This window comes from Grus americana, chromosome Z (assembly GCF_028858705.1).
Source record: "Grus americana isolate bGruAme1 chromosome Z, bGruAme1.mat, whole genome shotgun sequence".
In the NCBI taxonomy this organism is placed as follows: Eukaryota; Metazoa; Chordata; class Aves; order Gruiformes; family Gruidae; genus Grus; species Grus americana.
This window is the reverse complement of record NC_072891.1, coordinates 26,479,599-26,767,956: the sequence shown is the minus strand read 5'-3', so window position 1 is coordinate 26,767,956 and position 288,358 is coordinate 26,479,599. Positions and strand designations below refer to the sequence as shown.

General features: G+C 39.4%; 3 protein-coding genes across 9 annotated transcripts; 1 reads left to right on the top strand and 2 right to left on the bottom strand.

Annotated features, from left to right (window-relative positions):
* Positions 1–17,839: 17,839 nt before the first annotated feature.
* SCAMP1 (secretory carrier membrane protein 1) lies at positions 17,840–63,832 on the top strand. Of its 2 annotated transcripts, XM_054811057.1 has the most exons (9): positions 17,840–18,073; positions 30,965–31,042; positions 42,407–42,505; positions 42,779–42,890; positions 48,844–48,972; positions 54,704–54,863; positions 56,573–56,674; positions 58,544–58,661; positions 60,486–63,832. In XM_054811057.1, exons 1-9 carry the CDS (start codon positions 18,017–18,019, stop codon positions 60,648–60,650), a joined length of 1,020 nt encoding a protein of 339 aa, XP_054667032.1. In that variant the 5' UTR covers positions 17,840–18,016; the 3' UTR covers positions 60,651–63,832. The 2 variants fall into 2 exon arrangements, with proteins under 2 accessions (XP_054667032.1, XP_054667033.1); XM_054811058.1 differs by lacking the exon at positions 48,844–48,972 and having other exon boundaries at positions 17,846–18,073.
* Positions 63,833–68,339: 4,507 nt separating this feature from the next.
* Positions 68,340–193,522, bottom strand: LHFPL2 (LHFPL tetraspan subfamily member 2). Of its 6 annotated transcripts, XM_054811060.1 has the most exons (5): positions 193,424–193,522; positions 162,368–162,604; positions 130,059–130,111; positions 84,480–85,266; positions 68,340–69,956 (listed from the first exon to the last, which is right to left on the bottom strand). In XM_054811060.1, exons 4-5 carry the CDS (start codon positions 84,907–84,909, stop codon positions 69,700–69,702), a joined length of 687 nt encoding a protein of 228 aa, XP_054667035.1. In that variant the 5' UTR covers positions 84,910–85,266; positions 130,059–130,111; positions 162,368–162,604; positions 193,424–193,522; the 3' UTR covers positions 68,340–69,699. The 6 variants fall into 6 exon arrangements, with proteins under 6 accessions (XP_054667035.1, XP_054667034.1, XP_054667036.1 ...); XM_054811059.1 differs by lacking the exon at positions 162,368–162,604; XM_054811061.1 differs by lacking the exon at positions 130,059–130,111 and having other exon boundaries at positions 193,424–193,503.
* Positions 193,523–218,453: 24,931 nt separating this feature from the next.
* Positions 218,454–288,045, bottom strand: ARSB (arylsulfatase B). Its single transcript, XM_054811054.1, has 8 exons — positions 287,774–288,045; positions 283,581–283,767; positions 281,508–281,698; positions 280,738–280,945; positions 252,889–253,132; positions 243,320–243,390; positions 219,517–219,645; positions 218,454–218,942 (listed from the first exon to the last, which is right to left on the bottom strand). Exons 1-8 carry the CDS (start codon positions 288,032–288,034, stop codon positions 218,677–218,679), a joined length of 1,557 nt encoding a protein of 518 aa, XP_054667029.1. The 5' UTR covers positions 288,035–288,045; the 3' UTR covers positions 218,454–218,676.
* Positions 288,046–288,358: the final 313 nt, after the last annotated feature.

Genomic DNA, 288,358 nt, shown 5'->3' with positions numbered 1-288,358 from the left:
CTTTAGAGAAGGTGAAATGGGAAAATTGAAATTATTTATATTTTTTTTATTTCAATACATAATGAAATTTGTATATTTATTTTGTTCTTTAAATTTAATCCAACCCAATTGTCTTTTACATTAACATGTTCATCTGTTTTGCTTGCTTTGTTCTCAAAGTACATCACAGTGGCGTAATAACTTATCTACAACAACAAAGACCACTGCTGTTTAAACAAGTTGTTTTCACTGTTTTGCATTTACACATTTTCTTTTAGAGTTTTTAAAATAGTTTAGCTCAAAGTTTATTCTTCATGTATATTAGCCTTTTAAATTGCTTAGCGCATTTATTCTCTTAAAATATTCTTTTAGTAATGTGTAGTTTTATTTAGTAATACTTAGTAATATTTAAAATATAATGACTACTAATACGGTATGTTTTTTTATCTAACTGATTAAGATTTGGCATTGAAAAACCTTGTTCTCTCCACCTTCAAATACTGGATACACAATAAAAGATGTTTATTTACTCATGGGTGGTTTTACATTAGATTTTAATGTATTTTGTTGCCTAATTTGCCTTTCTTAAAATACAGAAAAGTGATCTGCATCGTGATTTCCCTTTTTCATCTAGATGGCAAAAGGTTCAGACTAAGGATCTGACTTGTCATCCTTTATTTTTATGAGTACTCCTTCATCATTTCAGTAGTTCTCCTTAGTTGAGTATTAATACAAATAAAGGATGTTTCAGTTAAGCATAAAGTGTGTCATTCAGCTTTCATCACTTATGCATGGATTATTTTCATTTTCAGTTATGAATACTTGATACCTTTTTTTTTTTCTTTGATCAATTTCAGAATTTGTAGCTTCATTTCTTTTTTCAAGAGGTCTGGAGGAAACATTGCTGCATATATAGCTTAATGTTGCGCAATTTTAGCGCAGTATTAAAGAAAATTGTTAAAAAGTCAAGTTTAATTATTCCAGTCTGTCACTGAAGACAAAGAGAGTTTTGTTCACATAGGTCTGACCTTTAAAGCATGCCAGATGTTATGGAATGAGCTATATGAGAACTGAAATAGATGTTTACTCTTCACAAAGTTAGGTGTGTTCCTCAGAAAAGAGGTCCTTTAACCAATTACTCTCATCTGTCTATTTCTACATTAAATGGCTTTTTATTATTATTATATTGAGCGCCTTTCTTCCTCCCTGGCAAGTAGGAAAAAGGCTTTATTACTCAGATGATGGAGTAAGTACTCCAAATAATAATTCCACCTTCAAAAATAGTAACTTAAGAGTAAATTACAGGCAACATATGGTCTCACTTACACAAGGCACCATCTGATACAGTGGAGAAAGTCTCAGTAATTCTTTATGTCTTCCCAGTATTTTATGGCATCTTTGAAAACTTAATTTAACTGTATCCTTTTATTTATTGATAACTCCTCATTCAAATTAGGAAAGCATTAGTAACTCAGTTGGGTGTTTTGAAATGTGTTTGCTCTTGAACAGCTAGAGAGATCTCTTTTCCAATTAATATTGCCTTGCTCATTAGATTTAGAAAGTGGGTTTCTTATTAACCAGCATTGGTTTAACCTCTCTTTGCCAACACTTTACAATATTCTGTTGTATTGGGTTTGCATGGCCAGATGGGTTTGCTACCCATTGGTAGTGGAGGGTGTCTACAGGGGTGGCTTCTGTGAGAAGCTGCCAGAAGCTTTCCCTATGTCTGACAGAGCCAATGCCAGCCGGCTCCAAGATGGACCTGTTGCTGGCCAAGGCCAACCCCATCAGCCACAGTGGTAGCAACTTGAGTATAACATAGTTAAGAAGGGGAGAAAAAAACACCAGCAATAATTGTAGCCAGGGAGAAGAGTGAGAACATGTGAGAGGAAGAACTCTGCAGACACCCAGGTCAGTGAAGAAGGAGGGGCAGGAGGTGCTCCAGGCACTGGAGCAGAGATTCCCCTGCAGCCCATGGAAAAGAGCACAGTGAGGCAGGCTGTCCCCCTGCAGCCCATGGAGGTCCATGGTGGAGCAGATATCCACCTGCAGCCTGTGGAGGACCCCACCCTGGAGCAGCGGGAGGTACTTGAAGGAGGCTGTGACCCCATGGGAAGCCCATGCTGGAGCAGGCTCCTGGCAGGACCTGTGGCCTGTGGAGAGAGGAGCCCATGCTGGAGCAGGTTTGCTGGCAGGACTTGGGACCCCATGGGGGACCCACGCTGGAGCGGTCTGTTCCTGAAGGGCTGCACCCCGTGGAAGGGACTCACGCTGGAGCAGTTGGTGAGGAACTGCAGCCCGTGGGAAGGACTCACGTTGGAGAAGTTGGTGGAGGACTGTCTCCTGTGGGAGGGACCCCATGCTGGAGCAGGGGCAGAGTGTGAGGAGTCCTCCCCCCGGGGAGGAAGGAGCAGCAGAGACACCGTGTGATGAACTGACCACAACCCCCATTCCCCGTGCCGCTGCGGGGGGGAGAGAAATGGGGAGTGAAGTTGAACCCAAGAAGAAGGGAAGGGTGGGGGAAGGTTTTTTAAGATTTAATTTTATTTCTCATTATTCTAGTCTGTTTTGCTTGGTAATAAATTAGATGAATTTTCCCCAAGTTGAGTCTGTTTTGCCTGTGATGGTAATTGATGAGTGATCTCTTCCTGCCCTTATCTTAACCCTTTTGTTATATTTTCTCTCCCCTGTCCAGCTGAGGAGGGCAGTGACAGAGCAGCTTTGGGGAGCACCTGGCCTCCAGCCTGGGTCAACCTACCACATCTGTCAATATTTTAAAATACTCTGAAAATGGGACAACTTTCCAAAGCAAGCCTTGTGGAAACCAGAGCTTACTTGAGAGAATCAACCTGGTGAGAAGTCAGGCTGAGGAATCCGCAGAGCTTTCTTCTACACTCACCAGCTCACTTCTTCATAAGGTCATCTTTGTTGTATAGTTATCCAGACTCAGAGTTCTTGCAGGTCAGCACCTACAAATACTGTAACTTGCCCATAGTTATGGAGCAGAAGTACAACAGGGAGAACCATGAGCTCTAGCATCACTTCTAATGGTGATCTCTAATGACTTCTCCATTTTGTAGTCTTTATGTCTTCTAGAAAGTACTAACGTGCCTTCATTTTAAAAACAAAAATCAGCAAACCTGCAGAGGAACATACCAGGAAGAGGTGATGTTAGGACACCATATTTCGAGCATAGCAGGCTAAAGTTTTGTCAGCCGAGTAGAAAATCCTTTCAAATTCACAGGCATTCAGTATATACACTTATCTGTACCTGCAACACAGATCCTCTCTTATGTGCTTGCTCTATCAGGCAGTACTTACTGGATGCTGTTACGGATCAGAAAAATATATGAAAGTGCTATCTTCCAGTTGTTCCACATCTGATGTATTAAATCAGTGGCATTTTATTTCTGTTGACTGATAAGATGAATGTGACAACCAGACTGATACAAGCAATTACATATACTGCATTTAATAAATTACATCAATATAGAATATCAAGGTTTCTGTATTTTTTTCCCAGTTTAGTGTCTAACAGCTTTAATATTTCCAGTATATCATACTTGCATTCAACTTTGAAGAAGGAATGAAAATAAGCATTTAGGAAATAGCGAAGACATGTTTCTCTTGTTGTATTGTGTTGTGTAAATGTATTTGAAAACTCTTTCAAAATATTTTTCTAGCTTGTATCAGGCATTAACCAAACATCTCTTATTGTTTTGAATGCAAATACTATACTTTGGAAACTTTGAAAATTGGCATGATACATGAATATACATCATATGAGATTTAAACTGTTTCTGTCTCAGATCAGCTGGTTTTCATTTTAAAACTCATACAAGGGATTTCTATATTGATATTGGACAATGAGCTCTCCATGAGCCAGCAGTGTGCCCTCATAGCCAAGAAGGCCAATGGTGCCTGGGGTGCAGGTGGAGGGAGGTTATCCTTCCCCTCTACTCTGCCCTGGTGAGGCCGCATCTGGAGTTTTGGGTCCAGTTCTGGGCTCCCCTGTTCAAGAAAGACAAAGAACTACCGGAGAGAGTGCAGTGAAAGGCTACAAAGATGATGAGGGGACTGGAGCATCTCTTGTATGAGGAAAGGCTGAGAGAGCTGGGTCTGTTTAGCCTGGAGAAGAGAAGACTGAGAGGAGATCTGATCAAAGCTTATAAATATCTAAAGGACAGGTGTCTAGAGGAAGGGGCCAGACTCTTACCAATGGTGCCCAGTAACAGGACAAGGGGCAGTGAGCACAAACTGGGACACAGGAAGTTCCATCTGAACATGAGGAAAAACTTCTTTGAGGGTGACTGAGCACTGGAACAGGCTGCCCAGAGAGGCTGTGGAGTCTCCTTCTCTGGAGATACTCAAAACCCACCTGGATGTGATCCTGTGCAACCTGCTCTAGGTGATCCTGCTCTAGCCAGGGGGGTTGGACTAGATGATCTCCAGCGTTCCCTTCCAACCCCCACCATTCTGTGAATCTGTGATATTATATTTTAAATATTAATAATATAATGTGTCTTTTTATCATGTAATGTTTTTAGTGTTGGTTAGAATATAGCAATAATAATTTTTATATTAAATAAAAGTATAATATTTTAATGAAAATATTTTCATCAAAATGCTGACATTCACATAAAAATTATTATAACTAATGTTTACTAAAAGTAAACTAGCTTTAGAAAAGAAGGCCAATATGCAAGGGAAAATATTTACATGAGATAGAGAATTTTAGAACTACTAACAGAGAGACCTACTACTTTAACTAAGAAGAAGTATTTGAAATCACCAGGATATCCTCTTTTGTTCAGAATATAGAAGACAGCTGTTTTGGGGAAACAAACTGTTTCAGAAACAAACAAAATAATGGCTCTTCAGCTGTTTGGAAAACAGTAGCAAAACCTAGAAACGTAACATTATACAGAAGAAAGACAGGGACATTTCTTATTATACTTACCACTTGTTTTAATTATAAAGCCATTTAGGACAGTTGAGTAGGGACAAAAAGAAGTTGGAGGGATTTACCTACTGGAAACAGAAATTAAGGTTTCATTATATGCTTATAACTTTATGTTCTTCCTACAATATAAAGTTGGGAAGGATTATAGGAAGTAAAGCTTTTTTCAGCAGTAAGGATAGGAATTAAAATACTCTAAGTCACAAATACAGCATTGTGGCTTAAAATAGTAAAGAATGACAGATGACTTCTAAAATGTATAGATGATAAATTTAGATATTTTGGCACTAATATTCCAAAGAAGGGGGACATGTTTCAATGAAACATGGAATGGCAATTACTTACTCTGATGTAAATGTGAAAATATTATCTGTGAAATGACCTGGTAAATTCCAGGACTTTAAATGAATAGTTGGACTTCAGCATCTCCTTCTCCTGAATCTCTCTTAATCCACAGAAGAATCTTAAAGAACTCTATAAAAATAAACAACTCTTACAGGTTAAACTGAAAGTTAATATGCAAAATAGAACAACTGAAACAATGCTGTGGCAGGACAAACCAGAGCAGTGCTGCCACAGAATTCCTGGAGGAAATGCTTCTTCAGAAACACCGACAGAACAGAACTTACTGACCTCGATGCTGCAATGTAGCTCAGCCCAAAACCTTCAGTATAAAAATTCTGGCAAGCGTGAAACAGACTCTGGAATTTAAAAACACAAGTGACAGTATATGGCACTGTGGGCAATATGGAATTAGCCAATATAAATCTAACATATAGATACATACACACACATGTTTACATATACAGAGAAAGGAGGAGAGAGATGTTTTCACTCAGACTCAAATTAAAAATTGCACAAGTCTTTAAGCAAGGGAAGTATTTATTCATAGTATACAACCTAAGAACATTATATTTATAACAGATGTATTTAAAAATAACTATCTGTGATAGGGATTTTTAAAAGCAGTCCTTTATAAAAAAATCTCTTAGAAAGCAAGCTGATAAAGCTATTTACCTTATGAAATGTCATACAGAAATCTGAAATGTGCAAAGGCAATGGAAATTGTTTTGTAACTTACTATTTCAAGGCTTAAAAGACAAAATTCAAAGTCTAAATTTATGAAGTGTGCAAATATGAACCAAGACCAAAACATTAGAATGAGCTAATGCAGATCACAACTGTTACTCAAAATTAATCAGATAGCACAAGTTCACTACTATCTGCTCCATGGAACATTTTAATCTTTATATAATTAGATAGTACTGCTGTCCCAGATATCAATGTGAAATGTAAAATTACACAGGCCCTACTTTATACAGGATGTGGCGGAGAAGGCAGAGCTCATGTAGGGCTCCAAAACTGACGTGGAAATGAATTTTGCAACAGCATTCTGGGAAAGCAGGAGGGGTGAAAAATGAATTAGTTGGGGAAAGGTGTTACAGTAAATGAGACATGAGATGATGAAAGCCTTGCTGAGGGTTTTTAGTTGTCGGGGTGGATAAGAAAGGGGGCCACTATGACTGGATGTTGCTAACATTTTTACTTCACTTTATGTTTCATTGCAAATGCCTGGCTGAACCCCTGACTAAGCTTATCTCTTGGATGGGACACCTAGGTGAAACTGCATCAGTTTTTAACATTTCTCAAATACTTACTAAGTGGAGGGAGTACTTATTCTTGTGTTGCACTTTTCGTATACATGTTCATCTGAATTAAATACCAAATATGTTATTTTGCTGACTGCATTTTCTCAGCATTTCTCAGCAATCCTCCAATAGATGCCCTTTCACATATAGGGCAGGACAGGAACAGTATTGTTTAGTTGCTAAATATTTCTCAAATGTTAAGTCCATCTCACAGCAAGGACATGGGCATGAAACAGAAAGTACACAGCTTCCTTATTCTGTTACTAAGAATATTGCAAATTGAAGAACAACTATTTTACAATGCAGTTACACTTTTGAATAGAAATTTTGCAAAATCAGTATTCTCGATTGGAAATTTTGCTCTTTGTGTTCTGAATCACGTTTGGGTTCTATATAATTCAAATTTTCACTCACTGTAAATATGGATTTTTTTCTGATTCATACAGCATGAAAAAACTAAGCAATTTTGAGTTATAGTTTGTATCAAAAAATAGAAACTCCTTTGAGTCTAAGAATATACTTCTCTAAACAATTTCTAAAAGCTAAAAACAGCAAAATACTCCATTCTTTGAAGGCTCATCTAACTATGTTTGTAAAGCAGAAAAGCAATAAATATGGAACCCTTTTATTGCTATTTTTGCAAAGTCACATTTCACAGCAGGTCGAGACTTTAGAGTGCCACTACTAAATGTTTTAAAAATCCTGTAGGATGGTACATTTGTACAGTGTGAATGGAAGTCTGTTTCTAAAGGAATGGAGTTGCACGCTTGTCAACATTAGTAAAAAATTTAATTCTTTCCTTTTCTATTTATTTCTGTGGATGGAATTGGAAGGAAGAGGGGGAATAAATACTGAGAAAAGTGTTGAAGCCAGATTTCCAAGGATAAGTAATATTTGACAGATATGTTGGAATAACTACTTGGACAAAAACTGAAAGAATATTTGTTATTTACAAAAAAATTCGCAGAACTACTCCATGTGTGAAACAGGTTATTAACTAGTTCTTCTTTAACATAACATACACAAGGGTCATTCTTCTCACTGAAAGCAAGCAATTACTTTCACGAATTCTTGTTTATGAAATGAGTCTCATCTACACTGTTAAATTAATGTCCAGTATATAACCGTACTTTTTCCTTGGAGTCAAGGTGCTAGGAACTCAGCTCTCACCTCCTATTTTTTGAACAGTATTTCCTCTGAGGCATTTGATGAACCCCAGTGGGGTTTGTTGCTTACATATTTAGGTCTTAATTCCGTAATTTTTCCCAACAGTACTTTCTGACTGATGACTAACATCTATCTTCTTTCTTGGATCTCTACAGAGTTATTGTACCATAAAAACCAGAAAAATGAGAGTCTTTTTGAGGAAAAAAACCAACACACATCTGCTTGAGGGAACCAAGGAAATGCAATAAATAAAGATTACAATTATTAAACATTGTGAAAAACAGGTGTCAAGGTTGTCTGCTATCAGGCTTCCTTTCCTAAAACATCCCTGAGTCCAAGGTAGCTGAAAACATACTCCTACAACTGAGACTGAGATGTCTCTTCTGGGACAGTTTGATCCTTCTTTGGAAGATATTTTAAAAATTTTAAACATGCCTCAAACGACCTGGCAAGATCTAGCTGTGCTGACAACATGACATGAATAGCTTATGCTGGAAGCAAAGATGCCAGGCCAGCCAGGATAGCACTGAAAGCCTGGGCTAGGTGATGGGGTCTCTGGCCTGATCAATTGCTGATCAGCCCCCAAATTTTGTCAGCAGGGCTGGGGACTGGGACAGCTGGTTATTCCACTCCAGAGGGGGTCCTGGTGCTCAGGCAGCATGCCTGGTGCTCACGCCCTGGCTGGGTGGGAAAAGGATGACCCAAAGCAACAGTAATAGGTGCCCCCACTGTAATGTAAATATCAAAGCCAGAACATTTGTCATTAAAATAACAAGCTCATCAATGCTTAGCAAGCACTATGCAGTAATATAATCATTGAGTTTGTTTAAAAGCATAGTACCATGTTTCAAAGTGAGCTTCTTTACACTGATTGGATTATATACCTTCTGGTGACTTTTTTTTTTACAGAGCTTTGTGAAAGTGGTATCTCATCTATCAAACCAGACACACCTATCAAATGCTAACATTAAAAAATGGAAAAGAGGTTAGTGTTTTCAAGACAAATATGCTTAGGAGAACTAAAATAATAGTTTATTATCCCATCTTTTGCTGGCCACTTAAAGTACTTAAACCATGCTGCTAGTCTGTAGATATTGATAGTCTGGAATATTGATAGTATACTCATAGATGAAAAATTAATTCTTCATTTCTGCTAAAAATGCCTATGAGACTTATCGAAGTGTAATATCTAGCACTTTGTAATACCTAGTTATGAGCTGCACTCCAGGACTTTCAATGCACATTTATTTCAGAGTTCTAGTACAGATTCATAAATTAGTCTTTACTAAAGGACAGATTGAATTTTCTAAGGGGACAAACTTGATTTGCATTGATTCTAATGGTACACACATACCCCTAATTTTTTTTCTTCCGATGAGCACACAATATTTGGCTGGAGCAGAGCACTCGGCATGCACTACAGCCCTACCACACATATGATGTAATAATGATACCATATATTTGAAATGGTTTGGCAACCCAGTTTAATAGATCTGCACTGAGACCTACTACTCTATCCATCACTCTCTATTCCATGTAAATGTTAACAGTATTCTCTGCTTCATCTGCAATGCTTATGGAAAGACTGAAACAAGAATATCCTTGGCAAAACATTAACTTTGTCAGTGGCAAATCTCTTTCACCAAGCACCTGCATGTTTTCTCCCTCACACTTCAGATCTCCATTTACTGAAATGATGATTTGACATTTACAACTTCTAGGTTATTCTGAGCTTTGAATTTTCAATTACCACACAGAGCTTGCCGCACACTTGTACTCACGTATTTCAAAGGGAATATTGATTTGACTTTAGCATGCTTACCATTAGCAGTTCAGAGTTGGCAAATGCTTTAAAGGCAAGCATTTTCATGAAGTCCAGGATTTCCTTAGCTATTTGTTTTTAGATAATGTTAAAGTTTATCAGTATATAAAAATATTTTGTGATGTAATTTTTAATTATCTTATCATCCGCAAAAAAGGCTACATGGTCAAGAAAGGCAATGTGTTGGAATGGAGATTAATGGACATTCTTGGCTAATTCTGCAATTTAATTTAAAGAGTTACTTTTGAAACTATAGAAAAAGCAGTTATCTTTTTTAAATGGGGGACAAGGGGATGTGACCCTAATAAGAAATTTCTTGCTTATGAATTGCAGACTTTCTCAGCATATGAGCTCCTGAATAACTTTAAACTTTTGAGCTAATAATGCACGTTTGTTTCCCTTTTATGCAATGCTTCAGAGATGAAGAATTTTTTCAAAGGCAGCAAGATACGTGTTTTTTCTGCCACTTCTGATATGTTTCCAGTGAGGCTTGATTCAAACACTGAATCAACTAACTTTTCGTAACTGCTAACATTTTAAAGATTACAATTACATAATTATATAAATTATATAAATCTGGTTCCCTTGCTGTATTTCTTTCCAACAGTTAGATTTAGTGATATGCCTGGTTTGTTTTCTTTTTTTCTCCCCTTTTTTAAAACAAATCTGTCCTAATAAGGAATCATTACAAAATGGAATCAATGTTGAAATCCTTTCCTCCAGAGATCTGTAGTGCTTTAAAGAAAAAATACTTTTTGTCTTGAAAGCATGCACTGAGCTACTGTTATTAGAAAAGAGAGAGCAATTACTACATTTTTAAGATAGAATATCCTTCTTTTCTAATTGACTTTAAATCTGAAGAGGCACAAGTTTAACAAACATTTCATTTATGTTTCTTCTTCTTCAGAGGAAGCCTAATCTGCATGCTGAAATCTGTCATTTTTCATATCCATAATTTTCCCCTTCTGAAAACAAGCCTCTCAAAATAATGAGTGGGTGGGTTTTTTTAGTTCTGCCAAGATGCTTCTCCTTTCAAGGATCTTATTAATAGCCTGTTATGAATGTCAAAGGGCAAATTCAAAGTAAAGAGTTATTTATTAAAAAAATTGAACATATTTTTTTAATATGAACCCTTGTGCAATATATGTCTCTCATTTCAAACTATGTTGCCTCTACAGCTATGTGCATGAGTAGCTATCAGAAACCTCCAGAGCTCTTTTCTGTGTCCATCCCCACTGCTTCCTCAGTTCCCTCCCCATTCCTGCACACCTTTTTAAGTATGCAAGTAAGATGCAAAAGATTTTTCAAAAGTCAGACCTTAAATGAATGTCCTTTCCTAAACCCTACATACAACTCCCATGAGAACATAAACTCCTGAAAAGGAGAACACAAACTCCACATTATATATACTGTCAGCAACAGACCACCATCTGATTTTTTTGTTGGTTTTGTCTACAAAAGAAAGGTTTGCAGAGATTCCTGAAAGCTGTTGTTCCTATGGATTATTTTATAAAAAGATGCCATATAATAGAACATATACCCGCTGCTTTAGGTCACGCACCCACTACATGCGCTTGGCCACTGTTTGTGGTTCTGTCATTGCCCTAAAAAAATTCTCAGGAATAAAGTTTGAGCAGAGAAAAACAGGAAAAAACCCGTATGCCATTAAAAAAATACAATCCTACCCAAAATGGGATATCTGGGTACCGAACTTACGGTTTACTGTCATCTCTGCTCCTTCCAGTTGCTGACATTTCTGGGAATCACTCCTTTCTCTTCTTTATATAAAAAGCAGACATCAACACATAAGAATCATGCCTATCCAAATTAAATAAAAACCTGCCTTATTTTCCTTCAACACTATATCTTTCCTATTTAATGTTTAAATCATACAGATATGAATCCTTCTGCCAGCTTCACTTCATGTCTGCTATTGCTGCCTATCTCCACCACACCATATCTTCCCAGCAGTGTGGTAATCTGTAAGGCTAAGTTCACGAGGTGATCCTTAGATTTAATCTTGGAATTATCTTTTTTTATATCCAAGATTTAGCTTCAGACTGCAGGTGACTGCCTTAAAGTTCCCTCGTTGTCTGAAACTGTTGTTCCACATTTGCAGTTGTGCATTGTCCTATCACCTTGGAGCACAGGTTTGAGTCAGTTCAGAGAAAAGGTCACTTTTCCAACACTGCTGTTCACTTAGCAAGAGCTAATGTTAGAGGTTCTTGTATGGCAAGAAGCCATCCTCTTTCCCTGTGGGGTTCCCTGTGGACTGGCCTCTTTGGAAGAGCTGGCCACCTGTTTATACTATCAGACTTCCTTACATTGTTGGCCATAAACAACTGTTCTTAAAGCTCTGCTTCACTGCCAGGACACCATTCAGCACTGCACAAGCAAAACACAATCTTTGCTTTTGACTAAGCCGTGACCGCAGCAGTAGACACGTAGATTCTTGCCTGATGACAGCTGTACATGTCCTAACGTAGTTGCACTGAGACCCTCTGTTCCAGGCATGAGTCTTCTTGTCCACTAATGGTCACATACAGGGAGAACAGGTACATGCAGAGATGCAATGACACTGCATTTAGGCTGTCCCAAGCCTGAAAATTCTCAATATATTGTTGGGCTTTGTGTGAAGATTATTAACTACTTGCACTTGCACATCAGAATCAGGTGAGTCCAACTGTGAAGGACGCTCTCTGACCTATTTTATGCAAAACTGTGTATAGTTGAATTGAAACCAAGAAACCATCATTCCCTACACCTTTTGTTCTCAATCTTTTTTCCTTGTTCTATTTGTTGCAGAACAGAACTCCTGACATTTGAGGACCACAGTTTTGAATCACTCACTCCTTATATGTATAGAGATTCCTCGCTGAATTGTTTTCCAGATCCCAGAATTGCAATTCAATTGCTTTTTAATTGGAATTTAATTCATTAATAATTACAACTTAATAATGGCTCAATGAAGAAAATAAGTGACTAAAAAGCAATGCGAAACATAAAATAATAAAAATGCAGACAACTATTTATGTTCAACTATTTATGTACAGTTTTAAATTGGAAAGGATGAGACACACACTGAAAAGCTACTTGCCAGAATCATTTGGCTGGAAAGGATCATAGCACGAGTCCTGCTACTGTCTAGACAATTCCCACTGAAGTCCACTGGTGTACCTCTTCTTGAGGGGTATGGATACAAGAAGAGGTTGGGGAGGTGTAAGAAAAAGGCTGCAGCAGCCAGGCATCTGCAGTATAATACAGCAAAAGATAATACAGTCGGAGGAGCAGACAGGTGAGACTGGGGTCTGCTCACTGCCTGAACTAGCCCTTTTATCACCTGCCTTAGCTTCTGCTCTTCCTCCCACTCTTGAGTTGGTACAAGAACATACGCAAGCAGCACAGACTGCTAGTGCCGCTTGGCTTCAGTCCACAGCTGCCTGGAATGCTCTCCCCACTCACAAATAGCATGTGTTTGATTTGTTGTATCTTCCCTCATGACTGTAGCTTACTATTCATTACTCCCACGTGCTGGCTTCCACAGTACTTTAGCCATCCTCTTAAAGGTAGCGTTTGTGGCAGTGTGTGGGTTCATCCGCAAGTGTCATGACTCTTCAGACAAGAGGGGAAAATTGCTACTGTTCTGTCCCCAGCCAGATGGGTACTTAAGTCTTCCAATGGGAATAACTCTTCTTACATGATTAGATCCTGCTGTCTTGGCCAGTGCTAATGATTGCTGGGCTCTGTAAGTATGCTTATAATTACCCCTGCCGCCTGTGTGATGGGAAACAGGCAGACAAGCTCAGTCTGGGAGAATAATGAAGACATCTTGCTGGTGATAGCTATGCTGTGCCTGCATGCTCCTAAAATACAGGCATCCCCGGCCGTGGGAGAAGGAGTCTACTCCTTGGGTGAAGACCAGCAACTGGTCCACAGGGAAAAGAAGCAGAAGGAAGTATGGCTTGCTGATGACCTACTCTTTGTAGAGGCCCAGGACAGATGGAGCAGAATAGGACTAAGGGGAATATGAAAAGCAGCAGAGATTAATAGTTCCACAGGGGACAGCTTTTACTTTTCATATTTAACCTTCCCTTTGAATGACATGACATTGAGCAATGTCATTCTAGGTCAGAAAAAAGATTCTTTGCTCAAGCCAAGAATGACCCGATTTTGGCTTTACACAGCATGCCCTTAGAGCACATGGACACTAGTGAAACCAGTTACTCCAAGTAGCGAATATGAGATGTTGGTTCTCCACTGTGAACTCAAGTTCAGGTCTAATTCCCCTGAGGGGCGTGAGGTACGGTGGCTGGATGCACATGTCCTTACATCGGTGAGGGTCTGGGGTAAAGCATACAGTGCAGGGTCAGTCACAGCAAGAGAGCGGGGTAGAGCACGGGCATACAGGCACAAGATCACTGGCAGTACAGAGTGACATTTGGCAAAACGACCACAACTTGGCTATGCTCCAGTTACCTGTTCCCTGCTGCAATTCAGCTATTGCCCCAGCAATACTTCTCCTACCTCTGAAGAGGTGAGATGTCCACAGAGAGTTCCAAATATCCTGCTACAGTTCTGGAACACAACAGGAAAATCAAAGTGTAGAACTTCAGAAAGTAGTCAGGGTTCTCATAAAAAGGGCAAGATGCTCACCAGCCTATGCGTATCCACTGTTGCACTTGTTAGGTGACCCCAGAGGTTTGGCTTGGTGATGCACCACCTCCTGTAAAGCTGGCTAAGCTGGTTCTACTCAGAAAAGGGTACAAGTGTACCTTCTGACAGCAGAACTGGCAAAGCTGCCCCATTCCCAGAAAAAGACTAAAGCTACCTTTTCAGACTATTTAAAACAAGTTTATATTAGCTCAACACTTTGCATGATGGAGATTTTAATTCAGTAACCAGCACACTAAAACTGGATATATTATCTGGCGGAATCAGGGCTTCATTGATTGTGGGGAATATTGCAGCTCATGACCTTCAAGTATTATACTGAAATGCCTGTTCATCATACTTCTCTTCCCTCTCTCCTAAGTTAAAACCTTTCCAACATTTTGCAAGTAAATCTCTCAGCAGTAAAACCTAGAAAAAGGTTCTTGCTATTTTAAATTGTTCCAAGAGGTGTTATTGAATAACTCTTAGGGTGAAGTTTTACCTAACAGACTAGGTGTCTTCTACCTAAACTTTCAGCAAGACTTTAAAATTAGCATCTGCACACGATCTAATTTGAAGCTGTAACTTGCACTTACACTACCATAGAGTTCTCTTGCTTGTTTCTGCTACATGAGTTTTCCAGCAGTTGTTCAGCCTTCTGTGCCAGTCATTTTGACCAGTTTCTGTAGCAAAGCCTTAGCTATATGTTCATGTGGAACATTGACATTCTCCATCCTTGTTTTTTTCTAACAAGTACACTTGCATTTGATGCTGCATAGACTGCTCCATTTTATGAAAGGAAATACTTCTTTACAAGGGTTACTAGGGTTTATTTGTTACAGCTTGGTTTTATTTTTTGAAGGTCCATCCTCTGTAAAACTGTGATCTAGTTTATTGGGATCAAGACAGATCACTTAGTTGTCTACTCAGCATTTCAACATTCTGCTGATCTGAGCACTCACCACCACCATCTGAGGTTTGCATAAACATTGTAAACTCTACAAGTGATATAAAATTGAGAGAACCATGTCAGTTCCTCGCACAAGATTTCTTAAACACAGTATACAAGTACAGTACTCACGCAAGCAGTTCAAATGTACTGTTTGTTGAAGTTTAAACTCTTCTTTCTGAGAAAATGACCAACTGAGATTGAGATAACTTTGTTTGCTAAGGCAGCAATTATTTCAGAATTATTGAAAACCACTGAATGAAACCAGTTCCAGGAGACTAGGAGTCTTTAGTTGAGAGAGATATTTTTATCTAATGTCACCCATTCTCTACCAGAACATATTTTTCAATGAACTTCCTAGCATATTAAAAATCAGATGGACGTATTTATGAGCTATATCTTGTACCGGAATTAGAAACAGTTAATTGCATGTAGGTAATTCTTACAAAAAATTTAAATTCTACTATTCAGAAAGCACAGTGTTGAAAGGACTTCTTGAAGTGGGGCATCCTTGGCTTACCATGTCTCTTTTCTAATTCTGAAATTTCTTTGAAGATGAGGAAAATAATTAGCAATGTCAAACCTCAGCATCAAATGATCACCATTTATGTTGCCCATGTTGTTTATGTATAGTACAAACTACTCAATTATTTGGAAGCACACATTAATTCTCATTTCTATTAGCTGGCAGTCAGTTGGTATCTCCCAAAGTTAACACTTTTAGTAGCAAGCAAAGATACACTACCAAAGTTCTATCATTTAATTGTAAAGGACTTATTATCCTTTCCAAAAATGTCCTAATACAGTTTCATTATTGCCTTGAAACTCATACGAGATGACAGATTATTCCTTTTTAACTGTGCACTAATTATTACCAAAGAAATGTCACAATGTCCATGAAAAACCAGCAACCACACAGGAAAAGATAATCTTTTCAGCCAAACCTTCATTCATGCATGCATTCATTCATGTTCAGGTGAAAGAGGTGCGAATATACAGTTGCCAATGCACACAGCTTTTGAACTATCAACACATATCATTGCGCTATGATATATTGAGCCATGGGCGAATATTGGAAAGCAACATGATTTAATTTGCTGTCGCCATAATTAATCTGTATGAATGATTGCGACTAATACTGTAGCGTACTTTTGTTGATTGTACAACAGCTGCTTTTGTGGTTTTTGAAGTATGAAGTATTTTACACTTCATAGCAACAAAAAAGTTGAAAGTGTTTTGTTGTTTAGAAGCTATGCTTTTATGATTTGTCCCATTTGCATACCATCTTATATCTGACAGTCCTTCACAAATAATTGAGAAACTTCTGCATAAATTAGAGCAAGCCTTGAAGCAATTATTGCTTTCTTTACTGATCCATGCAAAATCAATTCTTGTGTACACGTAGGATTTTTCCTGACTTGTTGACAGAATACCACCATTGTAATGACTGCCAGTGTCAGGATTAGGGTAATGACACATATAGAGCCATTAAAATACATAGAAGTGTTAACATTCTGAGACAGCCTTCAAAAACCCTTGACAGTGTGCCCCACAGTTAGTCTGTGATTACTCATGGGAAGAAAAAAAAAAATCACATTTGAATACCAAAAAGTTAAAATGCCAGTTTTACTCTCATAGCAATTTCTTTTAATCTGACCTGCCTCAAACCATTTTTTTTGCATTTAAATGAGAGCTTAAATAATTTCTTTAGAAAGCATGTAAAGAAGTTCAAGATTCACTGCTTTTAAAAGTGTTGCATCAATGCAGACTGTCTGATATCAAGCATATGGGACTTCAGGTTTCAACCATAACTCTGGAACAAAGGTTCTTCAGTGCTTCAAACAGCTGCTCCCATTTATTTGCATCATTTGGACCGGGGTCTTCAAAGTGCAGTGTCAGCATTTCTGAGGAAGTATTTGAAAAGTCTTTCAAACAGTTCAAAATGGTCGAACATTTTCAAGAAGCCCTTTTATTGTGTCCACCCATGGAAGCAGGATTTTGTGACCATGGTTCAAAGCCATGCTCCACCTACAGCCCTTGTTGAACGTCTATGCAAGACATCTGAGAAGCCATACGCTTGGCAAACGATTTATCATGCCAACAGGAGAAAGGAACAAGAGAGTAAACTTGTGTTTTACCAAATTAGCCTCAAATTTGAAGCCTTTCTTGTTACCTTCGCACGTGCAATTTCACGCTCCAGAGACGGGCTGTCCTGACCCACTCTGAGGTGTGGCAGGAGTGGAGGAAAGGAGAGGCCACGCACCTCCTCCCTTTGGGTACCGAGTAGCCCCGAGACACGGTTACCAAATGGGGGCGACCCTGGCCGAGCCGGCGTCTCGGAGCTGCCCGGCCGGGCGCCGCTCTGTGAGGGTAGGCACCCCCCTACCGCCATGGCCGCTGGCACCCTCTGCATGCCCCTTCCAGCTGCCACGCCTGGCCTGCCACAGGCGGGAAGCCCCACGCCTCCTTCCCCCACCGCTCCCGGCTGGTGCTGACAAGCGAGGGAGGCGGGATAGAGCCCGCCATCCAGGCGGAGCTGCGTAACGGCCCTCACCCGCTCCAGGAATGGGCTCTCCCAAGCCCTGCTCCCGCGGCCCACCCCGGGAATGGACGCTCCCCCTCCTTCCCAGGGCCGTCCCGCCCCATAACCTCACTTCCGGGGCGGCCATTTTGGGAGGTCGGCGCTCCGTGGCTGGTCGGTGGCGGAGGGGGCGGGCTCGGGCCCGGGCCGCAGCGGCTGGTGAGAGGGGCGAAGGGGCAGCCCGCGAGCCGGCGAGTGTCGGGGGCGCCGCAGGGGAGGAGCCGCCAGCAGGTGGTCGCAGCGCCCGCTTGCCCCCGCCATGTCGGACTTCGACAGCAACCCCTTCGCCGACCCGGACCTCAACAACCCCTTCAAGGTGAGGCTGGGGGCGGCGTGCGGCCGTGAGCCTTCCCCGGTGTGGCGGCGGGGGGAGAGCGGGCTGCGCCGAGTCGCGGGCATCCCGCGGGAGGGAAAGGAGGGAGGGGCCTCGGCCCTTCTCCCGCTGCCTGCGGCGGGGGCTGCTCCCTGCCACGGGGGGCGGGGAAGGACCGGCGCTGCGGGGCAGCGCTGGCCTCGGAGGGACTGGCGGGCCGGGGGGGTGGGGGGACTCGTAGGGTAAGCAGCGGTTTTGGAAGCCCTAGAAGCGGGCACAGCCGTTTCAGAAGTTCAGGTTTCCGTGTTTCCTTCTGTTGCTAAAATAACACAAATCGCGTTTCAGGTGCATTATTTTGACGGGGGGGGGAAGAAAAAGATTTCTTGATTTTTGGCGGTAACTTGTGTGTGTATAATACTACTACTGTCTTTTTTTTCTTCCATTTGACCTGGATACTCAAGTTTAGTGAATTTACCCCCTTTTTCTCGTTAGCCCGCTCCCAGCCCCCGTCAACGTACTCACTTCTTTATGTTATTTCTGAAGCACACAGCATATAGTGATGTCTAGGCATAAGTTCTGCCCTGCATCTCAGGATGCTGTGTTGTAATGCATTCTAAAGCTTTTAGCTTTTGCACTGTTGACTTGTCATACAGCTGAGAATTGTTTCTTTACCTGCTGTTCTAGTTTCAACTGTCAAGATGAATTGACCTCCTTGGCTGCTTCCCCTCCTTATTTTTTCTTTCTTTGTCATTTGAATCCAGTTCAACTAATTTCTTGAGCTACTTATTTTAATAATCTTACAGAACTTTTTTGCCTCACTTTTATTTCATACTGACACTTTAAAGCACGCACATAGTATATGGTAGTGAGTTTAGGATACCAGCTGGAATAATTAAGCCTTTTAAAAATTGAGCTGTCACATTTCAAGCATACTTCTTTGCAGGTAGCTGCTGGACACATAGTGTTACTGACATTTATTTATTGGAGTCTGTCTGCATCATTAGTTTGGTTTTTATGGTCATAAAATTTAGTTGATAGTGTTCCTTAGGCTAGATATTGTGTTTTTACTTCTTGTTTTACACAGTGCAGTGACCTTCCAGATGAACAGCAGCCCTGGCGTTGAGGTTGCTGCCAACAATAGTTTGGACTGGCACCAATGGCAATAAGCACTGTTATTTTAAATACCTTTTGGCACCATGTACTGAAAAGGTGTCATTGTTCTAGAATATGTCTTCAGCAACAAAAATATGTGATACTTTTCCTCGCTTTTTGTAATAGCTCAGAAAGTAACATCTAGCAAAATTTAGTGTGTGTAGATACCCAGAGTGGTTAGAGATATGGAAAACAGTATAGTTGCCCCTGCATGCCTCATCGGCCCAGGTAACTTGTCCTATGTAGTGTTTCAGAGACCTGAGCTAGGGACCTACCTCAATCACACTTACAGTTTGATGATACTGCTTAAAGTGCAGTAGTTTATTCCAATTTCTCTTCAGGGAAAGGCTTCTATTGTAGCTGTCAGGCAGAATCCATGCTCTACTTCTTATCTGCAATGCATCATGATAAAAGGACTTGATAACAATTTCTCTGTTACTTGAAGCTTACTGTTAAACATGTGTCTGGGTTTCTTTTACTTGCAGGAGTTGTTCTAAAAAAGCTGTATAGTTTTCCTTTTTTGCAGGCTTTTTTCAATTCTTTCAATCTTTGCTAAATTCCATCACATTCCACTGCCCACAAAAGGTAATTTTGCATACCTTTACTTATCCACACATTTACTTGAAGGGGCAGAAGGCCTCGTGGTAAACTAAACCTTGATTGCCATCTTGCTGGCAAAACAACTTTGAAATTAGTGGGTATTAATGCATGTCTGCATTTAAGTTTTGTCTTACTATGTGTTTGACTTTGCACATAGAACCAGTATTTCCAGATGGACCCTGACAACCTAAGTCATGTTGTCTGAACAGCTTATTCAAATGTATTCATATTTTTGTTTGTCTGCTTGATAATTTTATGTACGATGAGATTAGTTGTTTTCCTTACTTTTGAAGCTGCTTCCTGTGCTTTTGTAAAATCGCAAAGTAGGATGGCAAAGAGGGGGGAGGAGGGGAGCATCACATGGAAGAGTTGTTGCCAAAGTCTAAAGCTAGATCCTTTTTCTTAAATATTTTGGTTTTACTAATTGTCTGTGATCTACTTGTGGGGTTTCCTGTAACTGTTCTCATACCTTTTAATAAAAAGATTTCAGCAGAGATTCTTACTCAATGTTGAATCAAATAAATATGTTCTCTGGGATGATTAAGGTAAGATGGAAACATCTAGTTTGCTCAGTATTTTTGGTAGTTAATTCTTTCAGAAACCTAAAATTAAATTATGTTTCTGGTTTGGTATCTCCTGGAAGTAATGAAATTCAGTTTGTAAAATAGAATTTCTTGTTTCAAGTATTAGCTTTCTTGGATTGATCATAAAACATTGTTGATTTTGAGACAGTGACTGCTTAATCTCTGCTTTTTTTGGTATTCTTTTCAAAAGAAATAACCCAAAGGCTGATATGCTTTTAAAGTAATAGTATTCCTCTGTAAATAGCAGTCCTCTGGATGCTGTACCAACAAAACCAAGAGATGGTTTGGTTTGAAAGACAAGAGGTAGTGAAACAGATAAGTAACAGTCTAACGTTAAAGTTGTGCAGAAGAAAAAGCATCCGTGTAACATGCAAATGAACATGTGATAATCCTGCTATAATTTGATGTAGCAGCATTTTTAAGAAATACACATTTGGTGTAACCTCAAGTATCATAAATGAAGGTGGACTATTAGTGAAAGTTCTTTAATTCCTTTCACTGAGAAACCCTTGTCATAGCTTGTGAGCATGAGTTCACACTTGGTGGAGTACTCACTGACAAACAGCACAGTCCCACAGCACCCAAACAGGGTGAGCAGAGCAGGTCCAGTGACAGTAACTGCATTCAGCCAAGAGTCTAGAGTACTAGACAAGTCCATAGAGAGAAGGCAGATCTAAGCCCAAGTTAGAAAGTCAGGTTGGGGTCAGGATTAGATCCAGCAAAAGTAACTAGGGTTGGCCAACAGTCTGATGATGACCAGGCAGGTCCTTAGTGATGAGGCAGGTCTGATTACTGAGGAGATGTTTGTGCATCCTTGAGGCCCTGACAATTTATTCTTGAATAGATTACAGCAGCATGAAATAAATTTTGTATGACAAAATAAAGGCAAATTCCTAGTGTAGCTGTCTCCTTGGTGTGCTTGCGCTTTTTTTTTTTTTTAATGTCATAGGATAGGGGAAGTTGTAGCCTTCTATCTTGGGAGATGATACAGATATGAAGGTTCTGAAATTACAATGTCTTGAAATCCAGTCTACACTTCATTTACTCTGAAACAATTCAGCAATTCATCTACAACAAAAATGTGTTGTGGTGTTTTGTTTTTTCTTTTACAAGTGAATGATACTACTACTAAGAGAAGAAATTATTTTTTTAAATAGAGCTGTGAATTTTGCAGGCCTTTCTGGCTTGGCTGACAGACTGTAAAAGGTTTGAGAGGTGGCTGTTACAGTCATCCAAACATATGAAACGGTTACTTCCGAGTGACTGTGGAATCAGGACTTTAAAAACTGGATTCTGTGATGAATTCTGTTGGGTCAGTTCATCTGATATGTTTAGAGCTCTGAGCAGGTGCAGGTATTTAATACTATAGAAATTATGATAGGACTGAAAACTAAGATATATTTCTGTTTCCATGTGAATGGTGACCTTCAGGTAAAAACCAAACCACTAAGTGATGTGGATGAAGATTTGAACAGAATGCCCAATGTCTTGTTCAATTATAGCATGGAAGGACACCGTCATGGAAAGCCTCAAATGTATGTAATGGTAATTATGTGAGTAGACTCTTTGGGTGGAATTAGTTATCCAAACTGTGGTTAGCTGTGAGTTGTTGCTGCAAAAAGACATGGGTCTTCTGTAGTTCTGTCACAACTGCCATTCTTGTATGGATGTCTGACATGCTCTAAGATACCTGAAAATGGCATTAGGCACCTAAATTGCTCCCACTGAGGTCACAGGATTACTTGAGTCACTAGAGCTAAGTATATGTTAGAGCTTAAATTTACTACAGAGGTAATCCCAGTTATGATTTGGATATTGCACTAAATCTGACTCACATGAGCACGAATTAATCTTCTGTCTGGTTTTGCAGGAAGTACATGCTGGATGTTTGATGTTGAAGCTAATAGGGCAAATGACTTTGCTACCTTCTGCGGCAGCAGAATCCATACAGTTTACTCCTTAATTGCCCAAGTGAAGCTGAAGTGATAGAAACTTACAGGAAGAAAGGGAAGTCTTAATTATTGTTGAAGGATCAGGACCCTACTTAGTTGAAGTGTTTTGCAGTATCTGTGCTTTAGTATTCAAAAGTTTTGTTGTGTGCCTATACAAATAACTGAGTTTTAATTCTTTTGTATGACTGTAAAATATGCCCAATTAAATTGTCTGTCTTTAAATTAGTAAAGAATGTAAAATACAAATATTTTTCTGACTTAATTGCCTGATTTCCCTTCATGACTTCAAAATTTATGAATTCCCCTAAATCTTGCATAATTTAATGCTGAACATCATGGTATTGATGTGTCCTTTAGCTGTCCTACATGGTAGTTAGCTTTCAAGAATACACTTCATCAGTGCTGTAACTGATGTAACTGATGTAACTGTAATCTATTAAAGCTGTGAAGGGTTATAACTGCATTTTTTTCCAGATTTTCAATAAAGTGTTAGCACATATTGCATTAGTATTATTGTTGCGCTGTATATTGAGATTTAACATTATAAGTGGAACATAACACACCTCTCAGAGCTGAGGAAGGTGGGAGATTTAAGAATAGCTATGAGATGGAGATTATGCTTTGTTAGGCATCCAATAGTCCATTGCAAGATGGGACCAGTGTGGGCTTTGGGACAAATTTGGCCTTGTGAGCCTGTGAAGTTCTTTTTGGTTTCAGAGGTGGGGAATTTGTCTTTCTCAGTAGCTCAGAGCCCTTCATAGCTCTGATTCCATCAGATAATGTGAATAATGGACACTGCTTGAGAGCCAAGTGTAAGAAACCCCAGCTGGCTACTTTTGCATTATCCTAGTTAATAATTGTGTTGTGGTAGTGCTAGAGTGAAAATCTTTTGAATATCATCCTGTGAGGTGAGCGGTGAATGAGGTGCTAAACTTGGAATTGTAAAAGAACTGTTGTAGTGGTTACTCAGATTTTTTTTTTTATTTTTTTTATTAGAAGTACAGAAATACTCTTTATTTTGCCTTTAAGTCATTAATTCTACCAGATGTTACATGTGTAACCTTTGAGGACAGTTCTTTCTTGTAGTAAGTGGTTTTTAATCATAGGTTAAAATACACTATTGTAGGTGCAAGACATTAAGACTTCCTTTATGCTGTTAAATGTAAACTGTTTATACTGCTAATGTACTATTAAGGATAGTGAAACATGAAATCTCAATTAAGTTACTGTTTGCAAAGTTTCTGTAACTTTACTTATTCTTGGGCGTGGTATGATGAAGAAAAAAATAAAGCATGAAGAAACAGCAATGTTTGACACTGCATCAAAACATTAATAGCTTCTTAAAGGTTTTCCATGCGCAGCTTGTTGTAGCATGAACAGGGAGGAAGTCTTTGGGGAGTTTAGATGTCTGCTTTATACCAAGTGTTTACTGAACGTGTGCAAACTGCAATTTCAGAGGCTTAATCTGGCTCAATGTAGAGTGTTATGGGACTGAAAAACACATCCTTCATGTGCAGGCTATCTTCTTTTCCAAGTGTCAGGTCCTAATTTAAAAGGTGAGACCCAACAGTTAACATAGGAAGAAAAAAACTTTGATATCCATTGCTGGCCAAATAATTTTTTTTTCTCTCAATTTTGTTCTCACAAGCTAAGCTTTGTCAGAAGTCTTTCCCAAAAATGCTCATGAGGACATACTGAAAGCAAAGTATATCATATGGAGAGTTTCAGCTGAAACAGCAATGGCTTTGCTCTCCAGAACTTTTTTATTGAAAAGTGGGGTGGATAGTTTTCTTTTTGATCAAGAAATCAATAAACACAGTTTCAGGCATTTTTCATTGCATTTTTGCTTAATTTTCTGAGCCAGTGGTGTGATCTTAGCAAGTATGCTACAGAGGGCAGGAAGTACAACTATTACTATAAAAAAACCCCAAAACTTCAGGATAAATTCTCACTGGAAAGTGTACAATTACTATTATTCACATTTGGAAAAGGCTACTATGAAGTGGATATAAGGAGTAATTTGTGATAATCAATGGAGAGCTTATCTTGAAATGAGAAGAGCTTATCCTTTTCATGGAGCAAAAAAAAGCCTTTTAGTAGGAGTGGTAGGGATAATAAATCCTAGTTGGTCAAGACTGACTTTGCTAGATTTGTGGATCTAATCTCATGATTTCCCCAGGGTGGATTCACCGGTCTGGATTCAGTCCTGGTAGACCTCTTGCTTCTGCTTCTATTCTGTATACAGTCAGGGTTTTTTGAAGGTATAACACCTTTGCTGAGCATATTGAGTAGTTTGGAGGATAAAATTGGGGCTGTGCCTCTTTTGCTTTCTGGGAACTTCTTTCCAAGCACAAAAAAGCAACAAGGAGAATGTATACCTAGGTGAAGGTGGTTATGGAATGGTAAATGCTGAGGAAGTCAGCAGAGTGAAGGCTGGTTGATGTCAGCGACTGGTAAAGCAATTAGGTTGGTTAAAGTTGTTTGTGGGGATCTTGAAGTAAAAGACAAAAATTGTATGATGGCAGAGGTGAAGGGTAGCCAGTGAATGATGTCTGATGAGGGGGGTGATGGGATTGGTATAATGAATTATTGATGTTACAAAGGGATTTCTTCTGAGAGATTTGTGATGAGGATAACTGGTTTTTTGGCTTGGACTTAAACTACTCCAGTCATCAAGAGATCATTCTTAGCCCTTGAACTTAATGTAAAACTAAGGTTTGAAATGAAGAAAAAAATCTGTCACTTCTAAGTGCAGCATTTCAGTTTTATGCTTTTTCCAAACAATATGGTTATTATATTCTTTTGATGTACAGTACTGCTGGTATTGGTCTTGGAAGATGTAAGCTTAGCTGATGGTATTTTTCAGAATATTATTGTGTTACATATGTTATCAAAGCATCTTACTCATGCTGGAACAATGCTGGACTCATTCCCAGTGAACAATAATACAGAGGATCATTACAGATGTATCTACTTCTTCAGTCTTTAATTTGCTAATCTCTTCTGTATTAATGAAACCTGGTAGCTGATGACTAGTTTTGGTCTCCTAGACAACAGAGGTCTCTGTTCCCTTTTATGTGATTTTTAAAAAGCTGTAAAAACTTGCATAGAATGGATTATTCTCACTTGTAATTAATTGAGTTTCCACACCCTCTGTGTTAACTGGGTGTTCAGGGTTTTTTTCATCTATATCTGAGTGATGTGACCATAATTTGTTAACCTGGCACAGGAGACGTTTTTAATAGTTCTACAGGTGCCCTTGCCAATGTGAGATATAAATGTATCATGTTTTCTGGTTTTGTTTGTGCTTGGTTTTGGGTTTTTTTCTGACTGATTTTCCCATTCTTGATGTAAACACTGGGGTGCTTCTTGTACCTGACTCCTAGTGATTCAAAGAGTGTGTGCTAATCTTTGCTTCTGAGGTTGACATTATAGGAGAGAGATTACAGGAAGCAGGTAAAATGAAAGATCAGATGGGAAACAGTTACTTAGGTTATGCTTGATTCTTGAAACTCCAGTCTCTTGAACTAATTGAGATCTTGAAATGTCATCTGAAATAAGCGTGTGTGACTTCAGTGCACCAATAGCTACAGTAGCTGGGTGTGAAAAATGGCCTGTTCTTCAATTCTGTTCCGTAGTTGGTATCACTAATAGTTAAATAAAAAGATCAAACTCAGAGGGCTGAACATTCCAGGTTGGATGAGGCTTTGGGCAACGTGGTCTAGTGGAGGGTGTCCCTGCCCGCAGCAGGGGGGTTGGAACTAGATGGTCTTTAAGGTCCCTTCCAACCCAAAGCATTCTATGATTCTATGATAACTATCAGGATTTGGGGTGAGATAAGGCTGGAGGAGGAAGTGTGAATTGAAAAGGAGAAACAAGGAGTTGGGCAAGATGAGAATTACAGGGATCAGCACTCAAAGGAGCAGGAACTGGGACTGGCTGAGTGGCTGAGGAAGATCAGGTTGTGGCAAGGAGTTAGTGCAAGGGCAGGTCCAACTCGGCCAGAAGTACTGGTCCACCAGGACATAGCTTTCTCAGTATGAGACTGGACCAGGCATTTTGCAGTTGCTGCATTCAGTGGCTGACATCAAATATTTAAAGTCTGTCCCAGAAATCTCTTATCTTCTGTATCTGCAGTAGTTAAGACAATTTTTAATCACTTAAACCATGCGGCAGGTTGAGGTCTCTGGATATTTGATGATTCCAGCCATGCTGCTGCTTTGGGTTGGTATCTGTATGTTATCATGTATTGGAACAATAGACATACTATTTTACTCTGTGGCTTTTTTCTGTTTCTTCATATTAAAAACAAAAAATAACTCCAAAATAATGTATTTTAACTTTATTATTTAGGTGGAATATCAAATATGGAAAAATAAGTTATGCCAGCCTACATTTAGTTATTCCTGTAGAATATTAAAGTTTTCCTTGGTTTTAACCACTAGAATATACGTCATGCAACATAGAAATTTGATAGCATTCATTTAAATGCCACTTTTTCTGTGAATATGTGGTCATGCACAGCATTTAGTGCTCGTATTCATTATTCAAACCCAGATTAACTTCTAAATTAAATGTTTTTTTATTCTGCAGCAGTGAGTATGAGTGCTTCACAGTTTTTCTCACTGTATTTAGACAAGTTGGCATTTGCTTCAATTTTAAAATGAGATGCAGTGAGTGTAAGGTAAATGATTCAAAGTAATTCTTTGTGTTCCTTGGGATGTCAGGTCTAATCTCTTCAGAAATATTGTAAGTAGTGTTTTGAAACGTGAAGTGCAGCTCCTGTTGGCATCAGTTGTTCTGTGCACTGTAGGTATTCAGAACAGTTTGAAGTCTAGCAGCATTTACCTGGGCACCCAGACTGTGAAGACCTTGTTTCTTTCCATGCTGAGGATAGCTCTAGCATTAGAGAAGATCACAGTGAATGAATATAGGAGAGAGATACGGATCTCTCGGCTAGTACTTACTGCCTTCAGCTATGAGGTTACTTTTCTTTTCCTGTGATCTCTGGTTTACTTCTCCTTGAGTCTTTCTGTTTATGGAAGAAATCAGGGCATGAACTTCTATTGAAGTCCAGATTGTGTAATTGAGGTTTTCTGAGAGCAGAATTTGAATGCTACTTGCCATGGTGGTGTTCTATTTGTGCATTTCAATACATCTATAATTTTTTTACTAAATAATGAAACTTTTCTTATATAGAGCTGATACTGAATGTCCTCTGAGTCATTCTGTTTTTTTCAGAGCTGCTGCTCCTGTTGCAAACAATAGCAATATTGGAGGGCTTCTTGCTCTACTCACTGTGTGTATTTAAGCGTACAACTTATTTCTAGTACTAAGACTTTTGATGTAGTAAGCTTGTTTGGCTCAGCATATGTTTCCTGTTGTTTGTCAGTGTTAGAATGTCACAATAGCTGTGTGGAGAGATCTGAGAAACTTCTTTCTCTGAAACACTCAGAGAAAAAAGGCTTTCTTTCATCAGATATTTATTATTGTTTGCATATTGTATTTCTAAATATAGATTGCTCTTCTGAATTTGACTTCACCAGTCCTTCCTGCTTTTTGGAAATCTGCTGCTGTTCAGTGGCTGTCTCATGAGTCTGATAGTTACTGTAGTTATTCAGATAACTCCATTGTCCTTTGGTTAGTAGCACACTCTTCAAACAGAAGTTTAGTGTTGAAATATACTTTTTAAGCAGCTAATTTAACTTAAAGTACTAAGTGCTATTTAAGTTTTAATAATGTGGACATACTGTTTCACTGTGTGGCTGATGGTTAGCTATCAGTAGTTTCATATGTGTCTGTACTTGCAAATTTTTGTGTGGAAGAGGGAATGATACAAGAGCATTTGTGGAAGGGGTACCATACCAAAAGCATGAACAGGGAATAGAGTGTTTTATGCTTTGCTAATTCACACTAACATGTAAAGACTAGAATAAGTGTACCAGGTCTGGGTAGGACAGAGTTAATTTTTTTTCATAGCAGTCCTTATGGTGCTGTGTTTCAGATTCCTGACTGAAACAGCACCAGTAAGGCACCAGTGTTTCAGCTGTTACTGAACAGCGCTTTCATGGCATTGTGGCCTTCTCTGTTTTGTACTCTGCTTCCCTCTGGGAATAGGCTAGGGATGGGCAAGAGATTGTGAGGGGACACAGGCAGGACAGCTGACTCCAACTGATCAAAGAGATACTCCATACCATATAGCATCATGCTTGACAATAACATTGGTGGTGGTGGTGGGGATGTTCCAATGTAACCATTGTTCAGAGGCTTGCTGGACATCTGCTGGTAGGAGGTGATGAGTGATTGCCTTTGCATCACTTGTGGGGTTTTGTTGCTTTTTTTTCTTGTTTTTTTTTCCTTTACCCCTCCTCCCTCCTTATTAAACTGTCTCTTTCTCAACACCCACAAGTTTTACTTGCTTTTGCCATTCTGATTCTCTCCCCCATCTCACTGAGGAGGGCAATGAGCAAGTGACTATGTGGGGGCTTAGCTGCTAGCTAGGGTAGACTCACCACATTAAGTTAAAAGTTTTCAGCTGTATACAACTTTCTACCATTCTGTACATTGAATTATGAAATTGTCTTATTTGTATTAACTTTGTTTTATGTTTTTGATCTTGTACTGACAAGTCTAGTAAACAAATGCCTAATTCTAATGTCAGATTTAATTCTTCCCTTATTTTTTTATGATCTTTTCAGTGTTTCAAATGATACACAGTTGAATTTTGACAACAAACATTCTCCTCACACATACTTTCCATTGTTTTTATTGTTCATCTGCACAATATTTTGTGCCAGTCATTTAATGAAAGAACATGTTACAACAAATTAGTCTGTCAGTTTATGCAAGACCTGATGAGATTTTAGTTGGAACAGTGCATTCAAGTCTAGGATAGTAACTAAAAAATATGGCAAACTTGTGGGAGGAGACTGTCACTTAAGGTGGCTTTATTGAAATCACATTGTTGTATAAGTCAAATGTAGGAAAGCTGATGATGAATTGCATGTAACATTGTTTTGTATACATTTATAGAAAGGGTTATTCTTGTTGAGTCACCATTAAAATAGTGCTTTGTAGCTAAATGTATGCTTTAGCCAAAAGTATATGTGACCAGAAGGGTAGCTTTTATGTATGCTTATGCGCATGAATTTAATTAAAATATGCAACATATAACTTTTTAACTTTGAAGCAATGATTTTCTTGTGGTAAGCTTTTTTATAGTAATATTTTTTTAATTGCCTCATATTAATAAATCTGTGACTGTAGCTAATGGAAAAAACAATGTTCTCATTTGCTGTATCCTTCAGGATTTTAGAGTTGATAGATATTCTTCCCTGTCTCTTTTTCTAGCTGTAAATAAGTTGATTGCAGCCATTAAAAAAATATTGTTGCTGCATCTGTAGATCGTTACTGCTGTCAAGACTAAGCTAATGCTGTAATAGATGCTGGTGCTAAGAATCTAGATTTTATTTTTCAGTAGTTTAATAGTTTGTATATTTACTTAAGTGTAGATTAAGTCACTTACTATTCTTTTTTAAAAAAATTAGGCAAATATTTCATGTAGAGGTTTTAAATTTAGCTGTCTTTAAAGGAAATATGATTGTAAATGTATATAAATGTAAAGACCGGGAAGAAGATAAGTATTTATCAACTCCATTTTGTTTTCTAATGTTGAACTACAGTGTTGAAATTAAGAAAATATGTATGTTTATACATAACAATTATAAATAAGTAAATAGTATATTTACAGGTATTTGCATATTTGATATACGTATAAAATATTGTACACTTCTTTTGTGCATTTATGTAAATATAAATGTAAATATTGGTAAGTGGATTTATTACTATTCCAGAAAACCTTCCTCTCGCCCATTCTTATGTTCTGAAGGTGCAAAAAACCTTAAAGCACAGAAACAATGTAGTGGACCCAGGCATCACGTGCAATAAGTAAAATTTTTCTTCATATGAAGTTACCGTGCTTTATGCTAGTGGACACTTCTACTCTTCTGCAGAACCAAGCCTGCATGTCTCTAGCACAGAGAATGTTTAATTCCTGAAACAGCTTTCTCAAGCTAAACCTCAAGCAGTCTTTCTTACTCTATAGGTCATTGGAGGAAAAAAATTACACTTTTTTCTTAATTTTACTGGTTCAGGTAGAATCTGAACCAGAGGGGCTTTTGGCACTATGGGATGCTGTTTCCTCAGCTTCATTTTTCTGAAATGTTTTCCTGTTGAAGGTTTTGGAGGTACTTCTGGGTAGGGAAAACCAGGAGTTTAGAAAGCTCTTTTCTTCCCTTGTGCTTTTTGGGTCAGTGGTCAGTGTAGCAGGATACAGTTTTCTTCCTTACTCTGAGAGCTTTTTTCCTTATAAATCAAATGTATGACAGATGGAGTTTCTTTTAGACTGTGTTAATCTCAGTTTATGAGAAGCTCAGAAGGGAATTATGTCGTTTTGGAAACAATGAAACAGGTGGATGTTTACAGGCTTTCTTAGTGAAAACAAACCTTTTTTAGATTGAAACAAAAGCAAAGTTTTATGTGATATAAGTGTTGACATGTTGCTTATGTACATGTGCATACATTTACAGAACTGCTTTCTCTTCTAGGATCCTTCTGTTACACAAGTGACAAGAAATGTTCCTCCAGGGCTAGATGAGTACAATCCTTTCTCTGATTCAAGAACAGTAAGCACATTTATTTATTAATGCTATGCGTGTACAAATGAATGTATGTGATAGGAGTAAGGGAAGAGACACTGGCAGTGAATGTCTTTAAAGAATGAACAGAGGTATAAGCAGGGTCTGTGAATTTTAGACTTGGAGGATTACAGTGTCCATCAAGGTAGGGATAGGAATTACTCTGCATTTTGTGTGCTGCTTAGAGCAAAAACATCCATATAGTTTCTGGGGGTTTTGATTTGCTGTTGTTGCTTGTTCTACCTTTGTTGGGAAGCTGAGTCACCTTGAACAGTTTTGTGCAGGTCATCCCACTTTCTAACACTTGAAACCCATGATGGCGCTAGTGAGCAGAAAGGATACAAGCTGGCAGTAGCAAAATATGTCCTGCAGATTTTTGTGCTCTTTAGTTTGAGAATTGCTGGTCTGCAGGACTTAAAATGATGTTTGTTTCACTGTGAGTAACAATATGTAGTTGTAGGTTTTAGGGAAGCTCAGAATGGTATGCTTCAGTTAGAACCCCAGATTTCTAGTGATAGTCGTAAGATGGTGTCTTGCAGTTTATAGCATTGACACAGCATTAATCTTTATTCTCTCTTCCCTCCAAATTCAAGTTAATAAAGCAGCTGAACTGCAGAAATATTTCTACATTGCAAATCCGGATTTTCTTCTGTGAGAAAGCGACTTCAAATGCTGAATACTGGCATTTGCTATCTTAGCTTAGTTGTGTTCTTTTTTTTTTTTTTTTTTTGCCAAGGGAGATGCTTCCTATCATTTCATTCGTGGTTATCAGGATAGGACAGAAAAAAAAAAACCCCGAAAATTCTGGTTTTTTTCTCAGTATTCCTTATTCTGTTTTGGTTTTTTTTTTTTTAGTATTTTGGTGCATTCACCTTTTCTCAGTCAACTTATGTCCTCCACATCTGAAGTGGGAAATTTGGTAGGAAAATAATGTGTAAGACATAATGAGGAAAGTGAATGGGCACAGGAGATTTTAGCTCTCAAGTGCCACCACCTTGATATCTGACATAAGAAATCAGGAGTCTTAAGTTTTCAGTGAATGGTATAAATGTCAGATTAAATATTGTTGCCTGCATCTTCAATGGTTTTGTCTCCAGCTCTAACAATCACCATGGAGATGACTGTGTCTTTTGTCATGTTTCTGAAATCAACAAGGAACAGATGATATTAGACACTTTGTATTTCTGCTTTATCATTTAATGAAACTAGTGTTAAAGAAGGCCTTTCATCTCTTCATGCTTCTACAAGTTTTGCTAATTGAACTCCTCTGAGCACTGTGTATGTATAACACGTATAGACAAAATAATGCATATAGCAATCACTTTCCAATTGCTACATTAAAAATTTGGAAAAAATCATTAGTAGAGTTGGGGTGGTTTTTTGTTTGTAAGTGTATTGGGTTTGCATGGCAAGGTTTTGGTAGCAGGGGGGCTACAGGGGTGGCTTCTGTGAGAAGCTGCCAGAAGCTTCCCCCTTGTCCAACAGAGCCATTGCCAGCTGGCTCCAAGACGGACCTGCTGCTGGCCAAGGCCGAGCCCATCAGCCCCTCTGGGATAACGTATTTAAGAAGGGGGGAAAAAACCACCAGCAGTAATTGTAGCCAGAGAGAGGAGTGAGAGCATGTGAGAGGAGCAACTCTGCAGACACCCAGGTCAGTGAAGAAGGAGGGGCAGGAGGTGCTCCAGGCACCAGAGCAGAGATTCCCCTGCAGCCCCTGGAGAAGACCACGGTGATGCAGGCTGTCCCCCTGCAGCCCATGGAGGTCCATGGTGGAGCAGATATCCACCTGCAGCCTGTGGAGGACCCCACCCTGGAGCAGGTGGAGGTACTCGAAGAAGGCTGTGACCTCATGACCTCATGGGAAGCCCGTGCTGGAGCAGGCTCCTGGCAGGACCTGTGGCCTGTGGAGAGAGGAGCCCATGCTGGAGCAGGTTTGCTGGCAGGACTTGTGACCCCGTGGGGGACCCATGCTGGAGCAATTGGTGAAGAACTGCAGCCCGTGGGAAGGACTCACGTTGGAGAAGTTGGTGGAGGACTGTCTCCTGTGGGAGGGACCCCCAGCTGGAGCAGGGGCAGAGTGTGAGGAGTCCTCCCCCTGAGGAGGAAGGAGCAGTGTTGTGGTTTTGTCCCAGCCAGCAGCTAAGCACCATGCAGCCGCTCGCTCACTCCCCCCACAGCAGGATGGGGGAGACAATAGGAAGAGGAAAAGTGAGAAAACTTGTGAGTTGAGATAAAGACAGTTTAATAAGTAAAGCAAAAGCCGAGCATGCAAGCAAAGCAAGACAAGGAATTCATTCACCACTTCCCATTGGCAGGCAGGTGTTTAGCCATCTCCAGGAAAGCAGGGCTCCATCATGTGTGACGGTGATGTCCCCTTCCCAGCTTCTTTTGCACCACCAGCCTCCTCGCTGGTGGGATGGTGTGAGAAGCAGAAAAGCCCTTGACTCTGTGCAAGCACTGCTGAGCAGTAACTAAACTGTTCCTGAATTATCAATACTGTTTTCAGCACAAATCCAAAACACAGCCTCATAGTAGCTATTGTGAAGAAAAATAACTGTCCCAGCCAAAACCAGCACAAGCTGCAGAGACGTGATGAACTGACCACAACCCCTGTTCCTCCATTGCAGCTTTTTTTTTAATGGTTAGCTTAATTCTTAATTGAGCTAACTTCAGAGATGGCAATTAGAGCAAACCTGTGCTCGATCTATATTTGGGAATTGATATGAGACATTAACTTTTAGATTTGTGCTATTGCCTTTTTAATAACTGTACAAAGAACTGTCTGCCGTACTGTTTTGTCTACCAAGCCAATAAATTATTATTTCTTTGAGTTATTACTAAGTGTGTCTTCATTGCATGTATGAAGCAACACTTGTTTTGAGTACCTTGTTTACATTAAGGCTTTGTGTGCATAACCTCTATTCTCTGTGGTTCTTGTTTGTTTGCCTTGTATGCATTTTTATTGAACTTCTGTTTTTCCAGTGATTGCTGAATACTGGGAAATATATTTATAGAACCAAAGAGGACATTAAGTGGTTTCTGACAAAATCTTATCACAATTAACATTTTTCCTCTATTTTTCCTGTACCCTTTCCTCACTACGTACGTCAGTCTAGTAATAGATAATCTATTACTACAACAGCTACATTTTGCAGTTTTTGTTGGGTGGGGTTTTTTTGGCAGCAGAATGATTTTCTAAGGCAGCTAGGTACTTCTATTTTTTCATCTTAAGTAGCTGTGGGTTTTGTGGGGTTTTTTTGCTTCTCAGCTTTGATTAGGGTTATAAAAATGAGTACTTCAGTTTGATAGGAAGACTTAGTGCAACCTGAGTTTGAAATGGTTGTATGCTGGTCACTTTTTAAGAGCACAGGAGCAGGGAATTCCAAAGTGTCAGAAGTTAAGCAAGTGGCGCAGAAGGCCGGCTTGGCTGAGCAGGGATCTTCTGGAACTTAGGCAGAAAAGGAGAGTGTATGGACGTTGGAAGGAAGGACAGGCAACACAGGAGGATTAGAGAGATGCTGTTCACCACTGTAGGGAGAAAATTTATGTGGCCAAAGCTTGATTAGAGTTCAAGCTGGCCAGCACTATGAAGGACAATAAAAAGGGCTTTTTAAAATGTGTAAACAGCAAAAGGAGGATCAGAGATAACATAGGTCTGTTACTTGATGAGGTCAGTCACCTCACCGATAGGGATGTAGACAAAGCAGAGGTGTTTAATGCCTTCTTTGCCTCTGTCTTTAACACCAGTGATGGGCACTGGGACCCCTGGAGCCCTGTGACTGGAGGGATGCTAAACTTGGTGCTGCTGCTCCATCAGCATGCACATAAATCTGTAGGGCCCGATGGGATTAATCCAGGGTACTGAAAGAGCTGACCAATGTTACTGTGGGACCTCTCTCCCTTATTTTTCAATGGTCTTGGGAGTCTGGAAAGGTACTAGTTGACTGGAAGCTGGCAAATGTTGTCCCAGTTTTCAAGAAGGAAGACCCTGCTAATGTCAGGCCTATCAGTCTTACTTCAGTGCCTGGTAAAATTATGGAGAAGGTTGTTCTGTCTACTTGAGAGACAATGCAGTTATTAGTCATAGCCAGCATAGGTTCACAAGAGGAAAGTCCTGCTTAACTAACGTCATTTCCTTTTATGACAAGGTTACCCATCTAGTTGACCAAGGGAACCCAGTACATGTGATGGTTTTGGATTTTAGCAAAGCTTTTGATACTGTCTCTCACAGTATCTTGCTGGACAGAATGTCCAGCACACAGCTAGAGAAGTCCATAATACGTTGGGTGAGCAGTTGGCTGATGGGTCAGGCTCAAAGCAGTATGGTAGATGGAGTTACATCAGGCTGGTGGCCAGTTACCAGTGGAGTTCCCCAGGCCTCAGTTTTAGGGCTGGTGCTCTTAAATGTTTTTACAAATAATCTGGATGCAGGAGTCGAATGTACATTAAGTAATTTTGCCAATGATATTAAATTAGGAGCTGTGGACTCCCTTGAAGGTGGACGTGCCTTACAGAGATCTGGATAGACTAGAGAGCTGGGCAGTCACTAACCATATGAAATTAAACAAGAACAAGTTCTGGATTCTCTACCTAGGGTGGGGTAGTCCCGGTTATATGTACAGATTGGGGGACGAGAGGCTGGAGAGCAGCCCCACAGAAAGAGATCTGAGGGTTTGGGTTGATGGCAAGTTGAGTATAAGTCAACAGTGTGCCCTGGCAGCCGAAAGGGCAAACTGTGTCCTGGGTGCATCAAGCCACAGCATAGCCAGCTGGTCGAGGGAGGTGATTGTCCCACTCTACATTGCACTGGTGTGGCCCCACCTCAAGTACTGTGCGCAGTTTTGGGCTCCTCAATATAAGAAGGACATCAAACTATTAGTGTGTCCAGAGGAGGGCAACCAAGATGGGGAAAGATCTCGAGGGCAAAACTTAGGAGGAGCAGCTGAGGTCACTTGGCTTGCTCATCTTGGAGAAGGCTGAGGTGTGACCTCATTGCAATCTACGACTTCCTCAAGGGAGGCAGTGGAGGGAGGAGGTCTTATCTGGTGACCAGTGATAGGACATGAGGAGAAGGAATGAAGCTGCATCAGAAGTTCAGATTGGACATCAGGAAAAGGTTCCTCACTGAGAAGGTGGTCAGTGGCTGGAACAGGCTCCCCAGGGAAGTAGTCCGGGCACCAAGCCTGTCAGAGCTCAAGGAGCATCTGAATGATGCTTTTAGTCATATGGTTTAGTTTTAGGTAGTCTTGTGAGGAGCAGGAAGTTGAACTCGATGATCCTTATGGTTCCCTTCCAACTTGAGATATTCTATGATCACAATGCTTTCTTCATTAGGTTCTTGATCTACAGAAGATGTTATATAATACCTTTGCCTGTTGTGCATTGAATTGCGATCTTTGAATAATAACCTGGAAAAATAAACACATTAAAGCAATATTGAACTTCTACCATTTGAGGTAGGTGTGAGCACTGATGCTTGGTTCCCCTGTGCACACATTATGAAGCTAAGTAATAAAAAACCCACAGTAATATACAAAAACATGCATGGCTTTTTCTGTACTTAATGAAAAAATGCTACTATGTTTCAACAACTGGCTGTATTCTGTGAATACAATGGGTGGAATGCAACTTTTGCTGGGATTATATTCTTAATATATATACCTAGCAGAAATGCTGGAGTGATAGCAAAAATTAACAGTGGATGTTGAAGCAGATACATGATTTTTCTTATGTTTCCTTATTACCTATGACTCTCTTACGAGCTCTTCTCTTTACTTTTTCTAATATCATGCACTAATTCCATCACGTGATATTAAATAACTCTTAAGTGATGTTAAACACACAATAACATTCATGAATGGTGTAGATATACTTAGTGCTCAAAAATAGCTGGTTTAGATGCACCATAAGAAGACACTAATCATGCTGGCTTTTTGCTTCTTTTTCAAGTGTGCTACTGGGGTAAGAGAGCCTTTAGAAAAGTGGAAGCTATTTTCAAAGAAAACGTGAAAGCTTAAACTCTGCCAAGCTAAGTGTGGTACTGTAAGGCAAGCTTAAAGCTCTGAGGAGAAACTTGTAGAACAACTTGGGAAACTTTCTTTCCTGGAAGCAGGAAGCTTCTGCCATCTTTAGGGCTGTAAGAGTAGTAACAGATGATTATGATGATGTAGGAAAAAGCTAAATGAATTGTTTCTTTACAGGGGAAGTGCCTTAAACTTGAATTCTCAGTAGAATAGGCTTTAGAGAAGTCATAACTTGCCGGAAATAGGTAGTCAGCTAAGTGTTAAAAAAACTAAGATGGAAAATTGCGAAAGCATGAACTGGAATGTACCTCAGCTGTACCAGAGGAAGGAAAAGTGACAGCTGTCAAACTCACTATAGAAAAAGCTCTAGGATTCAAGAAAGTAAGTGGCCAGAGGGTACAAGTTCTTTAGTGGCCAAGTAAGGGCAGGGGTGTTACGGAAAGGGCTACTAATCATAAATGGGGTTTTGGTTGGTTGGTTGGGTTTGTTGGTTTTTTTTTTTGTTTAGGGTTTATTTTGGTGGGGTTTAGCAGACCTCTACACAGACAAGAGCTTTATCCTTTGAAAAGATGTGGAAGTTGCCTTGAACACTGGGTCATTCCTGCGTTAAGTAATGGACTGTAGCACACAGATCTTAACAACATGAGGCTCAGGGCAGCTGTTTCCTTGCACTACAGTGCTTGAAATGATAAGCCTGGAGTGTCCTCCTTCATGTTACTACAGTGATAATGGCTGTACAGTTCTTGAGGGGCTAAGGCCTGAATGAAGGTCATAATCCCAGTCATGTTATTACAGAGTATCGAAAGGTATACGTGATTCTTAATCATGTACCATTCTTGTAAAAGTCATGGTAGACTTTCGGTTGCAAACCTCCATGATGGTCTAAATAATCAAGTCAGTCATACTGGTTACTGTATGGAAAGTGAGAGCCTCTGTTTCATTAAAGTTATAGACTCTTTTCAGCTTAAAGGGAGTAATAAGTAAAAGGGAAAGCAGTAAACAAAGGCAGAAACACAAACCTGATAGGTAAGTGATAATGGAGACAAAACAGAAGACCAAAACTCTTTAGCCACTAATGTATGGGCTTTGAAGAGAGTCAGCCTGGACTTTTTAACTGATAAGGAGGAAGAAACAAGCTAAGTGTGAATATTATGGATAGTTGAGGGGAGCCTGTGGGACTATGAAGAATTTAGGAAAGAATATTTAGGAGAATAAGTCAAAGATGTGGAGCACTTGAGCAGTGAGGATAAGCAAGGATGAGGCTAGAGAAGAGGATGGATTTAAAGGGGCTGGTTGCATGTAAGTGCTACCAGTCAGTACACTTGTCTGACAGCCATGTGCCTAATCACTGCAGTTACTGTTAAATTCTCTCTTAACTGTCTTTCGGTGACATTTCACTCTACTGCATCTGTGAGTGCTGCAAGGTCTAGGTGCCAGCAACTGGAGAGACCAGAGTGAGTGACTTAGGTGCCAGCAACGTGGTCAGACCCCAAGTAGCAGTGGTCCGTATGTCTGTGGAGTCAACAACTGAGCATCTGGGTGTCAGCAGCTGGAGGGACCATAGGTCATAAGGCCCAGGTGTTTGAGGTGCCAGCAACTGAGGGGACCAGTGTGTTTTCCTCTGTGTGTATACATGTGATTCACTGTCAAACTTCAAGCTGGACTAGCTGGCAAATGGGAGGCAGACCTCTCTCTGGCAATACTCAAAACCTGAGCCAAAGTGATGAAGGGAGTCTGGGGTCTGGGATTGAATATGTGGCAAGCTGAAAACCCATGCTGATGTTTGAGCGAGCTGTGAGTATGCAGGTTCCTTGTGACAAGAGTGTATGAGTGCATGAATCTTCTAGTGAATGTCAAGCTGGCCTAACTGGCAAACAGGATGAAACCTGTATACCAGGCAAGAGAGCTCCAGATCCAGGCAGGTGTATCACACAGGCTGAGGGCCCACTGCTTGTATCTGAGGGATCTGCAGCTGTTGGTGTACCTGTAAATCTAGAGAGGCATGTGCTTTCGATGGTGAACTTCAGTGCTGATCAGCTGGAGAGGAGGAATGGGATATGACTCTGTGTACCTACGTTCTGTGTAGTTCTGATAGTGTTATGGGGGGGTGTTGTTAAAGGCAGTGCCCTGCCTGTGGCAGCTTGTGTAGCGTCCTTGGTACGCATGGACATATATGCAGAAATGCTAGTGTCCTTGGTATGTGCGGTGTGCATGCATTTGTGTGTATCCCTGGGATATGCACTCAGCTTGCTACTAGCTGAATGCGGAAACAGGAAAGCAATAGCTGTATCTATCAGCCTGCAATGGAGAGCCCTCAGAGGGTCTCAGGGTGCGCTGGACTGGGCTCCAGCAGTCAGAAAGGAGGAGTCCCCAGGTCTCATAGTGGTAGCTGGAAGTGGTAGCCTTTGTAACATTCCTTAACAGCTTTTGTCCCTCAGCCCCTCTTGACTTTCTTAGGAGTCCAGGACCCTACTAGTATTCACTGGTGTAGTCTCATTTCTTGCCGGGAGCACAGGCTCTTCCCGAGGCACCAGGTCTGTTACACGATTGTCTTTATGTATGTAGTAAACAGCAAGTCTAACACCCTATAGATGGCTAGCTAGCATATAGTAGAAGCTAAACAATGTAGAAGTCTAAATTGGAAGAATCTTGTACATGTACAATTAGTACCTTATATTAATGTTTTATATCATATATGCTGTTGGCTAACATCTTTGCTTATGTAGTTCTAGTGAGCTTTCTGATTGGTTCCTTTATTCACAAGCACATATGCATGTTCCAGTCATTAGCAGCACTGCAGGCTGTTTTGACAGAGCATCTTCGAGGATAAATATTTTTAATTCATTGTTCAAATATTTTTCTAGTCTGACAATCCACCTTTGTACACTATTACAGGTAATATTACTATTACTTTTTACAGTATTACAGGAGGGCTACTGGAGTCCTTGATGGGAATTGTGAACAGTCTTGCTCATTTGTCTAGCTGCTTATCAGTTATGCATTCCAAGCTATTATTACTTTAGCCACAGAGCTACAATAATCAGACTTTGTCTTTTGGCTTTTGTAGCATTGCTGTGGACCACAATGCATAATACATGAGAGTTTTTGTTCAGTAGCTTTTTGTTCCTCTGATGCAGGTATTTTACCCTATGTTTGAAGCAGAAGATAAGACTCTTGATGGTTGTCTAGTTTTTGTTGTTCTCACACAGGCCTTTTTCCTTATCACAGAATGCTCCAACATAAGGAATAGCAGTATTAACCATCTTTAATCAGCTTTATAGAATCATTTAGGTTGGAAAAGACCCTTAAGATCATGGAGTACAACTGTTTACTTAACACTTCCAAGACTCCCACTAAACCATGTCCCTAAGCACCACATCTACACATGTTTTAAATACCTCCAGGGATGGTGACTCAACCACTTCCCTGGGCAGCCTGTTCCAGAGCTTGACAGCCCTTTCAGTGAAGACATTTTTCCTAATACCCAATCTAAACCTCCCTGGCACTACTTGAGGCTGTTTCCTCCTGTCCTATCGCTTGTTACTTGGAAGAAGAGACCAACACCCACCTGGCTTACAACCCCCTTTCAAGTAGTTGCAGAGGCCCGTAAGGTCTCCCCTCAACCTCCTTTTCTACAGGCTAAACAACCCCAGTTCCCTCAGCAGCTCCTCATCAGATTTGTGCTCTAGACCCTTCACCAACTTCACTGATCTTCTTTGGACACACTCCAGCAGCTCAATGTCTTTCTTGTAGTGAGGGGCCCCACACTGAACACAGCACTCGAGGTGTGGCCTCACCAGTGCCGAGTACAGGGGAACGATCGCTTCCCTGGTCCTGCTGGCCGTGCTCTTTCTGATACAAGCCAGGATGCTGTTGGCCACCTTGGCCACCTGGGCACACTGCTGGCTCATATTCAGTTGGATGTCGACCAACACCCCCAGGTCCTTTTCCGCCAGGCAGCTTTCCAGCTACTCTTCCCCAAGCCTGTAGCATTGCCTGGGGTTGTTGTGACCCAAGTGCAGGACCCAATGCTCAGCCTTTGGCTGTCTTCATCCTACAGCACTGAGTAATCCTTTTTTGTATGAAAAGCTTAAATCACTGAGCATTTCTGAGAATTGAGACCTCCCTGATATTTTACAGTTCTGTCAGGAGCTGATGTATGAGGTGGAAAGATAATTTTGAAATGCTGGAATCAGCTTATATTGCTGAGATATGCTGCAGTATCACAGAGGTGGAGTTTACTCAGACATGATATTTTCCCCTCTGTGTATAGCATTTGGGCATTTCAAAAGATGGTTAGAAAAGATGGAGGTAATCTGGGCCAAGTCATAACTTGCCACGTTAGTGGTATTTAGTTGATTGCTGCTTTGTTTTAAGGTGCTTTTGTATTGAAAACATCACACTTCTCACCATATTTTTGTTCTTGATTTCACTCTTATTAGGGACAAGTGGTTCTCTGACTTACAAACTCACAGAACAGGGAAGTCTTTCATGTTGCAAGCTCTACAAAAGGAAGGAATTGTAGTTTCCCTCCAAGCATATATAAGAATAAAATAACATCATAGTGGTGCTATACTGATCTGCCTTGATAAAATCGAGTTCATAGCTTCAATCTAGGCAGTGGTTTTTTCCTTGTTTTGACAGCTACTGGTTAACATTGTGTATGATAGAGAGATGTGGAGAAAGTCAGAGATGACAAAGGGGAATAAGGAGGAGACGATTTAAAAAAAAATGAAAGAAAAAAACCAACCTGAACTCCTAAAAGCTCCTTGCAAGTTGTATTATTACAGGTAATGACCAAGTGAATGAAGTGCCAGTGATACCTGAAACCTAGATACTATGGTACATGCTGGTAGAATAGTTAAGCAGTAGATTATGGATCTTAAATTGGAAAGTTTAATACGGTACGTTGCTTCTCTGGTTAGCCAGGTGATAAAAGCCTTTGTTAAGTAAAAAGCTCTGGAAGACATTACTAATAAATGGCATTATGTTTCAGAGTATGAATAGATAAATCCTGCAATTCTCTTAAACAGTACCTTACTCATATTTGTGTCTGAGCAAAATTAAAATTCTGTTTACTTTCTACTGATCCCTAAAGTGCCATGTGTGTGTATTGCAAGTAGTGCAGTGTAAAAACAAATAAGCAGAACACTGCACCACAGAATACAGTTAACTTCTTTTTCCTAAAGGTTATAAATATTGCAGGCAGCATATCAAATTTTCAGTTTATCAGTAACACTTCCTTTTAGAACAACTAGATTGGTTCTTACAGAATGAAAAGATGTTTATTAGGAGACTGTTTTCCTATAATTGTTTCTTGTTTTCTTAGCCTCCTCCAGGAAATGTGAAAATGCCTAATGTACCCAGTACCCAGCCAGCAATAATGAAACCAACGGAAGAACCACCTGCTTACACACAAATTGCAAAGGTTTGTCTATAACTTTCAGGCACTAGATTCCTTTTAATTGCAATTTTAAAAATATGCTTCTGGAATAATGTCTTTTCTAAACAAGCATTACTTTCCTGATTATTTATGAAAATTAATAACTGCCTTTAAGTAACCACTTAATGAGTGAATTCGTGCAATATTAGGTCAGTCTTCATCCATAACTGGAGATGCTTAATTGTAGAAAATAGACTTGGAATATCTATTTTGTTTTCATTTTTTTTATCAATATCTAACAATGCTTGTTTTGTTCAGGAGCATGCCTTGGCCCAGGCAGAACTGCTAAAGCGTCAAGAAGAACTCGAAAGAAAAGCAGCTGAACTAGATCGCAGAGAAAGGGAAATGCAGAGTCTCAATCAGCAGGGGGGTATGCATGAAAAAAATACTTCCTTAAATTGCAGAAATTTCACTTTTTCTTAGAAATTTAGTTTTATAGCGACATTGTGAAACAGATCAAAGAGGGAGTTTTATAATCTCTTCAGGAAAAGAAAGTTTATCTCCTTTGAGACAATGCATACAGTGAATAAAAACTGGCCTGGCCTGTGCAGATTTTCACTGTAACAATTTTACATGTGTCCTCTGTTACATGTTACTTTCTGCTATCAGCTCTTTTTATTCTAGGTTAATGTTTAAGCAATACTACTGAATAGAAATGGAGCATTTTGAAAAGAAGTAAAAGTATCTTGTCTTTGATTTCTCTTCTGTCAGTATTTATAGCTGTAGGAGAACTTTCCTGTTTTGAACCATTTCCTTATCTTTTGCTGTGTTACAGACATAATATTCCATGCAAATAGCAGAAAGATCTATCCTATTGTTAATCTTTTAATAATTTTTCGTATGACACTTTGGACCCCATAGTCAAGATCAGTGTATCTCATTTTGCCACAAACTGAAATGTGCTGTGCAAAACCATCAGGTTTTGTATGGCAATTCAAAAATGAGAATACTTATATCATCTTAACCGAAGACTTTGCTAGAAGTATTATCTATGGGAATATTCCTTTTCAAAAGGAAGAACTTCAGACTGCAGTTAGGAAGAAAACAAACCAAAAAACAAAACAGTGTGCAATGTTGACTTTGTGTTGGCTTTTCACTTGAGTCTAGAATTCTCCCTGGTTTATTTCCACAGGTGCTGGTTTTGTTTTTTTAATATGTAGTGGTACAATTCTAGATTGCATAATTGTTTAGTAATTCAAATTCTCAGGGAACAGAATAGAGTATTTTCAGTTGGAAGGGACCTACCTATAAGTTAAAGCATGTTATTAAGGGCATTGTCCAAATACCTGTTGAACACTGACAGGCTTGGGGCATCGACCAGCTCTCCAGGAAGCCTGTTCCAGTGTTTGACCACCCTCTCAGTAAAGAAATGCTTCCTCATGTCCAGTCTAAACCTCCCCTGACACAGCTTTGAACCATTCCCACGCATCCTGTCACTGGATCCCAGGGAGAAGAGCTGAGCACCTCCCTCTCCACTTCCCCTCCTCAGGAAGCTGTAGAGAGCAGTCATATGCCAGTTATATGCTAGGATCTGGGAATGGGGAATTGCTATTCTTAAAAGGGAAAAGATCATGGTGATACTGTCCCTTCATTAAACCATTTTTATTTTCTCAGTATTTGTTCTTTTCAATCTCTCTATTAAATCTCTGTACCTCTTCTCTGAGACAGTGATTTTTTTGTTGTTTTTTCATTTCCTTCTCCATGTATTGTTCTTCATCTAATTTCACTAACTTACATTGATAGTCTGGATTTGATTACTTTTCTATTCCAGGCTTTAGGGACAGTTTCATTCGTCTGTATCTTAGGGAATGTACGTCTGATAAACCCATGCATGTTTCGGGATATTTCTAAAATGAGTATTTGTTATTAGGTTGCAGTTCTTCACATCAAAGTCCTTGAAGAATCCATGAAGAATCTGAAGGATTCTTTAGGAAGGCCGAACAGAGAAGAGAGAGCGTTTAAAGCTGTAAAGAAGATACTGTTTTTTTACCAAATGTGCAAAATATGCTGCAAATCAGTATTTTTATATTGTGACTGAGAACAACAACATTCTTTTGATTTTTTTTTTTCTTTACACACTCATTTGAACTCCTTTGGAAACACTGTAGAGTTGTCTACGTTGGAGGACAGGGTCTTTTGTAATACTCTAGCTGTTTGCATTCAATTTAACATACTGGCTGCACATCTAGGATACTGTCGTCATATGCAATTGACAACAGTGCAAAGATCTTCAACCTGGTGGGTCAGCTCAGTTTGATGCTTTTGGTCTTCTCTGTTCAGATCCTGTGCAGCATTACATTTGATCTACTTAAAGTGTATTGCTTCCTATTTCAGCTCATTCATTTGGGCATGCCTGAAAATCCCTTTCTGTGCTTGCATGAAGCTAGTTTAGGGGTGTCTGCATTCATAGCGTGCGCATGCCATTGAAGTTCCATTCATAGGCCTTGAGGTAGTAACTTGTGTTAATTGAAATAACTTTTGAGATGGGTCTTTGCTTATCAAGATACAGTCTTGGAATCATAGAATCATAGAATGGTTTGGGTTGGAAGGGACCTCAAAGATATCTAGTTCCAACCCCCCTGCTGCAGGCAGGGACACCCTCCACTAGAACATGTTGCCCAAAGCCTCATCCAACCTGGTCTTAAACACTTTCAGGGATGGGGCCTCCACAACCTCTCTGGGCAACCTGTTCCAGTGCCTCACCACTCTAACAGTAAAGAATTTCTTTCTAACATCTAATCTAAATTGACCCTCCTTCAGCTCAAACCCATTACCCCTTGTCCTGTCACTACATTCCCTGATAAACAGTCCCTCTCCATCTTTCCTGTAGGCCCCCTTTAGGTACTGGAAGGCTGCTATGCGGTCTCCCCGGAGCCTTCTTGTCTCCAGGCTGAACAACCCCAACTCTCTCAGCCTGTCCTCATAGGAGAGGTGCTCTATCCCTCTGATCAGCTTTGTGGCCCTCCTCTGGACTCGCTCCAACAGCTCCATGTCTCTCCTGTACTGGGGCCCCCAGAGCTGGACGCGGTACTCCAGGTGGGGTCTTACAAGAGCGGAGTAGAGGGGCAGGATCACCTCCCTCGACCTGCTGGTCACACCTTTTTTGATGCAGCCCAGGATACAGTTGGCTTTCTGGGCTGCAGGCGCACACTGCCGGCTCATGTTGAGCTTCTCATCAATCAGTACCCCCAAGTCCTTCTCCTCGGGGCTGCTTTCAATCCATTCCTTGCCCAGCCTGTAGTCGTGCTTGGGATTGCGCCGACCCACGTGCAGGACCTTGCACTTGGCCTTGTGGAACTTCATGCAGTTTGCACAGGCCCACCTCTCCAGCCTGTCAAGGTCCCTCTGGATGGCATCCCTTCCCTCCAGAGTGTCGACCACACCACTCGGCTTGGTGTCGTTGGCAAACTTGCTGAGGGTGCACTCGATCCTACCGTCCATGTCGCTGACAAAGATGTTAAGCAGTGCCGGTCCCAGTACCGACCCCTGAGGAACACCACTCGTCACCGTTCTCCACTTGGACATTGAGCCGTTGACCACAACTCTTTGAGTGCGACCATCCAGCCAATTCCTTATCCACCGAGTGGTCCATCCATCAAATCCATGTCTCTCTAATTTAGAGACAAAGATGTTGTGCGGGACAGTGTCAAATGCCTTGCACAAGTCCAGGTAGATGATGTCAATTGCCCTTCCCTTGTCCACCAACACTGTAACCCCATCACAGAAGGCCATCAAATCTGTCAGGCACGATTTGCCCTTAGTGAAGCCATGTGGGCTGTCACCAATCACCTCCTTGTTTTCCATGTGCCTGAGCATAGTCTCCAGGAGGGTCTGCTCCATGATCTTGCCAGGCATGGAGGTGAGACTGACCGGCCTGTAGTTCTCTGGGTCTTCTTTTTTACCCTTCTTAAAAATGGGGGTTATGTTTCCCCTTTTCCAGTCAGTGGGAACTTTGCCAGACTGCCAGGACTTCTCAAGTATGATGGCGAGTGGCCTGGCCACTTCATCCACCAGTTCCCTCAAGACCTGTGGATGCATCTCACCAGGTCCCATGGCCTTGTGCACCTTCAGGTTCCTTAGATATTCTCAAACCTGATCTTCTCCTACAGTGGGCAGTTCTGCATTCTCCCAGTCCCTGCCTTCTGTGACCTGGGCAGTGTGGCTCAAGCATTTGCCAGTGAAGACTGAGGCAAAGAAGTCATTGAGTACCTCAGCCTTCTCCATTTCCTGGGTAACCAGGTCACCCGTTTCATTCCGGAGGGGACCCGCATTTGCCCTCGTCCTCCTTTTATCACTAACATACCTATGGAAGCTTTTGTTGTTGTCCTTGACAGCCCTGGCCAGACTAATTTCTGTCAGGGCTTTGGCTTTCCTAACCTGATTCCTGGCTGCTCGGACAGTTTCTCTGTATTCCTCCCAGGCTACCTGCCCTTGCTTCCACCTTCTGCAGGCTTCCTTTTTTTGTTTGACTTTGCCCAGGAGCTCCTTGTTCATCCATGGGGGCCTCTTGGTGTTTTTGCTTGACTTCCCCTTTGTTGGGATGCATGGCTCCTGAGCTTGGAGGAGGTGACCCTTGAATATTAGCCAGCTGTCTTGGGCCCCTCTTCCTGCCAGGGCTTTGTCCCATGGTATTCTACCAAGCAGATCCCTGAAGAGGCCAAAGTCTGCTCTCCTGAAGTCCAGGGCAGTGAGCTTGCTGCGCGCCCTCCTCGCTGCCCTGAGGATCCTGAATTCCACCAGTTTGTGGTCACTGCAGCCAAGGCTGCCCTTCAGCTTGATGTCCCCTACCAGGCCCTCCTTATTGGTGAGAATAAGGTCCAGCATGGCACCTCTCCTCGTGGGTTCCTCTATCACTTGGAGGAGGAAGTTGTCATCGACACGTTCCAGGAATATGATTATCCAAAGTGTATTTAGAAAAAGATGGTTTTTTGATCTAAAACCATCTCACCAAGCTGTCTTTCAGTCTTACTTGAAAATTTTGAAACCTGTACCACAGCAGAGGGAAAGTACTTGAAATACAATTCTTAAGTAATAACTTGAATTATTATAAGATACCCAAATTCTTCCATAACTCTGTCTTGAAACTATAGGTCCTGAGAGAAATAACCATATACTGCAAACGAAGATCTGAATTATTATCAGATATTTTTCACATAAGAAACCCCAAGTAGTTTTTAATATGGATGGGATTATTGCTTGACTACCTTCTCTGTGCCCCCTCTGCCAATCCCTTGCTCTGAAAGGCTTGGTAAAAATTCCAGTAGAAGAGGCAGAAAACTTAACAGGTACTCCGTGCTTTAAACCTGTTTGGGCAGAACTGACAGCTTCATCTTGTCTTGTGTGGTAATAAGAAATAATGCAAGTATGTAAGCTTTGTAAGTTTTCTGTTCTTATCAGATGAACTGCTAGTAAAGACATGGTTGAAGATAGAAAATGCAAGCAAAATCTTGTCAGAATTTCAAGTAAAGGTGCCTTTAGGTTAGTCTGTAGTTCAGCCCCACTTTTGGAACATGGGGATTAAGGTATCACTTGCATCCAGAATTTGAAATGCTATGGGAAAGGTTTGTTGTAGTTATTACCTCCATTGAATCTCTGAGTCTGTGCTTGGTATGAGTTGTGTTTGACAGCACGTATACTCCAGCCAGTGAGCAGATCAGCATACAGGAAATCCAAGTGTCTGATAACTTTGTCCTTTGTGGTGTCCTCACTCTGTAACACAACTGTATCAAAATACAGTGATGCTGTATTGCATCTTCTGGTAAGAAAAAAGTAGTTTAGACCATTTCAATAGCTGCTTTTCTTGAGGCTTACGGGCTTTTAGGTAAAGCTTTGACTGTAAACTATATTGGGAACTAGTTCAAAGTGTCAGAGATAGCCTGGTGTTAAAAATACCAGGATTCTGAGAATGAATAATGCTTTTCAGTCCCCAGTCTTTGTGTTCAACAAGTGCGTGAGTATGGTGAGACTTCAGGGAAACGTGCATTGAAAAGTCAACTCTGAGAAACTGGTTTTCTGTTCGTATCTGCTTGTTTTGTGAAGAATTCTCTTTTCTCATTACTTTATAGGAACCGTCAGATACCTGCTTAGTCTTTTAAGTAGATAAACTATTGTACTTTCCTTGATCTGTCTGCACTTCATTGTATTTTCTTTCTGAAGTTTATTTTCAGTATTGCTGATAAAACTCTTGGGTTATGGTAGCCCAGGTTATCCATACGCTTGTGAAACTCATGCATAAAACAATTTGAACAAGTCCAGATGCATATCTCTTTCTAGTATACAGATTAAAACTGTATTATAAAGCTCTTTTTTTCTCTGTTTTGCAGGTAGAAAAAACAACTGGCCACCTCTTCCTGAGAATTTTCCAGTAGGTCCTTGTTTCTACCAGGACTTTTCTGTAGACATTCCTGTAGAATTCCAGAAGACAGTAAAGATTATGTACTATTTGTGGATGTGTGAGTATTTTTTTAAAAGAAAAAACAAAGTGCCTATTTAAACTTGATGATACATACCTGCTGTTTTGGCTTTTGCAATGTATGTATTGAGAAATTGTTTTGAATCCAGAGGTCAGGTGTTGAAGTGAAATCTTTTTGCTAGCTTCAATTTTAAAAATATGGAATTATTATTTCATAAAAACTTCCACAGAAAAAAAGGAGGAGGATTATCCTAAGGCAGTTTGGTTATAGTATATTGCAGTTTTCTGGTTTAAGTATCTCTGTTGTTGTAAAATGAGCTTTGAGCATTTATTAACTTAGAAATTATTTTAATGTTGTTAAAATCGGCTTATTATTAAGAAATAGAATTCACAATCAGTGTTAGTAGACTTATGAAGCTAAGTATAATATCAGTTTGCTTTGATACACAGTTTTATATAGTTTAATATAGTTTTTAGTCTATAGTAGAGATGTACTATCATTTTAGTCTATTTAAAAAAGTACTGTTAAGTGAGTTAGCTGAAGAATCAGTCCATGTTAGAGCGATCCTTTGTACACCAAGAAGGTTCTACACCATCTTTGTGGCGTTAATTTTGTGCTCATTCAGGTGCTGTGTTTTCATTGGAGAAATGCTGGATGAACCAAATATACAAATACTCCAACTTTTGTATCTTCTGCCTTCTCCAGTGTGATGAGAGCTTAAGAATTACTCTGACACTGAGGAAATTCTGAATATTTAGGTGCTTTGATGCCTTTAATATATTTTTAGCATACTAAGGGAGTGTGAATTTCAGAACTTTTCTGTATTTTTTTTCAGGGCTTCAGATATAGTTAGCAAATCTCCGTAATTTTACCTGTTAATCTGGTAATCTTATTACTGTGATTGAACCACGTAACTGAAACACATAAAATGAGCAGTCAGCATTGAATCAAGTGAATTCCACTTCATCATAATACACAGCTTTCTGTATTCATTGCTGGGTCACTAATCTTCAAATAAGCAGCTAAATCCACTGCAGAATGTGTGACTAGTTACTCATATATCTGACAGACCTTTAAGATTTATATGACATCTAAGATCAAGTACTCCAGAATTTTAGGATAGTTACTAATTCTGGCCTTTTGCAGGACTGAGTTCTGAAAGTGCCATATGTTTCAAACACAAGGTGAAGTTGGGCAGTGAGAGTTTGAATATTAATACTGTTTTTCTTTTTCCTTCTTATGGCCATAAATAAAGGAAGCAGCAATGTTACAGTATTTAAAAATATATAGGAGTTGTGCTTTTATACTAACATGACGGATTTTCTTGTAGGTAGACAGAGATTTTAGCTGAGTCCTCTTGCTCTTTTCAGCTCCAGTACTCTCTGACTTAGGGATTACTCAGGAAGGAAGGAAAAAGGCATAATAAAGGAGAAGAAAGACAAAATCTATTTCAAGCTTTTTTTTAAAAGAAAAAATGTTTAGTACAGATCTCTATTCCATAGGGCTGGTTGTTGAATCAGTCCTTGTGACTCTTCTTTCCCAGGATCATAGCTACATAGTTTGGCTCATTTTTCATTAGAGTGGCTGTGCTTCCTCAGTGGAGGCACTTACTACCATAGCAAACCAGCCTGCTTCTGCTTGCTGCTCTACCCTACATTTTACTTCCTCTTCCAGAACTTCCTGGGTCTTGTAAGGCATAGGGGTTCTGTGAACATAATCGCACTTGGATAAGTCTAGTACCACATGCTGAGCGCTTGGTAAAGTAGGTTAGTTTTCCTCTTCCTTTTTAGCAGCCCTAGGAACAAACCTTTCTGTTTTAGTTTTCTGTGTGTTTCTGTGGTTAGTAGCAATTTTTATATCCTTATTATTGGTCTTTGTGTGTCTGAGGAAACTTTTTTACCTGTTTCAGATCTATATGCTCTTTAGCTCATGAGAAAACAAGTCTTTTTGTCTTTTTTTTTCATTTTTTTTTTTAACAGAGTGCTACCATGGTTTTGGCTTCTGTCAGCTGCCAGTGGAACTCTATCTTGGTTTTGTGACCATTGCTGTTTTAGTGGCTTGCAGATAGAATGACAATTTTCCTGTCATTCTATCTCTTTAGCACTGAGCACTACTTTTTAGATGTTCCTATGCTGTTACTAGTGAAATGTCCCATGTCTCTTGACCTGTATCTAACACCAAATATTTTTTGGCTTAAAAGCCTGTGTTTTCCAGCTACTTTCCCCACAGGCTGATAGCATGTGCAAAATGAGCAGTACTGATTTTCAAAGAATATTTCTTATTTGAAGTTACAAACCAAAGAGCTCTTAATCTCATCGAAAGCTTTTGTGGCATTTGGGTTTGTTACTTTATATAGGCTGTGAATGTTTCCATTTTCTATGAACAAGACTTTAAAGGTTTTCAAAGACCAATGACATAAACTGTAGATTCTTGTAGAAAAATAATACCCTAAGGTGCCAATTTCTATGCTATTTTTTCTGTTTAGGAGAGTTTAATCTCATCCATCCTTCTGTCTGAGCATACGATCAATAGTACATATATTTGTTCTGCCTGTTCCCGAGAACTTCCAAGGATGGACACTTCATAAACTCCCTCCAAGCCTGTTCTAGTGTGTTGCTGTCTTCTATCATCAGAAGATGTTTCCAAGTGTATAATTTAATTCTCCCTTCCTGTGATTGATCTTCCCTGTTCTGTCCTCTGTTGTTATGGAAAACACATTTATCCCCATTAGCTATCTCCTTTTGAGTAAATTAGCCAAATTAGCTGAGTAGTTTACTCACACTTTCTTTGTAGGTTATGTTTTCTAGAGGTCTGATCGGTTGCTGTCTTACAGATTTGCTGCTTGGTCCACTCTCTATTATTATGGGGTTTTTTTAGTGTGTAGCATCAAGAATTTTACAATATAGACTGTGTGCAATATTTTAGCTGAACTGCTAATGTACTGTGTAGAGGGGGAAGAAAACACCTTTGCATTTTTGGTAGCAGGTGCTTATGTGCTGATCTAAGTCTGGTTTAGAGTATATTTTTTTTCTATGGAAAATATTTCTGTCCTTTGTAAGGCATGTTTGCACATGTCTTATGCCCTCATAAGAACAGAGAAGGAACAAAAGCCTAAACTACATTTGAAGCCACTTTGTGCTGCAAGGTTGTGTGTGATCAAACTTCACCAGCTTTATCTTCACTTGTTAGTTGCTTGTGGCTTCAAAACCCTCTCTTCTGTAGGCATCCCATTCCCCTCGAGGCAGTCCATTACAAGGTGGCAGTCCAGCTGGTTCCAGGGAAGAAGTGTACTCTTTTGTCATGTGTCCTAATGAGGACTTTGGTCTCCTGAGAATACCATCAGTAAAACATTACTGAAATGAAATTTAGTACAAAAATCTATTTTCATACAGTGTCAAATGGGACTGCAAAATAATCATCTTAATAATGTAGATGCCAAATAGTGTCAGAGCAACTTGTAGTCTTTATCTACAATTCACTTTCAAACATTAATGGATGATGCAGTTAATTAAGATAGGGAATGTATATCTAACTAGGATTCTTGTGTACAAGGAAGTTTACACTAATAAAAATGAAGTTGAGTCTGAATATTTCTTAAACAAAAGTAATTTCCCATTGTTCACTCTCATTCTGGCATGAATGCCTTTTTTTTTTCTTCTTCTTTTTTAATATCAACTGCTTCCACAGACAAACCAGGAGAAGGCTTTCTTAGATCACTTTATACTGAGTACTGTATTGGTATAGCTGTGAAGTTACTGTCATATAGACAATGAATGTTGCAGACTTCCACCAAAGCCTTAGGTCGTTTCAGCCCCTGAGTGGTCATTATCTTCTACTAACTTGTATCATGGTTTAATTTGAAGAGGCGGGTAGGTAGAAGGTACTTAAAACCATGACCCTGAAGATAAAACCACCTGTCTGTTGATGCAACAGCAAAGCTTATCCAGGTCACTCTAGTGAAGGTGTTGGCTCAAAGAACAAATAATGCCTTTCTGTAGCTTGCAGCAGGCAGAGAGAAGGGCGAGTGGAGCCAAGGGAGACTTGCCAGTGAAGTCTCACGTCTTTGTCTGTAGCTTGCTATAGTTTTTGCAGCTGAGATTCTCTGTGACAGTAGTGAAGCAGACCCCTCTGTTGCTGGTTTTACTGTGGTTATCAGTATCAGTAGTGCGTGTGACATTTCAACCCTCTTCTGTACTGATGGTATTCTTTTAAAACTTGTCCTGTTACTGTAATTGCAATTATGAAAAAAGTAGTGATTTCGGAAAGTTCAAACTCCATCAGAATGTGGATGTTTCTGTTAACCTAGGGAGTATCCCTGTTTTCCAGTACTGACTAGAAAAAGAAATACCACTTAGTAAGTGTTCTCATATTTACCAAAGGAAGGCGGATTTGTATCCTTTGTTGTGCTTTCTGAGGCATAGACACACAAATTCTGAAGTGAGTTGCTTTGTCGACCTCTTGGAGCAGTGCTAAGATATGTAGATGCATTAAATGCTTTATATTTAAAAGCACAAAGTTTTCTGTTTGTGGTGACTCTTAGAGGAAAATATGATTTGTTTTGAGTTTCATGCAGTGATGTGAGCATTTTATGTTAATGTTTTTCCCACTAAGTTGATTTAGGGCTTATTTTAGTACCAGTTAAGACGGCAGCAAAGAGTTTGAGGAGTCTTTTTCAGAATCTATCTTGCCAGTTCTTCTGTTAACCCTACCTTCCAGTAAAATGACTAAAATGTTTCTCTGAACTTAAATAAAAAAGTCATTGCTGCAAGGAGCAGCTTGTGCACTCTTAATTATAAATACTGTACTTTGTCCTGGTCCGCAAGGACAGAAACTGTCCTCTGAGACACCAAAATCACTCCTGAATCACTGGTTATTACTGAACAAAGACAGAAATTCATGTTCATCTTTTAAGTCTAGCAGAACTAATTTCTGTGCCAGATAGCATGAAGGTACTAGTTGTAAAGTTTCTTAATATTGCTGTATCTTTTTCGAAGAATTAAATATATTTGAAATAAACTGTGAAGTCATATTGCCAATGCATTTTCTTTAGTGGAAATTCAATAGTTAACCTGTAACAAGGTCTGCCAATGAGAAAATGCTAGTATTGAGCTAAGAATGGAGCACAAAAAAGGCAGATGTTTCAGACCAGTGTCACAAGAAATATTTGAATATGCAATATGTATTAAAGCATCCAGAACAGCTTCTTGCAGATCTTGTTTTACTGAGAAACATTTTTACTAAGTGGGGTTTTTTTTTGCTTTATTACATGGAAGACAAAGAGCTTTTCCTTGGAAGATTTTTTTTGCAAATTTTAATTTTCAAATTAGAATGTGTACAGTGTGAAATTTATGATTCATTTTATATCATAAGCCTTCTCTAAAACAATATTCAGTAGTGTGTTAAATATCTGTATCCAGTTGTTACTGTAGAAAAAGTATCAATTATTGCAGCTGTAGAAGCCTTTTTTTTTCATCATTTTAAGTTTGAAAATGTTTTATTGTTATGACAGGATTTTTTCCTTCACCATATACCTGATAGTACTTGAATTTTCCTGTTCAGTACTTTCACTTGTGAATACAGGGTTTACCTGAAAGTCAGAAAACTGTACAAAAATCAGCTTATTGCTGAGGGTATTGAGAGGGTATTGATTTATTGTCAGCATGTTGATGTTTTATTTAAACTTGCTCAGTTTGGGTATTACTTTAACAGTTGTAATAATTTATTGTATAAACATAAGTTAATTAAGACTATTTTGCTTTTGCTTCTACAGTCCATACAGTGACACTGTTTCTTAATATCTTTGGATGTTTGGCCTGGTTTTACGTTGATGCTACGCGAGGGGTTGATTTTGGATTGAGTATTCTCTGGTTCTTGCTTTTTACCCCTTGTTCTTTTGTCTGCTGGTACAGACCACTTTATGGAGCTTTCAGGTAACAACTTCAGCTTGACTTAGGATATGTAAACACTTGTCAAAATGCATTAACATTCCAGAATTTGCTTGATTATCATTATGATAATCCTTTAATATGCCTTCATTAGAAACAAGTAGTATGTTTGCCATTGATTCAGTTGTTATATTTGAAACATTAGATGGCAATAGTGAGGAATATCATGGAATATCCTTTAAAGTATTTATTGCTTATACCATTGACAAAATATTTGTAGGAAATATTTAAGTTTGTATTGGACTGATAACAATTTTAAGGAAAAATCGTATTAAATCTCTATACTAAGAACTTGAGTAGGTTAATAGTTGAGTGCCTTAAATTTCTGGCTTCCTGAACGAACTTCATAAAATTCTACACATAAAAATCTGACGTCGTTAAGTGACCTACAGTGTCTGTAATTGAAGTAGAATGAAATTGTTAAGAATGAGTAGGGCTGGTATATAGTAATCAAACTAGTATTTTTCCTAGCTTTTAGCAATCTCTGCAGATGGCACAAGTGTCAAGTGTGGTAGCTTTGTGTTTAAGAATAGCATGGTTGCTTGCAAGAAAAATGGAATTTTTTTTCTTTTTTGTGCAAATCAGCATGTAGAGATGCTAAACTCTGTACTCTTACAGTATTTCTTAGGATTTTTTTTTTTACATTGAAGTGATTCAGGATATTCTCAGTTAAAATGCACTGATTCTTGTAGAGAAAGATTGATGGCCAGAAATTGCAGTTAAGCATAACCTTTCGACTAAATCTGGTGTTTCCTTTGGCTAACCAAGGAGATACTGCTGTACCCACACATCTTGAGGAATCGTGTAGTTTAACTTGCATTTGGTCTCTAGTAAATCCATAGCTTTTCTTAGTGAATATTGATTGTTTGGAAAACTACTCCTTGCATATTCAACTTTCAGTCAGTTGCTCAGCTGAAAATGAAATAGTTATTGAACTGAACTGGTTGAATAAATGGAAATGAAGAAACTCCCTTCTGAAGGATGAGCTATTAACGGCAAAATCTGGTTCTGTGACTTAACTAAGTGATTTCTACTTTCTTTAGAACGCTGGTAGCAAGCATATCATATGGTAATTTGTTTTGCTAGTGATAAGTTGAGGTCTTTGTTCAGATTTTGCCTGTACATTTGTATTTGGGGTTCTTGGGTTTTTTTTAACTTTCAGTCTTTGTCAAGCTGGCATTTTAGTAATTTAAACAGCAAACCTATTTTGTATATTTTGCTTTTAAGCAACAGCTGCTTCAGTATTCTGGTCTGCACTATGTTTCAGTAATTCCATATTAGATTTTACTTTCTTTTACAAGTAAAATAGTTTCTTCCCATCCTGCCAGCACTGTGAACTTCAGTCTGAAAGTGGAGCAGAATTCTGTTCTTCATGCATTGTAGCAAATCTTCTGTGTTCAGTCTAAGAAGCCCTGCTGTGTGCTGAACAGAACACTAAGGAATAGTATCTTGCTGCTATTCTCACCTCTGTTAGAGGTGCCGGTGGCAAAAATACTGTATTAAAGAAGAAACAGCAACTCTTAAAAATAAACACTCTACAAAACCACAGAATTACTGATATTTCAAGTCACTGTCAATAAACAAAAGCACTTTTCTTCTAGTTAATGCAGAAAAAAATTTTAGCTTGGTACTGCAGTATTTGCAAAAAGTAATTAATTTCCTGGCTGCTTTAATCTTTTTTCCCCCTCTTTCAGGAGTGACAGTTCATTCAGGTTCTTTGTGTTCTTCTTTGTATATATCTGTCAGTTTGCTGTACATGTACTTCAAGCTGCAGGATTTCAAAGATGGGGAAACTGGTGAGTATTCTGTTTGCTGTAGTGCTGTGTACTCTGTACGACAAACACATTTGATACAGCAACTGCAATATAGTCTGTGTTTTTTCAAAAAAAAAAATCTTGGGTTCACTGGAATTGTTATATTTAGCACTCAAAAAAAGCATTTTTTGAGTCCTGTTAACGAGGAAAAGTGGGTGAAACATATCCCAAGAGTGTGAGGTATTTCTGTTATTAGGCTGGTCAAAATTGTATCCTTCCATGTAAACCACTTTGAATTATTCTTTCATACATTACCTCCTGTATTTTGGTGGTGTGTGGAGATGTTATTTGCTCCATATTTAAGATAAAGACATAAGCAAAACTTAAAATGAAAATTATTTAGACAGTAATATACTGTTTGCATATTATTTTGTATGATTAATTATTTTAATTATAATAATATACTTACTACTTATTAAGGAAGTTTATGGCTAGAATTTGAAGAATGAGTCAACAGTGTATTCAGGTGAATATAGCGGTATATCTTTGTTAGTATTTGAAAAGCTCATTTGTCTGAGTCAGCTCCTTATTCTGTAATAGTTGACTTTTCTTTTTGATGCTTGTAAGTGTGTAAGATTTACATGAAGCTTTTATGCATATTATCTTTTATTTGAGTCTTCGAGGTCTAATATTTAGATTTTACAAGGAAAAGCTATTGGGAATCGGTCACTATCTGTGGGGAAAAAATCAACAAACTTGAATTAACTAGAAGCATGGTTGTAGAAGCCAGTTGGTAGGATGCAGAGCTGTGACTGGCAGTGCTGTAGCTGGGTGATGACATTCTCTGCATCAGCACTTTTTGCTGCTAACCTCCAAACATACGTAAGGCAGACAAAACAGCATTGCTTTTAGAACTGTAGTGTAAGGAAATGTCCTGTTTTATGATTTTTGCTCTCGAATCAGATATTCTGCTTTTTTATAGATACGTTGACATTAATAAAAAAGTATTTTAGAGGGCCAGCTTTCCAAGTATATGGACTGTGCTTTTAAGGATACTTGGGGCAGGGGTATGAAAAGTAGCCAGATCATCAGAAAATGCTAATTACAGTTTGGATTTTGGAGTTCTGTGGTAGAGTCCAGTTGGACATAGGGGATATCAAAGCATCTTAAAACAGGTAGAGGAAAGTTTTAAGGTTGTTTGGGTTTACAGAAATTTTTTGCTCCTTTTTCTGTGGAAGAATCTTTTCCATCTTAATGTTTTCTTTTTCTTAAGGCAACCTGCTTTTTGTGGTTTCAAGTTTGAGATTGTATTTTTCTGTTGGTGTATCAATTTTGAAGAACGGGGAAATGTTTGAAATAGCTACTGATACAGCAGTCTTTTCTATTAGTTAATCTGATGCTATCTACTTCAAAAAATTATGAAATTAACCTCAGTTGAGAAAGGATCACTGTGTGAATACAAAATAAATGAGTCTGCCCACATAGAAGCTGTCTCTGTGCAGCATGTTTTTGTTTTATATTAAAAAGTTAGCTTCTAACTTCTTTAACGGACATTTTCTCTTCCACAAAATCACAAATCGTGTAGTCTTAAATCAGTCTGAAATAACAGTATGACAAAAAAAATCCCCCAAATTGATGAGCAGTTCTCTAATTTCTTCACAATTCTGCTCAAGGATAATAATCTTTACTACAATTTTTCTGCATGCATTGGGAAAAATGGAAAATCAACTCTAAAAGCTTATTATAGAACTGAAATATGCTTATGTAAAATTGCCTTGACTTTTTCTTCACAAATATTCAAAGCTGATCAGAACCATAGCTTCTAGGTATAAAGCTTCCCTGTATGTGGATACCCGTGGTTGAATGGTTCATGTGCTGTGCTAGTAATGTTTGTCCTTTCTTTTTCTTCAGTGGGTGGATTTCATCTCTTACTGGTCTTAATAAGAGTATTCCTGTTGGCATTATGATGATAATCATAGCTGCACTTTTCACAGCATCTGCTGTTATCTCATTAGTTATGTTTAAAAAGGTAAGTTAAATATTGTTCCCCTCTTCTGTTTCCTGTGTTTGATCTAGATTTTGCTTTCCTGCTTGAGACGCGTACTTTCTCACAAGTAGTGGGGATTTAATGATATTCTTGGGAATGTGCCGTACCTATTAAGAACTGTACTTCTTTGCTTATACTGTTGTGGACTTAGAAGATGCTGCTTGTACTATGCAATTATTTTCTGCAAACTAAAATGGGGAGAGATAGCTCTGAATAAGAGAAACTGGGAGCTAAGTCCACAGTGAAAGGGTAGGTGATGAATGCACTGGACATTATGATTGCGCCTGTAGATGCCAGGTTGTAATTTTCAAATCTGTGGCGATTCATCAGGCTGAGGGAAGTGTGATTCAGATGATTGCTAAGTTTCAGCTCTTACCAAAATCAGAAGAGGGAAATGCCTGGCACCTCAGAAAAGGAGTTTGATTTCTGTGCTTCTATTATTTTAACATTTTGTTGTCAATCCATGATTGCATAGCATAATGGCTCAAAGATGTTTTTTTCCCCTTGGTTCCTTTTTCTGAATTTCCACCCAGAAGATCTAAGTTTAGGTGTTAATGTGTTAGTCAGATTTTGATGTTGTTTAGACAAAATGTAACAGAGGATTCTGCTGATGATGTGCTGGCAATTCTGATAATTCAACCTCAGTTACAGGTACACTTAAAGATTTTCACATATCCAAGCTCTTCTGGCCTATTTACAGTAAACTAGAAATTTTAAGCGTTGCCTGTAGATGTCCCTTCTCGTTACTTGTTTTCTGCGTAAATACTCAGGTACAGGAGAAAGAAACAAGCAAGAAAAATGTATGGTGGAGCATTTTTTTTACACCCTTCCTACCGCATGCATCTGGATGCTTTTCAGAAACCTGCATACTCAGATATGTCCTGGTGTATATTTATGGATGAGAAATAGTCACATTTATAACAAAGAAAAAAGTTAACATTAATTTCCTGCTACACTTGAATGAAAATGTCTTTGCAATATTATTTGACAACTTTATTGTGATTTGATTGAATATGAGTCAGAAATAGCATTTTAAGTTTAATACTCAGGTAATTGGAAGTTACTCAGCATTTGGTTTTTTGCTGTGCTACAGATTATACACCATATTGTTTAGAGTGTTTGCAAGTCATATTGTTTAATAACTCTGCTTATTATGCAGAGCTATTGGTCATCACACTAGTTTAGCAGAAACATATCTGAATTATTATGATGTTTTATACTTTTTAATATTCAGTCATAGCTTAGCTTGTTTTTTAAACTGTATCAATCAGAGAAATTAAAATGTTTCTAAAAATTGATGTAGAAAAAAGTTCACCGAAATGTTATTGACACAGTGGATTCAAAACTACCTTTTTGGTTTTGTTTCCTGCTGTTATTTTTTAACATGCGCACTTACCAACTCTTTTAATAACTATGACAAGTTGTGTACAAATGGAGACAGAAGACATTTTTGCAAGGTGTGAGCTCTGTGTTATGCTAAGGATGCAGCCTGTTCGTGTATTTATATATGTCATTTCAGACGGTAGATACCACATGGCATTTTAGAAAAGACCTGTGAGACCCTCTGAACTTGCAAAAAGTGATAGGTATTCCTACAGTCAAATTGTGCATGCAGCAGGGCAATCAAAAGTTGTAGGATTTCTGGGGACAGAAAGTCCGTTTACTCATTTTGGGATCCTTCCAAACACATGAGCAAACCTGGTTTCCCCACCACATGGCTCTGCTTCATGTTTGAGACTTTGCTGTTAGTTTACCAAGAAATGGAAGGCTCAGCACCATATTTTCACTGCTTTTCCACCCCTCTAGGTGCATGGTCTCTACCGCACAACTGGTGCTAGTTTTGAGAAAGCGCAGCAGGAGTTTGCAACAGGCGTGATGTCCAACAAAACTGTACAGACTGCTGCAGCCAACGCCGCATCAACAGCAGCAACCAGTGCAGCTCAAAACGCGTTCAAGGGTAACCGAATGTAGGGAAACACAAAAAGTCATCGTGGTTCTCTTCGATTGTACTTTATTTTTCAGTCATTTCTTTTATTCCCTAAAAGCCTAGATCAAAATTCACACAGCATGTTTGTCTCTTTTGCAGCTGTGCATGGGTAAAATGGGAAATGTTTGGTTTATTTTAGTTTAAAATTTATTTTAAAAAGATAACCATTCTTTGCCCTTCTTCAAGATGTTGCATTCTAGAATGTAAAGCAGCCCATATTTTATGGAGGATAAATAATTTCAACAATTGGCCTGAGAATGAATTGTGGTATATAATGCTCAAATAAATTTATTAAGAATTTGGAAGGTTTTTAGTGGTTCACTCCGGTATTTTTTTTAACTTCAGGAAAGCACTTTGGATCAATTATTTTGCTTCGTAAGAACTGTTTTCCCTGTTTCTACTATAAGAAGTGGGGTAGACTGAGAGATGTAGAAAGTTAGGTATGGCTACTGCTTTTGCAATTTCAGCAGCTGCTGGAGGACAAATACAAGTAGGGTAGGTATTATAAATTCTTTTCTTGGGTTTTTTTTTAGGATAAGTCTTTTGATATAAACCTGTAAGTTTGCATGAATACTGTTGAGTTATCTGATCTTGTTTAAATAGTGTTTTGGTCCAGAATTTACCTGTGCCACTTTATACTTACAGCGTTTGTATCCATTTTCATGGAGTATTCTCTACGTGTGAGAAATGACTGTGGTGCAGAAACATTCTCTGTAGTAGAATGTGTAATGCATTGTACAGTTCAAGGAAGTTAACTGATGGTTTCAATCACAGAGCTACACGATTATATATTTGCTATTTTTAATTTCAGTATTCATGTCTTGAGGTAATAATTTTGCTGGAAAAGAAACCAATATTAACTTTAAGAACACTAGTTTCTTGTCCCCTTTCCCTCTTCTATGTGCAGTGGTATTTTTGTTGTATTTGGGATTTTTTGAGTGGTTTGGTTTCCGTTTTTTTTAAGTATAGATTTGTGTTTAACAGTGGTACTAAATCTCTAGCCCAGTCAGTCACTCCGTTTACTGCTTGTCCAAAAACCTAAATATACAGTATTTAATTTTCTAACAGGAATATTGTCTAAAACCAAGCTTTTTAAGCAATGGCATTTAACAGATACTTGAATCTGTTTTAACATTAACTCAGCCATTTTTGTGATGTGATTTAAGCTGGGGGAAAAAAAGCTTTTAAACTATTTTGAGTGGGAAAGGTGAGAAATCTTGATCTTTAACAAAGTTAAATTTTAACTCCTTGACCTGGAGGCCTAAGAGGTTAAATTGGTGCTGTGGAACTGAACAATCTATAATGGTACATACCGTCATAATATTCTAGAATGTAGTCAGGTCTTCATAATGTCATGTTTCTCTCCTTTGAAGATTTTATGTTCTTGGATTGCCTCATGAGTCTTATGCACAATACTTGGGCTGTTTTTTCTATCCGTTACAGAAAATGAAAACGGGAAGGGCCACATCCCACACATAACCTGTATAAGTAGATGCTGTAGCTGAAATTAATTCAGTTCTTAATGTGAATCACCTTTAGTAAGGCAACATAAAATTCTGAGGCCCTTCCATGCCCTGAATGTGGACCGACTTTTCGTAGATTCTTTTTCACTACACTGTATTCATAGTAACAGAAGAACATTACAAAAAATAAACCCCTTAGCTTAACCCCTGGATCAGTATTGTACTATTAGCATGAAGTCCCTATTAGTGACCTTTCTTTTACTAATTTCTTTAAATCCAACTTGAATTTGGGTAAGTGTAGTAGTTTCATCTATGCTGAAGTTTATATTAATGAATAGACTTGCTTCTAAATGTTCTCTGCATCATTAAGTTAAAAGCAATTTAAATATTGTGTGTAATAGGGGCTCTAAAATTTCATACTAGTGGACATGCTAGCATTGAACTTAAATTTGTGTGAAATATTAAAAGCTTTCCAGACAAAAGCCACCATTTTCTGTTGAGATCAGGCATCATCCTTCCAGCAGCTGTATGCCAAGATTGTTCTTCATAATCTTTTAAACTTAACTTGAGGGTTGTATCTAGGAACTCTACTGTGGATTACTTTTAAATCTAAATTTAAGCAATTTTTTTGGTATCTCTTGGATAGGAATCCCAGGGACATCATCCTTGAAAAATAACTTAAGCTGAAGATTGCATAATAACACACATTACCAGAATGTATTGGGGGGGGGGGGAATTAGGAATATAACCTGAATTTGGCAGGTAGATTTTTTTCTCCAAATGTTTAAAGTCTCTTTGAGAAAACATATTTAATGTTCTATGTATAGGGAGTGTTGATTTGTAATGTCATGGGTTGAAAACCTCCTAAGTGAAATTCAAGGTTCAGTTGCATATGAATTGTTTAAACCAGAAATCTCTGAGACTTCACAGTCCAAAAGGGAGGGAGAAGTTTGAGTTTAGCTTTGACAACAGAAGGCTGATATTTGTTAAAATATTTTGTACCTAACGAAAATAGATTTTACAGTCTATTACTAATTTTAATCAGAGTATGGCGCCCACTTAAGTTGTCATTTTGTTGTATTGTGGCAAATTGAGTACAAAGTATGAAGTTTAAACACTGGAATGTCAGTTGTCATTGATCTGTAATTTAGGAGTTGGTTTTATTTATCTGAGGGATGTTTGTATATTTTGTAAATTACTAACAATGCTCTGCCATCCTGGTGAATGTCATGGTTCTGTACAAATACACTTCTGTCCCTCTGTTGCATGTCTGAGTAGTTCAGCAGTTTTGTATATTTATTGTATTAACACAGTGTCATAGAATAAAAAAAGACTTTTTTCCTGGACGTTTGCTCTGTATAGTTTTGACCAATATAGAGGTTTTTCTTCTAATGATCACGATAATGTGCGGGGCGACTGATCTATGTAGAAGTCTCAGTTGGTTTTTATAATTCTGTATATAAACGTTGTAATTCTGCTGAAATGGAGAAGCAAAATGTCCACTATCAAAATGATACATTAGGGTATTAAGAATTAGTGTACTCAGCTGTTACGAAGAAAATTCTTAAACACTTGTAGCCCACTTTCTTGTGCTGTAAACTTACGAGGGTTAAAATCTAAACGTTCTGTCATTACTGAATGAAATTCTACAGGTGTTAAGTGAATCCTAAACACTATTGAAAGTAAAATGAAGTTGCTGAAAACAGCATTGCTTTGGTAGTGTTTATTTTCCTAATTTCTGCTTATGAATTATGTTTCTGTATCACTGCTGTCTCTTGCCTTTTTTATTTTTTCAGGCCCTATCACAGTCTGTTGATTTTTTTTTTTTTTCATATGGTAACTGTAACACCTGCTCGCTAGTACTGGGTTTTCTTTGAAGGGTAACACGACTTCATCTAGACCACGGTGATATAGTTATGTTTGCAAACGTACAATACAGAGAACAGTGCGCTGAGCCACAGTCAGGATTACTCTGGGAGATTGCAGACATGATGCATGCATGCACACATCATTTAGTAGTGAAATTCTTCATCAACTTAATCCATTTCTTTGTAATTTACAGATATAGGATGGCAGTGGCAGCAGACTAAAGGAACAGGTTTTGTACTCGTAAATGGTAAGCACATGGGCAGCATGATCCAGTCATGTTTTATGATTAGAATTATTACATGATTTAAGTGCTGTTGTGGGGAGATAATTCCTCTGGTTTGCTGAGGCTAGCTTTTCTGAAGAAGATGTAAGCATGAAGTTGGGGAGGCACATACACACAGAGGGGTGATACTTTTTGTCCACGCTAAGACAGCAATTGAAAGTATCAGAATAATGTGATTAAATTTGAAATTGTTTTTTCTTTACCTTTCTCAGCTAGACCAAATTACTGATGCCGCTGCATGTGAGTGATACCTAAAGCTGGTTAGGGATGCCAGTTTCTACGCTCTCAGAATTTCACTTACATGAAGATAGTGCAAATCAAATAAAAGGCATCTATTTGAAAACAAGCTTTCAGTGAAGCACAGGAGCAAGACAACATCTTTAAATTCCTGTCCCACTGATATTAATAATATACATTCACTTTCTCATTGCATCACCATTCTAAACTGGAGCTTGAGGAAGAAGTTACTAGAATACAGAAATCTGTAGTAATCACACAATTAGAGAACTGAACTCTGCATTCCCTATTGCCAACTCCATTAACCTTACTGAAAAAAGGAGGTAATATTTTTAGCTATACAAATCAATACTTTGCCATTTCTTTCAGCAGTATTTGGTATTTGTAGACTAACTGCTGTATCTATACCTGCTTTGAAATCCATAAAGGTGGCTAATGTGGTGCTGCATTGAGTGACACCTATCCCCTAACTTCTGGACTGTAGATTTCTAAATGTTCCAAGTTTTAACCAAAAGCTCCTTCTTAGAACTTTAGAAGCTGTTAGAAGTGTAATCCAATTAAGTGTAATTAATTGTATGTAAATTTAATAGAAGTGGACCATAGCAACTATGAGACAAAAGCAACATCCTGACTTTTTTTTTAAACTGCTAAAAGCCGTACTCCTAGTTCTGCCATAAATTTGCTTAGGGAACAATATGTAACCTGTCTCTAGTGTTTGTCAAGTCACAGCTGAAAGATGAAACACATTGTGCCAAACATCATTTAAAAAGTGTTCACTTCACTACCCCTTTTCATGAGAAAGGAACTGCAGTGCTTTAGTTGCAAAATGAAAAACATTTGTCAGACATATATTCAATTAGAAAGTCTCTTTAATGCAACTGTATTGTATAACATATAGCTACAATTTCAGATCACATACTTTTTGATCAGTAAGTGGTAATAATTCTTGAATTCAGATGGAAATCTGAAACACTAACAACATCAGTGGGCTGGGGTCTTAAATGCTATTACAGCTACAATTAAAGCTACCTTGCTGTGGCTCAACATGTCCAATACGTTTGAATTAAGGTAGTCAGACTCCTGTTAAAGTTAGAAAACTCACATTTTAATTGAAATTCAGATTAAAAATAACACATTAGGTACATCGTTCATGCTAACAAATGTACATAGTGGTGACACAAGAACAGAAAAACAGTACCACAAATAAACCATGGCTCAAAATCTACGCTAGCTGGATTGCCACAACTGCTCTTCCTATACGAAGCAGCTGTGGTGTATACGTTGCTGCCATGCTCTGCTTTTGCTGGGCTCTGTCCTTCCCTTGAAGCAGGCACCAGTGCCCACTCCTTTCAAGGAAGCCTTGAGCTCCTCTCCACTTTCCCCTGGGACGTGAGATACTCTGATGTGGCATAACAATGCAAAAGGGAAATGATTTGGCTGAAAAAAAATCTCAGAATTTAGGGAACTTTATTGAGTAAAATAGGTACAAAGGTGATATAGACAACCCAGGAATAGCTCAGTAGCAATGGTTTTTGCAGTGCTGCCTGATAAATAAAGCACATTAAGAAACCTTGCTGAGCCTTTTCAGCTTTGACAACATACAATCTAAGAGACAGACATAGCTTCACATTGAATTGTCTGTATTATATAGATCTGAGTATTGCAAATCAATCTAGAAGATATTTTTGTTAAATGTTTAAGCTGCTGTTGTATTAATCTTCAAAATCAGTCATTCTATTGCATTACTCTATGCTTTAGTTTGTCCATACCACCAAAACTCCAGCCACATCTTCCCTGGGATGTCCCTTTTCAAATATCTTGTTTAAAAACAAAAACTAAGAAAAAACCCCCAAACAACAAAACCCATTCCTGGTATTGCACATCTCACACAAGTTTGTGTATATATATATATATATATATAATTTTTTAAATATGCTACAATTTTTTTTAAAAAAAAGGTCTATGGCACTTTACAGAATATAAGTTTACAAAGTCAATCAAACCACAGATGTTTGAAGAATTCTTCAATACCACAAAACCAAAGTTAAACTGAACTAATTGGTACACAGGTTTTAAAGAATCCACAGCAAATTCTTCTAGATCCTATGCAGTGCATGTACATTAAGAAGCCGTTACACTCCGCAGCCCCCTTGTGAAATTACTTAAATTAGCTTTAAGCTGATTTTTTTTTTTCCCCAAAAATATTATTGAAAACTACTGCAGAGGTGAACTTCAGGAACAGCTTTAAACAGCTGTCAAATTTAATGAGTGCACCCTACATCTGAAACCCTCATCCACAAAAAAAAATTTTTTGCAATATATACCATCTTATCACTTGCTAGAAAAACAGAACCCTGAGAAAATAAATTCTGATGAATTTTTTTTTCTGTATTTCTTCCCAGCCTGTCTTCTATCTGTGCTATGTGATGAACATGGATATTCTTGCAAGTTAGTTGATAATGTTGTTGCAGAGCAAGTTGATAGTAGACCAGCAACAAGCACAAAAGCTGGTTCTTCTTGGTTACAAATGCAAACAAAAGCAAAACATGCCACTGAAAATACCTCCTTGTACTTAAAAAAAATCCACAATGCACTATTAAAATTTTTAAGCGTTCTGTATCTCACTGCAGAGGTCAGCTAGTAATGTAAATAAAGATTGGTCATCATTTACTTCTAAGCCAAAGCAGTATATGCCCTCTATACCTTTTGGAAGAACTGACCTTATTCTGACTATTCAAGTGCTCAAGCCAAAGCAGCATTTGTCACCCTAATATAGTGTCAAGATTTGTTGGCAGTGGTGACATGGACATCAGATTGCTACCCACCTAAGAAAAGATAAAAGTGTAAATCTACTTCGTAATTAATTTTTAGCTCATTTATATGCTACCCTTACTCCTCCTAGCCCCCCTTTTCCAGTTGCAGCGCCCACAAGAGCAGAGCAGAGCTGTTGGCCCAGCCTCTCTGCTGCACAGTCCAGCAGAGGGCTCAGGAGGAACGTCAGAAGGACGGTCTGAGGCGCCTTCAGCTGTGCTGGACCTGAGGTACAAGCCAAGTGCGTGCCCTTCAGACAGCGTGTTTGTGTGTGCGGGGCAAAAACAAGGAGAGGAACACAAGTGTGCACAGGATGTGCTGGCTGTGATTTTTGTCAGACACCACTTTGTGCTAGTACTTTTGATTTGTTAAAATCTGGCTTTGTGCTGGCAGTTGGCAGAAATGGTTCCAGACTGTAACTTTTGTGTTTTTAAATTAAGCATTTAAAAGAAAAGTTTAAAAAAAAGTCAAGAAAAGCCTAGTTTTAAACTAGACTACGGTGGACGTGGGTTGCAGGAGCAGGTGAATGTAAGAAGAGGAGGCCAGAATAAAACAATGCCTTTTTAATATGGGCAGTTGACCATGCATGTTGCACAGCGGCTCAGAGATCACCTCTGTATATCCAGGGGCCTGAAGGTGCACCGGGCAGGGACACAGGCAGGCCGGGAGCTGAGCCTGGTTTGCTCCACAGACGGGCCAAGCTGAGGCGGCATCCGTGCTGCGCAGCGGGCACCAGAGGAGTGCTCCAATGCTGCGGCTGCTCGTGCTCGCTGCGCTCGAGGTTGGCCCTGGGCTTGTGGTCCTGACTGCTGAACAGGTCTCGTATTGCGAGTGACTCGAGCAGTGTATTGAAATTCGCGGTCTGCCTGTACAGTAACAACAATTTTTTAATACCTATAAATAACTAATGGCACACTTTAAGGGACTGACCACGCATAAGCAAGAATCTCTGCTCCATATTGCACAGTGAAGTAATGGAGAGCAACACTGTCATGTGATGATATTAAACTACCACAAAATAGAAGAGGAGTCTAAAATTCACTTAGTATTTCATTAGAACTACTTCTCAGATGAATTCTCCCCAATGCTCCTGTGGCTCAGTTGCATCATCATTCCTTTGTTTTTTAAAATACTTTCAGGTTTGTTTTCAGAAGTAGTTCTAGTAAGTGATGCAACAGCACAAGGAATACAACCAACTGCCTTTGAGAAAAGAATGTCATTTGTGGCAAGGTCTGTTTTATTTCTGCTGACTTTAGTTGGAAAAGGGTCCATAATACATGCAGTTAAAAAAAAAAAAAGGCAAAGATCTTCCTAGTCATGTAAAATTTGGCAAGACTTCCTGAAAAATTTAAATTTTCTTAAGGACTCATGTGGCTCTGGGTCATGAGACAGAGTGATCTGTAGACTAGGAATGAGGTTTCACTGGCAAAAAAAAAGAATAATACTGTTGAAGTTCAACATGCGATCTGCATTTGCAGGAGAGGTTACAGCCCAGACCAGGCTGTTGGCATTCACAAGGTAATGCCTGGCTGTGCTGTGGGGAGTTGTCATCTGCTTGGGATTTTCAGGAGAGGCTGTAGAAATATTTCTAACAATGGTTATTTCAAACAATTTTATCAAAATCAGGTGAAAGCCAGCATAACAACAGCTTCTCTGCCTAGTCAATGGAAACAAAATCATTTACCTGCTAATTAACAAGTGGCACACACCTTGCACTATAGTTTCAAGATAAAAAAACCTGGCAGGAACTCAACTTTTTAAATGCTTAAAGATTGGTGTAAACTGTGTCATGTCAACTTTGCTCTCTCCAACGTACACTTACTATCTGAGAAGGCACTGCACTTTAGGTTCAGTATCAAAAAGCACCTCAATGAAAAGTATGGTACCAAACCAGGTGGTGGTGAAATATTCACAGGTGAGGGGAGCCCTTGGAAGCAAAGCCTAACTAAAATAGGCCTCTCTTTTGTATAAGAAAAAAAAAATGTGCTAGCTTTTATTATTTTAAACCCAAATTCTTCAAAGTTACTAAGGTGGGTAAGGCAATTCGATCTATCAGAATTTGTCAGTTAAAACAACATTCCTGCTCTATATACACAATTCCTCACCTCCCCAGCCAAATTAATATATTCCACTGTGTCCTGATCATAGAGTGAAACTAAAAAAAAATCCCCAAATATTTACATTCTGCTTTCTTGGGATCCTTTCTCAGATCCTCATTGCCCAGCAAGGAAGAAAGACCATTTCAGTAGTTCGGGTCTGGAATGCATGGGGCTCAATCACACACATGGTAGAAACAAGTAAGCAGATCTGCTTGTCCAGTCAATGGAAAGCAGATCAAGATCCAGGTGCTGGTATTTTTCCCCACTGGAGTTAAAGGAGGCAGATAAGGTTTTTTCCTTCTTCTATTTCTTCTTGCACCTTGTCACTGGATGTGGCTATTTCAGCTTGCGCCGAGAAGACCGCACAGATGAACGTCAGAATAGTGCCACCAATAGCTGTGTAGAAAGCCCAGCCCAAGGAGCAGTCTCCGAGTTTGTAAGCAGAAGCATAAGGTCCACAATAGCTTATTGCCTTCTGGCATCCCCAACCTGCAGGGTAAAGTATCAAGCCTAAGATAAGGAAGAGGCCTAGAAAGAAAAACAGAGAGACAGAAGTTTAACACATGATCAGTTTAACAACATGTGTAGTAATGGCTATCATGGTCACTACTCACTCCTAAGTACTAGGATTAGGAGAACCCTTCCTCATCCATCCAACCTTCCTTTATTGATTGTTCCCTAGTATATACACCATGCAGTGTTTTATCTAAACTTGGAGCTATCCTTTGTTTTTTTCTTCTGAAAGGCTTAGTTCATATGATAATGGCCTAGTTCCTAATTTTAATCTCTGTATTTCTTCTACATCCTTTGTTTTCACACATTATTGCTAGGTATACAGAGCTTGCAAAACTTTTGAGCAACTCTACCTTCTGCTTATACTAGCACTTTTCAAATATTTAGGAATGTATGCATCCACTTTTGAGTTTGTGTTTAGCTAGCCCTCATTCAATTTTATTTAGTCATTCATCATAAACATTTTTACATTTCTCCCCCTGGATTTTTCTTACATTGATTTTCTTGCCTGGAAAAAAAAATAAAAATCTTACACTGCATCTGCTTATTTGGCTGCCTTAGGACATAGTAGAAAAATAATACTGCCAGTTCAGTAAGCTGCTTTTGTAATGAAGGAATTCTGGAGTCGGCCCCAAACAAATGGATCTGTGTACAGCCAGCACATAGGTCACACTGGGATCCTCTAAACAAGCGACTGACTCCTGCAGAAGGAAGCACATGTCTAGTGATGTTGGAGCAAAAGCCTCAACTCCCCATCTTGCTAAACTGCCCGAACACCCTGCTGTGCCTCCGGCTGGAAGTTAAAAGCTCACACTAGATGTTTTGCCTAGCCAATAGTCTCTCAAAGTCATAGTTTTCTCTCCTGTGAGGACCAGTCTTTATCTAAGCAGTGAAGGTATTCATTAAGGAAATGAAAAGTCACATTAGAGTCCCTCCACACATATGTCTTTGTACAAAGATGACATTTAATCAAAACGCCTAATACGCTAGTGGCTACAGTGCTCTCTTATGGGCCCTGCTAAAAGAAAATCACAGTGAGTTAAAAATAGATCTCCCTCCTACAAGGTATGTAGGAAGGCTCTAAACATCCGGACAGATCATAGGTATCAAAATTTTGCTTTGTGTTTTCTTCAAAATTTTACTTAGAAGAACAGGAAGAATTATAAAAAATAGTTTTTGCTTAAACACAACCAGTTAATACAGAAAATGAATACAGCCTTCCAGATCCCATAAATATTACCGATTTATTTGTCCTGCACCATAAAGTCCTTTATTCAACCTGGCACCTTGATGAAAATAGCTGGTAAAGGTGCTGTCACCTTCCAGAAGTGGGCTGAAAGTTGTGCTTTTTATGTATGGTGTTGGTTCATCCATTAGATTTCATCTAATCTCAAAACTTCTACCAAGTAATAAAATAGAAAACAGTCCTCTTTTCTCCCCTATACTAAGAGATTACCAAGAACAGCTTTAAAGACTTTGCATCTTCTTCAATTCAGTTAGACTAGACTATGCTGCAGGACTTTACATTTCCTTAATGGTTTGTTTAAAAAAAATTCAGTCAGATGCAGAGTCTCTCTCACTGAGAAAGAAAAGCTTGGTCCTAGCTAGTAAGCAGTTAATACACACAAAATGCAAAAACCATCATCCAGCTGTCTAAAATTAATGTCTATGAATGCCACGCATTTCACAAAAGAAAGTCCTTGCTCCATCATTTTTCTAATGATGACAAAACACCATGGACATGAATGAACTAAATGCCATTATTGTCTGGGGCAGCAAAATCTATTAGTGAGTGATACTAATCTCTGTGAAGGGATTTCATCACTGCTTACATTTAAGAGCCAATGACAAATTTTATGCAGTGTTTCCTGGCTGATTGGCCAAACTACATTAAGTATAAAGTATTGCTTTATCTTGGACAGACCTGGATAAGCTGTGCTTTCATCCTGCTGAGCCCTGCAGCCGTTTCAGACTAAACACCGGCAGTTCCTTCTCCTCTGTTCATCGCTAGTTTCCTGTTCTGCGTAACCGGCATGACCACACTATGTATTTTTCTGACTGTACAGTGCTATGGGCCAGTTGCCGTTTTCTCTAATGAGCACAAGCCCTTTGGTAGTTAAAACCCACCATCACCGAACTAAGAAGCTGGATCCAAAGTGCCAATGTAGCAGCTGCCAACAAGGACTTTTTTAAAGTTTACCACTTCATCACTCACAAACCTAGAGAGCCTGTACTTAACAGCTAACCTGGCTTACGGCTGAGTCACAAGCAGTACTAAGAAGCTACATCCATCTCTTTTTACCAAAACTAGAGCACTGAACAACTGAAAGCTACTAGTTCATGGTATGCATGCCCCAAGCTGAAAAGCCGTTACCCAGAACTCAGCCCCCGCAAAAGGCTGCAGGACTGCTGTCAAGTGTAGCCATCAGGAATTTACTGAATTAAAACTTTTTTTTAAGAATACAGAAAATTCCTGGAGAAATAGTGAGTACAGCCCTTAATTTGATAAACTACAGCTGTCTTCTCACCAATCAAAATTTGGTGAAAAGTCTTAACTAGGGACTTGAATATGGTCAGCCTCTCACCTGTTTTTTCCTTCAGATAGCTAACTTTGTGAATCCTATACTAGCCTAGCCTACTAAAAGAAAAAAAAAAATGTTTTCCCCACTGAATCTACCTTCTACTACTCCATTTTAGTGCAGACAGAAAGCTTCTCAGGACATGCACCTCTTCTCATTATCACTAATATTTATCATCATTTCTCATTTCATTAATACCTGGTTCCTCCTCGTTAGGAAAAATGAATAGATGATTCAATTAATCAAATTCAACATACCCACAATAGAAACAGCACTCCTTGGATTTCACACTGACCAAAAGCAAGTAGAAAGGCACAGACTTCTCATCACATAGCTCAAAGCTTCAATACCTGGAGCAATGCCTGAGCTGTTCAGGGTGCAGAGATGCCTTCCTGACTCTTACCACCTGCCCAAAAAGGGGTGCTCAAGTAAAAAGATCAAGACAAGCTTTGCCTCCTGCTTCCCATTAACTACAACAGAGACAGTCACAGGCTACAGAGCTCATCTCAATGACTCCTGCAGTTTAAACAAAATAGAAGCTGCTTTACCACCCACCAACAGAGCAAGCCATGGGCTAAAATAGAAGCCAGCAATCCAAAGCACTTTATGTCCAGACACCCCGCCCCCGCCCCCCCCCCCCAAAAAAACCCCCACAAAAGAACCACCTCTCTGCTCCTAGGAACATGGATGCAGAGGGAAAGGAAGGAAAAATACCCATGTGGAAAGAACAAGGTAACATATAGCAAGGGCAGGAAAGGTTGTGATGCCACTTGAAAAGTCATGGTCTGCTTTTAAACAGGCGAAACGATTAAATGCAATACGAATAGCTTGGCAGTCTCTGCGCTCTTCCACCTTTGACCTGTGTAGCACTGCACAACCATTTTATGCAATGCAAAGCCAGAGGGCTGTTTCTACAGCTAACATTGCAGCCTTGATCTACATCTAACACACATGTAAGCAGCTGCAGTTGAGCAAAAACCAGTCTGTGGCGAGACGATCCACAAGGGGAAAAAACATGGTACATTTTCAGTGCTGATTTCTCATACCAGTGTCCACAGCATAGAGCCTGCTGCTTTGATATAAGTTTAAGCTTAACTGCCTATAATCCTGCCTCTCTGTAGCTGCTGCTCAGTCCCTGGGGCTCGCCTGCCTGCAGCTCTCTCATTTGGGTTATTTATTTGCATTACCACAGAGCCTGGCAGCTCTGCTCACAGTTCCTGCCTCCAATAGCTGACAATCTGCTTTTCAGACAAAGCACGCAGAGATGGAGCGCAAGGCACAACTAAGATAACCCCAAACACCATATCAGCAATAGCTTAACGAAATCCATAGTCTGCTAGTTACCCAGTTTTTCTTTTACAGCCTCTGCAACAAGACAGTCTTAAGAAAAATGTTGAAGGAAGAGAAATCGGTTTTCAGTTGCTTGTGGACAGCACAAAGCAGCATGGGGTGCGTGGTTTTGTTTTCTGAAGAGTCCCCGGGGGGGGGGGGGGGGGGGGAAGGCGGAGGAGGGCGCTCGGTGGGCTGCAGGGAGCCAGCAGCAAAGTATCTTGCCAGTGCATGAAACACGGCAGAGAGCATGGCCTGGAGCTCACAAGGGGCTGGAAAGGGGAGCCAAGCGCCTTATCCCTGGCATTCATTTATACTCACAGCTCCAAATACAATCTACAGACTTCTACAACAGTTGCTCTCTGGATTGATTAACTATTATAATTCTCAGGTTTCTTGAATTTGATTCAGTTATTTTTACACTTGACTCATTCAAATATTACTTCTGTATTTAATCTGTATCGTGTGGTTTTCTAAACCATTTAATGCTGTAAATTAAGAATAAAACACTTAAGCTTTTGTTAGCCATTGACGTACAAAGCTCAGTTTTCTGTTGTATAATTTTATGTCAGCATAATCTGATAAAGCAACAATTATCTCCTGTCAACAGTTTGCCTTGAAACGTATCTGGCAGGAGGACAGTAAATATTAATGATAGAGATTTCTTTTTCTTAATAAATCAGTTTTTGCTCTTGTCCCAGTGTCTTTGAAGAGAAGCCAATCTTCAAGAGAAAGAACAGAGAAGAAAAACAGAGTGCTCTATCTGAAGAAAAGTTTTCTGCAACTGATCCTTTGATTTCTTTGTGCTGACATACAGTAAATGAGAGTTTTAATTCACAGCCAATCTACCTGTGGAATTATTGCTGTTTCTTCCCTCTGCTGGGAGGAACAAATTCATTTTGAAAACATTACAAGCTGTTTTCCACTGTGCTTCTCTACAGGCCCACAGAGCTCAGGCTTGCTCTGCTTTAGATTTAATCCCCTCTCTGCGCACAGATGCACTGTACGTATACTTTTGCTCCTACTTCTTAATAAATCTACCCCACTTCTTTAAATAAATACATAATTTTTCATAATTACATTTTCCTTTTTCTTAGTTGTCGCCAGGTCTCAGTTACCTTTCCTCTTAGGATTCCTTAAAAGAGCTGTCTGAAAGAATGCTACAAAATGCTGCCACATGCCTAGGAATAACAACAGAAAACTATTTAAATTACTTTTTTATCCAGAGACCTCATCTAAAACTCTTTGGTATAAGTCTGTCAGCAGAAAACATTTTCCCATCTTTCACTGAAGGCAATTTGCCCATGTAACACTTTATTATCAATTCCTATTTACCTGCTTTCAAAAGGAAGCTTTAAGAAATACCAAATTTAGAAGAGATTTAGATTTTATTGGGATTATTAGACTAAAATGTATTTCCTTATTACAACACCAACAACCTATTAAACATTACCCCTTCTGTATTCAAATGATGTAAAAGCAACTCCTTTCTCCTTAAATACCAAAGCAAAACACTACAGCATACTGTGAAATATCAACGTAAATATAGCAGACTGTACTGCTGTGCAGCAATGTTTCTGAAGACAGTTCAGTAATGCTTTTTCTATATGAGAAGTCTTTTTGGTTTTGTGCACCAAGAACTTTTCCCCTTTTAAGGGCCTGGAACTGCAGCAAGGAGCTGCTCCTCCTGTTTTCTATACACTGCAGTAGCATTGCCAGCCTAACTGTGGAAAACCAACAGCCCGATCTATTGTTATGGGCATTTGTACGTCACATTATGTACTGGGGTCAGATCTGAGTAAAAGCTTTTTCATTCCATCCTTGGAAGCAACCCTCAAGACAGGGGTTAGGCAGATGCTTGTTTAGCTAAGTGAAGGCACGCTACTTACTTTTGACGAGTCTCCTGTGCAGCTGCTGTTGTGCCATATTAAACAGCATATACTAACAAAGCCAATTTCCATTGCAAAGCCTGAAACTATCTTCTCATTTCCTAGCAAAATAGCAAAAAAGCTTTTAAATGCTGCTGAACAAACAGGAAATTAAGCAGCTGTGATCAATGAGGTGGCACTGCAACAGGCTCCCAAGGAGCAGCACAACTGAGCAACAACATTTTAAGAGAGGAAGAAAAAAAGGGTAAAGGCAGGGAGGGATTAGCCTTGCACAACACCACGCAGGCAGTGCAGGTGGGTCACTTCCTCAGTGGCAGCGATCCCGATCGTTCTCATCTTCTGCGCAACCACAGGAGATTAACACTCAGCCCAAGGGCATTGCACCAGCCAGGCAAAATAACCCTGCCTTTATTGCTCATATTTCCAAATGTGTCATTATGCTACCTGAATACCCAAACAATTTCATGTGTAAAATATTTGCACAAATGTACTATGCTAGCTTAACCCGAAAAGGCTTTCACATATGCAAACTTTCCCTGACAAACCCCTACCCAGCAGGAATACTACTACCAGGTTGCCATTTGCGTGCTTTTGACCACTTCATCCACCGATATACAACTGAAATGATGGCCTCCCACTTAGCAGCTGTATAACAGACCCCTTCAGCCCTGTGAAATAATTCAGTAATCTCATTTGAATCAAATGAGAGCTAACAAGCCAGGCTCAGGTCAGCTGATGTGGTGGTCTCAGCAAGCCCCACTGGCTGTAGGAAAAGGGTGAGGCTAGTGCCAAGATGCTGAAGGGAGCGCTGGTTAAGGTACCTGCACAGCATAGGGCTCCAGACCTGCCTTCTGCAGTGGCTCTCCATCCCCCTGGATGACTGCCAGACCCACCAAATGCAAGCAGCTAACGAGAGGCAAGGTCTTTGCCCAAAAAGAAAGGGGAGACTTTGCAAGCCATAGTGCCTCGGAGATGGCCTCTGGCCCACTTGGAAACGCTGCACAACAAACAAAAGAAAAACTCGTAACAATTAGAAGATCAATGTTTTAAAAAGCCACCTGGACACCACACAATGCTGGTTCGCAGAAGCAGAGGGGATTTGGGCTAAGTTGGAAGCATGGCTGTTGAGGGTGGGGAGGATTGCTGGTGGGCAATGCACTGAGGCAAGGTCCATACCCCCATACCGGCAGTCACTGCAGAGGACTGCAGCTGTATACAGATTTCAGTGTACCTGGGATACCCTAAGCTGAGGCAGGAGAATTAATTGTTTAAAACTATAACCAAGTGATGGCTCAAAACCTGCCAGATACTTTTTTTTCCTTTGAAATTGTCTCAGGGTCATATAAGGGTAAGCAATTACCAGAAGAAAAAGCAGCTCCCTAACCACTGCCTTCCCCAAGCTGAGGAAGAGGGTAAGATCCCATCTCTTTTCAACAGTAAATTAACTATACCATTTGCTTATGTGTCTTTTCCATTTATTAAGCAAATCAACGATGCTCACTGATAACCAAACCTATGCAAACACATGTAAACTTCTGATGGCATTACTGATGTTGGGGCCTGGAGACAGGGACAGGAATACAGCGCAGGGGGCTACTGGTGCGAGACTCAACTGTCAAGTGTATTTTGCTACCCAAAGAAAAGGCGAAAAATAAGTCAGTTTATCAGCTTGATGTGGGTTGCTTTGGCAGAATGACATCTTTTGGGGGATTCAGGGTTTGGGTTTTTTGATATAGGTATGATCTAACTGCTTGGAATTACCTGTAACAAAGTATAAGCCTGCAGACTCCTGGTTTTAGGAGAGTGGAAGGCAAATTTGCCATTAGCTTTTACTAATTTTTATACAGGTGGTGAGAGTCCCCATTAGCTGGAAGGGAAGGAAATGTGGAGACTCAAAGTAAGATCAGTCCCAAGCCCTGAAATGGCACCACTGCCTCATTGCTGGCCATTAGCCATGTGGAGTCATGTCACCACACTATGGGGACTCCTGTGCAGTGGATGCTAACTCTCCAATTAAGTCAAGATACAGCACTTTATAGGGGAAATGCCAAATGTTTACAAGTTTTCAGCAATGCAGAGGTAACCAAAGACCTCTCCACTTGTAGGGCCACTGTTCAGGCACAGACACGAGGGCTGGTCACCTCTCATATTTTACCTTATAAGCCAATGAATCATTGAGTGTTTTTAATCTAGGACAGCCCAATAAAAGGCTTGAAGCTGCTAAATGAGAAACTGAACTGTGGATGGTAAATTCAGGAGGTTCCTGAGACAGGGAAGGAAACATCAGGCCATGTCAATTATTTCGTCCATGAAAGAAGCAGAGGAGAACACCCAGTACATTTCACACCACTCACCATAACCTTTTCAACTGCCGTTTGACCAGTGAGCGCCATGCCTTCCAAACCATCAAACGCTTATACCAACTCAGCAGAAAGGGCACAAAAACCACCACCTCCCAACCACAGCTCTATAAGGGAGACTGAAACAACAACATGCCGTGGCTTAAGCAAAGAGGTAAAAGGGCTGCAGGCCATCTTTTTCATGACATTACATTTCCTTAATACTGATCCCACAGCACAAAAAAGACCTCAGAGGTGCCGAGGGGAGGAACTGCAGAGGAACTAAGACTCAGTGAGAAGGAAAAGGTGAAGGGGGATGCAGGAAGAGGAGAATTTCGGGTGGGTTCACAGGTCATGCACCACCATTTGATGGAAGAGATTTATGCTTGCCGAGAAAATCAGCTGCCGATTTTGATCACTGAAAACCTGAGTTTTTTGTTTATTTTTCTATTCTATTTACAATCTGCTGGGTGTCTACTGGTTCCCACATGCCCACCATGGTAGTGCAGGAGATGAGCCGACCACCAAACCTAACAAAACACTGAAATCTTCACTTTATTTCTTTGAAGTTACTAATAGTCTCCCTCAGGCTCAATAGCAATTTAGCACTTGAACTCAATTTTCCTTCCCAGGCATATTCCAACACAGCAGTCCCCTTCACTTGAACTTTCAGCAGCCAAGTGTGTATTAGATGTCATTCTGGCATTTGGCCATATAGGTTACAGGAAGCACTATACCGCAGACAGCACAAGCAGTTCAGACTGTCAGGATTTCCATTAGAAATCCCCACCCCCCTTTTTTCTTTCTTCCCACCCCAAGAATTCAGAATTCTGGCATAAGAAAAGAAAAACTCTGAGCTGAATCCAAGAGGAAATATGCTTTTTAAAAAATGCATGCTCTGCATTTTAGAAAGACAAACAAGAAGCTTCCTTGCCTTCAAGGGCAAAACCACTCTCACTCTGCTCTCCTGCTGCCTGGGCTCCCTGGCCAAGCAACAGCTTCCGTCGCCCGCAGGCAGCAATGTGAGCTCACAAGGTGCTGTCTTCCATGCTCGCCAGCTGGGCCCTTTCTGAGACAAAATAATGCTTTTTTACAGCATGCTGCTGCCTACAACTGAATATCCTAAACTACTCTGCAACTATCATAACCTTTCATGTCATGCTTTGAGCATTAAAGAGCTCTAGCAGCCTCGTGCCCCCTCTTACAGCAGCTTACTTCTCCTGCATTTTCTCCCCTCTCTGAGGAAAGTCCTGGCTGACCTCCTGCTTTCTCCTCAGCTTCCTCCTCCCCAACTCCCAATGGCTGCGTTACTTTCCAGCTGCCAGGAGTGTGCAGCCATACTGCCCCACGCACCACAAGCCCACCCTGCGCAGCTGGATCCTACTTCATACACCCCCACAAGCAGCTCCAGATCCTCTTCCCCTTCAGATGGTTCCCATCACGCTCTGCTCAAGCCATCTTCCTTATCACCCAGCCTCCCAAATGGAAATGATGACCAGTAAGTATAACACACTGAACTATTTCTTAGTGCAAGAGATGTGAAACAAACTCTCCCAGCAGCAAAGATAGACTGTTACAGACACAGCTGGCTTCAAACTGCGTTTCACCTCTTCGTTTTAGAAAATTGCGGAGAAGTTTCCTTGCATTCAAGGGTAAAGCTGCACTGCTGGAACAGAACTATTGCCCAGGGAACAGGAGAAGACATGAACAGTAATAAAAGGGAGAACATAAGAAATCATGGAAAGGACGGAAGAGTGAATGCAGAAGAGCTTGTGAGATGCCAGAAAAGAGAAAGTAATATGGAAGAGACTTCACTGCTTGGGACTGAGCAGGACAAGTGCCAGGGGAAAAAAACAGCCTCCCAGAACAAAGCAGGGGTAACAAGAGGAAATGCTGGGCAGGAATAAAGTAAGGTGAAATATTAAGGAAACCTCAGCGCTGGGTGATGAGAGAATACTAAAGTAGGAGCCTGGAAAGGAAAACCCGAGTCATACCCCAGCAATGCTGGAGGAGAAACTGCTGGGGTGAAGGAGCAAAGCCCAAACCTGCAGCATCTGGGCCCAAGCAGACAGACTCTGACAAAGTGGCCAGGGGAACTTAATGCTCCCAGCCCACCTGCAGCAGCCGTTGAGGACACAAACTTCTGCTTCGTCTGACTGCACATATATCTGTTAAAGGCATAACTGCCAGTGGCTCAGCCTGCTAAGCCACACAATGGTAAAATGCAGCCATGCATTCACCTCACCAAACCAGAGATGCCTCTTGGCACGTGGCTGGGATGCAGCTGGTCTCCTGACTGATGCAACCCAATTTTTACATCCTTTTTTTTTTTTTCCATGCTTCTGTCGTTTTGAGCTAGGAGACAGTGGACTGTGAACAGAGAAAATAGTGAGAAGGGGATGACCCACAAGAAGCTCCCAGATGAAGCCATCAGCACTCTGGAAAGACTTGAGAGAAAAGGAGCTATTTTCACCCCTTTCAGTAAACCTACCTGGCAATGCAGCCCCACTCCAGCATGTCAAAGCAGGAGTAATAGAAACTGAACTCCCAAACCCGGACAGCTTCCTGACATGCCCACACCCTTTCTCCTCTGCTCTCCCCAAAGCCTTCCCAGGCACCTGATGGTGTAGCTCCTCACAAGGAAGCACAGGGGCCTGCTCAAGTTTTGCAGGTGAGATAATATATATGCTGCTAGTTTAGCTTCCACCTCCTGGTGCGTGGTCAGGGTGTCGCTGGCGTGTTGTGGCTCACCTGCAAGTCAGGCAGCCACTCACTGTGGGGAAGGCCCTGTCCACCCAGCCATGATGCCAGGGGCCTGCTCTGCACAGCTGTGCCCTTAGAGGTTTAAAAAAAAAAAAAAAAAAAAAAAGCCAAGAAAAGGTGGTGATTATGAACTTCATTAAGGAAACTGTGTCAGAGATGGAAGCTGAACCTGGTTTAGGCTCTGTCTTAAGCTCCCCCCCACCCTCCTTTGAGGCCAGGTTATATTTAAATTACATTACTTAGCATCAAAGTGAAATACCCAAGCCCAAGTAAGGTTTGTAAGCACATATGCAACTATCCTATATGCGTACCAAGGTATGTCAGTAAGGGATCACCAATTAATTATTTACTTCCTTTAACTAGATAATTATTTTGAATTGGTTCTTATCAGCTACCATATAATAGCATGCTGCCTCTTCTAGCCTCTGCATTTCAAGTGATTCACAGACTGTAAAAATAGACTACTTTCCCCAAAAAGACATACAAATGAAAGTCTGCCTGGTCTTCTTGCTGCTGGGTAGTAATTATCTATTTAATTACATGGCTGTGTTCTTTGCACTCTGTATTGCAGAGAAAAGTTGCTTTTCCAGATGAAACGATCCTCAAACATCTCCAAAACCAGGGCCACTGATTACTGTCTCTACAGCTCCAGAATGAAAGGCACTGCAGTCTGAAAATAAGTGGTAGAAGGTCTTGCTCTATAACAAAGGAAATAGAGGAGTTTAAATGAAAGCCATATTTTCTTCCTTTATGGCTTTGTATTTCTAATTTTCTGCCACAAAAAAACCCCCAAACATCTATGGAGCAGATGTGTGTATGGCTCCTTCCCATTGACCTAAATGAGAGTTTGCACATTTGTCAAAGGGTTGTAACAGAAGAGACATTGCTTTCTGTTCTGTAATTTCACCATAGGCATCATGCAGGTCACAACCAATGTTGCTAGACTGAAAAGATATATCCGGTGTCTGTTATTGTTTTTTCATGATGAATTCCAGGAATAAATTAACTTGTTGTATGTTTTTAATTATATTAAATCTCCACTGCAAAGATATAGAGATTTTAAATGAGATTAAGTCTGCAAGATCCTGAGTTCCTGTAGATGACTCTATCATGGGTGCATCTCATCTTTGAAAATGAGATGTTTGACATACTTGCAAATATTGGACTGATACAGGCTGATAAACAAAGTGATTTTGTGAATTCTTCTCCTACGCTTATTAAAAACAAAATTGTTCACATTTGAAGAATGATCTTACACTTAAGACCATTAAGGCAGGGTTGTATCTTGTTCTCTGGTCAGGTCATTAGTCTAGCTATCATAATCCCTGTATGGATTAACCATGCTGACAACTGTCCTTATGAACAACTTACTTAAGCATTTTCCAAAACTCAGGAACTGAGAAAGTTGAAATTAACAGCTGTGATAAGTCATAAGGAAAATAATTTCAACTAAGTAAGCAGATGCTGTAATGCTACTGGCACAAAAGTAGCAGTGGACCCAATAAAACTAATCTTGAGAAAACGAGTTGCTAGCCACAAGACGCCTTGCTGCAAATACTGGCAGACATACTTACAGCAACAGTTTCAGTAACGTGACCTTTCTGTTACCCAGTTTCATGCTGTGTCATCTATCTGAATTATAAGAAAGGAAGTGCTTCTATCCTCAGTACAGCTCATAAAGGACTGATCTACCCTCTAACATGTAAGAAATGCTTTGTCGACCATGTTGTTCAATTCATGAGGCTACAAGTCCCATTACAGGTACAGCTGGTTTGATTGAAAAACATAAAACTGCACATATTTTCTCACAAATACATGGTCCCCAGAACAGTATTCCAAGATACAAGAACCTACTTCCTGCTAATCTTGATGTTAGACTAGATATTTTGAGATGGTATCAGAGTTGTAAGTAATCTTTTCAACAGCCCCAAGTCTGACGTGCCAGATACCTACTTACGCTGCTAACCAATCTCTCCCATGCAAATACCCCTCGAACAGAAAAGAAGTAATGTCATCTCCTGAAAAACAGGTTTCATGGATTATTTCTGAAATACAAGTTAAGAAAGCAAGGAGCTAATACCTTCCACTGGCTTAATCTGCACTGCAGAGCTGCTTCCTTGTTGCACTGGTTCTGGCAAATTCTGCAAACCAGGAGTGACTACAGCAAAACCTGTAATTTCTATCTAAAGTACATTCATCTGTTAATTGTATGCCATCATGTGAACAGAAGCATCTTGAGCCAACTTAGGGATCTAATTCTGCCCCAGAAGCACAACCCTTACATCGTGGATGACATGAAATAAGCAGTACGCTTTTATACCGAAGCAGCATGAAGTGGAGGATGATGAGAGCCACCACGCTAGTGCTTCAGGGGCCAGCGTCAGCTTGCCCCTGGCTCATACTGCTGGCTCGGGAAGGCTGCAGCAGGCAACAAATTAAGTTTTTGCCCACTCCCCCATATGTATTTAGAATAAGATAAATTTAGGTCTCAATCAAGCAAATGAAACTAACCAGCTTCATAAAGGTTTGAACACCTATTATTACACCTCCTGCCAAGGTACAGCCACTACAGATGTGTTTGGTCACCTCAGTGGAGGCAAGAAGCCAGATTCACTTTTCAAAGAAACAAGTTAAAACTTCCCAAATTTTTTGTAACAAAAACATTTTTTGAATTGAAAACATCTGCTTAAGAGCACCACCAAGAGGGAAAGAAGAGATGGCCCTGCTCATTCCCTCCCTCCTCACAGGTCTCTGAGGGCTGCCAGAGGTAGGGCAGAAGACTACTCTCCTACTCCGGATGACCACATGCACACAGCACAAAAGACGAAAACCTGAATATGGGACAGGTTCTCCCCACAGCTTGCTGGCAAGTACAGAAAGCCAAATACTTCTCTAACTAGGGCCGTCCAGTGTTGGTTTACTAACAGTTATTTAATCTCTGTAAAATCCATGGGTTTAAGCAGAAACACCAAATCTCTAGAACCAATTCATCTTTTCAGGCAAAGCACAGCTGATACTTGGGACAGTGAATAGATAAGCTCACTGGGCGGTGTAACTGCAGCTGAACAGTAAGCTGGCTAAAGGAAGGGTTTATCATAAGATATCGCTTGTCAAACTCACAGCCTTGAAGAAGGCTGCTTAGCATGAAAAGGTGGGGAATGGGGTGTGCGACTGCAGGCTGTTCATGTCTCTGGGGTGGTATTTGCTCTCACCACAGTCATGAAGCCTCCGAGACACTGAGAACTGCCTTCAGTCCAGTCCATGGAAAAATTACTGAGGTAGTGAGAGGGAGATAGACTGCCTTAATGTAAGTGAGTATTAACTTTGCTCTCTGCTGGTAACAAAGGGGAGAAGTTTTTGTTACTGAAAGAAATTCAAACAGATGGAAAAAACTGAACAGCAAACAAAAGCAACACTGGTCAGTTCATTTTGGCACACAACAGGCTGCAATTCTGCTGCCAATGTCAATGTATTACATGCTGTGTAGCTATAAATTTCAGTTGTGTTTGAATAAACACCAGCATATAGAACCGCTTTGGGTCTGCCTAATGCAGTCTGTAGACAGGACAGAATTGTTATATTTCTTTAGCTGAATGGCCCCAAAATTAACATCTTTAGTTGCTGTCAAAGTACACATACCTGCAATCCCTTGTAGCAGCCCACAGACATTAAAAATGCTTTTCTTCATAATACTCTGCACACACATAGTAAAGACAGACACAAACGCCACAGCACAGAGAATCATGATTCCCACGGCTAGAAAAATAGCGGTTGCCTGCCAGAACCCACTGGCAATCTCATTGAAGTTTTCGGCATAAGGACCACAAAGCGTGTCTCGTCTAGAAAGCTGCGTGTGGGAGATTCTGGTGCAGCGCCCATAGATGCCCAGTGTTGGATGGTAAGGCTCCTGTGATCCCCCTGTTCTGTTGTCCACATCCTCGGAGTTTGAAGGCTTTGCTTTGCCAATCAGCCAGTCTGCGCTCATGAAAGCAATGAGCTCTGCAAAAGCCACCACAATACTCAGGAGAGTCCATAGCATCGACCGACACGTTACAATGACATGACACATATTGATGTCCAGCGCTTGTGATCAGTGCAGCTGACAGTCTTAAAATCCAGGCACAAGGGGGGAAAAATTAAATTAAGAAAGAAAAAAAGGACCCTAAGATAATCACGGTGGCTGCTCTGCCTGCTCTTTCAGCTCTCTCACAAAGGCCAAGATGAAATTTCTCAGGAGAAAAAGTGAACAGCCCCAAGTTTTGCAAGCAGTGCAGTCATTTGTTCTTTCCGTTTAGTTCCTCCTTTTTTCTTTCTAGGATGCTGCGCTCTGAAGTATGCTTTTCTTTCTTAATATTCATACTGGCACATGACACTGCAGGCTGGCGGGGGAGACTGCAAGGACTGCCCACTGTTTGACATCACACACCTACAAGAGAAAGAGACAACACATCAGCAGCGAGAAAAAAGTCTTCATTTCCACCCCCACAACAAGCCAAGATCTTGTGCAGAACCACATCAACGTGCAAAAGCTCTAACAAGGGCCGGTGAAACAGAGCCTGCTGGAAACCTCACGGCTTTGTCCCAGGGGAGTGATTAAGCTCCCGCTGCCCGGCAGTACTTACGGTATCTACTCTGCCCCATCCTATTGAGGGTGTTTGTCAAGCACTTTGCAAGCAAAGGTCTCTGTAACACCCAGCAGTCCCACCCACTCCTATCACCACGCCCCCGTCATCTTCCTCTGGTCGAAATTAACCAAGGTTGCTGGCAGTTACCCAGCAAAATGTTCGTACACGTTTAAGCAGTTTCACAGACGTGCAGCTCCTGCCTTCATTTTGGGGAGGTAGCACAGCACGCCTTTGGGAAGGGAGCTCAGTACAGTGCCACGTGCCACAGGCACCTGGGTGCAAGGGCCAATGAAGGAACCTTGTTCCAACCTTTTGGGCTTCTGCTGACTGCAGCTAAGTCAACCTTGGCCTCAAGATGAGATGAACACGATTGCAGCTGGGAACAGCCCACCCTGCGATGTGGTGACACTGCCCACGCCTTTGAAGCCCAGGTTTTGCAGAAGCAGTGCTTCCCCAGGTCTGTACCCAGCTTTGCACCAGTGTTTCAGAAAAACTATCTGCCTGCAGGTATGTCACACACCTCATCTTGAACTGATGCCAGCACTGGCAGCCTCTGGTGACTTAGGCCACTGTAAACAGGAATCTGCACAAAAATGTACCAGTTGCTGCAAAGTGGCCAAGAGCTCTGGTGAGGGGGGTTGCCAGTCAGCCTTGACCTTCCTGACTCCTCTCAGTTCTCCCCATCCACAGTTCTGTGCACACTGGGACTGCAGCAAAATGATCCCCAGGGCTTCCCCCAAGCCTTTATGCTGCCTTTCAAGAGTAGCTGATGACATTCCCAGAGTTACAGTTATCTTAGTACAAGAGGCAATCAGAGATCACTATACTTCCAACTCATATCCAAATATTGGCCTTAAAATAACAAATGGGTCATCGCATACGCCTCTGTGCTTGAACTGAAACTGTGTCACTTGAAAGCAAGGGGAGGTAGCAGGAAATGCCCTCACATTACCCTCTCCGTGATGAGAATGTAGCACTTCCAAGTTTTCCTCACAAAAAACAAAATACCAACACTGAACTGGAGGCAGGAGAGTTGAGAACCAGATCTGGACCTCACTGCTGCGCTGCTGCCAAACACAAAGGGGTCAGCAGATGCCAGAAAAACAGACATCCTCTTTTTTTTTTTTAGCTTTGTCATGTGGTTGGTGTTTCATGTCTTAGGAGTTTTGAGCTCAGTGGTTGAATCCTAGTCCCACTGAACGCAAAATGAAACACACCCCCACAACTTCAACACATTCAGACTTTCATCCAGCAATTTCTACTCCCTCCTATACTGGTCGTAGTTAATCATCTGCAAGATTTTATCCACATTACTCTTTCTCGTCTAGATCTGCAGACACCTCTGGTACTAGCAGATACATAGCCTGAAGTTGCTGTGCCAACAACTGAATTTTGAATCCCTTAGTTCAACATTACAGCACTGCCTTAAAAAAAGGCAAAACCTATTTAGTTGTGCTTTAGCTATACTGAGATAACAGTTCAGCTCATTTTCCATTTTTTGGGGGGGAAGCATGAAGTTTTCAAGCAACGTGACATACTGATGACTTGAATACACCCTTTGTAATAACAGAGAGCTGAAGTGTCAGCCTGCCAAAAAAAAAATTAATTCTCTCAGTATTTCCACTTTAAATAACAACTGGAATGTAGGAAAAGTCCACTACGAACCTACATTTTTCTGATGTCATCTCCACAATTAAAGAGAATTTAGTAGAAAATGTCTTTGTTTTTTAAGAAAAGTTCCAAAAAGCTCTAAAATCCCCATTTCTGTGCAAGCACCACACCCATGTGAACTCCTCATCTTTGTAATGCCAGGATTTTAATTGAGGTGCAGTAAAAGTTGAACACCCATCATAGCTGTTACTGATTACTTTGTACCTACTGAACATAAAATACTGTTTATTGAACATAGATGAGAACGAAGTTCGTATTTACTTAAGTAGGTGGAAATTTCAGATGAACACTGGCAGCCATAAAAACATGGCACTGATAACAAATGTGGGATGCTATATTAGAATCAGAAGAAAAAAAACAAGCCATGGGGTTCTTTTCCATTTGAAATACAAGTGCAAGAATAAATTGCAGCAACATTTTAAAACACAGCATCTCCAGAGAAGTCACTGCATAACCAAAATAGCGTGTCTAAAGATGATATGGAGGCTGACTCAAATCTTAGGAATTCAGTGAAACATACACTTCCCTGTTTTGCAACACAGGCAAACTTCACAGCACCTAAAAGTTAGTAAATGTCATCAGTAACTACAGTTCAACAGAATATACTTTGATTTCCAATTAAACCTTCACAATTCATCTTTTCCCAGGTAATGAGTACTTTATTCTGGTACAAAACACATATCCAGAACAACATACCCTTATTCATGGGAGAACTTCTGCATAAATTTATTCTTGCACTAGTGATGCCCTCAAATGGGAGTGCCACTCACCTACAACTCCTTTTTGTGAGCAGATGGACAGAAACATATGAAGTAGGATGGTGAGACCAAACAAGGGGCAGGGGCCACTCTCCTGCAACTCCTTTTCATGAGCAGACAGGCAGAAACATATAGACCAGAGGAGGGGCAAGAGCATTTCTTCTTTGTGAGACTAAGCAAGGAAAGATTGCACATGAAGTACGGGAGATAAGTTACAGTTCAGTCATAATTGTGCAGTTAACCTTTTCCTTCCAAGACACCTCACCTTAAGTTTCCATATGAACCTAACCAATTCTCACACAGCTCCAACAGCATGTTTGTGCTATACATTGAAGCCTTTCCAGCTACAGACTGTGTTAAATAACTGCACTTCATGAAGCTTCCCTCCAGCACTCTGCTCACCCCTTTTCTTCCATTTTTGCTCACAGAAACTCAGGCTAGGCCTTTGCAAGGCTGAAAAATGGCTGTTTATTCCCCCTCTCAGTTTCCCATCCCTCTACAAGTGTTTTCCATGACAGAACTGGTATGCTCTTCACAGCATGCCGTTCAATATCCACTTTTGACTGACTGTCAAAATATTTGCTTTGACAGCCCAAATTCAAAACATACAACAGTTTTTTAACCCCTTTGGTATTAACTCATTCAAAATAACTCTAGCTGAGGAAGCAGACTACAAAAAGCTGGCTCGCCCCTTAATCATTTGGGCCTCCCTCTGTTTTTACTATTTCATTCAACTGTACAGGCATGGGAAGAAGCCATCCGTGCTAGGCAAGCAGGTATCCCAGGAGGGAAACAGCCCCGCACAGCAAGCAGACGTATGAGCCACGCACCATGGCAGGTCCTCAGTGCGAGGGTCTTGGCAGCACCATCCCACCCCACCACTCCTCGGCTGGACAGCACAGCTCTTGGACGAGTCAAAACTACACCTTCAGCATCATTTCCTCTGCTCCCTGAACCATGCTGATCGTCAGGTTCTGCATTAAGTGAAGTCTAACACAGTGAAAAGATGTCAGTGAGAACATCAGATCCTCAAAGCATTAGAGAGAACAAAACTGAGTTATTGAATGCAAAAATCTTTCGGTTGTTTTAATCTAACAAAACATACCATCTTAAAATATCACTAAAACCTCTTCCTCTGTAGATGCAATTTTGACAACTGGATACTCTGCCTCAAGTTATACTTCCACATCTCTAGCTAAGACTATTCAGCTGTTGCCTTTTACTACACAACATTGCTATATGGTAAGTAAATACATAACATCTCTTTTTCTGAACTAGATAAAGAAACACTGGCCTCCATTTTACTTACACTGCCAAAACCAGAAAGTCAGAAGCTGATCCAAATTATAATATTTGAATTAAGGTTTTGATTTTAGAGATGTTGAACTGCAGGGTTTTGCTTTGGCATACCAGGCAGATAGAAGGGAACAGCTGCAAAGTTCAAATCTGAGTCAATCACATACCACAGGTGTTTATTTTAAAAAGGTATCCTACAAGCAACCTGAAAGAGACCTACAAGTACCTTCCAGAACAATGTTCTGGCCAGTCCTTCATGCTCCCCTTATGGTTTGACTGAAGATGGGGGCTCAGACTAAACTCTACAATTCAGCTTTTGACCTTCCCAGCCTGGATCTGTCAGCTCAAGAGTGAGAATAAATCATCTTTAGATAAGTGGCTTTTAGCTTGGCTTAAACAAACAGCTGAATGGAAGGCCACACAGACTGCTGAAACAGTCCCAATTTATAAAATAAATCCAGGCACAATTAGACATTTTCTTTTAAAGCTTGCTACAGTCCAAAGCACAACTATGCAGAAGAGTTTCTAATGCTGTTTACAATACACAACCTTGAGCATCTCATAACCCAAAATGTGCTAATCTTGGAAGCCTGGGTTCTGCTTTCTCTGAAACATTGTTCATCAGCAGTTATAAACACTGTGAAAATGCTTTGAACTATGAGAGTAGAAGTGGCTCCTATTTATGTTGATGTTTGCAGACTCACTATTTAAAACAAACAGTAAGAGGCTCACACACTAAAACTCAATTACCTCAAGCTGACCCCCACCCAGGTTGACATAAGCTCCCGCTTTATGCAGCTTCCATCCCTAGGTGTTGCTGGACAAGCAAGCCAGTCAACTGTGAGCTCACTCCGCCTCGCAGAGTGAGGCAGCCACCACACCACAGAGGCAGGAGGGACAACACTTAGACAATATGGGATGAGCATTAGAGATTATTCATTTTCTGGGTGAGTAAATAAACTTCTCTGCCCACTTGGTCCCCTCACATGAGATGCATTCTTCCAGGATCTGCTGCCCAGGAGGAGAGGGCAGGCTCCTGCCAACTTCCATTCAGTCTTCAAAGTAGTGGACCAGGTGCCAAGCAGCGTTTCTCAGGAGATACCACCATGAATACCAAAATACCTTGCTAAAGGTGCACGTCTGCATTTCTATCCCCACACACTTATAGGTGACTTGCAAATTTAAGTAAAGGTACATTCATAACATTCCCCTGCCACAAGAGAACAGGGACAAGGATTAGTACTTAAGGAAAGACAAGTTGTCCCAAAAGGTTTGGAGTAAGCTTTCTCTGCAGACCACAAGGAGCTCTGCTGGCACTGGTTTCTGGTAAGCAGTGCATACTCACCACAGGAAGCACCTGGACCAAGAAGAGGGAAAGACACTTGGATACTTCAGTCTTTGTTTTGTTTTGTTTTTTAAATGCAACATGTTTCAAAGTCATCAAAAATATTCAGAGTCAGATAACAAAACAGGAGAAGGTGCTTTAAAGCTGAAGTGGTTGCACGGCTTCAGACAAACAGCAGAGAATAAATAAAGGATTCCCTCCCCCTCCATCCACCTTCATATTTTCATCAAATTATTGCCTACTAAAACAACATTCCAGAGCAGAACTTTTTACTTGAAGCACAGAAAGCAAAGCTTTGATTATTCATCACTTGTGAATTAAAGGAGAGCAAACATTTGCATATCTTATAAATATTTAACTTATAAACCTGCACAGGCATATTAATGAGTGCACTATTGTGACAGGCTGTTGAAACCATGCCATACTCTGTTCATAGACAGATGCATTTCACTGGTAATAGAAGGAATGTAGACTTACAATGCATCATGTGTTGTTGCTGTTGGCACAATGTAAGATGTGAAATATAACTACAATATATCACAAAATAGTTAAAACTCACTGTAGTATCCTAATCAAATCCCCATTTCCTTGCCTTTCATTTGAATTATGCCCTGTTTACTTCAGCCTTTTCCTACCAAGGGCAGAGCTTGTAGATGTAAAATCTTAAACTATCCCTCATGTGCCCAAATGCGCATTCTATGTATGCCAACAGGTTAAAAAAACCCACAAACAAATGACAAAAAAAAAATGCTGACAGTGACTACTGTTCTCCTGAGGCAGCATGAGATGATTATTCCATCCCATCATCTTCCCATCATGCTATAGAAAATGCCATCTAATTTCAGGTGGATTTGTTTCTAGAATACATCACTGTAAAAGAAACTAATATAAAACGTATTTCCAACTTTAAAAAAAGGCAGTTGAAATGTACTGTTCTCTTTCTGACCTCATTAAAAGCTGTGGCAAAACTCCCACTGACTTTAATGGGGCCAATACATCACTGAAAAATCACTAGAAGAATGAGAGTTTCCAAATTTTCAGACTAACTGCAGGGGAGGTTTAAACACAGGATTCATTTCCCTCTTCCCTCATCCAGACAAAACTTTGCTTATTGCCCCCCCACTAAGAGGAGATCAAGCTAACTCGGATTTCCAGCATCTCCTCTGAACCGCAAATTCTCAAGCAGGAGATTTGTTCCATTGCTCCATTTTTATTGACTTAGAAAATTCCTTAAACCTACAGCCATTACGTTGTGTTTTGAAAACTTACTCAAGATCTTTTGCAATTCCAAAATTTATTAAAACCTATGAGGCTAAGAAAAGCTTATGTGTAGTATTTCTATTGTTGCTATCTCAAGAGAAAATTACACATCACATCAAAAATCATCACTGAGGGAGCAATCTTGGCTACAATTAGTGATAGCCTAACTGCTCAGGAATTTACCAACTGGGAGCAGAATCGTGAGTTTCCTTTCCTACTTTGATTCCTCACTAGCTCACTGAAGTCTCAATCTTCAGGAGTCTCATCTGAAGACCCCTTTCTTTTTTACTGACAATATCACATCTGTCAAGAGGACACAAATATTCATTGTGTTGGGATTACTTCTTACAACAACTAGTAACTACAGTTTCTGAAGGACTTTGGCGGAGGAGAAAGGGTGGTTAGGAGGAAAATGGGAAGGCAGAAGGAAAGTACTACTAATATTTGGTAGCAAACAGATCCTTGCTATTTTTATACTAAGGATTTTTACCTTAAAAGGAAGCTAGGCTTTGGCTGTTTAAACAGTTAATAGTGTCTACATGAGCTAGAGCATCAGCCCAAAAAAACCTTGGAATCTGTGCTTGTTGTAAAAAGCAATTCACTCCCATGAGTTCATCGTGACAGATTTGGAACTACTCTTCATAATTTATGAATATTGTATTAAGATATTTATTATACTAATATATTGGTTATTGTTTAATATGAAGCTGGTGAGACAAACAGGCAGGAAAGGAAAGAATGACTCATTTATGCCACTTCTCAGCAAACTCTGGGGAATTGCTTACTAAAAAGACAATACTAAGACAGGAAAAGCCTCTCAAACACAGCAGATCAAAGATGCGAGGACTGTTTAGGAAGGAACAGTCTCAAACTGAAGGGAAGAGAAGCTGTTTTGGACAAACAAGCTTAAGAAAAAGGCACCTATTGGAGGTGCCTGTTGAAGTTAGGCCAACACAGAACACCATATTGGGCCCCTCATTTGCAGACATGCCTGCAAATAGCCTTGGTCCCTTGTATGAAGGAAACACCACTTCAGTTAATTCTCTAAAGGAAACCATTGCCGTATCTCCTCTCACAGCTGTGGCTGCATTATCAGAGTGACCACAAAGGTTATGCATCTCCAGCCTGTCCGAGCAGCCTGGGGTGGGTTATTCTTCTGCTGAGACAAGACCTAAAGCTATAGACCCAAGGACTGTCTTTTGTGACCAGGAAGGACCCAGAGGTGTTTGCACTGTTACTCACTGCACATGCCTGTAAACAATCTACACCAGTGTCTCCAGAGAGTCACCTCACAGATATTGACTCTTCCCCAGCTTCATGACGCGCAACGTTCCTACAGTGCAGAAAGGACACACTTTCGGCAGAACAGGATGCACTTTGGATCCAGGCCATAAAGCTCACACAAACTGCCCAGCTAGGATACCAGTGACAGATGGGATGGAGAACCTATCATGTTTCAAAATGTATGTATTCATTTAAGTTCCTCTTAATTCAAACTGCAATATCCTTCAAAAATAATCAATACAGATGAGCAGCTCAGCACAGTAACGCATACAAATTTATGTACATGACAGAAACACCTTTACTGACTTTACATTGACTTTTCATTGTAGTGGAGCTGAAGAGAACCAGTAGTGACTCAAGGTAACTGAAAAGGGTCGTGATGGATCAGAGCTGCCATGTTTCCATACTGGAAAGGTGTGTAGACATCTGAAATATCTGGGTACCACATACAACAGTAAACTTGAAAAAAATGCATGAAAATCCTTTTATCTAGTCTGGAAGAAGGCAATATACTCAGAGAAACACAGATACCTGATATCTTTGCAAACATTACTGAACGTGAACCATTACTAATGGCTAACCATTTAACCACAGCCAAGAAAGGAGAATTGAAATGAGATGTTTCTGATACTCCATATTTCATTAATTAATAATTACAGGAATGCTGTCTTCATTTGGGATCTCTAAACTTTAAAATGGAAGCTCACTGCAAAGAGCTTGGAAAAATCTAGACTAATAATTCAAATTCTGGAAACCTCATTTTTTAGAGCAAGAAACAAAAAGAAACAGATGATTTATTGTAGTAACTGGATCCAATTCTAAAGCCATGAGTGGACATAATTCTACAAGCTGAGCCATGTACAGAATTGTGGCTTGGTTTATGCATTTTGACTTGCTAGACTATGGATTGATAATAGTCCTTTTCTGTCCTTAAAATGTATACGACTGAAAATGAATAATGAATAAAAATTTTTAAAAGCTGAAAAGGGATAGAGGGAAAAAACATCTGCACTTTTCTCAGCTTCATCTCTGAAAATGCTTTATCAACTCTCTGCCACTGATGTCCTGCAGTTTATGTCATAGCAGCACTTAATGGAGCAAACTAAAACTGGAGCTGTGTGGAGTCCAGTTTTATTTATCTGTAAGGTTGTAAGTACTACCCCTTCCTGCCATCTAGATACATAGGAAAAATGAAAGGAAGAAGGCATTATTAAACCATCCCAGTTTTCCAGATGAAATGTTCCTCAGTCATATAACAAAGTCTGTAGCAACAGGAATTGAACCTGAATACGGCCATTACAAAACCTAAAACTCTGGGGGTCTGATATACTCCTAAGTGTCATCCACTGTGCCAACCACTTTTTTTGTCATCCTTGAAACACAAACCTCAGCTATTCCTCTGTCACTTTTAATCTCCAGCCATGACATGCTGCCTGCAAAGGTGGTACTCCTTTTCCATCAAGTATGACCACAGACAAATGATACTAAATGAAATGATCATATCTCCAAAAGTAACTTTAATTTTCCTGGTCACTGCTTTGTTATTAAACTGCCATTTTTCCTACAGTATTCACTGCTGAAATAGATAATTGCCATACCGATATGCCACAACAACTTGTCCATGGTATCAGGAGAGACAAATTCACCTGCAAAGAAACAAACTTATCTTTACAACTAGAATTCTCTATTTGTACTTCAGAGAACATAACTTCAGTCATAACACCTACATGTGTTGTGATGGTTCTGCCCACAGGCATACCTTATTGAAAAGAACAAAACTATAGGACAATAGCAGATATTCAACAGGTACCACAAGATTATAGGGAATGGACTTACTTCAGGACAGACAGCCTTTTTACATATTAGGTTGGTGAGTCTTCTTTTTAAAGCTTTCACTGACATGAATCCTTTTGAAAGCAAATCCAGTTTACAAACTAGTATAAATGTTGCATCTGATTGTACCATTGCCAAAAGGTGGAAAGTTCTTGATTATGTCTTCCCCTTGGGAAATGCAAATAAATCAAAATCAAACCTGCATCTCTGAAGACCTCCCAATGTCTAGATAGACATCTTTACTAAGAAAAAGTCCCTGCATGCTACCAGCTTTAAGAAAATCTGTGTGCTCTGTAAGTTTCAAACATTTCCTTGGATTCTGAAAATCATCTTTAAATATAAGATTACCTATTAATGTCCTTGTTGCATTTCCAGCTGTATATAAATACAGAACTTCAGTATGAAATTAAAAGTACAGTACAATAAACAGTTTCATTAACTGTTCATCATGCAACTTACTGTTTTGAAACAATTCTAAACACTGCACTGCATTTGGTAAATTGATAATGGCAATTATTAGCATCAGTTGGTTCTTTAAAATATATGGTTGCAAATTATAAACTTTATCTTCCATATTCTAATAAATGCCTTCCTAGAAAACCAACTCATTTCATCAGAGAAAAAATTGAGCAGATCTGAATAAATCATTAACAGCATTTATAAAATAGAAAGACAATATGGTCATGCAGACCAGACATTTATTTAAACATTTATCAGAATTTTGCTCAGAATCTTATTTCATGAATCCACAAAGGTCTTTCAGTGTCACAGCTTAAGCTGTGCACAGTGCCACCATTTGCATATATTCCTGTTCACAATATTTTCTTCCAACACATATCTCACTTATGTTCTGGAACAAACTTCCTAGAGATAAATGTGCAGCTACATGAACTATCTCAGGTGGGCAGAACATGCTCTTCTGCCAGTCTTTGTCTATTTGGTTAAGACTGTAGAATTAATAGTTCAGATAAAGCAATCAAATAATCAAAATCATTTGAGCCTGAATTAGAATATACTGAACAAACCAGTATTTGCTCTGAGGTTTTTTTTTTCTTCTTTTTCAGGATGCTTAGCCCTATGTTCTCTCACTGTTGAGTAATAAAGTTATGAAATTGGTCTGAAGCATCAAGGGAGAGAAAAGAAAGGAAAAAAAAAATCAAAATAGACTACCTAAGCATGGAGAGGACAACATGCAGGTAGAGAGAAAAGGCTTTGTTTTGGTTTTAGTGAAACATTGCTTAAAGTACTGAAGCACCTTCCAATGACTGCTAGCCATTACTAAGCTTCAGACGTCTGATAATGTGTCAAATCTTGCTATCTGACACAGTAAAAGTTTTATCTTGTGTGTGTATATATATAGAGAGAGAGAATACAAAAAGCTTGGAAACATTCTCTCAAAATACCAAATAACTTTCCATTCTTCCTGCATAAAAGTTGAATCAGGAGATTTATCTACTTTTTATTATAGCAGAAAAAAGATTAGGGGACACCAGAGTTCTTATTTTGAGTTAACCAGTAAAAATACCTATATAAAAAGCTGAACTTCAGAATTATCATCATTTCAAAGCCTTAAGAAAAAAAAAAAATCTGTTACAAGTTCAACAATCCACTGAATAAATCAAAATGGAATCAAAGCAGCTTGCATGCACATCCAGTATGCTGCCAGTCTCCAAGCACTGTTTGGTGAGCAGTGTCTGCAACACACACAGGAAATCATCAGTTTGGCACCTACTGTGCTGAAATGGCACAGCAGGCTCCCCTTTCATATCTGTATGACAGGAAATACAATTCTACATGAAACTGGACATAAAATTCATTAATCTATGTTCTGTAAATGCCATCTTTAAAAAAGTAAGGAGTTACTTCTTTTGTGGTATTGTTTTTCTTTTAAACTTTAATTCATTGTTTACAATAAGAGCTGACAGATCAGTTTGGTGTTTTGCACTGGATAAATTACATAAATACATTGGTTGGTGTACATTACACTTCTGCACTAGGTTAAAACAGGGCTTTCCAAACTAAAAAACAAAACACAAACATGTTGAACCAACCATTTGAGTCTTTGCTCCTGGAATCACTTTTGTCTGTATATTCTCTGAGCTGTTAAGATGGCACAAGAGTAACAGAGTAGAAACTCACAAAGCTTTTGGTGGAGCCTGGTCCATTTGCAGCACAGCCAGAATATTCCAAAAGATTGAACTGGACTGACTCATCATTTGGATAATGATCTCATCTGCACTGAAGCTGTGAAAATACCAAGTGACTTGAGATGACATAATTGCTGTTGCAAAATCTAGATTCTTCTGTAGCTCTCCTAGAAAGAGGGCTTTGTTGGAAGACAGAGATGAGACTCTTAAAGCAGATGCTCCTGGGAATGTGCCCAGAGACTGGTTGGTACATGTGCACAGTGAGGTCAGAGCTGTCGGCAGTGCTGCAGCAGCCTCTTGGCAGCAGCCTGTCCTCTCCCAGCTGCAATTTGTGCCCTGTGTCCTTACTGGTTTTGCCCTTGTAGCACTGAGATCCACCTCAACTGCTCACCTTCATATTTGGAAAAACTTACCACATACCAGGCTTTGGTAGTACACGTGTCACCACTGGCTTCACTGCTGGTAGCATCTGCACTGCTAGTGATGCCTGCTTTGGTATTGACTCTTTTTGCAGCAGTATTTTAAAATTCTGCCTGAGAAGCTCTGGATAGAGCACTAGAAAACACAGCTTCTCTTTTAGGCCTATCTTCTCTGGACTGGAAGAGACCTACACGGATTGCTGCAGGAGATGAACAGCAGTTGTGCTTCTCTGCGTAGAAGGTGTGTGTCACTGACTACAAGAACACTCACATTTGCTTACGGCACATTTTTTTCGCAAGAAAGGAAAGACCTACTTCTTCACTACAATCAAAATCTGCTATCCTATTCAGGAAGCATATACAAAAGTCAGAAGATACTAGATGGACAAGTCATCCTTGTTTTTCTCAGTTTGGTGCTGTTAAACAGCTATTTTTGAACGGTTTCAAAACCAAGCTTGGGTTAATTGCTGCCTTCTAAGCAATTTTCATATTTGCTTATCATGATCATAAGGGCATGACTCTGCAGTGTGATGTAAGACTACTATGAGTCCTACCAGTTCTATTGAACTCTTGAACACTCCCTCAAAATACACAGTTAAAAAAGAACATCATCAGTATTCACTTTGGGGGGTTAACAGAAGATTATCAGAAAAACTCTAAAGCATTGTGAAGAGTTTGAGAAGAGTCTGTTTACCTATGACACATCCAATATCTTCTCTCCCAACTGCAGTTTGAACTAAGAGACTGCATGAACTGTGCAACAGTGTAGCTGCACAGCAACATTGCGCTCAGTTGCCATATGCTGGATTCAAATACTGCTTGGAGCATGTGCACAGCCCTGATTCATTTTGTTATTCCACAGACACTGCCTTGTATGCGTGAGGGCTTAAAAGCAGTTGAAACCGCAATGAAATATGCTGCAAGAAGAACAAGAATGCATATACGCATATTTCCTCCCAAATGTGGAAAAACTTTTGTGTACCAGGTTTTGGTTTATGAGCTGTTACAGTAAGATTGTATAAAAAGGTACTTGACAAGTTGGTTGGTTTGTAGGAAAAAAAAATCAAACATGACAGAGTAGGTTAGATTGGGCGTGTGCGTCTGAAATGTAAAACTAACATGCTGGTCACGGTTATACCTAGTAAAACAATCCTCTCCCTTGTTTTCAAACCCATATTTATGTTTAAGGATTTTTTTTTACAGGAAGCTATAAAAAGAAACAATAAGCAGAAAGTACTTAAACCACAAGCAAATGCAAGGAAGAGATAAGGTGAAATACTAAAAATAAATCTGGAGTGGTTGCGAGTTGCTGAGGAAGGAAAGTAACATCCATGTCTATGCAAATATGGTTAAAAAGAAAATAATGAAATAGGAATCAGCTGGTGAGAGGAAGAGCATGGTGGAACAAAGCACACTATGGGAATGCAAACACAGACTGTTAAAATAACCTGTGCAGGAAAGTTGCACACCTAAGAGAAGGTCAATGCACTCCTACTACACTGAAAAAAAAAAGTGTGCTAAAATATGAAGAGGAACAATAGAAAAGACAAAATAGAAAACAGAAATTCAGTTGTACCTGTGTGGAGACCGATGCAGTCATTCATGGTCCAAAAGCTGGACTGCTGAAGGCCTACTCAGAAAGCCTGTGCCGTTCTCCAAGGAAACCCAGCAGGGCAGCTCAGCAGCACCACTGCTTCTTGACAAGACTGGAGAAAAATAAGCTCTGCCTGACCTGGAGCAGGCTTGACACAAGAAGGTGTCCTTGCTCCAGGTGCCTCTGTGCTGCAGATGCTTTACACCACTCAACAATACAAAAAATGACATAACCAGAAGTCTTATAATACAAATGTTAAATGATGACCTAGGAAAAATGATACAGACTTTTATAAGAAACCGTAGAAGAATGGCAGATAATTGAAAAGTGTGCAAAAGAATGGTCACTAGTAACTTAACCTTTGAAAACTGTTGGGAATTTGTAAAAAGAAGTTTAATACAGAAGACTGGAATTTATCAAACATAGCAGTAACCTTTCAACATTGAAGAATGTAGTGCTGGAGGGGTGGGGGGGAAATCAACCCAGCCTCAACTAAGACCAAGAAACAGGAAACCTATGAGCACCTGTAAGCAATTCCCTTAAACCCATGAAGAACATGAGACTGTGGAAATAAATCTAACCTTTCCACGGTGTGTTCCTTTAGAATGACAGGCTAAAATCCAAAGCTTAAACTACTGGTTTTTTGGGAGGAAAATGATCAAGAAAGGTCTTGGGACAAGCAGGCAGTTATCCCTCCATGCAATTTAAACTATATTTTCTTTCCTGAAAATACTAGGAACACATGTATAGAAGAATGCTACTGAAGACAACTTGAGTTAGGCTAAAACTGGGTACCTCCCTTTATCAGACCCTAAACAACCTACTTTCCTAAGGGTAGGGTACCATTGAAACTCTTCTAACTGAGAGAGCATTCAAGAGTTCAATACAGCTGCTAGGATTCACAGAAGTTAAAAGGAGGACAAGGGAAAATGTGGGTCCCCTCCGGAATGAAACGGGTGACCAGGCTACCAAGGACATGGAGAAGGCTGAGGTACTCAATGACTTCTTTGCCTCAGTCTTCACTGGCAAATGCTTGAGCCACACTGCCCAGGTCACAGAAGGCAAAGGCAGGGACTAGCAGAATGCAGAACCACCCACTGTAGGAGAAGATCAGGTTTGAGAATATCTAAGGAACCTGAAGGTGCACAAGGCCATGGGACCTGGTGAGATGCATCCACGGGTCTTGAGGGAACTGGTGGATGAGGTGGCCAGGCCACTCGCCATCATATTTGAGAAGTCCTGGCAGTCTGGCGAAGTTCCCGCCGACTGGAAGAGGGGGAACATAACCCCCATTTTTAAGAAGGGAAGAAAGGAAGACCCAGGGAACTACAGGCCGGTCAGTCCCACCTCCGTGCCTGGCAAGATCATGGAGCAGATCCTCCTGGAGACTATGCTCAGGCACATGGAAAATAAGGAGGTGATTGGGGACAGCCAACACGGCTTCACTAAGGGCAAATCATGCCTGACAAAGTTGGTGGCCTTCTGTGATGGGGTTACAGTGTTGGTGGACAAGGGAAGGGCAACTGACATCATCTACCTGGACTTGTGCAAGGCATTTGACACTGTCCCGCACAACATCCTTGTGTCTAAATTGGAGAGACATGGATTCGATGGATGGACCACTCGGTGGATAAGGAATTGGCTGGATGGTCTCACTCAAAGAGTTGTGGTCAACGGCTCAATGTCCAAGTGGAGAACGGTGACGAGTGGCGTCCCTCAGGGGTCGGTACTGGGACCGGCACTATTTAACATGTTTGTCAGCGACATGGACAGTGGGATTGAGTGCACCCTCAGCAAGTTTGCTGACAACACCAAGCTGTGTGGTGTGGTCGACACACTGGAGGGAAGGGATGCCATCCAGAGGGACCTTGACAGGCTGGAGAGGTGGGCCTGTGTGAACCACATGAAGTTCAACAAGGCCAAGTGCAAGGTCCTACACGTGGGTTGGGGCAATCCCAAGCATGACTACAGGCTGGGCAAGGAATGGATTGAAAGCAGCCCCGAGGAGAAGGACTTGGGGGTATTGATTGATGAGAAGCTCAACATGAGCTGGCAGTGTGCGCTTGCAGCCCAGAAAGCCAACTGTGTCCTGGGCTGCATCAAAAGAAGCGTGACCAGCAGGTGGAGGGAGGTGATCCTGCCCCTCTACTCCGCTCTTGTGAGACCCCACCTGGAGTACTGCGTCCAGCTCTGGGGGCCCCAGTACAGGAGAGACATGGAGCTGTTGGAGAGAGTCCAGAGGAGGGCCACAAAGCTGATCAGAGGGCTGGAGCATGTCTCCTATGAGGACAGGCTGAGAGAGTTGGGATTGTTCAGCCTGGAGAAGAGAAGGCTCTGGGGAAACCTTACAGCAGCCTTCCAGTACCTGAAGGGGGCCTACAGGAAAGCTGGAGAGGGACTGTTTATCAGGGAGTGTAGTGACAGGACAAGGGGTAATGGGTTTAAGCTGAAGGAGGGTCGATTTAGATTAGATGTTAGAAAGAAATTCTTTACTGTGAAGGTGGTGAGGCACTGGAACAGGTTGCCCAGAGAGGTTGTGGATGCCCCATCCCTGGAAGTGTTTAAGACCAGGTTGGATGAGGCTTTGGGCAACGTGGTCTAGTGGAGGGTGTCCCTGCCCATGGCAGGGGGGTTGGAACTAGATGGTCTTTAAGGTCCTTTCCACCCCAAAGCATTCAATGATTCTATAAGTTTTACATCACGCTGCAGAGTCATTATGATGAGCAAATATGAATACTGCTTAGAAGACAATAATTATCTCTAAGCTTGGTTTTGAAACTGTTCAAAAATAACTGTTTAGCAGCACCATCCTCAGAAAAACAAAATGATTTGTCCATTTTCTCTTCTGCTTTCTGAGATACCAGAGGGAAAAAGCATTTGTTTAGGTTTTTTGGTACTGTACTTAAGTGGTAGTTAATCACTCAGAAACAAGCAATGCCTTTGTAAGACAAATGAGGCATGGAAACAATTAACACAGAAAAACCTCTGTGTGCCTTTTTTGCCTCCCTGCCTTGGTAGACATAAGGTATATTTGCATCGATAGTGAAAAACAGGGGATACCACAACAATTCCATTACTGCACCTTTCTTAAAAGCACCTATACTGATTTAAAAAATATACTATAAACTCAATTAAGGTAGAATATAAAGAACATATCTTTTTTTTAAAAAAAGATTTATATTTAACTTTATAAAATTAAGCATTAGCATAGAGCAGATTTTTAAGTCTGACAATACTACTACACGTACATCTAAATTAATTCAAAGTCATGCTCCACCACAGTATCTCCGGGAGGCAAGTGTTATTCCAATACTGATAAACTGTTATGCATGCTGTCAAACAGATGCACTGTAAAAACCAGATAGAGAAAAAACAGAGAACACATCCCACCCGCTTTTTTCCCCCCCAGCCATGAAAGGAAGAAACCAAAGCCAATTTGATTCCAACAACAAAATCTAGGCAATGCTTACTGGGTAGGAGTGTTTTGTAGGGATGGGGTGTTTTGTTTGCTTTTATTTTGAAAAGATTTGCTAGATATAGTCTGCAGTAGCTTGTCATGCACAATATTATTTAGTTCCTACTTAAAATTGTTGCTTAAAGCACAAAACAAATACAGACTATGACACTGATCTTTCAGCTGGTAAAATGCTTTCATGTACCCACCAGAATATTAGACACAAATCCCTTTGGTTAGTGACATTGTTTGAATTCGGTTCCCAGAAGAAACTAATATACAATATCAAGGCTGTAGATATATCAGACTTCTCAACTACAGCAAAACTTTTCGAAACGATAAATATGTTTGCAGAGATTTTTTTTTTTCCATGAGCAGGAAGATTTCATAGGATATGAAATATGAATACTTAGAAATGCTCTGTATCACTTAAAAATTCCAACTTCATCACCAACAGTTTATGAACTCATTGTTTCCATAAGGCTTGTCCTACTGTTTGATCACAGGAATACAAGCTTCTTTTGAGTATTAACATGCATCTACAATTGCAATCTTGGAAACAAAATAACAAACTCAGTTACTATGTGTTCACTTAGGTCGGCTGGTATTCAGGAAGTGAGACTGAATACTAATCATCTGCGAAAGCCCTTGAAATGATGAGTGACCATTTAAAAGTTCAGAAGAATAAACATGCATCATGAAATCACTTGAAAACAGCCTCTAAAAGAAAACAGGTAATGGAGATATTTAGTTGAGGGTGAATGTTTCACTGCATGTCTGTCACATCCTGACTTTAATGTTTTGAACACAAGATTGAGCAGCAGCCCTCTCCAAAAAACAGGGATGCTTTGTTTTCCTCTTCCCAACTAAAACCTATGCTTACCTTATATTCATATTGCCCATATATGCTATAATGCTAGAAGACTACCTATGTAAAAAACTTCTTGTGCTATGTTGCAATATTGTGAGCTGAGACAGTGGTTTACACTAAGTCCACCAAGCAGCTATCAGAAGGCACAAACAGGGGCTTTCCAAGACTGCATTTCAAAGAAACAAACACACCTGAAAAGAGAATGAAAAAAATATAGTAAGCAAAACTGATTAAATCAAAGGTAACCTTTATGACCTCTCACTGTAAGGCAGACATGATCTTAAGTAGAGGAATTCAAAAGGCATCTCATTGAAATAAAAGTCAGTAATTGGACCTGCCTATAGCAATTACATATCATGAATACAATGAACTTGAAGCCTTGGTACATATCAAGGAGTATGAATTAACTGACACCAATGAGAAAAGTGCAATAATAGAATACTGATACATTTTGGAACAGTTTTGCTGCTTTCTCAGCCAGAAATAGTCCATGAGAAGGAGATAATCTTTTGCTGTATCTCAAGAATGTATGTATTTGCTCAGATATCCAGAAAATTGCAGACAGACAGATCTGGAATGTTTCTGGCAAAAGGGGAAAAAAAACGGTGGGAGGGTGCAGGGGGAGAAAGGACCAAAACAAGCCCTATTTCAAAACTGTCCCATTCTCTGGTTCTCAGTGAGAAGGGGATGATGAATGAAGTTTTATTTTTTTAAAAGTAATTCAAGCATCCGGGAATCTGGACATACTGGTAACACAGAACACTCGGTTATTTCTTGAAAGTATAATATAAAATAGCATGAAATTAAAAAAAAAAAAAGACAACATTCAATGAGGGCAAGTAGCAAGAAAGAGAAATCAAGTCTATAAATACAGAGTGAAGGACAGCTAGCAGTACTACAGATAAGGATCCAACTGTAAAATGGGTCCCAACTGAGTCAAAAGTATGACAACATGACAAAAGCAAAACTGAAACCTTCTAATTCAAGCATGTGTCAGTACTCTTACCAGGACACAGAAGGCAGTGATTCTGCACACTTCCAATACATCCAGCTTTTTGCTTTACACTTTACCAAAGTCTACAAAAGATGTACTCAAGACAAGAGAGACCAGAGGACAGCAACAAGAATGGCAAGGGGTCTTAAGAATGTAACATATGAGGCAAGATCCAAGGAGCCTTAATTCATATGAAAGAACAGACTTATAGTATGGTGTTAACTGAGCTAAGTAATATAACTAGGATCTTAGAAACACGATTCATAGACAGTGCATAAACCCTTAACAGAGGGATGTTTTACCCAACAAACAATTTGTCCTTAAATACGAAACACAAGCTTATTAGGATACTTGTAAAAATAACTGCACTGCTGAATAGACCCATAAGAAAACAAAACAGAAAAGAAAAAATCCTGTGTGGGGTTAACATTCAAACATCTGTATACAGACTTTCTCTACCTTTCTCCTAGCTTCAAGTTTCAGTAACAGCTACGAAAGCACTTGTGGCTGGGGTAAGCTCACATGGCTGGACAGAAGTGCAGTAAGAATTTCAGGGTGATCTGAAAAGAGCTTTCTTTTACAGTGCAATCAGTCAAACTCAAGATTCATGCCCTTCACAAGGCCAGTCTATAAACTACAGGACAATAAATCAACCAAATCAAAACAGGATGTGCAGGGCAGTCGCTGTGTTTCTAGAACACCTCTTCTGGCATGTAGATGCAAGACACCCAAGGGGTTTTGCAGTAACTTCCAGCCCAGGTGATGCACATGCTTAAAATGGACCAGAACTAATTATAAAACTGAATCCCATAACACAATCTGCAGTTTAGCTTCCTGGTGGCAGCGTGCTGTGGGAACCCACAAGAAAAGCTTTGTAAGCCATCACAACCCAAGGATATTCTTCCTGAAGTTTTAGTTATGCTTGCACAGAGCTTCTATACATTTCACTTGGTAATAGCTAAAGCTGCAGAAAGTAACTATGTAAGTGTTAGAAAAAAGTCCAACTGACACTGGAGAAATTCAAGTTGGGTAAGGGCTTCCCCTTTCAGGAAAAGGGAATGGAAGTTGTTGCAGTTCAGCCTAAAACTCCAGCACAGGTTCCCTTTATGCACCAAAATATAAGTTCTGCCTTAGTACAGAGATTGTTCAACACTTTCCACTCTTAAAACACATTTTCATTACTTGCAACTTTGCCAAAATAGCAGTTTGGGCTGAAACTTTCCACACCAGATGCCTGCCTGAGGCTGAATTTTCTTGCACAAGTTTCAGTCAAGCGGTTCTGATGTTTTAGAAAATGAAGCTACATTTTTCAGCATTAAAAGCTTCTGGTGACCTTTTTTCAAGAAGGAAAGACATTCCTGGCAGATTTCAAATGCCTGCTAGCTTGATAGAGAACTAAGATTTGTAATAAGGGATAAAATCTTCTATTCCATCAGCTGATACATGATGTTGAGAGGTGCACATCTGATTTGGCAGTTGTAAGCCTTTCCTAAGTTTGTCTAGCAACTCAAGTCTCCAGACTGCACACCTTTCCCTCAAGCTGGAGTCCTGACCAGAAGAGTAGAGTCACCATCCCCAAGTGATAACATGGGATTTCAATCAGTTGAGCACTGTGACAGGACAGAGCGGGAATCAGAGCTGAAGACAGGGCGTACTTTTCTCTCTCCTGCCAGCAACTAGTGTATGCAGAGGGCCAGGCTGGGGGGGCTGCTTTGGAAGGAAACAGTGAAAAAGCTTTAAAAAATAAATCAAAAAAAACAACCCACCAAATAAACACACACAAATAATAACAACCACCACACCACAGCTGAAGACTGGGTGGGCTGAAGGAATGAAGTGAGCTGGAAGAGTCTGGACCAGGGAGACAGGACTCACTGATGAACAAACAGATAGGGCCTGCCCAGGGGGTACCCCAACCAGCTTACACAGGGAGAGGAACTGGGTGTTAACAGGTGAAAAGCATCTAGAAGTGTACAGAATTTATTTTGCACAAGCAACCTCAAATGTGGCATTTTCTTACCTTTTAAAACTCTGCATGACAGCATTCTTAAAGCTCCCTTGTTCTGCAGCTGAAATGCTACTTTAAATTGTCCACACAAATTGTGAAGAGTGAACTTAAATGCTATAGCTGAGCCAGCCTAGCACAGACTCCTTGGACGCTAAACCTGACCTTTTCTTCCCATTCCCAGATATATTTTCCTTCCACTTCCCTCAACCATTCTGGTGGCTACTGGAACCCTCCATGGGGTGACTAAATCCACTAACCCTGCAAAAAGCTAACCCAGGAAAGTACGGGAGGAAAGAAAACCCAGGAAGCAGCCACACAGGCATCTTCTCAGTGAGCAAGCTGAACTGGCTCCCAGTGAAGATGAGAAGCACCCCAGCTGGCAGTAGGAAGGTGGCAGGATCACACAACAGGGAGTGGATGGGGAGGAGAGCAAGACATCCCCCTTCTTTTCAGATAATGGCCTTCAGCATCACAAGGTGAAGGATATTTATTACCAAAATTACAGCATGACATTAAAGCTTTAGAAGTGGGAACATTGTTGGTTTACCTAAAGCTAAGCCATAATCTCTGCTTATGACAAGCAATGTTTCACAACAATTGCTTTAACCTCCCCACCAATTAGCGCCCCTAGAAACAGAAGCTTCTTCCAGAAAACATGAGAAAACTATTGATATTTCTTCATTCACAGTCACAAATCTGGAGTCACACGCTGAAATTGTTTCACTTCAGTGTCCCAGTGACTCACAGGCTAGTGTGCAGTATATTGCCCACAAAGAACTCAGCATTATTGTTTATCTCATATCTATGCTGTTTAAAAACAATATAGTTGTATTTAGTCTCTGTTATTCTTCTGTAGTTCAGTCACATTGGTCCAATTGTACCCAGTGGGCACCTCGCCCACTTCAAGATTAAAACTAGAAAAATATTCTATTTTCATTAAAAAGTTCTTCCTCCTTTACCCATGTTTCAACTGAGACACTACACTCCAGACAAAGTTTTGAAGAGTTTTCTCTCCACCAATTTTTTTCCTAAACAACAGCCTGCTGGTCCCACCCCAACCCCAAACCCTGACAACTCTTGCAAAAATATACATCTCAAAAAAAGGGGTCAGTGATCCAGTTCCAAGTTGTCATGCTTGCGTTTGAAAGTAACAGCAGTGAGGTGGTCAGGTAAGTAGCGCTTCTGCCTCTGGACAAAACAGCCCAGCCTTCATTTGGTTCTGAGACTAAGGAGGAAGGCTGCTGTGACCAGAACCAGTGACACTGGTGCTGGTACACCAGAAGTCTCATGTTCTCACCAGCCCCAAGACACCCATTGGAGAACCCTGGTGCTGGGCAAAACCCCACAAAGTTTCAAAGAGGCCTGGGGAGGGCAGATTCCCCCAGGCCATGGACTCGGTGTAAGGATGCTAACTATAAATTGCACAGACCATCCTGGAGCATGCAGAAAGACAGGCACAACTTAGCTTCCCAAATGGTTCCCTGCATTCAGTCCTTACTTCACAGACATACAGTCCTCCTGGACAGCTGGGACTGCATCACAAATCTGCAGCATGAAGTGTCCTGGAGCAGAGAAGGAATTGCCAACACCACTCTCCAGCTACAGACTAGCACCATTCATCATACCAGTTGACACACTGGACTTGTGCGTTGGGGGAAAAAGGAAAAGCAACAAAACTCCCACCACACAGTCTGCAGCAAGAATGAAAGATTCTTGCATCACATTCTTCCTATGCTGCATTCAGGGCCTTTTTGGCCCGAACTCTCGTCCTGACCTCATCTACCATGACAACCCTCCAAGTCCTGTCTCAAAGCTCATTTTCTCAAGGGAGTTCACAGTTAGAAATTGCAGCTACACATGCACATTTAAAAAAACTAACTAAATATGCACAGACTGTCTAAGCATTTCTCAAAGAATGAGCTTCCAGTTGGTTTAGTCATCCAGTTCCAGCAATCTACTTTGTTTCAGCCTGTTGCTCTTATCTTCAAGACATTAATTTTATTGCAGGATGCTTTCAGGAGGCAGAGGACTTTTGAAATCAGAACATCAGACACTAAATCCTGACATAGGATTAATGAGAAGAGGCCTCTGCCGCAGGTTTCTCTGGGCTCTTCGAAGGTAAAATGTACTTGTTGAGAACCTTCATCTCTTTCTAGACTGTAAAGTGCTGAGTGCTTTTATTATTATATACATAATTGAAAATACCTTTACTCTCACTCATGTGAGTTGGGTATACTAATCCTAAATGTAAAATGTCTCCTCTCAGAGTTTTAAAGAATCAATGCGAACACCTACATCTGAAAGTTCCAACCATGATAATATGTAATTAAAACAATTAATTAATCTTGTAAGTGCATAGCATATAGAAAAACAAAGTACATCCATAAATGCATACAATAAAGAAAGCAACAAGACAGCTTCCAGAAAATAATAAGAGCACTAGTAAATTTGTATTTGGAAAAAAATAAATCTTTTCCCTTTTCCCTTCAGTAAGAGCTGAAACTAACTGAAATAATTTGGTTTTCAGATAACAGAAAGGAAAGAATTTCTCTGAGAGAGATGAAAGGATTTAGGTAACACTGTATATACAATTAGAATTCCCAAATGTTTGCATCACTGGCAGTTCCCGAGGGTGCTGGAGGAAAGATTAAGGTTGATTAAATTGCAGATTGTGCAAGTTTATTTATGGACTTAGCTATGAAACAGAATAAAAATCTATTTGAAACAAAGCTATTACCCGCTAATCTGTTGGTAATATATCTGGAGTCAGTTTCCCAATTATTTTCAAACTAAAAAAGCATTGTTTTACTGTGAGCTGGGAAATAAATGAAGTCTAGTGAAACTGTTAGACAGGGAAGTAAAGGGACAAGCAAAATTATTTCAGTCCAAGAGTCTGAAGTAGAGAATTCACTGCCTATTTGGCAAAAATGCACAGTTCAGATGTGTTTGTCACATGGTTCGAATTCATGTAACGACCTCTTCAACTCAACTGCCATTTATTTTCAGCACTAATTACTCATTAGCACATGCATTTTGTCATGACAAGATTTTGCTAACATGAAAATATTTCCTGGATAGTTTGGAAGCCCTACTGTATTTCTAAGCCAGAAGCCCGAAAGGTTGATTAAAAAATTGAAATCCTAAGAAATTGCACATTGTTGCAGGGGGTGGGGGGTGTATTTCAACAAAGAAATTGGAGGTCAGAGAGGGAAGGTCATGGAAATTCAGCAGAACATTCCTTATAGTCCAATTTTTCCCCAAGACCATCAGACAACTAGCTGTATTCTTATCCTTCATGGTAAAGCTGAACGTACTAGTTACTGACAAAATAGGTTTCAACCCTAATGTAACAATACCGAATATAGACTTGAAAGATGTGTAAGAGTTTACTTTCAATTCCAGCAGAGGCAGGGTTTAATCTGTTCAACTCACTTCCCAGAATACTTTGTAGGGAGGAGCACACTCAGCCATTTTTTTAGATTTCAAAGCTGTAAGAGAAAAAATTTGATGCAGACTTTGGTTTGACTCCCTTATTGCACCATGCCGCTGAGACGAAAAAGTCACTTCTGTTCCTAGAAGAGTTCAGACAGTCCAAAAGCAAGCATTTCTTCTCAGGAAATTGGATTTAGATGCATTATAAAAGATTGTCAAGTTAACTCAAAAGGTAGCTAAAAGAAAGGCTGCAGCTTTTGCTGCTATCTTGGCATGTGAGAACAACAAAAGCCCCAAAACAATTACAATTACAAGTCAGAGCATGAAATATTCCAGCCTTTGATAATTTTTTTGTATTGTCTCAGTTTCTCTAGACTTTTAAAATGTCATAAATTGTCTCTGTGCCAGAGAAGTTGCCTTTCCAACTCTCAACTCTTAAGCGCTTTTTTATGTGAAATACACTGCTGAGTTAGCCTTCACCCCTCAGGTCTAATCATAAATTATACTGCCAGGCAGATTTCGTAAAAGCTTTTAGCACTGATATAGCCACAGAGAAATGAAAAAAACAATGCCAAAATGGAAAAAACCCACAATTATTGGTGGAATATTCCCTTAATTAAGCCACATGTTAAGAAGTCCTCTGAAAATAATCCTGTTTCAGTCACCCAGGTAAAAGACATAAGTCAGCCCTTCAGGGCCTTTCACAGTGTAATCCAGGCTGAGGAATCGAATTTGCAAAAAATCCTTAAAAGCAATAAAGGGGCTTGTATAAGGCAGAGCTAATTGGCAAGAAGTGATCTTTGTGTATAGTATATGACAACACGGAAAGTGCTATGGGTTGGGTTAAGATGCCATTTGTTACCAAAAGTCCCAGATAAATAGCTTGGCATGCTCAAAGAGAGTAAGATCCTATGCAGAAGGGAATCCTATGTGAAAGTGAAGATTTACACAGTATATTTGGGATATTTTCTCAGCTATTCATCTCAATCTCCTTAACAGAGGCCTCTGGCTGTAACAGGAGGGGAAGTACAACAGCTTTCCTTGCTTTCTTTTTTGTAATGCCAACATCATTCACATAACAGCCTGTAAGAATATGCTTCTTTTTTAATTCTCCTTACTTACATAATAAGTATACAATTATACCTGGGTTTTGTGTCTACAGCAATGAATCTCTGTTTTGCAGGATTAAAGATTATAGTGGGCTACTTAAAAAAAACAACCCACAAAAAACCCTTTTGAGAGAACTCTTTTTGCTATGAAGAGCCCTTGCAAGTTGAATTTCAATGCTTCCAACATCCACATTCTGAAAAACACCATTCACAAAGCTGAAAACAACCCATTATTCTTCGACTGCAGCCATCAGCTAGTACTCACAAATATGTTTGAAACAAATTTGAAAAGAATATTCAAAATGTACCCAATTCAGTGAAGAGTTACTGCACTGCTTGCACACTTTCATTGGAATATATAGAGAATACATCCTCTCTATTGTTATATACTGCAGAGTTAAAAGAATGTGACATAAGAAAAATATGTACAGTAGTTTGAATATAATTTCTTCTCTAGTGTAGTAAGTTGTATTCATCTATTAGACACATTTTTAATATGGAGTAAAGATAATCTTTTAATGGCCTTTGTAGCTCAACATTAATTCATTTCTTTATTGGTAGCTGTCCTTCAAAAAAAAAAAAAAAAAAAGACTGAGCTCCTTAAGTGTGGGTTGAATTGATTTTTCTGTTCTGTCCCGTCACTCACACTCTCCCACAAAGTGCAATCTACAGGCTCTTCATTTATGAATGTGGTTGGCATTATCCTAAGAGCAAGGAAAAACTCTATCTTTTAGGACTATCTTTTGGCAAGTCAAAGATAATTCTTTACACAAAAAGCTGATGCCTGAAGTCAGATTTCTCTTTTAAGTAGGAAGGATGCAAAGTTAATTTAAATTTTACTTATGCCTTTCTGTGAATTGTTGAAAGTTCAGAGAATAGGAAGAACTTTGATATGTTCACCAAAACTTTAAATTGGCTTCTTCAATAGCTAGTATGAGAACATTTTAACAGATAAATAAAGCAGAAAAATGCAGATCCAGTTCACAGGTACTTAAAAAACAGACTATACAAGTCATCATACACTTCCGCAGGGGTGTATTTGACCTTGGTGTACCATTATAATCATAACATGGATCACTGAACCACAATGGTAGCAAGACAAGACAAGCAGTTAATGTTTTGCCAGTGGATGCTCTTAACACTTTGTCTCACTGATAATCTATCTGCCTATCAACACATCACTATAACAAATCCTTAGGAAGGAATGAACTTCCACTGCAAGATCTCCTCTCTCAAAAAGAGCCTGCATTATCTTTTAGAAAACCAGTGATAAACTTTCTCAATCTATAAGCGGAGGTGTCAGTTCTTTGTAACCACGTACCTTTTTCTCCAAACAAAAGCTCCGCTGCTGCTGGCTGACCTGATCTTTTCCAAAACGCACCATGAGTGCTCTCAGGCTGCAGCAACTGCAGAAGCTCACCCTGTCACTCAGTCTGCCTGTCCTGTTCGTTGTTCTTCCCCTTCACAGTTGAGATCCATAACATATAGCTATGGATAAAAGAATCAAATATCTCCAGTTTGGCTGGCATTGGAAGAGCAAAGGAAACTGATGACAAACTAATGAAAATAAGACAAATTGAGAAAATGTGCTATGCTTTATCTGAAGACGGAAGAAAGCATGGTGAAAACAGAAACCATGAAAGTGGATTAAATAATGAAATACAAAGACACTAATGGCCTGGAAAAGATCATGCAGATAGCTCATGTGTATGTGAGACATAACCACCTAACCTTACAAAAACAATTTTTTAAATTTTTTTTTTTTTAAAGATAATGATTGTGACTCTAAGTTTGGGAACTACAATCCCATGGAATAATGCTCTGCATAATCGTTTTTCTTCTGCACAAATATTTACATTGTATTAGTGGAAGAGTAACCCATACTCTTCCCTCCCTGGATTAAAGCATCACCATCAAGTTACACAAGAAGTCATGGCTAACTGGAAGCAGCTGCTAAGCCGCTTGTATCTCTGTTGCTTTGTAATACCCACTAATAACTCAGAAGGATCATATCTTACATCTGCTTCTCTTCTACATCAAAGTCTTAACAGATAGCTTGTAAGTGAAGTTATCATAGAAGCTAGTTCTCAAATAGAGGCACAGAAAGCTGTCCTGTGGTTGCTGCAGATGTTCCCCTCTGTACGTTTACTAATAGCTGCCTGCCGAGTTTTAACATTCTTGGAGCCAGGATTTCCAGATGTCTCCTCCAAAATTAATACAAACAACCGGGAAGTTTACAGAAGTGAGACGATCTAAAAATTTCTCTTTCCTCACATTTTTTTTCCCTGCAACCTCTGATATCCACAAAGGCATTGTACACAACACCACAGATTTCCTGCCCTAGCACAAACATGCACAACAGCATACACCCAAGAAAAGTGTCACAGAAGACCCCATATCATAAATCACCACTTTCACATACCAGAGACAGCCATTGATGCTCACCAGCAGCGGTCAAGCCACTGGGTTGCACTGCCTCCTCCTAGTGCCAAGCATTCTGCTCGTATGCTGTCAGCATGCCAAAATGGGGAGCTAAGGCTTAGTCTGACATTAATGCCATCACCTCAGAGGAAACATTATCCATAAGGTCTGACAGCACGAACTGAGATACAGAACTCAACACACTAAAATTTAATGGAAATTCACCTCAATGTAGACTTGATCAACATTTTTATGGCCATCCTATACTGCCCTCAAGCAAAGGTATCTACTCTATTTTCCGAAGAAGTACTTTGAACACAATAGAGAAACTAAGATATGTGATTCACACATCCAAACTTTCAAATCATGTTCTATTATAAAACGAAACCCTGCCAAGTCCCTTTATCAAATTCATCAAATATTTTCCTGTTTCTATTGAAGAATGAATACAGCCACCCTATTCTTATTAAAAAAAAACAAATCGAACAAAACAGATTGTACTGAGGAACACAGTTTCAGTGACTATTGTATTTTATTCAAGAACTCAAACTGCTTCCAGCCAGCAACCCACAAAAACGGCCTCTGAGTATACATACAGGCACTTATTTTTCAGTGACAATTTTATGAAGATGCACATGCACAAAACAGGTCCCATGCAGGCAGTATTTACAGCCTTCCTTGCCTCCTGCCAGAAATTTTTCCTCTTCTTTAAACAAACTACTGCCTTTCCTAATGGAATGAACATTTCTAAAGCCCCGGAAATCTAGCTGCAATTAGGCAATATAAATCAAACCACAGTAATGAAGCACACAGATAACCCAGTTTTCTAACCAACATAGCAGTAAGGTTTTTTCTGAAGTATTTCTAGCAATGTGTAGTATTAGCATACAATATATTTTGTCTGATCACACAACTATTCTCCCTTCCTGCAAAAAAAATCAAATTCTGCTTTGTAAAAGAAAAAACCCCCAAACCAAACAAAAATATATAAGGTAAAACGAAAAAAACCCTATGCCATAGTCTATATGGGAAACAGAAATCATTCAAACTTTCCTCCAAGAACCAGCATCACAAGAGTTAAGAATAATCACTTCAAACACAGACAAGACTTCGAAGATCTTGACCTAATATCACTGAACAAGGGCACAACTCAAGGCTTTCAGCTGAAATGGGGACAAGCTACTTCCCTGTTGGCTGTTTCAGAGCAAACAAATCTGACTCCTGTTCGCACCAGCAATTCCTTTCTTGTCAAAGTCTGTAGCACACACCTATGTAAAATATTGATTTTATAAAGTTTCAGATTTTAAGAAAGTTCATGGAAAATTCTTCATCTGCTTGATATCAGGCAGCGTCAGCTGGTAAATGGCAAGTTGAAACAATTGCAAACTATTCTGGAGAATACTTCTTGCAAATTAGAAAGAGATTCAATGAAAGCACATTTCAAAACAGTCTTGACCCAGTATCCATTTCGAAACAAGCATCATGTACTTGCTATTGACCAACATTCAAACTGTCGCTATAGAAGCTTATCCATCAGCCTCCCACCTGCTTAGCATCTATTTTCCTTCCCCTTTTGAGCTACAAGTCATCTTTAAAATGTGAGGGGATAGCAATAAGACTTAAAACGCAAGACAACAGACTCTTCAAAGAACTACTGTTTTCTTATTAATCTCAGGATGAGAAAAGAACAACAAACACATTACTCACTTTCAGGAAGAACCTCTTTTAACTTATAGATCAAGCTTCACTGTCCTCTCTCCAGTTCTACACCACCAAAGAATAAAACTTGCTGCTCTCACTGAAGTCACAATAGTACCCTCCTCTTAGAGAAAGAATTACATATTGTCCCTTAGACCTAAAATTAATGTTTGAGTACCAATTATTTTTTGTAACATGTAAATGTCAGCTTGTAACAGAACAACAAAGGACTGCATGAAGCAACTCTGCATTTCAAAGGTGGCAGCTATGGGTAAACAAAATACTGTGCTAGAATACTGCACTGACAGAAGCTACATAATTTATGGTTTCTGCAACACTGCGAACTCCAGAGGATATTGCTACTATGGCTGAAAAGAAGCAGAAGTTAAGCAACACTGAATGCTTTTCTCTGAATACCACTGCAGGAAGGCTTTCCAGTCAGCAAAGGCAAGGCTGGAATCTGCTCTTGATTCAGTAGTATTCAATACACTGCACACAACTTGCAAACCATCTGTGTGATTTAGAGTCCCAAGTGTTTCTTTTTTCCCTCTGCAAAACCATAGTTCCCCTTAGTCTTTTATACTTTAGAAAGGACAAATCACCTACTGAGGTTTGCTCTGTACCAAAAAGCTGGGCTCGCCCTTGGAACAAAGGGGCACAATTCAATTTACCTTTTAAAATGAGGAAGCTTGCAATGCTGTCCAGCTATAGCTTACAGTAGTACTAAATAACACTAACGCCAACATTTGAGAATTAAAGACTATGATAATGAGCTGTGACAATGCCTCTTATTTTGTTAAAATAATAAAGGCATTATGTTAATCAGCATAGCTGCCATCAACCCTTATTGTGCAACTGTAAGCCATCACGCACAAGTCAGCAAAATGCTTTAGCAACTGGAAAACTCAGTCTAGACCTTTATCAAAAGATGATCAGAATAATAAGATTGCAAAGACTTGTGCATCCGTTTAATTAAAATAATACGTTCTTTACTACAGTAGGTATTTCATCCCACTTCAGCAAACATCAAACCAACTCCATTCCATCACTGTTTAAATAACGTTTCCATGGCAAACCCATCTATTCTGTTATCATAAATTTAGATTAAATGAAAAACGTTTTACTCAGACTTTGTTCTAGGCTATGCCATAGAAACATCAAACTGTTAAGGCTTTTAGAGATTTGACTAGCTCTTTTTCTTCTTCCTCAAATCACAGAATTTAAACAAATGAAGATGTCAGCTGTAAACTACCCCAAACTATTTACAAACTGCAACGCAGGAGAATTGGAGATGTTCACAATTCACCAGATTTTTCTGTCTAAATACACTTATGTGTCAAAGAAGAACACTGCTTTTGTTCCAAAAATAACTAGGGAAATGACAAAAGGTCCAATGTTTTATCTACTGTTTTCTATCCCTGCTCTCTTCTTCTCCAATACATCTAAAACACCTGAGGCTAATATTTGTTACATTTCTCTCTGGGCCTCTTTCAACCCTGTGATTTATAGACTCTAGAGGTAAAAAAATGCCTCAAATATAACAAGGTGAAAGAAATAAAATTACTTAATAGTGTTCTACTAACAACCTTTTTGCAGGCTTTTTAAAATAACATTCCAAATTCTGTGAAGTTCTAGAAAAGCCTTTTAGGACAAGGTGTGTTTCAACACATACTCCATTGTTAAAGGTGTAGTCACTGGTCACTGAAGCCAACTGGAGTTTTTCACCTACTTTCAGTGGACTCTGGACAGAGGTGTGCCAGCGTTACTACAGATACAGAGATACTCTTCCTTCGTTCAGACTTAATTGCATGCACACAAATGTCATAGGAATAGCTCTTGAAAAAGCCACAGCTGTTTCTCACTTCAAGCATTAAATCCAGGTGGATCATGTAACGACTCTTACAGTTGTGCTGATTATTCCAAGTTTGAACACAGCCAACATTTTAAAAATGCCTAAAACCCCTGGGTGGATTAGGCCACCCTGGTTGGAAAATCTGACAAAAGACATGACTTTATATAATTCTCACTGATTTAGGCATGCTGCAAATTGCTGGACCTTTACAACAGACACTGCATCGTTGCACTCTTTGCTAGTTAGGAAACAGGGCTAACACACACACACACAGAGCTAAGAATATGGAACTGATCTATAGATTAAACTCAAGTGTAAAATGGACTCATTTTCTCTTCATCCAAGAGTCTGCTATTCCAACTCTCGTTGCTCGTGGACAAGAATAGAAATAATCATATGAATATCAAAAGCCCAGTTTTATGAACCTATTTTGGAAAGTGATCCTTTTATTAAATACATTATATTTTACAATACACTGGCTTCCAATGAAGCAAACTGTAAAGATCCATGTCACATTATTTAATATCTTATGTTAAACCAATATGAAGTCAAACTTATATTGTCCCTTAGTGAAGGATGGGTATAATTACTTAAATCAATACTTATAATTTCATCCACTGGCACAGAAAACAAAGTTCCATCATCACAATACCACTGCACAGTTCCCAGTGGTATTAATTTCCTTTTTATTAGCATGGATAACACCACAAAAATATGCTGCTAGGTGAATCTACAAGCATGATCCTGTAAAGAAATGTGCAACTATAGCCAATATCAATCGAAACTAAGAGAGCTCAGATGATTTCCAGCTCTTGTGATTCTATCATGAGTCATATCTGATGTTTTCCTTGAGTCATACATTTAGGAACCTCGGCAGTGAGGTGCCCATAATTATATTTTTCAATTTCATTACTGCGGTGAGGGGGAAAAGAATCTGCCTTTTTACATATATGCGTCCAGATATGAAGCACGCATGTGACACCCTTGGTCACATGCCAAACTACTGGGCATCAGATTTTGTTGCACAAAACCCAACAGATTGTTAGAAAAATACTTTTTCATCTGTTAATGATAATTTCTTAGTGACAGTGCACTAAGACCCACGTACATGAATTCCAACGTCTTCTTTGTTGTGTACTTTCACTAATGACAGAACTTCCATTTTTTTCTTTCAGATAAAACCAAGTATTTATTTATCAGACAGCTTACAATAGCAATAGTATGACACTCCACCCACAGATAAGCTGAAACAAGTCAAAAAACTGCAAGAATATAGATAAAGCTAATTTTTCTGCCTTTTTTTTTCCTTTATCAACCAAATAAATTTAATGAGTAGTATCAGTAAGAAAACAACATTAGCTATTGTTAAAAAATGTTGTTCTGTTGTATGATTTCCAGACCATTCAAATGCTATTCGAGATGCAAGTGGTCAGGTAAGAATCAATGTTATCTAAATCAGAAAGGGAGAGGGAGAACATACGAGTGCTTGCAATACAGCATACCTACACATTTTACAATTCACCTCCTCTGAATATCCTCAAAACTGTTACAAAGTTTTTAAAAAGCAACTACTGCAAACAAATTGCCTTTCAATTTTCACATAAACCTCTGTAAATCTTAACCATTGCCTGCAGCATATACCACTATTCCAGCAATGACCATAACACTTTAATTCAGTAGAGGAATAAGAAAAGAAAAAACAACTTCTCCTGTCCTCATTTCCAATGTTGAAAGTATTAAAACTTTCTCTCAAGTTGTACCCAGCAGGAAGCAATTCTGCTTCAGCAATGGATGAAGTAGATGAACTAACAGATCTCTGTCACATCAAATTTTAGTGATGTTCCACATTTTAACTAACTTGTCATTTAATAAAGAAAACCAGAAAGACCCCAACGTAAACTGTCTCCACAAGGTAGATTCAAGCAAGCACGAATTTAAGGGTTCCATAGAGCTGAATGCAGTAAGGGAAACACAAAACCAAGGATGAGCTTCTGAAGTATGCTGTTATTTGGTAAAACAAGCAAGATTGTGCTCTGGCTGCTATTCTTATAAATATCCCCATCTGGCCTCAGCAAACAGGGGAGAAAAGTGATGCAATTTTCATGGCACCCACATCCTCAAAGCTAGATACTCATCACCTAGGTGTCAGCAAGCTCTTACATAAGTCATCTCAAATTACTGCTTCCCACCAAGACCTGAAACTGGCTCCCTTTAACATCTGTTAATCTAATTGGTTCCTATGAGCCTGTAACAATTAAACCTGTTGTTGCAAGGAGCAACAGGGAAAGGGGATTTTACATATTCACAGATGGGCTGTTAGCAGATCAAATGGACTGTACTTGACTCAATGCCTCTCACCAAAATCCAGTTATTAAGCTGTGAGAACAAACCCTAAATGAAGCTGATGTCCTCAGCAACCGGGCTGAGCTTAAAGCGCTTCAGCTGCTCTGTTACAACAGTGATCATAAGGAGCAGGCAAAGGCTTCAGAATTCCTCTAGTCAGTAAATTTAACAGTTCTGGAGGAAGGTATGACTGCAATCATAGCAAATACTGAGTGAATCACTCAAAGTGAAAACAGAATTTTTGTGTAATACATTATGAAGTTGGTAATTTTTAGTTGGCTTGTATTAAAAAGGAAAAAAAAAAACCCAAAATCAAATTTCCTGTTTAGATTCAAAATATTTTTACAAAAAGGGAAGTACTGCAACAGCTGAGCAAACTCAGCTCTTTACTTATGCAAAATACTTCAGTGGATTTAAATCAGAAGTAACTTTTTTTTTTTCCCAAAAGAAAAAGTGAAAATGGAACAAAGCAATACCCAGCTCAGTATCATTCCTGGTCCCATTTCCACAGACACATATGGATGTCTCTCTCTGTACTTGCAGGAGATTTTCACCTGCAGAAGGAATTCTCATACATCTTATACTCCGCATAAAGGTTTGCAGAGCAGGAGCTGTAGTATCTTCTGTATCATCAGCACCTAGCATAAGGAGAGGAACTAACACTTCATCATAAGTTTTGTAGACCTCTAAGCCCTAACATCTCTCAGCCTGAGAAAGCAAGCGAGCCCTGCAGTTTTCTTCCAGTGCACCAGATCAATGTCTCATAGAGCTAATTTCTAATCCTTTCTACAGTCTAGTTTTAAAACGACTTAATGAAACACTTTTCAAAGCATTTTTGCTCTGTCCTCTCTTCTATGCTTTCTACCCCAGTATTATGCTACCTAAGCAGCTGGGCACAATGCTATGCTGAGGTGACACCATGACCCTTGGAAGTTCTTCACAAGCTCTTGCTATACTCTAACAGATTACGTGCCTCACACTTGGAGACCTGAGAGTTTAATAGCTCCCATCTTAGGGTGTGGGAGGAACAAGTGTTATTTACCTTATGGTAGCCAGGGAATTAATAACTTTCAACCTTTGTTTAAGAACTCTCTAGCCACTGGCTTTTACTTTTTTAACTGTTTTGTTTGCTATTCATCCCTTTCTTAATCTGCTCCTCTAATTTCCACCAACATTTGTGAAATTCCACAAAGTCACCTTTTAAAACAGAAATGGTTCTAATAGATGAGACTTTGGTACCCATAAGTGAACGCAGAATGTTTTCCCTTTTCCAGAGTATCACTGAAGAAGGCCTATGTATCTGAAATCCCCTTCCCACCCTTTCCTCCTCCCCCTGATGTTTTCTTAGACCATCACAATTACAGACACCTATTACTACATTCCATAATGTAAGCCAAGAATTTATCAGTTAAATAATTTCTCTGATGCCTGCAAACCACTTCAAGCCTATCTTAATTACACTTTATAATCATTCTGAACCAAACTCAGTCAGCATAAGAAGGTTGCTTATGCTATGTAGAGCTATTTGACACTCTAACAGGTAAAAATATTAAAACTGCACCAATGTAACTAGATTTCTTTTAAGGCTACTTAAATACCTGGAAACACCCAAGACTCCCAACAGGCTTTCTGTGGGTACAAAATTCTGAGCTGTGCCTTCAGGTACATTTGAAAACAGCACTCAATATCTATTCATATCTTTGGGTTCAGCAATAGCTTTTAAGTTATAGCCTTGCTAGACCATCATCTCATGAAAAGTCATTTCACATCACTTCAGGTTAAAAAGGCTGATCACCTCCAGTACCTTCAATGCTTTAAGAAGTTATTCTATTTCCTCTGAGCTTCTAGTTACTTATTTACCTCACTTTCATTCCTGCTCTGCCTAGAGTAAACTCTTCCACAGCACAGTCAAGATGGAATAGAGAAAGATCTTGATTCACCATGAACACCTTCTTCCCCACTGGCATAGCATATATATCTGCAGGGGCTCATTAATAAGAGTGACAAGTGAGCAGGCAAAGCAGTGAACACACCACTGTGAGAGTGTCAGAATATAGGACAGACATGAATGCAAACAAGCTACGTTCAGACCTAGAATAACACAGCAATCTTTCAGACTGTCAGAAAACATGTTAAAAATTATGATAATCCTAATTCCTATCTCACTGCTGTTAGTTGTATACCATCCTAAAACAGAAGTGATGAATTTTTGAAATCATTTGCTGAAATGTAGTACAAATTAAAATGTGCTATTACTGTTCACTGATTTCCTTTTATAAGGAGGAACTATACACACAAACTGGTGATTAAAAGAAGTAAAAATAAATGGAAAAAGGACTTTTCAAGCAAGAGTCATGGCATTTGGTCAATTATCTTTTGATTTACTTAGATATTGCATGTGTAGACTAAGCAGCATCCCCTCTATATTTCACAAGCATAAGTATATGCTAGCAGTACTTCTGAGATGGAGTCCCTCCAGCTGCCAGGAAAACAGCCATCAAAAAAATTTTAGTAACAAAGAAAATCAGCTTGATAACCAGCCATCAGAGGATGAACTGGTGACAATACCAGGGAGGCAGATCTAGAAAATGCTTGAATTGCGTTAAATACAATGTTGTCTTGACATATGTGCATGCAAGAGTACTTTATTATCATACTCCTAATGGATTTGACAGTTTCAGGAAGGGATATGAACAGTATCCAATTTCCAGAGAGAAATATGCTCAACGCAATCTGGAAAACTAGTTGGATTTCAAGGGATGTTTTCAGCCTCCCTAGTATAGAATTTCTTTTTGTTCTTCTCAGCCTCATCTTTTCCAATACACAAAAAAAAAAAAAATAATTGCAGGGAAGGACTTTTTCCTCATTTAATAAAATCTACAAATCTTTGGAGACTATAAACTTTTTCATTTTCTACTGCATTAAATTTTACCCCCCAAAAAATCTTTATGAAAATATTTATTTTCCTGTATTATTTTTCTAAGAGGTAGATTTTAAAATGACACAGTAAAGGAAAATTGCAACCTTCCAGAAGTAGACAAAACTATTTGCTTCAGGGATGGGGGAGGGGAATTGATAGGAAAAGTGCAAAATGAACGAAAATCATCAGCCTGCATTTGATATAGCAATTTTTTTTCAATTACAGCAATATCCAATTTTATCGGGAATATTTACTATATTTCACCAAAAAAACATTCTAATATTTCAGAACAATGAGATACTCATGTCATTTAAAGACATTTTTCATGGGTATCTTGAAGCATTTTAGGAGGTATGTATAGCATAAGACGACATTCACCTTTGGGTCAGATATGTTACCTCCCATCCTCCCATCCATTCCTTCCATTTATTCCTGTGCGTTGAAAGTTAATAATATTCTCTCACTGTTGTTTACTCTAAATCCTTCTGCGTTACCTTGCAGTGAGCTGCCATTACTGGGCTGAGGGAAGCATTGGCCCTATGCAGAACTGCAGTGGCATGATCAGAAAGTATCCCTGACTACATGTATCAGTATATGTCCTTGATTAAGTCATATCTCTATTGATCTCATGCTGTGTTAAAAATCAGTGAAGTAGGGATTTTGGTCATTCCCTGGCATTCATAAAAGGTTCAGCTTGTAACATTTGCTCACCAGGCAGCCCAGTTCTCAGTTCATAACTTTCATTGAATGCTTTTTCCGTGGTGTGCCTGCATAAATTATTGGGGAAAAAAATACATACTGGGGTTTTTTATGCTTCAGTTCCACAATGTATTTATACACATGGGTTTGAACAGCCATTAACAGGTTACTTGCAAGCTTGCTTAGAGGCCTTAATACCTCCTTCCTTTTAATAGCTTTGGAAAGTAATCTAACAGCTCCAATAGCTTAAGTTAGAGAGGGCCAGGAGGACATAAGGGAAGAATACCTCTGTGGGACATAGAGAAAAAGAGTAAGTCATCCTCAAGAAATGAAAAAGGAACTATTTCTTTCAAGCAGTGCAGTTTTACTTGGACATAAAGTACTTGGCTCCACCACTGAGCTTTCTGCACTGCTCTACTTTCTGTGTAAGGCATCCCTAATCACAGCCAGGGTAGAAAGCAGGTTTCAGTGATAATACTGGTGGTTCCTGACAATCAGTCTTGCTCAATCTGTATAGATTTCTTCTTTCACTGACAGCTCCATTTTAAGAAGATATCTTTTCCCAGACTTTATGATGGCCCCGTTTCTAAGAAATTATTTGCATGCACAGGCTAACACATTTGCTTATCTTCAGACACATCTAGAGCACACAACTCACAGATACTGCACTAAGTCAGTGTGCTGTAGTATGTAGTAGGAAGAAGGGGGAGGGAAGAAAGGTAAAACATAGTCTGTTTAGCACATCTGAAAATGAGCTCAAGCTCTTTTTAGTTCCAGCAGCTGCCTATAATGGAAAAAATGAAGATTGGCTGTTGCCAGAAAAGTGGGCAGTAAGAAATAACAGATGTGAAATTTCACCATCATCATTGGCTAGGTCAGTCACACAGACAGCTTCAGAGCCAGGGTCCCCATTGGGCTGCAGCGTTCTCAGAGGTACGCTTGCTTTTTAGGCTGCTGAACTGTTGCCCTTGCTTAGCTGAATTTACTCAGCGACCTCACCCGTGAATATGACAGACAGGAAATATTCGTGTCCTCGTAAGCATGTGTGGGCTGTGTGTAAAAGCTCTGCGAGTGAAGTTAGTCACTACATTTTCCAAAATAATTTTAACATTTCACTTCTCTCTTCCTCCATCCCACTCACCCCTCTTTATTTCACGGATGCTTAGGATGAGGGGGGAAGAAAAGACAGGTCCTTCAACACAAGATCTTATTACATACGGCTCACAACGAAAGCAAGATCAAAGAAACCAATCTAATCTGGTGGCTAAATTTTTAAGAGAAAGGGCAGTAGCTAAAAATGCCCTTCACAGAATCAACTCCAATTACAGAAGTCATTTTCAGAGAATGAAGTTTCTTGACAGTTTAAAGGGGAAATTATGAATACAAGGTCTGTGGAATACATCACATCAGGAGTGACTTCTGTCAGTTCAATTTGCAAGATTAAGTGGACTTCAATTAAAATTAAAATTACATAAAAGTTGTATTTAGGCATCAGAAACATGCCTTGAAATTGTAATGTGGATCACAAAAGATGATTGCTAATTCAGAAAAACCAATTATAAAGCAAGAATAGGAAAAAAAATACTTCCAGTGAAGAATATGTAACAGCAGCAACTAACATCAGCAGAATTGAAGTTGGGCTGCCACATCCATTGCAAGCCATTCTTCTGCTACATTCAAAATCTGGTTGTAAAACGCAGCTCTTTATAAGCCTAGGTTTTCATGCTATGTCTCATCTGGTGTATTTATTACCTATTGCTAAAAGAAACAGTACTACTCTCCCCACCTACTTCCAGCTGCTTATTCCCTTTTTGTCCCTTGTGTTACATCTAGTAATTTCTCAGCCACAGGACAAGCCCGGCCAGCGTAGTTATCTGATGTAGTTTTCCTTAGGCAGTTAGGTTTCCTTATTGAATCAGTTGCTTACCTTGAACTCACCTTGGGGCTGATTTGAGAGAGGGAAAGAACAGGCTGAAGTGGTACTGCCCCTTTTGGCATTAACCTGCAGTTGCGCAAGACCAGCTGCAACATTAAACCCTGCTCTGAATAGTATTACTAGCTTTCTTCTTGCAGAATGAATACTCAAGTGTCTTCAGGATTCCACATCACACAGTGAATCCCTGAGAGTTAATGTCACAGCATGAGAGAAAGTCTGCAAGTAAAAACAGTAATACTATAGCAACTGGAGGACTCCACAGACACCAAAGGACAGTGAGATGAACTGAGGCGCAGTATCTGGACAAAAGACCTTGCAATCTAAACAGACAAAAAGAGTAAGAAATGAATTAACTTCCCTAATATCACTTCGCAGGTTAATAACAGAAGTGGAAATCGAATGCAAGATTCAGGACAGGCAGCTCTATCTGCTACACCACACTCCTTCTTGTGGCTGTGATTGCTATTTACTCACTGCTTGCGGGATGGCATCTTCATGTCGAGAACTGCACTAAGTTCCAGAAATAACAAAATTAGTCATTGTATTTGTTGTTCCATAAGCAAGTTATCAGTTCAATGTGGTTTACAGCATCTGAAAGTTCCCGGTGCCTTCCCAAGGAAAAAACTCCAAACCTTAATATTTTCCTGACTCAGTAACTTGTCCTCTCTCCCCTCTGATGACAGACAAAAGGAAAGAAAGTGAAAAAAAGTCTGCTGCCATTTTTGTTTCTATTAAACGGAAGTGGGGTACAATTTTGGATTAGTGCTTTAAAAATCACCTTGAAGTTCTCCAAAGAAGGAGTAAACAAAGATAAATTATATGAAAAAGAAAACAAAAAGGGAAAGCACAGACACAGGGAAGAGATTGCTCATGGAGAAAAAGCAGTACAAATATATAACTTCCTATTTACTCTGTCTGTTAACAAAAACAAGTAAAACCAGCAACACTGGCTACAGCTCCTCTTCTGGCTTCCAGACCTAAGAAATCCACCCTGCCTCTGTGCTGTTATGTACATAATAAAAAATTGTACTGATATAAAAAAACCCACATATCCCAACCCAAAAATAAACCCCAAAAATCAACTCCCTGTCCCCATCTGTATTCTGCTGTCAGCTACCTGGGATTAACACACAGGGACCTTAGTCACCTCAAAACTATTACCAACTTTTCTATTTTGGGCTTAAGATATAGCAGGGCTTCATCAGAAACCTACCCTCTGGTGACCAGTGATAGAACCTGAAGGAACGGCATGAAGCTGCAATGGGGGAAGTTTAGGTTGGATATCAGGAAAAGGTACTTCACTGAGAGGATGGTCAGGCACCGGAACAGGCTCCCCACGGAAGCACCAAACTTGACTGAGTTCAAGAAGCGTCTGGACAACGCTCTCAGTCCTATGCTCTGATTTGTCTGGTCCTGTGTGGAGTCAGGAGCTGGACTCGATGATCCTTATGGGTCCCTTCCAACTCAGGATATTCTACAATTCTACGATTCTATGACCTGAAGAAGAACTGGACTGGTTGGTCAAAACATTTATTTTCATGTAACACAGAGGGATATTTGTCACATCACCTGGCACATTCCAGAGTAGCTGGGAAGCCAAAAGTCCATAGTTCAAGAACTGCACCTATGTATCAACCTGTAGCAAAAATACTGGCAAGTGACTGATGAAACTTCAGCTACTAAAAGAGGGGATCAAACTTCCAAATCTTCAGGGACTAGTGTTACCATCAATCATCAGAGTCCCTAAGCTAACATTCCCCAAACCACATTAATGCCTGCTGCCTTCCAGAGATGTCCAACATCAATATCTAGTGCAGCATCTGACCTTTGCTGAGGCATCTCACCAGAGTGTGGATCACCATCAGATGTGACGTGCAAGTCCTGGTAGGAGTTTAGCACCCCTGCACTAAGCAGTCAATTCTTGATTAATATTATTTTAATTTCACATATAATAACTGGTGCTTGCTGCCCAATAAAATTTTGGAGTCTTTCACGTTTATCAGAAAAGGCATTATAAGCCTGTATCCTACTGACATTGCAATAAAAAGAACATACATGCAAATCAGTGAGTATATGCATGCTCTTATAATTAAATTGAAAGCTTAGGGAGAAAAAGAAAAGGAAAAAGTTAGCAAAATACCAAAGATTTCATTAAGAGCTTATCAGAAGGTAATTTTATCCTTTACATTTCTATCTCAGTTGTTTATTTCTTGCTTCCAGTTACAATTTTATTAATTATTTTATTGCAACTATGTGAAAATTTTTATGGAATTAAGTGCTTACCTATTTTCAAATGTTTCCCCAAGACAATGGGGAATGCCTATGCAATGCCTATGAAGAAAACTCAGACAACTAGGCCTTTGCTGTGCTCATTAGCACATCTAGAGAGAAACTACTTTATTTATATATTTCATTATGAAGGGAAAGTTATAATTTCAACTTTCTTTCAACATATTAGATCTGCACAGCACTAATTTTGTTAACTGTGCAATTTTACCATCCCACTACACTTAACCCTCTATTATTGGCTTCCCACCTACTGCTGCTGACAGTTGCTCAGGTCAGTGTTTAAGTTAGCTTCATGGTCTTAATGCACATGCTAGTGTTTTTGTTATGTTGCTAAGTGTTATAGGGCTTCCTTCTTAACTGGTCCGAAGCACATTACTATAAAATAGGTCATATTATCTGTAACACTACCCAAGAAGCAATTTTAAATTAAAAGTCTCTTTAATTCTAAACTAGCAGCTTCTTAAAGAGCATTGAACTTGAAAGAATGAATACCTATACTGGTTGTTAGATAAAGCTATATAAACTGTCTACGATGTACCAACACCAGATAGAGCTCCATGCAATACACAGTTCAGTTGTCAGCCCTACCAACTGCTGTTAAAAGTTTGGTAAGGTATCTCAATCTGTACGATTGCAATCTGTAACATGAGCAAGGTTCCAGTTTAGCAAAAGCTGGTGCTTCAGCTTTTTCCATGTTCAACAAAACTCTTAAACACCTCCTCAGTTTCTAAACAAATATAATTTTAACTGTATTTTAATAGCCCTTGCACACATCTTCTGATTCTCTGGTGAATCAGAGCCTCATATCAGAGCATCCCACCAGAACAGCCACCATATTAATCATAAAAAAACAAGCATCAGCACTCTGTAAAGAAAGAAATTATTTCAGTTTGAAGTCATGCAATTAGTTGTCAGTAAAAAACTAGAAGTTGCTTCACATGAATTATTAAATTGTTTATGAGACTACTTTTAAACACACTTAAGTCACCAACAAGCAGCAGTCATAAGCAAGCTTTAGAGTTACTTTTAAAAACACTGAGTATATTTTAAACAATAGGTATGTTTAGCTAGACAAAAGGATAATTTTTATTTTCAGAATGTTTGGGACAAGTGACTTCTGAACACCAGGCATATGGTACTATCAGATCCTACACGTGAAGAGGCACAGACCAGAATTGTCCATTGTACACTTGTAAAGAAACACTGCAATAGTTTCAGCTTTTTGTAGGATCACGTAATACATGCACTGGAGTGGTACCTGGTTAACACATTTGTTTCAACGTAGATGAATGTTGTTTGGGTCTTTCTGGTATCCACCATGACCAAAAACATCCTAGATAACTGAACACAAAGTGGGCAAGGACCTGTAACATTTTTTCTAGAGTACTAAGTGAACTAATATAAATACCAGAAAATGTACCACTTATTTGTGAGGACTCTTGAATGCCCTGCCAAACACTTACAGAAGCAGGAAAGAACAAGTTTCATTCTACCAAGAAGGAGGAATAAGGTAGATGGAAAGTGCACAGGAACTATCAATTCCTTCCACTTGTGCACTGATGACACGTGAATGCAGCAGCTTAATCCTCAGAATTGTCAGGGGGTGGAGGATGGGGGCAGGGGCAGGAGGATAGATTAAACAGTGGGCAAAAAGGAACCATACAAAGTTAACTGACAAATTCACTTAAAACTCACATATTTGTTTCTATTGGTAAAACTGAAGCAGAAATAGAAAGGAGAGCGTAAATATGGAACTGCATGAAGGTAGACATTCTAAACTGATAAATTCCTTCAAAATTTTAACTAAACGGTATTTCCAGAAATTAGGAACTATACAAACATAATCTTCAGAGGTCATTAAAGCAAAAAACAAGACAAAAACAAGGCAAGAGCTTCTCACTGTATTGCATTTGGTTCTTGGTCACCAAAGTCAACAGCACATGCAACCAAATGCATAGGAGCTAAAAACTTACATTTGCTGCCAACAGCACTGAAATCAAACAAGATCCCATAAATACAAAATATTTCACATAAACCAGCTCTTCTATGGAAACCAGAGATATAGAAATATTACATTATTCCAAATAACTATCTCTTGGCAAGAAAACATAGTTGCTTTTTGAAAGATTATTATTACGCTTATTACTATTAAGTACAATTAATAGTTGGTGAGTTTATCTCTACAATTTGTAAGGGTCTCTATGCCAGCCTACACCTACAGCCAAGGAAGTGCAAATAATACACTTATAAACACATTACAAAACAAAACTCACATTAAAAAGTTTTTAGAATTTTTAAAGTTCTTCCTTAGATCCTTCCTGCGTCGTTCTCTAGTCACAACAGGTACATAATTGGCACATAGGATGCAAAGAATCAGCAATGAACAGGGTGTAGGGGATCATCAAAGTGATCTATCTTTGCAACAGACACCACAATTGCAGAGGGGGAGTTAAGAATCACAGGCATAAGCTTGGGGGTTTAAAGAATGCAAAAATTCAGCTTGCAGTAATTTGTTAATTTACCATAGGTTTCCATGTATTCTAGAATGACATCTGATTTCATAACTGCTTAATGTATACACTGGTGTGATTCTGAGAAGTCTGGGATTCAGGCATCATTCACTTAATATAATGGGTCACAGTGTATTTTACTGCTTCAACAAGTACAGATTGAACTATTCTGCTTGAAATATGTATTTTCTAAATCAAGGTGGTGGTGGTGGTTGTGAGGAGGTTTCACTTATCAAAAACAGTCACTGAGACTACCTCCCCTTCGCTTTCTTAAAATCTCTGCTTAAAAAAGTCAGATGAATGCTCTGCACAGGAACTTGGTGCTCAGAAGAAAATATTCAAAAGGCATAACCTACTGCACATCTTCCATCCCTCAAACAGCAGTCAAACTTCAGAGTCAGACAGCATGTGAAAATACCAGATAATACAATCTGAATTTAATTTACTCACCACTCTTCCAAGCCCTTAGGTCTTGGTCAACCACTTCAGATGCCTGGCACTACCTAGAGAAATAATTGATGTAAAATGTAAGAAAGGTACAGAGCCAAAAACATTAAAACAATATTTATGATTAGTATTGGTGGCTGGAACGGTACAACTCTGCTTGTAAGAGATTATATGCACATGGGTAACATTTCATGACCAGGATACTTCTGCTTTGCTAGAAACGCAGCATTCTAGACATCACTCCAACCACTAAGGAGCTAAGAAAAATAAGCATATGTGAAGGAATAAACCACTAAGCATGCACAAAATCGTATCTTTTTCTCTTCCTCCATTTTACTAATAAAGTATGCTAAGATTTGACAATGCATTTAAAATTGTTTATTCTATTCCAATTTATAACAACATTTTAAAATCAGTCATGACTTACGAAGAACTCCAAAAGTTCCTAAACTACTGGAATAAAAACCTAAACTACATAGCATGTTCACCCCACAAGCTTATGAAACCTCCAAACCCCTTCCATGACCCCACACGCGTATTTCATGAAATTCAGCAAGGACAAACATGAAGTCTTGTACCTGAGATGGGCTAATCCCTTGGACAGGCTGGGCACTGACTACCCAGGACGCAGCTCTCTGAAATGGAATATCAAGCCAAGAATATCCTGGGGTATATCTACAGGCTAAGCTCCCACTAATAAGGGATTATTCGCCTTTAGCCAGCACTTCAGGATTACATGCCTGGAATACCACATCCAGTTTTGGACGCCTAGTACCAAAAAGTAATAAAATAAGGTGATAAAGGTAAGATAAGGTTGATTGAGTGATGCTGAACTACAGGATTTCCCACAATAAATGCTGCATTCTTATATATACATCAGGACAGGATATATAAAGAACCTCCCCTTAAATAAAAGAATAAAATGAGCCGGAAGGTCAGTAGACTCTAACAGAGATAATTTGGCCTTGGTGAAGATGGTTTAACAACAGAAAACTCGGTGCGGAACTAACAAAATGTGCACCTGAGGACAGAGGAGAACGTACTGGGAGCACTGGAAAGTCAAGCAGGATTTAAAATAGCCTCTGAATTCCTGGCACAGAGAATGTTCCTCCAGAAAAAAACCAATGGACTGGACTAAGTAGCTGTGATTAAGCCAACTTTTCTCTTCTGTCTTAAAAGCAGTTAAAAGTGGCAATGAAAATATAGCAGTGTTAACAGAGACAGACTACATTTCAAGAACAAAAAAGGCCGAATTGTTTTCTTTTAGACTCAAGTACCCAAAAATGCAGGATCAATTTGAAGTATATAAAAATGATGGATTGCTCGGACAATCAGAATTAAGTGGTGTTTTTAAGGAAAATTTCCTTGCCTGGAGTATGAGTTCCCTAAGAAAAAGCTGTATGGGCAGGGTAAGACAGGATCAGCCCATCAAGGAGGCTGTAGAAGAGCCTTCTCTCACAGATTCATCCACCCGCCAAAGGCATAGCAATAATCTTCCTCACCCACACACAAGAAATAAAAAAAAAAAAAAAAAAGATAGAGTAAGTTTTACATTAAAAAGAAATGCTCTTTTATGCCACCACATTTGTGACAAAGCTAACAAGAAGAAACTCCACATGCCTTTCACTGCCCCATCACCACACAGGCAGTGTGCACTTTCATTATGCTGTAGATAGCCAAAAGGAAATTCAAATCCTCCCAAACAAATCAGAATGAGAAAAACACATGTATGCTCTCACTCTTTCTCTCAGGAGCTCTTTCTTACAAAATTTTGCAATAGCTCAGATGGATTTCTACAACAGTTGGCAAAAATACATAAAATCCATTTCTTCCTTTCTACTCTACTGGCTGTTAATTTGACTGCATCAACTCCACTCTACACAAAAAAAAAAACCAACCCACCCACAAAAAACCCAAAACACCAAAAAAACCATTACATTCTACATTTTTATCTCCTTTCTCAGATGCAAGGGAGAAATGTTTAATTCAGAGAGAAAGAATCTCTATACGAAGCAGAGTCATTGATTTAAAAGTTTTTTATTTACAGTCAACAAGAGAAGCAAATAGGCTGCACACTGTTAAGAGAATGCAGTTGGTTTGATAACATCCCTGTGTCACATACCCTGGCTTTGTACACAACAGGAATTGGATATGCTAAGGCTTCCCAGCAAAAATAAACTAAAAAAAGAACACAGATATATCCGCTATATCTTAAAATATGCTTTTCAGGTAGCTTTTTATCCAGATATACTACTGTGTGATATTTCCATGTATTACGTAACAGCAAGTGTCCAAATCAAAGACATATTTACTTACTTCAGGAAGGTTTGTATGACCAATTACGTCACTATGAATAGAAGTAATGCATTCAATGGGTTCTTTGTCTTTTGCTATCAATGCATAACAGTATAAAATTAAAAAAAACCCATACTATTTCATAGGCGTCATTAAGGCTACTTTCAGAAATAACAGCAAAAAAAAAAGTAGAAAGTATTTTCTTTAGGAATACACTGCTGGCAGGTTAAAACAAAACAAAACTCTAAATGAATTACAATGCTAAACACAGGAAATTAACAGCTCAAGATATACAACAGATTTTTGTAACGTTTCTTCTCGGACTGATTATTCTCTGTTTCATATAAACCCACAAAAGAAAAAAATCCAGTTTTGCTTTTTGCATTATCTACCTAACTTGCTCAACCTAGAAGGTCATGCTATGTATCTGTATGTATGCAATTTAAAGCAAATTCAAAAGAGCATACCGTATAGAGCAACATAATTTCCAGCTATTTCAATGAGAAGAAAAAAAATCTCACTTTTTTACACCACAAAAATATTTCACCAAAATGCACCTGCCCTGAAGTTTACACCTAATAAAAGCCAGATGTACTTCTAATACACTGCTTATCCCTGTTCTTAGTGCCTGTTTTCCCACTGCACCACCTTAACCAAGAAAGTGGTACAACACAGTTTTACACATCATTAAAATGTTTAAACCAAATATTACATTTTTATAATCCTAGCAATTCCCACAAAACTAAACAGAATAAATACAGAAGCATTAAGAGACCAGCACTGTGAATGAAAGATCCCTCTTTGCCTGTTACCTGATAGAGTAAGCACCTGAGTGATAAGTGAATCAAATTACCACATTTCTTTAACGAGTCGGTCATTACTAACTGAGGCAAAAGATATGCAAATTTATTTTAGTAAAGTTATTCTCTAAAATTAGTTTTGTCTTCTAGCATAAAACTTTATTTGAAGTTAGTAATACAGAACACCAGCCAGGAGCCTGATCCCACATTCACTGAAATCACTGGGAGCTCTTATCTTTACTGTTACCCATGAGAATAAAAGGACATAAATGGTTTACTTTAAAGGTGGTGTAAAAGCACTTAACAAATTCACTTTACAACATGCTTCTTCAGTCACATCTTTGTGTCACAGGGATAGTAAAGCAAAAAGGTGAGTCACACTCCCACTGCAGCACCGTGAGTTACGCCACAGCCAGCCCTATGGGCTGGCAGAGGTGATGTGTTGTATGGAGCAAGACCAAGGCAGCCAAACCCAGCAGCTTCACAGCAGTATCTCCCGCAAGAACATCCACAGTCACTAAAAGTGTTCATTGCCACCATTTTGGCCATAAATCTGCTCTAGGTGGCTGCAGCTTGGCCCCCACTGAGAGGCACCAGACAAGAAGTGACTCAGAAAGCAGCTTCACCCCAGGATCAGCACTGTTCAGCTACCTGCTGCCTGCATGCAGATGGTGAGAGAAACAAGTCCCATGGACAGCCCAGCGGTCATCAGGCAAAGGCAGGATCCAGGTCAACCCCACAGCAGCTGGGACTAGAACAGGAACACTGGTAATACAGCTCCAACATAGACTGATGGCCACAGGCTAGGCTGAAACAGGCTCCTGGGCCCACAGACAGGAGCACTGGCAGGACCTAGGACAAGCCAAGGCCCATCAGTGCCCCAGGAGCCGTGATGTTGCGTTGCTAATTAAATACTCTAACCAGTAGCATGCTCCTCAGCAATGAGCTAGAATCACTTAGCATGCTTAGGCTATTCTTCTTCCTAAATGTCAGCTGTCTTAATAAATAACAACTTCTGATGAGTATTATTAGCATCCAAATTATTGCCCCCAGATTACCACACATGTGGCCTGCAAAACGCAGATTTTACAAATGAAGCCGTCTGCTGGCAGAAGCGGAACAAAATGACTCCAAAGGACACAGCTCAGTTATCTTTTCCTGAAGGCCTGGAGATGGTAACTGTGGAGTTAAAGTGTAAGCAATAAACACCCTGTTTTATTTAATCGGTAGACAGCCTAAGCCTGTTGCAGAAGGCTGCAGAGCTATGTCATTGTGATAGTGTGAGAAAAAAAGACATATTATCTCTCACACACACTCTTTTTAAACCAGCAGCTAAAGGGTTTGTTTCGTTTTCACTCCAACACCTCCTTCTTAGGCCAAAGTTAAGAGTATCATCCTAGTGACGCAAACTGTGACTATTACAAATCAATGAAGCAATCATTAAAATGTCCAAAGTGCCTTATAAAATTCCTGTGTTTTCCAGTACTCCTGCACAACGATTGAATTAGGAACCTGTTTGTTTTGTGGTTTCAGCCTAAATAAAAAACTGCCTTGAGCACAATCCTCCTCTCCCCCACAAAGAAAACTAGACTTAACATTCAACCTCCATCTAACAAAGCAACTAAACACAGAACTAGGGACTGACTTACTAAGACACAAACAAGCTGTTAAGATTCCCCAAAAATTTCAAACTCCTCTACGGTGTCAGGAAAACAACATTGTTTACCTTAAGCATATATTCTATATTGGACTAATTTCCATGCCTTCCTCACAGTTTTCATCTTCATAGATGCAAATTAAAAAGAACACATAAAAAGTAGCTTATTGAATTAAAGCACCCACAGGTGCTACCTGTGACCTTCCACCAGTGAAAAGCTGCTTTTTAATCACAAAACACTTAAGTGATTCATGTAGTGATTTTGCTAAGTAACAAAATCCAGAGCTCATGTCATTCAATTTGTCTTCGAAGCAAAGTTCCTTCTATCGAAAATAGTCTATCTGGATATTATCCAACCAATAGGCCTGTCATGCAACCAAGACCTTAATTCAAATCTAAAAATACTGCTTAAAGCACATCGGCTTGTTTATTTTCAGCTCTTCTCCAGGTTGTGTCTCAGAACTGATGTTCAGTCTTGTAAAAAACAACAACCAAAACCCAACATAAAAAAAATTAAGAGGAGACCATAAGCAATATTCCATGTGCGTTCCCTGAGTGTTTCAGTAAAACCATGCTATGGAAATGAAAATCCTTACTCAAGTATTATCTTATCAAGCCTTACCTGCCCACTTTTCTGACTCTGGAGAACATCCTGCAGTTTCTACAGAAAGTCCAGAGCCATCTCCATCCAGCTTGCTTTTCCAACAGGAGCTTACAAATCTACAAAGAGGCACTCCTTTGATGCTAACCCAAGGAAGGGAAAATGAGCTAGCTACTGCTCGGTAAGAGTTAAAAATTATACTCAGTTTGCAGATGGAAGAATTAGTCCCGGGATGGTGGGAACTGAACAGCAATTAAGAAATGTGTTCACTGTGGTTTTGTTTACCACAAAGAAGCTTCCCTTTGCCTTTTTAACTTTTGTCATTTTAAGCTTTCTCTGGAGCCAGTTTGCTTAAACACTGCTGGAGAGACGATCTTCTTTCCAGAAATGTCCTGGTAATACAAGAAATAAAACGTCTGGGTTTAGCTTTTCCTGAAGACTGTCACAGCACAGACTTTGTAAGAAGTCCTAATTATTCTTTAAATTCTTCTAAAAATTCTTTATATTATTCTTTAAAATAAATTTCTGAGTAAAACTGAGATATAACTTTTTGACAAGTTATGAGCTCTGAGTGAGAACATTTTATTTTCCCTAGATTTCTACTATACTTTCTACTACCTAAAAGAAGATTGTGAAAGATTGTCTCCACATATAGATGTACACACAAAGAGGAGAATCACATCTGAAAAGGACTCCAGATTCAGAGGGCAAAAAGCAGAAACTGAAATCTCTCTTCTTTTCCCTTTCAAGGGCAGTTAAGTTCTTTAAAGAATAAACTTATGTCTTTTCAAAAACCATACCAATTGTTACCTTTACCATTTCCTACACAAAGGTACTTGCAAGGCTGAACTGGAGTGTCATAGGCCAATTTCAGACTCAGATAATGGGCTTGCAGAATAATCCATGAAGGATTCAATTCAAATAGGACTAGCTGGCAGGGGGAGACAGATACCCGACTTTTTTTTACCCCTCTTTCCCAACTGAGGGTAAAACTGATCATTGTCTTCAGTGGTGCCTTCCAACCTGTATAATTCTAACTACAAATTACTGAATATAAATTTTAGTCAGACATGTTTCTTGGGCTTCCTGCTTGCTTATCTTCTATCATTGATTAACCTTTACATTCCCAAATGTAGATATTCAACGTTCAAGAAAGTTTATGGTAAAATCATAAGATGATCCCCTAAAATTCTTTACTGAAACTAATGAGATGTTTACCTGACCCAAACTTTTAAGTTTGATGCCAAAACTTTTTAAATTCTTTGATGTCTTCTCCCTTAACTTTTACCAAAACTGTGGGAATGAAAGAAAATTCCTTGCTTTCCTCATGTCTCCAACTGAGAAACTGAGTTTGTGCTATGAATTAGTTCACTTAACTTCAGCTCATTTTATATCTTAACACCCCCCCCAAAAAAAAAACCAACCCCAAAACCACTGTACTTTCTCATTAAACAATTATTTTCTAAATTAAAGAACAGGAAAAAAAAAAATCTTGCAGTCCAGGTGGCATTCTCCACTGGATTCAATGAGTTTTAAAGTTTACTGGTAGCTTGAATTCCTAGAGAATGTTTTTTTTAATATGCATGTATCATTTTGAGAAGAGGAAGACCTTCAGAAGCATTTCATACTGATCTGGAGCCTGCTGGGCAATACCTCTAACAAGATATTGGAGGTGATGAATGCCAGTGTAATCTTGGAATATATCAAAAAAGTTATCAACAGCCCAGAGGACAGTATTACCAGTTGCTGAAGACAGTGACGTCTTTCTCTGAACACTACAAAGAATTCTTATTGTCCACAAGTGAGGGGCAGGTGAAGACATCCAAGTTGTAATAGGAAGACAGAAGGAATACTGTACTGATCAAGGGAAGAGAGCTACAAAAAGATATAAGGTCTTGCCTTCTTTAGCCTAAAAAAAAAAGGTGACAAAAATTAAGTATAATTGTTTCCTACAGTTACTGTAGGCAGCTAATTAGCAAGGAGAAAGAAGACGTATTAAAATTAAAAGCCAGCATTGCTGCAGGAACAAAATAACTGTGAATTGACTGTGAATACACTTAAAATGCAGGTTAAGAGATGGTTTAGAAATCATCTGAAAGAGTAAGATTCTGCAACAGCCTTTCAACAACAAAAGCAGAGGCAAGAAACCTTCCTAGTTTTAAGTCTGAGGCTGATGACATGATAAAAGGAATTGCAAACAATCTGATTGCCTGCAATAACAAGGGAACAAACTCTCTTAGGAGAGCCTTATCATCCAAAGATCTGTACATAATTTAAGAGTATGTTAGCATACCTTCCAATCACCTCTCAAAAAGTAGGTATTTAATAGCTTAAAGTCACCTCAAACTCCACTGTTAAAACCAAGACACGCATTCTAAGTCCATTTAAAATACTCTCACAGTATTAAACACCAAAAATGCAGTTTCTCATTTGAGCTTTACCAGCCCCAAACAGGCTGTATCCCATGGTTTTGATTATTAAAGACAGCAGACAACTGCATTTAGTACAAGTCTTGATCATGCACGAGATATCTACATCAACTACATTCACAAACTCACGTTTAAAGAACACGAAATACTTAGCCATTTATACCATTCTAGGCAAAGAATAAAAAAACAAGACATGGGAGTATAAAGTTGCTTATTTTTAATGTTATTATCTCTTTTTTTCTTTTGCAAAGTGTATAAACAAAGTAATATCCATGAAAGTAAGTTATTTTGAAACAAAACATAAAAAACTAAGGTCAAGCAGACCTCCTCAATAACAAAGAAAAGGAAGAAATTGGTCACTTCACAGAGCACAAGCAAAACAGCCTCAGGAAATCCATATGAAAGATTTTTTTAAAGAATGCATAAACTCTGCTATAACCTTCACAGATCTCTCCAGCAGTCAAGCCAAGAGACAACATGTCTCTGGAACATAACAAACATTTCTGAAAGTTCCTTCTGTTCTCTCCATCTCTCAAAACATTGTATTTTGTTATTTTATTAGCAATGAACATTTTAATTGGCATTGCCCATTTGCTTCCTACCAGAATAAACATAATGATGAACGTGCAAGGTGCGAAGTTAAGGAACAGCCAACAAGGCAGTGAGATGGAGGACTCTGTTCCTTCTCCTTGGAAGGCAAGAAAATGCACCTAATCTCCTCACGCCCCACTTCAACTTTGGGGGTGACACTATTATCTGCAGCTGAGTTCACAGCCCTCTTAACCCTTCAATATAATACAAGAAGGCTAATTTTAAAACTTCCAAGGGGGCTTAAAAGTTTCCACCATAAATCCTGAAATCCTGAACTTGCCTTTTTAATCAAGTTTGTCAAAATTTCGGAAGCAACAAATTTGTTAGGTTCTCCTCCCTCCTTTTTGCAGGTTCTTGAAGGCAAATTATTTTCAGGGTACACTAGATCAAATAACTGAAAATCATCTTATACATACAAGCTACACATTTTAACAACAGTTTCAATTCTGCAGCAACTGAAAATGCAGATTCCTACTAGTAGGCACTATTTTTCAGGACCTATATATAAGAAAGGGCAATTACACTGGGAACATTATCAATAGCCCTATTTCCATGAGCTTTCTTACCAATTATGAAGAAATTCATTCCAAGAACAAGCATCTGACAATTCCTTAAGTCTCAGTGACAGTCCAATGCACTGATTCAAAATCATAATTCTGTAAAGCTTGAAACTTTTAAGTTCCAGAGTCCCTAAATACTAACCTTTTCCCCCCCAAAACTATCTTTCTGAAGTAGTTGTATGGACTATCTTTTAAAGTGATTTTTCCAATGAAGGCTGAGGTTTAGAACACAACATGAGTAAGTTCTCTGACATAACTGCTTTCTTATGGTATTCCAGCAATTGAACATTGACTTGAAATCTCTTATAGGCAGAGCTGGCTGGTTTAAATCACTGCTTTTGAAAGCACACAGATGATATGCACCTACTTTACTCTCCAATATCCTTTACAGCATTAAAAGGGCTCTCAAATAAGGAAAGAAAATTACACAAATATACACAATCTCTCTTTCATATTCATACACATAATATATCCCAGCTCCATTCAGGTGGTCCCCTGAGGTTCTGGCTCTCTAGAAAGTTAAATATCTGAAACAGACCCTTTTCTTGTTAATTTATTAGTACTGTTTTCAAAGGACCTTTCAGAGAATGAAGCCTAAGAAAAATGCAAATTCTCCACTCCACGTTCGACTAACAAAGCACCCAATCAGTTCCCACTGAGCTCCAGTTTGTTTTGTGCCCACATGTAAGTGATTAAGACTACATTGTTTGAAACTTAATTCCACATCTGTTCTTCTGTGGGACTTGGAAAACAGATGAATTTTTCTGACAATTGTTTGCAGAGTGGATAATCACAAGCATGTGTAATAGTATCCCAAAGTGCAAGGGGAAAACACCATGAGTCTAAGAAACTGCATGTTTTTGTTTCTTTTCTAAGTAAGACAAAAAAATAAGATGCTCTCAGATGGAAATCATTAACAAATGCTTGAGAAGTCATCTACTATAACTAAAAAAGCAAAGCAAAATCCAGCTTTTCTTCATAAAGGTTATCGTTTCATGTCCCAGCAGTTCACCTAGAGAGCCAAAATCCATTTTATGGCCTGTCAGGTAACTTTTAAAAATTATGCAGAAATGACAAAATTCTGTAGAACTACAACACAGAAAATACATGGTTTCATCATGGAGCTCTACAGTTGTGAGAGAACGTTCCAGGCTATTACAGTATAAGAGTCAGCATCTTTTGAAGGGATCACACATTTAAGTGATAAGGATGTATTTTCTTTTGATCTCTATAAAATGCTGATAAAGGACAGAAAGAAAGAATAGATAACAACTCTTCACTGTATTTGCTAATGCAAGTGCTGACAGCATCAAAGCATTCTGGGGAACGTAAGGTTCAAGAAAGCACTTTTTCCAAGCAAGACACAGTTATGCTGAGGAAATCTGCCACAGTTTGCTGTGGATGCTAAGTTCCATAATTGCTCAAGAAATAACAGGACAAGTTAATGAAGGAAAAAATCCACTAACAGCCCATAAACGTAACAACTGCCTCCTTTGACCCAGTAAGTCCTCAAGATGCAGAACAGTGTAAATTTGCTCTGTACTTTAGGCCGCTGGCTATTATCAGACAATGGGTTAAATGAACCTCTGGTTAACTATTTTATTTATGGCCTTATGACATTACCTTGGACCTTCATTTGACCTATACATATAATGAGTGCAAGAGTGACATTATCTGCAGTGGTTCAGAAAGAAATTCATAGGGAGGGCTCAGGGTAGGTGAAAAACACTTTTAAAAAAAATTTTATTTTACTTAATTCTGAGCTTAAACTAACAATTAGTCATCTATGAGGACACATCAAAGAAAGGCCAAAATTTCCATTCAGTCACACCAAACTGAGAACTCAAAGGAACCAGATACTGCTGCCAACACCTATAACGTTACTGTTAACTTCCCAACACTTGGTGTTTTCTTAAAACTGTGGATGCCAGAGATACACGATTAACTCACATTGTAAGAGTTGTTTTCAAACTTTTCTCCACAGTCATTAGGACTACAGACATGGACGACAACAGAAGCTCAACAAGAAAAACAAACAACCAACCACACACACCCCCCCAGACCAAACCACTTTATTTGTAAAATAAGAAGCATCTGTTTTTCCCTCATGCTGGTACTGGTAACATTGGAAACCAGGTTAAATCTGGGTGGTCCCATACGTGGCCAGTGCTGAAACACTGCGTCACCCTGGATGAAACAAATTAAGAACATGAATGAGAACCAGAGAGACTTCCTAGAGCAAAAAAGGAGAAGAGGGGCAGAAGGAATCAAGTTCAAATATCAGAATGCTTATAATGCATCTGACACTGTCCCACCTGACATCCTTGTCTCTAAATTGGAGAGACATGGATTCGATGGATGGACCACTCAGTGGATAAGGAATTGGCTGGATGGTCGCACTCAAAAGAGGGCTCAATGTCCAAGTGGAGAACAGTGACGAGTGGTGTTCCTCAGGGGTCGGTACTGGGACCAGCACTGCTTAACATCTTTGTTGGCGACATGGACAGTGGGATGAGTGCACCCTCAGCAAGTCTGCCAATGACACCAAGCTATGTGGTGTGGTCGACACACTGGAGGGAAGGGGTGCCATCCAGAGGGACCTTGACAGGCCTGTGAGGTGGGCCTGTGTGAACTGCATGAAGTTCAACAAGGCCAAGTGCAAGGTCCTGCACGTGGGTTGGGGCAATCCCAAGCACAGATACAGGCTGGGCAAGGAATGGATTGAAAGCAGCCCCGAGGAGAAGGACTTAGGGGTATTGATTGATGAGAAGCTCAACATGAGCAGGCAGTGTGCGCTTACAGCCCAGAAAGCCAACTGTGTCCTGGGCTGCATCAAAAGAAACATGACCAGCAGGTCGAGGGAGGTGATCCTGCCCCTCTACTCCGCTCTTGTGAGACCCCACCTGGAGTACTGCGTCCAGCTCTGGGGGCCCCAGTACAGGAGAGACATGGAGCTGTTGGAGAGAGTCCAGAGGAGGGCCACAAAGCTGATCAGAGGGATGGAGCACCTCTCCTATGAGGACAGGCTGAGACAGTTGGGATTGTTCAGCCTGGAGAAGAGAAGGCTCTGGGGAAACCTTACAGCAGCCTTCCAGTACCTGAAGGGGGCCTACAGGAAAGCTGGAGAGGGACTGTTTATGAGGGAGTGTAGTGACAGGACAAGGGGTAATGGGTTTAAGCTGAAGGAGGGTCAATTTAGATTAGATGTTAGAAAGAAATTCTTTACTGTGAAGGTGGTGAGGCACTGGAACAGGTTGCCCAGAGAGGTTGTGGCAGCCCCATCCCTGAAAGTGTTTAAGACCAGGTTGGATGAGGCTTTGGGCAACCTGGTCTAGTGGATGGTGTCCCTGCCCATGGCAGCGGGGTTGGAACTAGATGGTCTTTAAGGTCCCTCCAACCCAAACCATTTTATGATTCTATGATTCTAATTTATGTAAAAAGAAACTATACAGATAAGGGAAAAAAAAAAATCTGACTTCTACAGCAAAGGACACTGTTGGGTTCTAAAAGTATTCTGCTCAGTAAAATTGCTGACATTACTTTATTAGGACTTCCATTTAAAATGCATAGGATAACCAGTTCCATAAGTCAGAAGGCACAAAGAGGACCCACTGCACAGGGTAATCATACTTTTTCAATTCTATTATGTAACTTAAAAAGTATCACAAACGGAAGATTTATAATGCAGAGCATGTGATCAAGACAGCATTGTGCTTTGGAAGAAATGTTCCTATCAAATTTGAATTAAAGCCACTGAAACATTAAAAGGGTAAGCAATATTGCTTGGCTAAGGATTCAAATACCACAAATATCCTTATTCATACATAAAAAAGTAGGCAGGTTATCAGACATGATTATCATAGTCATCAAAAAACTGTAAGCAATAATGACTTTGAGTTTTATTCTTTATTCTTGATTTCATGTAAAGAATCACTGAAGGCTTCCTGCACATAAGGGAAGGTTAGACAAGTCATTAACCGTCCGCAGAGAAAGGTCAGGTGAACAAACAAAATTCCCTCCTGCATATCCAACCCTGCTGATGCCAGGACAGCACTGAAGCTGAGCGTCCATGCTACCGAGTTATGCGCCAGTCCCATGTGAGTCCATTTACTTCAAATGTTGGGAAGTGTCCCAAGGAAGAGTCTTGACTTTTATTCCATGTGCTATGGGCACTGGAAGAGAGGTACTTATTTTTTATTTTTTTTTTAGCTTGAGTACCCTCTGCCAACACCAATTCCTAAAATACTACAGCATGCACGTACACAAATATACTTTTTTTTTTTTTTTTAGAAAAAGCAACACCCCCATATTTATACCTCAAAGACTACAAACATATATACTTTAAAGACTGCTTTAGGGTTTTTTCCTGTTAGTGTGACCAAAAGGCTAAACAAAATTCAATACACATAGGAGTCCCATGGGTCTCTTCCACTTTGTCTTTCTGTAATTGTACTACAAGCTTGTCTGGAGTCTCTCTCTCTCAAGGCATCCGGAGTTGACACTTCTCCTATTTATCCAGCTAAAGAAAGGTTCCCTGCTTCTTCCCTGCCAATACCATGAAGAATTTAATGTATCAGCAGGGACTCAAAGCTTGAAACTGAATCCAGTATTTTCATAAAACAATTCACAGACTTGCACTGACTTTTTTGACTTAAGAGCAAAGGGTTTCCATACAGCAATCTGGGGCTAGAGTAATCCACTCATGTTTCCAGCAGTGGGGGAGGGAGAAAGAGCACCATAACACGCAGCCACTGAATTGATTTTAACATACTGACACAGGAGAAAAATACTTATTAGAGTCCCTTCATCATTCTTAAAAAATCACAACAGCTATTTAGTTCCTCCTATGAAATAAGGAGGGATGAACACCAAGCAACAGACAGCAAATTAATAAAATAAAATGGGAACCAAGAAAAAAGAAGAGATTGGTTTTTACTTTGCAGGAAGGAGAACAGTGGTTGGAACTTAATTTTCCTCTACACCAATACCCTGGATAATGAGGGCGGGGGGAGGAAAATGGAGGATTCGGATCAAAGGAGCATTCATGTGCAAAGCTGAACTGATCCCCCTTTTCATAACTAAATAACAAGACAGGTACTTAACACAGAAGTATGCTACCACATATACTGAGCAATTTGTCAAACGCTCAACAACACTTCCACTTTTATTATACAATACTGTAAAAGAAGCATCCGCAAAGCTAGTTATTCTAAGTTTGCCTTTTTGAGAACGGATTATTTTGTGCTTGCTCTACTCTGACTTTTAAAAATTGCTTGCTTGTGCAAAATGGCATCTTCAGTTTCTTTGAAACTCAACATGTCCTCCATTACCACATCAGCCAAGCATCCAACTGTGAAAAACATGAATTTTATTTAAATTAAAAAGCCTCGTGCCAGCCTTTCTGAAACAGATAAGAAGTTTATAGTGGGTTTTCTTCCAGTTACATAACTTTTCAAAGTGAGAGAAAAAGATAGCTCTAAAAGATGAAAAGAAGCAATAGAAGAGTAAACCCAAGAAAATTAAAGGCATTTCTTTTACTTCTCTAGTGCTTTTTTTAGCCACCAGAAATCAGACAGAACTGCTATTTTTCTATATGGAGTCTTAAATAATATCAAGTCTTAAAAAACCTTAAACATCCTTTTAATCCCCAGGGTACCCATTGTTAAGATCCTAAAATCCGTTTTCATCTTCCAGATTCTGAACCAAGGTCAAAAACATATCTCAGAGAGTTGGGATTTATAAATCTCAGTTTTTGAATCATCAGAAATATTTGACATAAGCAAGAAACAGGTTGTAGAGAGTAATCCAGAAGCACAGCAGAAAACAAATTCATCATACAACAAAATCCTCATGCATTGAGGATGGACATCAGAAATGTGACCTGCATGTAACAGGAAGACAGTTTCCACTATCAGTAACAGAAAGTATGGATCGTCACAAGTCACAGGCAGGATAGATTATTTCACAATCACCAAATGCCCAGCAAGGATGCCAAAACACCAGAATAAACACTAACGTTTCCACAACTTTTTCCAATTTTCTGGAAACAAAGTTCATCCAGCAAAGGCCGTTTACGATTGTGCATCAGTACAATGTTCCAGTTTCCACATATGGCAAGTCATCTAGAGGAAATGCTACTTTAAAAAAATTCATTCAATTAACAGTACCTGTCCTTTCTTTGTCTCAACACTGTATATTCTTGTCAAAAATACTTCACTGCTAACAGTGGTTTTAGGGATAGTATACTCCTAATTACACTGATGAAAGATTCCTAATGATTAACTCAAAATCCAACTGAACTAAAGAAGAGCCACAGAAACATATATTAAATACTATTAATGTCTGGCCATATAATCCAGGCCTCTCAAGATATTAGTGTGAATTAATATCTCTTATACCAGGTTACATGTTATAGTACATGTACAGTTATCTGTAAAGTATGTTCTCAAGTTTAAAAATACTTCTAAAAGCTTATATAACAAAAGTTCTTTTTTATTTTTTTTTCATTCCTACAGCCTAAAGAGTTTGCTTTTAAGGAAAGACAAATGGGTCTGAATGACAGCATACATCGCTATTAAGCTTGGCTCTCAAACCTTTGTGCCTAACATAATAGCTTCCCACAGAGTCAATCAAAAGCATCCTGCTCTCAAAACAAGTATTGTTTTAATGACTAGAATCAAAGATCAATTAACTAAATGCTACTTCATTTTCTCTAATAATCAACATTATTTTCTTCCTAAATAATATACAACATTTCCATGATCACACTACAACCAAGCTCCAAAAATATTTGTAAGTGGTTTTAAAAGCCTGATCAGGGAAGCCTCTTCCTGGCCAGTTTGTTTATCTCAATCATTCCTTTTGACAATATTAAGGATTACATGGATCAGCAATCAGGAACCTGTGAGGCCAGGGACTTAGTTTCACATAGCCTTTAGTCACACATGGTGGGGTTTTTTTCATGGTTTTATTGAGTAATAGTAGGATGCATATCACATTTGGCTTGTTAAAATGTGTTGCCTACTATTAGCAGCTAGCAAGAATGAAATTCAGAGGCACCTGCTGCTATCAAAGAAGGAAAATAGAAACCTTCTCCTTCTGCATCTTCAAAATTGGAACCTCTGTGGAGCTTCTGGAAAATTTACATTTATTTAAAACCAAAGTTGAATGTTAGGCTACAAAAAGTAGGTTCTTCATTAAAATAAGTATTTATGACTTCCACGTTTATTGTAGAATTGCAGTCAAAATTTTTAGTAGTGAATTTCTTTTAGTTCATTTAAAGTTTTAACTTATCTAATCTTATTAACTACCTACCACTGAACAATGAAATTATTAACATTCAAGAACCCCGCTGCTCTGGGTCTGCCTTCTTTGGTCAACAACTTTATTCCAGCACCAGGATCTTACTGGCTGAAAGGAGAACTTTTAAGTTTTGTTTAATGCCTGCTTACATTCAAAGAGCCGAATGCCAAGACAAGAAACCACTGAAGAGTGAAAGAAATGAACAGCCCAATAGGCACTGTATGAAGATGAAGGAAAAGCGTATCCTTTGTAATCACAGAACAACACATTTAACCTGGAAGATATTCTGGATCTTCACACCTTGACACTGATCCAACACTACATGGATGGGCCACAGAACTTCTTGATAGCAATGAACTGGATGGATGTGAAGACAAAAATGCCTTTCAACGAGGTAAAATCTAAGCTGCAGTACTAAAGAGCCTGCAGCCAAACAACTCACCTCCACACCAACAGTCTGGCCACAGACAGCAATTTTTTTTTTTTTTTCCTCTCAGCTTTATGAAAAACCTCCATTTCTTTGGGAATCTTGCCATAGCCTGCTAGGGGTGTGACTCGCATTTTTCTGCCTGTATGGAAGGACAATCTTGTTCAAAACTTCTTTTAAACATTAGCTTTGGACTAATATTTTTCAATTTGAGACACAGATGACCTAAAGTGGAAACGTCCTAAGTTAGTATTGAGACGAATTAGTAAAAAAACTAAAATGGGAAGGAAAAAGAACAGTTGAGGTAGGAGAAGACACTTTAATTATTCATAAAGGTAAACAGGAACAACAATCCTTCTGTTTAATTCTTCGTTTTGTGAATGTCTGTGTAAAACAAAATGAATGCTTTTGTCTAGATTATGAAACAAAAGTCCTTGTTATAAAACTCAGCACAAGATGATAATTATGCTTAATGCTTTCAGCATAAAAACAAAACAACTTAGAGTTGTGCAGGAAAGCTGTGAGGCCAACCATGAGACCAAAATACATTTTTAATATACCTACAAAACAAAACCAAAGGTAACAAACCAACAAAAATGCTTTCATGGCAACTTTTTATGCCATATTTATGCAGTGATCAAGTATGACTTTAAAGCCACTATTAGCATAAATAATAAACAGTATTTAACAATAATAAGCTGGTATTTAAGACTGTAGCCTAAGTGTAAGAAAACATGAAATTCCTACTGGTGCTTTTGAATATAGTAGAATACAGCTCTCTTTCCTAATGAGGCTACAAGCAGACCCTCCTTGAATGAGGAAGGAAGGAAAAAAAAAAAACCCTTTAGTTCCTTATAGTTTACATTACTTACTGTATTTATAGGTTGTGTAAATTACTACCACTTAAAGCAAAGCATTACTTCCAAAGGTAAAGCACGAAGGGCACACTTCCTTTGCATAAGTGTTTTGTGTAATATGTTTGCACTGCCCCAAACAGCTTTTAAGTTCAATAATTCTACTGTCTTTTACAAAACAAATACATTCCTGTATTCAGTCAAAGGATATCTGTAAATTAGAAGTATTTTCCTGGTTCAACACAATGTTAATGGGATTTCCATTTGTTTCCTGTTTGAATTTGAAGGAAGGTTTTTTCTGATAAACGCATCTTTGTTATTTCTGAGTATTACACACACCCCCCGCAAAAAAAAAAAAAAAAAAAAAAAAAAAAGAGTTATGCTTGCCTGACCCTCATCCATGTGAGTGACAGCAGCTCTACTCACAAACCTCCACACCATGAAAATCCATCTGGCTGAGATGTTTTGATGTTCATTTTATGGGTTATGCAGTTTAACCTCACACCTAGTATTTTCATTTTCTTTCTTCATGAATTCACAGTCACACAAACTATACTGTAGCCACCAAAACCAATCACAACCAGACACCACAGCAATTTCAAAAGTACTCTTTGCCCTAAGGAACTAGACTAGCAAAGTAAAACTGGTTTAAAAACAGAATACTTGCAACTAATGCATAACCTTTCAGGGACACACACATACCGGGTTAAATCAGTGATACTAGGTCAGCTTGCAGCTATTTCCCACCCCCCCACCCCCAGTACAAATACAAAAAACAAGTGTTTAAATCAAGATGGGATCAACAGAGAGGTTTGCAACTCTTCACTGTTTAAGGCCATAAGAAGTCTCTGGAACAAAGATGAGATTTCCACACTCTTCTCCTTGAGCACTATGAGCTAAATCATGAGGTCAGGCCAACCTCCCTTTTCTCTCTGCACAAAGAGGGCTGCATTCCCTGTGCAGTGGCACAGCTTTGGTGGGACCAGAAAGGTTGGCTGGTGACCCGCCAGCTCCAGCCCCTCTGGCCAAGAGAGGTGGAATAATTTGAACTACCTTGCAGCAAGGACAGAAACGCACCTTCACAGCCAAGTGCTTCAATAATTTTTGGGGAGCAGAACAGTATCTTAATACTCCAGTAATTCCTTTTTTCTTTTCCCCTCTGCAAAGGAAATGAGTGCAGTTATTTATTTGCAGGAAAGGGCTCCAGTCCAGGCCTCCCTCCAGAGCAAGAAAAGTGTGAAACCTTCAATGCGGGCAGGTTTCTTCCCCTGAACATCCTTGCCATGGACCATTTGCTCCTCAAGGAGATGCACTAGTGAAACACACCTCTGCAGCTTTGTCCAGCATTTTAACACCTTTACTCTCTGCAGCAAGGAAAAGACATACGGACCTACATTTTTAAAATTTACTTCAAAAACAATATAAATGCATCCTATTGTTAAAGCAATATTAAAGCCTATACAGACAGCTTGCTACCTCTGGTTCTTCTCATACTGGAACGTAGCTGGGGACCAGATCAAGAAATCTATGCATAGCCAAGATGCCTCACTTGCAAGTCACTGCTTGCTTTTTGGAAGCTTTCCTTTTGCCTTGCAACCAGCCTCCTTCAGCTGTGTTTGGCTCCTCAGCTACATCATCTCTGCACTCTCCAACAGTTGTTCTCTCTCTGTGCTGGCAACTCTCCCTCTACGACCCGTTTCACCACAGTTTTTAAAGGGCTGTACCAATGGCTCTTGAAACTTTATGCCTCCCAACAGCAGCTAAGGAAACTGGTTTTATCTAGAGTGCAATTCTTCCTTAGCTCTGCCTACTGGGAGCTGTTGGATTTGACAACTCATCTATTCACAGGCAGACGGGCTAGCTCGTCCACCTCAGTCCCTTCACAGAACCAACATGCGGGAAGAGGACATAAAAATACTTAGAAGGATATGAAGAGCTTACAAAACCATATGAGTTTTCTAAACAGAATCTTTAAATTTCACATAGACAAATTCCCCAAATCACTTCTGTATAAGCATTACTGACCAATTTAAAACCTTTGCTTAAATATATTCAACATAGTTTCAAGATTACAATAAAAAGAGGGAGGATACTTCTTTTTCTTTTTACTTTCATAGCATAGTTTTAACCCCTTTTCAAATGGATGTTTAGAAAACAAAGGGGATGGCTAAAGCATACATTTTCTAGAGTATTATTTTTAGCTTGCTTAACACTGAAGGAATTCACTACAAGCTTTCCACGGCATGGAACAACGTTCCCACCAATCTCTGTTACAAATTAATGACAAGCTGGCTGCTCATTCTCTGCCTAAAGGCATCTGCAATGCATCATAAACTTCAGACGTGGGCACTGAGGAGCAGAACAGGATACAATCTTACACAGATAGTCCAAAGGAAGCTCTCTGCTTCACATTCATCACAGCAAGATGATGTCTTGAACCTTCTACACAATTAATTCTTGTGTCCTCTCCTCTTCTCTCATTACCAGACTTCTCCAAAAGCATCACATGTTCGGAAAAAATTGAGTTCTCTCTTAAAGGTCTTTTCCAACCAAAATGATTCTATGATCCTCTTTAAAGGACAGCATGCAGGACAATCACATGTATTTTTAACAGCCACACTCCACCACTTAAATGTAATGTTGAGTTTGAAAGAAAGAACAAGAATCAAATATTTGCAAAACTGCATCAAAAAGACTCAGTGGTGATCTTTACATTAAAAGCCGTGCTCTAAATAAAACATATAAAGAATTTTAGCTGTGTACTTTGGAATAATGCCTGGAAACAAAGCTACAAAGAACCCCCCACCAAACCACTCCTCTTTGACTGGTATTTATCAACAGCAAAGCAAATATAAAATTATAATATGAAATCACTTGTCTATGAAAGAAAAAAAAATCACTAAATCAACAACAAAAATGTTAAAAATTCTAAGTAAATTTTTAAAAAGTGCTAAACACTAATTCAACTGTTCCTGCTTGTGTCAGTGGGACTAACTTTAAACTATTACTGGTTACTAAATTTGATCTATTTGGCTTATAAACCTTGCTAGTCATAATTCTCTGTTTCTAAAGAAAAGGGACATTTTACAATTTAAAATAGAGAAGAGCCAAGGGATTGTAATAATCTAACTTAAAACACAGTGTGAGTTATTAGATAATAGTACAAGCGATTTATTTTAAACAACATGTTTTAAGTCATCATTTATGATCACTGGGCTAGAAAGCATTAGCCTACCTGCCAAAACCTATGGTTTGCTTTTGACTTCTGTAACTCAAAACAACAGTGACAGATGTGCAGAGGAAAGACACATAAACCACTTTCCCTTAAAATTAAGTTTGGTATTTCATAGCAGGCCACATATTGCCCCATGTTTCGCCCACCAACTTGGTCTTTGCTCTCCAGCCAAGTCTTTCCTTTCCCCAGTTCAAGTTTTTCTAGGTATGCACCTCCAAATAATACATAGTAGGCAACATGTTCTAGTGCAGACTTGCAACTTCCAGTGTAGAACTGCAAACTGGACATACATAGTATCCTCCATGCAACATAGCAAGCAGTAAGGACAGACGAGTCATACATCCAATCCTTCTCACCACTAAGGCTCCTAATACAGTATATGAAGAAGTCACACAAAACAAAGAGAGATATTTCATTGACTTTTGGAAGAGTGAAGTCTGAATTATTTTAATTAAAATTTATAGTGTTTGCCTGCTAATGGAAAACTTGCATCTGAAATAAACCCTTATATGGCAAAGAATTCCACAGCTATGGAAAACTAATTGAAGCAAGTAGTTCCATGAGCACTGCTACTAATGAAGCTTATTTTTGTCAGATTTGTGCTTCACAGTTGATCAAGACTTCTGACAGGATATTTTACAGTCCTTGCTCCAACTGGCCACCTACTTTTGTAAAATAGAGGTACCCTGTTAGCTCTAAGAAGTCTGCCTTTCTGTTGAAGGCTGAAATCAATCACTGAGCAAAAAAATTACAGAAAGAAGCACCTACAGATCCCAGCCCAGAAACCTAACAGCTAAGTGAGGATAACACCTTTTAACAAAGCTGCACAAAAGACACTTGCTGGCAGGAAGGGCTATGTGCTGTGCACACTTCTAACTCTCTAATACCACAGAATGATGCAGTTTCCTCCTAACATAGGAGTGAACAATTAAACAGGACTCAGACATTTTTTTTGCCAGACCACATGGACCACGTCCCACCAGCCTCTCTGCTGAACTTCCTAGCACCACCTACCACCTCAAGCTGTAACAACTGAGGAAATGCTCTTTCTTCACAATGTATACTTGAGTTATGGAATCATTGCAGCAAGACACATATAAAGCACAAACGGACTCAAAAAACCCCCAAATTCTTAAATGACAGACCCACCGCTGCCTATTTAACACACAAATGCTTGGGTGCAACCTTTAGCCAAGGAGGTCTCTAAACCACTAATTAAGGGACCTAACCATGGGAAAGAATCACTTTTTGAATGTGATTTCCATTTTGAAATGCATTTCTCACATTTTTCTCCCCAAGCATCTTTACTAGCTGCCTTTGGAGAAAGTATGGAACTAAATGGACACTTGGCCTGACCAGAACATGGCTATTCTTCTGTTCTCATGAAATACTGGAAGACATGCCAAATACCAGATGAAGGCAGACAAACCAACAGGCACAGAATGTACGCAGACATTAGACTCTTACTCCCCTCCCAGTTCACAAACAGCATTAATCACCATTTCTGCAAACAGCATGATATAATGTAAAACATAACACATTTGGACAGAGTCATGTATAATTACTGCGGGGAAACAAAAATTACGAATAAGAAAAATTATTTCACCTCTCTCATATGTGTGATTTCATCCGCTACTGGGAAACAAGCCATGATCCATGTCCAGCTCTCAAACATGAAAACAAATTAGGTACAACCAGATTTAAAAGTCAAGGCTGTATTCTACAAAGAGGTTAAGTGTTGGTCCACTTTTAGAAAGCTTTTCTAATTCAGTGGAAATCAAGATTGGATAGGTGGACCCTGTATCTGAGGAATGCCCCAGTGCAGTACATAGATCCTGCCCAGTATAAGGAGTGAGAAGTCATTTAGGCTAAGACTTCTGTTCCCTTTGTGTCTTAAATGTCCCTTTTCTTTTGGTTAACTATTCGATTTCCATCAAGATCTAGAACCTTCAGATTTATCTGGAAGTCTGTAAACTGGCAAATCAAATACAGCTACATAGGAATGTGGTGGTTTGCAGAGCTTGGGGGGGGGTGTTTGGTTGGTTTTTAGTGTTATGGTACTTCTTGCATAAGTGATAATGCAAGAAGAATTAGGTACAGAGGTTTTTTTCACAACTTCTTCTAAAAAATGAGGGTGATATTAAATCTGACATCCTTTCTATGCGGAAAACAACAAATCGACCAAGATTTAATTTTGTCATGTCCTGTTTGTCATGAAATAGGATTTAGTTCTTTTGGACAGAATTTGCTGCCCAAATCCTATTCACTGCTATGCTCAATAGCCTTCAGGAAGGACAATACTTCAGCCTGGAAAACTAGCATGACTCGGATGCTGGTAGCAACTGAGATTCCCTGATTCCCAGTTGGGTGACATACAAGAACCTGTTCCTTCTAGTAACCCAAAACGAAACCTTACAGATTGGTCCAAATGGCCGAGAATACCTCTGTCTTCTCATTACTAATACCTTCCTGTTGGTTCTGGTCACAAGCAAGTCCACTGAAAAAATATACCACCTTACTGCTCTCTGGCATAAAATTATCCACATGAATGCTCATTCCTGTGGAGCTACACCTTGTTTCATGAGCCAGTTAGTTTTCCTTAACTCAAGTTGTTCCTATACTAGTAAAACTATAGGACAAGCTAGAAGAGACTTCAAAAGGTCTACTTCCTGCTGTGAGATACAAGCAAGTATAGTGAGATCCTCCCTGAGACTTTTTTGTGTCTACCCTGTTTCTGGAAACCTCTAATCTCAAAAGCTATTCCACAACTTCTTTAACCATCTGTTTCAGTGCCTAACTATGCACACAAAGAAGTTATTGAGAACATGTTGAGGGCTAAATCACATAATAGATGCAGGGTATTAGGCAGCTGCCACAGAAACTTGCATACCTAACACAATTCTTATTTTTATTTTATCCATCCCAAGTCGTACTACTTTTTTTTCTGCCCTCCTGTAATGGAAGACAGTATCTCCCACAACCCTTGTTTTTTTTCTGTGAGACAAAACAAAGGCACTTCCTTCAAAATTTTCTTGCAGGTCATACTATTGAAGCACTTTATTACAGCTGCTGTGCACAGCCCTCTACCTGAGACCTCATCAGTGCTAAGCAGAGAATAACAGCTATGTCCCCTTACATGTGACATTCCTTGTTCATACACGTCAGATGATATTTGTCCTTTGGCTATAAACTGCAGATTTTTGTTGGCTAGACTACTTCAGCTTTTTATCCCTCTTTCAACACTTATGCAAAACATAGCAAATTGTGCTCACCTTTTGGAATTTCAACTCATCGTGTTTGGACTGTCTCTCCAAATTGTCAAAACAACTGCTTTTCAACCATACATTTCCCACGTGGGAACCCCTTTAAATTTTCCAGTGGAAAAATAGGACCCTATGTAGTGAATTTAGGCCAACTGAAATTAAGCTCGGTTTTTTTAGTTACCCTTCATGACTCCTTATAAGCAACCAGTGGATTCAGAGAGTCTGCAGACCACAGCTTGAAAGTCATTTATCGTCATCACTCTGAGCTCATCTTGAATTTCGACATGCTAAGACAACATCCCAGCTTGCTGCTGTCCAGAAATACATTCTCTGTATTCTACTAGCCAAGTGCCAATAAAAATACAGAACAAAACCAAACAGAAGATACAGTGAGCCATTAATGACACTTGGAGACCTTTACTCAACCACTTGTGTGTTCACTTTACAATGATTTCATGTGGAGCTCCCCAGCCATTTTCTATGAATGATGTGAGAGATCGTCAAGAATATCACATGTAGTCACTACATGAAAAAAATAACAAGTCAAGATACTTCATCCATCTACCGCTCAACTTTATTCCTTTATTGTAAGAAATTACAATTGTCTGACACAGTTTGATCTTGATAAATCTATACCGGTCACTTATCAATTTTATTATCTTAGAGGTGGTTATAAAGCAACTGTTTAATAACTTGTTAAAAAAAATGTGTGGGGATTAAGGTTTCATTGACCAGCTTATAATTCCCTTCCCCTTTAAGGTTTTATTGACAGACTTACAATTCCCTTCATTTTCCCCGCACATTTAAAAAAAATAAATATATATATAGAAAGAAAGAATGGAGTGTAGTTTTACATTTTCCCCTCCCCAGTCCTCTAAGAATCACCTCCTGTCCTCCTAAAGATTCTCTGAAGAGTTGGACTAAAGGGTCCCCAACAAAGAGGAAAAGGATAATGCTGACTTTTCAGTAGGAACCTCCTAATTCTTACCTGAGCATAATAAGCTATTAAAATCAGTGAAAGACCAAAGTAAGTTAATCACACATGAGCTTAAATAGTATGCTGAGGTCTCTGGAGAGGACAGAGAGGAAAATTATGAGAAGTAAACTACTAAGCGTGACTCCTGACCATCTAGATAAAAAAATTTCACTAGTTTGCTTCCTGTGGGGTATCAATGGTTCAAATGTTAAAAAAAAAAAAAAAAGATAGTAGGAAAAAAATAGCCTAAGTCACTAACCTTGTTGCTTACCTTCAAAAGCCTGTTGAGGGGCAGTAAATCAGACTGGTTCAACAGATATTTAACAACACACTTCTAAAGAACTTAGTAAACCCCTTTGGCCAGTTTTGGTAAGTGGGGGCCTGCTCGGGTATTGCCTTCAGCTGCACTGCTGGGAAAGTGCAGGAAGCCGGTGTCTCCATCGTGCCAGTCTGAAGCATTCCCTATTGCTACAGCAGGAGGCTATTGTGCTAATGGAAATCCCCTGTTAGCTCTCAATTGCAGTCAGCACTCTCTCTTTCCTGCCAAGTTTTCCAAAAATGTGAGTGCCTAAAAAGGCCTATATTTAAGAAATTCTCCATGAGACTGGAGACAGCTCACCCTGTCAACAACAGGAGAGACACAAGTCATTCTGACAGCCTGTCAGGACACAGAGAATGCAGCAGGAATAGCAAGAAGGCAATCTTTTTTTCTGTACCTGCCTTGAAGTAAATGGAAATGTCAGGTCACCTAGAAGGTACGCTGAACACTGGATTCAGCACATGAAGACCTTACTCAACTAATATGTGTTGTTATGCACTAATCAGTTAAAGCAGCCTGCCAGTACTGTCAGAAGCAATCCTATCATATGTGCACTAATTTAAATATTGGTAACACTAACCTATTTGGCCTTCAAGGCACCTCAAAAGGTGCTTCTCTCTCTCTTTTTTCTTTAATAGAAGAAAAATTAAAGAGAAGTCAGTTTTTAAAGAGAAAGAAAATCAAGAGCAAGAGACAGCCATCAAAAACTATTTCACCAGTTTACTCAACACAGATAATTTCTGGTATTTATGCACTCTGGTTCCATTCTCCATCACTGCTAGCTGCCACTACAGATGCTGAGTTAGGTTAGCACATGCATTGTGGTTTCAAACCTACCTGTAGCCCAGAAAGTAAAACAGTAGAATCTCTCCCTTTACCAGTACCCATTAATTGGTAGAATATCCATATTTATTCTTTTAGCTTGATCAGCTTGGGGTCCTGTGATATTACTGGTGCAGAGTTACTGTACAATTTCAGTTTGCTGTGTTCAATGCATATATGGGACTCAAGCAAGTACAAGGCCTCACATCTTCTGTATGCTGGCAATACAGTGATGTATCTCATCAGACAGTAGAGCACTAGACCAGTTAAGAGACTTACCCAAAACCCCCTTAGAAGAACTGAACTGAATACTAGCATACTAGAGAGAACCACAATAACATCCATGGATGAAGGACTGGATCAGCACATTTCTTATCCCTTACTCCTGATAAATGTCCACATTTCATTAATTAAATTCAGAAATTGAAATGGGTTTTGCCAGTAGTAAGTATGTATACCTTATCGCTCAGCAAAGGCTTGGCTCATATCAATCATACCATTACCATGACATCTGAAGAATCATTCAGAAAAACAGCCAGCACAGATTCTTGATCCACATTGGCAAACATCAATTTAGGTAAGCAGGACTCTTTCCATTGACATTTGGATCAAAATTTTACTGAACAAGACCAATACCTATACTGGACTTCAAATACACTGCAGCAAATTGAACCAAATTCTTTTTCATTTATAGGGTAATATATAAACAGAAAGAAATCACTTTCACAGAACATGGCAGTTGAAGGAATTAGATTGGACAGTTTCTTACTAGTTTAAGAAAAAGAGAGACATACTGACTGGCTGATCCTTTGGGAGCAATATGGTTCCACCATGTGTCCAGGTGTGTCAGTGTAACACATACATGTCACATTGCCTTGTCCGGTTCCTTCAACTATTCTGTACAGAACTAAAGGTAACAAAGGGATGAGCTGTAATACACCAGTCAAAAGCAAAGCATGAGGAAAGGCAGGCCAAACATTTAACTAAATTAATAGTCGTCTTCCTAGTAATTTAAAAATATGCACTTACAATTCACATAACAACAAAACATCCTGGAAAAGAAAATTGGTGCCTTGACACCCCCCCCATACCATGTTTTCCCCTTCTACAATACATAGCTCTTCATTATGTATTTGTACAGGACTTAAATAAACACTTTGTTTAAACAGATCCTTCAGTCTAGAAGGATGGTTTATAGCTCCCAGTTTAAACAATTACAGTGGTGCATACTTGACTAACAGATTGCCTTAGCAGACCTTAACAATTCACAAACATGCAGAGGAAACACCATCGAAGCAAAAATGCCAGTGTTTGACCTAAACAATGGCAAACTGAAAAGTAAGCATCGGCACCTAGTTTTACTTCATAACAGGGATTCCAATGAATTCAGTAGTACTTTTCCTACAGATGTTCCAAAACAAGTGCTAATTCTTTCTCCTTTTCTAATGTTAGGATCATTTAGTTCAAGACAAAAACACATTTATCTAAGCTGAAGAGAGATGAATGTTTTTAATAAGATTTTGCCAGACTAACCTTGTTTTCAGATACATAAAATATATTTATTACCCCAATTAACATACATTTATGCTACCTATGAAGTAAAGCAAACTCGTGTCATTAGAAAACTAATCAACATTTCTAATGACATGTTAATTCATGTCATTAGAAAATAAAACATGTATTTCTGAATTATATACCTTCCCCTCCTAAACCGTCAATAAATTCAGTCTCCTTCATCATTTTTTTCAGGATCCCAAGTTTTAGGTTGTCTATGTGAATACTCTAGAATAGCACCATAACTTGTTTTATCTAAGGCCAAGGAAATTATATACATACATATACAGTGGATATGTTATATCCTTACAAAAATAAACCAAAAGCTGATAGCTCCCCTTCAGAAAAATAACCTGTCTTGAAAAAGAAGAAAGGAATATACTTTTGATGATTTCACAATACAGCCTGGCACCACATGTTTCATTTGTGTTGGGTGTTTTTCCTATTTTTGTTTTTCTTCCCTCTTGAAGGACTAGAGCAAGCTCTATTATGCATGGATTTGGAAAGTACAAGTCAGCCAAAAGTCGCAGATCTCTCAGGATAGACACATCCATCTGTCATTGCACAGCAGGAGAACAATAGCAGCTTCAATATAGACACAACAAGCTCACACAATCCTTACACAGACAGACAGACAATCTGCCTTAGCTGATAGATAGCTGCCTTTGAAACTCCAGACAGATGTTCCTGTGTAACACCGGGATCAATTGCTGCTTTCTTGTTTCTGCATTTTCAAATTCCTCATTTGTTCATAGCAACCAAAATACAGTCAGTTTACTGCTTGTAATCTCTACAGAGCTTTGGGAAAATCAGATTTCAGAAGCAACGGAACTCAAGACATCGAAGCACAGAATACACTATTCGTTAATCTGTATTTTTTCTGCTCTTGGGGCCTATGTACTTGGCTCTGGTGAGACTGCACTTCGAACACTGTGTTCAGTTTTGGGCCCCTCACTACAAGACAGACATTGAGCTGCTGGAGCGTGTCCAGAGAAGGGCAACGAAGCTGGTGAAGGGTCTAGAGCACAAGTCTTATGAGGAGCAGCTGAGGCAACTGGGGCTGTTTAGCCTCAAGAAGAGGAGGCTGAAGGGAGACCTTATTGCCCTCTACAACCACCTGAAAGGAGGGTGTAGTAAGGTGGGTGATTGTTTCTTCTCTCAAGTAGCAAATGATAGGACAAGAGGAAGTGGCCTCAAGTTGCATCAGGGGAGGTTTAGGTTGGATATTAGGAAAAATTTCTTCACTGAAAGAGTTGTCAGGCATTGGAACAGGCTGCCCAGGGAAGTGGTTGAGTCACCATCCCTGGAGGTATTTAAAAGACGTGTAGATGTGGCACTTTTGGGACATGGTTTAGTAGACGTGGTGGTGTTGGGTTGATGGTTGGAGTTGATGATCCTAGAGGTCTTTTCCAACCTTAAAGATTCTATGATTCTATTTTAGAAGCAGGTGATCCATAAAGCTTGACAAAGACTGTGCTTGTATTTATAATTATACGAATTATATATTATATGATTTTCTAGACCTATGCTCAGCAGCCTCCAATGATCTCCATAAATCTGTTTAACAGACAGCATATTGCATTGCTTCTCTACTGTAGAAAAAAATCAACTTTGATTTTTTAATGATTTATTCCATATCTGTAGATCTTGAAAACAAAAGTTCTAGACAGAAAAAGAGTTAGTTGTAAAATACTTTAATTTAATCTTTAAGTAGCTAAGCAGAAAAATTGGCAAAGCATTGGCTGCAGTTCAAGTAAAGTGTTACTGATAACACTCAACCAATTTACATGTTTAAAAATAACCTCACCAGGCCCACTTCCTAAACTTTTCTTTCACTAGTATTATGTTTGTTTGTTTGTTTTCTTCCTGACAATCAGTCTCATTGGGTTTTGATTACAGCAAATTTGCAACACTGGCTCCTTCACAGTTCCCACATTTTCCAGAAGCAAACAAATGGCTCCTTTTAAACAATAGGATAGTGCCGGTGTCCTGTGCCCTACTGTAAAGTTTGCCTCATTGAGAATAAGCTTCTAAAACAAGTTTGACTGCTAGGAACTGAGGGCACACTGAAAACGTACACCTTGAAGTACTTTCAGAAGTCGATGCTGGGATTTAAAACTAAGCAAACCCCAAATTAAGAAACTCAGCCATGACATAAATCTACAACATGAAGGCTGATGCATTACCCTGTAAAAATCTCACCAGTTTTTTGTTCAAGAACACTATAATCAACATTTCCTCTTTTCAAGGACCATGAAGACAGAGAATGGTGAAGGTTCAGGAAAGAAAAGAAAATAAAGCAGCTTGGGAAGGAGCAAGAATAAAATGCTCAAAAGGTGAAGATGGAATGGAAGTAGATGCATATTACTGATAGAAAGTATGCTTTATACAACCTTTGAATTCCAAGGTTTCACTTCAAAAATTTATCTATGCCTCTTAAATATTTCTCGAAATTTTCCAGGGACTGGATGTAAAGTTCTTCTTAACAAAATCATTCCCCTTTTTGAAACCTGAAAACAGACTCGTTTTCTTTTGACATCCCACAAAGATGTAGTTCAGACCCCCCCTAACTAGCAAAGGCAATTAATCATGTATTAAGTCTTAGTCCCTTAAAGTTTGCTGGGTAGGCACAGTATATAAAACTTGAATAAAGAATATCTCAAATCCCAAGACAGAGTATGTATGTCAAAGCACGGGTAAAAAAGGCAAGGAAAACTCTTTTAAAAGGGCTTTGGTTTTAGTTTGGGTTTGGATGGCAGGGGTTGTTTGTTTTCTCATCTGCGTTGAAGCCTGGAATAGCCTGAAGCCAAATGATAGCAGATTGAGTAGGAGTAAGACTGCAGCTGGAAAAGTCTAATGGTAACAGCAAATTGAATTCCTCACCATTAAGCAATGGAACAAGAGTCAAACCTGCCACAAAGGAAAATTAAATTTGACATACCTGCTTTTCACTCATATCCAAATCTGTTAATATGGTTGGTCACTTTCCTTGCACATCACTGCTTTCTGTGAAGCTGTATCATACTACATAAGCCCTGTATTTTCCAGTAAGAGGTGCTTTCCTAAACAGCAATTTTTATAAGCATACTTCAATTAATTTCTCATTCTACTAAACAAGCTATGCTCTACTTAGTAACAAATTAAAATTCTAAAAGGTCAATTTCCACTTTTTAGCATAATTAACTAAGCTGACTTAAGGTGATGCAAACTTATAATTTAAAGAAAATAAAGTTTCAGGTAAACATTACAGTTTTCCATTTTTCCTTACATCAAAGTGCACAGATCCATTAGAATGTGATCTGTGCCTCCAGGAACCAGAGCAGAGAAGTAGTCTCTAGTGTGGACATACAGCACACTGTAAACAAGCATCCCCCTCCTTTGTCTGCTCTTTTTCTCTCCGCTTTTCTCCCCTCCTGTGCTCCCTCAGAAATTAGATAAACTGGTAACATCTGCAGTAAGTACCATGACTGAAAAAAGAAAAGAGCACAATACTGAACTAGCACTTGACAGACAACTAGATCCTTACTCAAGCTGTAGAATTGTTTAGAGCAGAAAGTTCCTAAAGGACTCGATATTAAAATGAAGGAGGAACAGTTTTCAAATTAATACAAGAGAGTGAGTGGCCATGAAAGTTCCAAGGAATGGTTTCATGATTTAGAAACATTTACTTTTCCTAGGAAAGTTCTCAAATTCAAATAAAATCTCCCAGTGGAGATGCGGTAGATTTCAAGAAACAGCAAGACATTTTAATACAGTGTTGGGAAAAATGAAGTCACAATCTATAAACTGCAAGGCTGGAATAAAATCTGTACCTTACGGAACCATTTAATGCTGGGACCCTTGCAAAGAATTCTTTTCTTGCATGTGTTAATATCATCAGCATAATACCATCATACTTTTGCCCGAAACTCTCATAAAAAGCCATTAAGATTACGCTTTACATGTTTAACATGGTATTTAACTGCTGGACTTTACATAAACCAGTACAACACTTGTTGATGTCTTTCTGGAGCCTAGCTCAGCAATGTACCACATCATCCAAACACTCCTTTTAAATCCACACGAACCCAGATGGAAGCCTGTTATTCACCAGGAAACTCCCTCTGCCAAGGTGCATTTGCAAAGCCTCCATGCTTTGTTTAACAAATCGAAGAACAAGAAGTTCTTCAGCCAGAAATGTACAAAAAGTGTCAGGGCCACTGTCTCAGTCCTATCTTTTGTTCCATTGTGGGTGACCACTGAAATGATGAGTAAAATTTTAAAAATATCTTATCCAAATATAGCATTTAAAAAAAAAAAAAAGGAAAAAACCCCACCAGTTCCCACTGTGTACTCAGACAATTGCTGACAGAACAGGATTATCATTAGCGGTTTCCAGATGCAAACAGACTGATCACATACTCATTGGCAGGACTCATGATGCACTATGTACTTCTACCCAGCTGCGAGAGCCGCTCTGCCCCCCTGCACCATCACACAAGCACCAGTCCATCTTCCTTCATGTAAACACAAGAAGTGTGTGGACAGTTCACAAAGCAACAGGAAACTTTGATTCCCCTGGCAGAGGGGAATTGCTGTGCAGGTCACAAATAACTGTAGCTTTCAGAACAAGTATGGACATACTCACCAGCACACACCTGGTAATCGTGAAGGCAGGAGCAGTGCAACACCTCAGTGAGTGGCACGTAGATGCAGCAGACCCTGCAATGCCCTTTGTGTGAACCGAATCAGGAAGATCCCTTCAAAGAGAAGTTGTTTTCTACCGCCAACAGATGCAGAAGTGGACAATCCTCACAGCAGATAAGGATGTGGAAGGAATACATCCACAGTCACTGGATAAGTAACTCAACCACTGAGTATGTCTCTGCAAGACAGCAAGTATTTTGATAGGTCTCAGGAGGAGCTAGGCTTTGTTTCTGCGATACCACTTACTCCTCGTTGCCAGCAACTGTGTCTTCCATTAATGTTTTTCTAGGGCATAGCCTTGTACCTGGAAACACTCAGCATGGCCAGTGCCACGTCTCCTAGTCACTCCTCAATCCAGAGTGCTACATACAGGGGCCACAGCACCACAGCTCTCTCTGTTGCATAAAGCACTACTTTGATTTCTAGGAGCAGATCAGCTTATTTTCCTCTTTCCAAAACTAACATTACTGCTACTGTAATTCTGGAAAAAGAGATGCCCAGGGGAGAATCAAATGGTAACGACAGAAATTGTGAAAACAAAATGGCTTCCTTCCATATGTGAAACATAACCACTGGGGAGGATAAAGAGAGAATGCTTTGAAGAGGAATCTCCGCATTAAATATTTATTTAGATGTGTCAGACAGACAGTGTCCTGCTGTGCTTGTCCCCAATTATCTGTAAGTAGAAATAAGATGGGGAGCAGATTGTAAAGCTTTGATCTGAAGCAGAGCAAGGCTGGTTTCATATCAGTCATGTCACAGCCTTTACAGGCAGCCAAGGCTGAGATCTGCTCCTAAAACTCTCATACATCTTATAGTCTCCTGTATCCACTGACCTCCTTTGATCAAAATAATGAGTAGCCCCTTTTGCAACAAAAAGGAAGGCATCTGGTAGAAGAAAGAGGCTTGTATGTAACCCCAAGGCTGTGGTTGCTGGTTTCAGGAGCAGCCAAACCAGTTTGAAGGTTTCTTGCCACCCACAGAGGAACACAACAGAGGCCTTCTCCCTGCTGCCCTCCCTTCCCGCTGCCCTGCGCCTGGCCACTCAGTCCCATCTCCTTCCCTCCCTTATGCCAGCACGTGACAGACCCTCCTGACAAGACACTACATTTAAAAGCTGGGTATTTTTTTTCTTGAGCTAATTTGGGAGAGGGGAAGAGCAGGGCTAGTTAGCAGCAGAGCCAGGGTACATCCTCACTCAGGTCTGGGGGATCTAGACACTGGGCCGCTCTCAGGACTGCCCTGTTCAGGTACCATTGGAAAAGGGTGCTTCATCTATGGGATTTTAAAACATCTCTAATTTGTCCTATCTGTACTATTTTCTCTTGTATCATTTGACAGGAGTCAGGCCCACACTTTAATTTTTTTTTTTCTAATGATTCTAGACCTCTCTGCTTTCTATTAGGACTGCAGTAGTGAACAAATACTCAGCCTTGGTAACTGCTTATGCTAAGGATTTCTGCAGTCATGGCAAAAGATAAACAGAAACTCATTCAGATTTAGGACAGACCTACCTAAAAATGTTATTAGCTTGCTACTTTAACTGACTGAAGGTTACAACAGTTTAACATAAACAAACCCATTTTTTTATTGAACATAAAATTATCACATTTCAGGGACAAATGCACATTTCACAGTTTAGTTAGAAAATACGATGCTTCCATGGAGTATTACACATAGTTGCTACCACTTACCTTCATTTATTTGAGAAAAATAGGTTTAAAGTATACGGTAGTAACTGCTAATGATTTACTGACCTAACTTTTTTAGGATACTTAATGTTACAACAAAACACAAACTTGCATCTTTCACTTCCACTATGCAAGCATCCAGGATCTCCTAGAATACCACATATATTATAAACAGCAGTTTAGAATTACACACTTAATTAAAGAACAGGAATTTAAATGACCTAAACTTATCTACCAGTTAACAAACTAATTTATCTGACCATATCTGAACATATATCTGATCACTTAAATTATGCCCCAAGTGATAAAGCACTTCTGTTGTGAGATTTTTAAATTTAGAGAGACAACACTTTAAAAAATCTTCCCATTTACCACTGGTTTGAACCGCGGTAGAAGCTCTTCAATGGTCAAATGACAAAAAAAGCAAACAAAAAGTCATTTGCCTCATACCATCTGAATACTCCTACTTAAAGGAGTGTGCCAATGATGGCAGGGTAAACTTGATACAGAAGCTTCACTACTGCAAGGGCAGACAACCTCTGAAGCTAAATCCTCTCCTGATAATAAACATCAAGAACTGGACATTATGGAAAACAGACCTTTATCCTTGTATGTGATACCAAAGTAAATTGTGATACCAAAGTAAATTGTGATACCAGGGGAACATCCTATCCCAATATAAATACAGAAATCATTTTTCAGATAAGATTTCATTTTGCACCCTTCTTTGCAAGCAAGGGTATTGGCAAGCTCATCTCTTAAGAGGGTGGAGATTTTACACAAAAAACCCCCACCCCAAACCCCCACCCTTTTATAAAGAATTTCCAGGCTATCAAGAACAGCACCTATTATCACAAATTTACAGCAAGTTGGTAATATAAATACAATAGTTCTTGTAACAGATGAGATAAGGATGCAGAAAGATTCCTGTAATTCTGAGAGTACCAGAAATGTATGAAGTCATAGTGCACAGAAAAACAGCGAATGAACAAAACCAGTGTAAGCAGCGTAACAGCAGTCAGTCCAGCAATGCACAGAAGGCATTTTTCAGTTATGCTCCTTTGAGTTGATCGATATACCAAATAAAAGGGAAAAAACACTCAGGAAAAGGTCTTTATGTATGCCTTTAGCAGAGCCCAACTTCTTCACTCCTATCCAACCACAGCGAGACTTACCTTCCCAGAAAAATGTTTCTCTTTTTCTTTCTTGCATACAACCAGCCTCCTTACAAAAGAAAAGAAAAAAGGAAAAAAAGAAAAAAAAGAGAGGAAAAAAGCTGCTCCTTTTTCTGATCAGATGCCAAATTAACCTGATCCTTTTCTTTCTAGCTCTCCTCTCCATGTCAAACTCCTACTATAGGTGTTGCAGAGAAAATCTGATGGGGCCCATATTTTTAATTAATCCTCATGTGGCCAGTATACTACTTACACATGAAATACAGTGAAGCTCAATTCTCAGTAAATGCAGGATAAATGGATAAATCCAAAGCAGTTTCCAAGATATTCCAGATTTTAAATCCTAAAGAGCTGGTTTTAAATCAAATTAATTCACTTCCAATGCATATGTATTTCTGTGTATCTATCATCTGCATCTCTTGCAAGCAAAGTTCCATAGACCTTTATTTAACTGCATCAGTAACTTAAAATATTTTCAACGTTTTGGAAAAAACAAAACAAAACAAAACAAACCCACAAACCAAAAACTCACAAAAAACCCCACAACACTTCTCTGACAACAACATGAAATAAAATTAGATCCCACTATATTTCACAAAAAGTTCTCTTAAACCCAAGAGTTCAGTCAATAAACATTAGCCCCTTATGTCAAGTGTAGCCTATATGTGATCAAGCTCTAACAATCCCCATCCCACTCTAGAGTCAGATATAATCTATTGCTTCTTAATTGGCAAAATATTTAACCAGCCTGAGTAATGACTTAAAGAGAAGTTAACCCCTTGGTTCCATGTGTTTAAACATTAACATTTTCAGTCCGTAGAAAGCCCGTTAGCCTTAGAAAACTATTTGCAGCCCATTTCCTTTGATCTGGAAATATATACAATAGCCACTAGCAAATGGCAACATTTACACATGAAGTAACTTTTTTTTAAGGTTTACTTTAATTATAACTACGAACCTGGTGGTCTGAATGCTATTTCTGACTCTTTATGATCTGAGAAACTAATTTAAACCAATTTTCTCAACTAAAATCTTTACAATCTTACCTAACGAAACAAACAAACAAAAAAAACTCTCTGAAAAATTTACCTGATGAAACATTTGAAGTCAATTGCTGGATAAATCTCATCGTCTCAACTAGAGAAGAGTCTTTTCTTGTATTTCTTCAGGAGGGGAATACTAATTTCTGAAAACAAAACCTTTTTTAAAAAAAATATCTATTTCTGACAATCTCTTTGGAAAAACTAACATATATTAGCACAGCTCCAAGTAAACATTGTTAAGCAAGCACCAAAAGCAAAAGATACAGTAGAGAACAGATTAATTTTACCTTTAATCCTACCATGTTTAAGAAAACCAAGATTATTCCCCTTTCATCTATGATAAAAAGTAGTCAGGGATAGTGAAAAGTACGTCTTCCACTGATTTTTACTGAAGCCATTGGTTTTCAGCTTCTTGGAAAAAATCAGCCCTTGAATATGAAGAATGTCTCACAGTGATACAGGATACATCACGTACCTCCAAAATATACTAGCAAATATCACATAATTCCCTTTTTTCTGGTAATACTGTGAGCAAAATTTTCAAACACAGCTGGTGATTGCTTGTGTACAGTTAACATCTAAGTTGCTTATGCTGGCACCTAAATAAAGAATTGGGAGGAAGTTAGCTTCTGAAATACAAGTCTAACAAGACAACAGGGCAGCAACCAGCCTGCCTGCCCACCCCACAGCACTGACAGATCAGCAGTCAGCTCTTTGTTGGGCTGGAGAGTTTCTTTCACCAGTGCCAAAACATGGACACTCTTCACATGCAGAACTGTACCAGAAGCCCAACACCTGCCTTCATTACCAATTGCAGATAACAACCCAAAATTCTGATTAAATCATGAGATGCATGTGATGCTTTATACTCCCCAGATTCTTTGGACATTTTATATTGTTCATATATTTAAGAAGTCACCTAAACCCAGTCATGCTCCTAAGCACAGGGACCAGAAATTATTAGGTCCCCACTGCCCACTGCAGGCACCACTCCTGATTGCAGACACCAGATAAAAAGACACACAGAATCAGGTTCCCTCAACCATTTCCTCCTTCCTCCTGGCTCTTTTATTCTCAACGCGGTCAGCTCCTCCAGCTCCTCTCCCTCAGACAATTCTGTACCCTGGTGCTGAGGACACAGCACTCAGAGGTGGTGACCACACCTGGGTCCCCCAGCCTGCAGAAAGATGTGAATATGCGTCACCCATTTTCAGTGCAAGCATCCCCAACTAGCAGGCAAAAGATGGTGACGGCACTACCTCTTTAACCAATATGCTGTGGGACTACAGGGCAGGGCACAGATCTTTCACCTTCGTGTCCTCAGGAGAGATCACATGTTGGTAGAGATGACCAGCACCCACCAGCCAGGTACCTGCACTCCAAAGGTAGGCAGGAGATGAGAGCAACACTTTCCATGGGCTAATTCTGCAAATCTCACTGTTCCTGGAGATCTCCAGTTCTCTCTACTGACTCTACAAACACTGCAGGCTCTAAGTTCAGGTAACGTGAATTGGGTGCCGAAATTTCCAGCTCTACATGGGATTTATACATCCAGTTGCTTTGAAATTGTACCCAGCATTTTTATGACTTAATATACTGGTATATCTATTTCTGGCAGAATTTTAAAGCAAGCCATTCTGAAAACAAATTTATGGAAGAAAAATGAGTCAAGGCAGAGAAAGATTCAGTTTACTTTTACATGCATGACTCATTTTAATTATCATCCTGCAGGAGGATCAGTTAATTGCTAGAAACCACTGATTATTAACACCTTTTCTTATTAGGTAAAAGTCATTGCACACTTAGACTGAAAAAACATAACATGAACAGAAACCAGACCTTGCTTGACATTTCAAGCATTTTGACTTTATTTTGTATTTTTATTCTATTTTCAACCTATTGTTTTTCCAAAATAATGGTAAGTCTACACTGCTTAGGCGTGTTTTTCATTTGCTTTTTTAACATCTGAAATTGGTTACATCAGGTAATAAAGCATTGTACTATCTATTTTTTAAGCTAAGTATCCAGATGTGTTTCTAGAAGTTTGTATTTAAATCAATATATTATGAAGACCTTATTTTCACAGCATAATTCAGTACACAGGATCTTTTTCAAAGCACTAAATCAGATCAAGGTTTGTTTTTATTTTACTATACTACCTGGGATCTCAAACAAAGCTAATTCGACACGGAAGGTCAAGAAAGACAAGAACTTTAATTGCTTTTTGGGGTTGGGTGTTGGGGTTCTTTTGTTTTGTTCTGGGTTTGGGGTTTTTTCTGGTTTTTTGTTTTTTCATGAAACAGCAGAAGTGTTGTGGTTTAACCCCAGCCAGTAACTGAGCACCACACATCCGCTCGCTCACTCCTCCTCACCCGTGCTGGAAAGAAAAAGCTTTAAAATCAAATAGAGCCCTGGTGACATATCAAGTGCTCAGCTAATGAGATCATGCCAAAACCATCACCTGTAATAGACATACAATGGAATGACAATGATATAAGCTCCAAAAAAGGTATCTTTCTTTCTGGCCTGAAGGAGTCATGTACTGGAGCTGGGAAGACATCATTTTTTTTAACAAATCAAATACACATGTTGGCTTTTCAGCCTGGAAATAAGACATGGCAGGTATAAATAAAGCAAGTCCCCCAGCTGCCATGGTTTATTATTGAAGAGTAATATATCTACAGAAATTATTTGGATTTACAGACGTTCTTAATTACATTCAGGTCTTCATGAATGTATCATTCCATACCAGAGAAGTCTCGAAAAAAACATTCAAGCTTGTGAGGGAGAAAAACTCTATGGCACAGGTTGCTGCCAAGGTAAGCACTAGTGAGGTCCATCTGGTGAGCTAAACGTCGCAGTACTGCACTGATGTGTAGGTGACTGTGCTGCAGGAGGGGTTATCCCAACACAAGGTCACCAGGGCAGAAAGCACACCCAGAGATGCACTGGTTATTCCAACTGATATGAAAGCAGTACTGTGGCTCAGCCAATTTCAATCACTGTTTGTTTTTTTTTTCCAGACTTTTTCTAGAGTTCTGGAAGTACAACACCTTAAGGGACTTCAATGTTCACAAGTACTGTATGATGCACAGATTAGCCCAGAATCTGTTATATAAAAGCCATGGTTTTGTCAGATGGCCTCTATGCAAACACACACAGCTAGAAATATAGCTGATCTTCTGACCAGCAAGTGAAATAGATTCATACCGTATGGAGCTAGAAAGGAAGGACTGCTATGTAACTCAAGCCATATGACTTCCCTGAAATAATTCAGTGTTGAATTACAGTTTATTTTTCAGGGAAAAAAAATGTAATCTGGATTCTAGAATTGCCCATAACTTTCTTACTGACACCCTAAACCAAATACAGTATAGGGCACAGTTCTCAGTCCACTATAGATTTCTCTGGCTCTTCTCTGGTCACAGTCAACATAATCTTTCATTCATGGACATTAGCAGGGTATTCCAGTAGCAGTTGTACCAGTGCCAAATACATGATATAACCTCTACTCCTAGGCAGAGCACCTCATTTTTAACACCCAGGAATCACATTAGTCGTCTCCAGGCATATTACTACATTGAGACCTCACGTTGAGCTGATTATCTGCTGTGACACTCTATTCAGAGTTGCAACATTTCATACAGGACCCGCCCATGGGAATTATTCATGTTTCCTATCACGATGACTTTGACATCAGAATTGCCATTAACCAGTCTTGGCTTATCAACCTATCCACATCACCATCTCTATCTGTTATTTGTCACTCCACTAATTGCTGTATGTCACTGACAGAGAAAGGAATCATTTTTCCATCACTAGTGATTTTTAAATTTGCACAGAATGCTCTTTTTATGTTGCAAACAAGAATTAATTCAGAAGTGTCCTAATGCCTCCATTGCCCAGGAAGTCAGGCTGCCTGACCACACAGGTACTTTCAGGCCTTGCAAGCTCTGGTTTTGTGACTCTTCAGAGATTGGCAAGGGTAATGTGATTTTTTGTTTATGTCACCAGTAAAAAGATCAGTGAAGAGCCAGCAGCTTATCTGCAAACCCAGCTAAATAATGACAACTCCAGATTTACAGTTACATTAGGCACCTGTCATTTAGCCCGGTCCTTTGACTTTGCTTTGTTCTACTTCGTGAACAAAAATGGGTGTTGAAAGGTTAAATACTTGACCTAAGCCTATTACATCTTTATCCATCAACTGAACTTGTCACTTCAAGCAAACATGTTATCAAGTTAATTTTATCAAATAAATTTTCCACAAACCCATACCATTGAGTATTAGTTTTATCCACTTATACCAATGCCTAATAATTCAATCCCATCACACAGAGCACAATGTCCTGCTATAAAGCCTGGCTTCTCCAGCACTTCCATCCAGCCCACCCCAGCATCTTTTCCCTGGAAGAGGCAGAGTGCGGTTTTCAGGTAGCACCCACTGCTTGAGGGGCAAAATATTGCTGCCTACCACAAACTGATGCAGAAGGTCAGGCTGAAGCTGCTGGTGATGGGAGCCAGTGACTGTTTCTGGTGCACCACTGTCCACCACCATCAATCTGCTCTTACCTCCTCAGGAAGCAACAGTAGTAATCCAACTGTTCAGGGCTGACAGCACAGTCCACCTGCCCATTTGTACATCCAGCTGTCTTCCTAACCTCTCCTCCCCAGCAGCTCATAACAAAACCCAGATCCAGCCCACAAGTCTGTGTTGTGCAATATTAAGTCATCACATGTAATCTAATAAACTAGAGACAAAACACTTATGTCATATTCTAGTCTCTGAAACTTCTCCAGAAGTAAAAAAAAAAAAAAAAAAAAAAAAAAATTGGTGGGAGAGGTGGTGAGGATGGGGATGTACATAGCATTAACTGAGCAGAGAGCTCACTGCTCAGCTTTTCCAAATTTTCTGGATGCACTTTCTTTGGCCCTGGTGATTTTAAAGAATGCTCTTTAACAGCTGGTGTTACTGGACTGGAATCTGTTTTGTTGTAAACCTGTGAAAAGGGCTACAGTGTCTCCTCCAGATACTGAACAATAAAAATAATAAAATCCTTGCTGGTTTTGCACTCTCATTTACAGTTATACAATTCTTATCAAGTAATGCACCAACTGTAATGCTGCAATTCAATTTGCTCCTCAGAGGATACACTCAGCAGCCTGGAACACAATGATCAGGACAATCATATCTATGGGACAGCATCTTGGCTTCTTTTAAACAAGATTTGTAGCTGGTTCCTCTTCAGTGTCCAAAGATTGAAGTCACCTGTGAGGTGAAACAGGAGGACCCTAAGTTCTGAGAACACTGATTATTATCCTACTCTAATAAATTAAAACGCAAAGGATTACTGTAAAACAACCTCTGTTATTTTTGTATATTTGGAACCTAATACAGATATACTGTGTGTCCTAGAAATGAACAGACATCTACATCTTGGGTAACATTGGGAAACATTCTGAGTTGCCTGTGAAGATGGGCAAAGAATCACACTCTGAATATCTTAAAACTAGAAATCTGCACCTGGAGACCAGACAATTCTGTGCTCTCAAATAATTCACAAAGAAATTGCCTAGATGTTCCTCCAGAATTTTATGACAACTGAAAAGGGGCCTGGGGCAGTTGTTGCTGATGAAGAGACTTTAACAGTGACATCAACTATGCTGGATTAGGGTTTTTAATTTGCATTTCTGCACAGGCAGAACTAATTCTTCTCATCTATGTGATCATAAGTATATATATCATGTATATTCTTGATGGGTGGAAACCATATATTTCAATTCATTTCCTCTTACTTTGCATAATACCTCTATAAACTTAAGTCAGCTCTCTGCTGGCATTGCAACACTATCACTGCCAAATGGGTAATCTATCTTTCAACACTTTTAAGAAAAGTTATTTTCATTCATTTTAGATCAGCAGATTCATATAAACTTATAATACAAATATATAGCTAAAGGCTGTCTATAGCTATTCCCAGCTATTAAACTTTCCAGCATCAGTTTCTATTATAATTAATGCTCATATTTTCCCATAAAGTTAGTAAGCAGAGTTTTATAAAGGAACGGAAGATTACATCTCTTAAATGCCAGTAAACTTCCGAGACAACTTTAGAAAGACCCCAAACTGTCATCAACATGAACTCAACACTGCGTAATGGCCTTAAAAAGAGAAGCTCCAAACAATATTAATCAGTAATCATTCCTGAAGAGAAACAGATACAATGCTCACAGTGTTATTTAACATACTCCGGTTCCTTTTTTCGGTTTTAAACTCCGAAGTGGAAGCTGTTCCCTGTCACTCTCCTGAGTGTCACTCTCCCTTTCAGTTCTCCTGAAAGTATACCATAGACAACTCATGGTGTAACTGTTATCTAGGCTTACCATGTTCTACGAATTGGAATTCGTGTCCTCAATGCTATATTAAATAGACAGACAGACAGAGATAGATAGATAGATAGACAGACAGACAGACAATTAGGCTTCTGTAAGTGAAGTGATTGAAAATTTATTTTCCATCCCAGTTTTACAGAGGAATATTTCTATTCACCATGTACTCAGAAAGCCTGAACTGAACACAGTCAGCATGATCAATTTCTGAGCAAAATGAAACATTTCCCAAGCTCTGTCTAGCAGCTTCCTTCACAACCTTCTAGAGCTGAAAGGCAGGGCAGGTCTGCGAAATGGTTTAAAGCAACAGACAAAAGATAAGCGTTACATTTTCCCTTGGCCATTCTGAAATTAAAAGCTGATACAACATATGCAATATGACTCCCAGCTTCAGTACAGAAGTGGCTGTTAAATGTTTGAAGGCTTTTGTGCCCTGTTCATTTGGTACTGCATGACGACCTCCCTGTACTGAGCTCCCTCTCCAAAGCTGCTGACATGAAGTCTCAGACCTTTCTTCTCCTACTGAAGTCAGACCAACCAGAAAGAAAATGACAACAATGCTGTGATGTACCCACAAGAAGTATCAATGTAAGCATGACAATTTCTTGCTTGCCAATTAAATTTCTAAAGGTAAATTTTTATTTCAGGATGGAAAAAGAATAAAATTTCAAGAGTTCTCACTCCATCAGGTATGGGAGACTAATGAGATCTGGATGTGACAAGCTAACCAAAAGTGCCACAAAATGGGACCATGCCTGGAGTGCATGAATGTGCACCACACACATGAAAAGCACATGGAAAATATGTTAGCATACACAGGACATAGGTCAGAGTGTGCTTCCATGATAACAGCAATAGATCTCTTAAGTAAATAACATCTCTCTCCTTTCCCTATTATCTGTACTCATTTCTTTCTCAAACACTCAACAGAAGCTTTATTAATTGACTAAATGAATAATAAATACAGGCTCTGAGGAACTGGCAGGGGCAGGAGATAAAATAATTCAAGGTACTAAAGTGAACATACACTCTTTTGAAGCAAATACTTTAATTTCTGCTGAAACAACATAGACAGGCTCCCTTTACTAGGCATGTTTTCAATACAAAAAAATCAATACTTGAAATTTTATCTAGAAACTGACACCACCCAGCCAAGATGGCTCAGATTTCTGCTGCCCTGTTCCTGTCAAACCAAAGGAAACTTCAATTTCAATTCTAATTTCACATCTTTGTCTGTTTATAAGAGGATAAGAAAGATACTATTGGATCCTGGTTTAGAATAAAACCAAATCAAGCATTTTACAAATTTAGAGATATTGTTTTAAAGGATCATGTTAAAAAAAAACTCCCTAGCTATAAATGAAAGACCAGCTGATACTGTACACATTTTATTAATCACACATCAATATACCTCTGTTATGTTTCAGAATATTGAGATTTCTTGGAAGCCCTTTTTCTCAATAGCAGCCACACCAGAATATGGACAGTTGAGGATCTGGCTGCTGCTTTAAAAAGTCAACCAGCTCAAATCATTCATGCATTTAAAAAGCATCCTAAGTCAACAATGCAATGAAAAAATAACTGTAAAAAGGGATAAGTTAACTTTGCCTTTAGGAACTATTTTTGTTATTGTTTTTTGTAACATTCATCTTTTTAAAGTATCAACTGTAAATGCACAAACTAAAAATAAAAGCAGACAGAATCATAGAAGACTGTCTAAAATTGTGAAGTATTCAAGTGCCTCATGACTTAAAAATTTGCATTTACCATAGATAATTAATTTAATAAACCACACTTCCTAGCAGTATGCCACTTCCCACCTATTCAGGAAACACCAGAAAAATGTAGGACTACGACGTGGTTGGTCCCTGAATTATCTGAAAAGTACATTGTGAGCAGTACTTATTAATTCATAAGAGGTGATTTAGTTATGAGGCTTTGGAATGGGAATAGCTCAGCTGTTCCTCCTGTTTAAAAAAAACCTGCATCAACATTTCCCCATTTTTTAAAGCAGAGGTCGCATTTGCTTGTTTTGTTTGATGTAGTTCATTGTCTGTTGTTTATAATTAAAGTTTCCAATAAAAGGTTTTATAAACCACCTCTTCACATCATCACACATGAAAGACTGGGGACTTTTCTACCAGCTGTACCATCCCTATCCAAGATACACAAATCCCCAGTATTTGTCCATGCTTTTGAGATAATAATGACTTCAAATGAGGTTTACCCAAGAAAAAGGAATTACATGGCTATGTCTGGTGGATGTTTGATGAAATGGTGCATCCACCCTTTTGGTTACTGCAAGATATATAGCTTCTCAAATATTCAGTCGTAAATAACTGTGTATATATATACACTCATACAATCAAAATTCATAAATCCCAGTCAATGTAACAGGTACAGCATGATCTCTGGCTTCATGATCAGCACATTTCCTCCGGTCACATGGCCATGCACCTGCAGTGGACAAGTACACAGTCCTGCTGCCTGGTGGGACTGTGGAGTCCTCACGAGTGAGGGAGATGGGGTCAGGATACAGGTTGCAATTCATCCAGCTCAGTGCCCTCTCTCTGCATATGACTGACGGGCTTCAAGAAGGAGAGGAGATGGGATTGATAGGCACAACCCCATTATTACAGAAAACAAACAAGAAAATCACAAAAGGGGAAAAAATAATGGAAAACGTGTCAGCTTAAATGCATGAAATGGAAAAGTTTCCGAGAGAGAGAGAGAGTGACAGGGTTAACTACAAACCCACACAGCTAAGAGCTTAAATGCATGAAATGGAAAAGTTTCCCAGAGAGAATGTGAAAGGGTTAACTACAAATCTACACATCTAAGTATTGCAGTGACCCTCTAGGTTCTGTATATTAAGGTCAATATGCAACAAATATTTCCATCACAACGTCTAACACAAGTTCAAGAACCAGTGAACTTTAGCACTAATGAAGGTGAAGTTCATTTAAAAACAAAACAAAATCCCACAAACTGTTCTTAGAAACAAGACACAGAACAGACACCCTGCTCAGTCTAGGTCAATGCAAGACTGCTCGTTACAGCATTGGTTTCCGAACAAAGTATCCTATTTAATTTTATCATATCTGACTAATGCAATTTTTGGTATTTGACAGGAAACAGTTCCAGAGAAAATTATTTCAATATACAAAGTAACACTGACACACAGCCTACATTTTCTTCATTTCATCCTATTATCACCTCGCTTCTTTGACCTCATTTCGCCACTGTTCTACAAAGCCATTAAAAGTAGTTTTATCTTCCTCCTAAATCATCCCACCAACCCTTTGATCCTTTTAACACCTTCTTCTTAATTCCTTTGATTCTGTCAACATCTTTTCATAACAGGTACCTTAAACTGCCTGCAATTCAAACAAATGTAAATGTACTCCAGGACAGCCAGGCGTGTTATAAAACAGGGAAGAAACAGCTTTTCTTTCCCTCTTTGTCCACAGAATATTTTTGCAGACAACTGGACTATTTTTCCTTTTTTTTTCATTCTTTTTTCATTACTATCTCAAACTCAGGTTCCATGTATTTTCCCATTTCTTTAAATATTAACAGGTTTTAGGTTTCTCAGACTCGTTTGCTTTTTAGTTTAAACTGCATAGCTGCATAGTATTAAATAACATTTTTCAAGATGAAACTCAATATAGTGGTTTTCCTGATGATATTTAATTTGGGAGGCTTGATGCTGAATGAGGGATGATACTATGATGCCTATCTCCACTGGTATTTACTTAACTGATTCCTGTCCTGAGAAATTAGAATCATAAAATCATAGAATGGTTTGGGTTGGAAGGGACCTCAAAGATCATCTAGTTCCAACTCCCCTGTCATGGGCAGGGACACCCTCCACTAGACCACATTGCCCAAAGCCTCATCCAACCTGGCCTTGAACACTTCCAGGGAGGGGGCATCCACAGCTTCTCTGGGCAACCTGTTCCAGTGCCTCACCACCATCACAGTAATAAATCTCTTTCTAACATCTAATCTAAATTGACCCTCCTTCAGCTTAAACCCATTACCCCTTGTCCTGTCGCTACACTCCCTCATAAACAGTCCCTCTCCAGCTTTCCTGTAGGCCCCGTTTAGGTACTGGTAAGCCACAATTAGATCTCCCTGGAGCCGCCTTTTCTCCAGGCTGAACAACCCCAACTCTCTCAGCCTGTCCTCAGAGGAGAGGTGCTCCAGCCCTCTGATCAGCTTCACGGCCCTCCTCTGGACTTGCTCCAACAGGTCCATGTCTCTCCTGTACTGGGGCCCCCAGGGCTGGACACAGTACTCCAGGTGGGGTCTCACAAGAGTGGAGTAGAGGGGCAGGATCACCTCCCTCGACCTGCTGGTCACACCTCTTTTGATGCAGCCCAGGACACAGTTGGCTTTCTGGGCTGTAAGCGCACACTGCCAGCTCATGTTGAGCTTCTCATCAATCAATACCCCCAAGTCCTTCTCCTCAGGGCTGCTTTCAATCCACTCCTCGCCCAGCCTGTAGCTGTGCTTGGGATTGTGCTGACCCACATGCAGGACCTTGCACTTGGCCTTGTTGAACTTCATGCGGTTCACACAGGCCCACCTCTCCAGCCTGTCAAGGTCCCTCTGGATGGCATCCCTTCCCTCCAGTGTGTCGACCACACCACACAGCTTGGTGTCGTCGGCAAACTTGCTGAAGGTGCACTTGATCCTACTGTCCATGTCACCGACAAAGATGTTGAACAGTGCCGGTCCCAGTACCGACCCCTGAGGAACACCACTCGTCACTGTTCTCCACTTGGACATTGAGCCGTTGACCACAACTCTTTGAGTGCGACCATCCAGCCAATTCCTTATCCACCGAGTGGTCCATCCATCGAATCCATGTCTCTCCAATTTAGACACAAGGATGTCGTGCGGGACAGTGTCAAATGCCTTGCACAAGTCCAGGTAGATGATGTCAGTTGCCCTTCCCTTATCCACCAACACTGTAACCCCATCATAGAATGCCACCAAATCTGTCAGGCACGATTTGCCCTTAGTGAAGCCATGTTGGCTGTCACCAATCACCTCCTTATTTTCCATGTGCCTGAGCATAGTCTCCAGGAGGGTCTGCTCCATAATCTTGCCAGGCACGGAGGTGAGACTAACCAGCCTGTAGTTCCCTGGGTCTTCCTTTTTACCCTTCTTAAAAATGGGGGTTATGTTTCCCCTCTTCCAGTCAGTGGGAACTTCACCTGACTGCCAGGACTTCTCAAATATGATGGAGAGTGGCCTGGCCACTTCATCCACCAGTTCCCTCAAGACCCGTGGATGCAACTCATTAGGTCCCGTGGACGCAACTCATCAGGTCCCATGGCCTTGTGCACCTTCAGGTTCCTTAGATATTCTCGAACCTGGTCTTCTCCTACAGTGGGTGGTTCTGCATTCTCCCAGTCCCTGCCTTTGTCTTCTGTGACCTGGGCAGTGTGGCTCAAGCATTTGCCAGTGAAGACTGAGGCAAAGAAGTCATTAAGCACCTCAGGCTCCTCCATTTCCTGGGTAACCAGGTCGCCCGTTTCATTCCGGAGGGGACCCGCATTTGCCCTCGTCCTCCTTTTATCACTAACATACCTATAGAAGCTTTTCTTGTTGTCCTTGACAGCCCTGGCCAGACTAATTTCTGTCAGGGCTTTGGCTTTCCTAACCTGATCCCTGGCTGCTCGGACAGTTTCTCTGGATTCCTCCCAGGCTACCTGCCCTTGCTTCCACCCTCTGCAGGCTTCCTTTTTTTGTTTGACTTTGCCCAGGAGCTCCTTGTTCATCCATGGGGGCCTCTTGGTGTTTTTGCTTGACTTCCCCTTTGTTGGGATGCATGGCTTCTGAGCTTGGAGGAGGTGACCCTTGAATATTAGCCAGCTGTCTTGGGCCCCTCTTCCTTCCAGGGCTTTGTCCCATGGTATTCTACCAAGCAGATCCCTGAAGAGGCCAAAGTCTGCTCTCCTGAAGTCCAGGGTAGTGAGCTTGCTGCGCACCCTCCTCGCTGCCCTGAAGATCCTGAATTCCACCAGTTTGTGGTCACTGCAGCCAAGGCTGCCCTTCAGCTTGACATCCCCTACCAGGCCCTCCTTATTGGTGAGAATAAGGTCCAGCATGACACCTCTCCTCGTGGGCTCCTCTATCACTTGGAGGAGAAAGTTATCATCGACACATGCCAGGAACTTCCTGGATTGCTTGCGCTCAGCTGCATTGTCCCTCCAGCAGGTGTCAGGGTGGTTGAGGTCCCCCATAAGGACCAGGGCTGGTGAGCGTGAGGCTGCTCCTATCTGCCTAGAGAGGGCTTCATCTGCTTGGTCCCCCTGTTCAGGTGGCCTGTAGCAGACCCCCGCTATGATGTCCCCTGCCCCAGCGCTCCCTTTAATCCTGACCCATAGGCTCTCGGTCGGCTCCTCATCTATCCCCACATGGAGCTCCATGCACTCCAGCTGGTCACTGACGTAGAGGGTGACACCCCCTCCTTGTCTGCCCTGCCTGTCAAATTATGTATTAATTCTGCACAAAAGTGAACTATGAGTTCTAAAAAATTATTTATGAAATCATGTTAATTGTGGTCAAAGAATACTTTTTTTCACATAGCCAATCAAATAAAATTAAGACTCTGTCTGTCTACGTAAGACTTAAAATACATCTCAAAGTTAACTACGTAATAAGCAATCACATTATTATAAATATTAAATATCATAAAATCTGCAACACACAGCCACTTGCTTTTATAATATTTTCCAGACAGTGCATGTGTTTAAAAATGTAACCGTTCACATATTTAAATAACTATCTACCTTGTGCTGGAACAAACCAATGTGTAGGTGGTGAATCTTCCAGCTGAGCTGAGCAAAAACATTAGTACACAGACAAATAAGTGAAAGGCAGCCAAAATAACTTCCCTCTAAAGGCAGAAACTCATTTAAGTATAATCATTAGGGAAAATAGTTTATCTTCTGTTTCTGAAAGGATATAATAAATAACAGACACAACTACAGTGTGGGCCCCATCCAGGAAATCTGTGAGGTCTCCTGGACCACACACTCCCTCCAGAAAGTCACATGTAGTAATGATGAATCAACTAACCCACTCAGGGCAATGCTCAGACCATATGGCTGGAAAAGGAGAGAGAGAAATTCACCAAATGGTTACCAGCACCTCAAGAATTACTGCCATTGCCAGACTGAACACTGGCTATCCCAGTGGCATTTGAGGATGCAGGAATAGCTACAGGCCTATGCACAGGCTGGCACCCCCAAATAATTCCAACACAACAGGAGAAACAAATTCATTTTTCGACAAAGTCTTCCATGGACAGCTTCATTGATTTTTTTAAACCTCAAGATGCAAAAGATTTCTGAACTGCAGAACTCTAAGCCACAGTCAGCAACCACAGAAGTGGGTACGGATCATCTTGTGCCAGCCTACAAGTTACTAATATCCAAACCTCCATGCAAAAGGGAAAACCATCTACTTCCCAATTGCATTAAATTACAGGAGAAGGAATGTGAATTTTTTCATTCAACAGTTGCTGCTCCTCCAACTGGCTGACAGGTAAAGAATGTCTGCCCTTTTTAACAAAACGTACCCCATCTTCAAAACAAGATAGATTAAATAGGAGCCATTCAAAAACTTGGCTCTCAGCAGAGCCATAATCCAGGGGGAGGGACCAACTACTGAATCATTTATTCCACTGTGGGAGCATGCAAACTTCATAGAAAAAAGGGGGAAAAAAGAGAAAGAAAAAGTTTCTGCCGCATAGACAGGTTTAGGTTGACTATAGCCATATATAGTAATTTTCCCATTTAAATCTTTATCTCAGTCAAATGAAGACACATACACACAAAAAAACGAAACTAAAATAAAGTATGAATGGAAAAATTAAGACTTAAAGCTTAAAAGGTGGATAAGCCTCTACTCACTAAGGACAATGCTGTGCAGCAATTTGCATTCCTCTCTGGTTCATAAACAAAGACTATTACTACATTACTCAACCATTAATGGAGTAACAGCATGTGGATGTTAAAACAAAAAAACATTTAATTTGAACTAATTAAATCCAGAGCTACTAGAACATATAACTCATCCAGGATCAAATAATTTAGAGTTATATGCAAAAACAGAAGTGCACAGCAAAGAGAGTTTAGGAAGTTGCCAGTTGCGAACAGCAGATAGAACCAGTAGGTGGACATTATTATTTTTTAAACAGGACACTAGTTTCACTGCAAGACCAGCAGACTATTTCTATCATTTGGTAATGAGATAAACACAAATTAAGAGGTATGCCGTTTGCTTCTCACAAGCGAAATCGAGATGTCTGTAGCGATCCAAAGCCAACAGAATGTTCCCTGCCCTTAGCAAGGAAGCTCACAGAAAGCTGTTGGGAAGAAAGGAGAGAGCTGTGGGTTTTGCCCAGCGAAGCGCAGATTTTGGAGTCCATCTGTTGAGCCCTCGTGTCATCACTTAGACCTTTTGTCTGTTTCTCTCTTTAAGAGGACAATGCCCTGTACACAGGACTCTTCTAGATGTCTGTGAATATGAAGCCAGTGGTTATTTGTTACTATTTCATGTAATATTGGTAGCTATTCTTATCAATTACAGTTCCTTTAGAAAAAAACAAATGCTTGACCATACCTGCTTCCTCTCTGAATAAGGAGACACATCATGATATTTTGAGCTTCTGAGGCTTTGCAGGAAATCACAGGAAACTAATGTGAAAAACAGAACACTGCTTTCTAAAAAATAAACAGGAAATAAACTTTGTATTTTTGAGATTTTGACTGAGGAAGGGCACATAATGGTCTAAGACAGCCCAGAAAAAATAAGTATCAGATAATTTTGTTACCCCCTAGACTGCAAACTGCTTCACCGAGATATTCAATGGGACTGTAACTGCCCATTCTTCATTTATCAGACCAACATCTTCCTGAAATGGGCCATAATGTCTGAGGATTTTAGAGATAATGTGAAGTACATTATGTGTGTTTGCAAAGATGGCTACACATATACTGCTCCCCTCAACTGACGAATGATGCTTCAGCCTAGACAGACAGACACAGGTCTGATGCCCTGGATTTTAATTAACCAGTGCTTATAAATAACCTTTCATATTATCAGACAGAAAAACATGAGTAATGACAGAATTGATTTTGATCAGTCTTTGTCTTTGTTCAGTCTTTCCAATAGAGGAAAGCACATTAGAAAGAGACATACTTGTTTTCCAAATTATTGGGCTTGTTTGACGCATATCTGAACTCTTCATCCTCACTGAAAAAAAAATTGTACTCAATAAAATAATATATTCTATTCAGTCACAAGAGGAAGAATGAGTGGAAAGTGAAACAACAGGCAAAAGATGGTAGTAAAGACTTCTTTGCAATATCATTTAATTAATGATCTCCCTTCCATAATCTAATCTCCAAAAAGAGTGCTTAACAGTTTTCTCCTAAAAAGTATGGTCTGGTTACATAAAAACTTCAAAGAAGAATCGCTATCATAGGTACTACATCTGAGGTCAATGATCAATCAATCAACTGATTGATAGCTAGATACAAGGCCATTTTTCTGTCCTTTTGCAGTCCAACTCAATAGCAAAAGGCTAAAAGGAAAAAGAAAAAACAATCCAAACAAAACCCCAAACATTTAAAAGATTTTCTTTGGACTGTTTTCACAGACTGTATCTAAAGTATGAGCCCTTCGGATGTATTCCCTGATTCTCTGGCAAAGAACCTTGTGCTATTGTTCAGATAAAAGGCAGACTGTTAGGTATCTGAACAGTAGCTTTGTGTTACCTGACATACTTCTCAGTATAATCAGTTAACGACATGGCCGAACCTTCCCCTGTCCATACAGGAGAGGTGTTTTGGTCCAACAGAAGAGCTGGATGACTTTTCTGTCTAAACAGAAAACTTATCTTCCTTTATCAATTCCGAAATACTCAGCTGTGGTGCTCTTGACTATGACTAATTGCATTTGGCACAGCTTTAGTAAACCTTCAGAGAAGAAAACTGTATTTGTTATATGCATCATCAGTTCAAATATTTGCAGGTATCAGATCATATTTGAACATAAGAATACTTCTGGGTTTTCCTACAGTTTATTCTTAAGGTAGTCACAAAACAACTTTGCTGTAGCAACATTAATTAACGTTCACTCAGTGTGCAGAGATCAAAGTAGCTACTATATACAAACATCCCAACAATAACAAAACAGCACTCAGTTATTTACAACAAACTTCAATAGTCTCACCTACACAAACACAAACGTTGCCTTTCTTTCCCCACCTCCAAAGCCACATACTTCAGTAAAGCCCACTTCAGTATCTGATGTAACCTGTATGGAGTCAGTATGATCAATCTACTTCAGTAGCAGATGTGGGAACAGACTACAAAGGCTCAGGAAGGAACTTGCTAATACTTTCATGATCCTTACCTCTTCAGCCCAGCCTCCACTGCAGCAGCAGAGGATAACCTGGGAACTCAACTACTGGTAACATGGAACGGTCTAATACCTGGTACAAAAAAACCTTCTATGGCAGTATAATCACTGCCCAGGCTTTCCACTTCCAGCCAAAATTACTTTCCCCCATGCCTCAGACAAAAGGAGGATAAAATTATGTATTTGGTATTACAAGAACAGAGGAAACATTTAGGTCATAAGACATGAAGTCTGTAGATACAGTCTGCAGTGAAAAGCATTGTTAATATAACCCTCATTACCACTTCAGAAAACCCAGCAAAAGTGTCTTAAATGTATTAATATGTGACAGAAAAGTAAAGAATGCATGTGCAACACATGGCTGTGTCTTCATTAACACCAGATTACCATCTGGTACATTACCATCTGGTAATACAAATTTACCCCTGAGCAGGTGTGGACATAATAACATTTCTGTCAAGTTCGCCAGAGCGTAAGATGTTGCATTCATGCCGACTTCACACCAGCTGAAGAAGGACGAACAATACCTGGTCTAGCATTGTCAGAGTCATAGAGAGATGAACAATATCTGACAGAGCAGAAAACCTACTAGTACAAAGTTAACATCAAGGTATATTTACAAGAGATGTTTGCATTTGCAAGAGATGTGTGGTTATGGGTTTTCGATCTGCTAGTGAGTGCCATAAGGTGTACCACTGAATGAACACTAAATCAATCCAGTCAATCAGTGTCTGTAGAATAAGTAACACTCTCTCTATACTGCTCTGTCCCCATCAGAGATCTAAGAGCTTTCAGTTTTTTCTCTAACTCTGCAGGGAATCTCACCTAGTGTAGAAGGGAGAAGGGCAGAGAAACGAAAAACTTCCATATTAAATACAATTTCACACACACGTAGGAGAAAATAAATCAGAAAAACCAAGTTAGGATTACAGACATAGCTGCTTAGATTCCCTAAATGAGACAATATGTATTATCTCATCTGGCAGTTTAGCATGACTGAAATGAAACATAATTTGTAGTTGACGCCAACTGGCAGAAGACAGACAAATGTTCATAGTAATTTTTGTGTTTTGTTAAAAATGTACTTCTGTCTTAAATTATAAGGAAAATGAATAGGAGGCTTTCGGTCTACAAAGTACAAGATTTGCAGATGCTACCCTGAGCTCCTAACTCACAGAAAAATGTGTCTTGAGTTTTTACAATTTAAAAAGACAAATCTAAAATTATGCCAGGTCAAATCTTCTACCCAGTACTCCCCATTTCCAAGAGCAGCCAAAAGCAGATGTCTGGCGAAGAGGATAAGAATAGTGTAAGCGTTTAGTCATACTTTCCCCAAATACTCTCCAGTCTCCAATAACTTGCAGCTCAGGGACTTTCAAAGCCAAAGGTCATGCTTATGTATTTAATAGTCCCCTACAGACTTTTTCTTCCATTCATTTTGTCCAGTCTCCCTTTGAATTGGTATAAATTTTCAGTATCCACCACATCCTGTGGAGTTACACAACTTAATGATATGTGCACGAAACAAATCTCTTTTTGCTGTCCCGAACCCAACACCTGCTAGTTTAATTTCCATGCTCATTAGTTCTTGTACTGGGAGAGACAATGAACAACTGATCCCTATCACCCTCGCCATGCTGTTCATGTTTTTATAAAACTATCATCACATCCCCAGTTGTCTCTTTTCCTCACCAACTTAACTGTTCATTGTTTGGAAGGTGTTTTGCATCTCTGACCATCCTTGCAGTGAACAGAAAAAAATACACACTTAGTCTTACTACTATGGCCTTGCCTTCCCTGAATGTTCTTTTCATTGCCCAATAATCTGTTGGCCTTACAGACTGTCTGTAGCAGACTTCCTGCTCCTCAACTTATTCCTCATTCTTTTCTAATCTGCCTTCTTATGGTTATTTAATTCTGCCAGAGTTTGATCTTTCTGTTTTCCTCTTTCAAACACAACTTGTACCTTTTTAACTACAGCCACTACCCCTAAATGTGCATTTTACAACAGGCTTTGACTATACAATAAACTAGTATTAATATTACAAAAATAGACAAGAATGGAGGCCAACAGTTCCTTGTGAAAATATTTACCTCCATCACTTGGAAATTAATGGAAAGACTTGAGGAGAAAGGAGGTTTCCCTCTCTGCATTAGCATCGGCATGAATTGCTTTCCCCAGTCCACAGGACTACCAGAGTCTGGTGAATTTTTCTTTCCACAGACTCTTCAATACACATGACTAATTTTAATCACTTGCGCTACAAGGAAAATTGTCCTAAAACTTTGTCTCTCCTCTACATTGCCTTCCCTGAAAAGGATCATTACAAGCAGAAAAAAAGACACTTAATTAAAAATGTCTTCCATTTTTTAGGTAAGATTTCCACAGAATATTTGTTTCAGTATTTTCAGGATCTATATCATGTGATAAAGTAAGTTCTTCTATGACCAGACAATGTTAATCTAGAAAAGGTAGCATATTTATTGGAGGAAAGGATAAGAATTCAAAATGATGAACTGGAAGAATGACCTGAAAAAAAGTGTCATCTTCAGTAAGAAGATGTGCAAGATACTACGGTTAGGTAGAAACAACCAGCTATAAAACAATCAGTGAGAACAGTGTCTTATAACATGTATCCTTGGATGAGGAGGATCTGGTGGATCACTGAAAAAGACCATGAAAAAGAGTCATAGTACTGCAAAAAAGACATGCATCGCGTCAGCAAGTGTGAAGAGGATCCCATTCCATTTTATTCAACATCATTAAAACCTCAAGTGGAACACAGGCAGTGGAAGCTGGACATAACAAAACAGATGTGAAGTAATGGAAGATAACCCAAAGAAAAACAACAAAAGGAACCAGTGTACAGAAAACAGCACCCGTGAGGTCAAACAATTGAGCTTAATGAAACAGCAGGGTATGATAGTTAAGAAGAAGCGTAGTAAAACACATTGTAAGAAGAATAACAATTATTTGCATTGTCCAAGACAGAGGAAGGATGAGTAGTCACGGTGTTAAACTGCAACAAACAATGTGTGAATTGGATAACATGAAAATAAATTTTTTTCATGGTATGATGATGTAAGGGAGTCACAGATGACAGATATGGACGATCCTAATCTGAGGCAGATAAATGGACTAGATAACTTCATAAGGCCTCTTCCAGACCTGTCTTTTAATGATCTTTTCCTTGTGACCTGAGGAAGACTCTCTTCAGCCATTTAAAAAAAATAAAGGGGGTGTGCGGGGAGGGCTAAAGGGCTGCCTTGGAAAAAACGAGGTTACAAACAATCTGCTTACACATACACTATTCATCCAGACCCTTGCCCTGCTCAACTCCAAGAAGCCTGTGGAAAGAAAGGAAGACTAACAGCCAAGAGCTGGATAAATTGTGCTGAAAGCGTGGACTTCTATTCTCTGACCTTCCCCAGACATTCTTTAAACGTGGCTTGGAAGCAGATGCATACTATGCAGAGTACAGGGCATACACGTGTGCAAAACTCCTAACGCACCCTGAAAGCAACAGATTGCACATCCACTGTGCAATGCATGCAATGTGCAACAGAAAAACTAGGTAAACTCTGCTGATATGGGCATGTCACGCACCAATGAATTAGAACATTCCTAAGGCTCTGTTTTAGACTGGACTTTCACTGCTTCACGTTCACACGTCCCACTCTTGCACTGAGCAAGCTCAAGAAAGGCTGGATATTTCTGTACTCCAAATTTGGCTGCGATGAAAGGCAAACTCTAATTCAAGCTGTCAGGGCTGTCATGGAATGCAGTCTGGGTCACTTAGACATAAAGATTGGTTGAAGGTAATTACACTGATTTTATGCAGTCCTGATCATGACTAATGATTGAATAAACATGTATGTGCAACACAAAATTCATGCACATTTCTGCAAACTGGATACCTCTACTAAATTATCTAGCATCTCAGCAGATCAATCAACTGGCCGGTCTGTGGAAAATCTTGCACACCAGCTGTCATGTACTATGTCTGTTAGCAGCTTAAAGAAATTCTAAAACAGAGAAAAATGAGACCTTTTTAACTCTTGAAAGGTAAACCATACCAAAGCAACACTATCCTGAGAAAAATCAACGCAGAGAGAGGAGAGAAGACATAACATGGCATGAAACTTTCTATCGAGCATAAAACTGTAATTTCATTATCATGCCAAACATGGCCCACCACTTAATGTTGAACTCATAAGTTAAAATTATTCAGACTTGCCTGTGCAGAATGATGCTCAGGTTTTATCAGGTGTCTGTTCTGAAACAGAGTTACAATTGCTAAAATTGTCACGATGACTACATACACTCACTGCCTTATTTTGTGAAATGAGTTCCATACAAGGCTGAGAGCGCAATACTATTTGCATGAGATACCCACCACAGTGTCTATTACAAGCACAATTCAATTCAATACATCCTATTCATTAGTACTAAATAGTTGTGCAGAAAGATGCTGCTGTTCTTTGCAAACAAAGAACTCTCTTGGTAAAGTACAAATCTTGCTTTAGAGAACTCCAGACATCTGACAAATTGTACTCTTACCTGCAGCTGTTTCTCTTTTGCAGGTACTTTATTGCAGGAACAGTAACTATATTTACAGCACTGCACGTATATCACTTAACATTTCAAGAAAAAAACCCCACCGCCCCTATATATGAAAATATTTTTTGTTACCGCTTTCCTTCCACAAAACTACTGTTTGCACAGGACATATCAAAGCAATATGCACACACTAAGAGACAAAACAAGAGCACAAAACCATTAAAATAAAGCTTCTCTCAAATGTATTTGCCAGCATATAAAACCAGTGCATTAGCACCACCACACACTTTTGTGATGAGGTCAGGTTTTGACAAATGAAGTTCAATGAAAACTCTGAAAAACCTGTTTACAACGATCCCAGACATAAGCCTTGCAAGCTGCAATTCACTGACCTGTGTAAACTGATTTGGCATCCAGATAATCTCTCAGTGAATACTATTGCAAAACCTACAAACACAGATGGCACCAACTGGCACCCTACCTGTAATCTCAACTGAAGATCAAATACAGAGACTGAATTTATCCTCCCACATCACAGGTGATTCTTTCCAAACAGGTTTAAGGGATTATGCCTGGAAGCTGAACCAAGAAAGTTCTGTGACAGCTACCCAAAGTCTCAGCCACTCTGAGAAGCCACATTGCTTGAATGAAGCTGGCTTAAAAACTGGACGGCTTTTAATAAACCAATGCAACATTCCGTTCAGACAAGGCTCAGGTTATAATTGCTACAATTATCACATTGACCATTTCTATTAGCAATAAACTTAGAAGATTTGTTTTTCTAAGGCACCGTAACAGAAGAGCCTACTTGGGATCAAAAAGAATCTTGCAAAATGAAAAGGCCAACAATCAAACTTTAAAATAAATACCATTTGTACTATTAAAGCCTATTATATGATTTTATCTACAAAATTTAGTGTTGTTCATCTGGAACAGAATGACAGCACTAATACTGTGATTAGTGAATTGTCGTAAACAATGCATGAAAATACACACAATGTATGCAATGTCAGGTGTTAGCAAACGTGAAGGTCAATTAGTGAATCCTAAAGCTAATTCAAACCCAAGACATTTTCACCAGTAAGATGTTGGATGCCATGTATAAAACATGAATCTAACAATAACTTCACGGCCTGTAAGATAAGACAGTATTAAGACAAAGTAATTTGAAATGGAGCATTGATACCAATGACAAAGGAGGCTGCACAGCTGCTTTGGTAATATTGCTTCATTAATCCTTTCTAATCACTAGAAGCTGTATAAAGCTGAAAATAAAAATAGCTGAAAATCAGCTTAAAGTAAGGCTTCCTTGTGTGTATGGGTTCATTCATTAGTTCTCTCACTGGCTGCAATACAATTATCAGGCTTTCTCCAAGACATTTTTCCCCTCTTTTTATACTGTTTCATTTTCATGGTTTATTATTTAGCTTCCATGCTTTCACCATGGGCCTCAAAGGAAACCCCAACCAACAACATTTAAACCAATATAAATAAGAAATATTTTAAGGAACGAATATCACTGCAGCACTCCGCTCACACAGCTATGTCTTAAACATCCTGGATTCTCCTTTGAAGAGCTCACATATAACTTTACTACACAGGTCCAAGCTGAGAAAGATAGTATGATTATAAGGACCAGCAGACAAGGAAAACTGGAGAAATTAATCTTTAACAACAGACTGTGATTTAGTTTTATTATATTTTTTATTACTTATACTGAATCAGAAACTGGGTCCTATTGATTGTGTAAACAGCACAAAAGTCTCTAGATATTTTCTGCCATGATTTATTTGTGCTTGGTCATGAAAATGATAATTGCCCAATTGCTACATGTATTCCCTGAGTTCAGAATTTCAGAAATATTTCTGATCCACTCACATAGATTGGGCACATTTGCAGTCAGTTGCTTGCTGTTGCAGCAAATTTGTAATTTAATTATTTTTTCATTGTGGATTTTGTTTTCTTTGGAATTACCTTCCACAAAGTTATCTTCTAGGAAAATTATTCTCTGATTAACTAGTGTTGACATGCTTATCCATGGTTTATGTCTGATCTCCTAAAGTCTAAACATGGGGAGAAACAAAGGCAATTAAAAAAATTTCAGATCTCAGATCAGCAGTAAAAGATTTTCCAAAATGTATTAACTACTTTCAATAATATAACAGGAAAATTACTGAAACTATTTGCTTTACTTAGAAGACTATTTAAAAATAAAATAACAGAACTGTTGTTTACACAGCTTTCAGAGTATCTGACCATGATTTTAAAATCATATCTGACCCAGCGATTTTAAAATACAAGTGATAACACTAGTTTTTAATCAGGCCCTACATTCAGCTGACTTCCAGTTCATCTGTACATAGGACGATGATTTTGGAAGAACACACCCTACTAGCTCCATATTTCCAGGGAAGATTTTAGGTACCATGACTGGGGGGGAAGCCTGTCAATTTTTGTGAAAGCTGGAAAACCAGAAGGGAAAAATAATCTAAGTTAAAAGTCTCTGGCATCATTTTAACTGACTTGTCAGCTATAATCGCATCAGCAATTGTCTCTGCATCAAATAAAGGGCTCTGACAGCCAGTAACACCTTCCAGCCGCTCACCACCTCTGCCCTTGTTCCCAAGTGAGTTCAAAATGTTGACACCCCAAATCATTTATCAGCCCCTAGGCAGAAAGCAGAGAAATGGGAACTGTTGCAGGGGAAGGGAGGCACCAAAACCACAGAGGAACGCAGCAAATAGGGAGACACAAAAAGCCCCTCTTGGAAGGGAGGGAGGGAGGAAGACACAAAACAGCTTCTCTCATTGCCAAAAGCCACCAGCAGTTCAGAAGGTGATCTTTGCTCTCCTCCCCACAGGCTGGATGGTGCAAAAGTTCAGCCAACAAGAGGAGCCATGTGTGCTTGTGCCTGTGCATGAATGCACATGTGTGTAGGAAGTGAGGAGAGCTAGGGACAGCAGAGCAGCAATCCTCACACCCACCCCAAGCTTCACCAAACAGCTCTGCAACTCCTGCATGGTGAGGGGGAAGCCCAGCCACTTCAGTGGGGGCTACTCCTACATGAAGAGAGTTTTTCCTTTTCCTCTTGTAACAAGTTAGTTTTTAGAAGCTGAGGGTGAAATTCCTCGAAATTGGTTGTTGCCTACAGTAGGTAACCAGGAATCTTACACCAGCTAGGAGCTGCCATCCTGTGTTGAACATGTTCCCTTGTTGTAACCACCTCTTCTATTTTACTGGGGAGCCCTCGAACTGGTACTGAATGTCTAACAAAGGAGAAGGTTCTGGAAATACAAATTTTCATAAATAGTCATCTTCACATCACTCAGAAAAAAAATGAATCTTCCTTTTCACGTAATTATTATTTAAACTATAATGTCTACACTGTATGCAAAACAAAACATTGGGTTTCTTGCCTGATGCCAGCTATACAGTCACCTGCAACCCAACCAGGTTCTGCTGATGCAACAGCATATAGCACTTAATATGTCATTGTCCTACTGTATTTCAGAACACCACAAGCAATTTTCACAGCTACAAGCTAGAACATGAAAAAGGATCACAGCAATTACTGGCTTCCTTTCAGTCTTTGCCAGCAGTATTCCTGATCCAAATTTACCAGCCCAGCACAATCAAGAGTGACTTAGAAGATGTGGAGGAATATGTTTTGATGAAATAGGTAAAAAAAAGGGACTGTAACATTCTTATACAGAAATGCTGCATCCAGTCCCAGTGATTTACACTCTTAAAAGCAAATGACACACTACTGTTACTTGCCTAACATGCGGGTACATCATCACCCAAGCATTTCCCAGAATGCTTAATAAAAACAGATGATTAAAACAAAGATGAAGAGGGCAATTTCCTACGTACTGATTAAACCCACTCTATGACCTAGACAGAGAAAACTTGTGAAGAAAGCAGCAATGTGATTAAAGCTGGAGCAGCCACAACTAGCATATGCAATGAAAATTGAGGAACGGTCCCATGAAACTGTTGGAGATAAAATCCTCTCATTAACAACTGCCTGAACAGAGCAGACTGACAGCCTGTCTATATCCTGCATCCTACAATGGGTGGTCATGGAGAAAATACTCAAGGAAGTGCCTTTTTGTAGCATGTTTTATTCAGAAGAATAAATTGGAACATTGATTTCAGTGTCACTGACATTTTCCAATAAGCCGCTCTTTGTGCATAGTATATATTTAAGCCTCAATGAATTACAGCTCTATAGGGTTTCTGTGACCAAAGCAAACCCCCTGAAAACAACAGGTCTCCTTGCAGGTGTGAGCTTGCACAGCCAGAACCCACTGCAGGACTGGGACGGAGCAGATACTTTCATTAAGGTATCTGTAATGGTGCCTAGGAATGCTTCCCTAAGAAAGCCAAACCTTTTAATTAACATATATAATATTTTCTTCTAAATGAGGTCAGCTAGAGCTTTTTAATTTTTTTTCAGTTATTCCTAATAACACATCTCTCATCAGGATGCGCACACTTGCAGCGTCTTGTCTGCTTACTTTTGGCTCTGTGTAAACTTACTGCAATGGAGCAATCCAGCCACTCTGCCACCAGGTACTGGCAGAGCGCACACTTGTCCGGACGCAGCACTGCCAGCCCATGTTGTTCTACTTTACATCGCTCCAACGCACCCGCAACTTACGAATTACGGGATCCAGTCTCAATGGTGTGTTACCACCACTCCTTCGGAGCAACGCCTGAACTACCAACCAACCTTCATTGGTAACCTGTGCCATGCATTTCTTGCCCTCTCCTAAAGGACCTTAAGAAACAAAATACCCGCAGTTCCCCCGCAAGAACTAAGCCCAGAAAGGCAAGGGGAAGGAAGAACACGCCGTAGGTGGGAAGGCGCCGAGGTGAGTTTTGAACCCTCTCTCTCCCCCACGCAGCTCGCTGAGGAGACAAGCGGCTCCCGCCCCGCTTGCCCCGGAGAGGCCGCAGGTGCCGCGGCCGGTAAGTGCAGGCCTGGCTGGAGGCAGCCTTACTCCCGCTCCCTCCCCTTCTCACGCTCCCTGTCCCGCACGAAGCCGCCATGGGACCACCAGGGCGGGCGGGTTCCCCGCCGTTCCGCCCGCCCCGGGCTCCCCCGTCCCCGCCCCGTCCTTACGGCGCTTCCCGCAGAAACGGAACAGGAGGGAGCACGGCAGCCCCTGCCGCCCTCCCCGCGGCGACCGACACCCCCGACGGCAACCGCGACCGCACGGTGCTGCGTACGTGTGCGCGGGGCACCCCCTTCCAGCGCCGCCAAGCCCCCGCCCGGTGCCGGGCGGCGGGAGCCGCGTCCCGTCGGGGCTGGCTGCTCCGTGGCACCTCCGCGGTCAAGGGAGGGAAGGAGAGAGGGAGGCAGCCCGGCGGCTCCCGGCGCCCCACCGCCCGCCGGGTCGCGCCCTGGTTCCCCGCTCGCTACGGTGCGAGCGGGTGCCCTCCCGTCCCGCCGCGTCCCCGGCGGACACAGGGCAGCTCTCGCCGGCGCCGCAGCCCCGTCCTCGCCGTTGCCTCCGCGCCGTGCCCCGTCCCCCCACGGCGGCGTCCCGGCCCATCCTGCGGCTACAGCCCCAACTCGAGGAGAGCTGCAGCCCGACCGCCGCAAGGGCAATGAATGGAAGTGTTCCCAGCGGTACCCGTCCTCCCTCCCTCCCCCTCACAACTTAAGCGGCGCCGCCGCCTCACCTCTGCCCGGCAGTGGTAGCTCCCCCGCACTGGGTCTCCGCTCCTGCCGCCGCCTCCGGCCCGCGCCCCACCAGGCTCGCGCTTCCCCGCTCCCACCGCCACCACGCACCAAGGGAGGAGGAATGGGATCCCGACCCGGCCGCCCCCAGCCAGAGAGAGGGAGGGAGGGAGAGAGCCGCGGCGAGGGGCGGGGAGGGACGGGACGCGGCCGCCCTGCCTTGCCCAGGGCCGGCCCCTTCACACTGACGTCCCCAGCTCGCCTACCGCTGGTCGCGACAGGGTGCCCGTGGCCGGCGTGGGGCGCGCCCGGAGCGGAGCCGGGCGGGAGACGAGCGAGGGAAGGGAGGCCCGGTCCAGCCCGTTCGGAGCCCCGCCGGCAGCCGCCGCGGCGGGGCGGGCACTCGGCACCTCGGCCACGAGCGGCCTGGTGTGCTCCCCGGTCAGTGCCACGGCTGTCCCAGCGGGCTGGCCAAAGCGGAGAAACGGGTCTCTGGAAACGGTCCAAACAAACGCTGACCCACCATCCTGGCGGTTTAAACAGCCAGCGGTCTTTCATCTGCCCCCGCCAACGGACCTGGCTAAGAACTGGCACTGGCCTGCACGGCTGGCAGCGTCAGGCCCGGTATTAACCGGTGCACTTCTGATCACAGTTTGTCTGCCCCATCGGACCTAGTGGTGGAGGATGCACTGAATGGAAAGCGGGAATGGTAAACACCAACTCTCCCCGTTTCCAAACATTGCACTTAGTCTAGACCTGAAAAAATGCAGTTAATATGTATGCAACTTACATTGCTAGAAAATGTCTTAAAAATTGTTTGCAAAGCTGCTGTTCTCAAACCTTCCCCCCTCAGAAGAAGTAATTTCCCACTAGTATCCCTTTAAAATCCCAGAAAACACGTCCAGTTTCAAAGCAGCACTCTGATGACCCAGGCTTTTCAAGAATTTTTGTAATTTTTGAAGTGTCTTAAGCTGTCTAATGCTAAGCACATATGTGTCTACTAGCAGTGATACTCATTTAAAGCATCTGCAGAGAAAATTATGGTTTAGTCTCGGACATGTCTCCGCATGCCTCTGCTATTCCCTGCTGTTGTACGCTTGTGTAATACTCTGATCGTTGCAATTGGATGACAGGTGTCTAACTTCGTACAGCTCTTCTCAATGTCGGCTTCACTTGCTAGATTGGAACTGACTGTTGCAATAGATAAAACCAGCCGCTAAATGGGTAAATACAGTAAATCACTCTGGGTATCTCAGAGACATAGATGAACTGCTATACCAGTGGAAATATTGATTTGCCACAGCTAAAGTTATCCTCCTCCTGGGAAAGAGTAAGGAGTTCTCTTTTCATACCTATCAGAGCACTATCTTTCACGAACACTGCATTTACTTGGTTTTGAGCTGAATTACTCTTTCACTCTGACGATACAGAGGGATTAATGCAGGCTGGCCGACTGCTTTGGACTCCAAAGTCTTCAACTGTGCAAAGGCACGCTCCATCTGACTGGGTCCAGTTGCTGGATCTGTGCCTTTTTAACTAGTGTCTGCTGCTCAGAAAACCAAAAGTCAGTTAATGTTTTCCTAAGTGTGTAGGTTTAGGACGAAGAAACAAGCACAAAAACTCAAGAATTATGTTCCTGTGGTAGAAACATTAAAAACATACACAGGTATTTACACTTACTGAAAACAGAGCATTTGCTTTTGTGTCTGATTATTGTCCAAACTTGTATCATTATGTTACTTTTCGCCTTTCTATCTGTACAAGTCATCAAATGAAATATTCTAAAAAAGTTTTATTAGAGACATTTTTGTTTGTTCCTATTAAAGACTCTGAAAAGTCAGTTTGTACAAAATAAGGGTGTCTTTGTAAAGCTGAACTCTCCGTGACCTCTGAGAGCAGCTACTTTAACATACAATAGGACAACTCAATAGGCCTGTCCAAAAATAAACATCTCTTTAAAGACTATTTTAACTCTAGAGACTTCACACAGAGCAGTCACAACGTTACTTGATAATACAAAATTAACATAATAAAAATTTTAATTTTCAGAAAGCTGTAATACCTTTTGCATTCCGGTTTTTGAGTGCACTTTGCACTAGTCTCCGTAATAGATGGCTCTACTACTTTGGCTCAGAGTTTTCCCGAAACAGATAAATGCACCATGCCAGTTCAAAAGGATGTGTTAGAACCATGATAGTCCCTCAATAACATGGAAGCAGAAAGTATAAAACCTACATTGCAAATGTTCTTGTAGCAAAGATCAGTTTTCTCACTCATCATCTGTTAACTCCTAAAAAAGATAAAGTGAAGTGCCTATTGATTTACTAAAGCTTACTTAGAATGAAAGTAAATAATTATTAATGCATCCCTGCTATATAAATTTATGAACTTTGCTTCTAAACATAGACACCCATATGTGTCCAAATCATATATAAGTCTCACTGCAATTAACAGATGGAATAAGGAGTGATGTTGTGATGGTTGTTGTGGTAGTGGATCCAGTGGCAGCAGCAGCCTCTTCTTCCTCCTCCATTAATTGTTTAAAAATTGTTTGCTATTTAAAAATGCACAGCAGGAACAGTTGCACAGTCCCGCTATCAGTTAGCACTTACGTGCAGGCTTAGCAATTGGATAAAATAATTACTAATGGGAATGATGATACTGGATAATAAGAAAATGAAGACAGAACGCTATGATAAAGTTTTTAAGAAACTGATTACAGACTCACAGTATCACATGTAATACAAGGGGCAACCATGGCTTAGAACATTTTAATTTGGGCTATCAGATAGTCCAACCCCATTGGATGCTGTCTGGTCCTCAGCACAGGTTGTTAGTTACTTTTTACCATACTACCCTGGATGCAGAAAATTGTGTGGCAAGCTCGGTGCATCAGGTTGTGGGACTGAATGTGTCTGCAGGTTAGAAAAACAGTCACGAGCAGGCAGTTTTCACTAGGAGGTAGAAAGCAGCGTTCTAAAATCCCCTGATTTGGCCCTGAAGGCCAAGGATCAGGACACAGACAGATCTAAGAATAGCATATACTTTTCTTAATTTGAAATGCTTATTTATTCAGAATTGGTGTGAGGAACTTGTTATTTCCTTCTATTGAAGTAGCAAGGTTTTAATGCTAACTAATTACAATATTGGCTTTGATGTGCAGCTCTAAACATTTTTATTTTGATTATCTGAAACCCAACTGCACAAACAAGTAACTCATCATCAGAACTTAGCACATATGCACTATCCAAACAGGAAACAGAGACGTCAAACAAGCACACTTTGGATTAAGTAATAAATGAGATGGAAAAGATTATTTTCCTCTTGCTCATAGATCTTCCCATGTATTAACTTCGTAGCCATTCATTTGTTTAGACAGTTTTCCTCCCTAAACATTGGTTTATTTATAACCCCAGATAGTAATACCTAACATAATTTTGATTGATCTATTTAAATTCTCCATGGACTGTTAGAATGAAGGATTTTTTTACCCTGAAATTTCCTGAAGTTCACCTGAACAAATACAGCCTTGGATGTGGCCCAAAAAACATTCTCTGAAGGTTAGAAGAATAGAATATAGACAGGGCAGACAAAACAGGATAGCAGAAAGTACAACCAAAGAGGCTACGACATCCAAATAACTGGCAAATAACATATAGGTTGGAAAGCAGCACAGACACTATTTGGCTCAAAATGAAGCTCTCACTTAGTCTGTGAATAGTCACTGGAAACTATTAAAAATATTGGAGAAGATACAAAAATGTCTATATGGTGCCTACAGAAAGCTAAAAATGAACAAAGGGAATATCTTGTATGCATACTGCAATTAGAAGTAGTTAGACTAAACAGCAAGTCAATCTCAACTTTATAAGCTTCAGATATATTCAAATTAGATTTGTTCCCTGATTGTATTTACATTCCTGCGTGTTTTTTTTTTAAGTGGCTGCTGTTCCAAAACCACCTCACTGTGGAAGATTGGAATAAATTTCAATATTCTATTGAAATGAATGGTCTGACTATAGAAACAAGCAGGGAAGAATTCTATTGGAGAAAATAATGTTGGAAAACCGATGTTAAAATTGGAACTTGTCCTAAGCACTCCAGTGAAAATGGAAACAGAGGAGTTAGGGAGACAGAAAATAGCGGGAAACATACAAAAGAGAGGACTCAACTCTGGAAGAGCTGAGGAGTCAGAGAGAATTGAGTGAGGGCATGGGTGTTATTTTATTGTGGTTTGTTTGTTCTTCTACCCCAAAGAAAAGCAAGAAGTAAAACATCAGCTGAGATAGATCTCCAAGAAAATGTAGCTTTCTCATGTAATGCTTGTTTTTGTTTACAGCCTCAGAAATCTCAGTTCCTGTAAGCACTTGGTTATGACATTTATTTTTTCGGTAGTTCCTTCCTCTAGTGTCAACCAGCATGTGGTGTTACAGAAAAGGATCTGATCCCTCTACTCTATAACCAGTGACAGTAGGTGAAGAAAAAAAAAAAAAAAAGGACATTTGAAGAATGGAGAAATCCATCTATTACAATTTGTTTTACCATTGCTTGTAGGAACCTTGGTCACACATCAGACTCACACTGTACTATAAACACAGAGTAGAATGAGGGCGTCCTGGCCAGAAACATCTTACAATCTAGGCAAATCAGGCAAAGACAAAAACCCCTATGCCTAGACCCAGACAAGCAGGAGGATGCTGAGAACTAAATAACAACCACTGATTGGCATTTTTGGCGAAAGTATCACATTGTTTTTTTAAAAAAAGGCTCCAACTCAATCATCATGGATTGTTTGTCATATAATGGACATTTTGGTAGCAAATGAGAGATGAGAAAAGGCTGTGGTTATGCTGAAAAGGACATTCAAAATTAGCACCTTATGTTGTAGATAGTAAAAAAGGGTGCAGCAGCACCCTGAGTGGATAACAGCAGTACCATATTGAATCTATCAAGTTCAGAGAAAAGGAATTTTATAGTTCAGACCCAAAATAAAGTTTATGTGAGAGTTTTAGCCATGGATAGACAGAAACCATACTATTTCAAAGTTATGATGTACAGAATGAATGTACAATATCTAGACTATCTGCATGTGAGGACCTAGGGAAAGATCAGTGCTGAGTGGCAGAAAGTATGTAGATGTTGCCTGCAGGGAGAAAGGAAATGAGAGGGAGGTTTGGAAGGAAGGGCTGGGAGTTGTCTTTAACCATACTGAATTTGAACTGATGGTTTAATTCCAAAATATCCAGAGAGATATCTTGAGATTTTGATCTCTACAGGAGAAGAAAGTCTAGGGTGACTTAGAAAAGTTAGTTTAATAGCGTGCAGATTATTTTGATACTAGGAACAAGTAAAGGGGACAAAGGACAGAGCTGCCTAGGGCTTCCGTGGGAAAGTGATGAAGAAAACACTCTTCGAGACATGCAGACCAATGCAAGGCAGCAGTATGCATTCATCAAAATAAAAAACAATTTGCAAGAATAAGGTCAGTTAAAACAGTGTCTCATAGACAGAAACCTTTAAAAAGTAGGCAACATGAGAAGAGATAAAGGCCAGTGGTGGGTGTCAAGAGATCTCTGTTGACCCTGGTTGAGTATTCTGAGGTCTCACATTCCAGCTCTGAACCAAGTTCGGTGTTTTGGGGACAGTAATTGTTAAACTAATTTGGGACTCAGCCAGTGTGGTACAAGCAGGAATCCCACCACTGTATTTTAAGAAGGCTGTAATTGAATGCAGACACTCAGGCTCACTGAAGGGATCCAGATTTATCACTGTGTCTAATCTGTATTTTTGAAACACATATTATTGTAAGTAGTATGAAAAAAAGCTGTCTGGCCAAATAAATGTTGCCTGACAACAGCAGTAACAGCTGTTTTATTTCCTTTCCCATAATTTGGGGCTCTAAGATAGAGAATATTTTTAAGTGCGCTTTGAGGCAGTAATTCATGGGAATTTAAATTAGCGGTATCCTTTCTACTGACAAACTGAGACATCCATTAGGTATAAATAATTAAAGAGGCGTGTTTAAATATGACATTCATTATTGAAATTCCCACATTAATACCCAGCTATGCTAATCTATTTCTGTTCTAATGTCTTAAAATCTCTTTTTATATCCGAAGGACTGCTAAGAGAAAACATATACAGTCAAATGATTTAACGATCTTGAGTGGGATACTATGCATATCATATTTGAAATTACTCGTATCAACTCATATATCCAGTTGAAAAAGCAACTCCTATATGTTCTTCAACTACTAGCTTATTTATCACAAATGAGGCATTTTCTTGGACTTTGTCCAAAATATCCTACAGTTCTACTAGCCGTGTTACAAATTATAAAAGGAAATAGCCTAGTGCTATTTCTAGGAATTATATGTCTCAAGATTCCTTAATATTTTTCATTCATCAGTGCTAACATCATTAGAGATAGGAAAATCTCAAAGATTATAACACTGCCAAGTTTTTCAAAGCAATTTAAAACTTGAAGAAATTGCTTAAAAATTGGGAAGATTCACCCAAACTATCCAAAGAAATTCAGTGCAACAGGCTTCTTAGTCTATAAGCCCAGCTCTAGAATAACTGCTTGAAACATTTTTCAGACTGAAAATGGGGATCCCAGTGAGCAACCCTGCCTGGGGAAGAACTGAACCATGATTACTCTAAGGCTTTCTAAGCTCCATGTGGAGTGTCAGTGCGACCCAAGGCAGCACGAATCAGAGCAGTTACAGACACGTACTACTCCCATTGGCAGTTTGTGCTGCTTTTGAGCTAATTTCCAGACATTACCCACGTTCAAGGATGGGAAGGGGATTCCTAGCATATGACCATGGCATTGCCAGGATGGAAAAGGAGGAAAAAATGGTGGTGCAAATTGATTTTTATTGGATTCCCCTTCTTTGTTTTGGTTTGTCCTGTAGGCTCTCATTTCCACACCTTGCACTCTTAATAAAACTTCTTACAGAAGATATAATGATACCTTCCAGCCCAGAAGTACAAATTAGTAGTCTATCCTCATCATCTTTACTTGTCAGCCATCTGTAATACAGTACTTTAGGATGTTTTTGAAATCTTTTCTCTTTCCTGTCTCATGAGGCTCTAGTTTCCTATATGTATTTCCTAAATGTATTGGAACCCTCCCTACTTCTGAATATGGATAATATGAAATGATCACATCCATCTCCAGAATGCAATTACATAACAGGCCTGATCTATCAGCTTTTTATTTCCAGACTGTGTAAAAGAAGGATGGAATTCTCATTTACATGTATATGGTTAGCTATACTGTCTTGAATCACACTTTCACCTTAATCCTTGTTTTTCCTTCAGAAGCATTTACTTTCTGTTTTGAAGCTATTGACTGTAAAGCCAAATTGGAAAGCATACAGTCTAGTACTTTTGCCAATACTACATTTCAGTTAAACCAGAACTCTGAAAACAAAATAAATAAATAAATAAACCCTCAAAAAAGAGTTGATCTGTGTTTAAATTTGAGCTTCCTGCAAAGTAACTCTTTTCCCATCTGCTTGGACCTTGCCACAAACTATTCCAATACACTCAAGATTCAAAAAAATTAACCTTGGGAGGACATACTGTACAAGCCATCTTCATTAAGAGAATGTATTTCATTTTTCCAGAAGGAATTTACCATGTAATATCTAATTTTAAAAAAAAATAACCTTGAGACAGTTTTAGCTGTAAAATACCTGCAACACCCATCAAATACATAGTGAAAATAATGTTACAGGTTAGACCAACTCTCTCAGAAAAAAGCCTGCAATGCCATTAATGCATTCTTCACATCCTGTGGAGCTACATCATGTTCATGTTTATGGCCTCACTAGAGTACTAATCTGACATGTGTCAGATTAAAGAGATTCAGATGTCCTAAGCAGCCTGGGGGCACACAACAACATGTCTCTTCTAAAGAACAAAAGATACACACAGTACATACTGACATTAATTTGGGGATGATCTTTTAATGTGGAGGATCAAATACAGTCTATACAACTTGGAAGAACCTGGATCTTGCTAAAAAAGATTTGTAAACTAACTGGGAAAATGCCTTTTAAACTCAAATCCTGTATTTTTGACATGGTCTGTTTACTGACTCCAGCACTGAGGCACACCAGGAGGCTTTTCTCTATCAATCACTAATCACAATTAAGTACTAACAGTTACAAGGATGTAGCAATTTCCTTGTCACTGGGCAAACTACAGAGTATTAGAATATTAGCTTCCTCGGGACATAGCCATGCATTCTGAATATTAAGAGAAAAAAAACTAATGTAAGATGTACAAAGAGGTTTACACTTGATACCTTAAAAATAGAAAAGCTTTTGAAATGACAAGATTTCATTGTGCAGCACACAACAATAAATTTAAGACAGTCAGCCTAACCATTAGACACTTTCAAGGAGCATATACTGAATAAACTTGGAAGAGTGAGCAACCATTTGCTTTAAACTAGCAAACAAACTTGCTGATTTTACTTTATTTTGAAGAAAACATATAACCTCATAAGTTGTTCAGAGACCTCAAACAGGAGTCTAGAAAAAAACCCAGAACTTGTGTCAGCACACTTGTAATTGTTCTGGTACCTGAAGCTGTTAATGACAAAGTAATAGAAATTTTTTTTTTTTTTGGGGGGGGGGGCGGGGGGTGTAATAATGTAAAGCCAAGTGAATGCACTAAACTCTTATTTTTTTGTATAACATATAAAAGTGTTTATAACAGTCTTTACAAAAAGCATAGTGCTGCGTGAAGTTGTTTTTTTTTAAAATGTGCATTTTCATTAAAAAATGGAATTTCTGTACCGTAATACTCTAACTTTGTATTTCAACTTAATAATAACTTGTATTTATTATTAAGCCACAAAACATTCATTGCATGTTTTGATTTTAAATTCCACGTAATTGAGCTTACTGGATTTTAGCAGTAAAGTGTTGTGCTGACCAGAATGCTGGCTAAAACAAACTTTGAAAACAAGTTTAATGACTGAGAAAACCCTGCTGAAGGAGCCTGATAATTAGGATTTATGGCATTTCCCTCTAGCGAGCATTGTCTTTCTCCAATTATTCACTAGAAGCTGAATCTATCACTTTGATATGGTATCTCTACATCAACTTTAAAAGAATGTGAAAACCAGCCTCAATATAAACAGGTGAGACCTAAATAGGACCTTTTGGTGGTCTACAAGTTGAGGATTCTGCATGACAGGCTGCTAAACCATTTTAGGGATCCAGCCCTAAGCTAACATATGTATTTCTCACTACCCTTGGCTTTCCTTTAAAATAAAGACCAGCATTTTCATAACACTTCCTTTCACCTTATTGCTTATTTACCATTCAGGTGCATACCTGTGTATGTTAGAATGGGAGATCTGTCAGGATCTTTCACTCAGGCTTAACTGGTGAGGCTGCACTTGTGTTCAGTGTTGGGCCCCTCACTACAAGACAGACATTGAGGTGCTGGAGTGTGTCCAGAGAAGGGCAATGGAGCTGGTGAAGGGTCTAGAGCACAAGTCTTATGAGGAGCTGCTGAGGGAACTGGGGCTGTTTAGCCTGGAGAAAAGGAGGCTGAGGGGAGACCTTGTTGCTCTCTACAGCTACCTGACAGGAGGTTGTAGCCAGGTGGGTGTTGGTCTCTTCTCCCAAGTAACAAGTGATAGGACAAGAGGAAACGGCCTCAATTGTGCCAGGGAGGTTTAGACTGGATATTAGGAAAAATTTCTTCACCAAAAGGGTTGTCAAGCACTGGAACAGGCTGCCCAGGGAAGTGGTTGAGTCACCATCCCTGGAGGTATTTAAAACACGTGTAGCCATGGTGCTTAGGGACATGGTTTAGTGGTGGACTTGGCAGTGTTAGGTTAACAGTTGGACTTGATGATCTTAAAGGTCTTTTCCACCTTAAACGATTCTATGATTCTAGGAGTATAAAAACTCAATATTTGAATCCTTGTCTTAAAATAGGTTAATGGCTGTCATGGAAAAAGGTCAGTTTTTTCATAGCTCTTAAATTATCTACACTGTGAATACTGCTGCACCACTGCACTAGAAGGGATTTATATTTCTCTTCTAGGCCATTTGTTTCAATTTGTATATGCTCATGGGCAACCCTGTCTTCCAATGAGTCCATTGCCTTGTCTGTGTGAAATAATCAAATATTCTTACTCCCATCTTATGGTCAGTTCTGACTGCAGCATAGAACTTGTTTCCCCTATAGCTATCCTTGCTAAAGACAGATCTCATGGATCACGCACTCACAAGCACTAAGCCTTTTATTTCTCAAAGATTCTCTCACATGCTAAGTAAATGTTGGCAAGTCATGCTGCATCTTTAACTATTTTGTATGTAAGTAGAAAACTTTAAATTGCATTTTTATGTTCTTCATCTCTGTAAGAATTAAATTAGCTGTTAAAGAAGTGATGAATGATCTACATTAAAACATGGATGAAAATGCTTAGCTGGAGATAACATTAATGAAACACTACAGTGATTAGTCCTAGGAATTTGTGCTTTCTTTATTTGAATAGATGAAATGGAATCAAAATAATAGCTCGGAAACCCAGTATTTCCATTTAGCTGCAGATAGTACTGATATTGCAAGGACACTGTAATTATTGAGAATAATAAGAAAAAGAAATATGAAATGAGAATTAAAATACCACAACTGATTAAAAGTAAACATTGTTAATGATGATAATTATAGGGTTAATAAACCCAAGAGGAAAGAGAAAGGAAGAAACTAATTACAGAGAAAAATAAGGCACACATATTGACCAAGAGTAGGCTGCATAGTCATTAGTGCATGCTTTTGCTGCAGTACCAAAACATCCATAAAGAGCTGTTGCAAATAAGGAAAATTCTGACATGCAAAGCCAAAATAATAGAAATTGCAGTTTCATTGTCTGATGATGACCTTAATTAGCTATTACCTACACGTTAGGGCTTGGCATCATAGCCATATTCAATAATTATGCTCTACATCAGCTGTAGATCACAAAATAATACTGTGCTGGCCACCGCACAGTAATAAACCTGGCTAACTATATGTATTTAAAATACATAGTTTTGCTAGGTGAGTTAGTTTTAGCAAAATAGCAAATTTGAGCTAGCATTATTTCTCTTAAAGAGCTTTTTTCCCAGCCTTTTCTTGTTTGTTAGTTGTGGGACAATTACACAAGAAAGTGCTAGGCAGATTTGCAAAGTCACTGAATGAAAAGTAAGCAAAAGTCCTATCAACATCAAAAGTAATTCAGTTGATCATCTTTGCTGGGAGTCATATTTGGTTACGAATCCTTGAGACAGCACTAGTGTTGTCCCAAAACTGGGGCTTCATTTACCCAGTGTGCAATACACCAATATACACACAGAGCAGAGGTATTTTATTTGCACAGATATGGGTGTCTGTCCCAAGAGAGCACACCAAAGCTCCAAATCAGTGGTTATTTATGCATACAACATGAACATACTCATCTTTCTAATATATATGCATTGTTAGTCTATTAAATGATCAGTTTAGATTTCTTCATCTAGCATGCAAACTAGAACGCATGCTCAGTTCTTTTCTCTGCCTTTATCTTTTGAGTAGGTGGTATAATTGGGGTGGGTGGTCCATGGGTAAGTGGTTGCAATTCCCCTTGCCAGAATTACCTTTCCCCTAGTTTCCCATTACTTCTGGCAAGCCCAAATGGTTCTTCACGGTTTACTGACTGAACTAGTAACAATCACAGCCTACTTATCAGACAAAGGTACATTATTTAGATATTTCTTGCCAGGCCTTAGATCAGCAAGGGTAGGGCTACACAATGGACTTTGCAGCAGCATGACAACTTGATTCATATCACATTCTACATTTGATTTTACTGTAACAGTTGGAGAAATTCCTCAAGAAGAAAATTCTAAGTGTAATTTAGTAAACTAAGAAGAATTAGACCTCTTTGCTCCGAGAAAGGGAAGCATCATGTTTTATCTGGGAATTCACAGCGCGGCAGGGACACACCCAGTACGCATGGTCATTCTGAGCGCTGCGGGAAGACAGGAGATGGTGCAAGGTCAATAAGAAATTATTCCACGCAGCATTTTCAGACCAACTACTACACAGTGAAAATTACAATTAAAGCCACCCTTAATATATAGGATATATATTCTAGCATTGGAACAGCAAACAAAGAAAACCAGCCTCATATGGCAACGCACATGTGGTTTCCCAGTGATGTAACAGCAGCAAAATTAACAAAACCCTAAGCTAAGGGTACAGCAGAAGCTTTTATGTATGTCCTCTACTTATTGTGTGTATGCCAGTCTTGTGGATTCACATGTTTGGAACAGTCACTATTTCTAACAAGTTAGATTCTTGTGGTTTTGGCTATCTGATTTCAATTGAAATATCTGACTCAGAGCCAAATAATGGTCTTTCCGAAACTGATTGTAGGCCAAGTGGACTTCAGGGAGCTCCGATAGAACATATGGAGTAAAACAAATAAGGGGCCTTTTTTTCTCTCATCTTTCAATTTAATTAAAGAACTATAATGGCTCTGAACATCCATTAGTGCTATTATGATAAGAATAAATTAACTACTCCCTCTTGAAAAAAAATACCACCAAACAGCAAACAAGATTTATTTCTTCATAGTCTGGTCATAGACAATAAAATCCAGTGAATAAATATTTGCAATTCATAGGTCTACTAGATCATTTAAATGACAGATACATTTCATCTTTCTTATGTACATACAGATAAAGAAGAATTGTAGAGTAACTCACAAGAATAAAAATCAAGATTTTTCCCTGTACTTGGGGAAACACTGTTAAGATTACCAGAGAAATGGATGGTCCGTGTTAGAATTTGAACAAATGATAACCATGGCTTGAGGCAGAGATACAAAAATTGAGTAAGTATGAGGAGGTTACACATTTAGGCATTTAATGATTCATCTGCAACATCCTTTGCCACAAAAATTAGTTTACAATGGAATTATTCTGCACTTAGAAACTGTTAAAGAAAAACAAACATATGAAAGTGTTCAGCTAAAATAACTTGTAAATGACTGAATAAGTAAATCAAAGACTTGGGGTAACATGATTGTACAGTAAGTGGAACTACATTCAGCATCTTTATATTGCTTTATTTCTCTCTTAATGTTCAAACTAACAAAAATGAAAGATGTCTTTTTTACCCCATTAACATTCAGTGTCACTGATTATAATTCACCATTTTTTTTCCCTCTAGTAATTTTATTTTATTTTATCTATATAATTAGGATTTCGTCCTGGCTTTTCCTTTTAGTTTTCTGGGGTTTTTTAATTACAGTCTTTCTTTGTTTAAATTTAGCAGGCATTTATATCTCTAACATCTTCCAGAACAGTACCAAAAAACCCCCATACCCGAGACAGTGAAGAATGCATAAATGAGTGACCCTTAGACTCATGAGTCAGTAGAGAAAGTTGATATAATCCACCCTCAACAACAACAGCACATTCTGTCAACTCAGCTGAAGTTGACAATATCATCACGTTTGCAATAGAGATACAATTATGGCTGGAAGATTCCCACAGCCCTGCCAGATTCCTCAAGGGGATTAGCACTTGTCTGATTGCAGTACACAACAAAGACATTGTTAAAATATCAGTGCATCAATCAGGAGGAATTTGGAGACTTTGAAGTTTAAAAAAATAAAACAACAGTGTGGGAAAAAGAAGCAGTTACAATCGTTAAGTGCAGTTATTTTCATCTGATTTAGTTAAATGACATACTCTGTGACTAGAGTTTTATTCTTCATTTGTCAGTAACAAATTTAGAAATAACTTTTTAAAAAATTTCATTAATTAGTATCAGTAGTTATTTTAAAGTACTTCAGTTTTATGTGATCTTTTTTCACAAGAAAGAAAATAGCAAAACATAAACATTAATCACCGTTAACCATGAGTCTCAGGCCCCTAATTAACAGAGTGCAGAGCCTGAAACTGCACTTCCCTACGCTTTTGCCAGTGTTCCTTCCTCCCAGCAGCTGATTTCAGAAAATGTTGCAGAAAGTCTAAGGTGGTGGATCTATTAAGAGCAGGGTGTAGTAATTGCCAATGCCTTCTCTCTAAATCCCTCTCTGCTTTGTAGGCCATGCATAAATTTCAGCTGTATAACATTCACTGATAAGAGTGACAATGAACAACACCTGCATAATTTCCTATGAGCATAAAGTCATTGTGCTGGAATTTACTGTTGTGGCCTCCTGACAGTAAACATAACAGAAATGTTCAGGCTTTTGTTTTGCTAATTTATGTGAATAGTTTCTGTCACTGTTCAGGTATGGATCCAAGCTAAATGTCATATACTAAAGGTGTCAACTATAGGGATGTACTCAAATTTAAGGTATAAGAATTCACCAAAACCTTGTTACGATTTCCCAAGAAATTTGCCCTAGTTACAGGGAGTGGACTTGTCAGAACTTCTTATGTAAGTCTAGCAAATATCACAATTTTAAGAAATGTACCAAAAAATCGGTATCTCTTCAAAAGCATCTGTAACAGATTAGTCACAGAAGTGACTAAAGATGCATTAATTCAATATATGTGGATAAAATGCAGCATATATATTGAAAGCACAGAGAACAGCAACCAGAGATTTCCTAATACTCTTCTCCTTACTACAAACAAGTCTTACGGAAGTTTATCCAGTTCCGACTGAGTTTGCAGCTTGTGTCATGCTTGATAAGTCTTTCCTTGCAAATAATCTGATTTTTTTTCAAATAGCACTGAGGTCTTCCAATGAAGTCAGAGGGCATGCTGACATCAGCATGAACTCGAACAAATCCTAAATGAGAACAAGCAGCCAAAGCAACTGGATAACTTTCTTAGTCCAGAGTCCACAGACTTTGCAATAGCCCTTGTAAAAATATATATCCATCATTTACAGCATCACAGAAAGATGAATTAAAAGAAATGATAGCAGCAAGCAAAACTGTATGGCAAAGTGCTTGCTCTATCCAGTGAGTTACAACCATGTTCTACAAACGATGGTCATCAGATGAGCAGGCTTATGTGCTGTTCGGACAGAAGTGTGCTTGGATAGACATACTGTGCTTACAAAAAAAATTGCCTGTTTTTAAATTGTATAGCTGGCCTTAACCATCACATCATCGGCACAGAAATAACGAGCCTGTCAGAAAGAAATTACAGACTGACTAGAGTTCAGTTACTCACTATGAGCATGAAAAGATCCAATTGTTACCACTACATAAATATGCAGAAGCATGCCACCACCACATGCTTGCTAGAGACCAGAAATTTAAAAAAAAAAAAAAGAAAAGAAAAAAGGGACTAATATCTTTCTAATAACTGTATAGTACTTATTGGTATAAACTAGCTCAGCTCAGTTGGCTACAGTAGAGCTACATCAGCCTCCTAACATGAAGATCTTGGCTCTTCTACGACTCTTTATTGTTCCTCAAGAGTTTGGAACAATAGGGCCGAAATCAGAGAAACGCAGAAGCACGAGTTCTCAGTGAAATGTGCATAACTAGGTGATGTGAGGAGAGCAGGAGCTGACAAGAGAAAGGCCAGGTCATGAAGCTTTCAGTTTGTATGTGCCAACAAATCATTAAAGGCGCACGAGGATTTGCAAATGCTACACGATTTGAAAATCTGTACTGCCTTTAATTTTTTGGTTTACTGCCTTTGAGAGGAGAGGAATGAAGAGTGTCAGATTACAAAGTGGAATTCCTACTGCTGACCAGAAAACATTGGATTTCCTTGTTCGGACCCTAAGGGAAAGAACAGTAGCCACTGTTATGGCTTTTTGGAACTTGATTTCTAAGCAGTAATGTAAAGCTAAATATGGGCCCGTTTTAGAACTATAAAAATCTACCACATTTACTGGGCTGTTTGGGCTTTATTATGGGTCTACCAAAAGAAAGTTCTATCTTAAACATATTTTTTCTTTCTAGTGTTTATAATTCGATCTTTTGATTTCATTTCCAGATTTTTGAGCAGAAGGATGGGGAAATGGAGATTATAACATTTTCAAGACAGCAAATTTTATTAATGATAGTTCCTAATATTAGCAGGTGTGTTTTGCTGAAGCTCTATGAATAAATGTATGTTTGATATCTTTCTCTGGAGTCATACATAGCTAACATTTATTTTAAAGATAAACACACAATGAAAAAACATTGCATTTTGGGCTGAGAGTATGGAGCTAAACAACAGCAGATCTCTGCTACATCTAGAGTTTTGATGATTATCAGTGTATTAGAATCACTTATGGCCTGGCTAATGTTTAGGATGAAACGAAGTGTTCCTAAAACTTTTTCTTTTATTCTAATGCACATCAGCAGTACATTTATGCAAAGCACAATGAAAATAAACCATGGATAAAACCAGCACTTACACTTACTTTATTTGAACATAACATCAAACAAATGTCATTAAATCACATTAAGTAAAAGGATGGATAGTGGTTGCTATTAAAAAGTCAGCTTTTGCTAGCAGCTCGTGATGCTTACAAATACATTTCTATAGCACATGAGAAAAATGGCTGTTAAATGATGTTGTTATAGTAGGATCTCAGCATCATCACTGCTTCTGAAAAAATAGATGCTAATGCACTGAGTAATTTCACTTTGGTATTTAGAACCAGAGACCCAAGATGTGACCTCTTAACCCCACACTCAGTCTTTACAGCCAGAAAGATGGCTTCTTGCAATTTTATTTATCTCTATAAATAGAATAAACATTTACATAGAAAAATCTTCCTTCTTGTACAAAAATGCTCTCCATTTTCTAGAGGCACAATAATAATTAAAGAAATTTTTGCTTTTAGCCTTTTTTTACAATACCATGGCCTTCCCTTTATTATAAAGTATATACAGAAAAAGGGTGAATTCTAAAAAATTCTCCATTTAAAACAATGTACATTAAATCCCTGAGTACTGTGGGCAGAAATAATTACCAAAAAATCCTGTTAACATGCAACTATAACTCAAATGAATTTCAGACACCTTATACCTGCTGCCTCTAAGATACAATCTCTCACTCATTCACTTCTGTAAATGTTTCTTCAGAGTGGGCTACTTTGTAGGGTAAATATAAACAGAAATGCAATTGTTTCACTCTATTCCCTCCTACATTTTTAAAAATCCAGCTGGGATATTTTCATAAGTCTTCTTTGATATTATAAATGTGCCTATGTTTTACTCAGCCAAAGGCTGTGCCATTTCAGCTGTTCTGGATTTCTTTAGGCTGAATTTATGGCAAACTAAAACTATCGGTAAATTCTTAGCCAGGCTTCTCCACTATATTAGTCTCAAAGCTTTAGCTAGAAGCAGAATAATGGTAATGTGTATGTTACTCTTAACCAGTTGTTTAATATACCATGACCGTGCTCTCTTCGTTATAGAGTAAAGTCAAAACAGAACTGAAAAGGCAGGAGAATTACTTTGTTTCTACAACATGTCACTGCTGGGGCCGGGGGCTGTGACCAGACCAGACTAATAGCCACCTTGGGATTATTTCAGACAGTGCTTTATCAATCAAGTATGACTTGTAAAACAGGATATTTGAAAACAAAGCAAAGGGGACAATAATTAAAGTGAAAATTCAGTACATCTATAAGGACCACCTACAGGGCAGCAGTGTTTTTGTGGTTCTTGGGATGGCAGTTGTTACGATTTTCACAGCCTTTTGAAAAGGCTCCTCTTACCACCAGTACTCAGGACAGAGGGAAAAAAATGGTGATTCTCCAGAAATTGACTGTTTTCATGGATAACCCCACACTGGTGAACAACACTGAGAAAACAGTTTGGGTCACAGAACTGCCATGACTGTAAACTATAGAGAACAAAAGAAAAAAAAGAAAAAAAGATATTTGTTATAGTGAGTTAAGTAGAGTAAAGCTGGAACTGAGAGTATGTCTGCTAGAAGTGAAGTCAAGCCTCTGACTTAATGTTCTCAACATTTATATCATCCAGAGAGACCAGTTAAACCTTTTTTCCCAGAGAGGTAGGATAAATGCAAGGGTAACTCAAAGGCTCAGATGTCCTTAAATAAGCCATTTCAGAGCTTTCTATCCAATAAAAATTGATGGCTCCTACTTCACAAGTGTGCTGGGAGAATGTACACAATGAAGAAAGGCTCCAACATCCCTGGTTAATAGGGCCATCGGGTGATGTTCCCAGCAGAACTGTAGATCCCATGAAATGATTTGGGCAGGCCACAGATGTCCTGATCAAAGTTTTCCATTCATTACTGCGGGCTTTATGCCCAAAACTACTCAACAAGCATTGCTGAATACCAAACACAGCTTAGTTTGTTTGTACGTGTATTCACTGCATTCTAACTTCTTGTTTGCTTGAAGAAATCACAAGAATGCATGGCACAAAGCAAGACAGAGCCCTTTTATTTTTATCACTGTCCTGAATGCCAGAATCTGGCAGCCCAGAACTGTGGCTTTGGTGTAGTACCTTGTTGTGGCTTTTGAAGACTCGTCCAAATAAGCACTGCATTCCTTAGATCCAAATCTAGCAATTCTGACTGTACTGTTTTCTAACTATAGTCCTGAAGACAAAATATAGCTGCCTTTGTTGCTATTGAGTTTAGCCAGAATTAGGGGATCAACATCCGGGAGCTGCTTTGATGATGGCAGCCAGTAGTCACTTTTTTGAAACTTGGCAGCAGATATATCACCAACCTTTCCAATATCTCTCCACTCCACCCTGCAAAAATAACACTCTCAGGAGGGAACACTAACACAACAAGAACTTAATGCATCATCCTCTTTGCCTCTGCTAACCGCAGTATGCAATTATCACAAGAGACGTCACTGAACACATCCATGGTCGGATGGTTGACTCAGTCTGCGTGGTCTGTGCCAAAACTTTTTTACTGTTCCTTGCAAGAGTTCTGCTCAATGTAAATGAGCTCATACACACATTGCACAGCACGGGAAGAAGACATGTGAGAGCCCTGGAATCAGACAAAGCAGCTTGGGACCCCAGGGAACTCTCTACACTGTATATTTAATCAGGATCTTCCCACATAACAACCCAACCTGAAACCAAATCAAGTCCACTGCCTGGAGCTGACAAAGAAATTAAGCTGAAAGAGTTAAAACACTCAGTTGGAAACCTTCTGGCAAAAAAAAAAAAAAAAAAAAAATTGCTTAAAAGCTTCCTCAGACTTAGAATTGGTGGGTTTTTTTCCCTTCTCTTAGCAAAAGCACTATTTTCCCATTACAAACCTCAGCTTATTTATAGCTAGAGAGACATGAAACCTATGGGTCCACTCAAGGTGGGGCTGCAAAGGGGCTGCCACAGGAAGGGCTGGGCTGTAGAAAGGGTCCTCTGACCCCTCCATCACATCAGAGCTAAGGTTAATGTTATGAGAGAGACACAGCCTCAGGGTGCAGTTGGAGGGGGGCCTGTGGTGGGCTGCCAAAGGACCAGGTCGGCAGGAATTCTCCCTTGACAACTTGTATGTCTTGGAAGTGGCTTGATGTTCCTGTGCTAAGCAAAGCCCACACCGACGGTTAGAATCTGGATCACCATGTATGGCTTGACATTATAATTTTTTTTCTTTGTCAAGTTTTCCTTCATTTAGACTGTCTGACTTCTGTGTTTTGTGGTTCACTTGCCTATTTCTCATTTGGGTTTCCCTGGCCCTAGGATTACAAACATGGCTACACATACAGACCGCATGTCCTCACATGCCAGACTCCATCACATATGCCATATCAATGGCTCTGTCCTTATCACCCCTTCCATCAGGAGTCTTTGGTGAGTCAGCAATAGGTTAGCACAGGTGTCTGCGCAACCTCAAACTCACTTACTGCTTCTTAAAGAAAACATGGAAGAGCTTTGGGAATATCCCTAGTAGCCTTACTACCATTAAACCACTTTGTCAGAAAGTAAGATGAGAGACAAATTCACAGAGGCCAACAGGGACTGCTAGTGGAGCTTCAAATCCACGCAGACCACAGGGGTTTCAACTCTGGGTTCTTCTGTTCAGAGATTCTGAAGAGGATTAAACTCAGACTTTCATCCAAGACCCATTTATCAACTTTAGGAAAGGTGGACAAATTATTTTCAGGCTGAATATAGGGCCTTTGACTCAAGAACAGGTCCAGATCTTCTGTTTTGCTTATAAAGTAATCCCTTCCTTGTTTGTGTGCATCTTTTTGTAAATAAGCAATGCAAAATGAGTAGCCAGTGTAAGTATTTTTCCTAAACTTGGTTACTTTTCTGAAGCTTAAATAATTTGTACAATATAAAAATGAAGACTTTTGAATTCAAAATGCCCAGATGTTTCCTAGATTAAGAATGAATCTTAACTTGGAAAGGGATGAAATGAAGTTTTATTTAGAGAGTTCAAAATGCTTGCATTTTTGAATGTTACTCAAGTAACCACAAAACATATAAAGAATTCTGTATTTCCCAATTTGAAACAACTGAACAGTATACAACTCTTTGCAACGTGTCAGACAGATGGGTTTTTGCCCTAACCCAGTTCAATTAAAATATTTTATGAAGGACCACCCATGGAAAATAATTAGGAAATAAAATAAATAATTATGTGTACTGTAGCTAAGAAAATAACTAATCCTTGGATTTTAAAATACAAGTGGAAATAGAGGGTGAATTTGATACTTATAAAAGACAGTGACATGCAACAGTCTCTTCCTAGTAGATGAATGATATGAACGAGTATATCAGGAAGAAACTAAAATGCAGATTGCAGGACACAGAGAAAAGAGAACATATAAAAGTTCTGCTTACCTCTGAAATTAAAATTAGATGTTCTTTAATCTTTTTTAACTTTAGCCAAGGAGCTGACGTTGATGGGAGACTCAAACACATTAATTATTTGAGCTTTTACATGTTAGCTGACATTTCTTTTCCATGAAATTGAGTATCAGCATAAAAAGAACAGTACCTGTAATAAAATTATCGTTAACAGAAGTTCCCACTTTTGTGGGTAAGCCAACATCTTTCCTCATGTAATATGAGTGCCGAACGCTGAATGACACAGAGGAATGTAGGGCAGAAATTCCCCCCACCCCTGAGTCCAGTCCCTTGTTATTGTGGTAACCACATCCTGTAATTGCTACTATAAACTAAAATGTTATATGTGGGCATTGACTGAGAACAGTTAGCTTTCTAGTCTTACATGTCTGCTCGTGTAGACAGAGCGCAAAATAAATATGCGCTATGAAAAAACAGCCAAATTTCAAAAGTGAGAGTAATGTAAATTCATTGGATATACTTGCCTTATATACTGGGGAATGGCTGTCGACTTCTCCATCTGCATTTTGATTGCAAGAATAAATTAACCAACACATTCTGAACGAACGAGGAATGGAGTACTAAACAGAGGGAACCTCTGATATGTCGATGATTTATTCCAACAAGGCATTTGAAGGCCAACCTGTAACATTAATGCATAACTCTAAAAGTTGCATGAGGTGATTTGACACCTTATTCTCTCAGAATCCCATATTCCAAACCAAGTTACTAACTATATGCTATAGAAAATTAGGATATGAAACTTGAAGTTGCAGTACGAAACAGGTAAGTTAAAACTAGCATAAATCATTATATTGGTTTTAAATAAACAAATTGCAATAGTTGGGAAAGGGAACAGCAATAGAGGTTTTCTAGAGCTACTACAGGAAGATGTGAGCTTTGTCAAGGTGATGCAATAGCTTATAAAAAGGTTCTGTTACCTACATTTTCCATCCCTTGCTGTGATCAGGAAGTAACAGAGCCTGAGCCTCCGTTATCATGAAGAATCTTCAAAAGCTCAAAATGCTGCTGTGCTGTGAAGCCAAGATTGTCATGCTCCATTTATGTCTCTCAAATGTACAGGACAACATACTCTGTAAATTATTTTATGAGCTCATTAGGAAAAAAGACAAACACACACATCAAAGAAGGGCTCAGTCCCCTTTGTACAGACTAGCCTAACACATTAATTCAGTAATTCATCCCTTCATTCATCAGGTTTCTTAATGTACAACTCATAACTCATGCACCTATAAGCAAAATACTTAGGTAGCTGATGATGAGAGTGCTCATCCTTCCTCCTCCATCACAGTGCAGGCCTCCCCTGTATCACACCGAGAAGCACGAAAGCCTCAGCAGCCTGGCTGCTGTAGGACATGCTCCAAAAGCCTTTTGGGTAAGCTCACTTATTTATACCTTCCAGCTTGCTTGGAAGTTTGGTCTATACTATTTCCATAAGTTAGTGGAAATCTGAAGGAACTGCCAGACAATCAATAGCAAGGATTGCGGCCGGAGTCTACCAATGGCAGGTGATAACAGCTGCATAATGACCTGTAGCCCTTCCTGTGGGCTGCCTACGTGTGGCGCTCACTTTGGCTTAATGGCATTGCTCCCAACACACATCAGGCCTTTGCATGAGCTGTGTCTTAGCCACAATCTTGAGCAGAAGTTGTGTGAACAGTCACACATGATAGAAAGAAAAGCTTAAATGTGTTTTGTGAAATGGAAGGAGATATGATCAGGTAGCAGTTGGAGACTATCTTTGTAGGGCATATAAATTCTTTTTGCTATTTTAAAGATATTGGTTAATATGAAAGTTGCTGAATGTAGGGTAGTAAGAGCTTCTGTCACAGCATATGTATTTTACCAGTGAAAATTCAAATTACTTCACACAGTGTCTAGTTAAGCTGTGGAAAGGTGTGATTATATGAATACCAACAGTTTACAAGGTATTGTAAGGTTGTGCACTGTCTACAAGGACCCCAATGGAAATGTTGTGCAACCTCATGGAAAAGAAAAAAAATCACTGAAGTCAACTAGATACATAGAAGTTAAATCTCTGACTCTCTGAACAACCATTTAGAAGGTGAGGGACAATCTGAAGAGTTTATCACATATGCTTGCCTTGGTCATAATCCTGCTGCAATCTGCTTTCAGCCACTGATGGATAAATAGAGAAGGATATTGAACCTTGGTCTGAAACAGTGTTCCAAATTATATCCAGCCAAACCACAGCAAATGTACGTTTGCCCACTACAGGAGAATTATTTCCTCCCAAACTCTTTTTCTTCTTTCCCCATCTTCAAGACTGAAGAGAGTGAACGAAATAGAATAGAAAAAATACAGAAGTGACAGGAGGCAGATGTAAGGCTCTTTGGGAAAAAGACAAACAGCTGAACAGGCTTTTGGTGAGCTTTGGCTTTACTGCTACTTGTAGGAAATCATCAAAGGTGGAAAAGGCAAGCTAGATTTAAGACAGTGTAATTGAGAATCAGCTGTATCAGAAAGCAGGAATTTCTGTTCTTTTTTATATGCATTTTCAATTTTCTTAAGTTTCATATTTTCCATGCTTTATCTTTCTATGTAAAAAAATGCACAAATTCAGTCAAGTCTGTCTCTTTATGAATCTGTTTGCTAACAATTAGCACAAGTCTCCCAAGGGAAAACTGGGAAAAGGTGTGCAAAGTTTTACTGCAATTTATAGGAGTTGGTCCAGGAGCCAGAAAATAGGCAATTAGATCCCTGCTTTCTGGAGAGGATGACAGCTAGAGCTCTGCAGCCTGAGAACTTGGCTAAGGACACTGAGAAGCACTACCAGAACTCTGGCCAGACTCCAGAGGTTTGAGACATTAAGAGAGCTGGTGGGTTATCTTGCATCAATTTGATGAGTAACCGAGAAATGCTGCTTGGCCTGGTTTCTTCATGGCTCAGAGCCCACTTCAGGATGAAAACAGTCTCTGCTATGGTAATAAAGAAACAAAATCTGAGAAGAAAGGATACTCATGAGGCAGGCAATAAAAGTAAGGTTTTTGTTCATTGTAGAATCATTGAATATTTCATGCAGAAAGGGCCCTTTGGAGGTTACCTGGTTGTTCCTCAATACTACCACCAAAGCAGGGCCAATTTCAAATTCGATCCAACTTCAGGATTAGATCACATTGCACAGGGTCTTCTCCAACCAAGGACTGAATATGTCCAAGGATAGGGATGCCATAGACTCGCAGTTCCCATATTTGACTAAGCTCATGGTGTGATTTTTTTTTTCTTTTCTTACATTCAATATTCTCCATGTGTTCCCTGTGTGCATCTCATCTTTGTGCACCTCTGAGAAGAGTCTGCCTTCATCTTCCCTATGCCCTCACATTAGGTAGCTGAAGATAGCAATTTCCCCTTTCTTTTTCTTCTCCAGCATAAATTAACCCATTTCATTAGTCTCACCTCATTTGCTGTCCTCCCTGTGATCATCTTCATGGTGCTCCACTGGTCTCACTCCAATTTGTCAATAACTTTCTTGCACAGGGAGGGCCAAAATGTGATGCTATGCTCCAGTGCTGAATAGAGGGGAATAAACACTTCCCCTAATGTGCTAGCTACATTCTCGCTTATATGGACCAACATGTGGTTAGCCTTCTTCACCAAGAAAGCACGTGGCAACTCTTGTTCCAATAATTGTCCAGCAGGATGCCTAGATTTTTTTTGCCACAAAAATGTTTTCTATCTGGTCATAACCAGGTATGTACTCCTGCACAGGGCTATTCTACCCCAAGTGCAGGATTCTGCCTTTGTTGAACTTCGTGAAGTCTTTGTTCACCCATTTCTTCAGCCTGTCAAGATCCCTCTGCCTGACCGCCCTGCACTCCAGTTGACCACCACTCTCTTCTCCAGTTTGCCAGTTTGATACATTAACGGTGAACAAGGATTAGGGATTTTGCTGTATTCTGGGAAGTTTTGAGGTTTTTTTTACTGTAGGAGATTTCTGATTGTCCTCTCTTCTGGACAGAGGTGCATGTTAAAGGCAAAAATGATGTCAACTGTTGAATTTTTTTTTTCTTTTTTCTATTATTACGGATATATAACAGCTTCCAAAAGAATTTATCTTCTGGACAAACAAGAAACCAAAAATCAGTTTATTCCACAAGATGGATGCATTCTGGATGTCCCTGCTGTCATGATTCACTACAGCTTTTTAAGAAAAGTAATCTCTTTCAAGGAGGGAGGCAACATTTTGCCTTCTGCATTAAAAGCACATTCTGGACAAAGAATATTTGAACAACAGATTTATCATTTTACCAACATTTCACATACAATTGTTGGGAAGCGGAGATTCCCAACATATTTTAAGGGTAAGAAATACTGAATTATTCAAGGAATGAGCTCAAATGTAGTAACAATTTAATGATCAAGGTAAGAAATGTGTGACTAGGACCCCAAGTCTATAAACCAGACTCTGCTACAGGGTTGTTTCACAGGATGTGGTGCTGTGCACTATGCCCAAGGACCCCAAGCCCCAGTTGCTGCTGGATCACAGTGGGGATCCTCATCAGGGTAGAACACAGGCACTGAATGTTTATAATAATACTGAAGCCGTGAGAGCAGTTTCTCCACCACATGAGGATATTTTTCAGACAAATCATTTTTCTCTTCAGGATCACGAACAATATCAAATAGCCAAAGTCTCTTTGTTGGTGGATCAGATGACTGAATCTTTGACTCATTGAACAAAGACGGTGGAGGGAACCAATGACTGCAGCCTGCAGAAACAGGAACAGACCAAGGATTAATTCTCGGATATGGAGCAGCAGTGTGGAGACGTAGAGTTATACTGTAATTGACAAATTCACTAGGTCCCTTGACAAGCCACTGGCCAGAGACTGTTGCTGCATTCCTTAACTCAAGCCCAGCACCAGAGTCTCTCTAGCCCAAGCCTACCTATACAGGAGTCCTATTTATAAAAAAAAAAAAAAAAAAAGCTACACCAACGGGTTTCAAACTTCCATGTCACTTAATTTCATATCAAGTAATTTCATGGACTTTCTTCTTGGATTCGATGATCCTTATGGATCCCTTCCAACTTGAGATATTCTATGACTCTACGATAAGTTTTTCTACTGCTGTGAAAGTCATTTGTGTACAAAATATTTGGAAAATGAAAGAATATGTTGTTTGGATTTTAGAAGTGCCCCGTCTAGATTTTTGCATATGATCAAAAACCCGAGAAGTTAGCAGAATAACTAAAAGAAATTAAAATACATTAAACAGAATTAAACTGTGTTTGGGGTGGGTGGGAGATCTGACACACAGTAAATAAAGAAGTTACTCCGTTACCTGGATATCCAGTCAGTAACTTCCATTTTCCATGTCGGATTGCTGCATGCATGGATATATTGAAAAGGGTATCATCCCATGGGAAGGAAGTGGCCTGTGGTAAAGATGTCCTGTTGTCAATGCCAAGACCTTAATGAAACAGTAAACTAAGTTAGGTACATTGCATATGCATGAAGCAATTTTTAGAATTCTGTTGGAAAACAAAGCAGTATCATCCATTTATTTTTAAGTATTGGATAAAGAATTTGTTATACATATGTGCAAAGATCTGTGCTATGATTCACTGGAGGTATTTAACTCAGAACTTGAACTGCACCCCAAAAAATTACCAGTGGAAATGTCACACCTGAGTCCAGATAATTGGACTCATATACAGATATTATATGTGTATCTCATATACCTATATTAAGAAAGCTCATGATTGGAATTGCTATATTTGATCACTGGAGGGACCAGCTCCCAGGTCCTGACATACCCATACACAGACAGCTGTCTCTCTGGACTGAGCTGGCTGCATTCACACAGATCTGTATCTGGCCAGTGAGGTACTTCTATGGCATGACAGTGTGAAGCATGTCTTCATCCTGTCTTTGGTAGAGTCACATACGATGTGGCCCCATATCCAGATACTGCAGAAAACTCAAGTGTCAACTATGTGCAAATTCCCTCTCAAAAGGAAATCTGAAGCCCCTTTATAGGAGGGAACTCGGAAAAAATTAACATACATACACCAGCGATGACTCCAGGAGGCAGTCAGACAGACACTCCAGGAGCATCCAAACCATCTTAAATATCAGCTTTCATAAACAAGATAGGAGTTTAAGATATAAAATCTAAGAGTTTTATATTAACTGTATCAGTTCATATCTGTTTACCAAAAGACTACCAGAAGGTAACTCTGTAATCAGATGAGAAATAAGACATCAGGAGGTGGAGAGAAACCAGTGTTGATTTTCTAGCATCTTTCAAGAGATTACTTTCAAGCAGTTTAGGTAATTTGAAGGACTCAACTGACAGATTTTTGCCACTGAAATGAAAAAGAGAATCCACGAGATGTACGATGATCATGTCATATCCAATATTAGAAGCAGAACTAGAGGTTTCTAAAAAGAGTAAATTCTATATGTCACAGTGAGGCAAATATACATCTGATAGAAGAGAGCAACGGAAAGTTTGGAAAGGAAATACTGGGACACAATTTCTCTATTTTTTATGAAGGTCCTGCTAAATTTCTATTTTATTACTGGGCTTCACACTTTGAATTAGTTTTTCTTTAATAAGCACTTTCTGTGCTCTTCCCTGCTTACATCAGACTTGTATAATGTTCCCAGATAAATAAGGCTATAAAATGGGACTCCTTGTTTAGAGTATGCATAGACAGATGGGGAGGACTCAGCTTATCTTAGATCATGAAGCACTGAAGCTGTGGTAAAAAAGACTAAACACCTATGAAAACAAGAAGTGCTTCATAAATGCCCCCTGAAGAATCTCTTCCAGAAGATAAATCCCCATACATCCATGTGATGTCCATAGCAGATACGTAACAGTTTAAAGATTAATATTGCTTACTTTTCAACATCATTATGTTATGTATTATTCTGTCATACTGTCTGCTACTGGGAATACTCATCTTTGCCATATGCTTTCTTAAAGAGCACAATGAAAGACATTCAGCAGATCCTAAAACACAACCATGTTTTTTAAACATTGCATCTCAAAATTACAATATTAAGGCTTGGTCTAAAGGAAAAATTATGTGAGTCTGCTTTTTTGATTTTAAGGTTTAGCATGGAGAATACACTTCTGATTGCTGAGCTACAGTATGTGAAGCTATAGTATTACACAAGATAAATTATTTAAAATACTTCAAATTAAAGTATGTATTTTTAGATATACGAAATATGAAAGATTGTATTTTTAGATATATTTCACAAAATATCCTTGGAATGCAATGCATGAGACTTCAAGTAAGATTCAAGAAGATAAAATAATTTTAAAAACCCCTTATTTGGTTCAGGTAACAAACCCAAAGTCCTAAACTAAGAAATGCTTTTACCAGAGCTTGTAGTTGAAGTTGTTCGGTGGAACATTATCTTTCAGCAAATTTTCGTGAAGAGAAAAGAATAAATTCCCTCATGTTGAGCTATTATAAACAGAACTCTGTCAGTCATATTAACTCACCCATTGCAAGCACTTGTCTTGAGCCAAAGAAATGTACTGTCTATTATTCAGACAAGTGAATTCCTTCTCAGACAGTACAGGTCAACTTGTATCAGAAATACCAGCCATGGAAAACAGACTGATGCTTGTTTGAATGCTCTCTACATAGGATATTTATAGGACTCCAGTTTATTACATTATATAAGCACTAGATACAGAACTAAGATAAATAAAAATATTGCCTGAGTTCTCTTCCCATCATATGTCTTTCACCTTAAGCTTGGATATTCCCCATCCGACTTTCTCCTTCTCTTCAGCCCAGCTGTTAAGTTTTTACCTCTGTCTCAATTCTTCAGCTTCTGCTAGTGCAGGTGAAATGCAAAATGCCCGGGCAGTCTTCTCCCTCGCCATACGAATTTTACAGGGATCACTTTTCCAATTTGACAGATTAAAGAAGTCACAATCTTTCATTTCCTTTGCAAGATAAAATGTTCATTCCCACAGCATCTAAGCAGTTTTTCTCTGCATCTGTTCTAGATTGTTGGGGTTTTTTTTCTTCTTTTTTTCCCATTATGGTTGACCAAGCACCAACAACAGCCCTGTGGTCTAATTCAGCAGTCAGAGGAGAGATGCCTTTTATTGATCTGTGTAATCGTCTGCCTTCACATGCCCACATACTCTTCTTATAGACTTATATATAAAAATTATGATGCTTTTGCTTGTGCAAAGAGGGTAGACTTTTTATTTTTCTGCCATTTGATCACCAGTGTATCAGTGGCTAATGAAATACCAAAGCTTTGTTTTTACCTTAAGAAACCCCCCAAAGCCTTTGCCATGAATTTTTTTATTTTCAGAGAGAAGCCACTGTTTCTTGAAGGCCAACTTCAGACCCTCACCAGCTGCTATATTTCTTTTTAAGTAGTCTCTTGGGAAATGATAAAACTTTTATTATTTAAGAAAGCAGTGAAATTTCATTCAGATATATATTTTCAAATATTTAATGCTACAACAAATTGATATAAATATTTTAATGTTTTGTTTGGATTTATAGGTCACCAAAAAGTATTCAAATAGCTTTTATATCTCTATAGAAAAAAAAGGTTTCTGTAAATGGATATATATTCCAAATTAGGATGTAAACCCATAAATAATCTTCAATTTGTATCTTCAAGAGACCTGATTTTTCAGAAGGCCTATGTCATGAACTCTGAAAAATCTATGTGAGATCCTCAGAAAGCATGAGTCAAAAAGTTAGCTGCATTTGCAAATATAATTTCCATTTTGATGATTTGGATATTCCACAGCATACTGTTCAGGCAGGATGTTGAAAGATATAAAATAATATATAAATAACACCCTGAATGATGACCAGACAATACATGGGACTTTTCTGAAAAGTGAACAATCTTTTGATGCATTAAGCCTTGTTAATGCACAAACATAAATACAACAAAAGGGAAAGTAATGAACATGGGGGGGAAATGACAATCCTCACTCTGCATACACAAAAGAATGTGTTCTGAACAAACTATTGCTATTTAGGGTTTGTGAAGTTGTAATGAACACATAATGTCCAGCGGCAGTCAAGAAAAGCAAAGCCAATAATAGAAATGGCAAAGAATGGGACACTATGCCATCACTGAGGTCCTTGTAGTGCTTCATGAGATACTGTGCAGTTTTGGTCCCATGTTACAAAACGGACACAGAAAAACTGTACAAGATACAAAGAGATGTGGCAAGGAAAATTAAAGCTATGGCACAGCCTCTGTGTGAAGAATGACTAAATAAATAGGACTCTTCATCCTCAAAGATGGACAATCAATGAGGGACAGGACAGAGGTCTATGAAAAATTGTGTGGCCATGACAAGCTGAATAAGAAACAAATGGACTTTCCTAATAGGGGCATCAAATAAATTATGAAATTGCATATTCAAAATACATCATAGTATATACTTCCTTATCACAAACCCAACTCAAGTGTGGAATTCCTTTTCATGGGATGCTGTCGATGCCCAGAGTTTATGCAGGTTGAGTGATAAAAACAGTTCACAATGTGGAAGAAAACTCCATCAACGACTTTTATATCCAAAAACATAACCTAAAGATCAGGAGATCCATTAGCTGCAGGTTGTGGGGGACACGCAAGAGAAGCATATTTATGTGCTTGCCCTCATGCACTCCTTCCTACACAACTGCTACTCTTGGAAACAGAACAATGAGCTAGACACATTTTTGACCTCATCATACACAAGAGGTGTTACCAAATTACTTTCAGTTCAGGACAATCCAAATATTTTGTTTACAAAAGAAAGCACTATGTCAAAGCAGATTTATGCAACCCCTTTATTGTATTAATCTCTGTATGTACTGAACTGAAAGGGTCAAAACTTTCACAAAAGGTAAGTATAGAATCATAGAATATCTCAAGTTGGAAGGGAACTATAAGCATCATCAAGTCCAACTCCCTGCTCCTCAACTACCTAAAACTAAACCATATGACTAAGAGCGTTGTCCAGACACTCTTTCAACTCTGACAGGCTTGGTGCCGTGACCACTTGCCTGGGGAGCCTGTTCCAGGCACCAACCACTCTCTCAGTGAAGAACCTTTTCCTAATGTCCAGTCTGAACTTCCCCTGACACAGCTTCATTCCATCTCCTCGTGTCCTATTGCTGATCAGCACCCCCTAGACTACGATGAGGTCACCCCTCAGCCTTCTCTTCTCCGAGCTGAACAAGCCAAGTGACCTCAGCCTCTCCTAAGTCTTGTCCTCAAGACCTTTCACCACTTTGGTTGCCCTCCTCTATAAGTATATAAGATTCAGATTCAGGTTTAACTGTACTTTTACAGATATATGAACACCATGAGTCATTTCTAGCATACCCTCTAGTTTATTTTCAGTGCTATTCTTAAAAGGAGGGATAGCATAAAGAAATTAGAATATTAATTTGTATCAGCAATGGCTTCCAATGCACAGATCAGTCCACATCAGTGCAGACAAGTCAGTTACTTGCTTAAGGCTAGTTTTTCACTTATACCAGAATGTAAATCAACAGTAAAGTAATTGAAATAATGGATTCACACCAGATATTTATACTACTGTGATTGAGATCAGAATCTGATACCTACATCATCTCCTGCTTTAGTCATACAATTTTAGATTTAAAAAAGCCCCCATAATTTACAGAAATGTTACAAGATTACAGGTTTTGCCAAACTGAAGAAGTTACTCGGTACATTCAATCCAGCAGTGTGTCCCAGGAAGTAATAAATAACTGATGATTCAGAGTAAAACAGAAAAGATAAACCAAAACTGCTTACTTTGCCCAGCAATCTGTTCTTTCACTTCACTTTCTAAGCATAGGGATGATCGTAAAAAATGATGCAATGTGCTTAGCCCTCGTTTTTTCCTGCTAGCCTTTAAAAAAAACTCTTATGATCTCATTCAGTATCCCATGTGTACTCCTGATTTAATACATCATTAAAGTTAAGTGAGTAGCTCTTCCAGAGGAAAAAAAAAAACGTCTTCCTATGTATTTTTGCATACACTTACAATAGTCTTCTGTTTAACTCGTTAGTTCACCTATCCAACTGGCAATGATTTCTGGGGGTGGAAAATAGGAAAAAACATTTCTTCACATTTCTTCCCTGGTGATCAATGTGTGCTTGAGAATCAGTCATCTGTTCCTTGGCTCATACAATCCTAGTTACCTATCAGAAACTTATCTAAAATAAAAAGAAATACAAATTTATCTGACCACCATGAAAAAGACAAAACTGTCTGAAAATCCATTTATTTTCTGTGTAACTCTAAATGTTTTAAATCCCTCTACTACTGCTGTACACCAAAATAACTTTGTGACCCTTTGATGCCTGCAATGCTACGTGGTAATAAGACAAAGAAGTGTTAAGAAGTGTTGATCCAGTTTTATGACATTTTACAGCTTTAGATGTCTTATCAGAAGCTCTCTACTTCTTTTCCTCTATGGGGCCTATAAATCCAACTTGTTTATTTTTCTAAGTCTTATGATGTTCCTGACAGGCTTCACTGATATTCTCTGATATATTTAATATTCAATCAAGAGCAAATACTAAAAAAAAAAAACCCAACCAAAAAAAAAAAGTTTTCCTAATGAAGCAAAATAAAAAAATAGCAAAGACAGCAACAAAAAGCAACTGCAACACAGTACTTGGTAGGTAGGCTTGAAAATTCAGATCTGTCAGCATTTTTGTAAATATTTCTTATGATTTGTTTCAATCTTTTGCTTTCTACTGTGCAAGGCAAATATTTCAAGTACTACATAACCATAATTTGTAAAAAAAAGATTTAAGAATAGGCAACATCCATATTGTATAAATTTGCAAGGTTAAAAAAAAAAGTTCAGATTGTACCTTTTTGTTTTGTTTCGTTTTAAAGACAGGCTCATTCGTTAGATCGATCTAAAAGATAAATTTGTGGAAACATTTTATTAACTGTAATAATTTTCTTTATACTCTTTTAACCTTCACTATCTAATTTTTAATCATAAGAAGGAAGAAGATAAACTGCAAATTTTCAGCTGAGATTTAAAAAAGGGAATATATAGGGGAATAAATTTTCTATATCTCTATATATGATACTTGCACAGATCTAATAAGCATAGATCAATTACTCTTCACATTCCTCTAGCTCTCCTTTCTTTCAACGAGACCAACTCAGCACTTGGTAGAAACCTAAAATATGGAGATATAAATAGACAGTACCTCTAAAAATAAAATATTCTGCCTTCAGTCTATGATTAAGATAATGAAAACGATCCATGTTGAGAAGTTTTCTTGGTTGGTAAGAGATTAAAGAGCACACTTCTCTCTAACATGCCATTTAGTGAGGTCCCAACCACAAAATTTAAAGGGTCCAAAACAATATTGCCTGAAGCATGCTATATTTCTGTACACTGTGGTCTACAATACTAGTGTGCAGAGAGGCAATGTTGGGTACTGGAGAGCAATTTTGGAGAAAGACAAAAAACGTTGATTTATTATTTATTTGGGAGACGGAGCCCTGCCCAAAGAATCTATCTAAACAGCCTAAGTGAGTGTCAGGCTGACTATGCCTCTACAGTTTTCCAATATCATGCACAGTAACAAAAAACATTCTTTTATAAGCAGCTACATATAACCAGTGCCCTTTATGGACAACAGAAGCAAATGAAGCTTCTACCTTTGCTTCTTCATCTGCAAAACAAGAATTTTAGAAGTTATCTACCTTTTGCAGTATATTTCCCAAAGGAAAAAGTGAAATATATCAGCATTCTCTATAGTTAAACTTCTATTTATTATAATATAATGTAGCAGCAGATTCAGCCACATGACAGGGAAAATATAATCAGAAAAAGCTCCAAGCTTAATTACAACCTGCTTGACGGGAAAGACTGAAAAACATGCATTAAGAAAAGCCACAAAACCCAGGGTGAATTAAGATTTTAGATGGCTCACACTCTTTCCAGTGCAAATTAGAAACACATCTGAGACAAATAATAAACAGGTGGTACTGCTTTGCAGGTCTAAAGTACACGTAAGAGCTTTCAGCCAAAGCAGGAATATCACCAACATTTCCTGTAACACAAGTGTGTGTGCATATTACATGACTTGGATTTCTAAATAGTTTGATACCTTGCAGTTTACAATGTATACTGCACAAAAGGATTCCCTAGGTATTCTCCTAGTAACTAAAAATTATCTCTGTAGTTCTCAAGACTTCTATTTCAGTACAAATCTCGTCTGGCTGTGCAACACCCCCCATCACTTATTTGGTTACTCCTCTCCAATATTTAAATAACACGTAACAGGATCCACATAGAACAAAAGTTTACTTCTCGTACCACATGGCGATCTAGGCCAAGAAACTAAGCAACCACAGCACAAGAGGACAGATCCTCACGTGGATAGAAATGGAAAACAAAAAAAGTTTTGATTTCATGCTGGAGAGGCCAACATTGGATTCCTAAACGAAATTGTGCTGGGACCTATACTGTTGAATATATTCCAAATGACCTGGAAAAGGGATCAAACTGTGAGATTACAAAGTCTGTGGATGATGATAAGTTACTTAAAGCTAACTGTAAAAATGACAGAAGGCCCTTATGAGACGTGGTGAGTACACAATGATATTTAACATAGACACAGGTAAAGTGATGCATGTGTTAAATAACAAACCTAAATTCACATATAAAATGATGGCGTATGTGTCACTCGTAATTGTCCAAGAATGAAATCTTGGGATCATGACAGACTGAGCCTTTTCAGAATTTTGTCAGCACTGGTCAAAAACTAAACTAAGTACAAGGAATTATTAGAAAAGGACTCATGAACAAAGCAAAAAGCTCTGGAAACGCAATTGGAAAACTGTACTTCTGGTCTTCCTATCTCAAAAAGAATACATTATGACTGAAAATGCTCAGAAACCAGCTACAAAGTTGGGTGACATGTGCAATCCCTCATGAATAAAAATGCTCTGCTAGATGTACATTCTGCTTAATTAAATTCATATGTTCTAGGGAACCCAGGGACCAGGCTGCTTCCATCCCCTGCATGACCAAAGGAAAGTTCTTCCCATCTTTTATGATGTTGAGCCAAATGTAATCAAATAATCAAAACCTTATTGTTTTAATTGACAGGGGACATATCGATGTAACACACAGGCCAAATAGTTTTGAATGCTTACTACTCAGATCTCATGAAGTATCTTAAGTGAAACTGCATCATCTTGGTAGTTGTTAATATATTCAGTGCAACTACAGTCTCTACCTGACCTAACTAGATCTACAATGTGGAATGGCAATATTACACAACATGTACCCACAGTAAGAAAAACTCAAACATCCTGAAATACTGGGTAACGCATAAATTCTTTACCCAGGAAATTCATCATCTGCTTTTGCCAATAACAGTCACATTCCAACTGGTTCTCTGAACAAATATAATCTTGGCTGCATCCTCAAATTCAATTACATGACCTTTTTTTTTCAATCACCAAAAATGTTTTGTGGAACAAAAGATGTTATTCTACTGCTTTGTAAAATCTTCTTTTAATAGCATCTCAGGTTGTTGCTATCAGAACACCTAGAACGTGTCTATGAACTGCAGGTCTTCTGCCGTCCTTACCCCGCCATGTGATAAAAGAGATTTCATTTTGACAGTATTGTCACAGCCACAATTGTCACTAAGACACCATTGCAATCAACTCCTGCTTGTTTGCAAAAACTCTTGGGAAGATCACTGGGAGTGCTCATGTTTTCAGAGACATCTCTGCTAATGGAGGCTGGGGAGGCATACGGAACTATAGGTGTGACAAGAGGCACCCGTCACAGGATTCTGTCAGTTATGCCCTCAGAGCATGGAACACAGCCATAACAAGATTGCATCACATAGCCAGAAGACAAGAAACTACTCAACTGCAGAAACTGGTGCTTGCAGCAAGGCAGCTTTAGGGAATGAAGTGGCACTTATGCATATGTCCAAAAAAAGATACTGCATTTAAAATAATTCCATCTAGTACATGCAGATTGTCAATTCACTGCAGATTGTCACTTCAGGAAGACAGGCTTTCAAAAGGTAGTGTCACCTGGCAATAACAAGTCTGAAAGGGATTAATTAGATGTTCAATTATTATTTTTTTTTAATTCTGCTGAAATTATATTCTAAAACATTATGAGTGATTAAAAAAAGTTTCTTTACTTTGTAAAAAAGTTATTATTAGAGAGGAGTTAACAACTCTGTATGTCACGGAGTAGAATTCTGCTTAATAGTTGAACCAGACACTGGGAAAAAAAACACTCAGGCTACTTCCACTAGAACTTAAAAGCAACAAAATAACTAGTATTATTTTCATAGTAAGGCGATGCATACACCTCCCTGCCTCTTGTGATTTGATTAGTAGTCTATAAAAACCACAGAGGAGATCCCCAGACAGAAGTCTGGGACTGGTGAACCAAAAACCACTTATATATGAAACCCAAACAGAAAAAGAGTATTTTCTAGTATGTTCATTATAATTTTTAAAATCAACATACTATTTTATCATCCAAGAGATCCCTATTGTATTCACCAGCTTCTATACATTGTCAGAAAAATGGTAATGGTATCATTCTCCTGCTTCTATTAAAATAAATCAAAGGGTTTGCACATCACAGCTTCTGTTCTAATGTAAATCATTTGACTCTGTTATCAGGATTTAAAACATTTACTTACATGATGCCCATTAAATAGAAAAGACAGAAAACCTTAGCAGTTCAAAAATCACAGGTGATTACTTTTCTATCAATAGTCACTGCAGACTCCTTTGAATTACCTTAGCTTGTTTTTGTGCTACAACAGCAGAAGCAGTCGGTAAAAAAAATCACAGACTTTCTTAAATATTATGCAACTCCACATAAAAATAACCCTCATGAAAGCAGTCTTCAACCTCCTAGAAATCTCACCACATGCATACACACAAAACCTGCATGATTGGCAGGCTCACTGTGCCTCACTAATGCTCAACTGTGGAACAGCAGGAGGTCTGTTAGGGCTTGAAAACACCCACACCGAAACTAATGGGAACCTTCCCATTAATTCCAGTGGGCTCTGGTTCAGACTGGTTAAGCATCAGTAGTAACAAACAAGGAATTTACACCCTACCAACTTCTCTTAATCAAACAAACGAAGCTAAATTCCCCTTTATCAATACAGTTCAGTAGACACAGTGTGTTTTCCACAAAGCCTTTAGATGAAAGGCTTCCCTATTTGTATTCACAACAATCATTTCTGGCAACAACACATACATTTTAACGACCCCCTCGAATTATCACCAAATTAAAATTATTCTGAAATCAAAACACAATCAAAGCACCAATACACGATTTATCAATTCTCAGAAGAAAAAGCTTAAGAAAATAATAATGAAAAAAAAAAAAATCAATACCAAAACACAATCCCGTGAATGTTACCAAAAATAGAATCTTATGGATGAGCAGAGAAAAAAGAATTCCAGAGCCATTTTCCCTCCTGCAGAATCCAAGTCATCAAGCTCAGGAGCTAAGATCTAGAAACTGTTTACTGAAACATATCACTTGACCTTCCCTGAAGCACTGAAACAGCAGAATAAAGGCAGACGTCAGGTAACAGGCACCCAAACACTTGATTCTTTACAGGAGCATGCAGCCGGAAAGGGAAACTAACACAAAGTCAAGAAATGAACCATAATTTCCCTGCAGTAAAACTCAGGAAGCCACTGTATAACTTTTCTTTGTGGTCAGTGATGCTTCCCACAACCACATCTTCTGAACTTTCCTCCGACGGCATTTTTCCAACTGTCCAACAGTTTCCTCCCTGAAGGAGGAAATTCTCAGGTCACATCGAAAGGCCTAGCCAACTGTTTGTCCACTACAGCAATTAGAAACAGATGCCAATTCGATGCTGAACTTGTTTAATTTTCAGTAAACTGGAAATAAAGAAAAGGCTCACACCAATTAAATGTTAAATTTCCATATGTGTTCGATAAAAAGAAAATTAAACTTAAAACTAAGGGTTAAATTCACATGAGAATGTACCTGACAAAATGAGAGGTTTTCTCCCCCTTCCAAAAATCTAACTCAACACTGGGGATACGTTTCTGGACTTTGGGGACCCAAATTCATGCCCTGAGTTATTCTGATTGTTACAAAGGGTTTTGAACTGTGTTCTCCCATCTTTCATGAGAGATTTCCCCCCAACAGACTGTATGAAACTCTAGGATGGAGGTTTTCTCTATATTTTATATTTTACATCATATAATACATACAAATATTTTGAATAGCAACACAGAAAATAAGCCCTTAAGTTGGTGATGGGATATCCAGGTGGTTTTGGGTAATTTCAATTTCCACTCATGCCAAATTTGTACATAAAACTTTGAATTTATATAAGAAAATAAGCAAATTAAGTGGGTACACCATTTGGAACAGATTCTTAACTTTTTACTATCTTCTAAATTTTAATTGAATCATCTATGTGTTTTTGTAGTATCCATAGATGCAAAATATTCTGTAGGCACAGGGTGGTTTTCATTTGCAAGCAGTCTGGTCTATAGTTTGATTTGCAGGCAGTCTACAAATACATCCAAATTAGAGACTCTACATTACACCATACAAACCAGAATGGTATGTGAAAAACAAAATTCTAGATTTCCTTTGATATTTCTCAGTTTGGAAGTGCCTGGACCTGGGGAGAACAGACAGAAGGTGGCAGGAATGTTTAATGTGGGAACATAAGAACATATGAATACCTTTCAGCATACATGTTTTCTAGTGAAGGCCATTTTAGCAATTGGAAAGCTGTACTCTTCACATTGTTCAGCTGCACACATAATAAAAGTCGTGCAAATCTATGGATTGGGTAAGAAATTACACGGGATTCCCATTCTATTCGTATTCTTTGCTTCATGTTTTTGGATTAAGCAGCAACTGCTTTACTTTACCATAAGATTTTTTTTTTCCTTCCAAGTATCAGGAAATAATGTGTTGAACAAGGCTCAAGTTTTTAATATATACACAAGACCACAGTAGTTACAGCATTCAGAGCAGTGAAAATACTACATTTTTCATTTCCACTGATGACTATTAAGTCTCTTCCAAACACTCTGAAATTCATGACTGTCTCTAATGTAGTAATATAATTTATACACTCCCTAAAATCTTAAACCAGTCAGATGAATCAACTACTTACCTGCAAGATAAGAGTAAGGCTACATTTTCAAAGAAAATTTTATTGAGAAATAAAAAAGCAAAAGAATAAAAGGCATGGTTAATATTTTTACAAATAGGAAATAGACTTCATATATCTTCTGTTTATAAACATAAGGGCTTTTAAAATGTCTCATTTGTTTGTCAACAGTATGGAAACCCATGATTGTTCTCCATACATTTATAAATGGACTTGGAGGGGTAAAGGGAGTATTTCTCTCCCCTATAGCTACAGAAGCATAAAAAATCTTGGATACAAGTAGGTGAGGATTCCCCAGGCAAAACTATCACTTGCCCATAAACAGAAATTTTTGCACTGTGTTTCATATAGATGCATTAGAAATTTTGTAGATGGTCCTGTACTGGAAATCTATTTTTAGCATTTTATACAATGGAAACTTCATGACGAAAACTACTTTTTGCTAGAATTGATTCAGTGAAGCAGCCTGTTGCTTAGTTTCCATTGAGAAATGCACAAGACATAGCAAACTCCAGGAGGAGTTTTAAGAAATTCTCCCTATTGCTCTGGCAAAGTGCATATTGTTATCTTGGCATGAATGCAACTCATGTTCCTCCTGCAACTGATTCAGCTCTGGGATCCAGTGCACACAAGACTTTCAGCTGGAGTATAATCAGTTCTAGCTAAAAGTGCTGATCTCACCGGGATCAGTTTGATCCTCTGCAAATTGTCTTAAGGTCTTTATTGATGACTGCTGAACCTCAACAAATCTCAATGAACTGTCAAAATGAAATCAGAGACATCTTCCACAAATGCAGGAAATTTTTAAAGGTTCCTGATTATAATGGACAAGATTATAAAGGTCTAGCCTATTCTTTTCTGGGTTATACGATTTGAAGCAATTTAATTGTATTTTCTCTAAATTAACTCCTACATCTATAACTGGAATTTTGGGAAGAGATGGAAAAATGGGAAGAGATGGAGAAACAGGCAGGAGAAAATGTTAAGGATACTTATCATAATAGTCACAGTCACCATCATCCACAACAAAGCCAAAACTGAGAGCTTAATGCATGTCTCAGAAAATACATCTATTTTAAAGTCTTGATCAACACTTGCTTTATTAGATTTGTAGCTGTTTTACATCCATTGCAAATTTAGTCTTTCTGAGAGAAAATCTACAGGGAAATATAGGAAAAAAATATTCTTTTCCTATGGGAAAAGTTAAATATCAAGATTCAGTGTCGGACCTTAATAGATGAACAACACTCTGAGCCCAAGCAGATTATTTAGACTGTTTTAAGGAAAGTATGAACAGACTGGTTTTGCATAGCCATTGTTTGTTGTACATTAATAAACATATAATCAGTAGGTTATTTAGTGCTTCTTAGATTTTTGCTTTCTTATGAAGCACCAAAGACAAAAACCCCCGCAGAAATCAAAGCTAAAGCTTACAAGGTAGCTTTGAATAGCACTGTCTAATGTGGTAGCATTTTCCCTCTTCACAATAACAAACACTACCATCATAAAAGTTGAACAAGTTCTTCATAGTTATTTTTAGGCCTACTGCAGTGCTATGGACTGCTGTTGTTACTGGTATACTACAGAAGATAGACAACTCTTCTCCCTACTGGAGAGAAAATGTTGCATATTTTTTCAAAAGGCTCAAAGCCACAAAATGTACATTATTCCATCTACACTTTTACCTCCTGCACAGATAAAGTCAATTCATTTTTGCTTTTCTTCTCAGTTTTTTTAAAGCCAACAGTTTTCCTTCATGCTTATCATAAATAAAATAAAATATTCTACATTGTTTCTAAATGATAGCTGAATAGTCAGTAATAGCCCTTCAAAAGTTATGATTTTTCCATTTCACTTAGATCCATATAACCTTTGTCTTTGCTCAACCTCACTCATAAGATACGTTTTTGAAGTTGCACATGTGTTTGTAGGTGTGATGCCTTAATTAACATGAGAGTTCATGGAAATGTGTTAGAAGAAACGACAAGCTTGCTATAGTCACTTTGAAATGCGGATGGCTCTGTGGGCCAACAAGGACTTTGCATATATGTACTTTTAACTGATTTATCTTTTTTTGAACTGTGATGTATAAAGCAATTATTTCACCTCAACAAGGAAACTCTGGAAATGTCAAGGGCTCTTCCAGCATATGCGATGAGAATGAATTACTGAAAAAATAAGGGGGTTTGCTACTTCACTGAGGAAAGACATTTTGTGACCTTTTGCTGCTCTATGGCAATAATGAGTTTTCTACAAAACTCCGAGTCTTTCTGTTACTTTATTAAAATAAAAGTGTTTGAGGAATAGCCGTGACCTTAACCTTGGAAGAATGAATAGAATACTGATCTTGAAGAAACAGATGAGCTCTGAGACACTATAACTTCCTACAAGTTGACAAGGCTTAGGGCTGTGCCGTAGACAAACTCACCCAGCAAAGCTCACCTATTTTAATTCACTTAGTTGAACACTGTGAACATATGGATCCACTATTATCCCTTCCAATTTCAGTTTTCTCATAGTAATGTTTGATTCCAAAGGAAAGATTTATACTAGAATATCATGCAGTCTCTTGCCTTTCAAAATGCATACTCTTTACTTAATTTCAACAAAAGTCAGCATATGGAAATACGCTCATTCTTGTTTCAAAGTATTCACCTTGATTTTTACAACAGATTATATCTTTACAAAAAAACACACCACACAAACAATTGAGTAAAATCCAGAATTACTCATGGCAGCAAAAAATCCTTGTGAACATCACCCCCGCAACAGGCACTACAGCTACCCACGTCCTCGAAGAGACTGGAGGGGGCGTCAAGATCCACATCAAGATCCTCTTGAAGGGACTTCTAAGTCCTTTTTGCAAGAAGTAAGTAGCAAATGTGATGAGCAGGATTAGAGGGGCCCTGCCTCCAGCCAGGTGGAGGAAAGGGACAACGGGGTTCACTGGACTGTGTGGATCCGATGGCCTGGCACATTGGACCCACAGGAGTACAAGGCTCTAGTGGACACTGGTGCACAGTGTACCCTAATGCCATCCAGCCATGAAGGGGTGGAACCCATCTCTATTTCTGGTGTGATGGGGGGATCCCAACAGTTGACTCTGTTGGAGGCCGAAGTGGGTCTAACTGGGAATGAGTGGCAAAAGCACCCCATTGTGACTGGCCCAATTATTCCATCCCTATACAATTACAGAATTAAAAAATTAAAGTTATTCTGAATAAGAGCAAACTTATCAATACAGCCTACAAGGTCAAATATCACAAAATGAGAGATAGTAAAAGGAAGTCTTCAACATTCACTTTTGAAGGGAAGAAAAAAAAAATCAAAATCTTATTTTTTCCAGGAAACAGATTCGAACTGAATGGAATAGTATTTATGAATTATTGAAGACATCAAAGGTCATCTTGAGATGGCCTTATATGTGAAACAACCAAACCCCACTTGCGTCACTGCAAGGTAGCAGGGTTCAAGGTAAAGAGAACTGAGCAGTGGGTAACCTGACTCTAACATCCTGTGCACAGTTAAAACTTTACAGGTTTCCAGCTCAGACATATTTCATTTGAAAAATGTAATCTAACATTTATTTCAAGTCCTGCATAAAGATATAGAATGTTAGTGTTGTTTTCAAATAGGTATAGGATATAACGAAGCATAAAAAACAAGCAGGACTGAGGGATTTCTGAATTCCAGTCATGATACTGGCTTTAGACACTTTATCAAGTGACTTAACATTTCTAAATTCTGAAAGATATTATCTACATCCCAAAGGAGACATGGAGATTAGTATTTATGAGTCTCACCAAACATGCAATCCCTATACACTTAGTATTGAATACTGCAATGACGGATGGTTCACACTGAGATGCAGGTGGGCTAAGAGCCAAGGCAACGTATAACCACAAGCCAAACTTCCCGACAGCAAGAGCTACACCCCAGAAACTTCATATAGCCGACAGCCAAAAGAAAAACACCACTTACCTCTGATGTGAATGGCAGCAGAGCTGGCTGGAATGGCGGCCTCCCGTCAGGGAGTGGAGCTGAGCTCTGCCCAAAAGTGCCAGACCAGCGTGAAAAGCACCGCCTGAAGTGGTTAAGGGCCAACATGGCTCAAGGCTCAAGGGTCAGCTCCTGCCTTATAAACTTACAGGGGCTCATTGCAATTTATGATCTTCTTTTAAAGAAAAGATGACAGAGTCCAGATGGTCAGCATGCGTATGCATAACATCATTGTAGAGAAATTGAAATTCGACCAAGCAAAGAACATATGTCTTTTTCCTCATTCCTGACCATTCTCCCATTCCAGCTGTCAGTATGTAAGCTCAGTCAGCTAACCATACTGGTTGCTTTTCTGCACATTTTTGACCCCGAGAGTGGATTCCGGGTCTTAGCCTGGCACAGACATGGAGTATATTTGTACCATTCGAAACCCACACATCGCATGCATCCATGCATACCTGCATCTTCTGTTGCTACCGAATAACTCCATTACCAGGGATTGTTTTTTCACTTTTTTTTTTTTTAAATAATTTTGAACCAGCTAGATCATCAGTAATAAAACTGGGGAAGAAATTACTTCTGGCCTGCAAAGTGTCAGGAATCATCTTTCACTTGGGCAAAATAAGTAATAAATGGGGCCTAAAGGAGCCTAGAGTATCTATTCCTTAATCAAGACGAATCATTTTGGTATATGTATGGATACAATATATAATGCTACAGCCATTATAATGCAATTTTAGTGCCCATGAATGATACATCAGTCCCAGAACTGAAATGGTTTCTCTATTGTAATATATCATATGTTCATTCTGCATATAGCAGATCTAGCCCCTTATAAGCAATCATTTTTTTTGGCAATTAATAGAGCAACATATGAGGTAATGCCTTTTTTCAAATGTCAAGGAGAGCAATGTAAAGTTTGATTAATTTTGCTCAAGGCAAATAAAAGTTTGGAGAAAAATCACAAAATGTTTTTACAAGTTCTCTGTCTTGGATGTCTGCCTCTATGAATAGATATCTTAAAAATAAATTAACTACAATTAGTAGCCTACTATTTTATTACGTCTTTGAAGTTTTAGTTTATGGTTAAGTCTGGAATTTTAAATGAAGGTAAAAGTTTTTTCAGCCCAAACCAGCCCCACCCAACAACATATTTATTTTGAATACATCTTTCTAATTTAAAGAAATTAAAATCTTTTTGAAGAGAAAGTGATGCTACATGTGTAGTCTACAAGATTTTGTGAAATTCATCGAATTCATTAATAACTTTAGCAAGCCAGATTAAAAAATAATACAGTGTGTACTGACAGATTCTGATTAACAATTCTGAATTAAAGGGTACATTTCCTTTCACCATGTCATTTAGTCCTGATTCTCAAAATAAAATTGCCTTCTGTGGGATATAAAGTTTCAATACAGCCTCAAGACAGGCCATCTAGCAATGACTGTGTGGTCAGAAATATGTTTGGTTTAGCAGTTAGGGGAATTTAGCCTTAAATCCAGTTGGTTTTTAATTCAGCTGAATCACCAAAACTTGATTAAATGCCATAAGGCTGTCTAAAAGAAAGCAGATCTTTCACAATGGAAGAGCTGACATCACCCGCACAGCTGCCAAACCATCAACAGCTTTGCTTTTTTTTTTTAAAGACAAAGTCACAAAAATGAGGCAAAACAATTTTGGTTTTTTCCTTCCAACACATGTAAATCAGAATTTTGATTTATGTAACTTTTAAGTTACTTTATGAATTTTATTTGCACTTTCTTAACCTATACATTACTGAGAAAATGATACTGTGTTTCAACATAATTTTAGCTTTCTGTTTTTAGCTTTCCTATTTTACTACCAAACTCTTAAAACTAACGTACAATAAGAATCTTTCAGACCCCAACCTAGAAGACAGCAGATCTTTCATATCAATGTTCTGCTTTTATTTAATTGCAAACTCTCTAATAAATTACAAATCCACACTGAGACCCAGCAATTGAGACATACCTTCATCACTTTTGAAAATAATCAACAAGGTGATGGAGAAACAATGAGAAAGACAAAAGTGATGGCTTTTAGCAAGGAGGGAGAGGAACAACCACCTCTGAGGAGCCTGGGTCCATCTTCGTCTGCAGAGCTCACCAGACTGGTTTAGCGTAGCGAGGTCCAACCAGAAGGTGTACTTCTCCACTCCTTCCCCTGGGGCTCTGGCTCCAGGAGCAGCCAGACAGCGCAAGGAGGGTTGGCTCTGCCTCCCCGCTTCCAACCACACAGCCCTCCTCGCTCCCACCTTGTGCTGCCTCTGGCATCCATCAACCCCTTCAATGAGCAGATTCAACACACCTGACAGAGGAAAAGCAGGCTAGCAAGTTGGATTGGTCCATGGAGGTATTGAGGAGTGCCAGTGTGGATGCAAAAAAATATCAGGAGCATACAGCTGGGAATGGGGAGGGAAGGAAACGAAACACATGCCCAGCAGAAACCTGCTGGATTGCTTCATCACATATTATGAAATGGAAACCTCAGGGTTTAATTTCAGAGCCAACAGAATCAGTCTCACCTGTCCTCCGAAATTCCTTCTAGTCCTATCTTTTGTGCCAAAACAAGTGCTTGGCTATATATCCAAGATACATCCGAATTTAAAAAAAGGGGGGTTTATTAAAATCTGAACCAATATCCTGACCTGGTTGATAGCCTGGCTCTGTGAGTGGTTTTGGTGACCAGCGAGAGAGGGGAGCGTGGGCGAGGCACTGTGGGAGGCAGGATTTCCTCTCTGGTAGCAGCAGTGACCTACGCTAGCTTAAACGCCATGAAACTACTGCCTCCGGCTGAGGTTCCCCAGTGGCCTGAGCTGATCTAGCTGCCAGGTCCTGCGGCCAGTCCCTCCATCCGCCACCAATCACACACTCCTCCCCACCCCGCTCCCAGTCATACAGCTGCAGGGCAAGTTGATTCAGCTGGCTGATGTGGTAGAAACATTTCCTCCTTTCTCCCCCGCCACCCAGGATCTGGCAGAAGACTCATCGCCATGGGATTTCCAAATCCAACTCAAGGGAAGGAGGAAAGGATGGGAGAAAGGGAAAGGACAGGCTGGCCATCTTGGCAATAGCTCACCACCAGACTGCCTTCACTACAACGACTGCAACCCACCCGCCCCCCATCCTCGTTTTTGGAGATCCCACGCTATTTTTCCACTCCACCGACTCCTTGCTGTAGGTCTGCATTGCAAACCAGACCCATTCATTGAGAGAAAAGATTGTTTTTAACCCCAACCACTCCACTGGACTGCCACAGGTCAGAGGGAGCCTGTGGGCAAAGTCTGCGGTCAGGGACAGGACAGAGAGCACTGAAGACAACAAATGAGGAATTACAGTCTAAAACACTACAATATGTTTCAGACCACTGGAAGGGTTTATATTTGAACAAAGGAAGTCTGCCTTCTGAGAGAGAAGACAATTACTTGAAGGAGTCAGTGAAATAAGACCTGTCAGCATTTTTTCATAAAATGGAACTGCAGACAAACTAGTTTACAGTGTTTTCCCTCTTACACTGTTTAGCATTAACAATAGGACAGAAGTATGGTACTTTGATACAAGACTGCTGTAGGGCTATAGTATTTACCACTGGACATGAGCTCCTGAAAAAATTTAAGTAGATGCTGATCAGTAGATTCATCAGATCTGCTGGAGTAACCCTGGCTGCTGCCCAGGGGTTAGAAACCAGCGCTCAGTCTGAGAACTTGAAAAGTTGTGTGATGTTACCCCACAAGTGGTAAACATGCAGGTCAAGGTCAGTTCTAACAAAACACAGCAGCAAAGACATAGTTAGCTCTGCAAACAAGATAGCATTTCCTACCTTTAACTTAACATTCTGTTGAATACTTGGCTGTAACAGTTGAGTTGGCACTAAATTAATTACGTCTTTTGCACAAATTCTTCCCTGAAAGAATGCTTATTTTGGTGTAAAAATGCTGAACAGAACAAAGCTCAGTTTTGCTATTTCAGTAAAAAAAAAATCAATGAATTACATGAGGCATCCCATCATTCATGCTACTAAAAATATACAGTATTAGTTTATTCAGACAGAGATGAAGATAAATGCATCCATGAAATAAAAATATTATGTTGAAAGAATGTATATATTATATGCAAAATCACTCAAGAGTTCAGGAGCGCTGAACCTGCACTGAGTGCAAGTACAACAATAACTTAATGCCCTACATGTGCACAACTAGACCAGTACAGTGTACTCCTCAATAATATTATGATAAGAACTCGCATGATTATCTGCAACTTTCTGAAAGTTTTTTTGGTTATGTTTAACAGTATCTTGAGATTTAATTTCCTTTTTGCTCTTCCACAGTACTCTGAAACCCCCAATATTTGGCTAACCTGTATCTTCCAGTCATTATTTTATTTTCTAATTCAATTTCTACAAAAAAGAAAGTATTAGTATAACACGAATACTTCATCTGACAAAAGATGATTTAGGTGATGTGATTTTTTAAGTAGACTAGGACAAGGCCAAGATGGGCATAAAGAAAGCCAAAGACTACACAGGAGGTGAGAAAGAACCCAGCAAAACATACATACGTATATTTTAGCACCATAGGCAAAAGAGTACTCTGATCTCAAAATGGTTAAGACAAGGAAACAATAAACAGTCAAGGAAAGAGCAAGACTCCAGAGTGTCACACAGTTTACCACCTTGGTGGTAGGAAGATTGTATGGGCAGTTTATTTTAAGATACTTTTTTCTTTTTTAAACACAAAGAGAGCCATGATTGCTGAAAATATGAAAGTACTTATACATAACAAGCTTTGTGTCTCCCTTTGTGTATCCGTAATAGAGACACCGATATCATTTATATGGATATTAATCCTAAACTTATTACTCAGTTTGCACAAATGAAAATCAGACACTAAGTAGAAATCAGCAGAGTTACATACATATACAGCTCCTCCTAATAACTCAGATCGCTAACTAGAAATTTTAGTCCTTATATGACAAAGCATAATTTCACTCGCTGGGTCAAAAACAGAATCATAAATAATACAATGACTCATTCTGCAAAGCACAAAAGCATTCCAACTTCCAGTTAACTTACAAGAAATTGAGCACGTTATGACAATAGATGAGGTACAAAGAAAGCTGGATTTCTTGTCCCCAACAGTGGACTATAAATTAACATGATCCGTTGCATTAGAAACAGTACATTAATTAAAAGAACAGTGATCTGCAAAAGCACAGTTTAATGTATATTTTGTCATGTATAAAAGTGATATATCTTGCCAAACGTATCAGAAATACAATTACTTACTCTCATATCCTTTAAGAATGGTATCATAAAATCAAAACTGGGAAAAACGTAAGGCATACTACTTTGGAGGTCAACTCTACCTGTTCCTGACCAAGAGTGCTATTAAGGGAGAAAATAAAACAGGTGGCACAAAGTAACTTGCCAAAACTATAGGCCTTTGCTGAGAAGAGACAGGGAAACCCTATATGGTGCATAAAAGGCATGTGAGTGAAGAGGTACATTTTTGTTTTTAATGACTGCAGTTTTGAAAGGTACAGAAAAACATTGTGAATTTACAGGCACGCATACCCCTACCTCTGCTCGCGATGCTTAAAAGTCACATCTCATCCAGTATAAAAGTTCCACCTCCTACAGCTTCTGCCCACCTGCCCTGCTTCCTGCCCACATCTCACACAACACACACAAACAGTAAAGATGTGCTATATGTAGCAAACAGTGAAATATCATCAGAGTATGTCATCATGGAAACAATCCAGGGAAGTATTTCTGGAGCTCAGGCTCCTGAAAACCTCTTCTGCTTTGTCCCCCTTCTATGTACACATCGGGAATTCGTCTATTCAAACACCTCTGCTGAGCTCAATCATGGCAGTTCCCACAAGAAAAAGATGGTCTCTGGCGTATGCCTGAGAATACCACATCAGGGCATAATATCACACAGGAATGCTACGACTCACTGAACATCCTTTGAAGGGAAATTGAAGTAGTTACACCTTAATTCCATCAGTATGTAGGAATTATCTGCAGGCAGAGCTCTCCAGGCAGCACTAGATAGGCACAGTACTGCTCCGAGAAAAGCATCGCAGAACCAGATGTGCATTGCAAAAGGCCACCTTACCCTTTCCATCCAGTTACTACAGCACAACTTGTATCTAGCAGGCAACAGATCATTGTCCCCACTGCGCTACTTTTCCTCTTCCTGGATTTACTGCTTTATTTAATACAGAAATGGTATTAAAACACTGGAAAGGACCTGTTCCAATGTTCTGCGTGAAAAAAATCTCTGCTTGAAAAGTTTGTAGTCCTTAGCAAACTAATACTGTTGAATCATAAAACAGATGGTGCTTAAAGAGCTATAGAATTGGCAAACTTAAGCTCTAAGTCATGTGATTATGGCATTAAAGATCCAAACCATGTGATTACAGAACAAAAGCAATCACAAGGCTTGGAACTTCTCAGCTTCTCACAAACTCAAGTTTTCCATTTGCAAGGTCATGTTGTATAGATGTATCAGTATGTGCTACAACGAGAAGTTCATTGGGAGCTACCTGCCAGCCTGGAGCACTGAAGACAGGGTTTAGCAGGCGTTTTTGGCAGTGTGCCTCCCTGTGCACCTCAGGCAAATGGCTGCTTCTCAATATTTCCATGTCCCAAAGTACTTTGTTCATTACTCAGCAGTGCTTCAGAGCTCTCTGAGATAGGAAGTGTGTGTTAGTCATGATTCAGTAAGTACTCACAGCACCTGGGGGATGCTGTCTCTGTAAAAAAAACTACATAAAAGCAGAAGGCATCCAACTCTATTTTGTTTCACCTAGCAGGAAATACTTCACTTAAGGAAAACAAGGAGTGTTCAGAAGATAAACTGTATGTTTAATAAGTCTTGAACAATCAGTAGAATACTCACATGGGAATTCATCCACAAACATAGGGTCTATGTTATGCAGCAGTTCCACTCTGGGGGAAGGTCTTCCTTCACTAGAAAAGATTTCAAAAGGAAATGTTAATTTCCTTCTACAACTCATTAAGATTTTGCGTGTTTTATTTTAATGCTTTTTGTCATCCTAATACAGAATGAGCTCATACCCATAAACTAACTGCTATCAACTGTAATCTGAATGCTCTTTTCCAGCCCAGTGGCAACAGCTTTTGCCCCTAGCAGTCTTCCCTGAGTTCATTGGTGTTTACTGGGATTATTCAGAAGTTTACAGAGTACAGAATTGGCCCTAGTAAAGCAGGGGTTTACAATAATCCAGTTTAAAACCCAAATTTTGCAGTGTAAACTGGCATGGCACCTGTTATTCTCTCTGCATACCTGAACAAGACTCATCATCTAGAGTGCTGAAAGCGTTTTGGCTGGGTGCCTCAAAAAACACTGGAGGCATTGGCTACCCCTCAAAAAATCCACTTTTGATTTTCCACTTTCTTGTGGGAAAAAAAAAAAAAATCCCTCGTTTTCTAGCCACTGACTACATAGGGATGGTGTGGAATGAGCCTCCAAACTAAGGCATAAATTTTCTGAGTTAAGTAAATCCCAGTACTAAAAAACTGAGTAAAAGAAATTTACTCCTTCTAAAGGACAACATGAGGAGGAAGACATAATTAGAAAGAACCTTGGCTACATCTTGACAAAAGAATATATTATTATTTGGCAGTGAACTTCAACACATCTTTTTAGAAACTTACAAATAAATTGTTTTCTTTGTGTTAAAGAGCTTTGTTGGAAGAGTCAAAAATTCAGCCAGGACCCCTAAAATACTTGACATTAAGAATAAAAAAATCAAGTAATATAAAACTTAGTGGAAACCTCAAAAATGGCTGTTATTTTAATATTTAAAATATATAATTAAACAATGCATACCTGTAACTTAAAATTTTCAATAACAACTAATTAAAATTACTATTGTTCTGTTTAATTTCTAAAACCATTTCTGGATGCTACACATTTTGGATAAGTACAAAATTAACAAGGAGGCTCAGATGAAAGATTAAATGTATTCAGATAATACAGCCTTGCATTTAATACAGAGGAAGTACAATAATTAACCTACAGTGATATTAATTCATTGTATAAAAACTGCCACAAAAATGTTTTTCCCACAGTGTAGGTGAAAGGTTAACTCCCCCCACACCCTGGTATCACAGAATCATAGAATCATTTAGGGTGCAAAAGACCTTTAAGAACATTGAGTCCGACCATTAACCTAGTACTGCCAAGTGCACCACTAAACCATGTCCCTAAGCACCATGGCTACAGGTGTTTTAAATACCTCCAGGAATGGTGACTCAACCACTTCCCTGGGCAACATGTTCCAGTGCTTCACAGCCCTTTTAGCGAAGAAATTTTTCCTAATATCCAATCTAAACCTCCCTGGCACAACTTGAGGCCATTTCCTCTTGTCCTATCACTTGTTACTTGGGAGCAGAGACCAACACCCACCTGGCTACAACCTCCTGTCAGGTAGCTGTAGACAGCAACAAGGTCTCCCCTCAGCCTCCTTTTCTCCAGGCTAAACAGCCCCAGTTCCCTCAGCTGCTCCTCATAACACTTGTGCTCTAGAGGCTTCACCAGCTCCATTGCCCTTCTCTGGACACGCTCCAGCACCTCAATGTCTGTCTTGTAGTGAGGGGCCCCACACTGAACACAGCACTCGAGGTGCAGCCTCACCAGTGCCGAGTACAGGGGCGCAATCACTTCCCTGGTCCTGCTGGCCGTGCTCTTTCTGATACAAGCCAGGGTGCTGTTGGCCTTCTGGGCCACCTGGGCACACTGCTGGCTCATACTCAGCTGGATGTCGACCAACACCCCCAGGTCCTTTTCCGCCAGGGAGCTTTCCAGCCACTCTTCCCCAAGCCTGTAGGGTTGATTGGGGTTGTTGTGACCCAAGTGCAGGACCTGGCATGCAGCCTTGCTGAACCTCGTACAGTTGGCCTTGGCCCATTGATCCAGCCTGTCCAGATCCCTCTGTAGAGCCTTCCTACCCTCCAGCAGATCAACACTCCTGCCCAACTTGGTGTTGTCTGCAAACTTATTTGATCTCCTCATCCAGATCATTGATAACGATATTAAAGAGAACTGGCCCCAGTACTGAGCCCTGGGGAACACCACTTGTGACTGGCCCCCAACTGGATTTAACTCCATTCACCACAACTCTTTGGGCCTGGCCATCCAGCCAGTTTTTTACCCAGTGAAGAGTCTGGCTGAGCAAGCCATAAGCAGCCAGTTTCTCTAGGAGAACACTGTGAGAAATGGTGCCAAAGGCTTTAGTAAAGTCCAGGTAGACAACATCCACAGCCTTGCCCTCATCCACTAAGCGGGTCACCTTGTCATAGGAGATCAGGCTGGTCAAGCTGGACCTGCTCTTCATATACCCATGCTGACTGGACCTGATCACCTGGTTGTCCTGTACATGTCACTATCTATAGTGGTCACACTCTTAATTAAGGAGTGTCTGGCCTTATTTAACCAAATTTTATCTTAAATTTAATAGACTCTTACTGTCACTAAATGCTCCATTTACAGCTGTGGTCAAGTGTGCCTTTCGCCATCTGTTCATAGGTAACAGTAGCATGAACCAGTTAGCACAAGTTAAATTAGTATGTGAATTTATAGCATGTGAATGACTGCAGTAACTGCTTGGGAAGATACTCCTATTTTGCTGTATCTACATTTTTCAGTATCCTTTTGAATGAAAACAAACACCAGAACTATGCTCAATAATTGAGTGTCTTCCACCAGGGTCAAAACCAGAAGAAAGTAACTTACTCCTCTGTGCTTCTCCTGTTTATACATCCAATATTCACGTTAGGTAGAAAGTCAGAACTGAGGATATCCATGCTTTTTGAACAGACTAGTATTACTATCATATCACTGAAGGTAATGTCCTTTATGGCTTTTAATTTGGAGGGTGGATACTGTACACTAAACATGCCTATGAACATTATTGCACAGCAGGTAGGACACAAAATATAAAGATTACACCTGTATTCACTTAAGTTTTTCATGCTGCTGTTGTAATTTTTATTGAATCCATTTTTTCTGGGATAGAATATTGGTATTAGCAACTTGGAAATGTGATTTATAAATAATAATGAGATATACTCCCTGAAGCTAATGGTATTACTGCATTAAGCTCTGTAGCACTATTAACTGGTACTGAACTGCTTGTTCAGTTTGGGTGTTATTCCAGTAATTCTGTTGCAACATGGAGGTTTATAACCAGCATACATTATTCACAAAACAATAGCCAGAGGAAAGAAAATGGCATTGTACATTGAAGAAAGCGGCTGGCTGACAGAAAAGGACATCAGGAAGACAGAAGCAATGTCTTGGGGACAACACGTAGAGAATTTGCACTTGTAGCAGAGTTCCCTTTCCCTGTGCCTAAACTCTGTCCTCCTTCCGTGCTCCATGCTGACCTCAGTCCCCTCAAAAGATGCAGCCGCAACAACAGATCCACAGGACATCTGCCAAGGATATTTTGAATCAGGAATATACTGTAGCCGGTAGAGGTAGAATAAGAAAGCAGTAAGTTTCTCTAGGGAATCCTGCCTTTGTATTTTAGTAGCTTCCAGTGCAACCATTTCTTACAATGCTCTAATTTTAGGATATTTATTTTTAGACTCCAATATTCTAATATGTTGCTCCTTTCCCTAAATATAAGGAACTTTTTCTTTTGTCTGGTTGTTATTCTACCATGTCTGACTGACTATTTAATTAAGCAGTTAAAAGGTATTGTTTTTTAAAAAAAAATCCTCTATGTAAGAAGATCTTGACGGAAACATACAGACTAAGTTCAGAGTCTCAACCTCAGGTATGAGAGTCAGCTAGTTTATGCTGAGAACGTCGTTCTGTCTTCTGCTTTGCAAAGTTTTTAAAACATACAGAAAGACCTATTACTCCTTAGTGAGCATAAGCACACATCTACATGTGATCTTTCACTTTTGTTGTTTTTGTTAAATAGGCAGATGGTGTCCTTGGGAAGGAATCCAAAGTTTTTCAGGGTAAATATGTTTACCTTGCACAAAAACATCCTCGCTGTCACTCAGCAAAAGCTGAGCTTTTATAACCTTGCCATATATTGTATTTCTCTGGGTCTTATCTGTACACGCTTTCCTAAAATAATTGTATTTCAGATATGTTAGAAATAAACATTACTCTCAGCTTTAGATTGCTCTTTCTTCAGCATTAATTTATACCACAACAATGAAAATAGTTTTCAAACAGGTGTTTAATTCCTAAAATGAATGTAACCATTTGCTATGCAGGAATTCAAGTCGATCTTGCTTCATCTAATCAATTCTGATAGTTCCAACATTAGAAAAATATATAACTGAAACTTGCCCTGCGAAATGTATGAAGAAAACTTGAAAGCCTACACTTGCTAACAAGCTTTGAAGAAAATATTAGTTATTTTGACTGCATTGTATCCTGAATCTCTTGGTGCCTATCTTACGGCTTCATGTGCTTTACCTTGGTTTTCCATTTTCCTGTTAATGCAAAATAAAATTCTTTTTCTGAGCACAGACATACTAGATATTCAGCACTGAAAACCAAAACATATCAAAGCAATGTATCAACCAGGGGAAATTTCTACATAAGGAAAATTATTTTGCCTAGTGTCTCAATTTCAATAGAGTAGCAAGCATCTGGAGAACAGATGTTTCTTAGAAACCAAGTGCCTTTTGAGATACTTGCCTGGAAACATGCAGTACAGTTTAGATTCCTTGACTAGTTGCTTTTTAGTATTGTTTTCCATTAATTGTTCTTAGTATTCTCAATTACTATTTTTGTAAAATATATTAGTGATATTATCACTGTATTTTCAGCTATAATTTCTAATATGTATATGGTTTTAGAGGTTCCAGCTATATTGTAGTGTTACTCCTGGTAAACTAAGGTATTAGAAAAGGGAAGTCTACTATGATTTATGTAGAAGGTTTATGCTTGAGATTGGAATGGTCTGACTGATATCCAAAAATGGGTTGGTACAGTGATACTATCCTAAGTTATGTTCAAAAAGAAGTTAGAGACATTAAAGGGAAAGTTAAATCTAATTCCAAAGATACTTGGAGGAAAATAATGTTTAGGAACTACTGTTTTAAAGATATGCTACAATAAAATTTTGCATGCAAAAGCTTTTTTGTGACCTTTTACTGTAGAAAACTGTGGCTGAAAGGCCAGTAATGGAGAAATTCAGGGAAGGTCTGTGCGTGGAGACAACAGCACAAACACACCGCAGGGGAAGCAGGTCTCATAACAGCCCGTGTTAACACCACCCAGATTAGGAGGTCAGCAAGACCCCAACACATCTAGGCCAGTTTCACAGGGCACGGACATCTGGAGACAAAACACTGATGGCACCTGGTGACTCACAGAGGTGGGACAGGACAGAGAAGCAGCACCAAAAGGGTACAAAAAGGCCTTGACCTGTGCATGGTCACCAACTTAAGAAGAACACAAAAGATGTTAGAGGGACTCCATTGCTGGAGTCCCTGGACCTCTGCACCATCACAACAGGTCCTGGGCCTAACATCTGCTCACAAGCATCGTGGTGCCTGGCTGCCAGATGGATGGCTTGAAAATCCCTGCCCTGGCGCCTGGCTGCTGGGCAGGCTTCACAGACGCACACCTCCTGGTGACTGAGGGTGTCAGACTGTGAGAGGGCAAGTAAAACCTGCTGTATTTCAATTTCTATTTTAAATAAAATCATAGTCCTCTTCTATTAGGTCTCTCATTGATACAGTGTTGCGACAGTATTTCCTATGCTCCAAGGTCAGCAGATCACTTTCAGAAGAGCAGACAACCTTTTGAGTTCAAAGTCCCTGTCAAAGAGCTTTTAAGTAGCATGCAAATTTTTACCTAAGAAAAGAAGTTCAAACAATGAGAACAAGAACATTGTATTTCCCCAGTTTCATGTGTTGAATGAAGGAAACTTAAAGTATAGCTAGCTAAAAAGAATGCAAAAGATGATATTTTTGTCCGCAAGAAACATGTGCTCCTGAACTTTACATTTTCGTGCCATTTGCTCCTAACCATTAACTTTCTTCTGGTTCTTCAAGTCAAAATTAAGTAGAAGAGGCATAAAACGAAGAGTGGTATACATGTATTTTCAGCACTTCTATTTACTACAAGAACTTAATATTAATCAGTGTCATGTTAACGCAATTCTTAAGTTGGATTACCAATCATCTTAAGAGCATGACAGAAAGTTCATTTTAGTTTAGGATTTCAGAAATTAGATTTAGGATTTCAAAAGTTATATCTAATTTCTTTATTATTTATTTCATGATCTATATTAAAAATTTATATATTTATATGTAGTTATTTTCAGAATTATATTACTCGTATTTATTATATAAATATCATATTAAGAACACATCCTTTGAAAACTGACCATTTATAGACAGAGATCAGACAGATACTGGAGTGGATCCAATATTTTTGTGACTTCTGAGAGTATCTATCTGCATTGCCTCATACATTCTTTTGAATATCTAAATCAAGGTTCCAAATTTACAAACTTTTCCCCTCTGATTGCACACATATGAAACAGTGAAACAGTAGGCTTAGGATTGAAGTCCACCAAAAAAAAAAAAAAACCCACAAGAAACATATGCAGCTACTTGTATTAAACTGGGCTGAAAAAATACAGATTTAACATAGAGATTGGCTATTAATTTACTTTTTTTCAAACGAGGTAGAATTCTAGCATCTTTCACTCATTATGAGCAACATATTTGAATTTTCCATCAGATGTCACCAAATGGGCACTGTGCCTTTATTGTTTGTTATCCAATATTCAAGTGACCTTTTGAACTATGATCATGAAATTTAATACACTAATTTCTCCTGAGTACATGGGAAAACCATGTGAAATTTGACATTTCAGCTGCAAGGTCAGCCAAAGAGGAGCCTAACAATTCACAAAAACCTGACTTTTTTCCCCAGCTTCAGACAGAGGCCCTCCAGTTGGCACTACTGAAAATACTGGAGGTCACCTATTGCCTACCAGTGCCAGTAAACGTTGCATTCAGTCCCTCCACGAAGAGGTAAAATTCAAGTGGCTGGAGCGTGCAGGGGATGCACAGCTGTACCTACCCTTCCCCACGTGTAATTCTCCTGCTGAAGTAACCTGATCTGAGAAGCTCAGTCCATGACAAAAAATACCTGGTTGAAACTGAACTTGAATTAGGCAGGAATTCTGCTGGTAGCTGGAAGAAAAGTCTATGGTTTAGGAGCATCCCAGGATCTTGCTGATGCAAAGTTTTCCCACAGTAACATCAGCATGTAAAACATTTTACTGTCTCTGGCTGGAGAGGAGTTTCCATTCCTTCACAGAAGTTAATGATCCCTGGCCTCAATTATACACATCCTTATCTTCTTCCACTTGGAAGAGCACCACACAGTACACCTGGGCATGAGGCCACGAGCTCTCTGCAAACTCCAGATAGTACAGAAAACGACTCCACACCACCTCAGAAACAGAGGCAGCACTAAGAAAAAATCAAGCTTAGCATTTTCGAAACTGGTTATCCTACTAAAGATACAAACAAAACAAATCTGAACTAAAGCTATGGGTGGGGGTTTTGTTTTGGGGTTTTTTTGGGTTTGGTTTTGAGTTTGGGGTTGGTTTTTTTTTTGGTTTTGGGTTCTTTTACTTCAAGGTCTATATAGGGGTAACCAGGGACGGGTAGATAGGTTCAACTCTGCCTGCTCTAACTCTCGATTTCTCATCTCAATCCCTAACCCAGACACTCCTCCTCACACTTGTTTGGGAACTAACTGCTGTAATTCACAGCGTAGGACATTAAGACACACAAAAATCAATGTTTATTGTAATGCACTATGTAGAAAATTGCAGAAAATTCAGGAATTGCTACATAAATAGCCACATTTCTCCTGCAAGCTGGGGTGGGAACCCTGAGAAGGGGACAAAAGGTTATAACACCCATAACATAATATTGTCTGACCACTATAAAAACAGCAAGACTATCAAAAGAAACAAAACACTAATTCTTAGATGAACGGTATGTAGGAAATAGAATACCTATTCCTTTTAGTCTGCTTTAGCAGTATTAAACTGTCCGTCCTATATGATTCTTATGTGAAGTAAAACTATTTTCAAAGACCAATTAAAATAAATATAATTTCTAAGAACATAAACAATAGGATTTAGCCCCATCAATTTATACATTACATGGAGCACAGAAGAGGAAGAAACAAAGAAATTTAAACCAATGTCACCATGCAATTTTTGCAAAACTATGGGTTGGTCACAGAAGTTTAAATTCTGCAGAAACTCATGTTTTAAGGACTTTGCAATCCATTTTAGCAGACTAAAAGAACATTAGAACAAAAGAAAAGCTTTGAAAGATGAAGGACTGATTGAATATAAATCTCAATTGAAGATACCACAAAGGGGTTTCTTTTGACAGTTTGATCCAGTGAAAAAATCACCTTTACCAGTTAACGCTGATTCCATTTGTTCTTTTACATTCTGTTCTACTTAGTCTGCAGAGGCCAATGCACCAGTACTAAGCACGTATTCAGACATGCCCAGAGCCCACAGTATCCAGCATGTCATACCATTTTTATTATTCTTTTCCAGAGGAAAAATGTACAGGATTTAACTCATTTTTCTTTTAATGCACAGAAGACTCTCCATTATCTGAACCAATGTGGTTTGGGATATCCCAGTTAATCCAGACAGCATGAAAGGTGCACAGAGTCAGACAGAGCCCAGTAAAAGTCATTAGCTTGGTCTGAGTGTCAACCCAGCCGGAGCTAAGCTGCCGCTTTTTCCCAGCCATCTAAGCACATCCGCACTGTGCTCCTGAGTGCTCCGGCTTGCTTAAATCAGGCACAACATCACAAACTCTCAGGAACCCGGAGAATTTTGTACTCAGCCTCACAGGCTTTTTGAGACACTGGACAGCATGATATAGACCTATTCAAATGGTTACACTTTGAGCCAGCCTGACAGGGCCTGTACTGAGCTAACAAACCATCAAAGTGGAATCCACGCTCGGCGCGTTTAATGCCTGCCTGGATTTCCCACGTATCCAATTCCAGATACATACTGCAGAAACACCCAACTGGGCTCTGTATAGAGCAAGGCTGGGTCCATAAAATGTGCTAACTTGTACTCCGTGCTGTGAAAAATCAGTTAACGTACTTCTGGATCACAGAGCATTCTTGAAAAAGTATACCATGTTCGTGCATTGTTGTGTCCACATGATAAATTCAACGTACCCAGTTAAAGCTGTATGGAGGTTTTGCATCTGTGACCGGGATTAATTTGCAACCTGGATAATTATCTCACGGACAGCAAAATTAACTGCACTTAGCACTTTCCCTTTATTTAGGGAAAGGAACACGTAATATTTTCCACTCCAGTTCCAGCTCACTTCTCTGGGGTGATTAAATATTTCTCATACCAGAATGCTGACTCGGTCATTTGACATGCAAGTTACCTGATAGCGTTCCAAACATCAAAGCCATCCAAAGGCTTAGTGCCATTGGTATGTCCTCCAGCAAGGTGCACCAGTGTCGGCAGCCAGTCAGAGATATGGATGAGTTCATGACTTTCTACACCTTTTTGTTTCAGTAAAGGACTTGCAACAAAGCCTACTCCTCTCACGCCTCCTTCCCAGAGGGTCCATTTTCTTCCTCTCAGCGGCCAGTTATTCCCACCTGCCAAAGTTTGTCCTCCATTATCTGGAAAACAAGTAATGAAAAGGAATTATTGGTAGGAAAGAAACAGAAGAATCCTCCTCACAACATTTATTCACCCATTTGAAAAAATATTTTCACAATATAGGCATGTCATGCAAGTACTTGCATAGTGGTGTTAAGTGTTCATACAACATGCCACATGTTCAGAGCATGTAACAAACATTCATTAATTCTTGCCAGAGTCTAACAAATTACTATAATGAAAAGTTATTGCTAGGCAGACATTATACCAAATTACAAGACAATTATTTAGAAAGACTTTGTTAAGAGCAACGTCTGACGTTGATTCTAAATATCATTAGACATCCAAGGCTTCCAGAATCAAAGACTTTAAAAACTACTTTGCAGACCACAAGAAGAGTTGCTATCAATGCCATCATTAGTGCTCAGAATAATTGTTCTCTAAAGCAGTATGGCATACTTAAAATGGAGAACTGTTATTCCAGTGTCAGGACAATACCTGTACTCCTAGTTTAGAACCACTTTTCCCCTAGATTTTTAGGCAGCCACATTGATTTGTAATATCACATAAAACAGACAGTTTCTCAGGAGGAAGGAGAAAGGCCTAACAAAACGAGTTTAATCTAGTTAAAATAGTTGAAGAGATTCAGAAATACACTGAATTTATTGTGTTTGGTAAGAATAACATATACGATGGTTACAGAAAAAAATTGAACCATGACTATAGTAACTCAAAAATATCTACATAAATTAGAGATAGCTCATGTAACAGTTTTGTAACTGTCTTTGGCCAAGCTTCCACACTTAGAATAAAATCCAGATTCCTGAAGTTAACAGAATTCTTTGAAGTTACTTTTAGTACTGCTGTACAGTTGTTGTTCAAACCTATTGTAATGATCTCGGAAGTCATTGATGGCAATACTTTTAAGCATAGTTTTTCTGTATTTTAATAAGGTTAAAATTATTTCAAATAATAGTTGTTGATTGACATTCAGTGTAATTTGACATGTTTATATTGTATTTTCTGATTTAAAAACAGGAATCTGAGGGAAGAAACAAGAAGTATGTGTCCAACACCTTACAGAAGAACTTCACTGTAACCACAACACAACAAAAAGGTCTCCCTTCTGTTTCATTAATTAGGGATCAATGTAAACCCCCACTGTGAACATCTTTCTACTGCACACAGAAGACTCTTTTTGTTCTACTAATGAATAAACTAGTGCATGTCTCTGTGAAGACTTTAAATGGTAGAAGCCGAAGCTAAATGAAGCACTTGGAAAAATGAGCACTATTTGAAAAGTATAGTGTTCTGTGACCCAACAAGCCTCCAGTAGGGCTACTTCTTTGTGTGGCACTCTTGGGTTAAAAATAAGTAAATAAAAAGAGCTTTATTGACTTCAATATGAAATACAGGCAACCAAATACTAGCTACCAATATTTCTCAGACAACAATGTCAAGCACTGAGATCTGAGAATTCAAGCACTCGCTGGTTTAAAAAAAAAAAAAAAATCAGTTTCAGCAATTCCTTCCAGTCTTACTGTAAACAGGAATTTCTGTCAGGGACACTCATGGGACAGAGATTTCAGTACCTGGTAACCTTTGGTGGCCTTATAATAAGAACTATCTTATCTACACTATATTAGAGCACAGTTTGGACATAGCAAGCTCACTACCCTGGACTTCAGGAGAGCAGCCTTTGGCCTCTTCAGGGACCTGCTTAGTAGAATACCATGGGACAAAGCCCTGGAGGGAAGAGGGGCCCAAGACAGCTGGTCTTGGTCAAGGTTCGAGGGTCATCTCCTCGAAGGTCAGGAGCAATGGATCCCAACAAAGAGGAAATCAGCCAAAACCACCAGGAGGCCTGCATGGATGAACAAGGAGCTCCTGGACAAACTCAAACACAACAAGGAAGCCTACAGAAGGTGGAAGCAAGGGCAGGTAGGCTGGGAGGAATACAGAGGAACTGTATCCAAGCAGCCAGGGAAAGTTTATACATACGTGACACCATTTTTCAAAGTTATAGTGAACTACTTCTGTACAGTCTGAAATATGAGCTAGTACTTCAGATCCTATGGCAGGGGCTTGAAACTAGATGATCTTTAAGGTCCCTTCCAACCCAAACCATTTGATGATTCTATGATTCTATGAAATACCAACAATTTCTTAAAGACGAGCAAGTTACATAATAATGAAAGATCATAATGGAGTCTATATTGATGAAATATTAAGCTAACCACTAAATAACAAAGGTGGTGGGGAGGGAATAAACAAGAACCCACTGATTGCATGAGGTATAGATGTGGCAGAAAGACAGACATGAACAACCACTACAGGACTGTAACTGGGGTTCTAGTCGGTCTTACCTGCAAGGGTATGTCTAGACCATAGGAGACAAAATGGGTACCTGCTCTGTGTGTGTGTGTGTGTGTGTGTATTCAGATACTTTTCCCCTAAAGATACAGCTGTGGATGTATACAATTAATGATAAAAGCTTGCATGGGTTCAGAAAGCCACTGGAGAAGCTAAAGATGAAAAAATAATTGATAGTTCCTCTGTCTCAGGAATCTCTTCAGCCACAAATTGCTGAAGATTCGAAAGTTTTCAAAAAATTTTGGTGGAATGAGTCCCAATACTCTTTCCTAGACACATGCTACCAGCATTGCTGTAGCGAGGGGATGCTTGGCTAGGTGGATCCTTTGTCTGTGGAAGTACAGCCATTCTCATGTTCTCTCAAATAAGCTATTCCTTACTGACTCCTCAGGCTATTTTAGCAAAGTATCTCAAATATGGAACAAAGTCCAAAGTCCATACAGAAACTCCAGGTAGTTTAAAACACACACTTAATATCCACTTAGGTAAGGATCATTGTTGCTTCATGTTCTACACTGGCTTCATATCCAATTCTAAATCCACTTCAAAACAGTATTTTCTGAATGATTTATCATCTGGTTTTGCAACTGTTTCTCTCCATGATTCATCCTAATACCTAATCTCAGCAGACAGTCTCCAGAGCAAAGCTTTTGGAATCAAAGTACCTACAGCTAGAGGCCCTGATTTATAACATTTCTTATTATTAAAGCTTCAGCCTTGCTACTTCAGCTGAAAACACAAGCCTCCTCCAAGCATGATACTTCAATTATCTCTTTCCTGGAGACAAACATCAAATATGATTTTCATTAAAAATAATAGTGAAATAGTCTGGAAAATGCAGTAAGCATATTTTTCCTATCTGTAAGAATCATTTTGGTAATTACATCTATATAATTTAGACTTCAGTAGTACCCACAACATACTATGTGCATTAGAAAAATCATAAAACAAACCAGCTCTTGTCCCTAAAGAAAGGATGAAAGGGAAAGAATAAGGCTATAGTTAGAAATTATGGTACTTGGCATAAGTGTTACCTAGCTAATTTATTCAGTTTTGTTTGTTTTCTTAAATGGAAGCATCATACATTTTTAAAGAGCTTTGTTGTTTGCTTCGTTTGGCTTGCTTTGATTGGTGTTTAGCTACCTTTATTTTCTCACAGTGCTTTTACCACTCCCATCATTCTGTGTTATTTGAAGAAGAGGGGTATCGAGATACTTTTTTTTCCATTCTGATGGAATTTTCTTCTACAAGCTGAAATTTGTAACAATGAAAGGGAACACTGGGGAGAGACATTCTTGCTGATACAAGATTGGGCCAAAACAGAGTTCGTAGCAGGCACTACCACCACCAATGAAAGAATGCACAGCAGACATATGCAGGGTAAATGGTGAAATGACACAATAAAAAAGAGAAATAGAAGCATCCTGGCTACTTTAGAAGGTTGTTTCGATGAAAGTTGTGCACCCTTGAAAAAACATCAGCCTTGTGGACTATGGAGAAATCTGTATAATGTAGTAATTGTATCATAAACACCAATGATATGCTGCACTGGGAAGAGGTGTCATTCCTGCTATGGAAGAGAAAGCAAACATCCTAAAGAGAAAAGGAAGTGCATTGACAGTTGTAAGCATAGAGGAAGGGGGCCTGCAACAGTCCGAGCTGAGGGAAACACGTAGTCACAGGTAGAACAGTTTCTTAAGAGCAATAAATATTTCTGAGGGTCAGGAACTGGTCAAAAGAGTCCCTAGGTACAAAAGCCAGACTTATCTCTAATATTATCATTCTCTGCCAATTTACATGACTCATGTAAGTAGCATAATTATCCTCTAATTTTGTGTTGTCCTTCAGTATCCAGGGAGTAGGAATCTGATAGGATCTGAATGTATCTTCAAAAAAGAAAAAAAATTGCCACATTGAATATTTTCATCGGAACTGACACTAACAAAATTAGTAGGTCTAAATCCCACTCAAAACCAATGCAGTGCTTCCAAACCCAAATCACCACCACATTTTATGTTAACTTCTCCATACGAATGTATCTGTGTGACATGCATCCTGATAAAATAGATTGATATAAAGCTCTCCAGATGAAATAACTTTTGTCTTCCAAATAGTCATGCACAGTACCCTAATCCCTTGAATACTTTTCAAAGTACTGGCAAAGTTGATCCTCAGTAAATACCATGCATTACTATAGCAAAAATAAAATTTTGAAGTAAGAACTTCTGTTTCGATTAAAATACCTGCAAAAAAAATCAAATCGTTTCCTACTAACTCTAGCAACTACCCAAATATGCCTTCAGGAAAAAAATCATTTCTGATAGGACTATTTCTACGCTCTTTCACTCTCATACACCTATTTACATCTAATCACTTTGTCATCCATCTTAAAGTCTATACAATGCTATTCACATTAAGGCACTTTAAAGGAGCAAGTTGAAACAACAAAAATCTGTAATACCTCCCTCCCAAAACATTTTGGATGACAATAGGACACAATTCCCACACAGAAAATCAGAAAATATAATCTGCTTTCAAAAAACAGAAGGTGACTGTGGGTGACGAGTGGCATTCCTCACAGGGTCGGTATTGGGACCAGTGCTAACATCTTTGTCGGCGACGTGGACAGTGGGATCGAGTGCACCCTCAGCAAGTTTGCCAACGACACCAAGCTGTGTGGTGTGATCGACACACTGGAGGGAAGGGATGCCATCCAGAGGGACCTTGACAGGCTGGAGAGGTGGGCCCATACGATCTGCATGAAGTTCAGCAAGGCCAAGTGCAAGGTCCTGCACGTGGGTTGGGGCAATCCCAAGCACAACTACAGGCTGGGCAAGGAATGGATTGAAAGCAGCCCCGAGGAGAAGGACTTGGGGGTGTCAGTGGGCGAGAAGCTCAACATGAGCCATCAGCATTGTGCACTTGCAGCCCAGAAAGCCAACCATATCCTGGGCTGCATCAAAAGAGGTGTGACCAGCAGGTCGAGGGAGGTGATTCCCCCAATACTCTCGTGAGACCCCACCTGGAGTACTGAATCCAGCTCTGGGGGCCCCAGTACAAGACAGACATGGACCTGTTGGAGCGAGTCCAGAGGAGGGCCACGAAGCTGATCAGAGGGCTGGAGCACCTCTCCTATGAGGACAGGCTGAGAGAGTTGGTGCTGTTCAGCCTGGAGAAGAGAAGGCTCCAGGGAGATCTAATTGTGGCTTACCAGTACCCGAAGGGGCCTACAGGAAAGCTGGAGAGGGACTGTTTATCAGGGAGTGTAGTGACAGGACAAGGAGTAATGGCCTTAAGCTGAAAGAAGATGGGTTTAGATTAGCTATTAGGAAGAAATTCTTCCCTGTGAGGGTGGTGAGGCACTGGAACAGGTTGCCCAGAGAAGCTGTGGATGCCCCCTCCCTGGAAGTGTTCAAGGCCAGGTTGGATGGGGCTTTGGGCAACCTGGTCTAGTGGAGGGTGTCCCTGCCCATGGCAGGGGGGTTGGAACTAGATGATCTTTGAGGTCCCTTCCAACCCAAACTGTTCTGCGATTCTATGGTTCTGTCAAAGCTAATGAAGAGGAAAGGTGCTTTTTAGGTTTATTTAATTTAATAAAAAGCTTTTAACATAAGCAAAGAAAAGTGAAGTAAAGCTTGTGCATCTTGAATATGCCTTTTAAAATGAAGGGCAATGTTTTCTTCTCACAAACATCTGCTTTTTTAATTAATATTCATTGTCATATACATAAGAAAGTTTAATTTGTTAAATCTGTAATTTGTAAACTGTCAAAGATGTTTTGCAGGAGTTGTTAAAGGAATCAATAAACAAAACTAAACAGTGAGGCCCTTCTGTTTCTCTCAAACACTTCTCTGAAGACTTGCCAGCTGCCAAACATTTTGACAAGGGCAGTATATATATTCAGTGATGTGGGATGTACGTAACTAGTAAACAGTTTAATGGCTAAAACCTCTTTGAAGAGCAGTTGGACAACAAAAAACAGCAATGAAACAATTCTGAGGGCAATAACTAAAGAAGCATGGATTCAAGTCTTCAGATGGACTCACTTTGTTATTGAATTACCCTGGAACTGAAGCAACAGTCTGCTTCATACTATGAAGATAACTCACATTGGCAATAGATACAACTTTGGGAAAAACTTAATTTGGGATTTATATCTCATTAGACAACAGAAAACCACAAAAGCCAAAAGTGTTGACTTAAGTAAGAATGAACCCTGACAAATGTCCTTCTCAGGATCATAAGTGTATCTTGCCTGTAAGCACCCCTTGCTAAGACAAGTCCACAGTGGTTACTGAACTCGGGGACAATATTAATAGCATTAATAGATTTGTTAAATCTTCATGCGTTGGAGCTCACTCCTCTGACAAATTTAGTTTATATTGATCAATGGGCTCAAAAGTTATAGCTGGGACAAGAAATTAAATGGAAACAAGTCCTGTAATACTGTATATGGCCAGTTTTCTAAGAAACTAAGCTTAATCTCCCCAAGATTTTCCACAAAAATCATTATCGCCTAAGTAGTGGAATGAACAATTTATTTTAAAAGCTATAAAGAGATTTCTGTGTTTTGGGGTTTTTTTTGGATGGTGGGAACAACACTATAAGAAGAGTTTCCAAGGAATGCTTAAGTACGGTATGACCAACACAATAACTTTCTTCACCATGTGGACAAGTGGCCCGAGTGACTTCTTTTCTGTGACTTCTGCTACCTGCACACACTGTCTTAGCAGCTTCTGCTCATGATGTTGCCTCACACTAATGCTTTAGAATAGTAGTACTATTTTCTCTGCAAATAGGCCAGAAACTGGTCTTCACTTTAAAGATTTTCCTCACTGCTTTTTTGCTAGCTCTTACGTAGGACTAGAGTGGGTAAATTAAAAACTGTAAATAATACAGAAAATAATTTTTCTTTTTTTTTGTATATTATTCAAAAGCAACAGCGTGCCTTGTTGTACAGCTACTTATTTTCTTCTAACACACTGGGTCTTATTTGAATTATAATATAGCAAAGTAACTTTTAACCTTTTTTTTTTTTAACAGAGCATCTTTTTTTTGTCTCTTATGTGATCACTCAGGTTGCTGCATTCTTCATATAACCACAATTACGCTACATCCTGCGGTCCCATTGATGTGCCTGGCAAGTTGTTCTAGACAAGCTCCTCTGAGAGGGCTTCCTCGAATTTCTCCACAGATTCATCCAGGACTGTATTTGCTGCTGTTATTAAGCAGCTTTAACTCCATTATTTCTTTTTAGTCTTTGTATTTTCTTAGTCGAAATAAGGAGATACTCATAAGTTAGACTACATTTAGTGTGCAAATTGTTTTAGACAGTGAGAGTACCTCATTAAAATATGCATGGTTTACATAAACTGTAAACGTCTATTTATTCTAAACTTTCCATTCTCTTAAGATGATAAACCTAGAGAGTTTGAATTTGTGATACAACCTTGGTTACAATGACAGAACTGTAATCCCTTGTGTCCCAGTAATCCTAATTATCACAGTAAGTTTAACAATTGTGTTTGGCATTTGTAGAACAAAGACTGATCCAAGATTACGGAAAATATTTACAACAATAACTCTGGAAAATACATTAGTAATTAATTATTTCCTGTTAAAAAAATAACAGTCTGAAAAGAAAATACCCCCCCCTCTTTCAGCACAACAATCCAATAGGATAAGTATTTCCGGACTCCTTTGCATTGTAGTCTCACAGCACAAGAAATTCTGCATAGACAAATTTTAGCAGTAAGTAACAAAAGACCAAAACTGCTTGATATCACCAAAAAAATCAACATGCAAAATATTTTATGGTAATGAGGTTAATAAATTTAAGTACATAACTTCTCTTGGATACCTAAGTTCATTTTCAAAAATAGCCATCCAAAGATTAACAGATCTGTATGGATATAACTCGTGTATCCACAGAGCAAGAAACAACCAACCAACATTTAAAGGAAGTATTCAATTAGGAACCAGTCAAAACAAAACAAAACAAAAAGTGAAAAAAATCAAGTGCTTTGTGCCAAGAAAATATTTGACTATGCAACCACTTTTTTTATCCTATTCAGAACACAGCACAAAGAAAGCATTTGAAGTAATAAGCCTGCAAGGGCAAAGTCAGAAGAAAACTTAACTTTAAGCATCAAGGATCATACAAATACAATTAGATATCAGAACTCCATTCACCGATCATTTATCATGTACTGGTGCTTAATAACTTTAACCAAACATTAGAGTCTCTAAAGATCTAGCCTAACATTTCTGGCTCCTGGCTACAAACACATAGGCCTCCTTTTTTCCTGAAAACAGTTATGAAATATTTGCTAAATACTCTTACTGTGTCTACAGTACTTTTCAAATCCACCATTAGCATGCCTCAGCTTTTTTTTTTTTTTCTGTTTTCCACCTGTGCTTAAGCTTATACTTTTTTGAATTGATGAATTTGTCTGAAGCTGCAAGAGAAAACTCCCATAGCCTGTAATGTCTCCTTATGGGCCCCTGCAGTAAGCTGATCTAGCACACATCTGCCTGATACGTAAACCATGCCAAGCTTTGTTTGAAAGGCTTGTCTAAAGCCACATGATATTTTTAAAGTGAGTACAGACCAGGAAAAAACCCAACTCTGCTTGATTTTATAACGCAGATTTGGGTATTTGAATACATTACCAAATTAAAACACCTTCAAAATAATAAGAAAAAGAAATTTTTTGATGCTCCTGCTACTCCTGAAACTAAAGTCTGCGGACATACTAAAGCCATCAACTGCATGTAATCTAGCACGAAGTATGTGCATAAAATGTTTGAAAGGGAAATACAGTCAAGAATAGTTCCTGGTAATTGTTCCAATTTCTAGCTTCTGATTAATAGATTAATTGCTTTGTGAAGACAAAAGTGGAAGCAAGGTGGTTTCTCTTTGCTAAAAGGAACAACGGAGTCCCTTCTATATGCTCCATCTTTCCACATAAAATAAATGTGTTGTAAATGTAACTTGGAAGAATGTTTAGTTTCCAAGTGCATCCCCTCCCTCTCCATACCAAACAGAAGAGATATGTCCATATGGCAGACAGACAGACAATAAAAGGAGGACTGGATAGCACTGACAAATGACCACATGTATGCTGGGAAGCACTGAATTTCAAGCATTAAATTTTCTAAGTGCAGAGACTGTCCAATAGCTGGCAACATCTAGGTGTTTTTATTCAGTAAAAGCATTCGGAAGTTTATTTTGAATACATTTGGGTTTCTTCCTCTGCTTCTGGAAGCAGCGTGACTCTCTTAGAACAAGCCTAGTGCTGTTATCCCAACAACATTATGGATCTAATTAGCAGGCATATTTATAGAAGCTTTTGGAGGAAAAAAAGCAGGAAGTCAGGCCACTGTTACTTACAGGCTTACAGGCACCCTGTATAAGCAGCCATCAGCCAAAACTAATGCATCCATATTTCCAGATGTATGGAAAATACCTGACCTCAGACATACTGGTTTTGTACTTTAGCCTGCAGCTGTAAGGTAAAAAAAAAAAAAAGGATCCAATTCCAACACATGAGGACAGAAGCCAGCAGAAAACTAGTTTTACATCGATTGCTGATCAGAGCTAAGTACAAGAAAAGATGTCCCTGACTTCAGATGCAGCAGAAGCGATAAGGTGTGCATGGCCTGCAGAGAAGCTTGCCAGCCTTAGGGGATAATTTTTTCATTTTTCTCCAGTTTTGTCTTTTGAGAGGGAGGGAAGAAATGACTACTTTGACCTCACACCAAAAAAACCCAACATTTGCAGGGATATGCAGCTGCCAAAACTTAGAATTACATGTAAACTGCAGAGACAAATGAGGCATTAAAGCCTCAGGGTTGTACCCAGAACCCACATTTTCCTTCCTAATATCCCGTACCTCCTCTTCCTTCATGTTTACTTGAGGGGCGATTGCTCTGATCGCCTTCTATCACTTCTCTGGCACACATTAAACAGGGCAATCTGGAGCTAATTTAAGTGGTTTAACGCACCAGGGTACAGCTGGGAAAAATTTCAGAAGAAAGGCTGGGGAGGAAGAAGAGGGCTGTGCGCAGTCCAGCCGAGCCTGCACACAGGATGGTGGTGCAGATGGGCAACTTCCAACAACACCGCCTGCAGCCAGGGAAAACTGCCCTGCGTCAAAACTCTCCAACCAGCTGAGGAACAGCAGAAACCTCAATGCAGGGAATTAAGAAGTCTGCTCCTAACAGCAGGAGTGGCAGGGCCACCACTCAGTGTCAAGAGGGTTTCAGCTCATCCTTGCTCATCCAGCAGTAGCCCAACTCCTCCTGTGTGTCTACAACTTTCATATTTCATTCACTCTGAGCCACATATCTTTATTTTGTTCTTCTTAATATTAAGTGTAGGCACATGCATTGGCTTTACACAGTGCAAACTATGACTTGATTCCAGCAACTGGACAGATTTACATCTGGTTTTCACATCACTTTTGTCTGAGAGGAGTGACTCGAGTTTTTAATCACTTGGGGCCCTAGCTATACCCAGAATATATTGGTTCAATTCACTAGCAGAAAGAAACACATGTCGGCTGGCATAAAGACATAAAAATGAAACAAAACTCTTTAGCTGTCACTTACCACACCAGATATTTAAAAAAAGGGCAGCACTCACCTTAGTAAGAAGTAGCTGTCCCTAAGCTAACTCTCACACCAAGCACATAAACCATAAAACCTGAAATTCCATCCGACAAGTCTTTAAACCAAATACATCAATAAAAGAGTAAAGAAAATAATATTCTTTATAACACTAGTCATAAACTTCTGGGGGCGTGGGGGTAAAGGTTAATTATTTTGTGATCTGTTGCAACTATTCTGTCTCCTGTAGGCTGTTTCGTTCTCCTAGGGATGACAATGAAATGAAACACATAAGTTTATTCAGCATGGACAAGGTGGAAAATGCATCAGTCTCGTATAGGTACATTCAGCAACCTCTAAGGCTCTCCCAAAAGCTACCTCAGCTTTTGCTAAATGCAATCCATTTTACAGGGGAGGAAAGGGATTATTTGATAAGGTAACATGGTGACATAGAAACACAGTTAATGAAGAGATGGATTTCTACATGAATTTTCCTTTAATGATCTAAGCAACATTTTTAACCAGTTTTCATAAATCTGTTTTTCAGCAATGAATTATGTTTTCACAATGGGGAAATGGCAGAGAATATACTTGCTGAATGAATATTTCAGAGTTAATTATTTACTTGTTATTTACTTCTTTAACATCCTTCCTGGGTGATAGGTAATAATGGTTGAATAACACATTGCTAAATCTAAGAAAAAGGATGTTAAGCTGGCTAAAACTGAACCTATTTTCTCCAAATAAACAGAAAAATCCCTAGTGTTCACAATGTGCCTAACATTCCTCTCCTCCTCCTTAATTTTGTCACATCAATGGTACATTCAAGTGAGTGACAAGAAGGAGCACTTAAACTCAAAATTTTAATTTGATAAAAATTATTTTATTCCAACTTTGTGATTTTTTTTTTTCCCCCAGCTATATGCCAAAACATGCCCTCTTCTAATTGCTCCCATGTTTGAACCTCTGCAATACGCCTGCAAGACACCGTGGTAGTTCAGCAAGGTCACCAGCAATTTCCTCTTGGCACAATCCAACCTTTCTCCAATATCATCATCCTTGAACTTTCTGCCACTTTTGATCATATTTCCTGAATCTTGAAGCTGTGAAAGCTCTCCTCTTGGCAACTATCTAGCTTTACAGACTACATTTAGTCCTCAAATATACACATATAACTCTCAGTGATTTCAAAGGGAAGCTGCTCATATGCACAATGGAAACAACTGTAGAGTTCAAAGGAATAGTCAAATTGCATATTTTGCTCTTGGTGGGCGTTTTGGTTTTGATGTTTTTGTGCCTAATGATCATTGCTTAGAACGTTTATCCTGGAAACTCTATTCTTTACAGGTTAACTAGTTTTCTGTTCCATTCCTGACACTGGGAAAGCAGCAGGAACATCCACAATGCACTAACAGATTCCTCTGCTCATTATAGTATTTCACTATAAGCAGAGCTTTAGCTTTGGATGGCCAAGTGTTTCCCAGTACACCCATACTGCAGAAATAAGTTAATCCATTCATTTTCAGAAGAAGTCTTGTCTTCTTTTCTCTGCAAATTCCTTATCTGTTGTAGAGATATTAAAGTGATAAAAGGTATCCACTTTATGGCTCAACCTGCGCGTGCAAAAGGAGTCTGTCCGCTATAGCTTCACATCCCTGATGCCAGCAACAGTCAGAATTTACCATCTTTTTTTGTATTATTGACCAAACCACTCACATGAACCTTCCTCAGCCTGCTCAGTCCGAACTTACTTAGCAAAGATCTACTATTTCAGTCAAACAGGCAGGGTCACTGCAAACAAGGGTGCAACAAGAGGGGATGCTGGCTGTGTGGTGAGCTCCCCCAATCTCCACAATTATAGCTGCAGTTTTATCTTCCTCGTAAGGACTTCTGCTCTCCTGAGTAACCACTACCTGACCTGTATATGTGAGTCCAGAAGTCCCATCTTCCCCCTACTCCCTCTTGGGCAAAGGAGTTACTAATTCTTCAAAAATCCAACTTCAAGTCACTCGCAGGATTACAGAATAAGTGACCCATTAAATTAGTCGAGGTCTTCAGGTCCATGTTTTCCCAAAGCCTCCCTCCTCATTTGCCTCAGGCTGCAGCAAGATGTGCTCTTTTGGCTCTGAGTAAACTAATTTAAAGAGTTATGCTAATTAAAAGCTCTCAGATCGCACAAAAGGTCAACAGTCCCTAAAAAGGCTGGTATAATTGCACGTGTGCTTACTCTTAACACAGTTCCATCAAAACTATCTGGATTGATAAACCAAAACTACTGTAACTATTAAAAATGTTCAAGCTACCCAAGGTCACTTGGAGAGAATCACAGGAAGCCACATGCAGTCCCTGAACGCAGCTGAGAAAACTCAGGTGCAATCGCCCGTGAAAGGAGGCACCTGTGGGCAGAAAAAGCCCTTAACCTTAGCACCACTCATCACCATCACTGTCTGCACAGCTATTCTTCCTCCTGAGGCATGCATTTTTCCTTTTAATTTTTTTGCATCTGCATTCTTTCTTCTACCTTTGACTTCCTAATGAACTGTAGCTGTTGGCCAGCAGCGGTTTATATCTCCTAGTCAATGTGAACCATTTGTAGTCAGTAAAATGTAATTATTAAACTGTTTTAAACAAAGGCTTTGCTTTTTCAATCCATTGAAATCACTGGAATACAGCTTGATGGCAGTGTAATCTGTGATACATTCAAATAGGCAGATATGAATTCACATCATTTGCAGGCACAACTGCAACCATGTACAACTTTCATGACAAAAGTAATGGAAGCTACTTTTTTTTTTTTACCCCCATGAGAACATGGAAGAATACTATTGAAAATATTTGGGCTTGACAGTAAAGAATGCAGAAGATGTCATTCTTAACACTTGTTACAAATGCTTATTCGATTGCAAAATGTGTTACAATACTGCAGTACAAACAGAAAGCAGACTTAAGAAGATGTAACTATTAAAACTGTCATTAATTTTTTAGTATCAGGTGCCAACATATTCTAACTATTTCATTATTAATTTGATAAAATATCTTCTTGCAAGATACCAGAATCAGTGCAGTGCTCCAATACATACAGTTCTCTGCAGTGATCAGTAATAAACTTCTGCATAGTCTAAACGTGTAGATCATACATAACACAAGAAGTTAATAATGAAGAACATGCACTACCGTTGCTGCATTATTTGTTTTTAAGTGTAGCTGGTTAAAACCATTTACTCTAAAATAGAAGTGAAATTACTGCTGCAGATTTCTGGCTCTTCCCAACCAAGTTCAAGCAACTTTGGAATCTTAATACAGAATTCAGGGTCAGCTCACTTCAATGTGCACAAAGCTCTAGCTATATTTTAACTTGAGAAAATGCAATTTGAGGTCAAACCTAAGAGCAGGCACAGGCAGCACTCCACATGGCAGCAGTGCTCCAAGTTCAGAAAAGAAATGGGAGTGTTTCTTCCTGCTTAAAAGAAATGTAAAAATAGATGCTGTATAGTAAAAGACCGATATTCCAGTCATAGGAGGCACATGGAGGTGTCCAGAGAGGCAGAGATTTGCAAAGAACATAAAGAGAATTAGTAGGAACATATAGAGAAAGCAGAGGAAAGATTAAGATTGAGATGTAAGGAACTGTAAATACAAGCAAGGATCCTTACAAAAGGAGGGGAAATTAGCTTATTAGTTCCAGCATTAGTACAAAGAGCTAAAAAAACCTGCAACAAACACTGCAGTAAGAGCTCTCCAAGCCAGATTCACATCAGATATTTACATGATCTGATACACTCACCCATGGCCAAATCTTAGCATCCACGACTAATGTGTGCAGTTACTTTCAAACTCATGCTGCTCAATTTTAGTAGCTCTGAAGATGGACCATCTTCTAGCCTTAGCTATTTTACAGATTTTTTTTTTTTTTTCCAATATTAAAGCCTTCCATTATAGTTCCCAACCCTATGTCCTGGTTTTGGCTGAGATAGGGTTAATTTTCTTTCCAGTAGTTGGTATAGTGCTGTGTTTTGGATTTACTATGAGAATGATGTTGATAACACACTGATGTTTTTAGTTGTTGCTAGGTAGTTGTAGTGCCTACACTAAGTCAAGGGCTTTTCAGCTTCTCACGCCCTGCCAGGTGCACACGAAGCTGGGAGAGCAGAGCCAGGACAGCTGGCTCAGACTGGCCATAGGGATATTCCCTGCCGTATAACATCATGCTCCGGATACAACTGGGGAAGCTAGCCGGGAGGCGGAATTGCTGCTCGGAAACAAACTGGGCATCACGTTTCCTGCAGGTGGTGAGCAATTGCATTTGTTGTTGTTGTTGTTGTTGTTGTTATTGTTATTATTATTCCTTTGTTATCCTGTTAAACTCTGTTTATCTCAACCCATGAGGTTTTTTTCCATTTTCCTCCCCATCCTACTAGGGGCAAGGGACGGGAGAATAAGCGGCTGCCTGGTGCTTAGTTACCGGCTGGGGCTAAATCACGACATCCTGTTTCATCAAATAATTCCTTCTTTTCCGCATACACAGGAGATGGGCAACACTAGGCCCATCTAAGTTTAAATCCCTTCTAAATCTTTGAGAAACAGATGATCAGGAAAATCTACAGGCAAGAGCAGAAATTATGACACAAAACTTTCCTTCCACTTTTAAAGTCAACCAGCTTTTAACTGATGAAATATCTTACTATAAATTAATTGTAATTTGGAATAAATAACATGCATTTATGGATTTTAATGTTTCTTTGTGTTTTTTTTTTAATTAAAAAATCTGTAAAATGAATGGCTTGCTTGGCATTCAGCACATCTATATTCTGACACTCAAATAAATTCTGCTGGTTTTACTCTCCCATGAATTAAGGCAGAGAGGGAAAAACCTAACTCCTTTAACACATGCTAAAGTGAAATCATCCACAAATATAATTGTATTATATTTTATGCATAAGCATAACATGGAATAATGGAAAGTGTGAGAGAGAAAAGAATACAAAGGACAGTAGTTCAGAGCTTTTATTTGGAAAACCTCTGTTTCTTCTGTAGAGTTTCACCTTCTCTCATGTTTATTTGGAGATACTTTAATTCTGGAATATTCATAAATATATGAAACAGATGTACTAACCAAACCATAGTTTATATGAATATATAGGTATGAAAAAAATGAAAAATCAGAGAAGGAAAACAGATCCAGAACACCTCAGCAGAGAGTCAAATAACCTTTTTCAGATACTACTTATTTGACTAAGGCTGTCTTGCACGGCCTGCAGCTTCTTCTAAATTCTTAACACAGACCAGACAACATCACAGGTTTCTTTCCCGAGACAATCAATGATAGATTTTCCCTGTGTTTCCATACTGCTTCATAGAAGCAAAGGCTGTCCATGATTGACAAAGTAAGTGTCTTGGAGAAGCAATATTTCTAAATAAATATGAGAGCTTTGTGTGAGATAGTTCTGCATTGTTCCAAACAACATTAATCAGTTAGAAAGGAAATCTAAAAATTTATGTATATAAAATTTCAAACTTCATTTTATTTGCATTTGTTCTATTAAACAATTATTTAAAGAAATACTGAAATGCAAAATTATAAAAAGCTAAGTATTCCCACCAGAGTGTTTGTACGATCTATAGTGCAATGCACTGGTGGAGTTCACAGTCCTGAGGGACATGGGACAGGCGAAGAATAAAGTCAGGACCCTGAATTTTAGGAAAGGAAACTGCCAGCTGTTCAAGGAGTTAGTCAATAGGACCCCTGGGGAAACTTTAACAATGCTTTCCACAGAGTGCAAGAGCTCTCAATCCCCAGGTGTAAGAAATCCAGAAAGGAAGGCAAGAGACTGCATGAAAGAGTCAAAACCTGCTGGTCAAACTAAAGGGCAAGAAGGAAATGCACAGGCAGTGGGAGCAGGAACAGGTATCCTGGGAAGAGTGTAGAGACACTGCTTGGTTGTGTAGGGATGGGGTCAAGAGGGCCAAGGCGCAACTGGAGCTGAACTTGGCGAGGGACGCGAAGAATAATAATAACGGCTTCTACAGGCATGTCAGCCAAAAAAGGAAGGTCAAAGAAAGTGTCCCCACCATGACGAGCAAGACTGGCAAGCTAGTAACAACAGACGAGGGGAAGGCTGAGGTACTCAACATCTTTTTTGCCTCAGTCTTCACTGGCAACCTCTCTTCCCACACCTCTCGAGTTGACGGACCTCAAGGCAGGGGCTGGGGGAGCAAAGTCCCTCCCACTGCAAGAGAAGATCAGTTCTATGACCACCTGAGGAACGTGCATAAGTCTATGGGACCTGATGAGATGCATCCCAGTGTCCTGAGGGAACTGGCTGATGTAGTTGCCAAGCCACTCTCCATGATATTTGAAAAGTCATGGCAGTCAGGTGAAGTCCCTGGTGACAGGAAAAAGGGAAACATTGCACCCATTTTTAAAAACGGTAGAAAGGCAACCCTGGGAACTACCAACCTGTCAGCCTCACGTCTGTGCCTGGGAAGATCATGGAATAGATTCTCCTAGAAGCTATTTGAGACAGCCAGTGTGGCTTCACCAAGGGCAAATCCTGTCTGACCAACCTAGGGAGACATCAGTCAGCAAGGGAAGAGCTACTGATATCATCTGTCTGGACTTCTGTAAGGCTTTTGTCACAGTCCCCCACAACATCCTTCTCCCTAAATTGGAGAGAGATGAATTTAATGGATGGACTGTTTCGTGGATAAGGGATTGGCCAGATGGTCGCATCCAGAGAGTAGTGGTCAATGGATCAATGTCCAGGATGGAGATCAATGATGAGTGGTGTCCCTCAGGGGTCCATATTGGCACCAGTACTGTTTAATAACTTCATCAATGACATGGAATGTGGGATTGAGTGCACCTTCAGCAAGTTTGCATACGAGTGGTGCAGTTGACACACCTGAGGGACATGATGCCAGAACCTGGACAGGCTTCAGAGGTGGGCCCATGCAAACCTCATGACATTCAACAAGGCCAAGCCCAAGGTCCTGCGCATGGGTTGGGGCAACCCCCAGTATCAATACAGGCTGGAGGACGAAGGGATTGAGAGCAGCCCTAAGGAGAACAACTTGGGGGTGTTGGTGGATGAGAAACTGGATATGAGCCAGCAAAGTGTGCTTGCAGCCCAGAAAGCCAACCATATCCTGTGCTGCATCAAAAGAAGTGTGACCAGCAGGTCAAGGGAGGGGATTCTCCCTCTCTACTCCGCTCTTGTGAGACCCCACCTGGAGTACTGCATCCAGGTCTGGGGTCCCCAGTACAAGAAAGACATGGAGCTGTTGGAGCAAGTCCAGAGGAGGGCCACGAAGATGATCAGAGGGCTGGAGCACCTTTCCAGGTGCTGAAGACAGGCTGAGAGAGTTGGTGGTGTTCAGCTTGGAGAAAAGAAGGCGCCAGGGAGACCTTATTGTGGCCTTTCCATACTTAAAGGGGGCTTATAAGAAAGATGGGAACAGACTTTTTAGCAGGGCCTGTAGCAATAGGGCAAGGGGTAATGGTTTTAAACTAAAGGACAGTAGATTCAGACTACAAGGAAGAAATTGTTTTGCAACGAGGGTGGTAAAACACTGGAAGTAGTAGCCCAGAGAGGTGGTAGATGCCCCATCTGTGGAAACATTCAGGGCCAGTTTGGATGGGGCGCTGAGCAACCTGATCTTAGTTGAAGATGTCTCTGCTCATTGCAGGGGGGTTGGACTAGATGATCTTTAAAGGCCTCTTCCAATCCAAACAATTCTCTGATTCTATAAAATCAAGCTATTCTAAGAAAACATAATAGCAGATATTAAAAAATATTGGTGCTCTACATGACAGATTTAGTATATACCCACTCTGCTGAGTGATTTCCAGTGATACTAAAGGCAGTATTCTTCTTTTCCTTGCATATTCAAAGTTCAAGAGCTGGAAGTAATTAGAAGTAATTTAGGTTCTAAAATAATAATGGCAATATACAAAAGAGATGTTGTAGCTATGTCCTTTGTTAATGTTGGTTAAGAAACTAGTTGAGCAGTAAATGGCATGTATTTGGCTATATCTTAATATTTTGTACCTTTAATAGTATTTGGTAGTTTAACAGCACCCAAGATATATGTAAATTCATGGTGGTAGTCTAAAACAAAGTACAGGACAAGGAAGAAATACTAAAAGTCATGCAAGTAGGAGTTGTGAAGAAAACCAGGAAAGCTTATTTACTTACAGTTTTTCTAAGCTTTTTTGAAATTGCTGGTGGTGTTACATTAGGAGGCAGTCTCCCACAGAAAGTGGAAGACGTTTCACCATTTGGATACCTTACATGGACAATCAGGAAAACAGACAGTAACCCATACCCACCAGGTCCCAGTAAAATAACAAAGGAGCAAGTTCCTACCCTCTCCTCAAGTTACTGATACATTTTCACTGTGCAACGCCTGAGCTCAGAATGATGAAAGCTTAAAAAGAAACTCAAACTCACACAGTTTTGGGACTTTTTCCCCTTTTCTTGTTGTAAAATCTCCTAATGTAGTAGCACAAGTTGTACACAGCAAAAGCAGAACCACACTTCCAATCCTGATTCTCACAGCATCTAAAGTGATCCTACCACTGTGGCACCGTCAGCCAGGCAGCACAGCTCCCTTAAGAGACGATGAATTACAGGGATGACGGACTGAGGACAGATTTTCAACCACTTTTGTCTCACTGATCCAAAACAGTATAAACCACTAAGCTGGAGATGCTGCTTCTTTCTCTCCTTTGTGTAATTCTGACTTTGTATTCCTATACTCACTTTTTTTTATTTTTCTGTCTGATATTGTAATATTGCATTTTAAAAATCAAATGCAATTCAACCTTGAATACTAGTGACCATATAGGTTCCTTTGACCCACAACAACTAAACAATAATGAGTGTAACAAGTATAGAAAAAGATGGCAGAAATAAGATGGCGTACCCAATTCATCCACAGCTGAAATCTGTAAACATTTGTTACGTTATATATCTAGTGTTTTTTTGAAAGGTTTGGGCTTTATGAGCAATCATGCTCTTAAACTTAATCAGAACCATATGGAGGTCAGTGTGAAGGTCCATCCACCTGAAGCAGAACTGGAAAGTATATTAAAAGTTAAATTTGAAATTATTTAATATGTAACTCACAGAGTTCAAGAAGCCAATTTAACAATGTTAGTATCTCGATATTGTTGAAAACCAAGCATGTGAATGAAGTGACTAACACTACAATATTTCTACAAAGCAGATTTCTGAAGTTTGCAACTAAAAATAAATAAAAAGGAGTAACATGCAACATGCAAACAACCTCAGACAAAGATAAACAAAAGACAGAAGATGGGACAAAACCCATATCCCTATACATCTCTTGCTGTTGCCTATATCTGATGGGGAGACTACATAAAAGCCAAACCCCAGCAGTTACGTTTACATGAAGTGCAGACACCTCTACTCCATAATACAAAAATGGGCTTTGTATGATTTTGGTTTAAATACTATCGAAATTATGGAGGCAGTCCATAGTAATAAAATAGTTCATAGTAATAAAAAGCAAAGAAGGGGAACTACAAGCAACACTGATACAAGTGTTTAAAATCCCACACAGTTATTTAGCAGACATGGTACCACTACGTACCATTTAATAAGTACTTATTTAAAAATGAAGTGATGGATACAAGCAGGAGAGAAGTCTACATGAATAATTCTCGTACACAGAAGTTTAGATGTAACACTACAATCAGTTGTTCATATCAACAATATAAACAGGCAGTTAGCTGTTGCTTTTTTTAATTATTTTTAAACCTTTTTTAATTTTCTGGGTGAATTTTGTATATATGAAAGGGAATTAAATAGCACTTACTAGTGCCAGACACAATATGAGCAAGCGCTAGACAGCTTCAATGCACAGCTCTGTAAATGCATCTCATTTTTGACCTCAAACATTCTTGCTGAAAGTCTAGGTCACAGAACAGGACTTCAGAGCCCTTCCTTTGTGTGATTTAAGCTCATGGTTGTGACTCACATTTAAACAGAGAGTGCTGTTGATAATAGCAGTAAAGGATCGCATTTGGGGAAAATTTCTCCCCTCTGATCTTCACAGCATGAATAATGCTTATTCTGTATGTGTTCCAAGCACGGAACTCCCATTGAGGTTTCATTAGGGAAAAAAAAAAAAAAAAAAAGAGTACAGAATACACAGCAGAGATCTACACTGCGGATAAGAGACTCGCAGCATGAATTAGAGAAAAACTTTGCCCGTAAATTGAACTCAAGTTCTTCCTTGCTTCCCCATATTGCATCTGAAAGATCCATTTGTTGCTGCGTTTTTCAATCATGCTGCAAGTGTGGCAGAAATGAAAGCACACTCCCTCCGATGGCTAACACAAAACATATCCTTCCAACGAAACAAACCAAAATCATTTGGTTAACATCAGTTTATGAAAAGACATCTGTTGTGTACTTCAGTCTGATGCTGTATACTCTCAGTGGAAAGAGTAACCTTGATGGTTCAATATAAGGTGCAGAAAAGCCACTCAAAAAAGTGTTTTCAGAGTGCTGATGCACTATTATATATTTAGTGCTTAATACAGATTTTTTTCTGTGTGTCATGGAAGAACTACTGAAAGTCTTTCTATTAGAGAGACAATAGAAACAGAAAACTACATCTTCTCCTACAAAATTCTGATAATTTAATTCTTGTTGTGCTTTAAATACACCCATAGGGCTTTTATTTTTCATCAAGGGAACATAATACCTCTCCTGCATCAGAGCACCATTTGCTGAGCAACTTTTACTGAGTTGTGCTCAGATAAATCAACCCCTATGGTTTTCTGTAACTCACCAGAACTGTCTCTTTACTCTCCTGACTTTTCTAAAGTGGGGGGGTGGGGGGAAGGGAAAATTGATCTCATAGAAAAAAATGCATTCGATGTACACAAGATTTCAATAGTTACAAATTTAGCCCTACAAAAGCTATGTGAACAATATCCTTTTTCATCCTATTGAATTCTATTTTTTTTTTTTTTTCCCCCTCCCAGTACAGCTTTCATGATAGGAGCAACCATAGTGCAGGCAGTTTCAGGCGAATGCTTTCATTGTAAGCAGTCTCAGTAATTAAACAGGTCTCAGTATTTAACAGACCCTGCTGTGTCAGATCTACACTAGCCTTCACCATCACTAAACACAAGAGAAACACAGAGGGAAATTTTAACCTAAAAATGAGGGGAATAACCTGACAAACTGTTCGTATGTCTGCAGTAATCAAGTTAAATGAGACATAGTCAAGAAAACTGGACTTGTCCCAGTGACAGAGCACTGAACCCGACACCACTGATTTGGGCGTAGAAGGTTCTGACACAGAGAATAGTAGCTTCTTAAACACTGTTACGGAGAACAAACTTGTATAGTTTAATAGTAATTGTAGTTTGAGAGCTGTGGGAAATTATTTAATGTTGTTAACATGTTAACATGTAAAATGCGCTGTTTTCAGCATTCACCTCAGTCAGTCTAAGAAAAACTTTGCTCAGATATCTATTAGCATGCTAAAGTCCAAGCTTTACACAAAAATGGCCAGCTTGCAACTCTGGGCAAAATTAACTTCTGAGTTTCATTTACAAGTGAACTCTACTTTAAGCACTGGCATTTGCTAAAAACAGGAACAAAAATTCAAGATTCTGCTCATGCTGGAATTTTTAAACACAAAGCAAAAAATAAGCGAGTGTCTCCGGCACAAGGTCACCCTCTGTTCAGGAACTCAGTTTTGGAGTGTTAGGTTTTACATGGAAAAAGCAGAGTGGATGGGGAGGGGTTAATTTGAGAAGGAAGGGAAGATAAACAAACATTTCCTACAAAACATTTTGGGTTTTCACAGGATTTTAAAACAGAGTATTGACTATCAACACCTTCTCAGTTTTCATTTTGAAATTAATTTCCATCATAAAGATAACATTTCCGCCTTTGATAATACATTCGTACAAATGAGTCTAGATGTCTCATTACTATTACCTGCATCATATGGCAGAGAAGATATTCTTTTATTTCTAAAAAACAAAAATGTATCCTTGCCATCCATACTTTAATGTGGTAAAAGCCTAAAAAAAGAATAAAAGCCAACACTGGAGTATAAAACACCAGCCACATGCACCTTCACTATTTATCATTGACATGCAACAACTCTGACCGATGCAAGTACACCGATCAGCCGCAACTTTTGCCTGTATAATAACAAGCTTTAATAATCAAGAAATAAAAAAGTATTATTTGGGAATATATGGACTCAGATAACTAGTTTGATTGAAGGTGCTTGCAGCTGAGGCATCTGTGCTTTCCTCTTAGAAAGCAGTAGATGCTCAGGCAGTAGATGCCCAGACATCTTCCTCGCTGGCAATGCACCGAACCTCTCAGAACCTCCTGACAAGACCAATCAAAGCAGGTTTTTCAGATCTGTAGTTGAGCAGGTTTACTAAAAAATTCTGACAACACAACCTTCAAAATTAGCACTTCTGACGCCACAGCCAGAGAATAACTGCTCTAACCAATCTGTCCTTCAGCTGGCTTAGACAATCTGCAATTAAAATTCTCTCTGAAGTCCCTTACCAGCAAAAGAGAAGGAGCGGGAGTTCATTCAGGAACAAAGACATCAGGGAGAAGATAAAAAACTGCCCTCAGGGAAACAGTGAAAGTCAAATCCCTGGTTTCAACCAACGTAGAAGCTGGAAATAAGCAAAAAAAATCCTGACATTTTATTAGACAAAAGCCACAATACACTGGCTGGAATGAGGAAGGGAAAAAAAAAAAAGAAAACAAAAGAGAGAGAGACTGAGAAAAAGTCTTTATTAGGGTAATATGAAATTTTTGGGGAAAAAAAAATCCAAGAGTGTGAGAAAGACTGTATGAACATCAGTATGTCCAAAACAATCTGTGCTCTTATTAATCATAATTCTAAAACGATAAAAAGACCCTCTTTTGGAGTGAAAACAGTCATCACTGTCACATGTTCCATTATGGAAAGGATTTATGTGGTTTCCTCTTAGCAATGTAAACCAGGGCTTGAAAAGTTCCACGTATTTTACTGTTCAAAGCCCTCTTATGGCAACTACCAGACACTACAGTGCTAATCCACATTCAAGAATTAACAGACATACTGGAAGAAGGAGCGGTAAGGAGTTTTGCTCCAAAATTATTCAGTATATTAAAAAGCTGAAAGTTAAATAAAGCAAAAGATAGTAGCTTTAATACAGAACCGAAATTAAAGTTCATATTCCTTTGCTCTAATGTTGGCAAGTTTCCACCAAAATTACTTGTAATATGTTGCAGAAACTATAAACACATGGTATTTGCAGCAAATCCCCACTTCTTACCTCAAATCATAGGTCTATATCTGAAGCAAAATTTGGACTCTAAGACAGTGTTAATAGTGCTGAGGTAGACTTGTATCACTTGAATGTTTTTACGATCGTTATTTATTTTAAATCAAGGAAAGTTGGTAGTTATAGTCTCTTAAGTTTCCTAGAAAGAAAAATAAATCTACGTCTCATTCTTGATTTCAAGTGGATAAAAGGCCACAGATACTCAAGACAGTGCCGCATCCCTTTTTATCTGTTTTGCTTGAACAGGCAATGACATCATTTTCACCACTGATCTAAGTAGCATAGACTTACTTGTATCTGCAGTACAAAAGGTGCTCCATAAAAGCAAATTCTATTTCATATCACACCAGTCAAAACTTTTCAAGCTACTACTTGATGCATAGATATAACACCACATACCATTGAACTAGCTCATCTTTTTCTTTTTTTTTTATTTACCTGTAGAAATAGCTCGTGAATGTGTTCAAAAAAACACCAGAGATGTTGATTTACACAATATACTGGTGGAGTCAGACTTTGCTAATGACCAGATTACTTCATTTTTGGCCCAGTGTCTCCATCAGGCCACTTTAAAGAGGAACTGGAGTTCATCTATATATTTTACAAGGCTCTTTTAAAATGTGCAGTATTTCCATTTGCCAACTGGCATGTTTTCAAGGCAATCCTGGTTGAGCCATAACATATACAAATAGGAAAAAACACGAAAGAGTTTAATAAAAAGAAATCTACCATGAGAGCAAAGATTATATCATGTTCTAGAGTATTTCAATGAGCACCCACTAAAAAGAGATCTCTAATTTTGGGGTCAACACTTCACAGTAAAGGAATCAACCGGAACACCGTACGTTACAATGCTATAGCACATAATAGCAAATGATCACTTGTAAATTATTGGGGGGGGGGATTTTGAAACAGTGAGAGATTCAAACATCTAAGTGTGAACTTTGGCCACAACTAAACAGGGAATAGTAATGAATCTAGTAAAATCTCCCATAAAAGTAGGGTCTTCACTTCTTTTTCCTCTACAAGTTTCCAACACTACAGTTATCAAACCACAAAGGTTTATAGCAAAACAGATATGATCCTATGTCTTTAACTACTATGGTGATACTACAGTAGACACTACATAGATACTGCTCATTACAATTATGCATACACTTTATCCTTCCCTAGATTCTCCCTTGCAGTCTTCATTCAAATCCGTAAATTGATTCTTAGCCCCACCACTGGGAAGAACTTTCTTGGAGAGAATTCCTGATCGTAGAGGAAAATGCGTCTGTGTTGCTGTACTGAGCAAGAGTAGGGTCTCCCAGTCCCAGAAGAGCACTTGGGGCAGGGAGAGGGGGCACAGCTTTCTCGAGCAGGCATGCCCTCAGGAACTGAAGGTAGTATCATATTGTAAGTATATACCTGTATGATAGCTACCAGTGCACACTAGGACTCCCAATTACAAAGGACTTGAAAGTTGTGCAGAGAGATCTCACACAGCACAATTCTCTGCACAAGACGCTCAACTGCAGACCCTCTTGTGTTTCTTTTCAACCACTTTCCAACGCCCATTTTAAAACACACCATCTGCAAAAATGATAAATATAATACAGAAAAGCTGAATAGATTCCACGCTTCCTTTTTTGCTTTTTTTTTAAATGCTTAATGGTTTCAACATTTGTTTTTTGGAAACTGGGTCTTTAATTCATGCAATGTTTTATGCCTGTAAAGAAGAGTTGTTTGAAGTGAAGAGAGAACACTGAAAAAAAACCAAATCACTGCCCCATGGCCTGCTTGATCTAAGCCCAATTTCCCTGCATCTCAATCATACTAAACTCCACTTCTGGCAGTTTAAAATGTCAGTTAATTCAAGAAAAGTCCCATTAGATAGGGCAGACACTGGATTCTTCTGACTGTTTGATTCTTGTTGAAATGTACTTGTGATTGATTGCAAGATAACTACCGTTAAAAGCAGGGTATGCTGTCATTGTTTGGAAAAAGTGTTTGATAAACAAAAAAATAAATTTGTCTTTTTAATTCAGTCTTACCCTGTAATTCCAACTCAGATGTCTTTAGTTTTATTCCACAACACACTGAACAAACATTACTCAAATAACTCTACCAGGACCCCATCAGCAAAGACTGGATTTTTTCCATATGGAATAAATATTGGTATCATTTTCCATATGGCTTTGCTTACTTTCAGTTCTAAATATGAAAACATCACAAACAGAAACAGGCATAGAAGAGTTATCAAATCCTTTTAGAGCCAAAACCTGGACACAACTGTAACACCATAAGGCAAACAGGTTTGGACGCAAAATTAAATTCCAAGATCCAAGTGCTATAGGAAGCAGCTGCTAAACTCAAAACATCACTGCATTTTCACCTAAACTTGGGGTTTGGGTGTTTGCTGTTGTTGGGTTTTTTAAGTGTTCACAGAAAATTAATTTGCCATTTTGACTGCCCTAATATGTAAAGCCTGGGTGAAAGAGTAACAGTAAGCATTGAAGGGCTACTTCCCACTCCCAAACAAACAAGAACAACTATGTTCCTGAAACCCAGCCAAGCAGCTCTATTTCAAAAAGGTTCTGCTTCATTCCTAATTTGGAAACAAGGGAGATTGCTTTGTAATGTATTATTTGCATTATCCTAGTAATCTAGAAACCAGATCGTGTGCTACTACATACAAAAACTTAGCCTGTAATTTGGCAGCCTAGACTGTATCATCACATATTAAGGTTTTTTTGTTAACAGACCTTTGCTTCACGGGAGTAAGGTTCCGGTAAAATATTTCAAGCAAGATAAAAATTACATGTTATATGAAAGTAAGGGAAAGAAAGAGTTTTGGCTTCAAACTGCTTGCTGTCTGACTGTTCATGCTTCATGCAACATGTCACAATTTATAGACTGATCAGATGGCTACCTATAGCTCAGGACAAATGAATTTTGCAGATCATTCTCAGTAGGGATTCAATTCTGACAGATACTCAGTAACAGCAGTGGCAAGTAAGATGCCTCCAACTTCACCATACTCCTCAGTTTTTACCATGCTGTTTTTACTGCAATAGGAGTATCCCCCATTTGCCCAGACACATCTTTAGAGTTGTTTTCATCGTGTCTGAAAAAGCCATAAGAAGGGGGAGAGAAACTGCTCCTTCTGGTATAAAGTCTTGTTTCACTTTCATCACTCTTCTGTAGTTAGAAAATATATGGAGGAAGGACAGAGGTGCCAGATGTCTCAGCAGTCAGCTTGTTAGACACTGTATCAAATTTATTACTGAAAGAACATTTAAATTAACTTACCAGTAGAGAAAACAAGAACGGTGTTGTCCCAAAGACCGTATCTTTTCAGAGCATCAGTAAGATTTCCTACAGCTTCATCCATAAGAGTCACCATCCCTGCGTAATGGCGCCTCTTTACATCTTTAATGGAAGCATATGGTTTCATGTATTCTTCAGGGACCTCAAGAGGTTCATGGACAGACTGAAAAGCGAGGTAGAGAAAGAGGGGCTGGGGTAGAAGGGATAGAATGGAAATTAGTTTAACATAAAGTACTAAACGCAGAAGTTACTGCAGCAAAAGCAGCCCTGATTCATCAACAGCTGCAGGCAACATGTTTTGATTTCTTCTACATTTCTCTCTTTTAATCCCTAAACATAAACTAATAAAACTTTGATAAAGGACTTTTGCAAAGCTGTGGAAAAACATCAGGTATGTATTTTCTTCATAACACAGTTAACAGTTTCTTTCTACGAAACTTCTACTGTTAAACTTTCCCTTCTCTTTTTTCAGAAGAGCAAACTACATGCTAAATCATTTCTATAAATTCATTATTTGTATTACTAAAAAAGAAATGGAGGAGGGTAGCAGGCCAGGGCTGTGCACTCAAAGCTGATTCTGACAGCAGACAAGGCAAGTTTTACCAGTGCTACTTCTCACATTTAGCTCTGCACACCCTGCTGAAAAGCCCCGAACTACAGCTGAAGTGCAGCTCTCTCCATTAATATTTCTATTTTTTTTTTTAAACATTCTGTAGTGCTAAAGTTATCAAAGTAACAGCTGCTGACTGTACCTTCTCAGTTTTATGATTGGCTATAAGATCTATAGCTCTTTCTGTGAATAAATTAGTAGAGTACGTGTTTTTAAACCCAGTTGCAACTTCTTCTCCATCTCGAAAGTCCAGAGCACAGCGTGTTATGTTTTTTGCCTTGATGAGGACACAACGGTTGTGAGAATAATAATCCTCACTCCCCAGAAGATAGCCTAGAACAAGAAAAGATGTCAAATAAGTGGGCCAACATAATGTCACATAAACAGATACACTGGGGGGAAAAAAAGTCAAAAATAAATGTCAAAATTTTAGTGGTTTTGAGCTGAAACACTCATCCAGTATTTTACTATCTGTACTGACATCCCCTGACAGGTCTAATAGTTCAACGATTAATAATTCATAGACTTTTTATTGCTAGTGCAAGTAGTAATTTCAAAACACGAAACATTTTGAAAGCAGTTCAATGACTTTATATTCATAACTCGATATCAAATACATTAGCATTAAACTAATGTACTGATAGCAACGGCAGTGGCCTACCATGTACTACTCCGATTTTGAGCTGGTATCATATTGTATATTTGTATTTTCACATAAGACTTCTCCATTAGAAAGTTCTTATTTTATTTTTTTTTATTTATTAAGAAACATCCAAGTATGAAGCATTTTTTTTGTCAGCTGTAAAGCGACTTCTGATTCACTGCTGACACCAACTGGTGAAAAAAAGACATTATTATTTAAAGATACCCAAAAGAAACTATGCATAAATTCTAGAGGTATAGATTTGCTCCTACCAAGGGCTGTTCTGTTAAGCATTGAGTGCCTTTGTTTTTTACCGATCAGAAACAAATATCTTCCAAATTTTTTTAATCTCAGTAATGATTACTTTGGAAATTAGATTTCAGATTTATTCCCCAATACCTCAAAAAAACCAGATGAACCTGCAAAAAATATATTCTTAAGTTCTGTAAAACCAAGCTAAAATTGGGGACAAAACCCAAAATGGTGGAACTTCACTTGAATTTTTATTCAGCAGCTTCAAGTATAGTTACTTGTGCAAAAAAAGTATGTACAAAAAGAATGAACTTCTGGTTTAAATACAATATAAATTTCTAATACATTTTTAGGAGGAAAAAACGGCTTTTGCTTCAAAGCATAAGGAGACATTTTGTGGGCAGACTGCCTACGTCAATGTACTCAGAGCTGCAAGTTGCATTTTTCCATTCTGAGTGCCCAGTGGCAGAGACACTGTGTCAAGTTTGCCAAAGAATCAAATGCCCCTTAATTGCAATCAACACCTACTGGAATTACCTGAGCATTGTAGGATATTAAACTGCTGCATTCTCTGAAAAATAATGTCACACTGGGCACCCAACAACCATGCCCAGGGCCAGCCTGTATTAAGGCCCCCGCGTGAAGAGCCTGCTCGGTCCCAGTGTAAGATTTCATGAGGAGCGCCAGCCTATCTACAACTTTGCTGTCAAAAAGATCCCAGGCAGTACTATCAACAGTTTGCAAAGTTATTTTGAAGACGATGAACTTGTGCCTTCCTGCAACAAACCTTTTGGATACTGTTTTATAGAGGCTCTCACACCATCTTCCTTGCAGAGGCTCTGGAAAACCAATGTTACTCTACTCACAAAGCATGAACACAGTGCAGTACGATGTCTATTTCTCTCCTAAAAATATCGGCTTTTACAAGTGCAGCATTATTTGCAGAGCAACTGATGTCTACTGTCTGATCTAACACGAAATGTTCAGATTAAGGACACATAAAACCAAACCAATCACTACACCTTAAATCTTCTAACCGTCATGCAACCAAATCAAATGCAGATCATAAGAGAGAAATACTTTCTTTGGAACCACTCAATAATTATGATATTTTCTTCAATAAGTTGTAAGTCTTGGGCAACTAAAGTTGTAGTCTTTAGGGCACTATCTTATTTTCAGCAGTTATACTTTGGAAACAGGTATACCCAGGCATAGATTTACTTACACACTAATAGTAAACCTGCCATTCTTAGAAGAATCAGGCAGTTTCTCACCACTTTTAACACCGTATTTATTGCCCAAGTTAAATGTAACCATTACCAAAGTAAGTATCAAATCCTCTGCGGGTTGGAAGGCATTCTTTTCTGTACATCCCTAAGTGCCACTTCCCCACCATGTGAGTAACATATCCCGCCTCTTGAAGGAGCTCTGGGAGGAGTTTTTCATCCAGCGGCACACAGCTGGGCTGGCACGGCCAAATTATCTGGTGCTGTAAGCCTGTGTGGATCTAGCAGAAGAAAGAAGGACGTGAGATTAGTTACAACACAGCAGCGCCGTCCCATAGGCTAGTCGATAAGCAAGTGCAAACAGAAACAAAGGTACGCCAGAGGCTAGCATTAGTTTTAGGGTCTCCTGACTTCACTGGTGTAGCACCAAGGAAGATGAGGAAGCTGCAGGGGGAGGACAGGGGGAATATGGAGGAAGACAAGGAAATAAGACCACAGGGGGTTTACAAGATCTTTCCAGGCATAAATCAAGTGCAATTAAAAACAAACAAACAAACAAACAAAAAAACCCCAAAACTAAAGCCTTTTGCATTCTCATCTAAAAATCTAACAGGTGACAATTACCATTACAGTCTCTTTGAAGGCTAGGGACAACATCTCAACGTGGAGCGAGAGATTTTAAATGGGATGGAGATGGGCAAAAAGGCTACTGAGCTTTTGCCTGTATCAGAGAACAGTCACCGGAGGAAAGGGTGATAAAGGCTGAGGGAGCGCTTCTTGCATTACTCTTCTAAATGTGCATTATATAGACACATTTATATATTTATTGACATATTTAAAGTGAGTGTGAGCACTTTTACAGAAAAAGCATTTGGATACTGGGGATAACAAAAGTTTTAGACATCACCTAGACCTGACCTCTAATAGTTCCACATCTTTCCAATCTTAACAAGTGGTGAATTTTGTATCTCTTTACAAAAGCTTTACTCATAACAATATTCTGAGCACTACACTTCAGTTGATGCAAGAAATGTCTTCAGTTACTGTGTACTGTAAGCTGACTTGTCAACTCCCCTATCTTCTCCAGAAAACAAAAAATGCACTGCCCTAAACATAGGCCAGCAAATGTACACATACAAGTATAAATATCTTGTTTATTCACTAAATACTTCTAGCAATCTGCCTCTGTCAAAGCACAAAACCTCCAAGACCTTCTAGAGCACAAGACATCAGATTTTATAACTCTACTAAGTACTCCAGTGTAGCAAGCTGCATGATTAATTTTTAAAGCATCACTTTAGCAACACTTTCAACTCACTTTTAAACCAAATAAGCCCTGATCTTAGGCAAGTTGGTAAGTAGACTCTCACAAAGGGTCTACTAGCTACTAATTTTCTTTGAAACAAGAGCTGGAAAAATTTACTCTTTTTTTTAATGCAGTATTAGAAAAAAATATATTAAAATAGTGAAAGACACAAACTAGCAAAGCACTGTCATTTTTTCCACTGTCTCTAGAAAGCAAGAAAAAGGAGAGGACAACAATAACAATAACCATAACAATAATAATATCTATAGCTTTCAGAAACTAATACCTTTGCTCTTCTTTCTTTATGGACTGTAAGATGACTATCCAAATTCCGGCTCCAGATAGGATCAGATTTAGGTTACTTTTTCAAATCTCTGAGCAATCATTAATCATACCAATGGATAAAACAAAACAAAATCCCACATATTTGCTACATAATTATTTCCTGTACACAATGTCTCCTCAATTTTATAGAAAAATTACTTACATTATCCAATATTATTTTACTAATTTGTAACAAGTTCAACATGAAGATGATTAAATTATCAAGTCAGATGCATATGAAGAATTTAAATCAGGACTGAACTATGAGCACTTTAAAGATCAGATGCAACACTGTCCAGTTAACCCTGAGCCATTTCTAGATAAGCATGTTCAGAGTATGAACTGTATTCTAGAAACAGTCAAAATGAAAAAAATGTTTTAGGTAATTTACACAAAACAATTTGAAGAGTTGGTTAAAAAAAAAAAAAGTCTGTTACATCTTCCTATTCTTTACTATTCACTTTTGGTGTTTCTAGGAACAGAATAAACATTGCTTGGAAAGAGTAAGATTCACCAAGAACAACCTTCCTGCAACAACAAGAGATAACATCCACTTATACAGGATATTTATTTTCATTCTGAACAGTTTCTTTGACAAATCACTATGGTTACCATGCACGTGTAGGACATTTTGAGAGCAAGGGGAAGTTTCTCAAATGCACTTGACCCTTTGTGAATGTATTGGGTTTGTGTGGCAAGGTTTTGGTAGTGGGGGGTGGGGGGGCTACAGGGGTGGCTTCTGTGAGAAGCTGCTAGAAGCTTCCCCTGCGTCCAACAGAGCCAATGCCAGCCGGCTCCAAGACGGACCCGCTGCTGGCCAAGGCCAAGGCCATCAGCCACAGCGATAGCGCCTCTGGGGTAACATAGTTAAGGCGGGGGGGGGAAGGAACAGCAGCTTTTGCAGCCAGAGTTAGAAGATGTGAGAAACTCTGCAAACACCCAGGTCAGTGAAGAAGGAGGGGCAGGAGGTGCTCCAGGCACCAGAGCAGAGATTCCCCTGCAGCCCCTGGAGAAGACCATGGTGAGGCAGGCTGTCCTCCTGCAGCCCATGGAGGTCCATGGTGGAGCAGATATCCACCTGCAGCCTGTGGAGGACCCCACGCCAGAGCAGGTGGAGGTACTCAAAGGACGCTGTGACCCCATGGGAAGCCCATGCTGGAGCAGGCTCCTGGCAGGACCTGTGGCCCTGTGGAGAGAGGAGCCCATGCTGGAGCAGGTTTGCTGGCAGGACTTGGGACCCTGTGAGGGACCCCCGCTGGAGCAGTCTGCTCCTGAAGGGCTGCACCCCATGGAAGGGACCCACGCTGGAGCAGTTGGTGAAGAACTGCAGCCCGTGGGAAGGACTCGGAGAAGTTGGTGGAGGACTGTCTCCCATGGGAGGGACCCCATGCTGGAGCAGGGGCAGAGTGTGAGGAGTCCTCCCCCTGAGGAGGAAGGAGCGGCAGAGACACCGTGTGATGAACTGACCACAACCCCCATTCCCTGTCCCCCTGTGCCGCTGCGGGGGGAGGAGGGAGAGAAATGGGGAGTGAAGTTGAGCCCAGGAAGAAGGGAAGGGTGGGGGAAGGTGTTTTAAGATTTGTTTTTAATTTCTTATTATCCTACTCTGATTTGACTGGTTATGAACTAAATTAATTTTCTCAGGTTGAGTCTGTTTTGCCTGTGACGGTAACTGGTGAGTGATCTCTCCCTGCCCTTATCTCGACCCAGGAGCCTTTCGTTGTACTTTCTCTCCCCTGTCCAGCTGAGGAGGGCAGTGACAGAGCGGCTTTGGGGGGCACCTGGCCTCCAGCCTGGGTCAACCCACCACAGGGAGTTTCTCCTTTCTGTCTATGCTGTAATCTTCTCTCCCCACCCCTCATTTTTGCCAAAGTTGCAATAAAAAGAAGGGGGAGGGGAGAGTATAGCAGTATGATAAAGTCCGATTCTTATACCTGTGCAACTGAAAAAAATGGGAAAAATCATGACTAGGACTACAAAGCAGCTAGACACCCTCGCTAAGGATCAGCCTGTGTGGACTCCATCAAGGATGGCATAAATGGTAACATCTGTGTTACCATGTGAAGGTGAATGTACAGGATAGGATACATTTAAACACTTCATTGGAAAACAAGTTGCATAAATAGAGCACATAGTGCTTCTCCACGTCTGGGTGCACGCCTGTCCAGTTCAGAAGTACGTAACAGAAGATGACTACGACAGGAATGTTTCGCACGACACGCTGCCATGCCTGTTAATACAGCTGAAGCATAGAGGGCACCTCAGCGTTACTGGAGCAGAACAACTTGCACTAAACCCACGCTTAGTTTATTGCCGAGCTAGCAAGCCAGAAGTAAGTGAATTAAGTTTGTCTGCATATAAACGCAACTGTTTTTGTACAGCAGCCTTCTCCCAAGAGCATCTTTACATGAGATACAAAAGGCGAAACTACACGGAGCTGCCATGAACAAGCAGGACAGAAGCACCTCACCAGCTACCTGCTGACGCGCAGCGAAGGGCGGCGGGAAGCGGCTGGGAGGGCGTCGCCGCGGCCGGGGAAGGATGGAGGGACGGAGGGACGGAGGGAGACCCGGGGGCTCTCCCACGGCCATCGCCGCGCCGGTGCAACAACTCCGGGACCGATTTTCCCCGGGCGTCCCCCTCGGCCCGCGCCCTACCTGGTAGCGGCCGCTGAGGAGCTGGCTGCGGGAGGGGGTGCAGAGCGGCTGGGTGTAGTACCGCTCCAGCCGCACGCCGCCCGCCCCCAGCGCGTCCAGCCGCGGCGTGCGGATGGTCGAGCCGTGCCAGCCCACGTCGCCCCAGCCCAGGTCGTCGGCCAGCACCAGCACCAGGTGCGGGGCGGGCGGCCGCGCCGCCGCCAGCCGCAGCAGGCAGAATAGCAGGCAGAGCGGCCGCGGGAGGGCCGCCCGCCGCGCCATCCCCGCCACCAGGAACTGGGCCGCGGGGACCGCCCCGGGGACGGGCCACGGCGGAGGCAGCGCCCGGCTCCTCCCGCCGGGCGGGACGGGGCTGCGGGGGCGCGGCGTGAGGCGCCGGCCCGGCCGATCTGGGGCAGGGGACGCCGCCCCCCGCCCCCCTGTCCCAGCGTGTGTAGCGATAAGAATAGCCAGGGTCCGGAGTGCCTGTGGTGGGTGAAAGCGGTGTAGCTTTAGGCCGAGTAGTTTATGGAATGAGTCAAAAGAAGACGTTGTAAAGTTGTTGCCGGTGTCAGCAGAGTATCCAACTCAGTGATGCTGGAGTTT

What these genes read in the sequence shown, in the direction of transcription:
- LHFPL2 (XM_054811060.1), bottom strand. Translation starts at nt 84,909, where the DNA reads ATGTGTCATGTCATTGTAACGTGTCGGTCGATGCTATGGACTCTCCTG. An exon ending in GCTGCTACAAGGGATTGCAG is followed by an intron (nt 69,957 to 84,479) that starts GTATGTGTACTT and finishes TTTTCTTTCTAG; the next exon opens with GCCTCTTCCTTATCTTAGGC.
- SCAMP1 (XM_054811057.1), top strand. Translation starts at nt 18,017, where the DNA reads ATGTCGGACTTCGACAGCAACCCCTTCGCCGACCCGGACCTCAACAAC. An exon ending in ACCTCAACAACCCCTTCAAG is followed by an intron (nt 18,074 to 30,964) that starts GTGAGGCTGGGG and finishes TTTCTCTTCTAG; the next exon opens with GATCCTTCTGTTACACAAGT. An exon ending in CTTTCTCTGATTCAAGAACA is followed by an intron (nt 31,043 to 42,406) that starts GTAAGCACATTT and finishes TTGTTTTCTTAG; the next exon opens with CCTCCTCCAGGAAATGTGAA.
- ARSB (XM_054811054.1), bottom strand. Translation starts at nt 288,034, where the DNA reads ATGGCGCGGCGGGCGGCCCTCCCGCGGCCGCTCTGCCTGCTATTCTGC. An exon ending in TCCTCAGCGGCCGCTACCAG is followed by an intron (nt 283,768 to 287,773) that starts GTAGGGCGCGGG and finishes TTCTTCTGCTAG; the next exon opens with ATCCACACAGGCTTACAGCA. An exon ending in AGGATTTGATACTTACTTTG is followed by an intron (nt 281,699 to 283,580) that starts GTAATGGTTACA and finishes TTCTTGTTCTAG; the next exon opens with GCTATCTTCTGGGGAGTGAG.